The 288,358-nt window shown below is 41.2% G+C and overlaps 1 protein-coding gene across 1 annotated transcript; it reads right to left on the minus strand.

Moving 5' to 3' along the window:
- Positions 1 to 23,680: 23,680 nt before the first annotated feature.
- Positions 23,681 to 235,441, minus strand: XYLT1 (xylosyltransferase 1). Its single transcript, XM_072120641.1, has 11 exons — positions 235,114 to 235,441; positions 136,078 to 136,603; positions 107,864 to 108,036; positions 107,522 to 107,724; positions 87,912 to 87,992; positions 72,090 to 72,306; positions 63,617 to 63,793; positions 54,897 to 55,159; positions 47,039 to 47,234; positions 36,644 to 36,977; positions 23,681 to 24,317 (listed from the first exon to the last, which is right to left on the minus strand). The coding sequence occupies exons 1-11, from the start codon at positions 235,348 to 235,350 to the stop codon at positions 23,995 to 23,997; spliced, it is 2,730 nt and encodes a 909-aa protein (XP_071976742.1). The 5' UTR covers positions 235,351 to 235,441; the 3' UTR covers positions 23,681 to 23,994.
- Between the last annotated feature and the right edge of the window lie 52,917 nt (positions 235,442 to 288,358).

Raw genomic sequence — 288,358 nt, forward strand, 5'->3', positions numbered from 1 at the left:
CCCCTCCTCCACCTCCTCCTCCGAACGACCATCCGTGGGCATGGCGCCATCAGTCGGTAGCTCTAGGCACAGCAGCAGTGCCGTCGCTAAGCGACAGCAGGCGGTGCTGAAACTGCTGAGCCTAGGCGATAAAAGGCACACCGCCCAAGAACTATTACAGGGCATCACGGCGCAGACTGATCTGTGGCTGGCACCGCTGAACCTGAAGCCAGGCATGGTTGTGTGTGACAACGGCCGTAACCTGGTGGCGGCTCTGCAACTCGGCAGACTGACACGTGTGCCATGCCTGGCCCATGTGTTAAATCTGATAGTTCAGCGTTTCCTCAAGACATACCCCAATCTGTCTGATTTGCTCACGAAGGTGCGCCGCATCTGTGCGCATTTCAGGAAGTCCAGCACAGATGCTGCCACTCTCAGGGCAGCGCAGCGCCGCCTCCAACTGCCCGCTCACCGACTGTTGTGCGACGTGCCCACGAGGTGGAATTCAACACTGACCATGTTATCCAGAGTTTACCAGCAGCGCCGAGCGATTGTAGACTGCCAGATGTCAACTTCCACCAGAACTAGTAGTCAGGTCAGTCAGCTTCCTCAAGTCTACAATGAGGAGTGGACGTTGATGTCTGATATCTGTCAGGTGCTGAGTAACTTTGAGGAGTCAACACAGATGGTCAGTGGCGATGCCGCCATCATCAGCCTCACCATCCCGCTGCTTGGCCTGTTGAAAAACTCTCTGGTCAGCATGAAGTCGGAAGCTTTGCGCTCCTCACAAGAGACGGGGGAAGAAGATTCCCTTGTTGATAGCCAAAGCACCCTTAGGTCTGTTTCTCAGCGCATATCGGAGGAGGTGGAGGTGGAGGAGGATGAGGAGGAAGAGGAGGAGAATGTTGGCGAGACACAAGAGGGGACCATTGTTGAGTCCTTCACTGTTGAGCGTGTATGGGCAGAAGAAGAGGAATTGGAGGAGTTGGAGGAGGAGGAAATGGACAGTCAGGCCAGTGAGGGGAGCGAATTCTTACGCGTTGGTACTCTGGCGCATATGGCAGATTTCATGCTAGGCTGCCTATCCCGTGACCCTCGCGTTCAAAGAATTTATTCCAGCACCGATTACTGGGTGTTCACTCTCCTGGACCCACGGTACAAGCAAAATCTTTCCACTCTCATCCCTGGAGAGGAAAGGAGTGTGAGAATGCATGAATACCAGCAGGCCCTGGTGCACAAGCTGAAACAGTATTTCCCTTCTGACAGCGCTAGCGGCAGAGTGCGTAGTTCTGCGGGACAAGTAGCGAGGGAGAGTAGGCGAGCAGGCAGCTTGTCCAGCACTGGCAAGGGTACGCTTTACAAGGCTTTTGCCAGCTTTATATCACCCCAGCAAGACACTGTCACCTGTCCCCAGTCTCGGCAGAGTAGGGCTGATCTTTACAGAAAGATGGTGAGGGAGTACGTAGCTGACCATACCATCGTCCTAAATGATCACACAGCTCCCTACAACTACTGGGTTTCAAAGCTGGACATGTGGCACGAACTGGCGCTGTACGCCTTGGAGATTCTTGCCTGCCCTGCCGCTAGCGTCTTGTCCGAGCGGGTTTTCAGTGCAGCTGGTGGCATCATCACCGATAAGCGTACACGCCTGTCGACTGACAGCGCTGACAGGCTGACGCTTATCAAGATGAATAAAGCATGGATTTCTCCTAATTTCCAATCTCCAGCAGGTGAAGGAAGCTCAACCTGAATAATTTATCCACTCCTCCTCCTCATTTTCCTCCTTCTCCTGCTCTTTGTACAGTAAAGCAGAGGAAACTGGCTATTTTTTGACAGGGCCCACTGGCTCTACCTATAGTACTTTATGCATTTAATTTTTCTGGAGGGCCACCGACCCGGTCCTCTGTTTTAAACAATTTTTGGGAGTGCCACATACAGGCACTCAATCTATTCAATTTTTCTGGAGCTCCACCTACCTGCTCCTCTGGTTTGAAAAACTTTTTTGGACTGCCACATACAGGCACTCAATCTATTCCATTTTTCTGGAGGGCCACCTACCTGCTCCTCTGGTTTAAAAACTTTTTTGGACTGCCACATACAGGCACTCAATCTATTCCATTTTTCTGGAGGGCCACCTACCTGCTCCTCTGGTTTAAAAACTTTTTTGGACTGCCACATACAGGCACTCAATCTATTCCATTTTTCTGGAGGGCCACCTACCTGCTCCTCTGGTTTAAAAACTTTTTTGGACTGCCACATACAGGCACTCAATCTATTCCATTTTTCTGGAGGGCCACCTACCTGCTCCTCTGGTTTAAAAACTTTTTTGGACTGCCACATACAGGCACTCAATCTATTCCATTTTTCTGGAGGGCCACCTACCTGCTCCTCTGGTTTAAAAACTTTTTTGGACTGCCACATACAGGCACTCAATCTATTCCATTTTTCTGGAGGGCCACCTACCTGCTCCTCTGGTTTAAAAACTTTTTTGGACTGCCACATACAGGCACTCAATCTATTCCATTTTTCTGGAGGGCCACCTACCTGCTCCTCTGGTTTAAAAACTTTTTTGGACTGCCACATACAGGCACTCAATCTATTCCATTTTTCTGGAGGGCCACCTACCTGCTCCTCTGGTTTAAAAACTTTTTTGGACTGCCACATACAGGCACTCAATCTATTCCATTTTTCTGGAGGGCCACCTACCTGCTCCTCTGGTTTAAAAACTTTTTTGGACTGCCACATACAGGCACTCAATCTATTCCATTTTTCTGGAGGGCCACCTACCTGCTCCTCTGGTTTGAAAAATTTTTTGGACTGCCACATACAGGCACTATCCAAATTGAATTGCCTCCACACGTTGTCTCCATTGCTACCTCCAAAAGTCGTCCATATAGCTGCCTCCATACATCGTCCCTTTATCAAACGAGGTTTGTCAGGCCGAAATTTGGGTTGTTTTCATGGATTCCACATCAAAGTTGTTAACTTTGTCGCCACCCTGCTGTGTTATCCACAAAATACACTGGCAAACTTTTACCATTTACGGATATTATTTCAGCGCTTCTTGCGCATCTGTTTACATTCCCCTCACCCGCCATATTCCAAACTTATAAGAACGCTACTACACTTGATCTAATACAAAAGGTTCTTAGAAGTGCTGTTTGGGGAGTAGCCTAGAGACAGGGGCTTGGATTGGCGAAAGCTCGCCTGGCAGCGGAGCGCCAGCTCCATGCCAAGAACCAACTAACATAGTTTTAACTGCAGCACCTTTAATCTACTACTAGTTCACTGCCTCCATACATGCCCGCCTTATCAAACGTGCTGTGTCAGGCAGAATTTTGGGTTGTTTTCATGGCTTCCACAACAAACTTGTTAACTTTGTCGCCACCCTGCTGTGTAATCCACAAAATATACTGGCAAACTTTTACCATTTACGGATATTATTTCAGCGCTTCTTGCGCAGATGTTTACATTCCCCTCACCCGCCATATCCCAAACTTATAAGAACGCTACTACACTTAACTTGGTGCAGGCTGGGACCGAGTCTGACCCTGGGGCTGGTCATATACTGCCGACGCAGAGGATTGCGGGGCCTACCTCGGTCCAGGTCTCAAAGGCCTACTATACCTCCAAATCCTCCCACCCCTCCTCCACCTCCTCCTCCGACGAATTACCATCCGTGGGCATGGCGCCATCAGTCGGTAGCTCTAGGCACAGCAGCAGTGCCGTCGCTAAGCGACAGCAGGCGGTGCTCAAACTGCTGAGCCTAGGTGATAAAAGGCACACCGCCCAAGAGCTATTGCAGGGCATTCCACATCAAACTTGTTAACTTTGTCGCCACCCTGCTGTGTAAGCCACAAAATATACTGGAAAACTTTTTTCATTTACGGATATTATTTCAGCGCTTCTTGCGTAGATGTTTACATTCCCCTCACCCGCCATATCCCAAACTTATAAGAACGCTACTACACTTGATCTTATACAAAAGGTTCTTAGAAGTGCTGTTTGGGGAGTAGCCTAGAGACAGGGGCTTGGATTGGCGAAAGCTCGCCTGGCAGCGGAGCGCCAGCTCCATGCCAAGATCCAACTAACATAGTTTTAACTGCAGCACCTTTAATCTACTACTAGTTCACTGCCTCCATACATGGTCCCCTTATCAAACGAGCTGTGTCAGGCAGAATTTTGGGTTGTTTTCATGGCTTCCACATCAAACTTGTTAACTTTGTCGCCACCCTGCTGTGTAATCCACAAAATATACTGGCAAACTTTTATCATGTACCAATATTATTTGAGCGCTTCTTCTCACCTCCTTTGGTTCCTCTCTGCTACCCATTGGTTTGAAGCCTGAGTCCATTTAGGGTATGTCGCCATGCCACTCTCTAGCCTGCCGCTGCTGCCGCTGCCTCTGCATGCCGTCCCCTATAGTGTCAGGGTCAATTATTGGATGTTTTACATGCTATCTAGCTTCATTCTGTCACTCTGTCATGGCCATGCTGTTGCCCATAATTTTGGCATAATGGTGCGATTAAGCAGCCTCAGAGGCATCCATGCATGCTGTCCCTGCTGTTTCCTGTCCATTTCCGTGGTGTTTCCATCCTTTTCTGAGGTTCCCAGGTGTTTGGCCAAGCTTCCCTGTGCAGAGCCTTGGTCCCCTTGAAAAATGCTCGAGTCTCCCATTGACTTCAATGGGGCTCGTTACTCGAAACGAGCACTCGAGCATCGGGAAAAGTTCGTCTCGAATAACGAGTACCCGAGCATTTTAGTGCTCGCTCATCTCTACTAAATATCCATATTCATAGTCCCTTAAGATCTAACCAGTCAGAGACTTGTTCTGGCGTACTAAAAAACTGGGACTGACCTTGAAAAATAATTTTTAATTTGGCCGGAAACATTAATGAATAAATGATTCCCTTGTCTCTCAACCTTTTTTTCACCTCCAGAAAACTCTTCCTCTTCTGGAGGGTGTCCTTAGAAAAGTCTGGGTATATTGCGACTTTAGCCCCTTGGATTGATAGATCTTTTAAATCACGTGCTCGTTTCAATATCATATCCCGATCTCTCGAGAGTAACGTTTTACAGATAAGGGTACGGGGAGTATTCCCCGGAATATAGGGACCTGCCGGGATTCTGTGAGCCCGCTCAATGTCAAAATAAGGGGAGAGATGCTCCTTCCCTATTTCCTTCAAGAACCATTCTTTAATATAGCTTACAGGGTTCTCCCCCTCAGGGTTCGTTTGGATGGGTGAGATGTACCTGGCCTGAGATGTCGGCCGCTCGTAGCTGTTCGTTTGGATGGGTGAGATGTACCTGGCCCTAACCTTCCTCTCCCATGTATTAAGCTGACTGCATATGGTACTAACTCTGACTTTTTTCTAACCAACTTAACATCTGCATGACATCTGCCTGCTATCTGTTTGCTATTTGCCCGCTATACGTCAGCCATTTGCGCCCCTTTATCTAACTTTCTTAACATTGTCAGTAGCAAGCTATATCTCTGCAACTTCTTCCCACGGGGATAATATGCTGTCAAGAACGCAGAAGATAAGCTAATAACCACAACGTGGCATTTGTGTTATACTAACTCTGCACACAAAACTTTCTAACAACTGGACAATCCATTGGGGTGAACGGACCCAGTTTTTGGTTATGCCTGCCTTTTAGCATTTGCTTTCCTGGCTTGCAGAACATTCTGTGTTTTTCGATTAATCTAACTCTGTTTTGGTTTCAGCTTCCTATATTGCTTGCTATTTTTCAGTGGCTTGTATCTCGCGAGATACAAGCCACTGAAAAATAGCAAGCAATATAGGAAGCTGAAACCAAAACAGAGGCAGCCTCCCCCAAGGAGAAAGAGAAAGGAGGGGCTAAAGGAGACAATTCCACAAAGTTGGATAAATTATGGAAGTCCCCCCCAGTTAAAACACGTACAGGTTCGACTATACAGAAAAACCCTGAAAATGAGGCTCAAGACCCCAAAAATAAACCACAAGGCTCGAGATCGGCTACGGTAGAGGGGGAGGAACAGGACGGGGACGAGTCAAATATGGGGGGAGAAAACGTAATGTTAAAAGAGATCTTAGACTCCATAAAAACATGCCACGCAGCAATACTGGGTCTGACAGATCAGGTTGGGGCCTTGAGAGGAGATGTCTCTCTTTTGAGAGAAGAGCTGAATAGGGTAAGAGATAAACAAAAAACGGCAGAAGACAAAATTACTAATATTGAGAAGGAGGTGGGCACTCTCAAAAAAATCACCTCCCGTCTGGAGGTAGAGAATAAGGCCCTTAAAGGGAAAATTGCGGATATGGAGGACCGCTCAAGAAGAGCCAACCTAAGACTAATAGGGGTTCCAGAAAAAGCTTTACATTGGTATTATACATTGGAATGGGGTGACGGATGTTGCATTATGTTTTGGAACTAATATTTTCATTGGACAATGGTGAATTGCAGTTGACAGTTGAAACTCACTGACATTGGTTGACAGTTGATCTAATGTCAGGAATGAGAATGTTAGCAGTGCTATACATACAGTGGGGGAGATTTATCAGAAGTGTCTGAGGTAAAACTTCTCTAGTTGCCCATGGAAACCAATCAGAGATCAGCTTTAATGTTATAAACAGCTGTGGGAAACTGAAAGCTGAGCTCTGATCGGTTACAGTGGTCAACTAGAGAAATTTTATCTCAGACACTTCTGATAAATCTCATTGAGTATGACAGAGAAGACCATAAAAATTATCAACTTTCCCCCACTATGATGTCAAGATTTGCCATCCTTACCACCCCCCTTCCTTCCTTAATCTACTTTTCACTCTAAGATCTTTGCTGAAACTTTTTGAAATATGAGTTATTCCCTAAGATGTAAATCTTGAGCCATAGAAATGTATATATTCCGTGATGTATACTGTATATTTGCTCAGTTATACTATTTCAAGGAGAGTAGAACAAATCTTGGAACAATATTCTTGTTGTATCTTCAAATTATTATTTCTTCCTGATCGGAGACAAGCCTGGAAATGTTAAACTAAAACTAGTCCGTCGCACAATTGTTCTCACAGGTAATTGCTGCTTTCATGTTTTATCAGTAAGATGGTGGCTATAAGTAGGACTTTGATAATGCTCGGTATCCTTTTCCAGAATATGATGTTTTCTATCACTTGCTAATAAACAAATCTACTTTAAATATTTTATTGTTACATTTTCCCAGCAAATTTTGTACGTTTTCAGTGATCAGAGGACATATCCTCGTCACATGGACACCAATGGGGGAGATTTATCATCAACTGTCTGAGGTAAAACTGTTCTAGTTGCCCAAGGAAACCAATCAGAGCTCAGCTTTACTCTTAGAAACAGCTGTGGGAAAATGAAAGCTGAGCTCTGATTGGTTGCTGTGGGCAGCAAGAACAGTTCTGCTCTTCAGAGACTTCTGATAAATCTCCCCCAGCTTTTTACTTCTCTCGCAGAGATCTTTTTCAGTCTTAGGTCCTTGCCTCTTTTGTTTACCATATGCCCTTCCAATAGTCTCTATCCTCCCCCAAAGATGAAGTGTCCTTCCATTAATGAATCCTAAGGTATATATTAGTAAGGCCTTGTGCACACAACAGTCTGCAGAAATGGGCCACAGACAGGTGAAAGTTTGCAGCATGCTCAGTATGGTGGAGATGGTAGGGGTGAGCGCCACTCACTACTTTCATCTCCGAAGGAACTGAGCAGCCATTCCACAACACGGGTAAAAATAGGACCTGCTATATATTTGGGGCTGTGTCCACCAAGCTTTGTCATGGCACTATGACAAAGCACAATAGACCTCAATGGTGGTTTATCTCACGGTACCATAAACAGTTGTGTGCATGAGGCCGTAAAGCGAACCTGTCAAATGGAATGCCATTAGCCTTATGCTATGCTGATTTTAAACATGCCGTTGTCTGAATTCTGAATCATCTCAGTACATTATATAAATGTGATTCACATTACCTGGCTCCCTGCCAGCGATGTGTGGTGAGTCTCGGGGAGCTGCAGCCTGTAAGTGCATATAACTCTAAATTTTTCCTCTCCTCCACACCACCTTCCTCTCTCCTCTGCCTGCTGAACACACATAACAGAACGTAGGGAGGGGGAGCTGGATGAGTGTGGAGGAGAGGAGACTGACACAGAAAAACACAGGATGCAGCTGTCTCCTTCCCGGGGACTCACCACATGGTTCTGGCAGGGAGCCAGGTAATGTGAATTCAACTTTTATAAAGTATTAAAATGATTCAGAATGCTGACAAAGGCGTTTTTAAAATCACTTTAAATAGAATGTTGGTAAAATAGTGAGGTCACAGCTTTCTCATCCCCCTTCCCATACTGCTGTTATAGATCAGAAACCAATGAGAAGCCACATTATCTGTTATTCTGGGAATTGTAGGCAATATGATTTTGTTAAAGTGAAACTGAGATCAGGAATTAACTCTCACTAAACCAACAAGTTTAGGGGACAGGGTACTATAGTTTTACAGTCCTAGGACTGGTTCTCCTCCACAAGGAAACATGGATCCAAACTCATTGGAACAACACATTTCACAATCAGACAGACGATTCAAGGGCTTGGTATGAATGCGAAACGCATTGTTCCAATGAGTTTTTACCATAATTTTCATCAATGTGGAGATGTGTGTGCATAAATAAAATGTTTTAACCAGGAATTCATCAAATCGATCTAAAAGGAGTCTCCAATGTTGCCAAACAAATGTGCAAAAGTCTTCTGCTTTGGGTTACATATCATTTATTTATGACATACCCTGTGGACTGTAGTAAATAGTCAGTGCCCACAACACAACACAGGTAATAGAGACAGAAGAACAGCTTCATTCTTTGTGTTGACTTAACGGGAACCTGTCATCAGCAATTGGCCTAATAAATCACTTCCAATATGTTGCCAAACAGCATCATGCCTTCTAATTTTTGTTTCTTTCATGTCCCAGTGTGGTGACATCATCCTGAAAATCAACTTTGAAGTGAGATGTAAACTGGTTGTATAAAGTCAAGGAGGGCAAGAGTTTAACACTGAAGTCAAGGTATTCTGTGATTGATGTCATGCATCGGACTTCAGGAGATCCGGTTAGGGATGTTTCTGGATGAAGGACCTTTAATTACAATGAAGGGGCTTTTTGAGCTTGACTTTAGAGCTTGACTTCATTGTTAAAATCTCCACCTTCGTGACTTTATACAACCAGTTTGCATTTCAAAGGGGTTCAGCTGCTTGGGCACCTACTGGTAGTGTTTTATTAGGTCAGTTTCTGCTGACAGGTTCCCTTTAATCAGGTGAACATTGGCGGAGCCATATGTCATAGCCCCATCGATGTGATATTGATATCCTATGGATAAATGAATTTGAAAACCAGGTTAATGATAGATACTGGACTGTTACACGGACCAAACCTCCACACTCAGCACTGTGGGTAATAAATAAACTGGTAAGCATTGGCGCTTCTCATGAAGAGAATATTTCTAGCATATAATACGTAATAGGTGTGACATGATAGGTGATGAGAGATGAGGAAATGTTTTGGTCTACTGGGTTATGCCAACTCCGCAATGTCATGTCCTGTCTAGCTGTTAGCAAATGTCTATTATAACTCCATTGGCGTCTGGAGCAGATGTGGCATATAATAAGAGTAATGGCTGTGGGTGACACAAAGTGTCCTTCTCATATGTGTCCTCCGCACATGTGTCCTCCGCACATGTGTCCTCCTCACATGTATCCTCCTCACATGTGTCCTCCTCACATGTGTCCTCACATGTGTCCTCCTCACATGTGTCCTCCTCACATGTGTCCTCCTCACATGTGTCCTCCTCACATGTGTCCTCCTCACATGTGTCCTCCTCACATGTGTCCTCACATGTGTCCTCCTCACATGTGTCCTCCTCACATGTGTCCTCCTCACAGAATGTTACTCATGTCCAGTAATAAAAACCTAATCCTTCTCCATGTTTTCTGCATATAGAGTTCACAAAATTCATCACTACTGACTAGAGGGGGGAAGGCTAAGGGATATTGCAATCTGCACCTTGAGGGGAACCTGTCAGAGCGATTTGGGACAGGACCTTTGGCTTTGTGTCCAATCATCCGATTGTATATAATATCAGTCCCACACTGCTAATAAAAAAACTAACACTATACATTAAACTACATTAAACCTACCCTCAAGAATTATCCGGCATAGTACATCAATTCTATGCATGAGCGCTGGGTCTACAGCCCACATACAGTGAAGATGAGGTGCGCTGACTGTTTAGAGAACGGGTAAGGCCCGTTCCACACTTGCGAGTGTGATGCGATGAAGTCGGTTCAAAATCAGTGGTGGCGAACCTATGGCATGTGTGGCAAAGAGGGCATGGAGAGTCCTCTCTATGGGCACGCGCACCATCTCTCCTGCCTTTTCTACATTCAGCACTGGAGCTCTGGCCATTCAGGAAAAGCTGCTGCTCACCGAAATTTCCAGTGATCTATCTCCCTCTAGGCAGCACCTGACCTGCTCTGTGCTCACTAGTGCTGCCTTAGAGACACAGCAGCAGGTCAGTGCCGCCCCTCAGGTCAGTGCCCGCCCCTCCACTCCCTCCTCCTCTAGTCCCTAATTGTTTAGCGTCCCAAATAGCCCCGTATGACAGCTATCCATTACCACATATATACTGATATACCCAGATGTCTTGTTGCAGTGTGATGCCCCCTGTCTATGGTAATGCGCTTCATAGAACCATGTAGGGTATCCTTCAGTGAATTAGCAATGCAGGCCAAAATATTAGTCGATAGATTTTCCACCAGGAATCCTCACATTAAAATTTCATACTGTGCAGTAAAATGTTTAATTTTGCATATAGAAATTATGCTAACGATCTGAGATGAGTCCATAACTAATTGAAACTATGACTACATCTGATTTTTTAAAGAAGGCACCAATAATGTAAGCGGCGGCACTTACCCCTCTGTGAATAGAAGCCGAGACGTACGTTCCTGAGCAGCCAGTGATGGTAATAGGCCTATTCCTGATAGGATTCTAGAATTAGCGCTCCCTCTTATCATCAACCAACTCGCTGATTATGCAGTTTCTACCAGTTTTCTTGAGAGAAACTCAAAACATATGGCAGCTCTGAAAGTTATTGCTTTTCATGTTCCTCAAGAATCTATTTATCTCTTGGTATGAAAGCAACGTCTGTTTTCATCCCCATAGGCTATAAGTCACCGGAGAGGATGGAGGAAGAGGGGATCAGTAGACAACTAAGTCATGCATTGTCTAGACCTTGCTTACAATAGTTGGCAAGAAACTTCAGAGGTTGGGGGTCACAACTGAGATATGGTCTTCAGAACTAAAGTGTGCAAAAGGTAACGTGTATCGGGCATTGTGGTGAGTACAATGGGGCCTAATGGGCCCATGAGGTGTCTCTTACTCTCGTAAACTGACCAGTACTATAGACAGTACTTTATAGTTGTGAGAGGTAGATATTACCTTTCATCCATCTGGGAATTATGCACAGGGATGCACAGGCCATGAGGCGAATTGAGCCTGCTGCCTCAGGCAGCACCACCTGCAGCAGGATGAGGGGCGGCATCAGGAGCACAGACATCTGTGCAAAGCAGGACCTGACACTTAAAATAGTATTTCTTCACACCCACTGCATGGATAACCCACTTACTAAAAAAAAAAAATAACCTGATACATTACTATTGGATGGGGTGGAGAGGGCGTCATTCTATAACTCATCTCAGGCAGCAGAGAGTTTAGGTTCATCCCTGAATATGCAAACATTTTCCTGTATGGGATAAGGAAAACAATGCCTCTTTACCGACCTTGTAAGGCGCCTTAATGGAAAAGGAGCTCTTATTTCGCCACCCGGCAGCATTTTTCTCTATCACTTGCCTGAAGAAGACGCCATTCCAGCTTCGAAACGCGTTGCAAATTTAATACTCTGAATAAAGAGCATTTGATGAGACATGCACGTCTAAATTTTTCATAGGCATTAAACCCCCAAAGAATATCCACCCATAAGACACATAGATATGCAAAATAGCCTAGTTAAACTTCTTGCTTTAAAATCCAACTATTGTACTTGCTAACCGTATTACGGTAACTTTTTTTTTTATTGGCGGAGGTTGATAGGCAGCTAACAACCCCATCTGAATACCATAGGATCAGTGATCACAAGAAATTTGGATCCTTTTCTGACACCACAATGCTCCCCTGAATAATTTGTCCCATTCCCCATAATATTTCCAGGGTGGGTGATTAATGTGAGATCTATGAAGGTTCAACACCCAGCACCCCAACGGATCAGCTGTTTCAAGGAACTACAATATTTGGACAAGTGCAACAGTCTCTTTCTTGCTCGTCACAGCGCCATACAGTTTTCAGTGGCTGTGCTGTGTATTGCAATTGGTCATAATGTCACAGCCATTGCAATCGGAAGCAGAACTAGTAGTGGCTCCGCTTATATTCCCTGTAAAATTCCTTTTTTAGACACTTTAAGAGGGCAATGGGCTGGTGGTAACTGGAATCCGCCTTAATGGCGACTTAAAAGAACATCCATAGACACATAACACAACTTCTACAAATATCGGTGATGGTAAGTGCAAATATTTTCTGAGCTCAGTGCGGCATGATCTAGTTAATATTCATCAGGCCACATGCTGAGACATCTCAAAGACGACCAGTTGGCATTTCTGCAATGCATTCCCCATAAACTATGAGATGACAGATTGATGGTGGAGATCAAAAACACCAGAGAAATTCATGGAGACAGGACGACATTAAGACCAGAGGTGCTCTAGTGCTTGTGTTGTTCCTGTGAGATTTAGAGATCCCAGAATACAGAAGCAACGCAGAGAATCTGTCCTAAAGGTGGGACACAGGAAGACGGAACTATGAGCGATAGTTAATACAAATAAAAACTGAATATTTTCTTCTAAGACACAGTGTCACACATGATTTATTAACAGTATTCTCATCCATCTCTAAATAGCACAGATAATATCAAACAAGACATCGGGGGGGTGTTTAACAATGTGTCTCAGGTTCTGCCAGTTACTAGCTGGAAAACCCTTGACTTTTGCTGCGCCAGATTTATCACCGTGATGATGAATTCTGGTGCAGGATAAGACTGTCGGTTCCTACTTCCGACCTACTTTTAGTTGGTCTACACTGTATGCCAGAATCTCAAATGACACTGTTCGTCTGCAGCTCATGTTAGAAGGAGCAATGTACATAGTGTGTCCTATCTGCAGGCAGCTTGTTATAGAGCAGGATGAGCTGATGTGATTGTACATAGTGTCCCATCTGCGGGGAGCATGTTATAGAGCAGGAGATGATGAGCCGATTGTACATAGTGTTCTTTCTGCAGGCAGCATGTTATAGAGCAGGATGAGCTTATGAGCCGCTTGTACATAGTGTCCTATCTGCAGGGAGCATGTTATAGAGCAGGAGATGATGAGCCGATTGTGCATAGTGGGGCACATTTACTAAGGGTTAGAATCACGTTTTTCCGCCGGGTTTCCCGAATTTTTCCGTTTTGCGGATTGGATTTTGTCGCAATCGCGACGGCTTTCACGCGACGGAAATTGGGGGGCGTGGCCGCCGGAAAAAAACGGACGGATTTGGAAAACAGCGGAATTTAAAAAACAAATTGTGTTGCAAAATCAATAACTCACATGCACCGGGAATAGGTTGTGGAACTCCAGCGGACTTCGGCAGACCTCGGCGCAGCAGAGACACCTGGTGGACACCGGGCGCATGACCTTAGTGTATCGCCGGAAGACCCGAATCCGAGTCGGAGAACGCGCCGCTGGATCGCGACAGGACCGGGTAAGTCCTATCTGCAGGCAGCATGTTATAGACCAGGATGAGTTGAGCAGATTGTACATAGCGTCCTTTCTGCAGATAGCATGTTATAGAGCAGAAGGAGCTAAGCAGATTGTATATGGAGTCCTATCTGCAGGCAGCATGTTATAGAGCAGGAGAAGATGAGCAGAGGCTACATAGTGTACTATCTATAGGCAGCATATTATGAGCAGGAGGAGCTGCCTATAGTTAGATTATGAGCCCCATTGTGGACAGGGACCGATTTGACAAGTTCTGTGCAGCGTTGGGGAATTTGTGTGCGCTATATAAATAATGGAATTATTGTCCTATCTACAGGCAGTATGTTATAGAGTAGGAGAAGCTGATCAGATTCTATATAATAGAGTAGGGGAAGCTGAGCAGATTGTACATAGTGTCATATCTGCAGGCAGCAGGTTATAGAGAAGGAGGAGCTAAGCAGTTTGTACATAGTTTCCTATCTGCAGGCAGCATGTTATAGAGCAGGAAGGCAATAGACAAGTTATGTCTCCGTCTTGCATATTTGAGCGAGGGGACTTTCGGAAGCCTACAGACGCCTGATGTGGGCTTGATAGGGCTGGTGTCTGCTGCTTTGTAAGGGTAAGAGGTGTAGTTCCCACTCCCAATCATGTGTTTATATTATACGACTGTATCTATACTAAGCCTTGCCCTGATCCATCTTAATACATTAGCAGAAAGTCCTTGGAATATTGTCCTCTGCTGCTCCGTTACTTTCCTGCTATTGTCATAGTGACGAGCGCTCTTTAAGAATAATCTCCGCACAAGATTTTTCCTTCCGCCGGATATTTTGTCCTTCAATTTCAGATATTGAAATAAATAAAAAAAAAACAAAACAAAATTGCATTATTTTGTAAAATGTCAGTGTCAATCGTATGTGGCATTAATCTGACTTTTTGTTTTGCCGTTCTGAAAGGCGACATAAAAGCTGGAAACAGGAGGTTTTCAGCAGGCGGATGGTGTGACAAGGACAGATCACCAAAGGCTTTTTCTGTAGTGGGAAAAAAAAAACAATAACAAGGGTTTTTTTTTTCTATTTTATTTGAGAAATGCTGCATTTGAAAACACAATATGACAGAAAGCACTTATATACAACCGCAGCTGGGTGAAATTTTCGTATATTTTTTTCCATTTTTTTATTTGGTATAATACAATTTTACCGTACATCCACTTTTTTATGTGTTTTTATTTCTTAAAAATATTATATTTTTTTTTAGACAAAAAAGAAAAGACTCCCCTAGACAAAAAAAAAAATAAAATAATAACAGCTAAGGCACAATTTGTTAGGCTAAAATAAAAACATTAGGGTAGTGCAATAATTGTTAAAAATCACATTCTACTACGAGGAAAATTCAGACTTGTTGACAATTTTTCTTTTTTAAAGACCGGTCAAATTTTTTTTACAATTTTTTTTTCAATTCATAAAATACTCCTTTAAATAAATTAGCAAAATATCTACATCTTTCAGTGTGTGCCATTTATTTTTCTCTCTTTTGACAACACTCATATTTACAATTTTCACCCCCCCCCCAATAGAATTACAAAAATTTGACTGTACAGTTTAATGCACAAGATGACGCCCAACATAGCAGTTAAGGGACATCGCTGACAGTTTCAATAAAAAATAAATAAAATCATAAAATCGGTGGTGAGGAAAGACATAAAAAACATCTGTAAAACAAACACTTTATGAGGAACCGTTTGCTCTTGTAAACCTTGATTTTTTGGAATTTACTGCAGTCAGGTATGCTGGGAAACAATGTTACAATGGTGCATGTGATAAACCAACAGGTATAACTGGGCTTTACCTTTAAAGGGGTTGTTCACTTTCAAAAAAATAATTCACATTGCTTGTGTGTATGAAAAGTTTCCAATATCCTTTCTATATAAATTGCTCATGGTTTTCTAGATCTCCGCTTGCTGTCTATAGGAAGCTTCATTGTTTAATTTTTTGTGGATAAACACTAGTCCTGGTCATGTGATGTCACAAAGGCGCACAGCTCCTTGTACCTCTGGTCATGTGATGTCACACAGAGCTTGGCTCATTATATCCCTGGTCATGTGATGTCACACGGTTGCTCGGATCATTATATTCCCTGGTCATGTGATGTCACACAGGTACTCGGCTCATTATATCCCTGGTCATGTGATTTCACACAGGTGCTCGGCTCATTATATCCCTGGTCATGTGATGTCACATAGGTGCACAGCTCGTTATATCCTTGGTCATGTGATGTCACACAAGGGTACAGCTCCTTACATCCCTGGTCATGTGATGTCACACAGGTGCACGGTACACAGAGTAATCAGAGCTGTGTGATATAACGGGCCATACACCTTTGTAGCATCATAATGAGCCATGCACCTGTGTGACATCACATGACAAGGGATATATAACGAGCCATGCACCTGTGTGACATCACATGATCAGGGATATAACGAGACGTGCACCTGTGTGACATCACATGACCAGGGACCAATTTTTAAGTAGACAACAAAGCTTTACGACAGCAAGTAGAGTTCTAGATAAAATTGTATAACTATTCATTAAATAAACAAAAATCAATTATTTGCTGAAAGTGGACAACCCCTATAATATATGAAAATTTTGATCCTAGGAATCAGGGGCGATACTGCTGGATGCCAAAGGAAAATCTGTATTAGTCGTGCTAACCATGACGCAGAGTTTATAGTATTGGACTCCTGGGTAACCACATCTGAAACACACCCTCAAGTTACTCCCCCTGATCATTCTAGTGCAGTTTGCAGCCAAAAATACTGAGACTTAAATAAGACTCCATAAAAGTCTATACGGTCTATCTGGGTCCATTGGGTCAACAAACCAAGAATCAACTGTGAATTATTTTTTTTTGTTCAAAGACATTTCACCCAATTTTATGTAAAAAATAAATCTGATTCCTATCACATAATGCGGTTAATATGACCATCTTTAAAACCAATGTCTTGTTGCTTAGGATAGACATCTTAACATCTACATTCCTTCCTATATGTGTACAACCGGTACGACATAAAAGATTCAGATTTTATTATCTACAAAATCCTGCTCAACATAAAATATAAAAAATATCTTAAATTTCGTAGCAACAGTCTGCAATTGGTTCATTCAAAGATGGGTCATAGAATCGAACAGTATCTACTAACAGCTGGGATTGTATAGGACAAGGTATCCTAAAAATAAATGAGGTCATGACAAAAATGATGGACGTTGTTACTTGGGTAGAAAAAGTGGATGATGCAGCCATAGGAGAAGATGGACTTCCACCTGCTCTTTACGTAATAGAAGTGCAATCATCCAGTGATATCTCTGTAGAGCAAAACTAAACCTGGATGACTAAGGCCCGTTCCACACTTGCGAATGTGATGTGATGAACTCGCATCACACTCGTAACGCATGCTGCCGGGAACGCACGTCCCGAACGCTGCACTGCGGGAGTGAACTGACATGCTGAGTTCACTCCCGCGGTGCAGCGTTCGGGCCGTGCGTTCGCAGCAGCATGCGCTGCGAGTGTGATGCGAGTTCATCGCATCACACTCGCAAGTGTGGAACGGGCCTAAGTCCTCCGTAGTATTGGATATTCTGCAGAAATTGATAGTCAAGCCTTAAACCATCTACAAACCGAACAATATCAGAAGATAATCGTCTGAAGGATTTCAGAGCAAAAGTTCCCATCTACAAAATCATTTGTTCGAAGGGCAACAGAAGCTTCCAGACATCTGAAGTGACAGGACATTACAAATCCATAAGTTATAAATTTATCTAAATTCTCAGAATATTGAAATTACTGTATATACTCGAGTATAAGCCGGGACCCCTAATTTCAACACAAAAAACTGGGAAAACCTGTCGACTCGGGTATAAGCCGAGGGTGGGAAATGCATAGGTCACAGCCTCCCAGTATATAGTCTGCCAGCCCCTGTAGCATATATCCTGCCCAGCCCCTGTAGCATACAGTCTGCCCAGCCCCTGTAGTAGGAAAAAAACCCACTGTACTCACCTTTCCGACGTCCCCCATAGGTCCTCTTCTGTCTCAGACTGTCTCGGACAGAAGAGGACTTATGGGTAATGTAAGAAAGGTGAGTTTTGACTTTATTTTTTTAGTTGACTCGAGTATAAGCCGAGTTAGGGTTTTTGAGCACAAATTTTGTGCTGAAAAACTTGGCTTATACTCGAGTATATATGGTAGCTTAGGAAGCCAACAAATGCTATTTTCATTATTCTGAGAATTTACATGAATTTAAAACTAAGTATGGATTTGTCTTAGCCAATTGTCTGTGGTTTTAGTTTTTGAAAACAGAACAGAAATTTTGCAAAATTTTAAAAAATGTAAGAATTGGTTTAAACCAAAGTAATTGTGCAAGGATTTGTCATGCAGGTAGAATTTTCAACAATTGCTCGGGACTTGCGCATCAGTAGATGGCATAAATGTTGGAGAAAATGGGGATTTTGGTAGTGGAGACCACTGACTGCTAGAATTTTTTAATTCACCATTTTAAGAAAAGAAAATTGGATTTATGCAATGTATATGTTAAATGCTACAATGAAAGCAAAACAAGGTTTGGATATCGGCTGCATACTCGCTTTCCTAGGCACAAAAAATATCTGAAATAATGGTATTTTTTATCAATCCAATCCATTTTAAGGCCACTTATACGGTACTTTTCACATCTATACAAAGCTGGCTGTACACTCGAGATTATGGATGGCTGAGAAGCCGCTTCCTTCTGGTAACCATTGGCACCGTTTATGAGACACATGAGTGTGAAGGATGTAGATAAATATGTATGGAAAATTTAGCATTTACTCTATATATATTTTTCGATGTCTATTATACCTTTAGGGAACACTTAAAATTTGTAGAATGGAAACCAGACATCCGCCACACTCATAATGAAGAATTATTGACACAATTATATTAAACTGAAGGACTATATGACCAGGGGTGAATTAAGACTGCCATGGGCCCTGGGCTGTATGAATATTATAGTCCCTACAAGTCCACTATGCACTTCATACATCTGGTACTAGAATCAAGCTTCTTGGGGATGGAGGATGCGTCCCTTCTGCCTGCTTTCAATATGCAGATTCAGGACCTTTGGAGGACTTTAAAAGGTCCTGAAATTGTTCTTGTATTCATGTGCATTGAGAGCAGGAACAGATGTATGAGGATTTCATGAGTATAAAATTTGGTGCGTGGTTTGTGTGGCCATGGACCTCCTAGAAATCTTTGGCCCTAGGCTACTGCCCAAACCTACTGTATATGACCTATTTACATGATAGGTTAACAGTACACAATAAGTGGGGATCCAACTTCGGAACCTTTCTCTGGTTATATGTTTTAGTGCTTGGAACAGAGGATGGAGCCGGAAGACAGAGGCTCCTCCCACTGTAATGGGAGCGGCTCTGCAGATCACTTACACTATTGCCTTACACTGGATGGAGCCTTTCCATCTCCATCTAGTCCCTTGGTTGCAAGTTCACAATGACTAATTCAGTGTCCAGGTTTTGGACCCTTACTAAAAGAATACTGCTTACTAATCCGGTACATAAGTCATCAGTATAAATAATGGATGAGGGTCCGTAAAATCCCTTCAGGTCTGATAATCTTTTCTTTTTAAAACGTTCATACAAATCCATATGTAAAAAATGTTCCACTGGATTCCATTTAATGGGATCATAAATTCTAGGGGACAATATGAGGTTACACAATGACCCCCTACAGATGTATATGGGAAAGCATTGATTTCGAAAAATGGACAATATAGTCCACAGGTACTAAGTGCGGCCCTATTTATATGTTGGGAAATCCATTATGTAAGGCCAACATCATCATGTAAAAATATGCTTTCAACAATGAATTTTGCAAATATATTACTTTCAGGAGTTTTTACAACTACAATATGAACCCGAATTTGTCTGTTAATACAACTAGCCCCCTATGAATGGCAGAACAGTATAATAACCACCGGACAATAGAGGTAAAAAAAACACAGTTTTACAACATAAGCAAAACCATTGACAATGTTATAATATACAAATAGAGCACTGTGATCAGCGCCAAGTAGATTCACTCTGTTATCAGAGAAGCCTGTACAGTGTCTTGCTGTTATACGGCAAGGTAACATTTAACGCTCCCAAGCTTTTCCAAAAATGAGGGTGACAAAATCAAAGACATGGTTTTTGCATAGTTTATACATTCAAATATGTTAAAGCAGAACGTCGCTTCGTCTGGTTAGTTGTGAACGTTGAGAGGTAGCTCTGGCAGTAGCACCCAATGGGGGTAAAGGATATAGCTGTTATACCACAAGCCCATCCATATCATAGAGATATTACTGCCCATCCACAATTCTGTTTCATGGATCGTCCCATCCCTTTTATAGCTTTGAGGCCTACAAATATTTGCATCAACTCACAGGAAAGGGGACTCAACTCAACACTGACCTCGTAGTAGCTGAATCCATGGTTTGTATGGACCATTGTTGTGACTGCATTGTTTTCTTTGCCATTTTACGTGTCTAGAGGTCCCAAAAGGTTCATGAAAACTGGGGTAGATGATGGCTGGGATGTGGATATATAATTTCCTTTCAATCCATTAGACCTGTTTACAATAGGGGGTCCCATAGGGTTAGATCTTTACTGGGCCCGCGATTACGGTCAATCCATGTCTAATTCACCACAACTGATGGACTTTATGGATGAAGTAAACCTTACTATGCACAGTAAGTTTGTAAGTCATGGCAATACATACCCTACAAGGTGATTGGTGGGTCAAATATCTGGTCAAAATCTACTTCTGGGCTTTCTGACTGATTTTGTTTCAAATGCTCTACATTCCACCCAGATCCTGACCGGAATATTGTGGAGTTCACGGATAAAAAAAAAAAGACCTGTCCAGATGGAGAATATGTGGCAAAATCCATCCATCCATCAAAACACTGTATACATGGAGTAATCTACAAAGCCAGAAAGATTAAAATGGAGAGCACTGGGTATATTAATAATGCATTATATAGCCATTGCTATAAATTGTGTAGTGTGGCCTTAATTTTTGTATTGTGACCTGCAGGATTGGTTAAAGGGGGTTTTCCAGGCTTCACTTATTAGCCTATATAACTATTAGACTATATATATATATATATATATTCTTTCAGGCTGAGATAAGCCAAATTTGCCAGGTTTGTTACTGAAAATTCAGCACAATTGGTAAATTTGTGACAATTAGAAAGCTCTTGTGGCAACTTGCTGTGTGAAGACGTGATCATGTGTGAATTGACCATCAGGGCGAAGCCGGTGGTCACACTCTTCTAAGTATAGTATTAGATGATACTTAAATAGTTTGGTTTATTTTGATCTTATATATATAGAGAAACCTGCAGCCGCTGAGGATCGTCCGGTGGGCCCTGGCTCTTACCCAAAAAACCCCCCCAAGAGGCCAAGAAAAAAACAACCCAATTTGGAGGGATTGATGGAAGGTGTCCGTCCCCTTCAGAATAATTTTAACAGCAACCCCAAAGAACTCCAATTCTACGATGCGATGCAAAAGAGTCAAAGTTTGATAATTTATGTATGTAATTTTAGCTGTACACACATAAATATACCTTACCATGTGTGAATTACACATTTGCATATGATAAGTAGCATGGGTGTGAAAAAAAGCACATGATCAAAATCAGTCAAGGCATATCAAAGTGTGAACAGATGTCAAATATGATGACATTATATATATATCTGGAAAAACACCATAAAAATACAAAGAAATGGGAAATAAAAAAATATCAACACGATCAAGTCTATACCTCCTTAAAGACAATAAAACAAATGCAAAGCGCTGGGCCTTCACTGAAGAAAGGCAGCTGTAGTTAGTAAGATAAACTTCAAGCTGCTCAAGCAGCACTTACTTATTAGTCACTGACTAAAAATATAAATAATAAATATCTAGAATACTTCATTTACCTACCTATACGTTACTATCTAGCCAGACTAGGCAGAACTACATGTTACAACCTTCCAGCTCGTAAGAACAAGGCATCAGCACAGCTAACACCTAGGGAACGTCCTGGTCCATCTGTAGGAGTCATATCACCGGGGCGAAGAAGGGATCTACCGGCCGGGGAGATGAATTTCTGATTAATTGTTTCTACCTTAAAATCTGATTTTAAAGGGAATTCAACTGGATGTTTGTCATGTTACACATGGCATTGGGAGTGGTAGATCTGGTGGCAGAAGTCCACCATTATCATAGTCAACTCCAATTAAAATTTACTGGACAATCCATTCCCAGACTTTCCCTTCAGAGATGTCTGCGATGAAAGAATAAACAATGGCTGCCAAAGAGCTTAAATATAGAAGAAGAGGTTATAGGTAAGAGTGCTGGAAGCTCAATCTGATCTGAGAAGATGTCTTGTCCAATCAATAAAGGTGGAGATGTCACGTGAAGGAAAAGGAAGACTTACTTATCACTCTTTGGTCCATGTTACAGAAATGAAAAAGAATAATGAAGTTACTACACAATATGAATTCACAAGGGTTCTGCTTATCATGATATGACCCAACCCAGAGGAATAGTTTTACATGAATCAGTGAAAGGGTCAACTTAATGATGGTACCTATAATGGACATTTAGAATTATAAATAACAATATGTTAAAGGGGTGTTTAAGGATTTTCATTGACTTGAATGTGATTGAATTGTAACCTGTTCATCTGACCAATGAACGTCTCTGTTCTAGGAAAAGCAGGTGGAGCTCAATGTAGTAGTACGACCACTTCCAAATTTGGATTATGAGGTTGATGGGTGTCAGACTCTCACTGATATTGATCACCTTATGGCAGATAGTCAACAATTAAATGCTGGAATACCCCTTGAAGGTCAGAGAATCTTGCATCTCTTTCGGGTAAGTTGGGTCAGTTTTCAGCCCCATTCATTGGGTAATTTATCTTATGATTAATAGGGTAACACCTTAGGACAAATTACAAATGTTTTGTAGGGTGAACCTACAAAATACCAAAATATATGGGAAAATTTTCATCTTGACCAATAATTTTTAAAGATGACAGAACCATTCATAGTAATTATTTTTATAAATATTGGTCTCGCAAAATGAATGGCCCAAAACTATGGTCTCGCCTCGGGACCTTTACTCTCCAATAAATAATTATAAACATCCTCTGGTCTCTAAAAAACCCAACAATAAGAGGACGAAATGCAATACATAAATCTTAAATAAGTAGAAGCTTTTATAGTGGAAGTGGAATTTCAGTTGGCAAAATCGGTGCACTTAACTCCCGCCCCTCTGGAACCACCCAAAAAGTGAGCAAGAATATTTTTAATGGAATTTGCCTATACCCTGCTCCTTTCTGGGTAGATTTTACAATTTTACCTGTGAGTAGCCACATTTGCCTTCTGTTAATTCAGAACAAACCTGGCAAATTTGGGTCAGGTGGCAAGTATGGGTTCACGAGTCTTAACTTCAACGTCACTACAGAATGTGATGAATAAAGATCATGGTACATGTAACACAAAAATGTGATGACACTGCCAACCAATCAGATTGCTTAGATCTAACAGCGCTGGCACAGGGCACACATGTGCAATACATACTGCTCAATAATACCTCCATCCTATAACCCTTTGTCTCCCAGAGGTGTCTGCAATGCCATTTGGGACTTCTTTGGCAACACATGAGTCATTTAAAGGCCACCTTTTGCTAAAATTTCTCACAATGTAATGAAAAAGCCAACGTTCTTGACATTACATCTGACATATTCGTTTTTTTTAGAACACTGCTTATTAACACTGACAAACACAAAAATACATGAAGGTAGAAAAATAGAAGGTATTTGTGCAAAGGGAAAACAGGGCTTCTCATGACTCAATAATAAGGGAAATATTTGCGCGTTTGAGCCCTTGATCGATGTCTGTTGTCGTTGCTCTGCCAATTGTAGGGAAGTGCTATCAATGCCAGTCTGACCATAAAACCTACAATGGAGAGCAGGAAGGACTTCTCAACAACTTTTATGGTGGACGACTCCTTGGAAAAGCAAATAACCCTCAAATCGCTAAGGGATCTGCTGTTTTTGTAAGATTGGTTAATTTCCCTTTTAAATCCCATACCATTGAAGGGTGCGCCAGATGCTACCTCAAACGCCCATCATGTTTCACAAGTCCAAGTTCAGATTTAGGGTCAGGGCTAAGTGAACTCCAAGCTGTCTGAGAACATGACTGCATGACTGGACATGAAGATGGTCCGGTTGTACAGATGTCTACTGCTGACCAAAGATTACTGGTCAAACTATCAACCCAACTTTCCAGTTTTGACCCTACAAGTGCCGCATTCTTCTTTGCTAGTTCCACTTGGTTTGAGTTGATTGGTATATTTAATACTGGATTCAAGCCTTGGAAACTCTGCTCCATGTACGCATTCTTGGGAGGTCCTCCATGGAACTTGGCAACATCATCTAGAAGGAAGGAAAACATCTAGTTACTTCTGACTTCTAATGGATAGGATTTTTCTTATTGCAAACTAGCTTATTTACTGACTGGAATGGATCCCAGGTCACTGCACAACATTGTGAGATATAGCTCCACCCAAATTAAAAATATCTTACTTAAAAAAACATCACATGATTTATGTCAAATATTATATAAGAAGAATATAAAGGTTAAGGATTTTGATACAGATCAGCTGACATTTCATTTATACAACGTCTAGTATTTTTTTGTTAAAGTAATTGTCTCCCATTGTAAAAGTAAGTGTCTACCATTGTTAAAGTAAAACTGATCCCCATTGATCCAACATCAAAAAACATGGTAAATACTTGGAAACAATAGCCAGATGCAACCAATCATGTTATACATAGTCAGTTTAAGGCTGAAAGGAAGCCGAGGGAACAGAGGAGCTGTGGGGAGCACTGGAGGTACGTACTATGTTTTTTTTTAATGTAATGAGGGGTTGCTGGCCATTTCAGTAGTGGGGGAGGCTGCTGGACATTTCATTAGTGGAAAAAGCTGCTGAGCATTTCATTAGTAAGGGGAGGCTGCTGGGTATTTCATTAGTGAGGAGAGGCTGCTGGGCATTTCATTAGTGAGAGGAGGCTGCTGGGCATTTTATTAGTGGGGGTGGTTGCTGGGCATCTCATTAGTGTGGGAGGCTGCTGGGCATTTCATTAGTGAGGGGAGGCTGCTCGGTATATCATTATAGAGGAGAGGCTGCTGGGCATTTCAATAGTGAGGGGAGGCTGCTGGGCATTTCAATAGTGAGGGGAGGCTGCTGGGCATTTCATTAGAGGGGGAGGCTGCTCGGGATATCATTATAGAGGAGAGGCTGCTGGGCATTTCAATAGAGAGGGGAGGCTGCTGGGCATTTTATTAGTGGGGGTGGTTGCTGGGCATCTCATTAGTGTGGGAGACTGCTGGGCATTTCATTAGAGAGGGGAGGCTGCTTGTTATATCAATATAGAGGAGAGGCTGCTGGGCATTTCAATAGTGAGGGGAGGCTGCTGGGCATTTCATTAGTGAGAGGAGGCTGCTGGGCATTTTATTAGTGGGGGTGGTTGCTGGGCATCTCATTAGTGTGGGAGGCTGCTGGGCATTTCATTAGTGAGGGGAGGCTGCTCGGTATATCATTATAGAGGAGAGGCTGCTGGGCATTTCAATAGTGAGGGGAGGCTGCTCGGGATATCATTATAGAGGAGAGGCTGCTGGGCATTTCAATAGTGAGGGGAGGCTGCCGGGCATTTTATTGGAGGGGGAGGCTGCTGGACATTTCATTAGTGGAAAAAGCTGCTGAGCATTTCATTAGTGAGTGGAGGCTTCAAGGCATTTCATTAGTGAGGAGAGGCTGCCGGGCATTTCATTAGCGAGTGGAGGCTGCTGGGCATTTTATTAGTGGGGGTGGTTGCTGGGCATCTCATTAGTGTGGGAGGCTGCTGGGCATTTCATTAGTGAGGGGAGGCTGCTCGGGATATCATTATAGAGGAGAGGCTGCAAGGCATTTCATTATTGAGGGGAGGCTGCTGGGTATTTCATTAGTGAGGGAAGGATGCCAGGCATTTTATTAGTGGGAGCAGTGTGATGGGCATTTCATTACTGGGGGAGGCTGCAGGGCAATTCATTAGCGAGGGAAGGGTGCTAGGCATTTTATTAGTGGGGGCAGTGTGATGGGTATTTCATTAGTAAGGGGAGGCTGCAGAGCATTTCATTAGTGGGGAGGCTGCTATGCATTCCACCTGTGGGAGAGGGGTTCTGTGCATTTCTGTAGTAAAGGGAGGCTGTGACCAATGCATTTCCCACCCTAGGCTTACACACAACTCAATAATTTGTTTTCCATTTTTTTGTGTTACAATTTGCTGCCTCAGCTTATATTGGCTTGAGTTTATATAGGGTACATAATTTCAGAAACGATTTATTATGTGTTGCTTATTAACTATGGGAACTAGGAACACACTTGCCAACGGCTGAATGTTAAAAACTAAAAAGAACCATTGGAAATACAAGCGGGCATGCGGATCAGACTAGAAAAGTCCCTCACTGCTCTTAGGTGCAGATTTGTTCCCAGCGTGAATGGCAGAAAGTTCAATGGAATGACGCACGTGAAACAGCTTATAGAGACTATAAATGTAAAATAAAAGAAAAGGTTTTTTGTCTGTATCACTGCCACCCGCTGCGAATGTCACAACATCAAGCACATTTCCTTTGGGAACCACCTCTTCAATGTATCTCGATGTGGCGTATTCATATTGCCTTGTTTGTCACCAATATCTAAAAGCTTTGGAGCCCTTATTTTTAGATTGACATTTGTATTAACCTTACAGTATAAACCATCATCAGCCGGAGCGGCATAAAATTGTAGTGTGAGCTCTAACACAATAACTAGCCAGTAAGCAAAACAACATATGCCGCGTATTTGAAGTTAATAATTATGCTCTTCACAGCTTGAATCCCATGTCAGGATGGAAGCAGCATGTATTTCATCTCAACTTCAATAAATGTGCCTTGCAGCGAGTGGGATGCATTTTTTATTTTCAGACTAAATGTTCTATAATTGATTTATAATGTTTAAGGCGACTTTGCCCTTTTCAAAAAATTCAAGCTGTTTTTGAGTCAGAACGGCCTCGCTTTCTATAAACAGCTACGGTTCACAGTGGCCGGGTGAAAATCTCCTGCAAAAAATAGTTTTTTTTAGAAAATTCCCTGCACCAGAGCAGAGTGGGAGAAATACTTATTTCCTGTCTGCTCTGTGCTGTCTGTTATTAATTTCATGATGTCTCAGCACAGCATCACAAGATAGGTCTCATGTCTGTCTGTTAGAAGGAGTTTTTAAGAAACCTGTGTGAGAAAATTGACCTAATAAACCACTGTTGTCAAGTAGTGAAACACCTTTCAAATCATCTTTCTTTCATTGCCCAGCATGGTGGTGTCATCCAGAAGATCAACTGTGAAGTGAGATGTAAGTTGATTGTATAAAGTCATGGGGGTGGAGACTTTAACACTGAAGTCAAGCTCTCCTTCACTTCTGCTGTGATTGACATCATTCAGATTTCTGGAAAGCTAATAAGTGATGTTCTGGAGGCAGGACCATCAATTAGTGAAGGGGATGTTCTGAGAGTGGGGAGCTTGACTTCAGTGTTAAAATCTCCACCCCCATGACTTTATACAATCAACACTGAAGTCAAGCTCTCCACTCTCAGAACATCCCCTTCACTGTAAGTGATGGTCCTGCGTCCAGAACATCACTAATTAGCTTTCCAGAAATCTGAATGATGTCAATCACAGTAGAAGTGAAGGAGAGCTTGACTTTATTGCTCAACTCTCCTAGTCTTCATACAAACAATTTACATTTTGCATCAAAGGTGATTGTAAGGATTATTCCCCACACTGGGCCATGAAAGAAACAAGATCTGGAAGGTGCTGAGATGCTACAACATACGGTAGTGGTTTATTTGGACAATTTTCGCTAACAGGTTCCTTTTTATTACCAATTTCTTTTTAATCATCTAAAAATATAAGAAATAAAGGATAAAGTCAGGGAAGCTGCGTTACCATCTTCTATATTATAACTGTGTGACTGGGGACTGTCTATTCACCAGTAATAGCTGTGATAAGAGTTTATCACCCCTTCCATGGAAAAGGTATGTGGTATAATCCATACAGATGAATAATTACCAGGGGCAGACCATGAGAGCAGGACCGGAGGGAAAGAAAAAAGGAGCTTTCAGATAAAACTAAAAACGGTAATACTAAGTGCATGAAATATATATTGGGGGTACAGGGATATAACAAAAAAAAAATCAGAAATTCTTTTTGGAGCACAGAACAGGCCCCTTATTCACATTCACTGTGCAAAATATACCACAGCCTTGCTGAATAAGAGACACACTGTCAGAGATCAACAGGGCTCAGACACGCGGCCATTCACATGTCTCTGCAAACTTTTCCAATGTGTAAATGGGGGTGGGGGCTTTGCAGACGACCAGACTTTTACCTTAAATCCCTTATTCATTTTTTTGGTTAACATTAAATCATCAATTTTGCTCTCCATCCAAAAGACACAAAAAGGTCTTATTCAGCCGTTCGATATGAAATGTGTTCTTTTCCGCCAGATAGCGGTGCCCGTCCAAGAATCCTGTGCATCTGTCAAGCGGGCGCTGCCACACAGCTATCCGGTGACACCGCCGCTTACTCTGCACAGGAGATAGGCCTGATATTGGCAGTAATTAGGCAGAGTGGGAATAGAGACATACATTTACCAGGCTGCTTTGCCAATGAAAAGCTTCACGGAGGTGTACAGATCCAAACTGCACAATGTCCCCAGACACCGGCTTGACAAAGAACACATTCGTAATTAAATTTATGGATGTAAAAGATTTGCTTGGAGTAGCGTGATTCAGGCCATTCGGAATGCCAGGAATATATTCAGCAATAGGACACTGGATCTAAACAGCATAAAATAAGCAAAATCTTCTGCAGTAGAAGCAAATATCTCTCTCCTAGCCTTAGGGGCTATTTATACTGAGCTGTATGCACCGAGTGCAAGAGCCCATCCGTATATATATATATATATATATATATATATATTCTACATGTGAACAGGGGTGCACCATTCATGAGGCGAGTGGAGCCTCTTGCCTCAGGCAGCACCACCTGCAGAGAGAGAGGGGGGGGGCAGCATCAAGGGAGCATTTACCTGCTATAAAGCAGGACCTGGCATGGGTGTGAGCTACTGCATGGAGAACTCACTAAAAAAATATAACCAGATATATTACTTCTGGATGGGGGGAGGGTGTGCTATAGCTCGTCTCAGGCAGCCAAGACTTTAGATTCATCCCTGCATGTGCAATGACCCCTAGGCCTGAAACAATACATATGTAGTGTCCATTGGGAAAACCAAGTTGGTAAATTCTGTTATGTATATATATACATATTCTGTTATGTATATACATATACATATCCAGGCAGTCCCCGGGTTACATACAAGATAGGGTCTGTAGGTTTGTTCTTAAGTTGAATTTGTATGTAAGTCGGAACTATTTTGGTCTCTGTGACAATTGGATTTTTAAAAATGTTGGGTTGTCATAAGAATCAGGATTAACAATAAAGCTTCATTACAGAGACCTGTGATAACTGTTACAGCTGATCATTGTAGCCTAGGACTAAAGTACAATATAATACCAACATCCAGAGGTCCGTTTGTAACTAGGGGTCGTATGTAAGTCGAGTGTTCTTAAGTAGGGGACCGCCTGTATATATATACACACCCTTGACACCTGCTGTACTTTCCTATACATCGTGGTAATACCAAAAAATATATACTACAATGGTGATCTATAAGCAAAATATACATCTGCATGGTATATAGATGTGTGCATTAGATTCATACAAGGAAGACATTTCTTAATCACGTGATAAAGTTTATGAGGCTGAGATGCAATACCAAGCTCTGCCACTATACAAGGCATGGCGCCGTGCTTGGAAGAGATCTTTGAACTGCAATACCAAGCACATTACACAAGACATGATCCTCAAGTGAAAGGTCTCTAATGGTCATTTTAGCTGAAATTAATCATTTCCACTCTTCAAGTTTCTGTTCAGGAATAAATACTAAGATATTGCCATGGATTATTCTTTTAAAAGGATTAAGCATAACAAATAAATCCCTTTAAAAAAAAAATATCTAGAGTCTAGAAATTGCACCACATCCAGATATTACAGTAAATCCATGTTGGAATTAATAGACTAGGTTGCAATACCAGACACAACCCATGTACATGTGTGGCGCTATTTCTAGACTGTAATCATAGACAATGGTACCCTGACATAAACTGTCTATAAACACATCAGTTCTCCTTGCAGCCCTAATAATTACCCCATAATTCTCCAGTAATACTATTTAGAGTATAAGGTCCGTCAACAGCAGCTAATCTGTGATTACATCTCTTGTCTTCATTATACAGATGTAACAGTAGCAGTCGTTCTTTGTACTCTTACCTTTGCCTGAGAACCTTTGTATGTACTGAAATATTGTCCATACTGTTGGTGCCCCAAATGTCTATGGACGGAATGTCAGCTCATGCGGAGGGACACCGGCATTGCCAGAATCAGTACGATAAATTCCGTATACCGGAGATTCGCTTATATTTATGTTTTGACCCCATTTTAATCCCCTTAGTCAGCTATTACTTGCATATTTTCCTCACTCCTCGTCTACAAATAGATGACATATGTGGGCGCTATACACACTTTATCCATTTTTTCATGTCGACATATGTTTTTTACATATGGTGCATGCTATTTTAGTTTGAGTTGCTATAGATCAGTGCAGATTGCCAAGAATTACTAGCTATTGTAATCACATCACATAGTCATGCTGTAAGGAAACATAAGGAACTGTTTCTTCTTTGGAAGAAACCCAGAAGTTGGCCACTTCTAGTGAGTGTCGAAGAAGAACCTGCAGTGTTATATGATGTGGCTGCAGTGTAAACATTTGTACTAGATCTGTGATCATTCTGGACGAAATACATGTCTTTGACTTGCTGATTCTTGTATATAAACTAGTCCATTCAGGGTTCACATGATTCTTGTATAGTCCATTCAGGGTTCACATGATTCTTGTATAGTCCATTCAGGGTTCACATAATTCTTGTATAGTCCATTCAGAGTTCACATAATTCTTGTATAGTCCATTCAGGGTTCACATGATTCTTGTATAGTCCATTCAGGGTTCACATGATTCTTGTATAGTCCATTCAGGGTTCACAGGATTCTTGTATAGTCCATTCAGGGTTCACATGATTCTTGTATAGTCCATTCAGGGTTCACATGATTCTTGTATAGTCCATTCAGGGTTCACATGATTCTTGTATAGTCCATTCAGGGTTCTCATTATTCTTGTATAGTCCATTCAGGGTTCACATGATTCTTGTATAGTCCATTCAGGGTTCACATGATTCTTGTATAGTCCATTCAGGGTTCACATAATTCTTGTATAGTCCATTCAGGGTTCTCATGATTCTTGTATAGTCCATTCAGGGTTCACAGGATTCTTGTATAGTCCATTCAGGGTTCACATGATTCTTGTATAGTCCATTCAGGGTTCACATGATTCTTGTATAGTCCATTCAGGGTTCACATAATTCTTGTATAGTCCATTCAGAGTTCACATAATTCTTGTATAGTCCATTCAGGGTTCACATGATTCTTGTATAGTCCATTCAGAGTTCACATAATTCTTGTATAGTCCATTCAGGGTTCACATGATTCTTGTATAGTCCATTCAGGGTTCACAGGATTCTTGTATAGTCCATTCAGGGTTCACATAATTCTTGTATAGTCCATTCAGGGTTCACATGATTCTTGTATAGTCCATTCAGGGTTCACAGGATTCTTGTATAGTCCATTCAGGGTTCACATGATTCTTGTATAGTCCATTCAGGGTTCACATGATTCTTGTATAGTCCATTCAGGGTTCACAGGATTCTTGTATAGTCCATTCAGGGTTCACATAATTCTTGTATAGTCCATTCAGGGTTCACATAATTCTTGTATAGTCCATTCAGGGTTCTCATGATTCTTGTATAGTCCATTCAGGGTTCACATGATTCTTGTATAGTCCATTCAGGGTTCACATGATTCTTGTATAGTCCATTCAGGGTTCACATGATTCTTGTATAGTCCATTCAGGGTTCACATGATTCTTGTATAGTCCATTCAGGGTTCACATGATTCTTGTATAGTCCATTCAGGGTTCACATGATTCTTGTATAGTCCATTCAGGGTTCACATGATTCTTGTATAGTCCATTCAGGGTTCACATGATTCTTGTATAGTCCATTCAGGGTTCACATGATTCTTGTATAGTCCATTCAGGGTTCACATGATTCTTGCATAGTCCATTCAGGGTTCACAGGATTCTTGCATAGTCCATTCAGGGTTCACATAATTCTTGTATAGTCCATTCAGGGTTCACATAATTCTTGTATAGTCCATTCAGGGTTCTCATGATTCTTGTATAGTCCATTCAGGGTTCTCATGATTCTTGTATAGTCCATTCAGGGTTCACAGGATTCTTGTATAGTCCATTCAGTGTTCACAGGATTCTTGTATAGTCCATTCAGGGTTCACAGGATTCTTGTATAGTCCATTCAGGGTTCACATGATTCTTGTATAGTCCATTCAGGGTTCACATGATTCTTGTATAGTCCATTCAGGGTTCTCATGATTCTTGTATAGTCCATTCAGGGTTCACATGATTCTTGTATAGTCCATTCAGGGTTCACATGATTCTTGTATAGTCCATTCAGGGTTCTCATGATTCTTGTATAGTCCATTCAGGGTTCTCATGATTCTTGTATAGTCCATTCAGGGTTCACATGATTCTTGTATAGTCCATTCAGGGTTCACATGATTCTTGTATAGTCCATTCAGGGTTCACATGATTCTTGTATAGTCCATTCAGGGTTCACATGATTCTTGTATAGTCCATTCAGGGTTCTCATTATTCTTGTATAGTCCATTCAGGGTTCACAGGATTCTTGCATAGTCCATTCAGGGTTCACATGATTCTTGTATAGTCCATTCAGGGTTCACAGGATTCTTGTATAGTCCATTCAGAGTTCACAGGATTCTTGCATAGTCCATTCAGGGTTCACATGATTCTTGTATAGTCCATTCAGGGTTCACATGATTCTTGTATAGTCCATTCAGGGTTCACAGGATTCTTGCATAGTCCATTCAGGGTTCACAGGATTCTTGCATAGTCCATTCAGGGTTCACATGATTCTTGTATAGTCCATTCAGGGTTCACATGATTCTTGCATAGTCCATTTAGGGTTCTCATGGTCGGCCATGTCGGAAGAAAAACTACTACAACCTTGTGAGAACTGCAGGAAATAACTTGCAAATATTGAAAAATAGGGATAAGCAGACCCGAACACAAAAAGTCCTGTTTTGGTCAGCACTAAAAAATAAAATCAGTTTTTGGCAAAAGTATTATATTCTTCAGTAGCGATGAGCGGACATGTTCATGGTTTTCCAAGTTTGGCCGAACCTTGAACTACAGTTCAGTTGTGGTACCCAAACACCTGCCGGTAAGACGCGTGACCAGTCCTGGCTTTAAATGCTTCTGGCAAAGCCAAAGGCGCATGTTATCTCATCACTACTGCACCCCCAGCGATCAGTCAATACAAATGCGGGTATTAACCCTTAAAATGTTCATTTTCTCTAGGACTGTTGCTCCCTGATGACGACACTGCGAATGACGACCCTAGGGAAAATGGCAGTGTGCATGTGCTCCCTGCGGCATTGAAAGGGTTGACACTCATGTTCAATGTCGGAACCAATCACTGGGGGTTAAATAGTGATGAACAGACCCAATACCACTGGTGGCTTTGCTGGTGGCATTTCAAGGGTTAACACCCACAATCGTTGCCAGCACTGATCATGGGTGTTATTGGCGGATGTTTGGTTAAACAGGGCAAAACCAGGCCAGAATGGGCCCGCTCATCACTACTAAAGAATGTTATAATTCTGCAAAAAAAACTGATTTTGACACCACAAAATATTTTATAAATAATTCCTACTGGAGACTTTTATGGGGAATCACCAGTAAATGTAATAAATGAAGGAGGGTCTCTATTCTGGGACCAAATGAAAGGGATTATCTTTGCTCATAGGTAAACACATAGGTAACCACAGGTAACCTTTTTTTTAGCATTCTGTCCATTACCAAAAAAAAAATCAGTTTCCATTTTTATATAAATGAGTTCCTTGGGGCATTTGGGGTGTTGTTAGGCCTTTTGGTGTGATCCTTCCTTAATGGACCTTTAAGTGTCTTCCATCTTGGCTCCAAAAATGAGCTGGTGCCTTAAGGTCCAATAAAAGGCAGCTAAAGAAAACTGATTGCAGTCCCCCACCATTAGATACTATAGACATAGGGTTTTTAAAGTCATTAATAGCAACATCCCTTTAATTACTATCTTAAGGGGAGTCTAACAACTCCATCAAGCATAATAATCTGCTGGCAGTAAGTTGTAGAGAAATGCAGTGTGATTTCTAACACATCTTTATTATTTATATCCATTATACCATTCACAAGATATTCTCAGTTTAATCCATATTCAAATGAGACATTTGGGAATCCAAAACACTGCTGTTACCACCCAAGTTCCTTCTGGCACCAATGCAGCTCCACGTAAACTTATCTGACGGAGAGGGTTATAGTCCAGGCGGGAATAGCACTTCTTCGTGTGCCAAGGACACGGTCATGGCGCATCGACTGCCCCATTAGCATACGGATTAAAATGGGAATTTCTCATTTTCTTAAATTGCATAAGTGACAAACAGTACACGTTTTTTAAACAAAGTGCATTGCTCTACAAGAAGCTGCCAGGAGATTGTTATGCTATGGGAGGTGGTAGATTCCCATAAAGAATCAGAGGGGTGCACAATACAAAATCGCAAGCTGCATGTGGAACTCAGAATGAAAGTTCTGCATGAGAACTATATGCGATTTATAGAAAGATCGATAATAATATAATGATAACAGTATGAGAATACATTCTGTAGAATAGTGGAGGAAATATGAGATTATTATCAACTCAGATTATTATACAATATATTAGGGAAAGGATGACAATACAGCTGTTAATCTGTGACTATGACTACAGAGAAATACATCTGCTGTGAAACATAGTATTGCTAAATCTTCTGCTGCACAACATCACAAACACAGTTTGTGTTACAAACTAAGAAATAGCAAGAATTAGAGGAAAAAAAGCCTCTAAATCTATTGTTATTCTAAGATATTTGCCAGCTGGTTCTCTTGCTAAGGAGGATTAGGATTGCATTAGCTCACAGCAGTTGCCCAAATATGCTCACAGTCCACAAAACAAGTCTGATTAAATGAAAAAAAGGGTTTCCTGCAATAAAAAAGAATAGAGTGCCATGCAGCAGTAAAAGATTTATTGTGCACAAATTCCACTGATAATTATCGAAAACTTTAAAGGGAAACTGTCAGGGTGATTTGGGACACTAAATTATCCACAGGTTCTAATGGACCTGTAGTTTAATGTCCAAATTCACCCAAGTCTCTCAAGTATTTATACTTACCTTCACCTGGAGCTCCTGGGCGCCTGGTGTTGCAACTTGCGAAGCAGGTGTAGCACACCCCGGCTTCACTGTGCACCAATAGGTACGAAGCATGTGCAGTCTAATCCCAGCTTCATTTGCCGTAAGTGGAGGTGGCGACTAAGAGATATGTCTCGGACTTAGAGAGGCTACACTAATATACAGGTACATTTGGGAACTTAAAGCACAGGTCCTGTAGTTGGTTTAAGGTCCCAATTTAAAGTGTAACTGTAAAGTTACTTGACAAAAAATAGTGTTAGCACAGCTGGAGAGAGATTTTGACAACAATTCCGACAATACCTGTATCATGCTGCTGGCTTCTTCCTATCCTGAGATATAGGGCTAATTTATATATGAGGCTATCTACAAAACTCTACAGCTTTTCCTGGAGTGGGCGGGACTTCCTGGTTGTGACATCAGCTATGGGCAGTGATGCCAATAGAACTCAGGGCATTGACATGCATGTGCACAAACAGCTCAGCCAATCAGGACACAGAATCAGTGTTACTATTTGTACAGAGATGTAGTGCAGAGCAAGGCAGGGAAGACAAAGAGCACTGGAGCTCTGTCTCATACAGTAATCGACTATATCACAAAGAAAGATATATTAAAACATGTCCAACTACACTAGAAACTACCTAAATAAGAATAAAAAGATGAACACATGGCAACATCATAGCATGTGAGAAGAGAAGATTTGCCTGATTACATAGCTGTTAACATTGTGTTTACAAAATGCATGTGTTAACATAACGCTAAGAAGCACATGCATTAATGCACATGTTAGCACTGCGTTAAGTTCACCAGTAAAAAAATTTTGTCTGCCCATGCGTCTCCCAATCAGTCTGTAAAACTGGGCAAGAGAGGGTGCACTGCTCCTTGACATGTCCATACCTAAGCTCCACCGAATGATCATTTGCATAGAAATAGACATGACGATTCTTTTGCATTAAGGGCACTGATGCCTATAATAAAGGATACTTAATTGGAGCTGACAGGTTCCCCAACAAAACAACTAGTCAATATGATTTATACAGATGGTTACGGACCTAGAAGTGCCAGCATCCAGCATGCTCTGCGTGCCACAGATTGGAGACTACCACCCTATTGCAATGTAACCTCTATCCAAATTGATGCAAAATTTACTGATACTTGAACTCACCACTTTTAATGGGTTGCCGATTGGAGAACGTCAGTGGACTTATCAGAAATCTAGTTTCAGCAACAGGAACCCAGTGATGAAGAACCCGGATAGTCCAGATGCCAGGCCTGAGGGGCAGGTTCAGGGGAGGCTTGTAATGAGTGAACTCCGCAGTGGATTCAATAAGAATATCATATGTAGCAGCGATGACATTGACAGGGTCGATCCACACAACTGTGACGGTAATATTGGGCCCTTTCCCCCATTTCTGCATTGCAATCGGCTCATCCATGGGCCCCATAACTCCACCGAAATTCCGGAATATTCTTTCTTTGGCATCCCATTCGGTTCCCGCCTAAGACAAAACACGTAGTTAATTTTATGTATGGGAGGAAGTAAATTATTCACCATCTACAAAAATTCATGTAAGGCTCACAATAAGTCTGTACAGCGTCTTATACAGAAGATAAGACTTTACTTCCATCTGTTTTTTTATTGATAAAAATTATTTATACCAGAATATTGTTTTATGTTTTCCTGTGGAATGTGAAGAATAAATCAATGCAGGAGAAACAAACGTTTTATAACGTCATCTAGCAGGACGGTGAGTAACATGATCTGATGAGTGCAATCGAATCACGGAAAATTCTACGCTCCAAGGAATATTTCATACAAGGTGCACACCTTTACTTTCACCAAAATACCATATAACATATAAAACATTTATCTAAATACAGTCAGTCCACAGGTTACATATTGATCATTACAGCCTGGGGCTATAGTAAAACATCGAGAGATCTTCACCAGAGGTCACAGTGGGCAGAGAGGTCCATCTGTATCCATGATGTTGTATTGGCTGATAATATGAACATGTTCAAGTAGGGTCCGGATACCCTTCTAGTTTCTGTTGATCCAGGGAGTTATCCAGACCCCCATATTAGGGGTCGGCAAGGAATTTTTCCCTGCTTTGGGCCAATTGACATCAGCCTTGCAGGGTCTTTGCCTTCTTCTGGATCAACAATGATGCTATGAATGCTGTTTTCAAGTTGAGGTTTATGTATAATCATGCAAACAAATTTGCAAAAAATAAAATATATACTGATATCACTCCCCGACTCTTACGGTCGGATAATCTCCTCCTATGAAAATTCCATTTGACATAAAAAATGACTGCCAAATGCAACAAACAAAAAATGTCTTCACTTGTTTGTCCTTATTGATCACCAGTCTATAGTATCCCCATAGGAAATAACCACAGATAAATTATTTTATTACAAAGGCTGGCAGCTAATTTGATACTTCAGGGCTGAAAACACGAGAAAGGACAGAGAGATCACAGAACAGTTGTGGTCCCTATGGTAAACTCTTCTGAGTGGAGTGTATATTGTGAGATGTAACATGTCATTAGATGGAATACAGTGATGGGATTTAACCTTGGCTAGCATTGATTAAACAATGACCTGCAGAGTCTAGTCAATAGAGGTCAGCGTGTGGAGGGAGATGTATCAAATAGCCACCACTACAGTATATGCATAAATTACTTTCCCTGTGATAGATGGATGACATTGATAGACCTGACGAAACCAATTCCAGATTTGCGGTTAAATTGGCTAAGTCTAAAAACTGTATATATTACAACCAGGGGCGGACTGGGAATTTAAAACGGCCCTGGAAAAAACTATAAAAGTGGCCCCATTTTATGGGCGGAGTCAAAACAAGTGGGTGTGGTCATATAATGTGGGTGGGGTTATAACAGACAAATTGTTGGTAGATGGCCTTAATGCAAAACAAGAACATGTTTTGCTAGTAAGTGAATCTAATGTGCAAAGAATGTGACCTGTCGATCAGTAAATGATGCAAACACACGACCCGATAAGCCTTATATACCTTTCCCCTGTGCCATACATGTACAATTCAGAGATATAATATATTGATACTGCCTCCTATGTACAAGAATAATGCTGCAATAACACATTTAGAATAACCCATTCAATCCTGCCTTCTGTATACAAAATAAAACTACTACAATACCTTCTCCCATATACAAGCCAACTACTATAATACTGCCCCTATGTACAAGAATATAACTACTATAATACTGCCCCCTACGTACAAGAATATAACTACTATAATACTGCCCCCTATGTACAGGAATATAACTACTATAATACTCCCCTATGTACAAGAATATAACTACTATAATACTGCCCCCTATGTACAAGAATATAACTACTATAATACTGCCCCCCTATGTACAAGAATATAACTACTATAATACTGCCCCCTATGTACAAGAATATAACTACTATAATACTGCCCCCTATGTACAGGAATATAACTACTATAATACTGCCCCCTATGTACAAGAATATAACTACTATAATAGTGCCCCCTATGTACAGGAATATAACTACTATAATACTGCCCCCTATGTACAGGAATATAACTACTATAATACTGCCCCCTATGTACAGGAATATAACTACTATAATACTGCCCCCTATGTACAAGAATATAACTACTATAATACTGCCCCCTATGTACAAGAATATAACTACTATAATACTGCCCCTATGTACAAGAATATAACTACTATAATACTGCCCCCTATGTACAAGAATATAACTACTATAATACTGCCCCCTATGTACAAGAATATAACTACTATAATACTGCCCCTATGTACAAGAATATAACTACTATAATACTGCCCCCTATGTACAAGAATATAACTACTATAATACTGCCCCCTATGTACAGGAATATAACTACTATAATACTGCCCCCTATGTACAGGAATATAACTACGATAATACTGCCCCCTATGTACAGGAATATAACTACTATAATACTGCCCCCTATGTACAAGAATATAACTACTATAATACTGCCCCCTATGTACAGGAATATAACTACTATAATACTGCCCCCTATATACAAGAATATAACTACTATAATACTGCCCCCAATGTACAGGAATATAACTACTATAATACTACATATATACACAGAAGCGAACATGCAAAAAATCAGTATGTATCATATGCAGCTACAGAAAACACATGAGATCCTCACCTTTTGCATCCAGTGACATCAGGTGACGTCTCCTCGGATTGTACTCCTTCCTCTTCTTCTCCATTAGTTCCACCATCTCCTTGTCTCTTCCTCCAGGTACACAGCTTTCCTGCAGAGTTTACCAAACAGACGTCTTATGTTCTGCACTTTCCCATTGTCCCTTCTTCTGCTACCACCAATACTGTGCCCCAAAGAATATTAGTACCACACAAATAGTGCCCCATAATGTAACTGTAATGGTAAGGATAATTTATTTCTTCTATTCTCTCCTGAAACCTCCTTTACCCCCCCCCCCCCACCCCAGTATTGATAGAGCTCCGACTATAACCCAGGTGTAATAATAATGGCCCCAGCATACCCCCGTCATAAAATTAATGCCCCAAGCCTGCCCCAGACATAGAATTAATGGCCCCATCCCACCCCAGAAAAAGAATTAATGGCTCCAGCCTGCCCCAGACATAGAATTTATGCCCCCAACCTACCCCAGACATAGAATTTATGCCCCCAACCTACCCAAAACATAGAGTTTATACTCCCAGCCTACCCCAGATATAGATTAATGCCCCCTGCCAGCCCCAGATATAGAATAATGCCCCCCCGCCCCAGACATATAATTTATGCCCCCTGCCAGCCCTAATGCCCCCTCCCGCCCCAGACATATAATTTATGCCCCCCTGCCCCAGACATATAATTTATGCCCCCCTGCCAGCCCTAATGCCACCTCCCGCCCCAGACATATAATTTATGCCCCCCTGCCCCAGACATATAATTTATGCCCCCTGCCAGCCCTAATGCCCCCCCCCCGCCCCAGACATATAATTTATGCCCCCTGCCAGCTCTAATGACCCCCCCCCCCACCCCAGACATATAATTTATGCCCCCTGCCAGCTCTAATGACCCCCCCCCCCGCCCCAGACATATAATTTATGCCCCCTGCCAGCTCTAATGACCCCCCCCCCCCCCCGATATATAATTTATGCCCCCCTGCCCCAGACATATAATTTATGCCCCCTGCCAGCCCTAATGCCCCCCCACCCCGGACATATAATTTCTGCCCCCTGCCAGCCCTAATGCCCCCCCCCCCCGTACCAGACATATAATTAATGCCCCCCTGCCCCAGATATATAATTTATGCCCCCCTGCCCCAGACATATAATTTATGCCCCCTGCCAGCCCTAATGCCCCCCCACCCCAGACATAATTATTGCCCCATTCTATCATTAAAAAAAAACAAAAAAAACATCATACTCACCTCTTTGGAGCAGGTTTCTTCGGTGGCTTCCTCGGTCTTCGGTGGCTTGGTGTAGAGGCGCGGGATTAGTGACGTCACTGCTTCGCGCCTCCACACCAAGCCGCGGAGCTGCAGGGAGGGCCGGACAGCTGACAGGGTAAGTGTCAGCCTCCTCCACGCTACACAGGTCGCGCAATGACGTCAATTGCGCGACCTGTGTAGCTGCGGGTGTACACAGACGCAGAAGCAGCGGTGCTGCGCTGCGTCTGTGTACTAATCAATAGTACCGGCATCGTACGATCGTACGATGCCGGTACTATAGATTATGTTAAAAGTTGTAAGGAGGGAGTGCGGACCGGCCCCGCACCAGCTCCGGACCGGCCCCAGACCGGCCCAGGACCGACCGGCCCACCGGGAAAATTCCCGGTGGGTACAATGGCCAGTCCGCCCCTGATTACAACATACTGTAGTTGGGATACCGGATACGGTGATAGTGTGTTGATCTGATAATGGACGTATAGCTAGACGGTGTGAAGGTTAGGATCACAAGAACTCTTTCATCTACCACTATGACATCTACTTAAGGACATTATAAAGCTTATTTAGGTTATTATGCTAGGAAAAGTTCAGGGGTACTTTTGGGACCCTGAGACAGGGAATGCATCAAGCATGGATGAAAACCATTGTCAATGGGTCGCGGTGTTGATTCACTTGGGCCTGGACCTCTAGTTGACAATAAAAGAAACTACTGACTACTGTACCTGAATAAGAGTCTGACATCAGTCCAAAATCCTTACACTCACATGTATTGAAAGTTCCGCAGGATAGAAGGATGGATGTGAAGCTTTTTGACATGGAGGCTCGGGAGGAAGCACAAGCCACCAGAATCTACCAGAGTGTGCATACATATCAAACGTTACTCTGAACATGAAGGCGATCACATTTTGACATGAAGAGTATCACAAAGTACCTTGTTATTATACCCATTTGTAAGCAATTTTTCTGTAGTGTCTCTACTGGTGGAATGAAGCATTACACGGTGCCCATTCAAATTAATTGGCATTTATTTTGTAGTGCAGTCTATGACAGGTTGCATGGAAATGGGTTTTCTAATCTGGAAAACCTCGGTAACAACTTCTCATGGAGAACGGTGAGGGGAATTGGAGAGAAAAGTAAAACTAAATAGGATTTCTGAAACTAAAGCAAAGTATATTTACAACATTTCGGGAAACCCTTGCAGAAGCGGCGCGTGTTGGGTATTAATGGTCTGAGGAGGCAATATAAAAGTCAATACTGAAGAGGATTCCTTCAGGCAGCAATAACAACAAGTTTACAACCTCTAATGATGACTTTAAATTGTCTAATTCCATGAAGCCACCTTTCATTAAACAACCAACCAGCCATCCGAATGACCGCTAAGAGGCCTGCTTCATCCTTGCTCGGAACACGCCACTAATGCAATTGTCAAATTCTAACAATGAAATCAGAGGATCCAGAGGCTTTGAGAAACATACGGATTACATTTCAGAAGAATGGTCCGAAAATCATGGAGGGGACATTGAGTTATTAGTCTATAACCTGTCCTATATGTGGTCTTTTATCATTCTATTCAGCAATTCCACGTAATCCCGGTCTCTGATGCTAATGCCGAGTGACAACCACTAATAGTGGCCATTAATGCGTCTACAGAAAGTTAAGTATCCTCTTCCTATTGCCGGATAGTATATGTCTTACAGTCTTTTCAATAGTTTTATTGCTCTGGCTTTGTATTTATGACCCAGCTCAAATAAACAGAGATTTAAGTCCGTCCTAGATAGGAGGAACCACAGGGTGCGGAAGGACCTCTTGAAATAGATGGCCTGAGTTTACCAGAATAATAGCCACTCTTACAGAGAAACATTTGTTTCTTCCTTTAGAGGGGCATCTTGATGTCTTGTGACATCCTGAAGACATAAAAAGGAATTTCAGGAGGGGTTTTCAGGTTCACAAATGACCTACAATAGGCTGATCAAAGAACTGGAGACACGAGACACCCTTGGAGAAGGCCATCAATATCCAAGTCCAAGAATTTTCCTTATACATGTTTAATCAAACCTTCTGGATGTTGCTAATAGCTTTGGATTATGACAAACAGATTAATATTCAACAATTTCTGGTTCTACAAGGGCACTAGGAATGTGTCCTCATTATAATTGTCTGAATAAGAAAGTTTATAAGTTACGGTAGACTTTATCAAGAAAAATGTAGAACTGTGGTCCAGATTCCCTTAGTAGTAAACATACTAGCTAACAAGCTACATCGGTGAGCTGCTGGCTAAACTGCCTATAGCTACCACCTAAACACTTGTGGCTGATGCGTCATCAGAGGCAGGATAGAGGATATTATAGGCTGTAGAGTGAGACTGTCTATAAACATTGGTGGTACAGTCTCATGAGCTCAGGCGCTAGTGTGGCTTTACTACCGGTAGTACATATGGGGACCTAATTAAAGATACCACAACCCAGTTGTGGAAAAGTTGGCTACTATTCCAGCTCAATTTGTGGAACAAACTAATATGAATTATAATTCTTCTTCATTCTGAAGTCCAACTGGTTCCCTGATAAAGTGTCACACATTGGTAGCCTATTTTTTGGGCTATTCCTTAAAGTTACTGTTATAGTATTTAATCAGAAGTTTTCTACCGCTGTTACTCAGATAGAGGGCAGGAACTTTAAAGCAGCTCAATTCAGATAACTAAAGTGTGAGACTTCCTAACTCCAAATGGGTGAGATAATAGCAGAGCCACATTATCCAAAGGATTCCATGGAATTCAGTAAGTTCTGACACCATTTAGAAAAATCATAGTGAGGTGATTTGGCATTTTGTCAGGTATGCATGTTATACTTATAGAAGGTAAATATAAATTAAAAAAAACGGGGATATTGGGTGCGCTTCCAGGTAGAAAAATGTGAGACCAAGTGGTTTGAATGAACAATTAATTTTATTTTAAGTACTTGGGTTTTCAAAGACTATGCATTTCGACACCGAATGTTCATCTTCATCAGGTCAAGAGTACTTGGAGCAGGTCTAGAGGGTAATTGTGACAGTAGTAAAAGGGAAGCCAGATGATGTAATGTAAAACCAGTGCGGTCTGTCCTGCGCACCTTATTTATTCAAACCACCTGGACGTACATTTTCCTACCTGGAAGTGCACCGATATCTCTGTTTTTGAAATTTACAATTACCTTCTATCCCTTTGGGCCTGTCCAACAGGGGTTGCTGCATCTGTTAAGTACCAATCATCAGATCTTCACCACCATCTCATTCCCCACTAAACCCAGGGGTTTGTGGTGCTCATTTGCTCCCTAAAAGTTAAGTTTTGGCGCCTATGCATTTTTTCTTATATCTTTATTGCTATGCTTATAGAAGGATAAGGAAAGGCACTTGTGTAGTGCCTGCAGTACGACTGTATAATAGAAAACAGTAGGGTATGTGCCCGCCTATGTGCACTATTTAAATAGGCCTTTGACTTTAGACCAGTGGTTCTCAACCTTCCTAATGCCTTTTTATATAGTTCCTCATATTCTGATAAACCCCAACCATTGCTACTTTATAAATGTAATTTTGATACTATTAGGAGTTGTAATTGTAGTTACAGGGATGTCCCCAGTAGCAGCAGTTAGAGGGATAGTCCACAGAGTAGCCAACAGTCATAGGAATGACCCACAGAGTAGCCAACAGTCATAGGAATGACCCACATAGTAGCCAACAGTCATAGGAATGACCCACATAGTAGCCAGCAGTCATAGGAATGACCCACAGAGTAGCCAACAATCATAGGAATGACCCACATAGTAGCCAACAGTCATAGGAATGACCCACATAGTAGCCAACAGTCATAGGAATGACCCACATAGTAGCCAGCAGTCATAGGAATGACCCACAGAGTAGCCAACAATCATAGGAATGACCCACATAGTAGCCAACAGTCATAGGAATGACCCACATAGTAGCCAGCAGTCATAGGAATGATCCACAGAGTAGCGAGCAGTCATAGGGATGACCCGCAGAGTAGCCACCAGTTATAGGGAGGGACCACAGAGTAGCCAAAAGTCACTGAGATGGGAGATGGCAGGGAGGGAAGGGAGTGTTGTCAGGGTCCATAAGACCATCAGAAAACATATTTCCGATGGTTTTAAGCGAGTCCTTTGAAACGGCTTATCGAGCCTTAAAGGTGATGTGACCCACAGGTTGAGAACCACTGCTTAAGACTATTCAAGAAAGTTTTGAACAAGTAAAACAATTGTTATGTCCCCTGTGTGGAGACAATATTTGAAACTCAACAGCAACAAACAAACGAAAAGCAAAAAAGTGGGAAAAATTATAGCGGCGATAACTTATCACTTCAGGGAATTAAAAGTCAAGCAGCAGACACTTTGATAAACAGCACTAACAAAGCATTAATCTCCTTAATGGAACATTAATGTCTGGGATTTGCCACACACACCAAAAGTCTGACTTCTACATTGGTCTTTCTTAATTGCTCAATCACGATCGCCATTTGTTATGTTGGCCACATTGATAGAAGAGGAATGTGCCCAATTAATTTCCGGGTGGAACAGAATACGAGATACTTGCAGCACTGTACATCATTCGGTGCCTTAGTGCCGGGAAGAGGGTGCTTAACTAGAATATTCATCTTCCAATTATCTCTAATACCAGTTTTGTATATTTACTTGATATTTCCATTTTTATACTGAAATGTTAAGCAATTCTTTAGTCAATCTCTACCCAGTGCCAACAAGTAAGAAGCCCGTTCTGTGAGTTAAAGAGAACATGCCAGCAGAGACTAACCCAAAAAAACATGATCAGAATGTTGGGAAGTGGATTAACACCTTTTTCCATGATCCAGTGTGGTTCCATTACCCAGAAAATCAACTTTAAAGTGAGAAGAGAATTGATTGAAATGAAATGAGTACTGAAGTCAAGCTCTCCCCACTTCAGAATGTCCCCTCTGTTGTTATTGATGTCATTCACATTTCTGGAGATCCAGTTAATGATGTTCTGGACACAGGACCGTCAGTTACACAAAGTGGTCATTCATAGGCGAGACTTCAATGCTAAACTCTCCGCCTAAATGACTTTAAACCACTAATTTACATCCAATTTCAAAGTTGGTTTTCTGGATGATGTCGCCACACAAGGTCATAAAAGAAACATGAACTGGAAGCTGTTAGCTTGTTGGATAACACATTGGTGGTGCCTTATTAGGTAAATTTCTGCTGACAGGTTCCCTTTAAATTCTTACATAGCAGTGTCAGATATTGGCCTTGGGGAGCTGTGTAACCATACCAGTGTATATGTTGTAAGTAGCAGCAGGGCTTTGAAAACTGCATTTATATTCCAGGATTGTAGCTGGACTAGTTGTACTTTGGAGCACTCCTGCATGTTGCTGCTTTGAATCAGAGGTGTAAAAAGCTTCTGGTTAGATTTTACAGCAGTGGGGAGGAGCTGTGGAGCAGCTGTGGAGCTGTGAATGCAGTGTGCACAGTAATACAAGTCCAGCAACAATGTTGGAATATAAAGCTATCTTCCCAGTCCTGCTGCTACTAACAACGCATATACTGTAAAAGGTAAGTTTAAAGAGACCTCTAGGGGCAACACCCAATACCATTTGCAACTTTGTCTGGTAAAAGCCAATGGAAACATTTATTTATGATGAATGGATCTCAGCCACAAGTTATACACTTTTTTGATGCACATTATAATAAACACGTCAGGTCATGGTAGGCAATACCATTAAGCCCTGTCTGACAGGGTCACTTTTTAGAAAAGTGTTGTGTGTGGTATAAGTGCACCAAGATTTTATGCAACAATTTCTGTGTGCCAAATTTTGGGCTTTTAGCAGACATCTTGGTGTAATCTCTGTTACGTTCCTCTTTACGTGTAACCTGCTTTTCACGTTACATTTATTATACCAGGGGTCTTATGAGCATGCAGACAGACTGGAAGCTAATGAAACTTTTTCTATTGCTATGTTTTTTAGTTACATCACATTAAATTGTGGAAAAGATAAAAAAAATTAATCCAGAAACCGCAAAATTCTCTTTTGATATCTACTGTTAACTCACCTCGGAAAACTGCAACCTCCCGAAATCACTCGTTGGATTGGCAATCTTAAAAACTTTCTTTGGCATCACCCAGGTCTCCAATGTCTCGAGTTTACTGACTGCGAGATTAGTGGCATGATGTTTAATAAGGAAACCCTGGAAGCGGTCAGCGAGAAAATAAAGATGGACTGACACTGGATGGCCCATGGGATAGTACCTAAAAAGTGGAACAGAATGAAAAAACCTTTAGACACTTCTCTCTGCCAGACATTAATCTTCCTACAGATTGTGAAAACTGTAGTCACAGCAGTATTCCAGGAGAACCTTAAAGCCACAGTAAAATAATATTTCACTTTATTTTCATTTAATCACAGCAGTCTGGCAATCACTAGTCTCATGGGTAGGTCAGCGCTTTATACCTAAATACACTGGACTCATAAACTAAACATCTGCCCAATTCTTTTACCACTTCTAATAGCCAGACAGCTAATATTTTGAGCCATTTGTGTACTAGTAATGACCAAAGTAAGATGTCCTGCTATATAGAAGGAAAGTATGCTTCAGCCTATCAACCCACCAACAACTCAAACAATCAATTTTTCAAGGTATTTGATTTTATGAGTACAATGAGGCAGTCCCCGGATAAAGTAGAAGATAGGTTTTTGCATGGTTTATAAGGTCGAAAAAAGACACTTGTCTGTCAAGTTCAACCAAGGAAAGGCGGGTACTATAGGTTTGTTCTTAAGTTGAATTTGTATGTAAGTGTATATTTTATTATTGTAGCTCCAGACAAATTTTTTTTTTGTCCACGTGACAATTGGATTTTAAAAAATTTTTGCTGTCATGGGAACAAGGATTATCAATAAAGCTTCATTACAGACACCTTAGAGCTGGACATTGCCTGGGACTATAGTAACATCCAGAGAGCTTCCCCAGAGGTCACAGTGGGCAGAGGGGTCCGTCTGTAACTAGGGGTTGTCCGTAAGTCGGGTGTCCTTAAGTAGGGGACCACCTGTACTTGACTAGAACTTTCCCACTGAAGTAGTAAGCAACATACCACATGGTCAGTTAAAGGGGATTTCTGAGCTAAATATCTTCAGTAAATATCCAAAGAATTGGTTCTGGTTTTAACTGTATAGTAGTCGGACCAGGTCAGCTCCTACTGCTTTTCACTCGAGCAAAATTTAGTCACCCGTTTCAACCACTACATAAAGACTTGAACATTACTGTCCCATTGCCTGTGTACCTGTTATTGAGTTGCCTGGTAGGGGTGCAGAATGTTGGACCCCCTTCAGTGTGATATTGATGATGACCCATTCTTGGGATAGTCACCCCTTTAAGTTGGGTCGGTGACCTTAGGTGATGTGACTGCACTACGTGTTTGGATGCATTAGTTATGTTTTATCTTAACATTTTCTAGCGATATATTTCCATCCATTAAATTTCTGCCTCCCATCTGCTTCATAAGGTGATTTGTGAAGCAGATTCTGAACAGATGCGTCGTATACTAACCGAGTAACTCAAAATAATGAGAAGAAACTAAAAGTCTGCAGATATTGTACACATCCCGCCTAACAAGACCCCATAAAAATCCTTCATTAGTTCATAAAATAATGCCGTAAAGATACAGAACATCTGGGTGGATTTTTATTTTTTTTACGTGTTCCGTGTCTTAACAATGCGGAGCAGTCACAATACAAACAAGACTGACATTGATGGACTCGGCAAAGACGCTGCAAACAAATCACCACGGCCAATATAAGCAGAATCCTACCTGCCGCACTGAATACTAACATGCCTCGCTCTTTATTAGCATGTATGGCGGTAGATGTCAACTTCTCGAATAATCGGAGCAAAATTTACATCTTGGCAGTTCCAGCAAAACGAATGATCATAGTATATAAGGCTGGAAGGAGACGCAAGTCCATCAAGTCCAACCTTCAAGAATTAAATAAATGTTTTATCCCCATAACCCGTGATATTTTTTCTCTCCAGAAAGTCATCCAGGCCTCTCTTGAACATGTACATAGAGTCGGCCATAACAACCTCCTGCGGCAGAGAGTTCCATAGTCTCACTGCTCTTACAGTAAAGAACCTTTGTCTATGGCTATGGTAGAATCGCCTCTCCTGTAGGCGTAGAGGATGTCCCCTTGTCCTGGTCACAGGCCTAGGTATAAAAAGATCTTTGGAGAGATCCTTGTACTGTCCGTTCAGGTATTTGTACATTGTAATGAGGTCTCCCCTCAGTCGTCTTTTTTCTAAACTGAATAATCCCAAATTTTGTAATCTGTCAGTGTATTCTAATCCCCCCATTCCCCTAATAATCCTGGTTGCTCTCCTTTGCACCCGTTCCAGCTCTATTATATCCTTTTTATACACTGGTGCCCAAAACTGTACACAATATTCCATGTGTGGTCTGACCAGGGATTTGTATAAGGGCAAAACTATGTCTTTATCATGAGAATCTATTCCTCTCTTGATACATCCCATTATTTTATTTGCTTTAGCAGCAGCCGCCTGGCTCTGGTCACTAAAATTAAGTTTACCATCCACCAATACGCCCAAGTCCTTTTCAGCTTCAGTTTTACTAAGTAATTGACCGTTTAGAACATAATTATACTTTTTGTTTCCATGGCCAAGTGCATAACTTTACATTTATCTACATTAAACCTCATCAACCATTTCTCTGCCCATCCCTCAAGCTTCCACAAATCCCTCTGTAATGCTAAACTATCGACCTCAGTATTTATTACTTTACACAGCTTAGTATCATCTGCAAATATTGAAACTTGACTGTGTAAACCCACTACAAGGTCATTAATAAAAATATTAAAAAGAAGTGGCCCCAATACTGACCCCTGTGGCACTCCACTGGTAACATCAACCCAATCTGAGAATGTGCCATTAATGACCACCCTCTGTTTTCTATCACTAAGCCAATTACTTACCCAGATACACAGATTTTCTCCTATTCCCAGCAGTCTCATTTTGTATACCAACCTTTTATGTGGCACGGTGTCAAATGCCTTTGAGAAGTCCAGATATACAACATCCACAGCGTCCCCCAGATCCAGTCTTGAACTTACCTCCTCGTAGAAACCAATCAGATTAGTCTGACAGGACCGATCTCTCATAAACCCATGCTGACGCTGGGTTATAAGGTTGTGCACAGTGAGATACTCCAGGATAGCATCTCTAATAAACCCCTCAAATATTTTCCCCACCACAGCAGTTAGACTTACGGGTCTGTAGTTTCCAGGATCGCTATTTGATCCTTTTTTGTATATTGGTACCACATTTGCTATGCGCCATTCCTGTGGAACATAACCAGTCCTCAGTGAATCTTCAAATATTAAAAATAACGGTCTGTCTATCACGGTACATAATTCATGCAGAACCCGGGGGTGTATGCCATCTGGCCCCGGTGATTTATCTATCTTAGTGGTTGCGAGGCGGCGCCGTACCTCTTCCTGGGTTAAACTGTTGACATTATAAAAAGAATTAACATTATTCCTCATTGTGTCTTCCACCAGGGGATTTTCCTGGGTAAAGACAGTTGAGAAGGCGACATTCAGTAGATTGGCCCTTTCCTCATCTCCTTCCACCATGACCCCCATGTTATTTCTAAGGGGACCCACACTCTCTGTTTTTAGTTTCTTATCATTTATATACTTGAAAAATAATTTGGGATTATTTTTGCTCTCCCTGGCAATATTTCTCTCAGTCTCTATTTTTGCGGCCTTTATCTGCTTTTTACAGGATTTTTTTTTCTCTCTATAATCCTGTAATGCCTCATCACTACCTTCACGTTTTAGCACCTTAAATGCTTTATCTTTCTCGCTTATTGCTTTCCTTACAAGACTAGTTAGCCACATAGGGTTTTTCTTGTTCCTTTTATGCTTTTTCCCATAAGGTATGTGTTTCTCACAGGACTTTTTCAGAATATATGAGAAAAAGTCCCATTTTTGGGGGGGGCTTTTGTCCTTGAGAGCATTATCCCAGTCTATGCCTTTAAGGTCTTCCCTTAGTTGCTGAAAATTTGCCCTCCTGAAGTTTAGAGTGTTGGTTGCCCCTTCACTAACGCTCTTAGTAAAGCGTAATACAAAATCAATGATATTATGATCACTATTCCCCAGGTTCCCCCCAACCTGTAGTTTTGATATCCTATCAGGTCTGTTGGTAAGGATAAGGTCCAGCAGTGCCCCCCTTCTTGTTGGCTCCAGGACTAGTTGCGACAGGTAATTGTCTTTTGTTGTTGACAAGAACCTGCTACCTTTGAAGGACCTGCAGGTTTCTGCCCCCCAGTCAATATCTGGGTAATTGAAGTCCCCCATGATAAGTACTTCACCATGCTTTGAAGCCGCATCCATTTCACTTATCAGCATTTCCTCTGCTGCCTCCATTATATTTGGAGCCTTATAACAGACCCCTAGTAATATTTTATTATTCTTTTTCCCTCCTCTTATCTCCACCCATAGGGACTCCACATTTGCGTTACTGATTTCATCTCGCAGGACGGGCTTGAGGCAAGAATTCACATATAAACAAACCCCTCCCCCTTTTTTATTTATACGATCCTTTCTAAAAAGACTATAACCATCTATAGTAACAGCCCAGTCATAGCTACTGTCCAGCCATGTCTCGCTGATACCCACTATATCATATTTCCGTTCCAACATCAAGAGTTCCAGTTCCTCCATTTTGTTTGTGAGGCTTCTGGCATTTGTGTACATACACTTTATATGGTTTTCCCTGTCCCTATTCCTTTTGTCCTTATTCCCCAATCTCATTCCAGCCCCCCTTCCTCCCCCATGGACTATGACCCTTCCCAGCTCTCTATGTACACCGTCTATTTGCCCTGCACAAGTGTAATTGCCCTCCCCCCAGGTCTCTAGTTTAAACACTCCTCCAACCCTCTAGCCATTTTTTCCCCTAAAACAGCGGCCCCCTCCCCATTGAGGTGCAGCCCATCCCTACTGTAGAGCCTGTAGCCCACAGAAAAGTCATCCCAGTTCTCCATGAACCCAAACCCCTCCTTCCTACACCAACTTTTGAGCCACTTATTTACCTCCTTGATCTCCCGCTGCCTTTCTGGTGTGGCACGTGGTACAGGCAGTATTTCGGAGAAAATTACCTTTGAGGTCCTTGCCCTGAGCTTATGGCCTAAATCTCTGAAATCATTTTTAAGGACCTTCCACCTACCTGTTACTTTGTCATTAGTGCCAATGTGGACCATGACCGCTGGTTCCTCACCAGCCCCTCCCAGTAATCCGTCAACCCGATCCGCAACATGCCGAACCCGAGCACCCGGCAAACAACACACTGTTCGGTATGCACGGTCTTTGTGACAGATTGCCCTGTGTGTTCCCCTAATAATGGAATCTCCCACTACCAGCACCTGTCTGACTTTGCCTTTGCTCCCATTACCCTTCTTACTGGAGCAGACATTCCCCTGGTTGCTAGCGGCCATGTCTTTCTGCAGCATTGCTACCCCAGAGCTGATATCCCCCTCATCCACCAGCCTGGCAAACTTATTGGGGTGCACCAGATCAGGACTAGACTCTCTACAACTCTTCCCTCTACCCCGCCTTCTACATGTTACCCAACTAGCTGCCCCCTCATTCTGCACCTCCATACTTCCCTCCCCACAACCATCTTCCCCAGAGAGTTTGTGCTCCAGGAGCAGCAAACTTCGTTCCATATTATCAATTGCCCGCAGCCTTGAAACTTGCTCATTTAGATCCAGAATCTGGGCTTCCAGATGAGCAATTTTCACACATCCCACACAGCAGTATTCCCCCTCGAACGGCTGTTCAAGGAAAGCATACATGGCACAGGATGTACACCTTGTAGCAATGCCACTTATGGAGTCCATAATTCTAATGGGGATTACAATATAAATATGCACAGAAAGAAGAATTTACAGTCAAAGTAACACAAAACACAGAAGTTACCTACTAAAGCCCCTCAAACTTAAGTCCCTTAAACCTAAGTCACACTTATGACACTGCACACACTTGGGATCAGTGCACACTCGCTGCCAAGCTCACACACTCGCTTTGCTAATGCTTTTTTTTAAAGTTATCGGCCACAAAAATCTGCAGAGCTCACTGCACAAGATCAGTGAAATATCCCAATAATTTCACTGTCCACATCAGCTCCATCTTTAAGGATTCGTATCGTTATAGCAATGCTGGGATCAATGGGGTGTTTGACCTTAGCCTGAATGGGAATTTGCTCAGGACAAAGAATCGGTATTGACGGCCGGTCATCCTCTCCGGCAGTCAGACAACAAGGTTGTTGACGTTCACATGAAGGGTCTTCGAGGGCCTTGTAATTGCAGATGGTGACAATAGTGTGAAAGTAGTTCTATCTCGGCAGAATTGTTTATACTATTGAGCTGACCTTGGTGCCAATACGTGGAATTTGTTAGAACGCTGCTTTTAGTGTCCAATAAAAACAATAACCGTTCCATATATAGATGGTGTTATTCCAGTAATATTCTCTGCATTGTGTCTTCGAGCTGGAGACGATAGTACTACGGGCATTCTTCCCTAATGACATCACCCACGGAAATGATTTCCTCGCACCAATATTGATGTGTGCAGGCCCATCATACACTAATTTCAATTAAAGATTCTGCTGAACAAGAGGTTTTTTCGGAGTTTGTTATATGAGTCTGTCTGAAACGGGTTGCCAAGATTTGCAAGTTACGAAATTAAGAAAGAGAGCGACTGCACTTAACCATTTGTGAACCATTCTCTCTTTTTTTTTTAACTTCACAGAAAGCGAAAAAATAACAGTTTTTCACCGGATGAATCCATGAGGCCCAGTGGCCCTGATCGCTGACTTTGCAGTACTTGGGATATATATTCGTGATAAGTCAAATTATTATGGTTTCATCATAATTATTGATTTTATGGGGTTTTTTTTTTGTAGGTTTACCTTTTCTTTTGTTTAAGGGCATATTTTCAAAAATTCTATAAAATGATCCACAAAAAATGAAGGTCAATAAAAAGTCACGAACTACGAACATTTAAAAAGGGTATTATGGGTTTTCAAAATTGATCACCTACTCTTAGACTGCATTCACACGACCATCGGTGACAGCTTATATGGCCACAAATTTGCTGCGGGATATACGTCCCCCATTGACAGCTATGGTGCCCAGGCCAGGCTTGGAACGAGTGCTCACCATAGCGTGTCATGGCCGCAAAAAAGATAGAGCATACATCCATATGAATGTAGCGTTAGGGTCAGTGATGAATATCAGATCGGTGGGGACATCACATGGCCATGTTGCATCTCCATCTCATTATAGTAAAGGGGGTTGAGCTGCATTACTAAGCATGGATAGTATGCAATGTATGGCAGTTTAATAGGTAAAGATTGGTATTAGTATTAACTATCCTGTTCAAATTTGCCAATCCTGTTTTTGTACAGCATATTTGTGTCCGGCACAGAGTGATGTTTTGTGTCACTATTGCTGTATCAGATGCATTATATACCGAAATCCCACAGGAATGCACTCAAGGCCATATTATGTGACCTCTAACATAATGTACAAGTGAAATCACTTGGTTATACTGAACAATGTTTTCCTTTTGGACTATTAAATGCAAACAAATCCAATTTCCTGCCCTTTCATTTGCTCCATAACCAAAAATACCATACAACGGTATACCTGCAAGTATACATAACCTAATGAAACAAAAGTAACCTATAATGGAATCTATATTTCTCACTATAGTAATTGTAAAAATAAGAAACAATTGCAAAACACAATGTTTTGGGGGTCTTCTGGCGTTAGCTTTTTTCCCCTTTGATTTATTAAATAAGAGCAATGAAAAAAAAAAAAAAGATATAGGCATGAACCTACCGACAAGTGTTTTCTCCATCTGTGTGCAGAGATCCCTCAGCTCTCTTGAGGCCCATGCGGGCAAAAGAGTGGAACATGGTCAACATGACGTCACTAATGCTGTGGATGCCGTCTGGTTCATCATACAGATTCTCCCAGTATGATCTCAGTCCTGGTGTACCAGAGGGGTAGTTACCATACAGATAATAGTCCAGCTGCCCAATTATTTCTTGGTTGACAGCAGCTTCAAATTTTCGAGCGAAAAAAGTTGGTCTTGCCGTTTGCTACAGTAAGAGAAACAAAAAAAAGAGTAAATTAATATTTCTATTGACATTTGAGTTTATGATTACCTGGCGCTAAATTGTACAAAAATTTAAAATAATTTAAAGCGTAACTCTAAAGTCATAATGATTTTTACCAAATTGTTGTAGGTGATTCCCCATTTAAAAACAAACAGAACAATGTTCATATTGTGTTCCTCAGCCTTTTCTTTCCAGAGTTGTGACATTTTATGTTCTGAAATTGCTTGCCAAAAATCTTCTTCAGCAGTGATGTTGGTGGAACCTAACCTTTCCATTTATCTGCCCTGAAGCATATTTAGGTACTCCCATGATCCCTTATGTGTTCTTGTTAAGAAATGTAGCATGAAATATAGTAAGATTCCTACAAGTAAATCCACTGAACATTGCATAGTGTACATACAGGATGTATATAGTGACTAGCCTGGCAGCTCCATCACATGGAGGAACATGGAGAATATAATAAATAGTAGAAACCAGCAATGAAATAGTTACATAAAGTTCATCAGTCTGCACAGTGTGAGAACAAATGGTTAATAACTTCTTTTTTTGCGCAGAAAGTGCCATGAGGCCGGAAGGTAGGGACTGCGGAGGAGTGTATGGCACAGAATAAGGTGCAGTGGGAGACAGAGAAAGTTCTGTAGAATCACAGACTAGAATAGAGGGACTGATAGGGAACAAGGGAGACTTCCTTCTTTGCTTGTCTGTGTATAAGACCTCTGCATCCATAGATCTGCACTCACTCAGCTACACACAGAGAGTACTGTCAAATGACCGCCCCCACCTCCCTCCAGAATGAGCATGGAGTAACAGCCTCTCCCTGTTAAGTATCAAAGTTGTGGTTTAAGTTTTTTATTTTGACTACAAGTAATTCTTTTATTTTGTGAATAAAATGTACGAACCACTTACCAATACTCCCTCATGTTTCCATTATGTAACAAAGTCACAAGTTCACCCCAACAAAGCAACATTGTTGGATTTTTAAGGTCCACTTAAATCAGTGTGCTCTCCTATTTATGTGCTATAGCTATGTACATAGTGATTTTGATGCTTTGGTAAAGCTACTCCTCGCTTTGTATAAGCAGAGCAATGACGAGACTGTGTACTTAACATAATTACCAGCAGTAATATTCAACTCATTTACCAGCTTGTTTCCAAGAATATCTTGCAACATTGAAAGATGGATTTTCTTCCCAAACACACATTGATTATATTACTTGGAACTAATGTTTCCTGGCTCACTGAATTTTCGGAAAAATTACCATAATAGACACTAGTCATAAATACACACACAAGATGCCATTATTTACTAATGATTACAGATAAAAAGTCTACATTTTTATATGGAAAAACCATATAGTGTGTTTAATTGTGTAGACTTCTTCCAGACATCCATTTCAAAGGATAGACTTCCAATGAGGTTTTTGATCAGCTTGTCTGGAAGTCTGCTATATGTTTAACCTTGGCCTATCCGGTTAGCAGAGAATGACAAAAAGTTAAGAATGTCTCAGAATTTTATGTATAACAAATGCAGAAACAGTCACACAAACGTACTATATATTGATAGACGGATAATAAAGTATGGAATGTCCCAGAAATATTTCAAATATAAATATCACATTTGGGACATTGACAATTAGAAAAACCCATCTAGAAAGTTTGACCTGGAAAGGTTACATAACATGATTTTGCAACATTCCCTGGTGTAGCACATGTCTTCAAATACTGACAAATTAGTAAAATCAGACTAAAACCTCAAGCTCCATAGCTTGAGATTTTAGTCTGATTTTACTAATTTGTCACACAAAAAAATTAATCACTGAATAATAATGTACTAAATAATAATGAAAAATATTAAAGAATAAGTCAGGTCTTTACAATCCCTCAACGTTGTGTTCCAAAGGGGCGATACAGGCTACCAGAACTCCATATCCTGTTGCCTTTCCAGCATATAGCAAATAAACTTTGATACCCCTCTATCCAATCACTGGGCAGAATCATGACCAGCCTCAGCCAGCAATTGGCTGGACGTGGTCTTCAAAGTATTTCTTGAGTGACGGGAAGACAACAAGAGATAAATGTCGTGGCAGCCGGGGTATTGTGAAGATGTTAAAAAATGCCCTTATTTAGCACATTCATCATTTATTTTTGGGGATAAAAAAAACCCTTTTATGCATTTTTGTCTATTCACCATAAACAGAAATCTTTTCCCACTGTGATAAGTAAATAGACTTACACAAAATTTAGGATATTTCTATTGTGAGGCTATCTGCACAAATTGCAGAAAAATCTGCATGAAAATCTGCATCAAATACACATGGTTGTTATGTGCCTTTGTGATGCAGATTTATATTATTTATAGAGCTATTTTGATGCAGATTTACATGCATTTCCCACCCTTTTTCACCTGATCTGACATCATTTCCAGCAAAAAATCAAAAATCGTGGAATCTGTACCATGGTTTTGTGTGTCACATGTAAAGCCCTGGAATAACCAATCAAAGAAGCTTAAAATGATGCAAGTAATCTCAGCTCCTACCGCGTGAAAGTGTCTAGCCGGGGAGAGCACGGGGCTGTCTTCACCTGAGCATAACGAATGTGCAAGACAAACTTTTTTTTCCAGCTCAAATCCACCGATATTCAGACGATGTTGACGAAACTTGGTCTTTATTTAATTCATATTAAAAACATGGACAGATACATCTTGAAACCCAACGCGTTTCAGACGCTTAGTGCGTCCTTAGTCATGGATGGCTAAGGACGCACTAAGCGTCTGAAACGCGTTGGATTTCAAGATGTACCTGTCCATGTTTTTAATATGAATTAAATAAAGACCAAGTTTCTTCAACATCGTCTGAATATTGGTGGATTTGAGCTGGAAAAAAAAGTTTGTCTTGTGCAATCAAAGAAGTTTACCTGTTTGAGCAAGAAGCTGAATTTTTGTGCATTTGTAATCTGCACCATGATGCAGTTTTAATGCAGATTTAATGCGGGTTTGATGCAGATTTGGTGCAGATTTTTACTCTCCCACAAACTATAATGTAAAAAAAATGCTTAAAACACCCACCAGGATGCAAAAAAAAGATGATCATTATTTTATTTTCTGCACTGAGCAACAATTGCCATACAGAAAATAAAGCGCATTGTCTACAATACTTTTTCGAATTCACTACGCTAATGTACTATGCTGCAGATTTTACACAACATCTGTGAAGAAAATATACACATCATCTGCACGCAAAGTGTGCAAATAGCCTAAATGTTTTAAATCTTTTGTCCCGGAAATGTAATTTTTGTGGTGTAATAATGTTTGAATTTAAGATAATAAAGTTTTATTCAAAAAAAAATAAAAATCTTTTGTCCAACCCTTTCTAAGTAACTTCGCCCACTTTTCTGGGAACAATTTTAAACAGAAAAGTTAAAAAATTAATTTATAAATGTGAATGTGCCAGAAACGAGCCTGGAATACAATACATCCAGAACAAATAGGTAACTGGTAGCCACAAAGTGACTTAGTTTCACAGCAGCTGAAGTTTTATAAACCAACATGGCTGTGGTATGGCCAGTGGCCACAAGTGTTCTCATTCACACTGATAATGCATATTGCAACTGGAAAAATGGCTTTTACTCCAATGGATATTTAATCTAATGTTTTTACCATACGGTGTATTATTACATTTTACTGGACACCACATGTTCTTTTTTGACTCGAAAATCCCATTTTCTACACTAATGACTCTATGGGGCACAATAAACCTGACACACAATGCATTATTCAATCATGGTCTTCTTTATGATTTTGAAAATCTATGTTTCATTTATACTGAAACTATATAAAAGACCTGCAAGCATATTTCCAAGATGTAGACTGTTACTGTAGGTGTAGGCTCTTATGTTCGCTTTGGCAACCATTTTTATTGCTCTTTACATTTACTTAGAAGTTGATGGCCATTATACAGAAAAAGAGAAGACAATTGAAGGAACAAATTTCGAAAATTTTAAAACTATAACATATGGATTTATGGTGATTATTTTCATTGTAAACCACATTGATATTCCAAGGTAGCGATGAGCAATTTCCAGGACAATAGGAGCAATATCAGTTCCAACTGCTTCCATTTAGACCCAAACAAAACAATTATAAAAAAATTGATGTAAATACAAATCGAATCTTGAATTCAACTCATCAACTCATTTCCAATCGAAAATACCATAAAAGTTTTTCTATTCTTATATAGTATAGTCATAACCATGGGTAATGTACCTCCTCTACCTCCTGAGTTCTGACATTTTGTAGAGAAGCTTTATGAAAGTTCCTTCTATTATCTACATCTAAAGCATTTTTGTAGATATGAAACAACTAAAAAAAAAATATCATATGTATTTGCCTTATTATATCTTTGACACTCATGTGCTAGCTAAACATCACTATGGAAATGTGAATGCCCCCCCCCCCCACCTCATCTATATCCATTACTGTATTTGGTCATGGAGAAAACTGAAGATGTCTACATGACAACATTGATCTTAGAGCGGCAGGAAGTCTAGACAGCGCCATGGCTGGAGGTGAAAATCTAAACCAATCTTAATGTGTCGGGAGTCAACATTTTGAGATAAAATGTCTATTTTCATATCTAAGATACACATTATAAATAATTAAAGATTATAAATGGGAATAGAAGAAGTTAAGGAAGAACTAGCGGTTCTTTATGGATGAGCTTCACCACGTAGTCATAAGATGGAACTTCAAGTCCTCTTTCACTTTACAGATTCCTTGTTTGTAAGGTGGAACGCCCTCTACCTACCTATGAGGAAACAGATTGTTCTCCTAGGATTTGCACAACACCAATAAAAAGAGACTTAAAGTTTTTCAATGGTTCCAGTTTGCCAAATAAGTAAACTTTTTCTTGAGATCAGTGGTCTACCGGTTTACAGTAGCTGTATTTTTTGTTAAATTGATGGGTCACAGACCCATATGTAAGGGCAATCTAAGACCACAAATCATTACAATCTAGGCAATCGTTTCTTTTCCGGAATGCAGAGTATTCACTATTCATAATGTACATTAGACCTAAGTGTAAAATGTTCTGTACGACCCATAGCTTTTAATTACGTCTAGACAATGCCAAATACATCACAGAAGAAGCAATTGATTTCTACTAGGACTATTGGCTTTTCAGAGAAGTGGATATTGTTTGCAGCAATTACATGTCGGCCAAAACCGGCCTCTTTTCCCATGTGAGAAGATCAGTAAAGGAATACAGCTTCCAGACAAAGCGTACCCAATTCCAGAGAAATGGTAACTAAATACTCTGATTACTCAGGACATTTTGTTAATAAAAGAGCAATAATAAAAAAGCTTGTTTGGCATCTGCAGCGAGATATCCTTTATTGGTCAGTTCATGTTAGCAGCAGTCTGGCTGATGTCCATGAAAATCCTGTCTGCTACAGGAGCTAAGCTGTTGCTGCTTCTTCACGACCTTCGCAAGTGGATGCAGAACAAATCAAGGTCGTGGATGAGCTGATTCTACATTGATATATCGCAGCTGAAAGATAAATGCTGTAGACTAGACCTGTCCAACTCTTGCCTTTAGTTGTCAAAACATCCATTAAGGGCGAACATAAATTCATCCCCATACAAAGCTGCCTGAATGTAAATGATGTTTATTTGCATACATTGAATGCTCCCGCAGCATGCTGGGCACCTCTAGCAAACAGGCAAGGATGTTTAGAGGAAGCTCGGAACGTCATTGAGGAGGGGAAAGTTGTCGCTAGTTATTTTTGAAAATTTTAGGCAAAAACTGTATGAAACACATATTGGGGCTTATTTACTAAGGGTCCGCTGTCGCACTTAAGCTGGATTTTCCGGGATTTGCACGGCCTTGACAGGTATTTAGCAGGGGATTGTGTCACATGCGATCAGATTTTGGAGCAGCTGCGCCACAGCTACCAGAGACTACTGGGCCTACAAGCTGTGCTTAGCGTTGACACTGGTCCCAGTACACTGCACATACCCACAGCTACCAGAGACTACTGGGCCTACAAGCTCTCCTTAGTACTAACAATGGTCCTGGTGCACTGCACATACTCACAGCTACCAGAGACTACTGGGCCTACAAGCTGTTCTTAGTACTGACAATGGTCCTGGTGCACTGCACATACTCACAGCTACCAGAGACTACTGGGCCTACAAGCTCTCCTTAGTACTGACAATGGTCCTGGTGCACTGCACATACTCACAGCTACCAGAGACTACTGGGCCTACAAGCTCTCCTTAGTACTGACAATGGTCCTGGTGCACTGCACATACTCACAGCTACCAGAGACTACTGGGCCTACAAGCTGTTCTTAGTACTGACAATGGTCCTGGTGCACTGCACATACTCACAGCTACCAGAGACTACTGGGCCTACAAGCTCTCCTTAGTACTGACAATGGTCCTGGTGCACTGCACATACTCACAGCTACCAGAGACTACTGGGCCTACAAGCTCTCCTTAGTACTGACAATGGTCCTGGTGCACTGCACATACTCACAGCTACCAGAGACTACTGGGCCTACAAGCTCTCCTTAGTACTGACAATGGTCCTGGTGCACTGCACATACTCACAGCTACCAGAGACTACTGGGCCTACAAGCTCTCCTTAGTACTGACAATGGTCCTGGTGCACTGCACATACTCACAGCTACCAGAGACTACTGGGCCTACAAGCTGTTCGGTTGACACTGGTCCCGGTACACTGCACATACCAACACCAATAACAGACTACTGGGCCTACAAGCTCTGCTTAGTGCTGACAATGGCCTCGGTACACCACAGATACCTGCAGCAACCAGAGACTACTGGGCCTACAAGCTCTGCTTACAATCAGAGACTACTGGGCCTACAAGCTGTGCTTACAACCAGTGACTACTGGGCCTACAAGCTGTGCTTACAATCAGAGACTACTGGGCCTACAAGCTGTGCTTACAACCAGAGACTACTGGGCCTACAAGCTCTGCTTACAATCAGAGACTACTGGGCCTACAAGCTGTGCTTACAACCAGAGACTACTGGGCCTACAAGCTCTGCTTACAATCAGAGACTACTGGGCCTACAAGCTCTGCTTACAATCAGAGACTACTGGGCCTACAAGCTGTACTTACAACCAGAGACTACTGGGCCTACAAGCTCTGCTTACAATCAGAGACTACTGGGCCTACAAGCTGTGCTTACAACCAGAGACTATTGGGCCTACAAGCTCTGCTTACAATCAGAGACTACTGGGCCTACAAGCTGTGCTTACAACCAGAGACTATTGGGCCTACAAGCTCTGCTTACAACCAGAGACTACTGGGCCTACAAGCTCTGCTTACAATCAGAGACTACTGGGCCTACAAGCTGTGCTTACAACCAGAGACTATTGGGCCTACAAGCTCTGCTTAGCATTGACACTGTTCCCGGTACACTGCACATACTCACGGCAACCAGAGACTACTGATCAATACAACAGTGGAAAAATAAAAAATAGTAAAGAACAAATGTTCCTCCCTAATATGAGAAATATGTAAGGTGGCATAGTAAGAAAACATCTTACAGGCTTATAGTTTTGTTTTAAGAGGGTTACTTTTGGGGCTACAAATACATGAAAAGGTGATATTTTGACAACATCCAGCTGACACGACACAAAATGGGACTAAAGTTGATTCTGTTCTGCTCCTCTACTACTGATTCTGTCAATGGGAACTATGCTGTAGTGACTAGGTTCAGCCTCTACACTGTTCTCCCATTCCCTTCTGAGTACAGCTGATATATGGGGTGATGATATGGACCTATTCTATTGATATTTTATCCAAAATTTGAGCCCAAAACCCTTTTGAAGAAAATCTGTTAGAACCTTAAAGTCTAGAGATCCTTCATATCCTCAGCTGTGGCATTAAAATGTAATGTCATGAATTCTTAATGTCAAGAACCATCAACCTTATTGATGGTGCATTGCCCTGAATTGCATAGAATTACCGTATATACTCGAGTATAAGCCGACCCAAGTATGAGCCAAGGCCCCTAATTTTACCACAAAAATATGGGAAAACCTAATGACTCGAGTATAAGTCGAGGGTGGGAAATGCATTGGTCACAGCCTCCCCAGTATATATCCTGCCGGACCCTGCCCCATAGTATATAGCCAGCACCTGCCCTCCACATTTTTTTGTGCTGAAAAACAAGGTTTATACTCGAGTATATATGGTATATTCTCTATTATATTAAGACAAACAATAGATGTAGAATGAGCATTTTTACAAAAAGTTATAACCAACATTAAATAATTAATAGTAAAATAAATAAAATTGAATATAATACATAAAAAGTCAAGTTAACATTTGCTGCAAATCAGATCCAAGAACAATAGCGTGAAAGGCCTCTGTATAAGAGGAGAGGAGCCGTAATGAAGACATACGTACCTGAAAGCGATGGAAGTCAGAGGGCTTGAAGTCATTTGGAGAGCAGCCACACCAGTCGACAATGTGTTTATATTGACATTTGCAGCCTAGTTTTCTATTCCAGTTAGTGATTCGTAAATTATTATCAACCATGGTGTCACAATAAGGGCTGTTTTCCAAAACAGTATGAAAGAAAGACTGGAATGGAAAAGGAGAAGAAAACGGTTAAAGGTCGGCTAGTCAATAAGACTCAATCAAACACAAGAAATGAACTGGAAAGCACCAAATACTGTGAGCGAAAGGCCACGCAGCGATGGAGATACTATAAAGAGGCATTCCTGTAATTTTTTTATTTTATCCATATACTGACAATATATTTATATTGACTTCTTTCCATCCATATGAAAATTCCTTGGATCCTGCCCTTTACCCTGGTCATGTGATCTCCTGAGAATAACATGCGTTATTGGGAATCACCATGTCAGGCACCAGTTTCCCTCTGTAATGTAACTGCCTAGATCGTACCACCCAGGCTCTCGACATGGGGGACCATAAATACTTAGGTGGTACTGGTGATTGGACACAGTTATAACATACAGGATGGCAGTAAAGCCTCCCTGACTGTATACTTGTAGTGTCTTACAGGAGAATAAATTGAGAAGTGTAATTACAATGTTCCCTAGCAGACATAGATGCCACCATCTCTAGCTGCCTCTGCTATAAGGAATCATGGGATTGATTAAAGACTATGCAGATGTCAATATATTATAATCACAGCATGCCTGCTTAATCAATGCTACCTTAGGCTACATTCACACTGCCACGTGCTACGGCGGGCAACGGCAGCGCGCGGGGAGAGGAGGAGGAGGTGAGTGCAGCTCACCCCCGCCCCTCTCCATAGGAACATATGGCGCATGACGCCGTACTACGGAGAAAGATAGGACATGTCCTATCTTTTTCCGGGGTACGAAGCGGTATGGTGCCGCACGCTCCCGTTGGGCACCATGCGCCCATTGCCGTCTATGGGGATGTATATCGGCTGTATATACGTCCCTCATACGGCAGTGTGAATGTAGCCTTAACTTGTATTGTTTAGCTTGAGATGGCTGTTCTCAAATAAAATGAGTATTGGCATTCTTATGATTGCTCCAGTGGTGGTCCCAGTGGTCAGACCACCAGCCATCGGACACCTATCCTCTGAATCTTTGTATACCATCATTGTGAGACTTGTTCATGTCAGACTTTATATGAAATTAGATAATTAACTGGAAAATTCTTAGAATATCTTTCTTAGAACATGACAACTTACATTACCCAAAAAGTATTGTTATATACATTTTTAACAAAATCACTGGTGTCCTTTAGGGGAGGAACTATGGCAATAATACAAATGTCACATGGTACACATTTGTAGCCTCTGACGAGAGAAATAAAATAATACCTGCTCTAACACATATGCCATCATACTGTCACAGTAGGGGATGGAACTAGTTCACTCTGCTACTCCACTTCAGCAATACTTGTTTTTTTACAATATTTGTAAAGAGGAGGAGCTCTGTAGATGATGACTCCACCCATGAGGAAGCGGGATGGAAAACCCCCCACTGCAGTTAGTCTAGCCATGGAGTTTTCCGTTTTGTGCCAATTAGCAATAAAAAAACGTGTGTCACAGCCAGGTCACAACCTTCACATTCCAACTTTGCTACAAAAAGGACAGTCATTTGGTAGTTATGGCAACACGGTCATTCTTGCACTCTTGGAATTTCTTTTACTATTAAAAAGTGATGTTTATTGGCATGCTCAATATCTAAAAGCTCAACCTTCAGAAATTCATAACTTGGTCGTTTCCATTTCGTATAATGCTTTACTTTGTCACCTCGATAAAATCCGAGAGAAAAAAAAAAAAATTACCGGCTGCAGTATATAATTTGTGTTTGCAATGAAGCAGCGACATAGAAGGGAAAGGAATCTAATCCGTATCCTGATGATTACTGTAATTTGTATAGGTTCTATTAATGAAACCGGCTAGAAAATAGAGAATATGCCCGGGTATTGCGGGACCACTCTGCTTTCTAATTACAAGGGCTCCTGCTCCATAAATTAAAGTCTACGCTACCAAAACACGAGTTTATTTATCTTCATACTGACAGGAAATATATAGCGCTGTTTATTATGTGCATACACTATCTGCTTCTTATATTTACATTCTCATAGGCCCTGATAGGGGATAGCATACTGAGCGCATCACACGCAGACTTGACAGCCATGTAAATATTGGCCTACAGGCTCACACGGTTTTTCTTTCCTTACAAGCTAAAAAAACTGTAGAGTCTATTTTATACATTCAAGATTGCAGTCGTGTATAAAGGGGTTTTGTCGGATTAAAATATTCAACTATATGAAACCCCCATGGTTTAGCTGCTGAAAGCCACAAATCCATGCTCCAGTGAATCCTTGTGACATCATGTCCATCAGTGACCAATCACATGGCCTGGTCAGCTGAGAACAGTAATATATGACCTTTTGCAAAATATCATTATTAGAGTGGTTAACATTATGGGGCACATTTACTTACCCGGCCCATTCGCGATCCAGCGGCGCGTTCTCTGCACAGGATTCGGGTCCGGCTGGGATTTAAGATGGTAGTTCCTCCGCCGTCCACCAGGTGGCGCTGCAGCGCCGAAAATAATCTTAACGCCCCGGAATGCACCATCCCATAGAAGGTGAAGGTGAGCGCTCCCCAAGCGACACATTTTCGGTTTTTAAATGCGGCGGTTTTTCCGAATACGTCGGGTTTTCGTTCGGCCACGCCCCCGCGATTTCTGTCGCGCGCATGCCGGCCCCGATGCGCCACAATCCGATCGCGTGCGCCAAAAACCCGGGGCAATTCATGTACAAGCGGCGCAAATCGGAAATATTCGGGTAACACGTCGGGAAAACCCGAATCGGGCCCTTAGTAAATGACCCCCTATGACTTACACCACTGGGGTATTGGGCTAAATTATAATAAACTTTGTATGTAGCTTACATTTAGCATATCTGCTATGGTACTAATGGGTTTTATGGGTTGAGTTGTGGTCAGGTACATACACACTAAGACTACGTGCCAAAATCGGTTGTGAAAAACATTAACTTTTAAATTGCACCATTCTGTCATCTATTTTTTTTTACAGATCCATGGTTGAATGAGTAAATATTCCAATGCATTGAAATTTTTACAAATTTTTGTGTGAACTTAAAGAAAATCTACCATCAAAATTAAGCATGATAAACCAGGGACACTCACTCATAGATCCAGGCACTGTGACTGTGGTAATCGTCTTATATTTGTTATCCATGGCCAATTATTATTAGTATTATTAATTGGAAAATTCTTAATTATGCTAATGAAAGGCTATAGCCAGAAAGGCTATGGTAGTATTATCAGAGACCATTTGTGCTGCAGATTCACAGGTTGTTACATTGTGAAGGAGCACTTCTCCACTCCCACTGTGTTCACACTGCTGCTGAGATTACAGGATGTGCAGGCAGAGGGCTTCTGTAGCAAGTCTATAGCCCATCAGGCTCATTAGAATAATTTAAAACGTTGATTTTAGAAGGAAGGAGGGCATAGATAACAAATAAAAGAAGATTAGCGCAGTAAAGGTGTCCGCATCTAGCAAGTCATGCTTGACTTTGATGGTAGATTAACTAGCATATAAAAGATGACAATTTAGAATAGACAGTCTTAAACTTAGAGTGACTTATCATCAAGCATTATACTCTATGAAATTGGTTAGATTAAAAGCTTTCTAGTCTACCGTTGCAATCTTTTATTTTAGACAAGATTAGTAACCCCCCCCCCCCCATCTGTTTCTCTGCGGCCATCTGGGCATGTTGCGTATTAAGTGCGGATTTACCATGCAGTATTTCCAGGCAGTAAATCCTCGGAGCAATAAAGTAGCATTGTGTAGTAGGAACTTCGTCCCCTGCCACAGCAAAATTCAAAATTGGTGCATTAAACCCATCAGAAACCACTTGATTTCAGCTGGAAATGCATGCATAATCTCTGCATATTTATCATTGGGATAAATTCTACAGCCATTACGCTACATGTGCAGTTACCCTTACACTTTTGAAATTATTCACACAACTGCTTGCAGTTTTTTGCCTGAAAAAGCGGATGTTATTAATAGGGGCAAAAGAAAAAGGTCTCTGGTATATGGAGAAAATTCCAAAAAACTCTCCCTATTTTCAGCTCCTGATCCTATTTCTAAAGCCTCAGGCACCAATATCAGAGAAACAGCACTGGCTTATTCTTTTTCATTAAACTGTGTGGAGGCTGAAAATCCTTTACATAAAAATAAGATTACTATGGATGTTATAGCCTCGATCCTAGAGGGTCAAACATAACATGAAATTGCTTCTTAAAGTGTTTCATACAGGCTACTTAAGAAGATAAAATGGTTTAACTTAATTGATGCTGAAGTGACTGTTCTTTATAATGTTGCTATGCTACAGACAGAATTGCTTTTTAAGACATTATGTTCGGTCTACACTGTACAGGCTTTTAGGTCTTCCGTGCTATTTACTTCCAATCTTTTCAGCTTTAGACAAGTGGAAGGTGAGGTATTAATAGGACTTTCAGGTTCGCAGTACAACAATCATCATGCCCTAGTTTTACCTACTGAAACCCTAAATAGCATGGGGAGAGAAATCAATGACATTATATGGGGGTTAATCCACCATAGCCAAAGGTTATGCCACAAATGACGAATATTTAGAGATCACTCTAATGGAGATTGGGGGATAATTAGGTGTATGATTGATGTTAGTCAGATAGCTCCTATTGACTTTGATGGAGAGCTGTAACTTGTATCCAAAGGTTATGTTGAAATGGGACATTTGAACACGGTTGTCCATGTTTCATACATTAGTCACTTATCCTTATTATAAGTGATCAATATCTGACATCTACTAGTCCAATACCTGAGCTGACAGTGACGTTACATTTATTTGTCACATGGCCTATCTGAAAATCAGTCCCATTCAAATGAGACATTGAAATATACATGGCATTAGCTTGGTAAGAAGTGAGGAGACCACAACATTCAGCAGCGGTGATAGTGCTAGATATACACCTTTGTGACTAATGGGTATCTCCCAGGTATTAATTTATTCTTAAATGGTTGTTTACTATTAAACAAACTTTCCATCATGGTAAAAAACCAACACATGAAACCTTGTAACAAAGTGCTTCCTCCTCCACTTACTTTGGCTCTTATCATCCTCCCTTCTTCCTTTTCAATCTACTTTTCACTCTGAAATATCTGCTGTATTCTGTCTTGCTAGCAGGAAGAACATATGCTCTCACTGAGGTGTCAGATTACAGAGAAAATCTATGCACCTAAGGGGAGGGGAACCAGTGAGTCACAGCAGCTAGGGCACCACCTACCAGCTAAGAGATACCTGTACATTTATAGACATATTATAAGCTTACAAGTCACATTTTGTTCAGAAAAACATTGTTACTTCTCACACACACTGTGGACTATTGGTTTCTGTTGAAAAGTGATGTATGTTGTACGTTGCATAACACAAAACTATAAAAAGTGATGCCTCTAAAATTATTATTTTTTTCATTAACAATAAAAGAATACACTTAAACATCTCAGGTGACAAGTAAAACACTGCTAAAATGTTATAATATTTTTTATGGCATAAGTATTTAAAAAATTGGATGAAACTGATCTCTATGACCTGTAATAGTCATAATATTGGCTGTACCAAGCTTTTACAGATTATTTAAAATTATAGCATTTGAATTTGCATAAATATTCAGTGTCGGGGCCCACCCGAGGATTCTACGATCCCCCGGTGGGTCAGTCTAAATACACGTGAACAAGATCTATTTAAAGAAAGTACGGTATATGTAAAAACACTTTCTGTCGGGACTGTAATCTGTGTTGGGACTCAGGCCCAAATCCTGTGATAATCTGGTGAATTTTTTTTCTATACATTTCAATAATTCATGTTTTCTAGTATTTTTTAAGAGGTAAAAATCAATGGGAAATTACAGGAAAACATCAGAGTGAAGGTAGAGGAGGGGGGTGAAATATCAGGATCTATAAATAAATACCATGGCATTAACACTAGTGTTCTCTTCCAAATAATCCCCCTGACATTGTTTAATACTACGTGACAACCCAGTGAATATGTGTTTTATGCTTGAATTGGCTGGTTAAAATGATAAAGGCATGCATTTTCACTCGAGCGCAGCAAAACTTCCCAATTATCCATTGCCCTGTGTCCTTTCATAATGATACAGAAATTCTCGGCAAGATAATGGACGAAAAGGTTATCGGATTTGAGAGGGAAAGGTGATTGCAACTGAAATGGAATTAAAATGGATTATTTAACATGTGTGCTGAATCCAACCAGTCAAATTATGACAACCAGCAGTCCGGGAGATGTGCAATGGCCTAGATTTAAAGGGGCATGTGGTGAAAAAAAAAAAGTCTGCTGCACGTTGAGAAAATATTCACACTCTGAATACAGCATAGTCCTGCTGTAGTAGTCCTGCAGTAGTAGGGAGTTATACAGCAGTTTATATGGATGGGCCCAGTTCACTGCGCTGCAAGTTTCTTGTGAATTCTCAGTTTGAAGAGAGTGAAGTGGAAACTAAAAGCAGAAGGTAACACTACCGATCTCCGCAGACGATAATGTATCTTCTGTTACCTACTGTTGTGTATCCGTTATTTATAGAAGGAATAAAAGACGTGGATTGCCGTGATATTTTTTCCACCATAAATAAATGAAAGTGAAGTGGAAGGTGTGAATGTGGATGTTTCCATGTTTTTTTAAGAAGACCAGGATTGTGGATTTGGTGAGCCAAAGTTTTGATTTTGCTAAACTTTAGGTAAAAAAACAACAACATTCTGGAGCCCTACCATGGGGTCATGATAAAGGATATAATTAGGGGAGATGTATTAATCTGTCAATGCCAGAAAACTGTCGGAATCTGCACCTGAAATGTTCTGTGCCAAATTAATTGAAAGTATTTGACCATTTTTAAGCAGTTCTCCAACTTGTCCAAAAAAGTGGGTGTGTCCGGATAGAAAATAGCCTGTGCGGCAAAAATTCAGTCAGTGCGCCAGAAAATTCAATATTGCGGTGCAGCAAAGTACAACTCTACAATCTTATACTGCACCAGATTCATCATCCAGCATCAGACACAGCGATTAATCCGCCACAGAAGTGAACTGTCTGGTTCTACTCTCCTCTGATCTAAACACAGACACATTCATACATCTTTTCCGTTGCCTCTTTGTTTTAAAGGGAACATGTCAGCAGAATTTCACATGTCAGGTTAATGGTATGTAAGTTCCATGCTATACAAAACAAACATGAATTTGACGATATCTGCTGGTTTACTTTTCAGAAATAAAATTGAGAAAAGATACTTGAGTCATGTGGGTGTGTTTTAAATGGTGACTCCATGACTCGGGCGGCTGCTTTAGATACCCACATGACTCAGCCCCAGAAGTTGAATAGAGATTGGTGTCTATTCTAAATGTGATTTCTAATAACCAAATCAGCACATATCTTAGTCACATACATGTTACTTTTATGCATAGTGTGACCTGTAGCAGCATGCCATTAATTTGATATGTGAAATCCTGTTGCCAGGTTCCCTTTAAAGTAAATTTATAGTGAAATGTTTTAACACCTGATCGCCATCTTCATCAAACCAAAAGTCCCATGGAATTGCAGCTATTACAGCTCCAAACCTTAAGGATCTTACACCAGCTCCATCTTAGCATCGTTTAATAGGCTATCTAGTGTCAGACTATCTGCTCCAACTCCGCCCACCTGACAGTAAAGAGTCTAATTAGTGAACTTGCTAAACTAATTGCACATGAACAGTGGGGGATAGAGAAAAAATTCCAACTGTACCAGAATCGGTGAAGCGACACCTATTAATGGATGTAAAAAGCTGTCGATCATGGAGGTAACCAGCCTTATTAATTAGATAACATGTAACATAGTGGAGGTATGGCGTTACTAAGTTATAGCTAAGTATGTCTAAGTATCCGCTGAATCATCATCTTGTTGAATACATATGAGGCCATCGTCAGCTGGATCTTCAATGACTCAACTCGAATAAGAAATGTTTTCGAGCGTCATAGTCCATCTGCTACAATCACTACCAAAAGCCAAGGCACAGATTATAAAAAGGAAGATGCACATTACACCCCTTTAACTACACGACATCGCCACAATTAATATCCTTAATATCAGGCTGATGAAAGGTAAATTAGTTTATTGACATTTCTAAACTATTTAACAATTCTCCTAGCACAGAAACGTCTGGTTGATATATCCCCCTGAATATAGGTTAATGAAGATAAGTATACTGTGCTCTTGGTATAGAGGTGCATTAAAGCGACTTCTGTAACTAATCGCCAGTCTCCATGGTTTCATATAACACTGACAAGGTATATATTTAACATACCTCAGCTGGAAGCAGCGTGTAGGAATAGAACCGCTTCATCTTTGTAACTAGATCATCATTGGAAAAGGTCACATATTCCACAAATTTCCGATTCAGGAGGAACCAGTCTGAGCCACCATCGACGGTAATGCCCTCTGGGATCTTCCTGTCCCCGAGGCGCCACATGTGGGTGTCACATTCGAGGAACAACCTGTCCAGACCTTGCTTTCTGATAAATCTGCAACAACAAGAGAAGTGACAAAATGATAAAGAAGATCTTCTAAATTATTAAAAGGCAGAAGCATCAAGAGACATTTTAGAGAATAATCAAAAAACACAACAAACTATAATACAATACAATACAGGAGCGTCATTACACAGTGCTGTTTTCTTAGCTCAAAATCAGGAGGGATAACACTATGATTAGAGTGGTAGTTGCTATGTATTACGACTACCAGTTAATACTAGCTTTGGAGTTTCCCACAATTAATTTTTTTTTTATTAAAGAGTCCAGTAAAATAGGCGATTCAATTTTTTGGAGCCTAATGTTGAAAGTAGTCCAGCAAGGAGCAACATTAATCCTGTTTCTTTAGAACCTACTTCCAGCTTCAGCTCAAAAAAATGCATGGAAAAACTACCGGACAAATGGCTACTTTTAATTTTTTTTTCTGGTACAGATTTCCAGCCAAAGCCATAAGTGTATAATGAATAATATATATAGACGGATGACTAGTATTTCTCCCTCCAGATGGAATTATGTCTTATTTTAGGCTTCAAAAAAGCAAGACAAACTTCTTGGCCTTTTTGCAGGGTACGGGACAAAAAGTGGGCCCCACAGGGAAGAGGGCAAGATGGGCCAGCATGGGGAAGTATTGGACAGTGAAATCTAATATAACCTGCGCCAAAAAACTGTAGCTAAAATGTACTCTAACTCGGGACTGGCGTTGACTTAATACACGGCACAAGGGTGTAGCAACAGAGTTACTAAGGCCTGGTTCACATCTCCATTAGGTCTTTGGTCATTGTTAGCCAAAACCAGTTGTAGTCGAAGATGACTTGAACCAATTCTGTGTATCGACCACTCACAGTTATGGCTCCCAATAACCATAAGACCTAACAGAGATGTGAAATGGACCTAAGTGGTTGCAATTAAAATGTCCACAGCATGTTCCATGCCAAGTGCGTCGATCATTAGGACTCATGCACAAAGCACCAATCTTCATACAATGGTCGATTGTCTTTATATGGCAGTTTTTTAAATCAAGGGTTATGAACCTCATGCCTCAGGGCTGAAGAATACAATAATAATAATAATTCTTCATAATAATTCCTTTATTTATATAGCGCCTACAGATTACACAGCGCTGCACAGAGTATGTTTTAGAGTGTGGGAGGAAACTGGAGGACCTGGAGTAAACCCACGCAAACACAGAGAGAACATACAAACTCTTTGCAGATGTTGACCCTGGGACTTGAATACCAAAGCATTTGTTTTGTTTTTTTCTTTTTTTAAGCTTTATATATTTTTTGGCATTTCTTTTAAACCCTATACCCCGTGTATGACATGCTAAAAAAATAAAGAAAGCGAAACCAAAAAAACCCCCTTGGATTAAACATGTTCTACATTTCCTGGTTCAGACAGGCTGAAAATGTTTAGTGGTGCCGCAAATAGTGATTGTCTTAGTGCAGTGATGGCAAACCTATGGCACAGGTGCCAGAGGCAGCACTCAGAGCCCTTTTTGTGGGCACCCGGGCCATCACCCCAGCCAAGACTCAAAGAATCTTCCTGCAGTCCCAAGCAACTTAAAAGATGCTGCTTTCAGTTATATTTTTATACTTACTTCGCTACTTGGGACTGTAGGAAGAGGGAGAATGAGTAGACAGGGGCAAATTATTTTAGGACCTCCTGCTGGCCCCGCGATCTTGGGTACAGAGGGACACTGGCAAGAAGCTAAAATGATGAAAATTTTCCATCTTTCTACTGTGTTGCTGTCCTCAGGAGGCCAATATGATTGAAAGTTGTTGAACAGGGAACAATAAGTTACTGCTTTAATTTTTGGTTGGCACCTTGCGATAAATATGGGGGGTTTTGGGTTGCAGTTTGGGCACTCGGCTTCTAAAAGGTTCGCCATCACTGGCTTAGTGGGTATCTCTTACCAGGAATTTCCTGGTAAAGTAAAGAGCAGCAGATACTTGGACAGCATAAGAACAGGAGCTGCTGGGAAGTCATAAAAAATGAGCCCATTTATTTTATATTAAGGTCCCCAACTTTAGCTGCATGAAATATATTTATTACCATACCCTTAAATAGTCCTGGGGTTGAGAAAAAAGCATTTTTTTGGGACTAAGATCCATATTAGATTGATAAAAGTCTGAAATCCTTACTACATCCTCACTCCCACCGATAAGCTATACAAAGCTTTTTACTTTCCAGGTCTATGACATCATGTCCATCATTCAAATGGTCTGGAAACCGGGCTGAGCTGCAATACCAGGCAAAGCCACTAACTAATGTATGGCACTATGGTTGTCCGAGTACTGTTGTCTCTTCAAACAACTGATCAGTAAAGATACGAGGAGTGGGTCTTCCACCAATCTAAAAAGGACAAGTCAAGGACGTTTGGGTTTCAGTAAAACCCAAATGACATTTTTTGTAAGACTTTTTATTCTTTTTATTACACTCAAAAGGAACAGATTTTATCATCGTACTGTAATCCTAAAGTAGCTCAATTGCAGTATAAATATTCCTTTCTAAGAAAAATACACAAAAAAACAAAGAAATCCTGTGCGCTGACTACTATTATCACAGAGTACGCCGCAGACAAACAAAAAAAGTGCAACACATTATTATTTAGAAATAAATCGTCGTCGGAGTGACAGGAAAATAAGACATCTGCAGCCTAACCTTCCCATAATTGTTACTCGACAATTGTCATTGGCACCGAAGCAAATACAATCGTAGGATTGAAATAGGAAGGCTCACAAGTCATAGTTCCTCGCGAGGAGAACGGGAGGTGCCGAGGCAGCTTTTAATGCCAACAGTAGAATCTCAGGCAATAATGGATAATTTTAGACTTGCTGCTTGGTAATTACAATTATAATAATATGTACTTATCTACCAGCGCTCGGAAAAGTAAAATTACTTATAATTTCTGTTTGCATTTGTCCCCTTTTCTGGTGAAAATCAGTGCTTAGAATTTTATCGCATATCACGGATCAGCTGATGATCCCGCATTGTGCCTAGGAATCACTGTGGGGCCAGAAAGGTGAACACTTACCTGAGGGTCACTAACTTTTTTTGTGAATAAAGTATGTAAATAAACTGATAATTTACAAAAACAATGGCTACAGTATCTTTTGTTATCGATAGGTTATGACACCTACTCAAGTCACTGGAGAGAGGTGTGCCCATGCAAATCAATCAGATATCATCTGGGGCAACTACTCTACTCTTCTTCCTTTGCTTTAGTTTCCCAGAACTAAAGCAAAACTTGTAGGCTAACACCATCTCATATGGTTAGACCCAACTCAACGTGTTCTCATACATTATATTCTCGAAAAAACCTTTCATTTTTTAAATTTTATTCCATTCAGTCTGGAAATAATAAATAATTCTTATGTTTATTTTTGAATAAAATGTGTTATGTAATTAGGAAATGTTTCTGGGAGGGGCCATATTGGAGACATGCACTTCCTTCCTGTATTTTCTGCGCAGCACAGTGCATCTGCTTTGTGGCAGCAAATATAAATGAGACTCAACTGATAATTTATTTCATGACAGTTCAGACTACAGTGGTTATTCTGTTCATCACAGACCGTGCAGTATCCTGTTTCATGGACTGACCACAGTGTCCAGGACAGGAAATACAGTGATAAGGATCATAGTGATGTATGATGTATATATGATGTATATATTACAGTTTGGCGTTGTCAGTTATATTTGTCCGTTCCTCAGCATTGTTATAGGTAATGATTGTTTAGCAGGGAAGAAGGGATTCTGTGCAACAAATATCACGTTGATGCTCGGAGTGCCATCACTTGAACTGTGGTTGGCTGATAAAACTGGCCACTGCGCTGACCAACCACCAGCATCTGAAACTGCCCTTACAGTCTCCAGGAAGTAAGGCAGTTCTCCCTCAGAGACCAAGAAGTGGCTAGGAAGCTGTATACAGAGCACTACCTTTACAGTATATATGGTTACTGCCCTGCATTACCTATGCCTCTAGAAATATAGTAGAACGGTTATTAAACTGTCGACACCTCTTCTGATATTGCACCCAATCTTACCCAAGCAAAGGTAACAAATGACCTCCAGAAAACAAGTGTTACCCAAGCAAGTCTGGGGCAAGTCAAAGGGAAGCATAAACATAATATTTAGAATTTTTTTTAGTACAGGCAAATAAAAAATGTAGGAACTGTAAAACATAAAAATATATTTCCTGATTGATTGATATGAATATTGTAGTGAAGTAAAGCATAAAGCATAACAAAGGCTTAGGCTCCATGATGTATAAAATAATTCCATCATACACTACAATTATAGGGGAATGCATTATACTACCCCTTCCCCAGCAATATTATGCACATTACTATAATTGGGGGGGGGGGTGTACAGTAAAATATCTCATCCGACATGAACTTAATATAAATCAGAGGCAGCTGCTATTGTCTCAAAGCTAATATGTTGCTAATGAGTTTCATGTGTGAATGCCGCTGACCTTCCAGCTTGCCCCTAATTTGTGATTTGTACATTGGGAGTGACACAGGGTGGAGTATGGAAGCAGATGAAGGGGGGTGATAATTAATTATAATGACAGGGATTGACATATACATCTCCCAGAGGATCACTTCTCAGCCCACATCAATAACCCACAATTGCAGATTCCGCTGGCGTAGACCATAGAAGAAGCCTAGTGTTTGTGCGTAGAAACTTCAGTTGTTTGTGGATTTTCTTATGAAAAATATACTTAATATTGGCCATATTATGGAGGACTGAAGGCCTGGATTGGAGTTTTTTAGTTACTGGTAGGAAGAAGAGAGATGAGAAACCTGCTATATATAACATAATAAAATACTGAAGATAAAAGTATATGTATACGTTATAGCACACACAACAATCACCACCATCGCTTCTCTATACATAAAGAGAAGAATAACAATTATCTAGAATTCTGTCTTTCAGATTATCATGTGGATAGATGGTCGCAGATACCAGCAGGGGAGGCACCAAACAGAGGAGACTCCCCAGATAGAAAACCTTAAAGTCAACCTGTCACTTAAAAAAAAAACTTCATTAAAAACTATAATTAAAACGCAGTGCCCTTATCACTAAATGGTTTCTCTCCATGGCTGCCATGTTAAAAAAAATCAGTTTGTAAACTTATAAACAACTCACCTGATTTGAGTCAAATGTCCCTACATTGTCCAATGAGGCCCAGCATATTCAGTGGTGATTGCACGGCCCTGCTTCCTTGTTCCTGATTTATGGTCTCACTACTACAGAACATACTGCTATATTAAACAATGAGAGAAAGCCACTCTCTCATGTGACCAGAGTGAATTAATCTAAGGTCATGTTACATTTGCACAGTATGCCCCATGTATGTATCTGATCACATGAAATCACAGCGGCCTCATGGATGGGGAGGAGTAGAATTCCATGGAGGCATGATGTGATCAGATACATACATAGACGTTGAAACTGGGTAAAGAACATAAGATGACATCACTCTGCTGAGAAGAGGAATGAGACATGGGGAGGAGTAGATAAGAGAGGTTGGAAGAGCAGGACACTCCCACTCGGATGCAAGGTAATATAAGAAAGATAAAAATGATTTATGGGGATGTAAGGGAAACAATTTTTAGCTAAAAGAAGTTAGTTAATAGGAATCTATGGTGATCTGTCATCAACTGTATTTGTGAAAATGAGGTGACAGGTTCCCTCTAAAGAGGACCTGTCAGTTCGACCCTAGGCCAACTACGGGTCCATATGGAATTGTGGTTTAAGATCACAAATCAATTACATCTTGATGTGTGTCCGTTCACACAAGATCCATTCTTCGTGTAGTTTTCATTGAACCCCAGGAGTAAAGAGGCGGCCATAATGCATATGTAAGATGGGACTAACCCTTTATTAATACCTATCTATGGAATCTTTGCCTATGACAAAACTATTTATTTCCATAGCCCCTTAGTGGTTTCCTCCATGGGAGGCATTACTAGGTAGGTTCTTCAGCTTGAGTTCTGAAGACCCAAAGGGGACCTGGCGTTGTGTGTATATAATAAAGTACCATATTCCTACAACAGTGACCCTATAGTAGATTATAGCCTATATGTTGGTTGATGTCTATCATAGTTCTCTCATATTCTCACCTAGCAGGTTCCCATAACAACAATATATCATTCCCACAGGCGAGGTCCCAGTGCCGCAAAGGGTTAATAGAGCCATAATTAATGAGCAATGAGGTTGTGTCAGACTTAATGTCCCATTAACGCAGTCAGGACCATGAAAAGGACTGGGATCTGCAGGGCCACTTGCTATGATGCTAATTGCTCTATACCGAACATGCCCACCTCCATACCGCTACGTGTGAAATGTAACACTGCATTTTATGGGATGTGATGCACATAGCGGCGCCGTGTTTACCGCTCACCTGTTATTAAAGCATCGGGGGCTTCCTAACAAATGGCCTTGGTGTTCGTCACATTACCACATCGTAACAATGATATTAATTTGCAGCGTGAAGAATACTATGGATTCTTCTAGAAAGATGTATAATGGAGACGGCTATTAACCTATTCATTGCGACACATTAGGCCTGAGCGGAAAAATATGGACTTTGTTGTTCATAGTAACCAAGGACAGCACAGAGGTAATTTCTTAAAGAGGTTTTCTAGGATTCGATCCAAGAACTATCATTGGAAGAGACCATCCTATAAAATAGGTGGGGGTCCAACAATCTCACAATTAACTGAAACCAGTTTTGATAAATGAGGCTCGTTACAGTAAATCAATGACTTTGGTTGAATTAAAGTGAATAAGCAAAATAAATTATTGATTTAATGTATTTTGTGAGTGGGTGATACAGGCTGATAATATATACTATCACGCACATTCATTTGTAACGGTTCATTTTGACCAATAAATGTTTTTATGCTAAAATGTGCATTTGTTTTTTTAACTATTATTTAGCCTTTTTTTGTTATTTTTTTGCTATTTTTATTTGAAATGCCTTCATGTATTCTAGACTTCAATTTATGATTACAAGTCATTATATTGAGTTAAAGGGATAGTTTCAATGACTGTGACGAGTCCGGACCTAAACATACCCAACAAGCAGGGGCATATTAAGACTGCCATGGGCCTCTTCCTGTATGAATATTATAGTCCCTACTGCCATGGGCCTCTTCCTGTATGAATATTATAGTCCCTACTGCCATGGGCCTCTTCCTGTATGAATATTATAGTCCCTACTGCCATGGGCCTCTTCCTATATGAATATTATAGTCCCTACTGCCATGGGCGTCTTCCTGTATGAATATTATAGTCCCTACTGCCATGAGCCTCTTCCCATATGAATATTATAGTCCCTACAAGTCTGGAATCACTTCCTACATATGGTACTAGAATCAAAGTTCTTGGGGAATGAAGGATGAGTTCCCTTTGCATGCTTTTAATCTGCAATTTAAGGACCTTTGGGGCTTTGGTGTACACGTGGCTTAAAATTTGGTAGGTGGTTTGAGTGGCCATGGGCCTCCTAGGAGGCTATCGCCTAAACCGCCTGTGTCGTAATCCACTATTGCCAACATGGGCTCCTTTATAGTCACATGAGTGACTGGAGAGCAGGTTGCTCAACCGGCTCAATGCTTTTTCACATGGAGAACTTCAGGGAAGTTGTAGTCCAGAAATTTTATTGGTCTCTAGGGATTCAAGCAGTTAGATCTCAGCGATTGTTCACTTACAATGTCTAAATGAGATGATGGTCATAAGTGATTCATAACCTTTAAGTCAATGCTTTATCTTATACACTATGGACTTGAGATACTGTTTTTAGTTCATAGAGAGATGATCCCTCACAGATGATCCCAAACAGTTTTATGCCAGGTCGTGCCTGGTGTATAATTGTGCTATAGCCTCCGAACTTTCAAGCCTTAATGTTTGCAGGCTATAACTAGTACGCTGTCCCACTCTGGCCATACCCCCTTAATGCCCCTCCATGCCCACTTAGAGTAGAGATGGCCTGAATGGAGAACCAATCACATTTACTGGCGGTTCACTAGTGATTGTGATTATTTTAGTGACTCTGGTCTTTGATTGGCTTAGTGAAAGGATTTCCTGTTTGTTAGGAAACAACAAGAAGTTGAAGATAGTGGCGACCTAGGACTGTGGTGGTGGGTGAGAAAGGTAGTGTAATCGTTTGTCAGCCTTTAAACATCTATTTTTAATACAAGTCTTTCCTAATGTACCTCTATGTTTCTGTTCCCTAACAAAAATCAAAAATCCTGCAAATGTTGAATATCTAAAACCCAAAGCTGTCTAATTTTTTATTACACAATTATTAACCTAATGCCACATCAATAACTTTCCCGCCTGCCCTTTAATAATTGTTAGCAACGTTGTCTTCATTTACACGTTGATAGACATCATCTAGCAGGGAGGAAATAGCAGTAATTGGAATGACTTTTAAATACAGATAATGCATTACATATTGTACACTCAGGAACTATTCCAGACATAATTAAAAGTAATTACATATAATTTCATATTTACAATAAACGCAGGTGTTACATAAAAGGGAACAGCTCTGCCATATAGCAGCAGCTCTTCCTGTCCACTTCAATGTGCTGCATCCAAACATAGAACAGGCAGAGGTTTACCCAAAACATGGGGCTAATCCAGGAGGCCATCTGATGGGTAGAGATGACCTGATCCACCCGATATTAGCTAATAATGGTCATACCATTTCCATGGTTGTTTTTTAAAAGGGCGTGTGAACAGGAACAGGAAATAAAAAGAAGGGAAGCAAGGGATCGGCAAGGTGGATATTTCCTATTTCATTCTGCTTTTTGAAAAAGAATTATCACCTGGACATTCACTCTAAGGGTCACATGACAAAGGCTTGTGAATTGACCCTGCACCAAGACACTTTTCATTTGACAAATTACCGATTTATAAAGTTTATATCTTGCAGGTAGTTGCACGACCATCAATCACCTATTGAAGTTAACTCCTCCAGAAAACCTCTTAATTACCATCTATCCAGCCCTATGGTTGTGTCATTTTGTTGGATGAAACAATACAACCTTAACTAATGGGGCATGGATGACCTTCTGTTCAGAAAAGTCTGCTTAGATTAAGTAATGAGATTGGCTGAAGACAGTGGTAAAACTTTAGCAAATCCTAAACTGACATTACTACAGTCTCAATCACATAAAACCTCTCACATCACACATTTTATTTTCCCATGCCTTTAAAGGAAACCTACCATTTAGAATGGTAGGGGTAGGCTGTAAGTACCGAGCACCAGCTCAGGGTGAGCTGGTGCCGGTACTTACTTTCGTTAGTGTTATAAACCGCGGTATTGCGGTTTTAACACTTTTTAAACTTTAGAGCAGAAGGGGCTTCGGCGCTGTGCGCGACCGTGCGCGCGCAACATCTCCGCTATTTCCTATGTAGGCGCGCGCACGATCGTGCGCACGCAGCGCCGAAGCCTCTGCTGCTCTAAAGTTTAAAAAGTGTTAAAACCGCGATACCGCGGTTTATAACACTAACGAAAGTAAGTACCGGCACCAGCTCACCTCGGTGCTTACAGCCTACCCCTACCATTCTAAATGGTAGGTTTCCTTTAATAATACATAGAGAACCTGGTCTTCAGGGTTGTAGATCAAAGCAAGTTTTTGCAATTTCAAAACGGACCGTGCAAATGTCCTATTTGTGAATATTTTTCTAAACAATTATGTCATGTAAAATGTTGTCTCTTCTTCATTTCTATTATAATGTATCAGTCTAACATCAATAGAGTAACTACCAGTAAATACCTCCCTAGTGAGTCATGAGGCCCACAAAGAGATTGAGACTCTTCTCAGTGTAGTATGATGCCATTATCTATGGGTGATGGTCGTTTCTGCTGGACTTACTGCTCAATGGACATCTTCATTTTGACAAACAAGGGGATGGAAAAAGGAACAATGCTCCCAGGCCTTTATATGATGAGGTACAACCATTCAGTAGTGGATCAGCAGTTGCCATACTCAACTTAATAAACAAAGGGAATGGAAAAGGGAACAATAGCCAGAGGCCTTATGATAAGAGGCCATTCAATGGTTGATCAGCAGTTGGTGCTCTTGGGTTGTTTAAGGAACCATGGTCAACATCGTCATATCTAGTACTCCTGTACTTGTCGCTCAATGGACATCTTCTTGTTGACAAACAAGAGAAATGGAAAGAGGAACACTAGCTCGAGGTCTTTATACATATGATAAGAGGCCATTCAATGGTTGATCAGCAGTTGGTGCTCTTGACTTGTTTAAGGAACCAAGGTCAACATCTTCATATCTAGTGCTCCTGTACTTGTTACTCAACGGACATCTTCTTGTTGACAAACAAGAGAAATGGAAAGAGGAACACTAGCTCCAGGCCTTTATACATATGATAAGAGGCCATTCAATGGTTGATCAGCAGTTGGTTTTCTTGGGTTGTTTAAGGAACCAAGGTCAACATCTTCATATCTAGTGCTCCTGTACTTGTCGCTCAATGGACATCATCTTGTTGACAAACAAGAGAAATAGAAAGAGGAACACTAGCCCCAGGCCTTTATACATATTATAATAGGCCATTCAATGGTTGATCAGCAGTTGGTGCTCTTGGCTTGTTTAAGGAACCAAGGTCAACATCTTAATATCTACATGGGGGTTAAATGTTCTCATTGGGGGTAACCTAGTCCCCACTCAATTTGGCAATTGGCTATAGTGTTTAATACGAGAAGAGGACAAATGTTCAAGAACACCATAGGTGATAAAGACTGATGTGAGCAGTGAGATATGCAGATTTTTCTAAAGAGCTGCTAAATATGTTCGATCTAAAACCTGCATAAGGTCTCTTCTTGATTTTGCCCTATATGCACCACTTTTGTTAATTCATTATCTAGCACAATGAAGCCTATAAAAGTCCATACATCTGTAGTACTGCAGCTATCTGCTATTACTTAAATATACTGTATTAAGATAATTTCCATTTCTAGTCTTTTCCACCACAATCAGCATACATACAGATGTCTTTATGGTAGGGTCAGAGAAACATGCGCTGTCCTATTCTGCATGGTCAGTAGTGACCAGACATTCTATTACATGGTCAGCTTTTCCCAATATCTATTGAAGTCTTTGTTACCACCAGACGACTTTAACGCCGCTAATGAGATTTTCATCCTCATAAATGATTTGCGTTACATCATTTCCCCATGTAGTAATTGATTATGTGATGGTTACTACGGCTTCAGCATGGATCACAGTTAAATGTGCCTTTGATATCTAGTGTCTTGTGCACGTTCTTCTATATCTAAACTGCATTGACTGAAGAGCTAATATTCTTATCGTCACTCCGCATTGCTTCTTATAAAGCCGAGCTCCGCCTTGGATCTATGGTTTTATCATTATACAGGGAATTTCTTACACTGCAATTCCCTATGATGTTATAATTAGCAGATTAGACCAAATCCACGTCTCATCTGAATGATTTTACAAGTTTATTGTTGCCTACGTTTGGACGTGGAAGCACAATTTTTATGGCAGTCTGTGGAGTTTGGAGCCGATTAGTCAACTCCAAGCTACTGGAAAATGGAATAGACAATAGAAAGCAATTCTAGTGGAACTGAGTAGTAGAAAGTAACAATTACTTTGATTCTTTGGGCTCACTGACCCAATGGTACATCAACCCCCTAAAAATCAGACCCTACCACTCTACAAATTGGGCTGTCTGATGCTAGATCTCCAAGGTCCACCTTTGTTTTGGAACATGGGCCTACATAGGATTCTCAAATTCTCTAGTCTGATCCTGTATATACTTGTAGAGGTGCTGAACCGTCCAGAGCTTCTGAAAGTCCTTGGGGTAGACCGTCAATTTTAGATCAGTGGAGGTCCAACATCAGACACCTCCAATGCTTGGTTGTATTCAAGTAAATGGAGCTGAGCTACAATATCAAGCAATATCCTTATACAAATACGGTGTTCGCTACAGCATCCCCAGATGGTGGACCCCAGGAATATGATCTTCACAACCTAACCTAAGGAATGGACATCAGTATCTGGGTCTAAGTCTCTGCTGAACTAAAGCTCTTTGAGGTGTCAGTGGAAAGGGGAGTGGGAAGACTGGCGTCAGAGACAACTGCAAAGTAAAGATAGAGCCTGCCATTGGGAAAACTGCTGGAAAATGTAGAAGACATAACGCCAAAATATAGTATAATTACTTATGTACGCACTACACTTCTGATTATTGTAATGTTCCCTGATAAGTGTGTTGCACTTTAACACATTTTTTATGATTTTTAGGTACGGTATATTACCCTATAAACGTCAATAAAACCGAGCTGCAAACTAATAATTTCTTATATCTAATACAACTATAATATTAGATACAATCCATAAATCTTATATTTATTTATTTCTTTACATTGCTGCTTCTCGTATGATCGTTATGTTTTTTTTTTACTTTGGTGAATACTTTCAACTTTAAGTACTTGACGTTCTGAAATATTTGAGCAATCCATATCAGGCTGGATACAATGTAGGATTTACGACTTCTAGGACCTGGAGTTCTATGTCCTAACAGATTTGTCTATTCCTGGTAGTCCAATCTCTGTATATGAAGCTATGTAATTTACTGGAGCTACCCAGCTGGGTTATATTGGTTGCATCTTGTTTTACTGTTTTTTTCTCATTAAAGCATAGCCACATTGTAGGTAACAGGGGACCTGTAAGACATTGCAATGCTGGCAGTCATTATAATAAACATGGAAAGTAAAACCGCTTTATTTTTTCCAAGGAGTCCATTCGCTTCTTAGCAACGGCATAAAAATGCTATGAGGAATATCATATAGGCCGCTATAATTCTCTCCGTCTCAGGTACCATTACCATCAGATATGTTCCACCCTCTGAATGCGGGTGGCTAGTGGGATTTCATGAAGGTTTTAATGACCTGGGAGACTACAAGGGAACTGGGAAGAGACCTAGAACAAGTCGTCTACCACACTTAACTCATGTATGCAATTTCTCCTAATGCGTCCCATGTCTCCAAGAAATAACGCTGTTCCTGCAGAGATGAAGGAGCACTTTCACCTTTATGTTTTTTTCCTTTTATCTGTTCCCTCTAAAATATTTAGAGAGCCGCTCTAAAGTCTCTATGTTCTTGTAAAAGAACAAGATGGCTTCCAGCGTGGGTCTTAGTTTTATAGTGGGTGCCCTTATACTACACCAATGCTACCAATTTATAGAACAGGTCATTTAAAGTGCAGCTAACACCTTCCAAATCACCCTCCACGTAAAACCAGCATTGCATAGTGCACAAGATCTCCTACAATATCTTTCATATAACCCATCTGCAATTTTAAGTGAGTTGTGTTGTTGTTCTATGCAAACTAACTTTTACTGTGACATAACTGTGTGTATTATCACTCTACTCTGACATCACTGTGTGTATTATCCATGTACTGTGACATCACTGTGTGTATTATCCCTGTACTGTGACATCACTGTGTGTATTATCACTCTACTCTGACATCACTGTGTGTAATATCCCTGTACTGTGACATCACTGTGTGCATTCTCTGTACTGTGACATCACTGTGTGTATTATCCCTGTACTGTGACATCCCTGTGTGTATTATCCATGTACTGTGACATCACTGTGTGCATTCTCTGTACTGTGACATCACTGTGTGTATTATCCCTGTACTGTGACATCACTGTGTGTATTCTCTGTAATGTGACATCACTGTGTGTATTATCACACTACTCTGACATCACTGACTGTATTATGCCTATACTGTGACATTACTATGTGTATTATCCCTGTACTATGACATCACTGTGTGTATTATCCCTGTACTATGACATCACTGTGTGTATTATCCCTGTACTGTGACATCACTGTGTGTATTATCCCTGCACGGTGACATCACTGTGTGTATTCTCTGTACTGTGAAATCGCTGTGTGTATTATCCCTGTACTGTGACATCAATTTCTGTTTTTCTCAGTACTTTGACATCACTGTGTGTATTATCTGTGTACTGCAACATCACTGTGTGTATTATCTGTGTACTGCGACATCAATTTCTGTTTTTCTCAGTACTTTGACATCACTGTGTGTATTATCTGTGTACTGCAACATCACTGTGTGTATTATCTGTGTACTGCGACATCACTGTGTGTATTATCTGTGTACTGTGACTTCACTGTTGTTATTAACCCTGTACTTTGTTATTACTGCATTATCCTGTGTTATTTCAGGATTTGCTACAGGGCCCAATAGTGACATCACTGTGTGTATTATTTATGTACTATGACATATATGTGTGTATTATACCTGTGTGTATTATCCATGTACTGTGATATCACTGTGTGTATTATCTCTGTACGGCGACATCACTGTGTGTATTATCCATGTACTGTGACATCACTGTGTGTAATATCTCTGTACTGTGACATCACTGTGTGTATTATCCGTGTACTCTGACATCACTGTGTGTATTATCCATGTACTGTGACATCACTGTGTGTATTATCCCTGTACTGTGACATCACTGTGTGTATTATCCGTGTACTCTGACATCACTGTGTGTATTATCTCTCTACTGCGACATCACTGTGTGTATTATCTCTGTACTGTGACATCACTGTGTGTATTATCCGTGTACTGTGACATCACTGTGTGTATTATCCGTGTACTGTGACATCACTGTGTGTATTATCTCTGTACTGTGACATCACTGTGTGTATTATCCGTGTACTGTGACATCACTGTGTGTATTATCTGTGTACTGCGACATCACTGTGTGTATTATCTGTGTACTGTGACTTCACTGTTGTTATTAACCCTGTACTTTGTTATTACTGCATTATCCTGTGTTATTTCAGGATTTGCTACAGGGCCCAATAGTGACATCACTGTGTGTATTATTTATGTACTATGACATATATGTGTGTATTATACCTGTGTGTATTATCCATGTACTGTGATATCACTGTGTGTATTATCTCTGTACGGCGACATCACTGTGTGTATTATCCATGTACTGTGACATCACTGTGTGTAATATCTCTGTACTGTGACATCACTGTGTGTATTATCCGTGTACTCTGACATCACTGTGTGTATTATCCATGTACTGTGACATCACTGTGTGTATTATCCCTGTACTGTGACATCACTGTGTGTATTATCCGTGTACTCTGACATCACTGTGTGTATTATCTCTCTACTGCGACATCACTGTGTGTATTATCTCTGTACTGTGACATCACTGTGTGTATTATCCGTGTACTGTGACATCACTGTGTGTATTATCCGTGTACTGTGACATCACTGTGTGTATTATCTCTGTACTGTGACATCACTGTGTGTATTATCTCTGTACTGTGACATCACTGTGTGTATTATCTCTGTACTGCGACATCACTGTGTGTATTATCTCTGTACTATGTTATTAACGGTGACATGTTAAGCCACTTGAGGCTCAAACTTGTTGGGCACACATAAAGCTGCAGGTGTTTAAACCTTGTTACTTTTTGTAATCTTTGAAGAACCCATGTCGTGCACTTTGCTGAGTATCACAGATTGCTTCACAATTACCTTGCATTATCCCTCCCGTGCGACTTCAAGAAGTTCATATCTCGGTATCTTGAGAGAAATGCCACCAACTGATCATTAGTCCTGCGGAAAAAACAAACATGGGACATGTGAGCGACTTGGATCCTTCTGGGCGCTGCATGAATCTACGTACTGCTTTACAAGGTTACAATAAACTCTAACAAGACAGATAGAATATATGATGATTTATGGAATATATCAGCACCAATTAAGCCTCCATTATGAGAACACTGGAAACATTGCCCTTGAAGTGTACGGTAACAGTGAGAGGATCAGATGTTATTTATGTATAATGGCCATAGATTCATTACAGCCACATGGACTATGGAAGAGGATGAACAAAAGGAATGAAAGTTCACAGATAAATGACTCATTTATGATGCATGAAAATTAGGCGCAAGGAATAATAATGTGTATTCCTTATATAAAAAAAAAAAATTCTATAATTGAAAAACTGAGGTATAGTTCATCGACAGCTAACTGAACACTTCTTAAGGGGTCAAAGACTCTCATCTCATTTGCAGGGTTGGCAGCAGCCAAAAAGTATGTCTCTTGCTCTGGAAGACCCCCACAAGTATGTACATAACATAATAAAACTGCAATACCTCATCTCACCAGTGGAGGTGCTATAGGAAATGAAAAAAACACACTTCCTCTTTTATATTCAATCCCAGATACATTGATGACAAAAGGCTTAACTGTATCATGATTTGTGATATGTGATAGCTGTAGGTTCTACACATCTCGAGAGTGGTGGTGAACTGACCCCATTGGGTCGGATTTACAGTTTGCCGCACACATCTGGCTTCTCTCCATTCAAGTCTAAGGGAGTGTCTAAAATAGTTATTCGTATAGGGTTGACTAGTTTCAGCACTCCTACAGACGTAAATGGAGAGTGGATGTGCGGTCCAGCTTGGCCACAGGATAGGGTTCAACTGAGGATATGTTATATATTAATGATAGGTGCCCATCCCACCTCTGAGACTCGCACTTATTACGAATTTAGGATATATATACCGTAGGAAGATGGGAAAATACCTTTAACAACATTCAAAAACATCCAAAAACATTTACGTAGACTAAAAACTTTGAAGGACTTTTCAATATCTCCACCATGTCGCACTCTTTGCAGCCCTAGATAGTTGCCCCTCAAACGATTTTGCCAAAGATGGAAATTTTTCCAATAGATGTCCAAAGTTTTGCCACCCAATATGCTAATTAGGTTCTATTCTCATCAGATGGGTGGTCCTGGGCTTAGGCAAGCAACCTGGCTCCACCCACTTGCAATAGAGAACCTTATTAGCAAACTGGGTGCTGCAGCTCCATACAAATGGTTGTTCATTAATGGTGGGGGCTTCAGAGCAAATTCCAATTACTCCAGAACCAGTCCAGTGACTTATTAATAGATCCGAAGAGTCAAGTTGATAGTGGTGGTGAAAGGTCATTTTGAATTTATCAGACACTTTACACAGATCGAATAGTGGTACATAGTGGGGATAACCTCTTAATCAGTGAAATTCCAAATCTTTTTATTTTTGAAAAAAAAAAAAAAAGCTAAAGTTTTATACTCTATTATCAAGAAAGAAAGAGGATAAGTTACTCCTGTTAACTTTTTCCCCCTCTTAACCTGTCATGCCTGACCCCTCATCCAACAATGGCCTCATCCAGGGCCGTGAGTATATCCCTTACACTCAAATATTTACTTTCCTCTACAAAAAACAAACGGCCAAATCCCGTAACGTATTAATTGTTCTCTTCAAATTAAACCAAATTCCCAAGCTTCACAAATAAACAAGTAACTAAACAAATGATATATTAACTATTCACATAGACTAGGGGGGATGCTGAGATGTACACCCACCACAATGTGGAAATTGATGACTTCAGACCAGCGAGGCCTCTTTTCTTTGCCTACTCAAGTGAACATAAATGCCTTCCAGGGTTAAGCTTTGCTTTCTATTTGGCAGCTATAGGGGAGAGAAAAGGAAAAAAAAAAAAACTTTCCCTGTATAGAACGCTGCATAGATTTCCACATTTTCCACTTGGATAACTTCCTATCTTAGTGAGATGAATGGACATTTAGTGGATTTGCTTAGCAATCTTTCCACATGAGATAGTTTCAATAGTGAACTTCTTAGACTACGTTCCAAGACGCGGAAGGATGCAATTTAGCGAGCTAAAAATTTGGGAATGACTCAGAAAGCGTTTCCTTCATATACTCTTCTGGAGGTACAAACTGGAAATAAGTAACTTTCTATGCAGGAAATGTAGTTAAAAGGGCAGTGTCTGTCTACATTGTAAACATTTTTATAATAGACCTTTAAGGAAATCTATCATCACAATTCAACATGATAAACCAGAGATACCTACTCATAGATCCAGGCACAGTGACTGTGGTAATCTTTCTATATTGTACACAGTGAGGCAATGTAAACACTGATTGGACAGTGTCAGACTGTGCAGGGATAGTCCCATAACTGGTAACACCCACTTGTATTATTACTCATGCATTTCTTTTTTGAACAACAATGGAAAAATATAGAAATGTAAAATTTGGTACTTTTAATAATATTTTTTTTCAGATTGTTTTGATATGCGTTGTTCCTCAGTTTCTCCTTTCTCAAAAGTAAATTATTATGCTCATAAATAAATTGACAACAGATAAATTAATACTGATTTCCTTTCAAAAGTGGCGTGTCCATAGAAAGACTAAGGCCCCTTTCACACTAAGGCTACATTCACACACACGTATGGGGGACGTGTATACGTCCCTCATAGCCGGCAATGGGTGCATGGTGCCGTACGGAGAAAGGTGGGGAGAGCTGTGCCCACCCCCTCCTCCTCTTCCCAGCGCAGACATGTGCCCACCATGCTATGGTACGGCGGACACATGTCTGTGTGAATGTAGCCTAATGTATGATTTTTCCAGTCCTGTATTTCTGTGCCCTATGAATCTGTGTATAAGGGACATTTCTCATCCATATATATGTGCACACATGGGACTGTACCTTATCGGTATAAAATACTTTGGGCTTGGGAAATGATGGACGGATGACTATTGGCTGGCTGACAAAATGTACCTCCCACTGGTTGTTGTCTTTAAACCTTCCCACAGACTTCTTTAGGGCAAAACGAATCGAAATACTGGAGAAAATAAGACATGTGCAACATCCCCCACCGGGGCCTAGCCCTTGAGGTGAGGCCTGGAGACAGTCGGGGCCTGCGGTACCGGAGTGGCTGGCGGTTGCGGCCTAAGCACGCTATTGTCACGGTGCTTGGTACGGGGGAACCGGAGGGCTGTCCTACAGCCTGGCAGGTCTCCAGCAGGGTGGTGTTGGCAAGAAATGATGAGGGAGAGGCTGCTATAGCGGATCTCCCTGGGGCAAACCCTTAATGTCCCGAGTGTGAGTCTCTGGGTGATGGACAGGGTGCCGGTGATGAAGGCAGCCGTATTAGCAGGGACCAGACGGAGACAGAAGTTGAAGAAAACAACTTACAGTTCTTTATTTGAACCACAGGAACCGCAGCAAACGTGCCTTTAACAAGTTGGTGGAGTACTGGAGAGGTATTTGGAGGGAGCCACAAGATGTAGTTCACCAGCCTGGATGTGGAGAGCAGGCTGGGAGGCAGCTGTGTCCTTAGAGGAGGCTTCAGCTCGGTCCTGGATCTCTTCAGGTATCACCCTTGAAGGTAGGATGATACCCCTTTCCTCACTAAACTAACTCTAGTCTTATTCTCCACTTCAGGCAGGGGCTAGGCTCTTCCTGCACTGCTCCGGTGTGCTAGAGTCTCTGAGCTGCTGCTCAGCTAACTACTCTCTGCATGTGTCCTGCAGACCCAGAGGGCCTGACTAGGACCGGCCTCTTCTCCCTTCTGGGAGAGACTGCTCTCCTAACTCTCTCTAGAACATTCCTGGCCAGGGGGTTTTATTACCTCCCTTTGGTCAGGTGGTGGCTGCTCCTCCAATTACCTCTCAGTTCACAGAGACAGGATGTAACACAGATCATTGGATACTGGACTTTTACATCATATACAGATTTAACTTCTGCCTTGCCAGGCAGGATTAACCACTGCAATTTCCCCTTTGTGATGTGGTGACATGTTATGGGGCTTATTCGCAAACCCTACCTCGCCATTGCATCGGCGAGGGTGTTGCATACCCCGGGGGCAATTGAAAGAGCCGCCCTCGGCTCGACTACAGTTGTTTTGGGGCACAGAGGGGGCTAAAGGCACTTCTAGGAAGTGCAGGCTATGGGAGGTGTAGGGACAAACCGCCCATGGTCCTGGTGACAGGCACCTGGGTTGGTGTCGGACTAAGACAAAGAATATGTAAGAGCTGTATGACAGTTGGTCGCTGACGCCATTAAACCGAACTGTACAGTAGGAAAGGTGTGGTGTCATGTCCTGTAATCCACTCCTTGCACCAAGGCCTGTATATTTGTTTTATCAACGCTTCTTCCCTGGCGGCAATTATATAAGGTGTCTATCTGCATTGCATGAGCATATGCGACACAAGTACCTCCTGACGTCCTTACCCATAGTATGAGTGGCATCCAGGTGCTATCCACTACAACCTGAAAAGCCTAAGACAGGGTTAATGCAGACTACTGGCATATATGACAGTGTGCAAATATTTGGCAAAAATCACATTGGCTTAGGAGCCCAATGGGTACACATCTTGAAATGTTACAAACGTTACACAGATAGTTAGGCTACTCAGGGTAGCAGGATCAAATGTCTCTTTACCTGGAAAGGAAAAGGCATAAAAGTGCAAACATAATGTCCATACCTAAGAGGGAAGGCATTAAGTGCAAAATGATAATAAATTATATGGCAACTTTTCCTGGTAGTATCTGGCAAAAGTCTCACAGAAGGTCTCTAGTGACAAAGTCCATCTTCTGGGTACAGCCCTTGATGTGGGGAAAAGTGCACTGAGAAGCAAAGGGTCTCCTCTATGTGTAGAGGGACAGAGTCCTTTGAAGAAATCTCTTGACTGAGATAAATAAGGGTAAGAGTCTCAGGAAAGTCTCTGGCTCTTTGGGGTAAGGACAGAAATAAATATACAATATGTACAGTACCTGAAGTGGGCTACAGCCCTTCAGGGGTTAGTCAGATGCACCTTCGCTGGGTTCAGCAGGGACAGGATCCAGAGTCTGCAGGGAATCCTGTGCATCCTCAGCAGGAGTAGGTGCCGGCTGGGGACACCCGGTGGCAGTAGCGGGTACTGCAGGTGCAGCAACATCCTCCAGACTTTCAGGGGGAGGAGCGCTGTCGCCCGGGGTGGCGGCTGCTCCAGCCGGGGGCTCACCTGAGCCAGGGACCACGGAGGGGTCCAGAAAGTAAATAAACAGGGCCCGGCGGCCGCGCCGCAGCTCCTTCCAGCTCCGGTTCTTCCGGGGCCGGGTCATCACCCCATTGGTAACCAGCAAGGGGAGATGCGGGCCTAGATGGAACCTCCGGGCCAGGTTCGCTAGCCGGGATGTCTTCTCCCACAGAAGAGCCGCGGGACCTGGCAATGCTCCCGGCAGGGGAGACGGTGGGGGTGGCGCCCTGGATCATGCCCGGCCCATGGATGGCAATGGGACCCGTACTCACGATTACCGTGGATGGGGCATTCACGTGGGTCACCGCCCGGGGACTCGCAGCCGAGGAAGAAGAGGTGTTCGGAGATTCCGGCCACTCGTCGTCCTCATACCAGTCATCGTGCGGGAAGTAGCGGTCCTCATCGGAGTCGGGGATCCGGATCACACCAGCCGCCCAAGGTCCTCGGGGCCCCTCTTGCAGGGAGAACTCAATGCACTCGCCTGGCTTCAGGTTGTGCTGGCTCTCCGGCAGATCAGGCCTCTTGACAGACCGGCGGGGTATAAATACTTCCCGTCCGGTGTAGTCCTGGGTGGCGAAGCCATAGCCACGCTGCTTGTCGAAGAACCGGACCATGCCGGTGGTGCGGTTCTTTTCCACCCAGGCTCCAGCTGTAGACCGGCCGGCCATGTAGCGCTGGGCCTCCTTCTCACGGCGTCGCTGCTCCGAGACAGCGTCCCGGAGTCGCTGGCGGGCGGCCTCACCTCGGCCTCGAGGCTGCGGAGGTGCCGGTGCTGGGGCTCGTGGCTCCGGTGCAGACTCGGATCTCCGTGATGGTCGGGCAGGTGCCGGAACAGGAGCAGGAGCAGCCGGAGGATCTGGAACCGTCACAGCAGGGCTGGTAGGCCGAACAGCAGGGATGGTAGGCCTCGGAGCAGGTGGCACAGCCGCAGTAGGCCCAGGTGTTGGCTCGGCAGGAATCGGGGCCTCCCCACGTGGCGCCTCCACGTGGGCCTGCGGTACCGGGATGGTAACCGGGATAGGTACGAGGAACCGCCCGGGTGGGACTTGGTACTGCGTCACCGTTTGATAACACGTCCTGGTGACGAAGGCCCGAGTCAATCCTCGGTGCAGCCGATGTCCAGCGGAGGGTCTCCGGACCGGCTGCGCAGAGACCACCACCATAGTCTCTAGTACCTCATAGAATTCAGGACGCTCCACAGGAGGGAACGGCGGAGGACCCCACATGATGTTGTCCTCACTGTCCAAAATCCACTCAAGTTCTGGCGCTTCTCTGAGGCGGGACAGGAAGTCCGCCTCTAGCCAGTGGGAGGAGTCCAAGTCCTTCCCGCCAAGAACTGTGGCGGGCTCTAATTTTTCCTGCGCCACAGGAGGCGGGGTTCGCGCCCTTCGCGCGTGGGTGGAGCTTGATGCGTCATCTGGGTTTCCCGCCAGTGAAGGTTTTGGCGGGCTCGAATTATTTGCTGCGCCACAGTTTCTGAGGTAAAAATCTTCAGGCGCGGCAGCGCCAGAGGTAGCAGCGCTGGTACAGTTCTTGCCAGGATTAACCTCTGGAGTGCTGGAGCGGCGCTCGACAGCACGTGGCAGCAGTATAACACAGTTCATTCCAGAAGCACACAAATACTTTGGCCTAAACCCGGATGGCAGCAGGGTTAGGCAGCACAGTCTTTTTCTTAATAAAGTACAGTCTTTAGTGCCAGGATAAGGCACAGAAGTATGTATCCTGTTCGTGACGCCACTTGCAACATCCCCCACCGGGGCCTAGCCCTTGAGGTGAGGCCTGGAGACAGTCGGGGCCCGCGGTACCGGAGTGGCTGGCGGTTGCGGCCTAAGCACGCTATTGTCACGGTGCTTGGTACGGGGGAACCGGAGGGCTGTCCTACAGCCTGGCAGGTCTCCAGCAGGGTGGTGTTGGCAGGAAATGATGAGGGAGAGGCTGCTATAGCGGATCTCCCTGGGGCAAACCCTTAATGTCCCGAGTGTGAGTCTCTGGGTGATGGACAGGGTGCCGGTGATGAAGGCAGCCGTATTAGCAGGGACCAGACGGAGACAGAAGTTGAAGAAAACAACTTACAGTTCTTTATTTGAACCACAGGAACCGCAGCAAACGTGCCTTTAACAAGTTGGTGGAGTACTGGAGAGGTATTTGGAGGGAGCCACAGGATGTAGTTCACCAGCCTGGATGTGGAGAGCAGGCTGGGAGGCAGCTGTGTCCTTAGAGGAGGCTTCAGCTCGGTCCTGGATCTCTTCAGGTATCACCCTTGAAGGTAGGATGATACCCCTTTCCTCACTAAACTAACTCTAGTCTTATTCTCCACTTCAGGCAGGGGCTAGGCTCTTCCTGCACTGCTCCGGTGTGCTAGAGTCTCTGAGCTGCTGCTCAGCTAACTACTCTCTGCATGTGTCCTGCAGACCCAGAGGGCCTGACTAGGACCGGCCTCTTCTCCCTTCTGGGAGAGACTGCTCTCCTAACTCTCTCTAGAACATTCCTGGCCAGGGGGTTTTATTACCTCCCTTTGGTCAGGTGGTGGCTGCTCCTCCAATTACCTCTCAGTTCACAGAGACAGGATGTAACACAGATCATTGGATACTGGACTTTTACATCATATACAGATTTAACTTCTGCCTTGCCAGGCAGGATTAACCACTGCAATTTCCCCTTTGTGATGTGGTGACATGTTATGGGGCTTATTCGCAAACCCTACCTCGCCATTGCATCGGCGAGGGTGTTGCACATGCTCTATATTTTTTTTTATATCCGACGGTGGACAAAACAGCCATTTAAATAGATGGCCGTATTGCCCCTTGAAATGTATGTGGCTGTATGTTACCCGTATGAAAATGGTACAGTACGGGTAGAATACAGGCGTTTTCATACATTTGTGTGAAAGAGGCCTAAGGGTAAAGACACACATGGCGTTTTTAGGCCGTTTTTAGTTAATGCGTTTTCAGATCGTTAAAAACGCATGCGTTTTTGACAGGTTTGAGCAATTATCTTAATTCAAACTGGTCAAAAACGCATGCGTTTTCAAAAAACTAAAAACCGCCCAAAAACGGTCTAAAAACGCCAAGTGTGTCTTCACCTTAAGGCTACTCTCACATGGAGGCGTGCTAAACTCAGGTTGGGACTTGGGTGTGGCACACATTCGGCAGGAGGGATGAGCCCTGCTCACCCCTGCCCTCTCCATAGCGAGGCCTAGTGCCTGGCTGTACATACGGGGTAAGATCTGATTTCCGGTGTCGGTATAGTGACACAAATGTGTGCTCACTGTACTGCGGGCCGGGTGCTACAGGTGTCTATAGGCATGTATATCTGGCACCAATTTGCGGCCAGATATACGTCTTCATAACGTCTGTGTATAAAGGGCCTAATACTGACAGCACTGACTAGAGGGTGACAGTCAGCAAGTACACACCTCTAACAAGTTACACCTCCTTGACAATCTACTGATTGACTAGAAGGAATTACTAAGGGACAGCACAACAACAAAGAGGCTCCTGAAATTTTTATTCTGTGAAGAATAGACGTCTCTCGCGGAGTACAGCTAACAGGTAAATGCATCCAGTAGGAAATCCACGTTCAGCTCAATCCCCAAGACCTGAATGTTTAATCTAATTAGAGATATTGGTTTAACAAATCTTACGGATTAGAAAAAAAAACCTCATTATTGTTAGACGTTGTATGTTCACTTATGTAGAACAATTTATACTGATATCCCTAGGAATCACAAAACGCCTCAAGCCAATGGTGAAAAAAAAAACAAACCCACACAAAATGCCAGACCAATATGTATTAATAAGCCCCAGGACAGTCGCAAGAAGGACAAACACTCATTATAAGTTCCCTTTTTCTAATTTGCTGAATCTCCACATCTTGCTTCATTTATTCCTCAGACTAAACATCAATTTCAACTTCATTGCTCTTTAATTTGCTTACAAACTGCTTGTCCATGTTACTGTGCACGTCCTGGCACAGCCAATAATTCCAGTAGTATGTGATGCAGCAGTCCCATATGTAATGATTAGTAGTAACAGAGATCGAGAAATGGAAAGATAGACAGCTAGATATGAGATTTAGAGATAGAAGAAATATAGATAAGACAGATAGACAGACAGACAGACAGACCCCCTCCAGGTGCTATCCCTACTACCAAGAGGCCTGCATTAGGACCTGTAGGCTTTGCACCCTTAGGGTTTCCATTGTGATGCCTTGGACTTTCTCTTCTCTGGATAGATGGATACAGGCAGTCCCCTGGTTATGTACAAGATTGGTTCTATAGGTTTGTTCTTAAGTTGAATTTGTGTGTAAGTCGAACCAGGTATATCTTGTTTTTTTGTAAAAACCAAGGCATAAAAAGCTAAAAGAAGAGCAGATTCTGCCAGAGGGGCACACACCAGTATATCAGTGTGCTTGGTTTATAATCATTGATCCTGGTGGAAGATGTACTGTACAGACAACAGGCCACTAAATGGTGATTTTTCTCCCCCTACTTTTACCATAATTTAGATATTTCTCTATTTCTAGAGTTATCTTGGTAAGTTTCATCCATACACCCCATAAATCCAATCTTCAAATGTCTTCCAGGAGATAAATAATCCTCCATCAAGGACGGATGTTAAAGACTACAGGTGATCATACAGACAAGCCACCGATACCACAATAGATAATCTGTAACCAATGCATACTATTTATAACATCGATATATACTCCTATTGATTCTTCTAATAACATGTTGTGTCTATAATGATCTTTTTCTTAGATACATCAATTGAATTTGTTGAATACAGCTTGCTATACAATTATTCCTGCCAAACAGTTGAGCGGAAGAAGAGTCGAGAATGCTACAACTACACATCTCAGAGGCCTACAAAGAACTGATCCTCAACATGTTCTACTCTTCTCTATCATCTACCATTACATGAAAGTAGTGAGGTCCTTCTCACACTGGATTATTGTCCACGTCTGCAGATAACGGTGGGTTCAGACTTATATTACATATATCTAATGTACCAGGCCATTGTGCAAGCACCACATTTGGTGAAAATGAATGTGCATGAAGCCCATAGCAGATATTGGGGGAGCTACCTATCTAATCCTATTTTCAGGTGTCTGGCAGCGACTTTCTCCATAAACTACCAATGCACTGAGACGATCATGCATAAGTATGAGGATTCTGTAAAGACAGCCATCAGTTATTTCATGTATATAGGAGACTAAAGATGTCATGCACATTGTCAGATTATGTACAGATCTGTCCTAGTGGGTTTTGTGGGACATTTTGTACTCTTTGTTCTTCTACAGAGGTGAAATTTGGCATGAAGTGATGTATTACATATGTGTTCTCCTCTAGATGCATCATGAAGGACCTACGGGCCAATATGGATGTCCAAACTGTTCATCTATGGTGACCTTTATAAATCATTCAATATATAACACATACTATACAATGTGCCAAAACTCTGGAAATAATACAGCTATAGGGTTAACTCGGAAAACATGACCATACCCATATTTATAGAAAATGCCTGGCCATCATTTGAAATCAGTTTTTGTAACCTTCATTCGCTATCAGAGCCGAGCACCTCCATCAGCAGCTTTCTCAAGAAACAGTGACACAGATAAATGCCAAGGTTTGCTTTGTGAGATAAAAAAACACACTACACCAGAGTCATCGGTGTCAGCAAGTTCAGCTCATCATACCCAAAACTATTTTGCAGAATTGTCTATTCTACTGAATGCACAGAGAAACCTGAAAAAATGAAAACCAGGTGAGAAACCTCAATCTTATCCCATGGACTCACCAGCAGCAAGTCCAGCGCTTGTAAATGCGCTGTCATCTACTTTATATTATATCCCAAAAAACGTTCAAACTAATTTTCCAGCTAAACAAATATAGTCAGCAAGTTTACTGACTGTTAAAGGGATACATTGTAACATACACAGCTCACAAAGAAATAGCCATAACATAAAAATGTAAAAAAAAATAACAAAAAACTGGAATGTCTACACAGTCTAGATAAAAAGTCATCACAGAAGTACAAAAAAATCCAAAAATAAAAGGGAAAGCAAAGAAATTACCGCCACCTAAAGATACCCCTTAAAGAAGATCGATATTTATGAGTGTTACTGCCTCATAACTAGCATCACAGCGGACCTCCCTAGGTATATATTGTAGAATAAATTCCTGGATCAATGTCCCATCACAAGAATCAAGTTCTTCATGCCATAGCAAAATCATGGCACAAGACTGATGGTAAAAACGAAATCCAAAAATTAAAGGAGTTCTCCACATTCCAGGGAAAACAAAACAGATACTTGCTCTGGGTTCCACATACAGGCCTGCGTCCAGATTAAAGTCTATGGGACCCAGTTCATTCGATGAGAGGCCTTCTTGGTTCAGAGGACAACACATGGAAGTGACTTCCCATGGTCTGAGGAGGCCAATCATTGGATGAAGTGGATCTTATGACCCCCACAGAATGGGGGAGCCGAGAGCCAGTTACAATGTTTGTGTCATAGCAGAAGAAGTTTCTTTGCCGTCCCCGGCAGTGGGTCAACAGTGTAATGAGGGACTACTACTTTATCCCGATAGCAGATGTAATCTGTCAGTGGCTTACCCTGTATTCCGTTGTTTTAACCCATGCATGCACAGGAGAAACAACTGTGAATATGGATCAGAAATGTCACGGCCAGCTTTTGTCTTTTGCTGCTGTCCTTTACCGTATAAAGAAGCTATAAGCTTCTTATAAGCTAATTTATCAGAAGGTTCCTCATAAATGAGGTTCTCTTCTGCTAAGACCCTCAGTGATCTGCTATGACTATGTAGAGCGTCTACTCTCCCTGCGCTGCCTCTGCAGGTTGAAAGAAGAATTACACATTTCTCTTTGAAATTTTTTAAGCTGTGATGTATTACTCATCGAAGCTTATAGAAGATAACCCTGAAGAGCTATCCTGGACCCATTCACCCACAATTTTCTTATAAGACATTCAAAATGGACTTTCTAAAACAAATACCTTTACATCTGCTAGGCAATACACCTACTTAATATTCCCTCCATGCCATCACGTAAATGGACCATCAAGCAGGTAGCTGTCATGCAGAAACCTAATTTTTCCTTTCCCATGTCACCTAATTATAAAAGATGTGCAGTCCGTTGCCATGACAGTTCATGAGCGTGTAAATGCGATGCATTAAAGTCAGGATATGCCGCTCTACAGCCTTTGCTGTGTGATAAGCAATTAATATAAATTACAATGCTAAGATAACTCCTAAATTCAATTATTCCAGTCATATCAAACAGGTTATCATATATCAAAGGATGTGAAGATTAGCCCTTTTATGTACGGCTTCACACAGCTTATCTACAGATTAGCATGCCATTGGAGGGCCGCATTCACTGGGAAAGAGTTCCAAAAAACCCCCAAGATTTTCTTTTTACAGAATTAGAAAATTCTCTTCTTTTTAACCAATTCACGAAAAGTTACTAATCTGGTGCACAGTGGACACGTGGCAACATAGAACCTAAATGGGGGAGGGGATGTTAACCGTGTCCTGCCGATTGCGCCATATAAACAAAGGGGTTCCAGAAGCCCCTGATTTAGAAGTGCAAAACTCTGTTAGGAACTGTTTTGCTAGTTCAGCAATGCCGGGCATCCCCACCTCTGTGCTCAGTAGCCCTGCATGGCCCACTCCACACGCACATGTAATGGAGATGCCGTAAGGGAGAAAATAGTCGCAATCCCTGACCGTGCACCCGAAGTGCTTCTTTATCAAGGCTTCTACTCCCACCGACTCCTTCGAAATCTCTAAAGGGAGGGTGGGTAATGGAGCGTGCCATGTATAAAATCACGCGATAGTGGCCATAATTTGGATCCAACCAATACAGATCTGTATTTAGGTGTCTGAATGAGCGCTTAAAGGGATGTTCCATTATCATGATATCCATGAACCATATATAGTATAATATCAGATCGGTGTAGGTATTGTGTGTCAAATGATCGGGTAGCATCGGTTGCTGAAATGAATCAGACAGATGGTGAAAGTATATCCAGAAACGTCAGACCCTCATCACTCTGATTGGTGAATAGGTCACCTTTATCATCATACTGGAAGGTTTGTTTTCCACAGTTGTGTTTTCTCTACTGGAGAAATAAGTATAATGCTGGTGTGTCCTCACACTGCTGTGCTCTGTGCATTGAACACAACTCCTCTCTTATGTACTGTGTGAAATTTGTAGCAAGCTTCCGGTGGATACAACAGCAGGCACTCAGAGAAGGGTAGTTGTTGTGGAGCAGCTCTATGTAGAGAGCATATCAATGTGAGGACACTTCCCATTACATATGGATAAGCTCCTCCCCCTGTGACTGATAGCAGAGGGGAGGGGCCTGCGCTGAGTGAAGAAATCTCACTGAACCCTGGACTCCAAGTCTAGATACAATCCTGGAATGTAAATGCATTTTTTAAAGTCCTGCTACTACTAATAAAACACAGAAATATATGTTATTACATATCTCCTGTGCCAATAGCTGTCTGCAGCTTTGTATGGAACAACTATTGCCACAAAGGTGTCATGCACACAAAGAAAATCCATCACCATCATACAGCATTTACTAATTGTAAACTGTGCAAAAGCTAAAAGAGTCAATTTTTATGTTTTTTAGGTTATACCATATGATAATGAATGCAATACAAATATATTGTGTCAAGGATCTTTCTTTGCTTTGTAGCTTGTTAACCACATGAATGCATTATTATTGCTGTGTTTTCATTTTCATATTGTGGAACATTTTTATTGCTTTACTGTAAAAGGTAAATCACGGGGTGCTCGGCTGATCCCAGCTCTGATTGTAGGAATTAAATCTTCATTTGCCCTCACAGTCGGCACGCCTTCTCCCCAGACGACTCGTTTAGTTGGTTAATGTGCTTCCTTCGTTATCAGTTTCCAAAGGGGGCGGAAAAGTCACCTCCTTAATTAAAGGTTTTGTTTGGATCCTTTTTAACACGTTGGAAAAGAAGGAACCGTAAAATAATAATTTTTGCTTGGGGTGTGTTTTACTACTTAGAACTTTATTATACATTTTATGGATTTTTTAACATCTACATTAAATGAGTTTTGTAATATTTTGTTGTGTTTATTAAAGTAAAGACATGAATTTTCCTGAAGAGAGAGGGAGCGTATGATAATTTACCTTACTTGACTGCTCATGGACTACTTTCCTGTATCGAAAGAATTATTAAGGTGAATCTGTCACCAGGAATGTTATTTCTAGCTGGTCCCAATAGCTTATGCTATGCTGATTTAAAAAATGTCTTTGTCAGCATTCTGAATCATTTCAGTAGTTTATATAAGTTTAATTCACATTACCTGGCTCCCTGCCAGCAGCGTGCAGTCTGAGGGGAGCGGCAGCTGCAGCCTGTGTGTGCCTAGCTGGAGATGACCATACAGAAATTTCCATATGTGGACGCATATATATCAAGATGTGAAAAGGGGATAAATGCCTTTACTAGATTACTTCCATGGATCTGTAAAACCTGACTCGACCCATGAACAGTTGTGTCGCCATTCCTACAATAACGGTGATGAATGCGCTTACTGGCGCTCTGCAGATATACTATGACAGAACATCCCAAACACAACGACAGAATGCACAGATGAAACACAAACACACATCATGTTATATGGTATATAAATAGTTGTGACCTACTTTAGATTGTCTATATGCTCCACTTCAGGCAGCAGATCCAATGTGCAGAAAGAGGCATCGCTCCACGATGAAATTGTTCGACCGTGTGAATCTACCTTTTGCTACCCGTTAGCGTGTTTCAAGTTCCATTAATTAGTAACAGACGCAACATGTGAAGAGATTACATTATTACAGATCTGTGCAAATCATCTCATGTAGAACATCCGGGAGAGATTATACGTGTAGGCAGGGGATGTGTGCCGGGGCAATGGGAATCACTAGCGTGTGCCAACGACACTACTACAGGACAGGCAACAGGTTTTATGGCACTGACCTTCCGCAGATGTTTCATGTTACTGTTTCCTATTATAATATACTTATTCAGGGTCTCTAACTATTGAGAATTTTCTGCTTTATTCTAATGTTTTAAGCAATTGTTTCATTGTATGTGAATTGGCTAAACCCAGCAATTTCAATGGAATTAACCTTCCATCTAATGTGTATAGAGACTTCATCTTTCAGAACCTTGGCTTTGGGTATAAGCCTTAGCTGTATAAGCCTTAGCTGCATAACCCTGCGTATGCATCTAAGGCTATATTCACACGAACGTATGGGGGACGTATATAAGGCCGACATATATATGGCGAATATACGTCCCGCATACACCGGCCCCCACCGCATGGCCTCACAGTGCTGTAATGGGAGTGGTACGGTGCAGCGCCATACCATTCCGTAGCCTGTAGAAACATAGGACATGTCCTATCTTTCAACGGAATATGGCGCCCGGCCTTATGTTATTCTATGGAGAGGGGCGGGGGTGAGAGGCGCTCTCCCCCTCCTCCTCTCCCTGGCACAGATGTATGCCCGTCGTACTATGGTACGGCGGGCATACATCGTGTGAATGTAGCCTAAGACCAAGGAGAATAGTTCTAGTTGTGTAAATTATAATACATGGAGGGAGATATTCCAAGCAACAAGATATTCCAAGCGCTGTAAGTTTTAGACACATAAGCCCATGCCCCAAGGTGCAGCAAGGTGGATCCAACAAGGCAGAAAACATCAAACTAGGTATTCAGTATCAATAATTCTATCCAACTTAGCTTAGGCACTCAGGAAATACATTTTCCAGGATGGGATAAGGAAAACCACGCCTCTTTTGCTACTTGTAAGGCAGCCCCCTTACCATCAGGCATTACTTTCAGGAAGCCTAATGACATGATGTGGGATTAAAGCCAGGAGGAACAGATTCTTAACCATAGACAGAACTGTTTCAAAGTGGTTGAATCTCTTCAGCACAGTGTATTTTCATATTTCCCAGAATCCCATAGTGGAGCATAAATGACTATAAGTATCCTACCCCATGCAAGGTGGCCTTAATTGGCAAAGTCTCCATAAGATGAACTCTTACTCCTTGACCCAAGTCAATTATCTCTTACTCAGCCAAACCAGTTCTCTACACTTTACTGAAGAGATACAAAGAAATTGAAATAGTGCTGGGAATCTTTTCCTTCTGGAATAGATATACTGGTTTGGCTTTAATCCCACATCGTGTCAATAGGTTTACTGAAAGTCATGCTTGATGGTAAGGGGGCTACCTTTTAAAAAAGCAAGGAAAAAGAGGAATTGTTTTCCTTCTCCCATCCTGGAAAACATTTGTATATTTCTCAGAATCTAAGAGTGGAGCATCAATAGCTAAAAGTCTCCACACGCCTACAAGTCATACTTAATAGGCAAAGTCTACATAAGGAGAGCTCTTACTTCCTGATGTTAGGTGCTCGGCTAAGGCTTCAGGAGTCTGGGCCTTGTGGCATAATCCCTTCTGCTACCATGCATGAATTCAGCCAGTGAACTTCTCCAAAGGTGACTTATATTGTTAGATTTTATTCTGTCTGCCCGATTCAGTCACAGTACAGCAACGTTGGGTTGGTTTATAAAAAAAAATATTTTCTGGAAAAGATTTCTTCAAAAAACGGATACTTCGATAATTAAAGTTGACCTGAGAAACCAAAAATGTAGAGATCTCTGTTTTGAATGAGAAGTTTTTACGATCATTTGTGTTTAATGTCTTGGGCCATGATGGTAAAAAATGGCATTGGCCGTTTAAGAAAAAAATGGAAGACATGTTTGGGTGGGTGGTTGCTACTTCTGACTTGTTCAAAATGGAAGGAAGGCATTTCTTTGTAAATGGGTGTAGTGCAGGTTTAGGGTCAGCTGGACAGGAGATGAATACTCACCTATTACTTGTAAAGGCAGCATGGTGGGGTAGCAAAAGTACCTGTTGATCATCTAGTCATAAAGGGTCCTCAGTAATGACGACCAACTTGTATAACTGCCCATACTTGCCCACTGCAAGTTTTCCTAAATGTCACTCCCCCTTGCATTTGACACACCCCTTCTAGCTGCACACGCCCCTTTTAAAATATAAGACACCTCCCTTTTTCTGGGAAGTTTCCATATTACAAAAGAGCTTATCAGGTGGAAGAACTTTAAAAAGAGAGGAGATCTCTGGGAAGTTCTAAGAACTTTCCAAACATTTTGTGTCTACCCTAAATGTTTATTATGAAATTATAAACAGGGTGTTACCAATGGGGGGTGTGTTCATGCATACTATGAAACTGTACAATCTGTGGTGACAAAATGTACAGGGACACACAGAGTGTATTCACCAATTTCCATGTGGAAAAAGAAAAGAAAAAAAGACCCCGTCGGAATTGAAATTCCGAGAGAAGACAGGTCAGGAGAGGTGACAGGACTTTTTAATGAGTCAGTTTTAAGCTCCCTGTTTGCTATGAGGCCGTCAAAACATGTCTAAATGAGGATGACATTCCTGGTCAATTTGACAGATTTCTGATAAACAACGTGATTGGTTGCTATTGGACCGTTTCTCTTCTAGACAATTTTAAATCTACCTAATGATTAATAAATAAACGGTTGGGGTAGTCACTTCCTCTACAACAACATCATTCTCATGGTGATTTCTCATGCGGAGATCTACATTTTTTTTCATTGTTTACAACCTCTACTAATAATAAAGCTTTATTTATATAGCACCATCACCATTAAGCACTTTATTATGTATAACATAGGTCTGGTAGGATCTGATTGAATTGGGTTGTGGTCTCCCACCAATCAGCTATTGATTACCTATCCCATACAAAAAGAACCACGTACACTGATAACATAAATTCTCATAGAAAACAATTTCACAATTAGATAATTTGTATGAATATGTGACATGAAATAATACAGCCCATAGGTTTCCTCCGTGGACAGTCGTCTGCAGCCAAACAGAAAAAAAAACAAGATGCCGACCGCAAATGTTCACTTCCTCCACCGTCCACATACTTTGCCTTTCCTGTATAGACGTCCTCGTTTAGAAACCAGGTGACTTTGTGCACTGTTATTTTGGTTGAGAAAATGACAAACAACAGAAGTGAGCCCCAGAGGCACGTCCGTACTGTGCCGCCAGCCACACGGCTCATCAGGATTACTGCTCCAGAGAACAAAGAGGCAAATATGCTTCATTTTTATGAAAGTATTTTATATCTAAAAATTATTCATATCTGAAGCCATTATGATCCATACACAGTATAAGCCACGATTGCCTGATGGATGTGTGACATGACTTGTGAGATGAGTTTGTCAATGTATGGGCATGGATGTACACATGACTGCTTTCTTTGCCCAGATATCTGTATTACCATCAGACTGAGCAACCATAACATAACAATATGATTACCTCTCCATTAAAGGAGCCACTTTTTCTCTATACTCCTTATTCTGAGTCCGGAGGTATCACTTCAGCAAATCAGTGGCTAAGGTGTGATGTCCCAAACGCACAGGTCCTCAAGCAAGTGTTGGAACCTCACCAACCTGCCGCTGATTAGTGGTCACATGCCTTCTGACTGCATTCAGATACAAGGAGCACCACGGGAGGTCCAGTGCTGAATTATTTGCAGGGAAATTAGATCAGTTTTATTCAGTTACTTGTGGACACTGGGGGCATGTAAAAGAAAAAAATATGTCTTTAAAGGAAATCTACCATCAAAATCAGGAATGATAAACCAGGGACAATTACTCATAGATCCAGACACTGTGACTGTGGTAATCTTCTTATATTTCTTATCCAAGGCTTCCTTCTTTTTCAAATCAACTTTTAAAATTATGGTTGATGTTACCACAGCCCCTCGGAAGGGCTCTAGGAACACCCCAGGCTCATAAGAATAATTTTAAAAGTTGATTTTAAAAAGGAAGCCATGGATAACAAATATAAAAAGATAATCACAGGCACAGTCTCTGGCTCTATGAGTAAGTGTCTCTGATTTATCATGATTTTGATTAAGGTAGATTTCCTTTAAGACAGTCCACCAATGGAAATGTTTTATAACTTTTTTCCATCTAAAATACTACACAAATGTGTATAATTCATATAGGCCAACATGTTCAAGGAGGGAATGATGTAATCACCTACAATATGGCATCTAAGTAGCTGTAAAATTTCCTTGCCTCAATGCATGCTGGGAACACATGGGACTACACTTGATGTGAAAACACTGTATGTTAATTTGCGAAAAGGAGACCATACCTGACTGGATAATCAGCAGCACTTAGATTGATGAAAAAGTCCCAAGACCAGTCTGACATCTCCAGAAGATCCCTCATGCTTTGAAGGTATGTGGATAACAAACTTGCTCCTCCCCATATAGTTGCCATTCTCCAAGATGTGACACGGACATTGGGGTACTGGCTAGCAAACTGGACTACTTGTCTATATAGATAATTGGATCTCTGTACAGAATGAAAGATAAAAAGTACCATGTTACATTAATTCTAGTATCATTTAACACAGACACATTAACATTACAGAGGTTAAAATTAAAGTCAAAGATAAGACGAAAGGCCTCAACAAAAGGCTGTAGATCCTTACCTTGTCACAATGAATATAGTAGTAATGGTCCTTGTGATAAATCGCCTTGAACATCCTCTGGAGTTGTCGAGAGGCTCTTCCATGAACAACCAAAACGAAGGCTATCCTCACTGGATTGGCAGCCATATACTCCATCGAGTCCTCATCCCACTGGACATTGTTGTTGGCCTTTCCTGAATGAGAAAAAAGATAGACATGAACTGGTTTGTCTCTGCTAAATTACCTTCAGCCCTAGTCAAAAGCCAAACCAGTTCCCTACGTTGTACTGAAGAGATGCAACCACATCGAAACAGTGCTGTGTACAATTGAGAATGTGTTCCTTCTGGAATAGATATACTAGTTTGGCTTTAATCCCGCATCATGTCATTAGGCTTCCTGAAAGGAAGGGGACTGCCTTACAAGGTAGCAGTAGATGCATAACTCTCCTTGTCCCATCGTGGAAAACTTATTTGCATATTTCCTTGAATTGCGAGCAAGACAGACAGTATGAGATAGCAAAGAAGATCTCTAGAAGAGAAGCCGCTAGGCACAGAAGCTAGATCTCCTTCTACCAGCCTGGAAAGGATTACATGACTAGAGCTACAAACTTCAGATATGAGATGAGAACTGCTAGGAAATGAAGATTACAAAGTCAGTAGAGGTGACTGATCCTCCATGTGTTTTCTAAAAGAAGCCATCGGAATCAAGGGATTTTCAAGATCTAATGCTTCACTGATCTTGGGTGTCTAACACATCCCCCACATGCCTAAAATTGGAATGAAAACTGTGGAGTAGCAGCAACCTCAACCAGCATTGCGGATCCATTAATCTTAGAATTTTGGGGGATTCATAAAATTCCCACAATGCTAGTAATCTGTCACCTCTTATCATTATGGGAAAATTCATTGCAAAAATTCTTCAGCCAACAACTCTATAACCAAAGCAAGGAACCAATAATGTTCATGTATCGTCATGGAGTGTTAGCTCATGGCTGCCACGTTTCCCCTTTAAAGAGAAGTTAAAATCTCGAAATTTTCTTAAATGTTGGATAAAGTTGTGAATTAAGCAGCACCTGGTGTAGCCGACAGTGACACCTTCATACATAAGTTATGGGTGACTCTCACATCTCCAAATGTAAAACACCTGCAAGTCACAGAATAGCTGAGCTTTTCTTACAATCAAAAATACCCGTGTTATTCTTTACAGCTTTAATATGTATGCCTGGAAAGACGAGCCGAGATATGGAAATAACAGGCCCCTATCATCTCTATCATTCTCATTGTCCTTGATTAAAATCTTCCGAGCTGATGGTGGCAATGTGGTTCGTCTACTCCGAGACGGTAAATTATGATAACATTTTGCACTGCATCTGGAAATACTAAACATGAATATCATGAAGCTCTAATTTTTCTAAGCTTGGCACAAAGAGATGAAACTGTGCGCAAGCTCAATCACAAAACCAAAAGGGTACAATATCGATAGGACGAGTCCCCAGAAGGTGAAAACACAATGAATCACTGGGTGTCGAGCTGCAGCAGGAGCCCAGAAGGGATAGATATTGATTATTCCTTTCACTCTCCTGTCTCTGAAAGCTTAAAGTCTGGTGTATGTTTAACCTCATCACCATCACTCAGCGGCAGAAAGAAGGATACAGGCCGAGCTCTTGAGAAGCCATTAAGTCTAGCTGCACCTTAGTACGAGATGATGTCTATATATATTGCATATGAAAACTGAGCTTAGTAAACCTGTGATGAAAGTGGTGGTCTGATCTCTTATATGTATGCCAAAATCACAGGATATGCCATCAACATCTGAGAGATGAAGGTCTTACTTCTAAGACAAGCAATTATATCATGAAAAGGGCACCTGGCTGCCTACTAGCTTCCAGTGCATGCGCGGCTCGCTACATTCTTATCTTTAGTGGTTCCACTATGTATATAACTCCCATAGATATGAATGGAGATCTCCTTGCATGTACAGTCATATCTTCCTATACATCTATGTAAATTCATAAATACCAAAGACATAAATGGAGAGAGTTGCGCATGCGCGGTCATCTCCTTATTCACACAGGTTGCAGGACAAAGGTTGGGGATCTTTGCTTTCATGACAGATATGATCTCCAGAACTTGAACCTACGTTTCTGATATATTTATGTTTGGACATTGGAAATCACTTAAAGAAAAACCTAAAATTATTATATTACAGATTTCATATTTGAATGCAATTATTATCTAACGTCGTAGCCAACAAAAATGTTAGGGGGATCCATGATTCCTAAAATGTTACTTATAGATATCTATGAAAACCACCCTCACCAGGATATCAATCATCACGACGTTATTTTTAGGTGATACACAACATTTCATTGATCTGTGTGTGGTTTCATGTCCTGTGTTGCAGCCCTGCTCTGGGATCACGTCTTTTTCCATACATCATATCAGCCTTGCTGGAGGACATGTCATTGGCATGGACCCATTGGCTGCACACCCTGTTCATAGTCCTCCTGACCTTTCTGCATCGCTGGCTTATTATTGATAATGTGAAAGATGATTAGCGCCGTGTCACATTCCGGGATGTCACATCTCGGAGACACTTCTCTGCAATGCAGTTACTGTGTTGAGCTCGGGATTGAATTTCAATGTCTTCATCGGGAAAATAAATTAGATTGTGTGGTCACTGGGTCGCAGCTCTTGCCATGTGTTATTTACAGCGAGACCCGGACTGTCAACGCTACATAGGATTAGTGCAAAAGTTACAGCATGATGTGTTGTCTATTAAACAGCCGGCCAAAACTGCATAGAAAGTGATCATCTAAAGAAGATGGTTGGTACATAACATAGGGTGCAATTCAATGTCTAATCTAGATAAGGGGGAGGTTGTCTTGTAGAGCTGGAATTTTGGGAAGGTTTTATGGGAATTAACATTTACAGAGGTTAAACTGGATTACAATAAAATTCTGCATATTTTTCTTGTAATAGCGCCACTCCTGTTAATTGGTTATGCCTGGTACTGCAGCTCGAGTCAGCATTCTGCATCTCATGGAGGCAGCTACTTTTTAAAAGACGTTAAGGGGGTCCCATTGAGGCTGCATCAATGCACATGTTTGTGCTTAGTCCTCGTTATGCTATGGTCTCCCCCTTTAAGCACATAATTGCTATTGTTTGTGTAATTTTGTACAATTTTACTAAATACTTTCTGTATCAATTCATCACGGATTTCTACATCTCTGCTTGCTGATATTCAACAGGAAGTCTCATTGTTTACTTCCTGTGGATAAAAACCTGTCCCTGGCCATGTGTTGTCACACAGGTTCCCGACTTGTTATATCGCTGCACAGCAAATAAGCCATGCACCTGTGTGACATCACATAACCATGGACGGATTTTACCCACAGGAAGTAAACAATGAGGCTCCCTGTCGAATGACAGCAATGTCATGGAAAATTGCATAACTTTTCATTACTCAAAAATTAGCAACTACTTTAAGGAGCAAATGTGTAGCGCAGCGTAATCTGTACGCTCTATAAATAAACTATTATTATTATCAATACCATAACGTGCCCATAAAAGTGGAAGTCATTCTGGCACATCAAGGTAAGCTTCCATTTTTATAAGGTTCATACATGGTAAAAGCCCCCTTAAAGGGCACCTACCACCACAAATCTACCTATAAAGGTAGATTGGGTGGTAGGTGGATTAATGGGACGTGAGGATAGCCCTTTTAAGGGCTAATCCTCACGTCCCTGCACTTTTTTAATAACTTTAATTTGGTATTTATTCAAATTTACTTATGCGGCTACCGGGGCGTGGAGTAGCCGCATATGAGATTACACGAGGCGGCTACTCCACGCCCCGGTAGCCATTTTACCACTCCTACTCACCCATCTTCGGCGCGCAGCTCCGTGTAGCTGCGCGCCCTCGTCCGGCGATCCTGCCGTCTGCGCATGCGCAGAAGAGCAGGCCCGCGCCTGTTTCGGAGTTGTGACCGCGCAGGCGCGGGCCTGCTCTTCTGCGCATGCGCAGACGGCAGGATCGCCGGACGAGGGCGCGCAGCTACGCGGAGCTGCGCGCCGAAGATGGGTGAGTAGGAGTGGTAAAATGGCTACCGGGGCGTGGAGTAGCCGCCTCGTGTAATCTCATATGCGGCTACTCCACGCCCCGGTAGCCGCATAAGTAAATTTGAATAAATACCAAATTAAAGTTATTAAAAAAGTGCAGGGACGTGAGGATTAGCCCTTAAAAGGGCTCTCCTCACGTCCCATTGATCCACCTACCACCCAATCTACCTTTATAGGTAGATTTGTGGTGGTAGGTTCCCTTTAAAGCACCATATACAGTTTATACTCTAGTACAGTGATGGGCAACCTTTTGAGCTTGGTGTGTCAAAATTCACCAAAAAACCGAGCATAACTCGGGTGGTGTGTCACCTTGACAAAAATTTAAATAACAAATATGTATACTATTTAACTTCTAGGGTACTTTAACCGTAGGTTGTCTGATTGATCCTACCATGTACTGCCATACTACAGTATGGCAGTATATGGGGATTTTCCCAATCATCTATTATTATATGCAATTCGCACATTGCAATAGATCGGTTACAATCAGACAGGTGTGGAAATGCTTAGTAACCTGTGAACTTTCTGTCATGAAAGTTCACAGGTTACAACGAGGGCGCAGGCGCCGCTGTCTGCATCTCCCTCATGCTCTCTTGGCATAAAGGTGTGAGGAGCAAAATAATCGCAATGTCTGGCGATTTGCAAGGCGTTGCGATTATTTCAGGGCTTGTACATCACAAAACTGACACACAAGCCCTGATGACTGCCTTCTATCTTACAGTGCACTGACCTTACTCACTGTATGATGGGAGTGGTTATCCTCCCTCATCCCTGCTCTGGAGCTGGTCAGTGTAGAGGTGGCAGCTGATGGGACATCACACAAGGCAGCAGCGATGTGACCTCTGACTGTGCTGCCATCCTCCCCCCACCACAACTATCAGGAGCTGCAGAGGAGCCTCATGGGTGTATGGCCGGGTCACCTCTCCTGCTCTGCCCCATGCTGATACCTGTGCTGACTGGAGACACTAGGCACAGCTCACACATGGGGAGGGGCCGGCCTGGGGGAGGAGGAGGAGGGGGGAGTGCTGGAAGCTCAGTGCAATCTCTCAGCCTCCCGGCTACTGCACCTGGTCATGTAGGATGAAACTTAACTCTCAGGCAGCCGTGTGTCAGTGAAAATGGCTACGCGTGTCAGCACTGACACGTGTGTCATAGGTTAGCCATCACTGCTCTAGTATAAAGTATAACTATAAGTGTTTTAGCACAAAAAAATGTGCTGAAATAACCTAACTCGCCTTATACTTGAGTTTATTAGGTGTACTCACCTCTCCGACACCCCCGGGCAGGTCATCTTCTTTCCTTCGATGCTCCGGGTCCCCTGCACAATACCATCGCATGCAGCATGACGTCAGCCACTTGCTGATATTAAAGTGCCATCCGCACACATTATGACGAAATGGTGCACACGACACCCTGGGGTGAAATTAACAGAAAACCAACTAACCCCTCAGTATATTCTTGTAGAATGGGAGGAAAGTGAAGTACCTTAACATACGCAATGCAGGTGTTGTCCTTGACTAGGTTTGAATGCAGGACCCCATAAGAGTATTGTTATACAGCATGATTTGTATTGGTAGTCTATAGAGGGTAATGTGGAAAAAGATGGAATTGGACAATCCAAGAAAAATAAATTAGGCCATCGCTGTCAAAGCATCACAATCAAACAAGCTGAAACTAGAGATAATTAATCATTTCTTTATTTATATAGCGCACACAGATTACGCAGAGCTTGCCAAATCAGTCTCTGTCCCCAATGCGGCTCACAATCTAATCAACCTATCAGTATGTTCTGGAGTGTGGGAGGAAACCAGAGGACCGGGAGCAAACCCACACAAACACAGAGAGAACATACAAATTCTTTGCAGATGTTGACCTTGAGACTTGAACCAAAGCTGTAGTTCTAACCACTGACCCACCATGCTGAGCTGTACAAACTACAGTTAAACACTTCTGGTAAGTCACCGAGGTAGAGAGGATCTACGCTGCTTATAAAACCTCCAGTAGCGTTTATCATATTCCTAAAGACTTCTCTGCTCCTATACGATATCACTGTAACACTGGGCAGATTCCACGGCATACTCAAAAACTCAAGTCAACTGCAATAAAATTATACAGCAGCTACGAGATTCTCATTAATGTGTAGACACAAAATACTCACCGGGGATAATGGGACGGACATCCTGGATATTCGTTTTAGAGTAACTGCTCTTTCGGTCACTTTTTACTGACCTTTATCTGTGAAATAATTTTAAGGCTGCATCAACGTTTCCAAATGACCTGCCGCTGAACTGGAGGAATAAAGCTACAGCGCGTATTACTCAGCTGGGTGACTACATCGCATGAGGACGGAAACTTTGCCAGACTCTAGTATATCGCTGCAGAACATACTGATAGACAAGTTGCCAGTCAGAAAGAACATGGGGCGTACAGAACACATGATATGTGAATCCATCTAAAACGGATCCTACTGCTTCAGCAAACAGGAGGATTTATCGATTTAACCCATTTACCGCCATTCTCTGTTTAGGTTCAAATAATATCATACGTACAAACACACAAGTCATTATTTTGTGGGTCTGCAAAACCTACCTTGTAACAACACCAAATGATTTTAAGGAACGCGTATTATTTATTTTTCATAGAATAATATTATGCATTGTGCATATGTAATATTATGTCTATAAATACCAATTTATATACTTAAAAAGGGAGGATGATAAGAGTCAAAGTAAGTGGAGAAGGAATCCCTTTGCTCTCTCTCTCTCTCTCACTCGCTTTCTATATATATATATATATATATATATATATATATATATATATATATAGAGCAAAGTTTCTTGTAGTAATGTACTATGGATTCAGTTTACGTTTGTTAAAAAGTTAGAAGATATTTAAAGATAATGATGCCTGAGGGCGATGATGATATCTATATAGGGGGCAGTGTGGTGCAAAGGTTCAAGGTTAGAACTGATTGCAACTTTTAGAGACTTTTTGTGACTTTACTAAATTTACTCAAGACAAAACTCCTCACATATCAAAAAGGAAAACTGCTCTTGGTACATCTGACCAGCAGAAAAGCCAAGAAAAAATCCCAAAAATAAACGGACAAAGCCAGACGTCAATGTCAGCAACATCTCCGATGTGAGCAAAGACTCATGTGACAATTATACTTGTTTGTATTCAATATAAATCTACTCACTTTTATAAATGTTGTGTGAGGATCAATAAAAGTTATCTTATTGATTTGAAGAAATCTAAAAAACAAAGGACATGCAGTGCAAAATCACTACTTCCCTCACCCTACTACTGTACTGTATGTGTCAGATAGTTCCTCTTGTGGCTCTTCTATGTGTCAAATTACTCCGTCCCCATCTCTGTCGCACACAAATCGGGGGCGGGCCGACAGGCGATCCAACGGATTCGGACAACACGCAGGATTTAACAAATCAATTTGTGTCGCATCCAATGCACTTACATACACCGGGAGGAAGAAGGTGAACTCCGGCGGACCTTATCAGGGAAGCGACACATGCAGGAAATCGGGCGCACGATCTTCATGAATCGCGGCAGATGGGCATTCCAGCGGACAACGCACCTCGGGGATCGTGCAGGGACCAGGTAACTAAATGTGCCCCTATGTGTCAGATCACCACTCCTCTAAGCTCTTCTACATACCAGATCCTGCCACTGCTAACTCTACTATAGGGCAGATCACTCCTCCTCTAGCTTTTCAGTGTGGTAGATCACTCCTTCCCTAGATGTAATTTGTGCAGATCAGGACTCCCCTTAGCTACTCTACATGCCAGATTCTTCCATTGCTAATTCTACCATAGGTGCAATGACTGCTTTTCTAGCTTTTCAATGTGTCAGATCGCTTCTCCTCTTAGCTCTTCTTCATGCCTGATTCTTTCTTTCATAGCTTTACTATAGGTCAGGCCCAGGGGTGTTACTAGGAGAAGCAGGGCCTCACAGCAGGCTTCTGGATAGGGCCCCCCTTCCCACTTAAAAAAATATACATATTTGTATACTAACACATGCAAGTTACAATCACACATTTATACACTCATGCAGACATATATAGAGAATATAGTGCCATATACAAAGGTATGGTATACATACAAAAGTTTATATACAAACCATACACTGTATACATATACAGCATATACACATCATAGATACAGCATATATATCACTTATATGTTATAAACATATTATGCTGTACAATGTGCAGCATTATATATATATATATATATATATATATATAAAGGTGCACATCCTTTCACATTTTAGTGTGACCGGTTGGATGACAGGGCCCCATGACACTGCGGGCCCCATAGCAGCTGCTATGGCTGCTACCCCTGTAGTTACGCCCTTGGTCAGGCCACTCTTTGACAACCTTTTAATGTATCGGATCACTCCTTCTCTAGCACTCCTAAACATAGTTCTACAATGTATCAGATTGCTACTCCCATAGATCTTCTTTATGTCAAATCCCTCCATTGCTAAACCTACTGTACGTCAGATCACTCCTGCTCTAGCTTTTCAGAGAGACATAACAAGTAATGTGGTAGCCCAAACAGTAGAGGGAAACCTTACAATAGTTTCATTAAGGAGCTGAAACATTGAACCTTGCCCCTGGGTGAATATATCTTCACAAATCTTCAGGTGTGCTGCTTCCCTGTATGTTTTTTGGATACTGCCTTGACATTCTATAGCTTTTCCATGTGCCAGTTCACTCCTACCCCAGGTCAGATCACTCCTCCTCTAACTTTCCTATGTACCACACCCCCTAGTACAGTCCAGATCACTCCTCTTTTAGATGAACCAGATCACTCCTAGTATAAATAAGATCACTCCTAGTATAAATAAGATCACTCCTAGTATAAATAAGATCACTCCTAGTATAAATAAGATCACTCCTAGTATAAATAAGATCACTCCTCGTATAAATAACACTCCACCTCTCGCTTCCCAATTAGCCAGACCACATATTCCATAGCTTTACTAAATATCACAAAACCCCATGAAAAAGAACACTTGTTCTTTAGCTCTTCTCCAAAACTAGTTTAGTTCTTGGATTTTCCTATTACAGAATATGTAATTTTCCTCTTTACTTTTACCACTTGCTATTTTTCTATCATTATGTATACTTATATTGAACATCTTTTTTTTTGCAACTTTTCTTTTGAGATATTGATTTAGCAAAGCAGCATTATTTTTCTTGCACATCCCCTTCTCTTATTTTTATGCACAAATTACCAATTACGATGGCTTAGTGGTCAGCATTACAGCCTTGCAGCGCTGGGGATCTGTTTGTGTGGGTTTCCTCCAGGTCCTCTGGTTTCCTCATACACCCCCCAAAAAAATGGTAGTTTGATAAGATTGTGAGCCCCATTGGGGACAGGGACTGATCTGGCAAGCTCTGTGCAGCGCTACGTAATCTGTGTGCGCTATATAAATAAAGGGATTATTATTATTATTATTATTATTATTATAGTTTGTATAACACTTAACCACACTGCCCCTGTGCATATTGGCTTCTTCACTCTATTTTGCACATCTGGATCATCTCATTCCATTAATGTTTATTCAAGAGTGTTAATGACAAGATAACTGGGTTACATATGTCATGTGCTAAAATACTCAGCATTTTGCTATAACAAGTAAGCGTGAAGAATATCTAAAGCATGTTTTTTTTAAATTATGTCAAACACCACATCAACACAAAGACGCAAAACAAAAAAAAGCTTTGACACTGTTATGTCTAGCAGCAGTCTGAATGACAATGTTATCTTAGATATTGGCAAATACTGTACATGCCGGTAGTAAAATCAACACAACATTACAGCTGGGCCCACATTGTCACAAGACTGAACATGTTCCTAGGGGAATATATTCAGATATAACTGTATCAGTCTCCTTGTTCTCCAAATATACAATTTTATCTTCCAGAATAAGATGAAATAAGATAATCCAAACTAGTTATATGAACTGTATATACAATCTTCCCATACAGTATTTGTAAAGTGTAGATTGATGAAGAATGGGACAACTCTAAGTAACTTTGTGAAACGAGAAGTTACTCTCACAGCAGGAAGTGCCAGCACAGTCCGAAGTCTCAAGCAGTTCTCAATTTCCAGCCAAACCCAAACTCTATGTAAAGCTCATGGATACTTTTGTTCTGTTTTGGCTAGAAGTAAGGGTATATAATTCTATCATAGTTGAATATTTAACTTAGTGTTAATTGGGGTGTGGGGGGGCATTCATCAAGTGACTTGTACAATAAGTGTGTTGATATATATAACTCTGTGTAACTCAATCCCGGTAAGATAGGTAAAACAAGCAAAAAAGAAGACTAAAAAGTTGCACCCACTAGTCCACAGCATAGAAGATGTGATATAAGAGGAACACTAGTGACTTCCATAACAGCCCTTCATTACAGAAAACGCCCAGACAGTGAAAAGTCTAAGTAAATATCAGCTAGTCGTAAAATTTCATGTTAGAATAACAATTTATACAGATCTAGACTTGTTTAAACAAATCTGAAACCGAGAAGTCTAATTTACAGGGAAAAAGTAAGAGCATATTAATGGGATAATAGAGAAGCTGCATAACTAATAGTGTCCAAAACAGATCCCTTTATCCCACTAGGTAAGATATTAAAGAACACAGACTAATCTGTAGGACAAATGCGTTCTTAGTTTTACTCGCTGATGTCTGCTGTTTTGGTTTTTGCCATCTGTATTAAAAATTCCTAAATTTTTTTAATTTGAAGATATAAAAAAAAACCTCCCTAGATGGTCATTCAAAGTTTAAGAATACAAAAGGGAGAAACTATATAGGTTTAGGATGTCCTACTTCACTTGGGGGTTGCAGGTGAGGCTACGGCATTCAAATTTTCCACATCACCCCAAAAAAAGTCTTCCAACAGATTTACAGTAGTAGTATGGGGGGCAATATAATTCATAGGTGGGTTTTCCATGAACAAAATATTGATGACTTATCTATAGGATAGGTCATCGATGTTAGATTGGTGAAAACAACACCTAACAACAACACCTAACACCCTCACTGACCTTACACCTCACTAAGCACATAGCAATATGTTGTAGAGTGGTTCTGCTTGGTAGGGGGCTAGATTCCTGCCAACCCAAAAATGAATGCCCTGAAGATAGGTCTTCAAAATTTTAGGTCTTCAATATTTAGTCTCAGAAAACCCTTTAAAATTAACCTCGCGTTAAAATGCAAACAACAAAACGCTGGTTTCTTGTGCTACTTTTTGAGACTTTTTTGTCGCAGCCACCACAAAAAAGTCTCAAAAACTAGTACAAGTAACCAGACTAAGTAGGATAAATTCCATCCTGTGGCATCAATACAATAGATTCTCTATATTAGTCCATTCTAACTTAAAGGGCATCTACCACTAGGATGAAGGACTGTATGCAAATGAGCCTGATGGACTTCCGGCTCCATAGGTGTTGATAGCCCCTCATTTGCATACAGTCTTTCATCCTGGTTGTAGATGTCCTTTAAGGAACAAAAATTGACAACTGAGGGTTACCAATTTCCTAGTCAAAATCTCCCTAAGAAAAAGAAACAGCAATGCCCAATTTAAAAAAAAATTTATTTCATGGGGTATTAACAGAAATGCACAATGATAATAGAAGATTCTCATTGAACACAATGATACAATGTATGGCTTATTCTGCCCAACGATAAAAGACTTTTGACTTCAAGAAGTAGCTACCAAAATAAAATAAATTCCAGAGCAATTGTCAAATACGTTCCCTTAATTATCACCTCCTGATGATTTGCGCGGCAAAGTTGTTGTGTACATCATATATTAAGAACTTCTCTTCACAAACTGTTTCTCAGATTAATGGCAGGAAACACTTATCTACATTTGCCTAATACATCAACTTATAAATCTTTTACTTGCTAGAAAATAAAACAATTGTTTGGCAAGTAAAATGCGAAAATATAATAAGAGAATGGGCAGGTCAGGGCTGCCCGATTGTGTCCGGGCGGGATGTTCTCCACAAGGTCATGGAGGATTCCAAACTGTGACTCTCCATCTTACATTTACAGAATTTACTGTGAGATTTGACTCACATTTGTCACCATCTATAATAAATAATGTAGCCATTACTGTGTCTCCCAAAATCTGGTGAACCCCATATAGTATTTCAGAAAAAAGAAGGGTTGGCCCTTCTTTTTTCTGAATTACTTCCGCTGATCGGCACAGCTTTACCTCTTCCGTGCACCCTCCACCACACTACCGATTGGAAATGAAGATACATGAGTGAGCCGACTACCTCAAGTTTAGTTTTTCTTGCAACCCCATTTAGTACAAGTATTTAGCGATTACGTGTTACCTCTTCTGTTTTTGTATTCTCCATGAAATATTGTTCTTCCGTTATTGAAATATTTGAATAAGTTGACATTTCGTTTTACCATTTCCCTTATCAAAGTGTCAGGAACAGTCAGCACGGATTGGGCAGTCTAAGAATGTGCAAGGACACACCCCCAACTGATAACACCCAGTTGGCAATTTATTCCTAAATTAATAGGTATGGTACCATGAAGAGCTAAAAGGTAACATTTGTAGAAACAGAACAAGGAAGATTAATAAAAAAACATGACCCAGAATGGTGAAATTCGCTCAAAGGGTATAACGAAGTGTTTTAAGAAAATATGACCTAGAACGGTTACATTGTGTAGAAACGGTGCAACGAGGAATTGGAATTGCTCAATCAGAGGGGTGTTTTTGAGTTCAGTATGCTAACCATTTTCTTTTTTGCAGATAGCATATTGACCCATTGATTTCTATGGGTCTGTTCACATGTTGTTTTTTTCACAGTGGTGAGAAAAAAATTGCAGCTTGCACTATTTTCTTCTCACATGCAGACAACGGACCTCCACAGAAGTCACTGGATGACTTATCTATAGAATAGGTCATCGATGTTGGTGGAAACTTGACAACTAACACCCTCACGGATCTTACTCCTCACTTAGCACAGAACAATATGTTGTACAGTGGTTCTACTTGGTAGGGGGCTAGATTCCCGCCAACACAAAATGAATAACCTGAGGACTGATCTCCATAGAAGTCAATGCATCTGCAAGAAAAAATGGACGGCACAGTTGGCGTGGGCAAAAAATATATTATAAAACTATCCATTTTTTTTTGCGGATGAAAAATAAACTGATGATACAGATGTAAAAAAACAGATAAGGATACAATACGGACTGAACACAGATATCACACGTCTTTAATTTTTGTGGACGACAACGGACACACTCATCTGAATATGCGACCAAGAATGGTAACATTTGTAGAAACGGTACAAAAAGAATACATGACCTAGAACGTTAAGATTTGCAGAAACAGTATAAGGCAACATTCACACGAACGTATGGGGGGCGTAAATACATCAGAAGTGTATGGGGAACGTATATACGCCATATATACATCAATGGCCTTACAGCGCCGTACGGGGGCGGTACAGTGCAGCACATGTGCGGCACCGTACCGCTCCATAGCCCCTAGAAAGATAGGACACGTCTTATCTTTCTATGGATTATGGCTGTATATTGCGCTGTATATTCCTATGGAGAGAGGGGCGGGGGTGAGCAGCGATTATCTCCTGCTCCTCTCCAAAGCGCCGATGTATGCCCGCCTTACTACGGTGTGACAGGCATACATCGTGTGAACCATGCTTAACAAAGAGTTATTAAAATACATGACCCACAACGGTTACAATTAATTACTAAAAGAGACATGTTAGGAGTGGTTTCTACTAAACAATTCAGGGGTGAACTGGGCCAAACTTGTTGAGTAACTTAATGTTTGAGGTTCCACAATCTTTACAAATCCACAGCAATACTAGAATGTGCAAGGTGAGTATCAGGTGAGTACAAGTCCTCCAGTCCAGGAGCCACGTTGGCTCACTACTATGAATTAGGCAACTGATTATAAACACTGACAAATTGCTGGAAGTTGCTTAAATCGGAAAAACTGCTAGAGCCAATCTCATCACCATCCAGGAATGTGATGTCTGTAAAACAAATGATTTTCTAAAATGTAGATATTACAGGCCCCTAAATCTTCTCTTGGAAAGTTTCAGTTCCAAGAGAAAGATGGATAAGGCTGTACCTGATATGTTCTGGAAGGATGATGGGGGGGGGGGGTGGGGGTTGCAGATGGCCGGCACAGTAAGATCACATGCCGCTGTTCTATAACAAGTTATCTGATTATAGGAAACCAAGTAAACGTCTCTCTCTGCGGGGTCACAGTTATTTATGAATCCAGATTATTCCTCTTAGAAGATAAAACAGATGTGTTCTGTTATTATTAACAATGACCTTCATGCATCGGCTCCGGCGTTTTGGAAAAAATAGAGAAATAAGACTCAACATTTTCACAATTTCTGGTTAAGAGATTTTGACAGTTCTGCAGGAGATACATACAAAAGTCGTGATATACTATTCCAGGCGGCAAGGAAGATTATTGATAGTCGTCATGAGCTGCCCTTGATGTTTATCTTTTATTAAAAAGTGGAAAAAGTCCAAAATTAACAAATCTACATGACAGTTGTTGGCTCTCTGATTGTATTATGTTTGTGTTGTGTTATAGTTTTTACATTGTAGCAAATTTGATCTTATCCCCATGTGGTCATTTGTCTCTTGTGTGCTAATTATGATAAGGAAGCCTGTGCCAACTAACATCCATCAAGGCTATAATGAATTTCGTCAAGGGTATCAAAAGAATTTTTAACAATTTTTAGTATTTATGGAAACGCCTCCACTATTAAAAGCGTTGAAGGTTGTAATAGGAAGACAAATCTAATCTTTACACTGTAATCTAATAACATGCTTGGTGCTGGAGTTGGTATCTTTGAAATCTATAAAAAATGTAACTGGTCAATTTGACTGGTTATTTGTCAAGTTAAACTTGGCTACATCTGTCATTGAATTTTTTTCCAATATTGGGGTTATATTTGTAATTTTCAAGGGGTTTATATAGATAACCTATACTTGGATACGTCAGTAGCGGGGTCTGATACTCTCACAGCGAACAATGTCCTTGTGACGCTTCTATTCCCAAATGACAGGGCCGGCGCCAGCACTGGGCATACGCGGGCAAGTGCTGGTGCCCAGAGCTGCTGTACATAAGGAATCCATAGGGGATGAGGAGGGCTTCTTATAAATAAACATGAGGGGGCTCTTAGGATGATAAACTAGGGAATATTTTAGGGAACAGGAGACTGTTTTAGGTTGTGAATTTTTAACGCTGCCACGTGAGTTCACTGCAAAGGGGCCCAGTGAGGCTCTGTCGCCCAGGGGCCTATTGAAACCTGGAGCCGACCCTGCCAACTGATGTATTGGAAACATATTAACACAGGCTGTAATTGTTTACAAATGGGTGGCAGGGGCACATGTATCCCCTCTGATCACATATATGGACACTGGGCACTAATTATTTGTCATGCCCAATCACAATCTGTCCAAAAACCTGGAAAAAAGACGAGACAAAGAAATCCTGTGAGCTAGCAACATTTATGCACACAACGACTCCCAACTATGACCTCTTCCGAGAGGGCTGCACTTTTTACTTACCGTTCAGGTTCGAAAAAACTATAAAATGTGATTTCATATTTTTCTCCTGAGCACAGAGTACAGTGTAGTCAGAACTCCCGAAAACAGCTCTACATTTTATAGTAGCATTAGCATGAAGAGGAAGCCAATCTGCTCAATCATCTCAATAAAAGTAGATGGAGAGGTATTGACCTTGTAATAAAGAGCACTTCATGAATGCATAGCTATGGCGCTCTCTGCCAGTTTTTAAAATGAATGGAAAAAATATTGATTTTCATATTTTTCTCTTAGATGAGTTGGAAGGGAGAAAACATAACATTTACTTTGCCTAAACAGGAAAGAGCTCTGGTATATTCATGAATACAAGCCCTGGTAAATTAACAAGGTTGTTTTAACAGCTTCATTTTTTTTGAATAAAAACTTTAACCCTTCAATTCATTATTATCTCCCAATATACCTATGAGAGTGTTTCAACTGCCTAGGACTTCAAGGACAACCATTTGTTTTGCCAAATTGGACTAAGAGGATGACAGATTTTATTAACTCTACAAGTTGTTTTGGTTAACATTTTGGTATATGTATATTTGTCCACAATATTCTTTCAGTGGTCTTTATTTGCTGAAAGTATAACTGACATATGAGATCATTTTTAATGTGTGCGGGGGAGAATGAACAATTTTCTAATATACTTTATTAAGAAATTCTGTTTCTGGAGGCTGAAGCAGATCTAATCTTCATGTGGTTGTTTACACAGCTATGAGCAGTGAGGATTAATCCCTTCACTTTCAGCTTGATGTTTGAAAATAATGCGGATAGTAGCCTACAGCCAGGGAGAGAGCAAAAAAGGTTAACACTCACTGCTCCCAGCTGTGTAAACGGACAGATGTGAGGAGAGAGAGTCCTATCTTCGCCCTAGTAATTTTTTAATGAAGTGTATAATAAAAATTTGCACAACACTGTCTGAAATGACAGATACTCTTGAAAATATGCTGATGGAGCTTTGAAGAATTTTAACAGATAACCACGAGGACGTACACTGAAAGAAAAAACTAAAACTGACCATTAATGTACCATCATTGGACTGGATTTCATGTTTACTAAATGTGAGAAAGTTTTTGTTGTTGTTATTAGAAGATGTTTTTTTTTTCTTTTGTAGACCTAAAGTTCTACAAGGTCAAGCAAGTTCTATTGTAAATAAGGATGTCATGTGGTATTGTCTTATCCCTCCAATGTTTGATACCCTTCTCTTGGCCACCACTTGGGTTACACATATGCAGCACTTAAGGCTCGGTTGTCAGATTTTATAAAGTTTCCTCTGCCACCACTCTAGACCTACAAGGTTGACTGGTCCTTGATTTCTACAAAGTCGATAATTTATGAATTTCTTACTACTGAGTTCCATCAGATTACGGTTTATGTACAAACTTGCCTGATTCAACTTGTGGGTTATCTAGTTTGTTACAGTCGGTCGCCATGGGCCCTGGGCTGTATGAAGATTGTAGGCCCACCACAAGTCTAACTTCTAAAAGGGTTGGATTTTTAATGTCTACCTATGGTACCAGGAGCAAGCTTCTTTGGAAAAATGAAAAACTGGGAAAAGCTTCTTTCGGCTTTCAGTTCAGCAGGACCTTTACTGGTCCTATCAAGAGCTGGCACACACGTATGAAGATTTCAGCTCTTGAGGTCCCTCTCTTTAATATCTCTTAAGGGCGGTACCAAAATTGGTGGGTGCTTTTATCAGAAGCCTTGGGACCAGGGCTGCCACCCATATTACTGCCCATATTATAATGGCCAATAGTGGGTGGGAAACAAAAATGTGGTCCAAAATAGGTGAATTGGGATAAAAAACAATTGGCTACAATAGTGGAAGGTAATGAAACACACTGGACTCAGGGAATGCCTTAGGGAGTCTCTTCATATTGTCACTAAAAACACATTAAAAACCTGCTTGATAGAATAAAATACTGTCCTAATGGAAAATACATCAGTCAGTCTAGTGGAATACATGAAATAGAAATTTTAGCCCCCGACTGGCACTTTGCAAGGCCATTTTGTTGACCTACTTTTTTTTTCGTGTGGAATCTTACAGTTAAATGTGGCAGGTAACAAGTTCCCTTTAAGTATAGCGACTCGGGGTTATCTTTTCATCTCCGCTCTAATTTACTTTCCACAGCTGACAGATCAAAGTTTTCTACCTCACCTCTATATGTCTTTATGAATATTAAATTGTAGCACAGCTTGCAATCCCAGCATAGATGAGGAAAAAGGGTTTAATTTGGCATCAGCCGAATCCCATAAATAAGGTGTGATCCAGTACGGCATTACTCTGTGCATCTGCAATGTAATTAAAGTGTAAGCACAATGCAGTGACTGTATCTCTTACCTAGTGCAGTCATGAAAATTCAGTGTGGGGGTGGGAGTGGGGGGTGCTGCTGCTTCATACAGGGAAGAAATGGTTTATTTCGCCTCCTTTTTTCGCACCAGGGAATAGATTTCATATATTCTCCTCCGTAACCCTTAAAAGTGTCAAATCTAAAAATTCATTTCTTGCTCTTTTCATTTTTAGCACTTGATCCCAACCTCCGAGAAGGATATTACTTTCTTAAAATTATTCACCCTTCAAAATAAGGTTCTCCGCTATAAATCTATCCTTAATGGCCCCATGACAAATAACTATCTAGTCTAGAATACTTTGACTTTTTCCTAGAAAACTCAGAGTTTCTGCTGGAAGTGGCCGCGCGTGGGGGGAAATTACTTTATGTCCTATTCATTTTCAGTTTTCTTCCCTTCTATGATGCTCATTGATAATTATCCAATTATGGTTACTTTGCAATTGCAGTAAATTTACTACAACAGGAAGAGCCCACAATGCCTCCAATTAATGCGTTGTGGGTTCTTCTCAGACATGGACTCTGAGATGCTCGGGTTCATTGCTTTATGGCGTTTTACAGCAGATCTACTGATATAATGAAGGTCTGAACATGATTGTGATTGAAGTGATAGCTCCACCAGAATATTTTCCAATAAATATGAGATTGTTGAAAAATTAAAAGTCACTTAAATGGGAACTGTCATCAAGTAAAAAATACTAAATACCATTGAGAAAATACGTCCACCCATTTTTTAATAATACAGGAAGTTTACAATCAATTAGCTCATTCTTGCCAAAGGGGCGGTAACTGTCTAGGACGTAAATATGATGGACCTAAATACATCATTTGTTTAAGGATGAAATGATGAACTTGTAATGAACTTTAATGAGCTTGTAATTGCTTAGGGTGATTGTATTAGCCATCTTCCATACAAGCAGCAAAGCAGCAGGGATCAAGCAATGAGGCACCGCATAAAGCACGAGCGGACCAGATCTGTACCAGGAGGACTCCAAAGCCATTGGGCAGCCAAGAAGCTATCATGGGTATCCGGCACCAAACTTGTGATGCCTTAGTGGGCAGGCGGTCTGGCAAATTTTTCAAGAATCTTAGGCAGGGTTAGATGTGCCCCACGTGCTGTACAATGCCCAGGTCTTCTTTACACAGTCTAGTAGTGTCAACACTGATTGGACGCTATGAGAAGGTCCAGACACAATCCCCAAATTGTTAACACCCAGTCGTCAGTTTATTCCTGGATTTCTTTCTTTAGCCTTATTCATACATCACTGAGAAACTAAGTGTCATGGCACAGATCCTGCAGCCCTATCTGTTCATAATACATTTCTTCAATGAATGTAGCAAGGCTAGGCTTATAAATTGAGGGGATGCACAGGGCACTTGGAGGGCCCCTAAGGTGTTTTTTCCCATCTAAGGACCCAGGTACTATGAATAATACATTGCAGTTAGAATGTCTGCAATAGATTTATCCCGGCAGCCCGGAAAGTTACACCTCTGAGTAAAGCTGTTGGAGGAGTGAGGATATGGGAGGTGTGATAAATGTACATAGACCCATTATATTAAGCACAAACTGCTACTATCTACAGAGGCTGCTCTAGTCCTTTCCGATAAATGTAAAACCTCTACTAAGGAAGACGGGGAGGAAGGGCGTAAGCTCCAAGAAAAGTTGCCATTTTTGTCAACATGTTTGAAAAACTTTCTGTAAATTTTTACTCATAAAGCACTGGGTTGTACTGGTGCCAGCGGGTGGGTTCAAACGCTGACATAAACATGACATAACCTCATAGGATTACATTCCCAAATATTCCAAAAACAAAAAAACCAAAAAACCTGCCTCAACAGATTTACTATATTTTCGCATCTTCTGAGGACAGCCCTGAAATAATATAAAAGCATTTTAATTACTTAGAAAACGTATTTGTCCATAAATCCTACTATAGTTTTTGTTAGTGGCGCCAAGATGGATTATCAGAGAAGGATATTGTGACATGTTTTTATCACTCGCGTGTATGTGATTTTTTTCATGTTTATACTAGACAAAACAGTTACAGTGAGCAGCTGCCAGGAATCTGGGAAATAGCTGGAAATACTGTGGTTGTTCTGTTATTTCATGGGTCCTAAGATGTGGATTGGAAAACTTTACCAAACTTTTCAATTCAACATAAAGTCAATATATTTTTAAATAAATTTTTATACATATGTGTATGTTAGTAGCAGCAGAACTGTGAAAAAATCATCTACTAAAATTCCGGGGTTGTAGCTTCGCTAGGTGCACTCATCATGCCTTGTTTTTACTCGCTTCATTAGCCCATGAACGTTGTGAGCCGCAAACAGGGGAACATGATCCATTGTTTGCGACCCGTCCACACCTTCGATGTCAATAGAAAATAACTATGTGGGCTGCAAAAACAGGCAGGAATAGGACCTCCCCATAAGTTAAGGTGCAGGCAGTCCACCCAGCTACCGTGTGGTGCATACGTTTGTCATGAGTGTGAGCCCACAGGAAGCATTGCGGTCTTGTTAGCTGGAAAAAAAAATGGTTACCACTGGGCCCAATGACACGTACAAGGCAGGGATGTACCATCCATGAGGCAAGTTGAGGTACTTGCCTCAGGCAGCACCACCTACAGCAAGATGGGGCGGGGGCAACATCAGAGGCACAGTCACCTGCTATGCAGTCTATGGTTAAAACAATAGGGCGTTAAGAAAGTTCTGGTCTATATGATGTCAGATTAAAGGGCTGTCTGGTAGGAAATATGGAGAAGGTCTCTTAAAATGAAATAATAAATGTAAGGGTGTAGGATGTAATTCCTGTCGATAGCAGCAGATGTGACTGCCTCACCAGGAATTTATGACAAGTCAACTCGCCGGAATTGTTTATTTTGATTGATGCTCACATTTAGCTGCTCCGTAGCTTTCAAGTACTGTGTATCCCGGGCTCCATGCAGGAGAATTACACAGAGGATGACATCTCTATGGAAGTCGGAGCTCGATGAATCCGTACAAACACATAATGAATGAATCTGTTAACCCAATGCATAAATATTTAAAGTTCAGGCTTCGGCAGCAAACAGACAGCAAATCTTTTTTTCTCCACAAGGACGTGTAAAACTGTATATGACTCGGCATGCTAAACACCTTGATAATGTCTCCTATACTTCAATTGGCAGCCACTAGCGGGAATTAGTGCCGACGTCGGCAGAATTTATTTGGTTGTGTTATTTATATCTCAAGGAGATATGAAGAGGGGAAAAATAAATACAAAAAAGAGGAAGACTTTACATAGGCAGAAAATAGAACAAATGGTGGTGTCACACGTCATTGTACAAATATAATGCTTAAAGGGGTTGGCCTTCAATAAATCTCTTCCATTAGACATGTCTCTGCATGTGTCTTTGCCTCCTTTGAGAGCTTCAGCCTTTCCCTGTTCTTGCCATACTGTACTCTACATGCATACACATCTTCCTCTCTCTCACTGCTTCAGTCTGTCCTCATGGCATCACCCATTGTGTCTCTCTTTTTAGAGTCCGTCCTCACTGACAAAGGCAGAAAGAATCAAGAGGGAAGGAGCAGGAAGAGTCAATCTGTAGCTGCAGCTCCTCCTATTCAGCAGAGCTCAGACATGTAAACAAAGAAGCATGTTGAGTCTGCACAAAGTACAGAAGTAAGTACCAGGACTGCTGAACCACTTGATGAACATTAGGAGATTTTCCACAAGCAGTAGAGGCATATGGGCAACTTATGTAAAAAGTGGTAAACTTTTTCTTTTGTGAGGTTCGAGTTATCAGAAAATGGATTTTAGATTATATTGGTGTCAATTATGTGCATTTTCCTGGACAATGTAAACATTTTAAATGAACCCAATAGGGGATAGGAGATCCTAATATCCCATCTCAGTCCTACCACATGCACAGAAGAAGAAGCAGCAAAGAAGATAGCACTATTGTGAGACATAAAGAACCAACTAATAGCAGCAAAGGTGTCTTTGTGTCTGGGCTCTCTGTCTTTATACAGCTGCTTCCGACTCCTTCTGCTGTGACCATAGACTCTTTTGGCCAGAAGCTCTAGTCTAGTATCTCTGAAGGCATGGTCATTTTCGAGTGAGTGGTCAATGCAGCAGATGGGGTAAGAAGTGGATTTTTTCTTTGATATGATTGGTTTCCTTCCTTCCTCCAAAAACATACCCATAGGTAAATTTGGAATTTAGAAAGTCAGCCCCAATAGGGACAAGTACTAATGTGAGTGAGGACAACCTCTGTACAGTACTTTGGAATATGTTTGTGCTAGAAAAATAAAATATATGTTAAAATATATCTTAGGAACTTAAATGGTTCATACAGGCAACATTAAGGGGTTTTCCGGGCTTAGGAAATTTTTTGATATATGGCTCAGTGGTTATAAAAATATTAAGGAGCACATACTCACCTTCTCCAAAACTGCAGTGCTGCCTATGCTTGTATACAGAGGCCAGCAGTGAAGCGGCATAGACTGCCATTCGCCTGCTACAGCAGCAGTTACAGGTTGTAGCGGATACACAAACTGCAAACTTAATGTAAAAGGTGGGGCTGACCAAAAACGTCTTAGAAGATTAGCATACGCCCTTGTTATTTTATACCACCCTGAGCCATGTATTTAAAATTTCCAAACCCCCAGAACACCCCTTTAATACCCATAAAGGTAGGACATTAGGTAACATAACCAAGGAAAAAGACTAGGAGGGCAACGGAATAAAATTGGAAAGTATTCCAGATCTGCTCCAGATTGGTTTCACGCATCTAGGACAGTTCATCCCTTGATACATGAGTAAACCTAATATATTTTAAAAACTATTAATATTCCCTCCTCCTTTTATTCTAACCTCACTCAAAATTAACGGTATGCAAATCATCATCAGAATTAACAGCCGCAACATCGACCACGGGGGATACATGAAGATTTACTCCATTTACTAATGTGGTTCAGTCATTTACATAACAAAGTTTACATTTGTCTCATTAGAAAACCACATCCCAGTTTAGATGCTTTTCTGTACAAGTGACTCATCTGTCTCTTCTTATAAATCATAATTGAGAGATACTTAGCTAAATATACTGTATTAGACAACCCCCTGGGGATATATTACAGATTTTTCTTATAGACTGTTTCTGTGGACCTCTAATCAGTGGTCACATTAGGGTTGTGCCAAATTTTTGCCTTTCTGCTCCATCATGGACTCTGACTCCGTTTCCAAATATAGTCAACCCAAAACTGCAATGGACTCTACATCCCTGAGCGGTGTTGTGTAGAGATGCCCAAGGCCCACCAGTAAAAGGTGTCCTATTGGCCACCACCGTAGAACATGCTACCATGCGAACATTACCCAACACCCATTTTTCAAATATAATCAACCCAAAACTTGACTTGACTCTACAACCCTGAGCAGTGTTGTGCAGAGATGCCTAGGACCCCCTGTTGGCCACCACCGTAAAACATGCTACCATGCGAACATTACCCAACACCCATTTTTCCAATATCTAAAACATAGCCCACAGAATTTCTGGCAGTAGTATCTTGCCTCCAAGCCCTTGCTTCAAATTGTTATGGTCCTGGAATCCCTGTCAGGAACTTGCTGACTGGCTCTTGTGTTTAGCTTAGGCCCTCTTAGATCTATTAACCAGGAATACATGTTCACATGACAGCAGACTTCAGACAGCAGCGAGATGATTAGTGATTGGGTCCAAAAACATGATTGAGAAGGTGGAGCTTAGGAAGGGAGGATACTTTTTGACTAGACACAGCATCTACTGCTGTAGTGCGTACATGAATGCTGACACCGGGTCAACGCTGAGCCTCTGTTTGGGGAGTCTGAGATGCTTGACATTTTGTACTCCCTGATCTTTGAAAGGCCTCTAAAGGGTACAAGTAGAGTATTTATGATATTGCAGCTCAGTCCCATTCACCTTAAAGGGGTTGGTCATTTTAAAAAAATTTCTTCTACTAGACATGTCTCTGCCTTAACCTACTTTGAGAGCTTTGGCCTTTATCTGTTCTCACAAAGTTGCCCTCTGTATATACACAAAACATCAAGTTTCTTACTCCTTCAGACTGTCCTTATGGTGTCTCCTACTGTGCCTTTTTCTCTCACAGTCCGTCTCACTGACAGACACAGAGAGAGGGGAGGTGGATTGAGCAGGATGAGTTCTAATCCAATTCACCAGTGCTCCGATATGTAAACAAAGATCTACAGAGAGTCTGCAGAAAGCACAAAAGTAAGTAGCGGGAATGCTGAATTATTTGATCAACATTAAATGATTGTTATTAAGGTAGTAAAAGCACATGGCCAATTTAGAGTAGTAAACCCCTTTAATGGAGCGGAAAAGCAATCACAGATATAATCCATGGGCAGGTGTGGCCCTGCATCAATAAAGAAATTAGCTATTATTCTCTCATCTATATATCTTTAATACAAGAAAAAAAAAATCTGAAGTTGTTTTTTCATCTATAAATATCCGGGTGGGTGCACAAAATGTGACATCGGCCACACGCCACAACATTCCTGGAATAGGATGTCAGAAATGATATCCATATAATACACCAACACTAACGAAAACAACACTAAAGATATAGGACAGTAAAATGTGGTCAGAAAATAACATGTTCCAAAAGACCGCACTTCCCAACTTTCATACTTCTGGCAATAGAAGAAGCCCCTTGCACTTTGCTATGTAGCTCACAATAAGCGCAAGTAACAGGGGCCGCTCGAAGGACTTTATGTGCAAAATTAGATTTTAAATTCTAAATTAAATTTGGATTGTATTTGCATTTATTGTTTTATGATAAAATGGCCGCCACACCCCAGTGTTACACATGGGCTTAGGACAGCAGTCACCACGGACCAGATCTTCCTGCGCCCACGCACTTCTGGTCCTGACCACTGACAATAACCAGAATACAGAGCACAAACAAACAGCCAGATCACATTACAACATGAAGATTCCTTCAAATATAAAACATTGTAAAGGGATAGGGCAAAACAGGTCACTTGAAACAAGACCCCTTTAAATGTTTATCATCATTATTTACTTATTATCCTTTTGTTTTTTTTGAAACGTTAAAAGGTAAACGAAGAGAAGATAATGTCCAGAGGCTGTAAAAACTTTTTAAAAAATGAGACAATACTGTCCAGGAAAAATTATGATTCTGATGACCACTTTTCAAAAAATATCCTCTATTAGACAGGTCTCTGCATGTACATGTACCTCTGTCTTTGCCTCCTTTGAAGGGCCTTTTCTGATCTCTATCTCTGCTCTAGGTCGTCCATGTGACGTCACCTTGGTGTTTCACTTCTCACAGTCCATACACACTGATAGGATGAGGGGCAGGGGAGGAAATACGAAGAGTCATAATTCTGCTATTGCAGCTCCACCTTTTAAGCAGAGCTCAGAGATGTAAAGGAAGAAGCATGGAGGGTCTGCACAAAGTACAAAAGTAAGCAGCAGGCTTGATGAACATTCACGGATTCTCTACAAAGCAGTAAGGGCAAATTAACTTATGTACAAGAGTGGTCAATCTCTTTAATGAGTAGAGTCTTCTTCAAAGAATCCCAAGAAATATTCCTTTAAAGGGGACTCAACTTCTATCAGGCACACTGCCATACATTGTATACTGTCTGTTCTTGGCATTGCAGTCTCATTCACTGATATATGCACACAGGTTGACGAATGTCACTCTGTTAGTGTCTCTGTAAAGCAGAAGCAGCTTCATCTATGCTAGATGTCAAACCTGTGCATATCTGAGAAATTATAATTAATAATAATAATAATAATTCTTTATTTTATATAGCGCACAAAGATTACGCAACTCTCCACAAAGCATGACAAATTATGAACTATCCTAGAGACTAGTGATTCATTTTTAAAACCTAGAACACCCCTTTAAGTAGATGACCTACATTCACTAACAATAAGCTATGTAATGTAGTAGATTTGCCATGTAACCCAATGAAGGGCGACACTGTACAATACATATAGACTACGTTTAATACATGTGATGAGTCGATGTATGAGACGGATCCGCCTTCAGTCATGGTGACTCATACCCAGGGCAGCGTTCACCAGGGAAAAGACTACTGTCTACCCTGTGCGGAGACACCGCTGTTCTGACCTATGGAGGTTCTCTCAGGGGGAAATCAATGTCTCCATTCTTCTAAAACAATGATGATATTATTTTACATTGGAACGGCTCTCTTGAGATAGGTTAATCATAAAGAAACCAGCAGAATTGCAGGTCAGACTCTGCACAATGCTCCTTTTTAGCTGACAAAATTGGAACACAACCGCAATGCTTTAAATAGTGTTTGCTGCATTGTGAATTATCTTATATTTACAGCAATAGGACCTGGTGACATCCACGGCGCAGACAGAATATAACAAATAATTCTATGAAAAGCTCTGAAATATAAAATTAACAATTTGTAGACAGTCAATGGGGTTTTAATCAATTCTTTTTGTTTAAAACTATGAATATACTTCATACCCTGATCATTTCCTACATCAGAAATAGATCCTCCTTACTCCATTCTGAATGAAGCAACCAGAACCAGGTTGGACCTTAATTCTCCTCTTTCTACGGCTTAGTACTCTCCTAAAATTCACATAAACACCCAACCCTTGTTGTCTGCTTTAATAGTTATCTGTGCTTATCATCATCAATTATTCTAAACTTCCCTATCACATCGCCAAGACTTCTCCTGTGCTGCACCTGGACTCTGGATTGTACTTCCTCCAATAACTCAATTGTTTCTTAGAATTTATCTTAGCCCATCCAGAAAGTTAATTTTAGTGGTGCTTAGTGGAACGCTGCAATCACTTCCTCTTACAATTTCCATTATACTTTGGTCATGCCACTGTATTACTAAGTCTAGCCATTACTACATCTCTCTGCATTCCTTATCCATGGTGTACCACTTCAGCTTCTGCAGACCTTACCCAGTACCTCCATTTTATTTATAGTCAGCGCATTAGTTCCATATTACTTGTTCACCGATTGTACCAACTGAGAGTTTCCCTCTGCAGCATCATAGCTCTGTCTCATTGACTTATAGAACTATGTAAATAAGGAACAAAGACAATAACAATCATATCTTAAAGTTTTGTACTCAATAAGAAAATTCTGACCCCATAACAGATTTAGTACAACAATGGAAAGTAGATAACCCCTGTTTACTAGAAATATGTATAGAGCCGCTGAATAAAAGTGCACAAACCACAATGGATCCATGTGTTTCTAACAATATGACTAAAAAGGTGGCCATACCCATACAGTAACAGCAATGTCAGCCAATCCCTTTCAGTTTTCAGTTTATCTTTTATGGTGGTGTGATTTGATATTGAAAGTGTCTAGCATGACATTTCGACATCTACAATCCTTTGTTTTCCAAGGATAGGTCCTCACTAGATATATCTGACAGAAGACTGCCTGCCTATGTGATTTCGGGAAGATTAGATGTTTAGTGCAAGGGCTACCCTTAAGGATACTTCCAGTTTTATGTATTATAATTCTTTGAGGGACAATCATTTGACATATGGCAGATAGGTGCAAAGATACTATTAGTGGACATGTGATTAGGGAGCCTCTCGGAATCCAAAAATATTGCTTAAAGGAAGCCTACCATGAGGGTTCTACTATCAGAAGTAGATGTGATGGTAGATTCCTCCTGCTGCCTCTGCCCTAATCTGTAATGTAATAATCCTGGAACTTGTTAAAAACTTTATTTTTGTAATATGTAAAGTAACTGCAGGAGCTGCTGGAGCATGTACTAGCCTGGTCAGGAACTGGGAACTAAGGCTACTCCACGCCCCAGTAGCCTCTGCAGTTATTCTACATTTTTCTAAAATAAAGTTTTTTTACAAGTTATTGTAGGTTCCAGGATTACTACATTACAGATTAGGGCAGAGGCAGCAGGAGGAATCTACCATAAGATCTATTTCTGGTGGTAGATTCCTCATGGTATGTTTCCATTAACCAAACCTAGACCCTTTAGCAATGGCAATCAACATCCCTTCCTGTCTCAGTGACCACAGAGTCTTGTCTCCTATAAGACCATAGAGTAGTGGTCACGCAAACCATAAAGCTTAAGAAAACCACCCTACCTTCCAAAGGACATAGTCTGCTCACTTTCTCTGGCATCAGTTTCCCTTGTTTATGTTGACAATAGACCTCAGCAATTTCCTGGCGACACTGTTTGGACTTGGCCCGAGACAACGCTGATATTGCCTCCTTGCCAGTGATCTCACATTTTGGAGGCAGCTCATATTTTATTTCCGGGGAGCTGTTTCCAGGTTTCTTGGCATGGTGCAGCTTGGTGCTTCTATATCCATCTTTTAAGCTGTTAGAAGTGAGGTTCTTAGAAGGGACACCTACATAATGTAAGACTTCATTAGAGTTTTTCTCTAGCAGCAAATTTTCTTTCATTTTTTCCTCAAGGGCTAACTTTCTTTTTAAATGTTCCTTCTGCCTGCTTAGAGGCTTCTTCCCTTGCTCCGTCTGGTGCTTATGCCTTTGAGTCCTTGGAATAAAGTTACTGTTATCAATATTTTCAAAGTCTTTTGGAACTGAATTCTCATTATTGCTGTCTGTCCGCATTTTCTCTTTTGGGCGATGGGAATAATATCCATCCTACGGAGAGAGGAAATTTGAGGTTTAGTAGAAGTATGCGTAAGAAAAGAAGACCCATCTTGAGCAAATATTTCCCCATCATGTTCACATTACATTGGATTATTGTCATAACTATGACAGCATTCCAGTATTAGACATTATTACATTGGATTAAGTACACTACATCATCTCTACAGATCCTATGGAGACTAGTATGTCTCGATGGTTACACATGAAGAACCGTATAAGGATCTAAGCTACATTCAGCAGATCCACAGAAGGTCTGTACACTACAACCTGTTTGAGACCACCCAAAATTGCAATGAAATGTGTTTTTCTAGTAAATGTAGTTTTCTAATATGCATAGTATATAAAGGAAATAGGAGATCAGTTACTGGACATCTGGTCTTCTCCAAGACGTGACCGTTTGGAAAGTGTTTACCACCTATAGTGACCGATACTACAATGCAAACCAGTTTAGGTCCACTGAAAGCAGAGTTACATGCCCTGCTCTCTTCTTTGTGCTATCTTCTATATAATCCAGGTATTTTCTCAAATTCGGCATTAAGTCAATAAATCAGGTAAATCAGGATGCACAATGTTAACCCCTAACTTCTAAAAAAAACAGTCCAAATTTAGATAATCAATGCAAATTCAAAGATACAGACTGCAAACCTGGTGGAAGTGAACAAGGGTGTCAGGTCAACTTGATGCACAGGCAGAATGATAAGTATTAAACAGTGCCAATGTTTCATCTCGAATTTCATCAGATGCCTGAAGAAGGCCCGTGTTCTGAATCAAAACGCGTTGCCACCATTTAATAAAAGTCAGTAATTGTTTACTAGAACACATTTCAGACCGTGCAAGTTGATCTCACCACTGGACACCTTTGTTCACTTCCACAGATCCTCTCCTGTAGCCTGGAGCATGAGGTGTTGCACCAGGAAGGTTGGTGCATATTTTCCCGACAGGTTGGAGCTCAGATGACTGCAGTCTATCCCACTGTCCTGCAGCAAAACGTATTACACTGGGGCTTCGTCTGTCTTTTGTCTTCTACGTTTGTCCTTAAGTGACTAGTCCATTCTCCCACGCCATCGTTTCTATCATGTTTCCCAAATTCAAAGATAACATTTATTGATTACAGGTTCTATGCACATTTGCATCACCATAGTAACAGACTACAACCATTCATGTAGTCTGACCTTCTTACAGCAGTTCTGTTCAGTAAGACCTTTTTGAGATGCCAATCCATAAAAAATGGACTTCAAAAATATAATAGAACTAGAAATCTGGAAAAAGAATTTTAGTAATATACAGTAAAGGCCAAAGGTTCATTCAAAGAGTTTTCTCTATTTTCAAGACTATAAAAATGGAGAACCTACTGTGAAGAACCTAGAATATAAGACATATTTTCAGTTGTTTCCCACTTTTTTGTTAAAGGACATCTACCACCAGGATCAAGGATCATAAACCAAGCATACTTACATGCTGGTATGTGCCCCCTCTGGCAGGATGTGCTCTTCTTTTAGCTTCTTATTCCCTGTTCTGTACAAAATCAAGGATTTTAAAATTATGCAGATGAACCTGAAGGGCTCCGGGCTCCATAGGTGTTAATGGAGACTGGAGTCCCTCAGGCTCATTTGCATAATTTCTAACGGCTTTTATTTTTAGTAACAAGGGCATAAGAAGCGTAACAAAAAGTGGATCCTGCCAGAGGGGGCACACACCAGTATGTCCTGTGCTTGGTTTACAATCCTTGATCCTGGTGGTAGATGTTCTTTAAATATATAACTCCACATGTGATAATTCATAGTTTTGATGCCTTCAGTGTGAATCTACAATAGTCATGAAAATACAAAAAACTCTTTGAATGAGAAGGTGTGTCCAATCTTCTGGTCTGTACTGTACCTATTTATGTTGTTTACAATTATGAATTGTAATAATATACAGTATACTGAATTCTGCAATTACTAAAATGAAAATAAATAAATAAATCACAAGAAACATGGAAAACAAGTAAGCCAAATCCAGGAATATAATTAGTGTCGGTCCAGATTTAACTTGTTTATAAGTAAACTTTCAAAGCGTTGCTTAGAGCTATCAGAAATAAAATTGAATTATTTAGAAGTCGAGTGAGAAAAACACCTTTATTTATCATGAGATCCAAACCAGAAATGACTACTCCGGCAAAACTTATAATTAGCCTTCGAAATGAAAGAAACAATGAGATTCTGCGGCCGGTAAAATCGACTATTCTCCTTATTTTTAATTTTTTTTTTACTTTTCTGTGTGAGCTGTGATATTGCTTTTTTAGCAGAATTAATATCTGTAATTACGTTCCAGCTACAAACCTACAGTAAGCGCCATTTATAGTGCAGAGGTGAGAAGGCATTCTGAGACGATAATATTTGCTTATAGTCTAAAAATTAGAGTTCAGATAAATGTGGCTTTGAATAAAACAGGTTTTCCTGGACTGTAAAGAGGTTTTCAATAATTGGAAAAACATTGGGCCGATTTATCATGAAGCAGACATTTTAAGCCAGTTTTTTAGTGTTTTTGTTTGCCTCTTTGGATGTATTTTGCCATTACTATAGTGGCTAAGACAATTAAATAAATGTGGGGTCACTTTGATAATGGGGGGAATTTATTGAGATTGGTGCAATGTGCAAAAATCTTAATATTTAGTCTTGCTGGCACATAGAGCGTCAAATGTTTTAAAAGGTTCTGGCCTCTGAGTATATCCGCAACCCGGATGAATTCTACACCAGGCTATGCCTCATACAGGCTATAGTAAATTTGGCAGGTCAGTGTGTCCGTGGCCCGCCCTACTCCCTGCCCACTTTTTAAAATAGTGACTTGGATGTCGCAAAATGGGGAAAAGTTGCAATTTCCTCTCCGTGTACTGGGCATTGCAACATTTTTATGCCTTGTACAATAGAAAGGCTTGAAGGTCATGATTAATCTTCCCCAATGACTGGGACAGTTTTTTTTGATAGAACTTTGTGATAGAAAAGTCACAAAACAGTTTCAGAAAAATCTCAACTGATTCTTAAAGGGGTTGGCCACTCCTGTACATAAATTGCCCATGTGCCTTTACTGCCTTGTGGATAATCCCTAAATGTTCATCAGGTGATTCAGCAGTCCTGCTACTTTTGTACTGTGTACAGACCCTCCAAGCTTCTTTCTTTCTGTAGTGGGTGGCACTATAAGAAGGACCTAGAGCAGTTAGAGAGATGGAAGCTGTGTGTATGTATATGTAGAGGGCAGTCTCGTAAGAACAGGGAAAGGCTGAAGCTTTCAATGGAGGCAAAGACACAGGTACATATACATGCAGAGACCTGTCAACTTTACAGTACAATGAAACCTACCCAAAATTGTATTGAAAAATGGCCTACCTTTTAATCGGTCTTCTTGAAGAAGGTACAACAGATATTATTTTTTAAAAAAAGTAGTATTTTGCTGTGAATTTAATTATCTGTAATAGCTTTCAAGTTGCAAAAGCAAAATGGATGATTAACACAAGTGTAGCTATAAACAAAATATCTGTACAAAGATATCTGTGCCATGTGTACCATTCCTTAGATTTGATGCATATGGATATTGTGTAACGGGTCTTCCTGACCATTCTCTACAAGTAAATGGGTAAAAGTAAGATTTTAGTATTCTCCGATCTTCTTTAAAAGGATGTCTGGGCAAGTCTGGTGTGGTTGGGTGAACCATCTTCCAGACAGACAATGTCACTCATCATCTGCCCGATTTGTGGTTTAGGCAACGTCAAGATCCCAAAGCACCCTGTTCACCTACATTATTGGGGTTACATAGAAATCCTTGGTCGCGTGTCAAGAGTCATCGGCCAAATCATTGTATATTCCCATCCTTAAGCACAATCACTGATAATTAAGAAAAGTGATCAATTTAGAAGGTAATTTATCTAAGTGAAACAGAATTGTGTTGCCCTTTCATGTTGCAAACATATTGATGCCTCATCTTCACTACTTGACGGATCTTCTTCCGATTAAACTGCATCTCCAACCACAGCCTAGACATAGTAAATGTCAATGACTGCATAATATATCAACTTGTAATTATCATACCTGAAGTTAGAGCCGTGACTTTTACTGCTTTATTTTGAGGTTCTTGCAATTTTGGAATTTATAGCTATTCACTTGGATATATTTTTGAAACATTTCTATATTATCAGAAATTAGCTTACCGGTATTTACAATTTTAGAAATGTTTCGAGATATAAAAACACCACCTTTTTTACTAGTACCTTTTGGGTCAGAGCTTCTTGACTGGTTCATACGGTACCTTTTGGGATTTGGGGAAATATTTTTATTTTGCACACGGTTGGTTGACTGGATAATGCAATACTATACAGGCCAAAGCACATTTACTTACTTTATGTGGACCACCAGCATCATGACTAATATTATCATCTGGGTCAAAGCTAGTAGACAGAACCATTTGGGTCAAAACTGTTTGCCTAAGAAGGGACAATCTGGTCCACAAGCTCATTGCAGGGATGTACTAAGACTGGCGTTTTTAATAACAACCTTCCTTTTCCCCTCCGCCAGTGTACCACATGCAAGAACTACTAAGAGGTTCCGGCGGCTTAGTTAGTCCAACATGGTGGTCCGCTGCTCTCTCCTGCTTTGACTTATACAGGCAGTCCCCGGGTTACATACAAGATAGGGTCTGTAGGTTTGTTCTTAAGTTGAGTTTGTATGTAAATCGGAACTGTATATTTTATCATTGTAATCCCAGACAGAACTTTTTTGGTCTCTGTGACAATTGGATTTTCAAAATGTTGGGTTGTCATAAGAATCAGGATTAACACTAAAGCTTCATTACAGACGCCTGTGATAACTGTTATAGCTGATTATTGTAGCCTAGGACTAAAGTACAATAAATTACCAATATCCAGTGGTCCGTTTGTAACTAGGGGTCGTATGCAAGTCGAGTGTTCTTAAGTAGGGGACCGCCTGTATAGACCATCTGAAGAGCAGGAGACAATAGTAATTTAGGCAGACTGGGACGTTCACATGGCGGACAAGGTTTATTACCACAATATCTTCAGTGTCTTCTATTTCCAAACTTTTAAGCTTTGTTTCTCTATTTATTGATTTTTTTAGTAAAATTATTTATACTGATAAACACTGGGTGGTATATACAAAAAAATAATAAAACAGGATGTAGTATCATTGGTTCTGATCCACACTGTGCAGGTACCACAAAAAAAACACAATCCTAGAAGGCCTCCCTAAACATAGTTTCCTACATTCATCTGTCAGTATATGCATGGAATAAATTTAAGAAGATGATAAAAACATATGGTATTACAGAAAATAAAAAAAGTTCATAAAATTTTGAGCGCCTACACACATGTACAGTGTATGCTAGCAGATGTTCATGCTCAGCTTGTTTATCTGCCAAGAATGATTGAAAATTCATGAATTTCATGCAGACTTCACATTTCTATAAATTCTCAGAGCTGATATGCTCTTCTGATTTAATGAAATTCTTAAAACTATATTGAAGGCACTCGACCCGAGAGCCGGAAATAAATGGAGACTCTGGTTTCCACATCGGAGGTAAGACGTATGACAACCACTGTTGACCATATACTTTTAATACATGCAATCACTGCTCAGTCATGCAAGGTAATCTCTGTACGTTATGTAGGCCTCAGCATGTCTCGTCACTATGGCAACTCCTTCGGAAATCTTGGTATTAAAGGGAAAAAAAAAACGTGAACAGACGTGAAAAACTGACAGCGATCTCTGAATATATTAATCTACAAGATGTGAAATGACTTGTGTCCTGTTATACAGTATTAAAGTTGTCAGCATCAACTTGATGTTAGAGTTTGCTGGGCCGACAAGAGGAAATAACCCATAATGATCCATTAAAATTAGACCAATGAAGTAAACTGACTGGCCTTGACCGCTCCAATCTAAATGGGAATGTCTTCTAGTGGACACCTTGGGACCTTCAATGGTTGACACTCTAGTTTCACCACATGATCATCTAGTACAGTGGTGGCGAACCTATGGCACTGGCACTCGGAGGCCTCTCCCAGGCACAGAGTTTACCAGTCATGGCATCTTCCTGCAGTCTCAGGCAGTCGTAGTGCCCTGCTATTTTAAAGTGACCCATCATGTGCTGATTGGTCCTGTCCAAAGAGTGAAAAGGTGTGGGCAGGGTCGGATTATAGTTGCAAAATTCTGGTAGCAATAAGTTTGTTACTGCCTAAATTGCCATGTTGCCACTTTGGAAAAAGCTAGTGTTTTTTGGGTCTCATTTTGGGCACTCGATCTCTAAAAGGTTCGTCATCACTGATCTAGTAGATTATTGCTCTACAACTTATTCCCAAATCCCCAATGTTTCCCCCCAATTTTGATACTGCAAAATAAAAAGATGGTGATCTAATCCTTGTATTATTCCAACAGTCTTCGACACATTTTTCTTTTCTAAGTTTTCCCTTCTTCTAAACCCTGAATTCTCAAGTAAAACATCTCTTCATGACAGTTATCATACAACTAAACTAGGAATGACTGAAAAGAAGCTGAAAAAAATAATACATCAAGTGAATGGAGACTGACATGAAAGCCAAAACATCTTCCAATTCACAATCGTTGCAGGATACCCAGAGATTTCTGAGAACAGGAAAACGAGAAGGAGAAAAACAACTATTCTTGTGCACGGGATCGGCAAATTCCACATGATCTGCTGTAGATCATTTCTATTCATGGGAACTAAACCACCATAAGACCAATCCAAGACATGTATGACAAGTCCACAGAATATGGAACTATCACCTATTACAAAAATAAGGGTTCTTTAAACCATCTTCTCCAAGCAAAGATGCACTTCATAATCTTTCACATTCCAGAGGATTTACAGGTGACGTCTGTACGACAATAATGACAAAACCAAGAAAAAACATAATAATATAGTTTAATAATTGAGACTGGGAAACATCTAATAGCTAGTAGGGACAGTGGTGTGGCTGAAGAGCCCCTTCAGGTATGTTAGAATAGTTAAAAAAAACTGATACTACAGCTTTTTTTTTTAGAATTAATCCCTTGGGAGAATGAGCCTCCTTACAATAAATCAAATGGGTCATTAATGAGAAGGATTAAGAGTAGAGATGAACAATGCCATAGCCTTAGTTTGGGGTACTGGTTCAGCCATGTGACCTGGACTTATTGTCGGATCGGTGGTTGAACAGCCAATTTGGCAAATTGATACCCCTTGATATTAGCCACGGCCAAAGGAGCAATGGTCGTGCCCAAACCCAAACTAAAACTATGGGTCCGCTCATTTCTAATTATTATTAGTGTAGACAGATGACTTCCAGGAGTCCTCTTGAAGCAGTGTTAAAGGTTAAAGGAAATTTACCATCAGAATCGCTGATAGTATACTGCTAACAATGACATGTGACTCTAATCAACAGCAGCCTCGTAGTATCTTTTTTATATCCTGGAATGCCCGAAATTTGATGTGGTTTGATGGAGGAACATGAAAACCCATCAGCATGATCAAGAAGGTGCTGATTGCAAACCTTTTAGTATTGGTTTATTAGGTTTCTGCTGAAAGATTCCCTTTAAGTATTATATGGAAGTCTTTCATCAAGGCAAGGCTTACACCACAAGTTCTCAGCCCGTGGCACAGAGTACTGTTTGGAGTCCACCACCAATCTCAGCCTTCTAGTTGCATGAAAATACCAAAAGAATAAGGGCTTTGCCTCAGGTTGTTTTTTTTTGTGTTTTTGTTGAAGCCAGAACCATGAACGAGTAGAAAAAAAAAGAAAAATGCCATGTGTCCTCTTTATGGTTTTTTCACACACCTGGTTTTGGCTTCAAAAACTGCATCAAAAAATATGATGTCGGTCTTTGTCCGGAAAGATTAAATGCATAGGCTATAAATTTGTGAAGACCCACAAGTCTGCAGCTGCTTTTGGAAAGCTCTGTGTGTAGTACAAGTCAATGTGTAACTTGGTTAAGGAGGGAGTAAATAGGATAATTGGGCAATTTGGCCACTATAGTGGCTGTCAAATGAGATAACAACCAACCACTTAGCAAATTAGGCTGAATGATTACATCACGTCCCACTGCAGCTCTATAAATGCCAATGATTTGATTAATTACATATTGTTCTGGTCCCCAACCCTTTGAAAACTAGGCAAAAGAATAAGCAGAAAATGTTGGCTACACCCCAATGTTGAAGGGGCTCTTCTGGAATAGGGAAATGAAGAAACTGAGCGGAAGACACTTCTGATGTATTAACATGGTCACTGTAAGGGCTCTTTCACATTGGCGTGGTTTTTTACATCCGTGGTTCAGTGATTTCCACAGATGCCTTACAAAGCCATTGATTTTTATGGGTGTTTTCACTGATCCGTTGTCCGTGGAAAAAAATATGAAACTTGTCCTAAGTATATGGGTCTGCAAAAAACAAATGACAAAACGCAAGAAAAACAGAGACTCAACGGAGACAAAACACAATGGATGCGCAACTGAAGCTGAACATCAACGCCAACGTGAAAGAGCCCTTACAGTTCAAACCATGAGTGTTAGTCTAGGACAGTGCTGGCGAACCTTTTAGAGACTGAGTGCCCAAACTCCAACCGAAAGCCACATATTTTCGAACGTATTGGCGTCCTGAAGACACCAGTACAGTAGCAAGATGGAGAACTTTGGATTATTATTGTAGCTTCGCTGAAACCAGTTCAGCTGAGAAGGAAATTGGTAAAGTGTCTACATTAACTAATTATTGTCTCAATGTCTAGAACACGCAAATCACACAACTTAGGTTGTCATCTAACCACAAGTACAGCCAAAGACATACGTCTCCCTCGAGGTATTTGGCAATAGTCGGTGGATTACCAAGACATTACGTATTACAATTGATAGGAATGGTTTAGGCTGACAGATAACATATCTAGAAAAGTAAAAATTAAGTATTAGTACAGCGGATTAATATGCTGATAGACCTTCCGAGAACAAATAGCGTTGGCAGGTCTGGACACGCAAAGCGCCAAAAAGAGCAGATGGTGAGAACGCAGCAGATGTTAGTGTCATTTGCTTTTTCCATATGCTGTATTGTTCGATAGTAATAAATAAGTTCTACTTTCATGTATTATCAACATTCAATATTTTACTGTGGGATAAGGAGAAATAAAAGCAAATGAATTGCCACTTTGTGCTTTTACTCTTCGAAAAAGTAAAGTTGTTGTAAAGAAGACTTTAAAGGGGTAGTCTTGTCTCGGCATTCACATTTAACTAATCTGCCATATATATACATTTTTTCAATTAGATGTTATTAAAGTCATATGTTGTAGTCATATTGTCCCTTAGAAACAAGACTGTGTCCTTGGATACGACCACCTCTGCAGGAGAGATTGCACAAAGAAACAAAAAGTTTTTATATATGAAATGTCCTGGAGTTACTGCATGTCCCCCCGCTGTCCTGTGGTAATGATTGCTGAATCCGGGAGGTCAGGCAGAGCTCAATAGCGCATGTCTGGCCACTGTTGCCAGAGTGCGGGGTGGTCGTATCCGAGGAAGCTATCTGGTTTCTAAGGGACATGGCTACATTTATGAGAAATTACCTTCATGCAGGAACATTTTTTTTTTAAATAAGATCCAATTGAAGAAATATTTACATAGGGCAAAAAAAAATTTAAATTAAATGTTAATGCCCAGATGGAAATACCCCTTTAAGGACTTTATAGAAAAGAATAAAAATTATTTTATAGAGACTCCATTATTATTAGCTGTCTTTTTAATTATACATTCCATATGCAAAGAATATGAACCCTCAATATAAGGCATAACTCCTGGTACAAGAATAGACCATGTAATAAGACCTGTAGTAGAACCTTCTCAAAATGGTGTTTCTCTCAAATGGAAAAAAAAGTTTTTAATGGGGTCAGAATATTGTACAATGACTTGAGGTTCAATACCATCAATACATTTTATTTCTATCCAGGTTTTTGGATTCTATAAGTCTGGATTCAATGAAGAATTCATTGTCCTGTGAAAAATTCATCTTGGATCTTTTTGGACCTGCAACCCTATTGGACATTTCTATTTCAGTAAATACTTGACTGCTTTATGAAATCATTTTGGAACATCTTTTCTTAGATCTTTGCATATTGGTGTTACTCTGTAAATCATTCCGAAAAAATTTTGAAAATTGAGAATTATCTGGTGAAGGGTGTCTGTCCACTTTCCAGTCTATGGCGATAGTGCCAAAATGTGTTGGGCACGCCACTTTTCAGAGAGAAATGTAATCCAAATGAATGGGCCTCCTCAATCTAAAAAAATATGTGCACCCAAACCTATGGTCATTCAAGGAGATTTATCAAGGCTTTTACACAATTTTTCAGAGGTACAAGATTAGAAATATTTGTAGTTCCTTTCACACCACTAGTAATTCCAATTATTAGCCCCCTTACACCACCTCCACATAGATGGTAGGCATCAATCAAACGGTAGAGCATGGTGTGATGTTCCCCCGGCCTCCTGATACTACTACATAAGGTCCTGCCTGGTGTAAAATTGTGCAGACTATAGTTAGGGTGCAGGAGAACTTGGCGTGGAGGTGCTGTATGTTAATGTATAATATATTTTCTATACCACCAGTTAGTCTCTTCCTAAGGAAAGTCTGTCTACTTGGCCACCTGAAGGCTTCTGGGCCCGGATGTGACCACACATTTTTCATTATTTTTGTCCATTAGCCATTCTCAGATCGAACAACTGGAGAAACATCAGGTACAAAGTGCAACATACATAAAAAATCTAAAGGCCAGAATTTTGTGTAGATCTGTCAAAAACCCTGTGGTATCACCAGCAAATATCCTTTTATTTGCTATGCAGGTATCATACGTTCATTCATCAAACTGTCAAAAACCCATTGAGGCTTTTAAATAAGCAAATGTTTAGCATTTTCCCCTCCAGGCATGCTTATAATGGAATTCCTAAAACGGCTTTATGTATTTTTTTTTTTCTTTTTATTCAGTATTGCTGAAATTCCATTATCTGGTGGAAAGTACAAGCTTAAAGACAAAGGTTATACAAAGGTTTTACAGGTCAGAAATCAATATATATGAGGATATTTACCGGCCAATCAATTGTGAAGTGTCCCGGTTCCAATGTAGACATGTCACCTAACATGGACAAAATCCGGCTTACTGAGGTCATATAGTACAAAAACGTAGGCAAAATTAGTCTTAAAAAGCGTAAAAAAAAATTATTACAATCTGATTTGATGTGTTCACACGAACAAAGGCAAGGAGGGTCATGTTGGGAGTTGTTCAGAGATGTCATTGTCTACTAGCTATTCAATGATCTATTTAATATTCTAGTTGTGCCAAACTAAATATCAGAATCTGAAAAGGACAAAAGTTGCTAAATTTAATTTTTAAAGTATACTAGTTAGGTAAACTCTGTACATAACCTAAAAGATAGAACATAATCTCAAAATTGTTAAAGAAGATCACTGTTCCAGGCCTCTTGCCCAAAAGCTTCAAATTATTGTAGGGTTTGGGTTTTGGTTGGAGCCATAATGATATCAAATATGTATCAAGATTCGATACATATAATCAATATTACGGTTCTTCAAAACGATATCACGACACGATTAAGAGGACATCCATGTCCAACAACTAAATTTCCATGTCCAAATCCTTGAAGCACCAATTTGGACCTGTCCACCCATGAGGGTAAAGGAGGACATATTTGTGGTTAGCCACAAAAGCCTCAATATTATATTTATATTATTATATTATATTAAAACAAACCACACTAAGTTGTCTTTCCAGAAAATCCTTATAAACTTTTACATTGTTTTTGTAATGATCCATCTAAAACAAAATCCTAGATACAATTTTTACAATATAGATCAAACCAGCAGGACAACTAGACAGCTGGGTGATAGATTTAGGAATATCTTAGCAAAAACACTTATGAAGAGATGACAAAAATTGCAACGTTTATACTTGAGTTTCACAGGAACAGATTTTTTTTGTTCTTCACAGATGCTGAAAGACACTTTAAGACACTTCCAAACACTCATCGCTTAGCTTCAATAACTGTATTGATCTTTGCATATGTTCTGTTTGAGCACATCTGCTATTATGAAGTGTTTCTGTCTTTTATGTGTTTCAGCAAAAAACACCCAGGTAGATAAAAGTAGTCAAAAATTAACACAAAAACGATTATCACATGACCAGACAAAATACAGAATATAGTAGGAGACCTATAGTTATAAAAGTTGGGGTTTGAACCCTACACACCATTCTTGGAGACCAGAGGCAGATACAGAACAGAATACGTTTAATGGGACCTTTAAGTGACAATAAAAAAAAAAATATAAAGGCATATACAGATCCTAATCCCTCGTATGAGTGCAAACTTTATTACACTTTTGCTTTCTCATGAAAAGTTTCTCAGACGATTCCAATGTACCTTCTGTCCTATAATTGTCCAGGGAAGGTTGGCGAGATGGAGTCAGCTCAGCTACAAGCCCATCTAAGTGCATTAGTCCATTAGTACCACACAACAGTTGGCTCCATGGATTGGTGTACCAAGAAAACAGAGGTAAGTATATCTACAACTAAGGAACAGTAGAAGTGATATCTATCAAATAGTGCAGAATAAAAAATAAAATAGTCCTAGATCGATGATCTGGTCCTTGAAGAGCCCTGATGTCAGCATCTACATGAAAAGGATCTGATCAAGGTTACATCCAGAGAAGATCTGGCACAACCTCCCTGCCAAAGATGTTTGGCACAACCTCCCTGCCAAAGATGTTTGGCACAACCTCCCTGCCAAAGATGTTTGGAACAACCTCCCTGCCAAAGATGTTTGGAACAACCTCCCTGCCAAAGATGTTTGGAACAACCTCCCTGCCAAAGATGTTTGGAACAACCTCCCTGCCAAAGATGTTTGGAACAACCTCCCTGCCAAAGATGTTTGGAACAACCTCCCTGCCAAAGATGTTTGGAACAACCTCCCTGCCAAAGATGTTTGGAACAACCTCCCTGCCAAAGATGTTTGGAACAACCTCCCTGCCAAAGATGTTTGGAACAACCTCTCTGCCAAGTCTTTAAAAAAAATAAACATTTTTATCAATGCACCAATATATTGGTTAGTAAGAGGTTTGTTCAGCACAACTCATCTTACTGAGTTAATTGGTGGGATTTGAGAATGTGCCTTTTTGTACCCCCCTCCCCTTCCCGTTCAATTCAGTCACTCAATTCAATGTCATATGCCTTCTAGAGATGTAACATCTGAAGTTGTTGCATCAAGGAATGATAAAGAAGTAGACAAATAGTGACCTTGTACATGTACAGTTTTCCTCCATCATCACCTCCAGGTTATTCTCTTCCCCCTCATCTTAGATGCATTGTGATTTTTTTCTTGGTTCTTATAGGTACCAGCATTAACTATTTAAGTTTCCTCGGGGTAGCATTTTAGCTTCTAATGTGTGGCTGACCTGTGACAGCAAGACGGTACGGCCCACTAAAGTGACATGCAAACACTGCATAGAAGAATTAGTGTGGGAAGCCTTGCCATAAAGCAGCGGGGCCAGCACAGCAATCAGCTGCAGACTTTGTTCATTGCGAGGGAGAAGACTGCTGCTGCTGGTTACATCTAAAAAAGCACAACTCCACTTTGACATATTCTACAACACGCTGCGATACAACAGTCTGCTGCAAAAGCTTTATGCTAGAATACAAATTGGAACATTTATCAGTCCGGCACAGATACTCATCCACCTATACTTGTTAAAGCTGCCAGAACTCTCAAGGGTTGTAAAATCAATACTGGATATATGCAATTATAATGCCGGGCCATCCTCTGAAAACAAGCAGAAAGAGAAAAAATAAACACATACAACTCAAAGCTACAGCAACAGAACGAGCCAAGGCGTGGACAAAAACTGCACCACCTCACAAAGCCATTGTATGGAGATTTATAAAGCCCCAGTCACACCAAGCAGACAAACACTGCAGATTTAACCTATCAGCAGGAGTTGCATTTATTTAAATTAAAGATTTTTGGGAAGGGCAAAAAGGATCTATATGATAAAGAGATTACACTAAGAAGAACCCTATTTTCACCTAGAAATGAAATAGAATGCTATGCCGATTTTAAATATGCCTTTTTTGGCCTAAAGATAACACCACTGACCCATCATTACATCACCAATGACAATAGATGATGTCACAGCTTATCTCCTCCCCCTCCCTGTACAATGACCTCTATATAAATAACACTGACCCATCATTACATCACGACTGACTATAGATGATGTCACAGCTTATCTCCTCCTCCTCCATGTACAATGACCTCTATATAGATAACACTGACCCATCATTACATCACTACTGACAATAGATGATGTCACAGCTTATCTGCTCCCCCTCCCTGTACAATGACCTCTATATAGATAACACTGACCCATCATTACATCACGACTGACTATAGATGATGTCACAGCTTATCTCCTTCCCCTCCCTGTACAATGACCTCTATATAGATAACACTGACCCATCATTACATCACTACTGACTATAGATGATGTCACAGCTTATCTCCTTCCCCTCCCTGTACAATGACCTCTATATAGATAACACTGACCCATCATTACATCACTACTGACAAAAGATGATGTCACAGCTTATCTCCTCCTCCTCCCTGTACAATGACCTCTATATAGATAACACTGACCCATCATTACATCACTACTGACTATAGATGATGTCACAGCTTATCTCCTCCCCCTCCCTGTACAATGACCTCTATATAGATAACACTGAAACATCATTACATCACTACTGACAATAGATGATGTCACAGCTTATCTCCTCCCCCTCCTGTACAATGACCTCTATATATATAACACTAACCCATCATTACATCACTACTGACTATAGATGATGTCACAGCTTATCTCCTCCCCCTCCCTGTACAATGACCTCTATATAGATAACGCTGACCCATCATTACATCACTACTGACTATAGATGATGTCACAGCTTATCTCCTTCCCCTCCCTGTACAATGACCTCTATATAGATAACACTGACCCATCATTACATCACTACTGACAATAGATGATGTCACAGCGTATCTCCTCCCCTCCCTGTACAATGACCTCTATATAGATAACACTGACCCATCATTACATCACTACTGACAATAGATGATGTCACAGCTTATCTCCTCCCCCTCCCTGTACAATGACCTCTATATAGATAACACTGACCCATCATTACATCACGACTGACAATAGATGATATCACAGCTTATCTCCTCCCCCTCCCTGTACAATGACCTCTATATAGATAACACTGACCCATCATTACATCACTACTGACAATAGATGATGTCACAGCTTATCTCCTCCCCCTCCCTGTACAATGTCCTCTATATAGATAACACTGACCCATCATGACATTATTACGTCTTCAGAAAACTTTAATGAAAGGCAGTTTACCATTTCATTTCCCTGCAGTGATAGGCATTAATTAACGATAGATTAATATAGACTTCAAGCAAGATTTGATGACCACCCCCCCATTAATGAATGGATCCATGGGACGTCATTACAAATCCATGGGATCCCATCTGTAATGTGTGGGCAGGTCAGACTTCATTCACTCCTGCGGATATTGAGCTGGGAGCAGTCAGGCATTATTCTCCTCCGTCTTATAAAAAGAAAAGTCACATTTCATTACAAGGTAAATGGAATAAATGCAGCAACGGAGCAGCAGAGCTGAAGGCAGTCCGGTCTGTGCCCGGCATTCTCCCTCTGTGCCATTGAGACAATTAGGAATTTTAATTTCATTATATAATTATTATAATTATCTCTAATGGTATAATATAATCATCACTGGAGTGAGGATTAATCATGTTTCCTTATTCATGAGGGGTCAGACTCATGAGATTTCCAGGAAAGTCCATGTAAATACTTTCGAGGAAAAGTATTTAAAGGAACCGGGTACAATGCAAAGATAAGCAGGGGTGTTACCTATGGGCGGTACTAAGGATCCACCCAGGCTTATGGGTAATCGGGGGCCAATGGCCTTTCGTCATAAAACGTAATCACTGCATTGTATATCTCCATATTTACATTTTTTGTCTCTATATCACATTGTGCTAGGACATAGGAACAGCAGAGTTGGTGTAGTGTAGGGTTCCTCGGAGAAGACAAGCTTATCATGCTGTGTATACACTTTATAGTGCAAGCTCCTGTACAAATGCTATAGATAAGTATTTAGTGTCTTAATACACTTTAAAAGAAAGAAGAGATGTAAGATAAGTGCTAGATGACTGCCAACAAAATGTCACCACTTCCCCTTGTAACTTATCAGGGATGTAATTTAATCTTACACATTAACAAGTAATGGAGTTAATGTTGATACTTATCCATACGTGTAAGCCCAGAATACACTATGTAGATAAAATTTTATTGAAATGGAACTTGTCACTTTGAAAATGTATTGTTATTTGTAGACCGCATTTTATAGAGTAGGAGGAGCTGAGCATATTGTACATAGTGTCCTATCTGCAGGCAGCTTGTTATAGAGCAGAGGCAGCTGAGCAGATTGTACATAGTGTCCTATCTGCAGGCAGTATGTTATAGAGCAGGAGGAGCTGAGCAAATAGTACTTAGTGTCCTATCTGCAGGCAGCATGTTATAGAGCAGGAGCAGCTGAGAAGATTGTACACAGTGTCCTATTTACAGGCAGCATGTTATAGATCAAGTAGAGCTTAGCAAATTGTACTTAGTGTCCTATCTGCAGGCAGCATGTTATAGTGCAGGAGCAGCTGAGCAGATTGTACAAAGTGTCCTATCTGCAGGCAGTATGTTATAGAGCAGGAGGAGCTGAACAGATCTGCTTCACAGTCCACTGACGTGACATCTATCTAAAGATCTGTCTGCGCCTCAGTCGCATTCAAGTAAGGAACACAGACCAGCAATAGTGTACACAACATCTGTACTAGATTATGTGACGCCCAAAGAACATATTAGAATGCTGTAGTTTCTTCAAACTACTGACTGACCAATATAGGTGACCAATAAAATCACAGAATACCCCTTTAAATCTGTAATCGGTTTTGACTATACAAAGCTGTATATAGTGGTGAGTAGAAGCCCTGGAGATCTGTGAGCAGCAGCAGGACTATGAATTTATAATCCAGGATTGAAGCTGGACTTGGAGCACTGTGGTATCATGATGGCTCATTCCCGAACAAGCCGTCTCTAAAAAAAGCAGCTCTATCAGGTGAATAAGAGGAGTCGTACCTGAGAGTCGATGAGTCATTTAGCCCCACCTTGAATCTGTAGCCCTGCCCCTTTTTGTGTTACCACACCCATTTTAACCACTAAATTTTGGATTAAAATTGTATTGGGGGATGGATGATTGACTGCTTGAAAACCATTCCCTAAGTATTAGACAGCTTTTCAGGAACCAGAAGAGCCAGCTCACTATAAAGAGCTGGACTTCTTGTCACTACTCTTGTGTGAGATTTCTTCAAGGTACTGCCCCTCCGCCCTGAGTAACTGTTGTCGAATTCAAACATAAGACTGCTACAGCAGTAACTCATAGCAGAAGGATATGCTGTGCAGTGTTAAGTGAAGAAATCTCACACACCTATATACCAGAGTGCTCTAAATCCAGCTACAATCCTGGAATATAACATTTTTCACAGTCCTGCTGCTTCTAACAAAATACAGTATGGTTACACAGTACTGACAGGACAATAACTAACACTGTCTGTAATCAATGCTGGTAGAGTTTGACAGATAAAGCAGGGCTGAGTTTGTTATTTGGTCATTTTTTCTGCAGTTCTATGTAGAATATCTATAGGTTTTTGTATAGAATTGCAGATGAATCTACTGTACTAACATATCTAATATGCTGCTGCACAAGCAAGGAGTTAAGTGAGATCCAGCTCTGCTACATCAGTAAGGCTTTCGGTTATTCTAGAATCTGTGCTTGGTAGTAGTGGATTGTTGGCGCTGCCAGCACTGCGGCTGCCATGGAGGATGGCAGAAAGCGAGTCAGACAAAACAGGCCTGTGACACAGCACAGGGAAGCTTTCAGCACCGGCTCTGTGGTTAGCAGCGCAATGAATCCCTGACTGTGATTAACAGGAAACGCAAATGTTCAGCTTCACAAAAATCCCCTGCAACTGCAAACACCCCGGACAAGCCCGATATTGTTTCATACCAGTGAAAAAGAGTCTTTAGCAAATTTCGACGTGTCAGTAGAGTAAATGCTCTAGGTGAATGATGAATGAGCCCAAACTATTCTGGATCACATCGCCTTGAGCCGTTCCTTTCATAGGGCTCGGGGGAGGATACAACGCACAGGGCTGTAGGACATAAGGCTTCTATCATGCTGGAAGTATCATACATACCGGCCATACAAGGGGGAAACAGTGCCTTAAGGATCTGTGGGTGGGTCAGTGTCCCAAGCCACAAATTATTCATAACTTGTATTACACTCCACCACAGTACACCCTTGAGGAAGCTGACGTGTGGGTGCTGTTTTCACAATCACAATCAAAATCTATCATGATAAACTAGGGACACTTACTCATAGATCCAGGCACCGGGACTGTGGTAATCTTCTTATATTTGCTATCCATGGCCTCCTTCAACTTTTATAATTATGCTAATAAACCCAAAGGTTTCTGGGTGTTATCAGATCCGCTCTGTGCTCTAGATTCACAGGCTGTTACAGAGTGCACGGAGCACTTCCCTTTTCCACTGTGTGAGATGACAGCAGAAAGAGGCAAAGGAGAAGTGCTGAGGTAGTAGGGGGAAGCAAAGACAGTGTAGCAGCCCATGAAGCTGCAGCATGGAGGGACTCTGGTTACAGCCCTTCTTGCTCATTAGCACAATTTTAACAGTTGATTTTAGAAGGCTGATCCTGGCTGATCCTTACAGCTGCTGAATGTAGTCTAAACATATACCACACATTAGATGTTTGGCTGGTCTCCAGTGCATGGTCACATCATGATTTTTCCATATCCCGGCAGACTATTGATGGACCCCCACCGGTTAATAAGGCAATAAGTCGCCTCTATTTTTCCGATTAGCTCATATAGTCTATCAAGTGGCTGTCTCTGTTCTGCCCTTCTTTCCTCTTGCGCCAGTCTCTGCTGGATGTAAGGACACATGACCTAATTCCAACAAGCCACAATGTGCTAAGTAGTCTGATCACCTCCAATAAAAACATTCAGATCGCATCATGGAAGGGACTGCCGGGAGTTCTGGAGTCAGTTTATGAGTGTTAGGCCATATGACATAAGTAGGTCATACAATGTAATTCTATTCTGGATAACTGGGAAACAAACATTGCTACATTTAACAGATAGAAGCTTTATCCTCCATGAATAAACCATACAACAATCACTGATGTTCAGGGCTCTCTCATTAGGTTAGAAGTATCCCACGCAGATTCCATCCAAAATACTGGAAAAAAGTGAAAGGTAAAATCCCACCAGTGCCCATAAAAGTTAATAGGGTTTATCAGGACCCCATACTAGTCAAAGGGGTTCATTGGGTGTAGTTGGTGTTATCATGTGAAGGATTTATCAGGTTCCAATTTTCTGTTTCTGTCGTACAAGAAATTTTGTCACCTTAACATTCAAAAACATTTGTTGCATTAAAAAATATGTCTTAATATTTATACTACTTAGTGTATACAGCTCCTATGCACAGATATGTATCTCCATTTCTCCATGACCACAAACAAACCCTGTGTAGTCTGACCCTTCAAACAAGTGTTACTCTCTTCAGCCTCCCTACCGATGCTAAAGAATAACCCAGAAGTCTGCACTGGAGCTGTATACCCAAAACGGTAGGGAATTCTTATCACCATGACCGTTTGGCTACAAGTAGAGATGGGTGGACCCGAACTTCAGATTCTGCATCCTCCGTTCGGAAGCTCCGACTAACCCAAACCTGTTGCTTGATGAGCTGCAGAGCAGCCAATCAGCTAACTTTACAACCCTATGCATTGCTGTGATTGGCCATGTGGACACCTGTTGGGCACATCTGACCAATCACAGCCATGCCTAGTTTTTAGGGGTGTAAAGTTGCCTAACTGTCAGGCATCAAGCAACACGTCCAGTGGAGCTGCGGGACGGGGGTCACTGAACCTAAAGTTTGCGTCTGCTCATCTCCAGTTACAGAACAAAGTCATGGATACATTTGTTTTCCATTATTTGTTCTTTTGGTAGGTCATGAATAGGGTCTTTAGCACTGATCTTCTTGGTTCAGGCACCGTATACTAGACTTACACTATATATAATGTATTCATAGATAATATACATTAAGTAAAAGTCTCAGTTGAGCACAGCCTTTAAATAGCCAATTTATCTATACAATTTTTTCTTTTCATAGACAAAGTATACAGTATAAAAGAAGTCAAAGCCATAAATCCTTCTCTGGTATTTACCAGAATATGTATTCCTCGGAGACGACTTCCAGTCAAAGCACATCACTGACCTCAACATCCTGACATGAGCTGAAATTATATTTCTTCCATTGTAAACAGCAGCGCGCTCCGAGCCAAATATATCTGCAGTCCTTTCAATTATGTGCAACTGTATTTAGAAAACATATCAGAAATCATGGGTTTAGTTTTACCAGCAGATGCCCGGCTTCTCCCATTAGTGATCAATAGCGGCCAAGCTCTCTGCCATTTATTTGCTAACATCAACGATCTTGTTACAGCAATTGTGCTCAAAAGTAATAGAAGAAGGAGTCGGGATTGTCTGCGACTACACATTATATCAGCTCTGACCCGCTCATATCCCACTGTACAGTGAAGACTTTAAGAGAAGTTATTTACAGTATCTTCCCAGTATGCAGCTGGACATGGTGGTAGCAGTCTAAATGCTACAAACATTAACAAAAATCTGACCTCCTGCTGCCGCCACTAGGGGGCGGCATGATTACAAATATTCTTTCTTGTTATTTAAGTAAATAATAACATTGCACGTTTTATAACAATAATGGAGCCCGTTTTTTAGAGATGTATTCATCCTGAAGGGTGGAGTCTGGGAGTGGCCAATCAGTGCCAAAATATGCAGGAACACACCCACTTTACAAGGGGAATGGTAACTCCCAGTTGTCAATTACAGGAGGATAACAGGAGGAGACTGCAACACAGAGTTACAAGAAGATACATTCCGGAATTGTTATATTATAGAAACGGCAGAAGCGGTGATGGCTAGAGATGAGCGGACCAACCTTCAAGTTCGGGTATCGGTGCCCCCCTGGCCGATCATAGCCATGGCGTTTATTTGCCGGACTGGTGGGTCAGGCGGCCGAACCTGAACTTGAATGTCAGGTTCACTCATCTCTAGTGACGAGTTCTGTTTAAAGGGCTTATATGATAAATGTTACAAACTTTTTACATGTAATTTAACCCTTGAGGCACTATCTTGGGGGCTAATGCTATATGAGCAGCATTTGGTATGTCCTTCATAGTAAGCAAATCCATTTACAGAGGAGACATGTATGAGCAGGCTACACAGAGGTCAACATCAGGGGCTTGTGCTGCAGAGCGGTGGGGGAGCCTGCCCCAAAGATTTCGATACAGTTTAGTTGGAAATTGGTTGAAATAGAACATTCACAATTAGGCGGAAGCTGACCCCCACACCTCCCCTTAGTGCTGCCCCCTGCTGCACAGTTACATGAGAACGCCTTCCAGAAATCCCTGAGATTAACTCATAGAGATGTGTTACATCATTTACTTGCTTAAGAGATTCAAGACCTTTTACTCTGAAGGACTCTTGAAATCTGCTCTATATTAAGCAATGAGACGCAGCATTCTCTCTGCTCATAATATTTTCAGCTTCAGCAGTTACGCACATTACATCTCACCAGTGTTAGAACATTATTGTTAAAGGGGTTCTCCAGGAGTGTAGAAACAGCACGTATACCGCTAAGCACTAGATGTGATCTTACACCGTGGACTGTACAATGAAGAGCTCATCTTTGGGATTGAGGAGAATGTGCTACAGTCACATGTACATACATAGGAGGTGCGTCCATAGTAATCCAAAGAGGTTTCTTGTCCGTAGGGATGAGATGCAAGGTCAGCCATTTCACCACTGTACTTCTTATAGAAACCACTAGGGACAACATTACAGTACTTCTAGAACCTTCCACAATGAGTGATCTATGGTGGAGCTTAGTATCAATTTTCTAGTTTATCAGCAGTGCCCCCACAGGGGAAATAAAGTATTGCATGTTGGAAATGAAATTAAAGGTTTATGAAATGTAGAAATTGGTGGTGCTCAGCCCTGAATAATGGAGGAATAGAGAAATGGGGGCTAATCATGGTCCTTTGGTATCATTGGGGTTAGTTTTTTAAATATTTTTTTCTATAATTTTGTATTCAAAATCAAAGCTTTTTCCATGTAAAGCACGGGTCCTCCATAAGGAGAGATGCTCTATGTTGCCACTCTCACTACGGATGGTATATAAGGAACATAAATGGGGAATTTGAGAAATATTTCAAATTCGGAAGCAGGTTTATATGCATTATATATGTGCATTACGGTAAATATAAGGGCCCACAGTGACTATATTCACACTTCTGCCCCTATACATTTTGGATGTTTTCCCTACTATTACAGGTATATCACAGCATTATTCTCCCTGCCCTCTCGCAGTGTAATGTACGCAGCCCTTACAATGGCAGACCTTTCCCTTGTTCTGTATTTAATGCTGCTGCTAATCATGCAGATTAGTGTGAAACAATTACAATAGCTAATTAAAGGACAGCGCATATTTTTGGCACCCTCTCCGTCTGAGCTCTTGGGAATTTTTAACTCTAAGCTGAAAAAGATTACTAGGGAAGGAATCGGCGGCTCTAGCTTCCCTGTGCTAGCCGGGGAATCTGGATAATTAAATAGTATAGGATGTACAACACTAACAGGGATATGCTATAGAATAAAAAAAACACTAATAATCAAAGAGGATTTGCATAAAGGGAACAGTGATATCTAATCGTTTAGATACAAAAATAAATGATTAAGGCGGCCTTAATTTAAAAAAAAGTCTCCGCAAGAGAAGATCTTACTTCCTGATCCTAGTCAAAAGCCTCTCACTCAGCTAAACCAGTTTCCTACACTGTACTGAAGAGATGCGAACAAAAAAAACAGCACTTGCTACTGTTGGGAATCTGTTGCTTATGGAATATATTGACTGGTTTGGCTTCAATCGCACATCATGTCAATTAGACTTCTTAAAAGTCATGCTTGATGTAAAGGGGACTGCCCTACAAGGTAGCTAAGAGGCAATGTTTTCCTTCCTTGAAAATTTCCTAGTAACTGTACATTGAGACTTTGCAATCAAAGTCCTCCTCTGCAGGCGTGTGGAGATGTTCAGTCATTGATGCTCAAGTGGGTGATTATGAAGAGGCCTGGAAGCCATTCCCACCCTCCGGTTGCAGGCAGCGGTTGAGATCAGCTGAAGCCTTATCTGGGCTATGTGAGCCCTCTCTCATTCGGCCAGCAGAATTAGAATTTTAAGGAACTCGTGAAAGCTCCTTCATCTTCTGGCTCTTCAGTATTCTTCTAAAGTAGAGGCTTTGGCTTGCTTGGTTTCCACTACAAAGCGTGGGGGGTGAGATTTCAGCTCCAAAAATCTTGACCTTCTCCACCTTTTTTCTGTCTTCTGCAACATTTTATCATTTTTATCATCCTTTCAAAACTATACGTAAGATGCAGTTTACAGTCCACAATCCATAATTATTCACACTGTATTCTTATTCCATGCAGATTTAGGAAAGCTTGAAATATACGTTTTAGACAAGAGTTCAGCCTCGACTGCCAACCATCATCCTAACAATGATTAGTTAACATAATGGGGCACATTTACTAAGGGTCTGAACCGCTCTTTTTCATCGGGTTTCCCGAAATTATCGATTTGAGCCGAATTGCCCCGGGTTTTTGGCGCACGCATGCGACGGAAATCGGGGGCGTGGCCGTTGGAAAACTCAATGGATTCGGAAAAACCGCAGTATTTAAAAAACAAAAATGTGCCGCTTGACACGCGGTTACATGCACCCAGGATAGGATGGTGAACTCCGGCGAACCTCGGAGAACCTCGGCGCAGCAGCGACACCTGGTGGACATCGGGCACACGACCTTAGTGAATAGCCGGAAGACCTGAATCCTCGATGGAGAACGCGCCGCTGACTGAGCTTTAAAGGGAATCACAAGGTACCTTACTGTAGCGCCCACCAGCGATCAGTTGTAATCAATGGGGGAAACTGACAGCAAGTGTTCACTTTCCCTGCAGTGCATCCGGAGGAGGAATGAAGAATTACATGCATATTTTTTAAATGAAAACGCAGTGTAGAAATTTAATGAGCCTTGTCCTCTAAAGTAAGAAGATCTCATTGCAGCCTATTATATGAGGAATCTAATTTTTTTCACAATGGGTTTTGAAAACGGGTTCATAAATGGCTTGAGACAGTTGGTATAAAAGTAGATGAATATTATGATGTATATTTTAAAAAAATGGCATGAATTTTAAGCAACTAAGTATGATAAACACCTATTTTTGTACTTTCTTTTGTCTAGATAACATATTATTCCATATCTTACCCACACATTTCACCATATTTTATTGTACTTCTGTATTTCGTTCTGTTTAAATGGTGGGGAGTGTCTAGTTTTCTTCTGTGCTTTATCTTGGGCTGGTGAAATATCCTGAATTATGAAACAAAAATGCAACCCACCGATAATAAAACCGTTTTCCATGGTACTTGTTTCATAGATAGATAATACAAGTGACCAAAGATCCATGTTACAACAGAACAAACTGAAAAGATCGGTGGTTCCCCAGCAAATAGACCCCCACTGATCAGATTGGTTTTCCCTATCAACCCCTATCAACTACCAGTATTGAACCTCCGATGTAGAAGAAAAAGTGAACGTTCCCTTTGAATTACGAGAGCCCATACTTTTAATAAACATCTGGGTTGTCATTGCTAGACATGTCCATAACACAAAACATAAAACGGATCCGGCAGACAGCTACAAAGGCCAAGACTCAATTAGAATGATTAACAATGTCAGGAGTTGCCTTACAGTCGTCACACTGCCAGAAACACTACATTCAAGTGAGGAGCCGTACAGGTATTTGTGATGTGACCTCCGATGGCTGCTGTCCAAAGAGGCTGCAAGCTGATACCTAAAATATCTCAGCCACTTTTTATAGCTTTTATAGCTAAAACAGACAATATAGTCACTGGATCGACTCACAGTTATACTGGCTGCAACACAATGTATAGAGAACACCATTGCAATTGTCATAACATGTGATGAATGAATAGAACCTAATAGATAGATACATTGTTTAAGGGTTTTGTCTAAGGAATAATGGGTTAGGGTCTTTATTTGATGAGGTCTGTACATATTAAAGCGGTCTGGATCACTATTTGTTAAAGGGATCTGTGCTGAGGTTTTGTGTTGGGGTATAATAAAGGGGCTAATGTATACTACTTGTAGCTCAAAGCCTCTTTGCAGGATCTTCAGCCTGAAGAGCTTTCTACTCAATGTGGAATGTACTGTTACACAGCTCCTCCCCTCTGCTATGGGACTGCTATAGGCATCCAACTAAAATCTTACTACAGATCCTACTCATTGGAGAGGGGCGGGGCTGTGGTGCAGCACAGTATAGAGAGCAGAAAGCTCTTCAGGCTGAAAGACCCACCCAGAGCCAAAGACCTGGATTATAACTTCACTATTTACTGTCCTCTCTGTAATAACAACCCACACAGAGTATGATTACACAGATCTCCAGGGCTGCTACCTAACTCTGCCTGTAGCTTTGTAAGGTCAAAACTTCTGACAGTTTCCCTTTAATTTCACATTTCTCAAAACCATCCGTTATTCACTTCTCTATGAGGATCTGGCACTGGATACATTGGTATTGTTCTGCAGCTCAGTACCCCTCTGTAAGATAACACCTTTTGTTGCCCAAATACCCTAAAAGGGCATAGGAACAGGACTTGTCTTTCTGTCTAAGATTAAAACTCCAAAGAACACTGTGGGTCATAAAAAGACAAAAAGGTAATTTTTGGAAAAGGTATAAACATGTTTCTGCATTAAGATGACGGTTGTTACATATCATAAGATTACACTACACTACAGCTGATAACATCTCCAGTTTAACCAGCACAATAGTAAATGTAAGTCCTTGTGGTTATTGTGGTACGTCACACCAGAAACACAAAACTGCAGAACTGCTCCTGCACTTATCATCCGGCTCAATAAAAATCAACTATAATTACAGTTAATTATATTGATCGGAAGCTGCTTGGTGTAGCTTGGATTTCTAACAAACACTGTCTGTGGTTTAGAATAATGAAACCATTTCCCATAATTGGAGTAAGAATAACACAAGACACCAAATTTACTATATCCTGACCGTAAAACTGCTGGAAGAGTGGGAGAATCCATCCGCTGTCTGGGTATAAGTGTAGCTACCTCAGGAGTTGTAATTTTATACTGAGGCTTGTTCTATGCTTCTGCAGCGGATATTGTAATGTATAATCCTGGATGTATAGACCCTTCCATGTACCAGCAGCATGACATAAGATAAGTGCACTTTTGTAAAATCCTAAAGGTTCACCTTTTTATTTCATATGGAAAATACCTTTAACATCAGAATTGTTTCTCTCTCTCTCTATAATAATATATATATATACACACACACACACACAGTATATTTAAGAGAGGTAGAAAATTTAATTACTGTGGATGTAATAAAACTTTTGGAAAATTTAGCAAAGTTAATGCTTTCAAAAATATACGGTACATAGTGATAGAAATGTATTTTTCAGCAGGACAACAACCCCAAACATAGTCAGGGAATCCTCATCCATGATCACCTTCACCCTCTGCGCACCTCCCTGGATGAAGGAGCGACTTAGCTGAAGGGTGAAGGACAAGAAAAGGTGCAGGGTGACTGAGGCTTTGTTATTGCTGTGGAGCTGGAGCACTCAGGGGCGCTGCTAACACCCCCAAAGCACTACATCCTAATTTTCATACTTCTAAAGTTAACTTTTAGCATGGAACAAGCAGCTGGACAATAAATACAAAGGCATGGGTGGCATGTATGGGCACAGTCCTACATATCATAGTAAATGGTTCGGGTAGGTAAGTCGTGGCGACAGATTTTCTTTAAGAAAAATTTTCAGCATAAAGGAGAACAATGGAAATGAAAGAACATGAAATCCTGGTGCGCCATAGCCTAAGCCTCAATAGGTGCAGGCTATAGTTTGCGGCAGGCGGGGGGGCAGGAACGCCGCTTTGCACTGGTTACTCCCCTCACTTGGCATGGAGTTGGCGTAAGGGGATAAGTAGGTGCAATTCCCAGTTGTGCACCCTTTTCTGTGCTTGTACGCCATTTTCTGATAAATGTGCCCCAGAAGTCCTAGAATATATGATGATATCGAGCCAAAGACCCCTGCTCTCACCTTCTTCCAGTACACGAGGAGACAGAAGGATATTAACAAGCCTACAGTTGTATAAGACCCTTACTAAGTTCTCCAAGATGTTCAGAACAACCTCCCTACCGAGTTCCTTCAAAACCAGTGTCGCTAGAAGAATTGATACTGTTTTGAAAGCAGAGGGTGGTCACACTAAATATTGATTTTATTTATTTCTCTCTAATCCATTTGTTTTATGGAGGGTAAGGTCCAGAAAATCTTCAGCCCATCCCTTTGACTATCCAGTATTTTTTGGTTATGTTGCAATATGTGTATCCAGCCCTGTATTCATACACAAGTGCTGTTATCTTTTCTACTGTCCTGCAGCGATTTCGCTACTCCCAGCGCAGGGAGCCGTCCAGATGTTGAGTGTGACATGTGTAGTCCAGACCATTAGCTCAGTCACTAGTAGCTCTCTGGCTTCTCTCAGTAGTATCGTACAGCCCATTGCTGCTGTGCACAACGTCTTCTGGCCGCGCTCCAGACAGATTCACTCAATATGACTCACAAGGCGCTGCACTGAAATGTATCAGTTTTACAAGTAATAAACCTCACACAAAACACTGATGGAGTAGGCACCGTCTGGCTGGGAGATTGTAGCTGGAAGCTGACAGACAAGCCGTTCTGGGAGTAATAGTTCCACAGCTGCTGGAAATCCACACGTTGTCTGTTTGAGTCCTGACAACTGACTGGCGCTACGACGTCAATGAAACGAAGGGGGGGTGTGTGAAAATAAAGTAGGAAAACTAAAGATATAAGTTTGTACAGCAAGGACGGCACTGCTGAGGTCCTGGTAAAGGATTAGCACACAAACAACCATGATAATGGATGTTCTTCACAGCCGATTTGTATCCGTGTGCCATCCACGAGAGATCCGTGAAAGTGGGAACAGACCCAATGTCCCATAAGTTACGATTATGCAAATAAGCTTTAATTCAGAGGCTAATATGTAGAGAAAGAATGGGTTTCTCTAAAATATCAACAAGTTTCTTAAATGTGCCTGTAATACTGATTGATGCAAAGCTTGTTAAAAAATTAGTGACCGTCCATTTCCAGTAATCTAGATTCAGAGCACAGCGAATCATAGCCTATACCTCAGACAGTAGTGAATTATAATAGCGACGGTTCGGGCGGGGGCCAAACCTTGTAGGGGGCCATAGGCCACCCAAACCACCCACCAAACTTTATGCTGAGAAGGAGCCATGAAATCCTTGCACATCTGTTCCTTTTCTTAATGCACTTGAACACAAGAGCCATTTTGGGACCTTTAAAGGTCCTCCAACGGTCCTGAAACACATATTGAAAGCCGGCAGAAGGGACTCTTCCATTCCCCAAGAAGCTTATTCTAGGACCATATGTAAGAAGTGAATCCCACAATTGTAAGGGCTATAATATTCATACAGCCCAGAGCCCATGCCAGTCTCATTCCGTCCCTTATGCCAGGCTATCTACAGACCATCATAACCAGCCTGGAAGTGTTCAGATGTACTTCACAGCAAATGATTTGCTACAATGTATCTAGTCTAAACAATCTGGGCTCCAGACTGATACATTTACCTCACACTGATGGATTGCAGTCAGAAGGGGTGACAGATTTATGGCTATATACTAGGGATATACTACATCAGGATATAGTACATGTTCTGTGCTGGATAGGGCTAAACTATATATTTCTTGCCATATTTTACTTCTTGCTGTCTGTGGTTGCCATTACATTACAGTTTTTAGAATGATGTGACTACAGCACAAATCTTGTTGCGGAGTTTAGGCAGAATTTAGGCACTTGCGGCCCCCTTATGTAAGGCTTGGTGTCTCACATCTTATCATGTATGCTGTATCCACAAAATCAATTTAGAAACAAATCGATACAACTGGCAGACTGGAAAACACAAATCTCAGAACGAGCGACTTTCTATAACTCGGTACCACTGACCTCCAGAACTCCTCTATCACCACTTATTGAAAGGACAATGGCTGCCCTAGACTGTTACTGGGAAAATAGCATCAAAGACACGTCTGAGGAGCACAAGCCAGATAAATAAAGAACACAAACGTATCAAGAACCAGAAGACAAACCGTTCAAGTCTGGAGAAAATAGTTTACTGTGGAGATAATCTTCAATAAAATCCAGGGCTTAGACTAGAATCGTCGCCTCATCTTATATGTCCGTAAATGTGTTATCAAAAGATCTCAGTAAAATGCTTTCGAGTTGACTATGAACATGAAAAAAACACATTTTCAGGTACTCTAAATCGGTCAAGACGGGTTCCAGGGCGGTTACTCCTCTAACTTTCACAAGTTCTAATGTACAAATTGAGCCCCATCACGGAGTCCATTTAGGAATCCAACTCAATAAGTCAATGCAATTTCCTACATGTGATCTCCAGAGACAAGTAAGAGCCAAAATAGACCTCTGCACTAAAGACAACACAGGATCACCTACCTGCCATCAGACAGGATTCTTAAATATGCTATAACAAAATAACACATTCTCTAATTCGCTGTTATTAACAAAAATACAGCATTTCACAGATATCATTCCAACCTGTCTCTATCAGTCCTGGTGCTCACAATTTTGCTTCTCCCTGGATTCGACCATAGATCTTTTGACTATGGTCAGATTCCTCTCATGAATAGCTTCTTTTGTCTGCACACTGCAGTGCTCCCTGCCTACTGCCCCTCCCTCCTGCATTACAAGACCAGCTCAGACACAGGCACTTCCTGCCTGCAAGCAGCAGTGTTCATAGACTTACTCTACTAGCTACAGGTCTTTATTCAGGAAGGAGGCATATAGCAGAGCTTACTCAGTGTGTGTTATAGATAAGTTAGCAGAGCTGATAGTGTCATTGTGTTTTATATACATCTCATGGATCTCTATGGGGCAAATTTACTTACCCATCCCGTTGACGTCGCCGATCCGGAATGTCTAACGAGGATTTGGAACTGCCGCCATTCACTAAGATCGTGCGTCCAATTCCTTGTGTCGCTTCCCTGCGGATTTCACCTTCTTCTTCCCGGTGCATGTGAGTGCTGATCTAGCGACACAATTTGATTTTAAATTTCCGTGGTTTGTCCTAATATATCAGGTTGTCCGACGGACATGCCCACGATTTGTGTCGCATGAAAGCCGGCGCCGATGCGCCACAATCCGATTGCGTGTGCCAAAAATCCGTGGCAATTGAGTGCAAAATGGAAAAATTTGGGAAAGCCGGCTGAAATGCGTCCGACTGACCCTTAGTAAATGTGCCACATTATCTCTATTCTCTGACCTGTCTCATCTCTCTTTTTCTATGAGTCAGGTACTAGTGAATGTTGATAAGCTAAATAAAAGTGTATATAAACCTTGTACCCTGATAATCTAACCACACTGTCAGTACAAAGCTCACAGGACTAGATGGTTCATAATGCGTTTGCTTACAGAGTCTGCGCCCACTCCCTGGAATCTTACACTGACCCTCACTGAGTGATAGGAGCTAAAACAGCAATGAGTAAAACTGAGTGAAAGTGTAAAGTAAGGGGGTTTTATTGTGTAAACATGACTAGAGGATTAAAATTTAAGAACTTTTTTCATGTGTAATCCTCTTTCACCGTCATCAAATCAATGAAGGTGTCCATTATCTAATTCTATGCTACAAATACTCAGAAATTCTTCCATTCACTCCAATAATATCTAAACACAAACGTGATGAAGAGCATTGGATATGTTACATCAATGATATTTCAGTGTGTGATCCAAGCTGAACCTAGTAATGTTGTATAAATAATACATCGGCACCATATGGCGGTGATATATCTGCCTTGTTTGATTCAGTGAAACAGAACTAGAGGAATTATGAGCTTGTCTTTCAGCATGGAACTGAGCTTCATATCTCCGCTGGATAATCTTAAGAAATGCACATGGGGAATCAGAAGACATTGCATTTATTGCCCCACACCAGTGTCTTGTGGATTTCTTAAAGAGAATCTACCATCAATCATCGTATATTTGTTATCCATGGCCTCTGTCATCCAAAAAGCATCTTTTAAAATTATGCTAATGAGTCACAAGGGTCCTGGGGGCATAACCAGAGCTCCTCAGTGCTGCAGATTCAAAGGCTGTTACAATTAGAGACACACGTCTTAACCAATCCCCTGCTCTCTCCCTTCTCCCTCTGCAGCAGGAAGAGCAGGGGAAGTGGAGACCTGCTCTGCTCATTGTATCAGCCTGTGAAGCTACGGCACAGAGGGGACACAGGAAACACATGTTATAAATAATCCAAAAAGTTGATTTTAGTAGGAAGGAGCCCATGGATATCAAATATAAGATTACCACAATCACGGTGCATGGATCTATGAGTAAGTGTCCCTGGTTTATCATTATGGATTTTCATGGGTGATTTCCTTTAATGTTAACTGATATAAATCAACATTTTATCATTTTCAATACATGACACTTCTGATACTGACCTGAAAAATGTACAGGATTCCTGATAAATGCTCAGAAGGCTGAGGAGCTGCTGGATTCAGCCCGAGGAGGCCACGTCCCTAACCTGCTATAGATATTCTTGGATACCGGACAAGATTATACATTTGATTTATGGGGATCTGAGGGAAACAATTCTTTGGTAAAAGAAGGGGATCACATAGCTACCAGGGCTCTATAGGGACCTGCCACTAGCTGTATGTATGAAAAATGTGGTGACAGGTTCCCTTTAAGCCCTTACATATTATATAGTACAGGTGTGATGTAGCATGGTGACACTTGCCAGTCTCCAATGTTGCAGCAGGAACCCTTCAATGTGATGTGAATACTGAATAAAGATCCCGAATTTAGGACATGGAGGGGAGACAGACTATATTGTCTTAAAATTAATGCCCACTTATGGACTTAAAAGTAATGTGTTAAGTCAGTACCCAGGGCCGGATTAAGGATGGTGGGGGCCCCTGGGCGCAAAATCTGGTGGAGGCCCCCACTAAGTGTAGCGTACACACAAGTCCTCCTGCTTCCTTCCCACTATCCCAGCAGTAACACCGCTACATACAGCCGCCTTGCCCCCAGTAACACAGCTACATACAGCCGCCTCATCCCCAGTAACACAGCTACATACAGCCGCCTTGCCCCCAGTAACACAGCTACATACAGCCGCCTCATCCCCAGTAACACAGCTACATATAGCCGCCTCACCCCCAGTAACACAGCTACATACAGCCGCCTCATCCCCAGTAACACAGCTACATACAGCCGCACATCATCCCCAGTAACACAGCTACATACAGCTGCCTCATCCCTAGTAACACAGCTACATACAGCCGCCTTCCCCCAGTAACACAGCTACATACAGCCGCCTCCCCCCCAGTAACACAGCTACATACAGCCGCCTCACCCCCAGTAACACAGCTACATACAGCCGCCTCATCCCCAGTAACACAGCTACATACAGCCGCCTCACCCCCAGTAACACAGCTACATACAGCCACCTCATCCCCAGTAACACAGCTACATACAGCCGCACATCATCCCCAGTAACACAGCTACATACAGCTGCCTCATCCTCAGTAACACAGCTACATACAGCCGCCTTCCCCCAGTAACACAGCTACATACAGCCGCCTCGCCCCCCAGTAACACAGCTACATACAGCCGCCTCGCCCCCAGTAACACCAATACATACAGCCGCCTCGCCCCCAGTGTATGTATACACTGATACATAAACGCCTTTATATACTTATATACACACACATAAAGTTCTACACTCGAATAGTTGCATATATTATCACAAGTATAGACTTATACACACACATTTGTGCACTCATATACATTTATACACTAATACACAGAGTATATACAAACTCATAAAGTATATACACACATACAGCAAATACACACACATTCAGTATATACAGCATATACACACACATACGGGAAATACACACACACATTCAGTATATACAGCATATACATACATACCATATACATAGCATATACAAAAACCACATCATTCACATATATATATATATATATATATATATATATATATATATATATATATATATAAATGTACACACATACAGTATATGCTTATATAAATATATGCGTGTATAAATACAGTAGATGCATATATACACAGTAGATGCATATATACACAGTATATACATATGTACACAGTAGATGCATATATACACAGTAGAAGCATATATACACAGTAGAAGCATATATACACAAACCAAAGTAGGGCAAAGGAGCAGCACCATGTACAAAGGAAAAAATTGGGTGCAGGTCTTCAGAAGAGGGTCCGACACGACCCATACATCCAGGAAAAAAACCGCGATGAAGCAGCACTCCGTAAGATAAAGTCAAGTGAATTTATTCCACCTTAGTGATGCGACGTTTCGTCTTTTCAATCAATTGTCTTGATTGAAAAGACAAAACGTCGCATCACTAAGGTGGAATAAATTCATTTGACTTTATCTTACGGAGTCGCAATTTTTTCCTACATATATACACAGTAGATGCCTATATACGCATATACACACTGTATATACACATATACACACTGTATATACATAAATACACATATACACACTGTATATACACTGTACATACACATATACACACTGTATATACATAAATACACATATACACACTGTATATACAGGCGGTCCCCTACTTAAGAACACTCGACTTACATACGACCCCTAGTTACAAACGGACCTCTGGATATTGGTAATTTATTGTACTTTAGTCCTAGGCTACAATAAACAGTTATCAAAGGTGTCTGTAATGAAGCTTTAGTGTTAATCCTGATTCTTATGACAACCCTACATTTTTAAAATCCAATTGTCACAGAGGCCAAAAAAGTTCTGACTGGGATTACAATGATAAAATATACAGTTCCAACTTACATACAAATTCAACTTAAGAACAAACCTACAGACCCTATCTTGTATGTAACCCGGGGACTACCTGTACACTGTACATACACATATACACACTGTATATACATAAATACACATATACACACTGTATATACATAAATACACATATACACACTGTATATACTTAAATACACATATACACACTGTATATACATAAATACACATATACACACTGTATATACTTAAATACACATATACACACTGTATATACATAAATACACATATACACACTGTATATACTTAAATACACATATACACACTGTATATACATAAATAAATAAACACACATAAATACATATGTATATACTTACCTTTTATGATGACCGGATGTCTGTTTGGGCGGATGGGTGGTCTTGCTGGTGCTTGTTCGCCGGGGGGGGGGGGGGGGGGGGGAGGGTCGTTTGTTTGCTTGTTTGGCCGGGAATGGGGGGTTGGCGGTGCTTGTTCGAGCGGGGGGCGGGTGGGGGTTTGAGCGCGGAGCGATAGGGGGCGGTGGGGGTTTGAGCGCGGAGCGGTAGGGGGCGGTGGGGGTTTGAGCGGGGAGCGGGTGGCGGGTAGCGGTGCCGAGCAGGGGGCGGGGTCGCTTGTTTGTGTGGGCCGGCTCGGGCATACACGGCGCCGGGATGGGCGGGCCAGGAAGCCATCACCTGTGCCGGGGGAGGGGGGGCCTGCGTGGAGGCGGAGTCACCTGTGCCGAAGTGCGGACGGCTAAGAATGCAGCAGGATGGGTGGGCGGGGAGTCCATGCAGGGGGGTGGATGAGCTGGGAGGCGGCACGGTCGTTCATAGAGATGGCCGGGAGGCTGCGGACGGCATGCGGCTCATGAGGGGGTAGCGGGAGGCGCGATCTGGTGGGGGCCCCTAGGGGGGGCAAGATGGTGGGGGCCCCGGGGCTTGAGCCCCGGGAGCCCCACCTATAATCCGGCCCTGTCAGTACCTATAAATGATGACTACTTCTTATTTAGTGTCCTCCATTGCTGTTTGGGTATTTTAGTATCTCGGCTCTGAGCTGTGACTACAGATTAGCTACAGTGCCTGCTGGGGATCTGTGGTAGTCTTAGACACACCTCCTGCCTCATGATTGGTTCAAGTTTCTTCCTTCAGTTCTACGTCTTTTCTGAAACACAATTCCATGTCAAACTCACCAGGGACAGTAATACAGGCAGTCCCCGGGTTACATACAAGATGGGGCATGTAGGTTTGTTCTTAAGTTGAATTTGTAACCCCAGTCGGAACTGTATATTTTATAATTGTAACCCCAGCCACATTTTTTTTTGCTTTTTGTGACAATAGGATTTTAAAAAGTTGGATTGTCATAAAAACCAGGATTAACAATAAATCTTAACTACAGACACATTTAATAACTGTTATAGCTGTTTATTGCAACCTAGGGCTAAAGTACAGTAAGTTATTAATATCCAGAGGTCCCTTTGTAACTAGGGGTTGTCTGTAAGTCAGGTGTTCTTAAGTAGGGGGCCACTTGTATTACAAAAAGGATAGAATATTAAGAAAAATGAGCATGAATAAAGTGGTTAAATATGCGGTTTGGTAGCCCTGGGGCTAAATAATTGTACATATGTACACAAGAGCTGTTTGAGGACCTTGCAAGGTCCTTCAACGGTCCTGAAACCAACATTTGAAAGCAGACAGAAGGGGCTCATCCTCTATTCCCCAAGAAGCTTCAATCTAGTACAATATGTAGGAAGTGATTCCATAATTGTAGGGATGATAATACTCACACAGCCTATGGCAGGCTCAATCCACCTCCGTGTGGATGTGCTACTTTTAACATAAGGCATAAAGTACTGGGTTTTCCTAAGTAGAACAACCCTTTCAGCAGTTTCCTTTAATCAGGCATCAAAAGGCTACAAATTATCAGATATTTTAGATTTTTACAGAATGACATGAAATGTATCTTAGCTTGATGCTTTACATCTATTATATCACATCTTATACAACATTCTAAGGGATGGAATCAATCAAAAAATAGATAAAAAGTGAAAGGAGATGAGAGCGCGACACCCGGGGTATAGGGTGACACCAGCTTTTACATTATTTAATTAATCATTGCGGGAAGACGTGAAAGGAGAGCGCCAGGATAATACCAATTACTGGAGAAGCCTTCGGAGGAGCAGGATCGGTTTCCTTTGTCTTTAACCCTCATTGTGGAGAGAAGGGAGGTTTTGTTATACGTCTGAGAGCCACTTGGATCACTTTCACCTGTTAAGGAGCATTCAGGCAAAGACTTTGTATAGGATTCACAGCTGGAAACCTGCATCCGGGAAGTCATGTCACTGCGTCTATAGACACTTGTTTACCCCCTGCATTTGCTTTCTTAGTGACTTGGCTTATGTGGAGTTGTCTTAAGTGCACAATGTAAAGGGGATGTGTCACCAGACAATGAGACAGGCCTCTCACATCACTGTATATAGAATGCAGTATCCTTTATCAGGCTTGACCTAACACTTACTACCCCCTCCAGAAGGAGATGGAGATCCCAAGTCTCCCACAGCAAGACCAGCACTTGTATGACTGGTAATGGGTGGTGCCAAATGGTGGACCCCCCTATTCTGTGCCTATTTCCTATATTAAGCAAGTGGGGTCAAAGCGGAGACAAGAGGATGTCAATGAGGGAAAGTTGGTAGAACCAAATAAAAGAAACATTGTACGGTCAGTTCTATCTATAGGGAGCAATGTATGAAAAGAAAGAACTATGTACCCTATTTACAATCTGCCCGGCTCCCCCTGCTCTATAACATGCTGCCTGCAGGTAAGACACTGGGGGTCATTTACTAAGGGCCCGATTTGCGGTTTCCCAACGTGTTACCCCAATATTTTAGATTTGCGCCGATTTTCCATGAATGGCCCCGGGATTTTGGCGCACGCGAACGCATTGTGGCGCATCGGCGCTGGCATGCACGCAACGGAAATCGGTTGGGCGTGGCCGAACGAAAAACCAGACGGATTCGGAAAAACCGCCGTATTAAAAAAAATATGCGGGACTCACGCTTACCTTCACTTGGTCCGGCTTGGTGAAGATCAGTGCATTCCGGGGAACTTCAGCGCAGCAGAGACACCTGGTGGACGTCGGAGGAACTACCTTAGTGAATCCTGGCCGGACCCGAATCCACTGCAGAGAACGCTGGATCGTGAATGGAGCGGGTAAGTAAATCTGCCCCACTATGTACAATCTGCTTAGCTCCTCCTGCTCCATAACATGCTGCCTGCAGATATGACACTATGTACAATCGGCTGAGCTCCCCGTGCTCTATAACATGCTGCCTACAGGTAAGACACTCTGTACAATCTGTTCAGCTCCCCCTGCTCTACAACATGATGTCTGCAGAAAAGACATTCTGTACAATCTGATCAGCTCCTCCTGATCTATAACATGCTACCTCCAGATAGGACACTATGTACAATCTCCTTAGCTCCTCCTGCTCTACAACATGATGTCTGCAGAAAAGACATTCTGTACAATCTGATCAGCTCCTCCTACGTTATACAGTAGCATGTTGTTTGCATCTCAGATACCACAATCAACCTGACTGGTATCTTTTAAAGCCAAGTAAATGCAGAACCGTATCCAGATTAGGAGTTAATGTGGCTGGAGTAACATCTTCTGGCTCTCCACCAAAGCAAACAAACTACATAATCTTAACTATGTTGGAGTTAACAACATGCAGCATAAATCTTGATATATGTCCTTCTGAAGGAGGCAGGACTTGATATCTAAGCCTGTAACTATAATACAGATGAAAGATGAAAGTAATTGGACTATAACATCATTTATTTTCCTAAAAAATTTAACTGCACTAAATATATAATAACAGATAAAAAGATGAAACAGACCATAAACTGGAAAAAAAAATGTAGCTTTTGAAGGCAGCCGCCAGCTCTTTGTAAACCCAGGTCTGATGAGTCACAATTACATCACATCTTTACAGGGCGATTTACACAAGTCATAAATCTGGAAGTAATGGCTCACAATGACACACTCTTTACTTGGGGTTATTGTCAAGCAATAGAATTATACCACTTTGCTGTAAAGGTCAGAGATTTCGGGTAAAGAACATAACGCTGTGTATAAATGGATGATGATGTCATACGCAGTTATCCAGCATGAGATGTAACCTGTTCAAGAACTGACTCTACATATTGGCTTACACAAATCTGCCACTTCCGAGCTTCTTAAAGGGAAAACCAAAGCGGTCTCTTTGATACCCATCTGAGGCAGGATTTGTTTTCTAGTGTAACCCTGTACCCACCTTGATCTCCAACCAACTATCATCTGTAAGGTACTCGACCTCTATATTATCTGACCATAAAATCTCCCTGCAACTTTGTGCAATCCTTAGACTTCAATCCTTCTTACTCTAAGCCCAGAGGCTTCACATCAGATCTGGTTGATCATTATTACATTACTAATGACAGTGCTGCCGCAGTAATTTAGACTTTCATAGTTTCATAATAGAGAAGGCTGGAAATAAGACACAAGTCACACCTATAAATCCTATGCTGTTGATCCATAAGCAGGCAAAAAAACATACAAGACTGATGCCAATTTGCCCAAGTTAGGGAAAAATTCCTGACCCCTCTATGGCAATCAGACTTACTCCCTGGATCAGCATCAAACTAAGGCTACATTCAGATGACCGTTGGGGGGCGTATATATGGCCACCATATATATACATCCCCCATAATGCCTGATAGTAAATGGTTGAATGTCCTCAATATATCACCTAAATTATCTACTACTGAGGCACTGTACCTTAATTACAGCTGTAATGAGTCAACTTCTGAAGAGAAGAGTCACTTGTTCTCAAGACTGCCAGGAAACCCCGCCTCTTTCTTTTGACTGACAGTTCAGTGGTCAAATCTTGACCTGAGCAGACAGAAAGTCCTTACCAGAATGCCGTTCTCACTGTATTGTCCCACTGCTGTGAGTGGGAAAATGCAGATCACTATTTCATGCACCCCCCCAGGGTGGGAGGGGAAAAGTAATGGTTCGGCAGGGCCAACATAGACAAAGGGAGAAAAAAATTTGGGGAAAGATTTTATAGTGAATCCCTCCACTGCACTTTTTGACAAAGTGTGGAGGGGGCGTGTATAATAATAATTATTTTATTTATATAGCGCACACAGATTATGCAGCGCTACACAAAGCTTGTCAAATCGGTCCCTGTCCCCAATGGGGCTCACAATCTAAACAACCTTACAGTATGTTTTGGAGTGTGGGAGGAAACCGGAGTACCCGGAGGAAACCCACGCAAACACGGAGAGAACATACAAACTCTTTGCAGATGTTGACCTGGGTGGGATTTGAACCCAGGACTCCAGTGCTGCAAGGCAGAAGTGCTACTCACTCAGCCACCGTGCCGCCCGTAAGGCTTAGTGTGCCTGTTTGTGATGACAGGTTACCTTTAATCCATCAGGATAAGGCAGGGAATTGTCCTCAAAGATCCAGGCACTGTGACTGTGGTAATCTTCTTATATTTGTTATCCGTGGTCTCCTTCCATATAAAGATCAACTTTAAAATTATGCAAATGAGTATGTGGCTTTACAGACTGTTACTCTGTCTTACTCTGCTCTCCTGCTTCCTCAGTACTTCCTGCTGAAATCCTAGTGCTGCAAAAGCAGGTTTTGGGGGAGGGTAAGACAGTGTAACAGCCTGTAATGGACCATTAGCATTATTTTAAAAGAATAATAAATATAAGAAGATAACTACGGTGTCCCTGGTTTATCATGATGGTAGATTTCCTGTAAGTCTCCCACTCAGTTATGCTGTATGTCACTGCTCCCATGGGGCTCCTTTAACAAAAAAATATCCATATTTGATGATTTAAAGCCAACAATATGCCTCAATCCAAGATGACAGATCTCATTTAGATCATGTGTCCAGCATGGAGGGAGACCTTAATGACTGACAATGTCTAACCAGCCTAGGGCCTGCCTTTTACTACTCCATTCTTCCTATTGGTACTTAATACACATATCCTTGGGGCAGAGCTGGAGGAGCGACACATAAGTCAGCAGTCAGGACGTGTTAATGTGAAAGTGGCCTCTGTCATTACTGCAGAGCTCATCGCACTGACATGAGGCATGTCCGGCACTTCAGATTGCTCTTGGAAATGCTTTCTTCATCAGCCCCGGCTGCAGCTGAATGTACACAGGGAATACGCTGTCTGCACAGGGCTCTGAGAAGAAATCACAAGCCGACGCTATATATCTTGTACACAGGGCGTCTTTTATGTTTCCAGCTTTGCCTGCTTCCAATCATGTGCATCTGTCCTTAATAATATTTCCATCCAAGTGCCGTCATCTGCTTCTAATCTTCACTTACAAGGAGCGGGATACAATAAAATAAAAGTACACAGTGAAAATATGCAACGAGATACCACAGCCAAAAGTACTAAAAGGAAAAGTGCAGGAGCAGAGAATATGGCCCAGAATTATCATTTGGTCTAATTTTAGGGAAGTTTTAGGAGAACGGAGTCCACCCTATCTACCACAGATGACTTTAAGGTAGTACAACACAATATAGTAGCCTACGGAGATAAGTTGAGCTCTTTAATTGGAATCCTTGTTATAATCCCCGTAACCATCCATAAGGCAAGTAAATGGTTCTCTACACGTAAAGCCATTCCTCCGGGATATGACCCAAAACTAGAATAAAGACTCATCTGTACTTTTTATGATGTCCACTTAATATTCAGAACACATTTGTTATCTAAAAGTAAAAGGGGTAACCTAATTCTTGATAGTAAATCCACAAATACACAAAGGGGTCAAGGAAACTGAAATATTGGGAGATGCCAGAAAAGGTTTCATCATCTCTATACCAGACCATGAGCTGGATGATGACAACTGGGTCATCTCAAAACTGTGTTCCCCTGTTGGATCTTGGTTAATTCAAATGAAACCTGAATTTTCAGGTTTGAGATGCGTTCAGGGTCGGACAAGCCCTCAAGAATACCAGAGAAATCTCCAGGGGGCCCAGGCTTCTAATGGGCCCCCAAGATCCAGTAACTCTTGGGGCAATCACTTAACACCAAGTTTGTTTTGTGCCGTATGATTCATGAATAATATGCAGTAATTGTATAGATTGTATAGATGGAGGGTGGGCCCTCAAGATTGCCACCTCTGCTGACCCACATTACTATCTACAGTGTGCTGGGGCTTCCCACTACATGGACTTAAGTAATCTTTATGCTTCAATACAACGTATAAAAACATTTCCTAATTTTGAAACTTTCTTCAATTCAGGAAAAGTATCTATTTACTTTAATTTTATTTCCCATTGATTTCAATGGGAATCTGTGCCGCAGTTCACGACTAAACCAAAAACAGACAAATAAGTAACATATGCCAACTTACAAACCAAACTATTTCTACCCCTGTCATAAAACTTAAGCTTTAATAAATGTAAGAAATAGAAAATCTTGGGTAGTAGTTGTTATTTTCATATGCTCTACATCTCAAGTTTCTCTCGATTTCCCTTCTTCTCATGTTTTTTACAAATAACTATTTATACATAAGCCTCCTAGAATACTTCTCACTTATAAAACCCCTCTGTAAAGCCCAAGGAGTGTCAGTAATTTACCAGTTACAGGAGGGACCCCCTGGAAGACATCTCTTACTGGGCCAATAAGACCTCTTTTCTGGAGGCCCCTGACTCGGTGGTGACATAATGCTAAACAACAAAGGCCGTTCTGTGTAGCTGAAAGTATCCGGCGTACTCTTAGAAAACATGTCTTTGACACATGATAAATTCCAACAAGTGTCTCTTGAAGTAAAATGACATAATAATCATCTACATCTGTTTCACTTCTACGCCACTCACCCACCCAATGACATACAGAATCCACTCTCTTCAAAATACTTCCAATTTCTTCTGTTTTGCCAAAAAAAAAATGTATAAAGAAGACATACGAGTAAACACTCTAGGCCCATATGCGGTCGTATCCTAGGACAGGCTCGAGCAAAGGTGAGGGGTTTCTCTTACAAATGAGTGAAGCATCATAGATTTGCGTCACAGAAACTTCACCAAATGTCTCAAAAGATAGGTTTCTGTCTAAAAAAACGATGTTGCTCCAATTGTCATGGAAATTGAAATGAATATAACCCACTCTAGTCCTATAAAACCTCTTATCTTGTTTCATTAATTTTTCATTAATTCTTTCATTTTTCCTTCACCAACCCTCCCTTACCTAATCTCCAGAATGAATGTCCTCAGTAGTTAGCCACCATTTAACCAGATCATCCAGATCATCCACATCTAACATTGGATTTACTCATGGTAGACGTCCCAAACTGACTTGCTTGTTACGTCTGTCAGGGGATGATTTTGCTTTTGGGATCTACAGGAACAGTAGCATTATTTTAAAAAAGACTTATATATGCTGCTACCTCCATGCTCATGGTAGCCTGGTCAAGTCTGCCAATCCGTTGATGTCAAAATCAGCAGGCGGGACCAGGCTGCAATGAGCACGGAGGGAGCGGCTTATATTAGAAGGCAGAGGAGCTGAGAGGAGCTCGGGTGATGTAAACCGGAGCCTCCGGATCATTTGAATATTTTTATAAAGCCTTTTTTTTTAAAGAATGTGGCTGTTTCTGTTGATGCCAAAAGTGAGGTCACCCCCCTGACAGATGTAACGAACTTGTAAGTTTAGGACCCTACCATCAGTAAATCTTTAAATCCTTAAAAAATTGCTAATTTGCACCAACAAATTGATTCCCTCTAGTTCCATTGTAGAGTCTTCTGATATTCTCACCAGTAGATTATAATTTGAGACATTAATCAATTCCACCTTAGATTAGCTGTTGACCTGACACTTCTAAGACTTAATTCTACAATTGTTAGTGTGGAAATCGACACATTACTGCAAAATACCAAACCAAAGGCAAAATAAACTTACTAAGACACATATAGCCTGGCAGGCTATATACACTGGGGCAGGGGCTGGCAAGCTATATACAGTGGGGCAGGGGCTGGCAAGCTATATACACTGGGGCAGGGGCTGGCAAGCTATATACACTGGGGAAGGGTCTGGCAAGCTATATACACTGGGGCAGGGGCTGGCTGGCTACATACTGGAGAGGCTGTGACCAATGCATTTCCCACCCTCGGCTTATACTCGAGTCAATAGGTTTTCACAGTTTTTTGTGGTAAAAAAAAGCCTCGGCTTATACTCGGGTCGGCTTATACTCAAGTATATACGGTATATACTAATGGCAGAAGACTGCTATTAGTCATCTTCAGATATTTCCTAGCCTCCACTTACAAGCCAGCACTTCATGATAATGCACATTCAGCTTTTAGGGAGAAATATTTCTGAAGAAAATAGGTTAAGTTACGAACACTTCCTAGAAAAATAGAGCAGATATTTGCGAATGAAAACACAGCACCTTATAAGAAGCCCGCTCTCTGCTCCTACAAGAAGTGCCGACGCAGCATTTTTCAACAGCTCTTAAAATGAGATTATTCCACTTTTCTCCGGAACTTTAAGCATTTCCAGTAAATGTTTTATGAATTACATTTTTTTTTTGTGAAATATCTTTAAATATGTCCTTTTAATACTGGTGGGTAAGATGTGGACATTAAAGTATTCAACCAGGACTTACTTCTGGTGATTGTCCTTAAGATGCCACACAATGTAAGCAAAGGTTATAAAAAGAGATGAGCGAGCACTAAAATGCTCGAGTGCTCGTTATTCGAGACGAACTTTTCCTGATGCTCGAGTGCTCGTCTCGAATAACGAGCCCCATTGAAGTCAATGGGAGACTCGAGCATTTTTCAAAGGGACCATGGTTCGGGAATAAAATGTGTTATTTAATTGAAAAAGAATGTCTTCTGATAAGTTAGCAGATGTATGCAAACATCTGCAATCTATTCTTCACTGTTCCGCGCGTATATTATCTCCCGACAAGTTAGCAGATGTGAAGAACAGTGAAGAATAGAAAAAAAACAGTGAACACAGTGAACACAGGATCATTTAAGTGAAAAACGCAGTGAAAAACACAGTGAAGAATAGATTACAGATGTTCGGCACATCTGCTTACTTGTCGGAGATACGCTGTCCCGGGATCCGCTCCTCTTCTTCCACTGAAGTCTCCCCGATCTCTGCGCCGCTCCCCGATCTCTCTGCGCTGCTCCCCGGTGTCTCCCCGTGCTGCTGCCCCGGTGTCTCTCCGTGCTGCTGCCCCGGTGTCTCACCGTGCTGCTGCCCCGGTGTCTCACCGTGCTGCTGCCCCGGTGTCTCACCGTGCTGCTGCCCCGGTGTCTCACCGTGCTGCTGCCCCGGTGTCTCACCGTGCTGCTGCCCCGGTGTCTCACCGTGCTGCTGCCCCGGTGTCTCACCGTGCTGCTGCCCCGATGTCTCACCGTGCTGCTGCCCCGATGTCTCTCCGTGCTGCTGCCCCGATGTCTCTCCGTGCTGCTGCCCCGATGTCTCTCCGTGCTGCTGCCCCGGTGTCTCTCCGTGCTGCTGCCCCGGTGTCTCTCCGTGCTGCTGCCCCGGTGTCTCTCCGTGCTGCTGCCCCGATGTCTCTCCGTGCTGCTGCCCCGATGTCTCTCCGTGCTGCTGCCCCGATGTCTCTCCGTGCTGCTGCCCCGGTGTCTCTGTCCTGCTCCCCGATGTTTCTGTCCTGCTCCCTGATGTTTCTGTCCTGTTCCCCGATGTCTCTGTCCTGCTCACCGTGTTCTTCAATGTGTTCTTCACATACTATTTTGTTCGCACCGTTCCGCGCGTATCTCCCGACAAGTAAGCAGATGTGCAGAACATCTGTAATCTATTCTTCACTGTGTTCTTCACTGTGTTTTTCACTTAAATGATCCTGTGTTCACTGTTTTTATTCTATTCTTCACTGTTCTTCACTGTGTTTTTTTAATTAAATGCTCGATCTCGAGCAGGGGAAATACTCGTCTGAGCAACGAGCCGTTTCGAGTACCTTAATACTCGAACGAGCATCAGGCTCGGACGAGTATACTCGCTCATCTCTAGTTATAAACCAACGCTTATACAGGCAGTCACCGGGTTACGTACAAGATAAGTTCTTTAGGTTTGTTCTTAAGTTGAATTTATGTGTAAGTCGGAACTTGTATATTTTGTAATTGTAACTCCAGACATTTCTTTTGTCCCTATGGCAATTGGATTTTAAATCATTTTTGCTGTCATGGTAACAAGGATCATCAATAAAGCTTCATTACAGACACCTTACAGCTGATCATTGCAGTCAGGGAGTAAGGAAAAGCATCCAAAGAGCTTCATCAGAGGTCATAATGGAAACAATTGGCCATGGAGTCGGGTGTCCTTAAGTCGGAGACCTCCTGTATTCTAAATAGTCTCATCCTCAATTTTGGTTGTACGTTTTATGGACTTTATAGCTTTTTATGGCATTCGTTGCATGTGTGAAACTGAAATGAAGCCAGCAGTGGTCCTTACATTTCTGTAGGTCAAGAGATCCCCATCAAATACTCACAGTATTAAAGTTCTCACGCACATAAGCAAAGTAAGATGAACTTGCAGATAATGGAAGGACTAGCTAACTAACTTCTGAATAAAGGGGTGTGATGTCTTATCCCCAACACAAGACTACAGAAGATCAGAGGACTGGGTGGGCATGATGATCTTTCTCTCTAGATCAGTGGTTCTCAACCTTTCTAATGCTTGGCCCCGCAATACAGGTCCTCATGTTGTGTTGGCCCCAAACAATGTACAAGAATATTGTATTTGTGCCGAAAAATGGCATAAAATTGTGGCTTTGATGGCTTTAGGCGACCTCTGTGTCTTGGTCCCCCGCCGGGTCACGACCCACAGCTTGAGAGCCGCTGGTCTAGAAGAAAGTGAAGCCTCAAGAGAAGAGCTGGTATGTACATTATTCTAAAAAAGTAATCTCAACTTTTTGCATCCATTAATAGGCACTGTAGCTTAAACTCTGGTGTAGTTGGAACTGTTGGTGTACTGTCTGCTGCTACAAACCCAGGACCACCCATCTGACAGCATAGAACCTAATTAGAATATTGGATGCTGAATACACTCTGATACTATGCTCTCTACTGTCAGATGCGTGGGCCTGGGCTCCACCCATCTGTCAATAGAGATCCAGTAATAATGATATTGATTACTCCAAAGTGGTGGAGGCTCGAGAAGAAATTCCACCTGCACCAGGGTCTGTGGGACTATGTTTTTTTTATGCACAAGGTTGGAATTGCTAAAAGTGGTGAAATGTTCCATTTAATTATAAGCTGCTACAATTTGGAACGTTGGGATATACTTGACCAAGAGTGGGTTAACAAAGAATGGAAAATTTTAGTACATTGTTACATCCAGCTCAGAAATCTGCTGCAAAATTCTCCAAAAAAGTGACAAAAACCCCTATATAGTTGTTTTAAGGAAACTAGGGCTTGCATCTGTTGGAGAAAACGTTCACACAGCTCCACCTATCCTCAACAAATCATTACAAGGCCTTGCTTCACTTTCTAATAATATCATCCAGTAACGGGTAAAGGTTTTTATTAGACTCCCTGAGTCACTCCGAGCTCTTTTACAGCAGCAACATTAGTAACAGATGACAATGATTTTTACGTTTTGCCTTTATGCATCACTTATTAGCAGGGGATTGATGTACGGCACAGGCAGATAGATAAATCTTACAGAATTTTATTTGCCATTACAGAAAAGTACACATTGCCGCTGCGCTTTTAGCGGTATACTAATATCTCATTACTGTACGCTTCACGCTGAAAACTTCTTGGAACCTCGTTCTTAAAGTGACGTCATCACCAAACTTTTCTTTTATTTTTTTTGGAAAAGCAAAGGTCAATATTTTATTGCTTAAAAGGGAGAACCACTCACAAGAGTTTTATCAAGACATTTGTTGTATAAAAAAAATAATCCTATTTTATTGGCAGTTAATAAAAAGTTAAAGTTTTCTGAAAGACCTTTTTAGTTGAGTAATATGACTGGAATGACATTGCGAATGCTTTTTCCAATGTACTATCGGCATATGAATATGCTTACTTGTGCATGTTCAAGGTATGTCAAAATAAATAAAAATACACTTATGTATATATAAAAAGCGAAAGTTTTTCTATTGTTCACAAATAGAATCCCTTTTAATTTTAAAGCGGTATTCCAAAAAAAAAATTCTATAGGTTTTTATCAAATTCTTTTTTATACTTATATTAACACATGAGCATACTAATCTGGCATCAATTACAAATATGAGAGACATAGAGTATGTCAGTATGGTACCATAGAATAGTGGAAATCCTATAGGACTCTGATATTTGGGGTCAAGAGTCAGTCTTCGTTTAATACATATAAACAGCAGTTTGCAACATTACAATCTTTTTTTTTGGTATCTGAATCAAAAGGTCTCCCATAGTGACCCTGGTAGTCCCTTGGAATGAAAAGAAAGTTGCAGTAAAGATCTTGGTCTGGACCAACTCTATTACCTTAAGTCCTACAAGTTCACAAAGTACATTGTAGGTTAGCAAAGTTGGGGGTAGGACTGGTAGGACCTTTAAATTTGTCTGCCCCCTCTTACAATTGTAGTCATGTACCAAGTGGCATGACAGAAGGTGTACTTCACTCTTTTCTAAACTTGAATATGACATGAATAGGTACTCTGAGGAGTCAAAGCACTTCTATACTCCTTCGTTCTTTAAATAGAAGACTTCTAAGAGTCCATTTCGTAGAGATACATCAGCTTAGATGAAAATAGTTGATGAGATTGGATACATGGGGAACCCACTCCAGTAGAATTGCCCGATGGGTCGTTGCCGACACTAGGTGTCGTGATTTTCTTAAGCCCTTAATACATGGAAATCTTATAGGGCCAATCCATCCATACAACCCCCAAAGAGCATTGAACAACCCATAGTTTATTAGCTGTGTTTTTTTGTGAATCTCTTAATTCATCTGCAAAAGGACTGGATCACCAAGTGTTTTTTATTAATCATCAATTCTTCTACTTTAATTACGTACAAAAGGCACAAGTATTTATAAAATTGCTCTCTCGGTTCTCTATGAATTGTTAATGTATTGAGAGCAAAAAGGCAAAAATATGATAAGAAGAATGTGGAAAATCTGCCGTCTGTGTTCCTATTACGTTCCCCGAGGAGGCGAGTTCACAAAAGTGCTGACAATCAATTCATGCAAAATCAACTTCAGCTGCTAATAAAGGTAAATGTTTTCCTGTCTTTCTGCCAAAAATGAATAAAAGGCTAATCAGATAATCAATAGGAACATATCTAATATGGCAGTAGCTGTCATGTCTACATAATGTGGCAATTTATTATATGCAAGTAAGACAGTAAGGGACTGAGCGGCCTAGTGCCACGCAAGGCAAACCCCATATAAAACCAGAAAATGAAATAAGATCATCCACCAGCACTGCCGGCTATATTCCCTACATAAGAAACATTAAAAAAATTTACCCAATCTGACTCTTACACCCTTTCTTACCATTGGGGATATATTTTGTTGACTACTCTTACTTCAATTATCCCACTTTGTCATCTATGTTCTCCATCTATACCTCCTTCCTTTTACTGTACATTTTCACTTGCACTTTGTATCTAATCTGTTTATGTTGCCATCTTACCGTATTTTTCGGACTATAAGGCGCACAAAAAATCCTTTGATTTTCTCAGAAATACGAACCTTACTTACAGACAACAGCTGCCTTCAACTCTGCACAGTTCTGCCACCTGCTGGTCATTCATCCTTATAAGCAGGTGCGCCTTATAGACCAGTGCGCCTTATAGTCCGAAAAATACTGTAACTTATTGAAATAAGTTGCACTGTTTGCTAGGAACCTTATTGGAAAGTATTTATCTCCTACAGATCTCCAATGCATCAGCTATTTTATCACTAGGTGCTTACTACCACAGCACATGGAGGCACTGGGATACAGAAGTTGCAGGCAGAACACATTATAAAAGAATTATTCAGGAAACCATGAAAAATATGAAAAGGGGAATTTTCGTTGGTCAATCCTCTAAAGAAGTTTTATTAAGGTGATGTAACAAATATATGAAGAAGCTGCTAAGAACATAAAAAGGTGTCAAAACCAAAAAGAAAGCGTTGCCAAAATCATAAGGAGGTGTTGTAAGACGCTGAGTAGGTGTTCTCAAGACTATATAAAAGGTGTTGTCAAGAGCAAATTATAAAGTTGCCAACAAGTCAAGAAGAGGTAGTCAAGATCTTATGAAGATGTTGTGAAGACTACAAGAAGATGTTGTGAAGACTGTAAGAAGGTGTTATGAAGACTGTACAACGGTCTTGTCAAGAGCAAATGATAAAATTGCTAAGAAGTCAAGATGGAGTCGAAATCATATGAAGGTGTTGCGAAGACTGTAAGAAGATGTTGTTAAGACTCTAAAAAGGTGTTCTGAAGACTGTATAAAGGTGTTGTCAAGAGAAAATTATAAAGTTGCCAACAATTCAAGAGGAAGCAGTCGAGATCTTATGAAGATGTTGTCAAGACTACAAGGAGGTGTTGTGAAGACTGTAAGAAGGCGTCATGAAGACTGTACAACAGTGTTATTAATACCAATATAAGGTGTTGCCAATACCACAAGAAGGTGTTGATAAGGCTATACTATACTTAACCAAACAAAGAGTAAGATTACATGAAGGTGTTGTGAAGACCACATAAAGATGTTGTCAAGAACAACTTGAAGACAATTTGCTAAGAAGAATTACTCAAGATCAAGTTGTCAAGATGAAGGAGTTGTGGGAACCACGTACGTGTGTTGTGAAGAAGGCATGATGAAGTTGCTTAAAAGACAAGAAGAAGTAGTCAAGATTGGAAGATCACAAAGGGCATTGTCAAGAACACATGATAGTGTTGTCAAGACTCATGCGAGGATAATGGCTAGAAAGCCAGATCAAATTCCCCCTATTGTAGGCCTACAAATCAAATTATAACAAACTAATACAACTTATATGAAGTCATAAAGAGTAAATGTTCTTCTTATCTGGAACTTTGGCCATAATTGTGTCTATTTTTACCTTCACAGATAACTTCCAATGATTCTATAGATATTAGAATTCAGGAGAGTCTCTACATGAGCCTATGGGACCGAGTCGTAGAGTTGTGTTCAATTGGTTGGTGTCATGCATTATAAATCGGAAAATTCCTTATCTCCTGAAGAGTACTCTCCACTGTCAGAGGGACACATTGTTCTACAGTCATACATATGCCTTTCATGGGGTAATAGTTTAAGTGACCAGGTACCGTCAATTACGGCATATTCTATTTTCATTAATCAGCAGTCTGGAAAATGTTCATTAAATTGCTTATACATAGGAGGCACTTAAGAGCAGTTAATTAACTCATTACATAGCGTTCCAACTGCAATTAGAAAAGACAATACTTCATTGAGTTACTGATCCCTCTAATATAGCAATTTAATTGCCATTTGCCATGGCCCAGAATCCCCACTATGACCTGGAGTATGGCTATCGCTCACAAACAAGACATGTTATTGCTGACAGACGTCATAATCAGCTTCCATAGGCAAAGCAGCTGCCAAAATACTACGGAGACTTCTAAAATACACGTAGCGTCGCCTCTTCTCATTCCCTTGACTTCTAATTATAAATATTTCAGCAGGTTGGTTTTGTGAGTCAATGTTAATTCATACTATGAACTCCAGATTACCTGCAAGGAAAATGACAGCTCCTCGCAAGGCCTTGAACAGTGGATGCCAAAAAACAGGCTGGGAGCTTGAGTAGTGACAAGGACAAATATTGCTTGTGTCTACGAAGACTGAAGTGTATGGCCATATTAAGAAGCCTTGTTAGCAAAGGTTGTAACTACATAACTCATGTATGGACCTGAGCCATGGATTACTACATGCAAATGATCACCACCTTTGCTTTCATTTTCTACAATATCTCAAAGATGTTGGTTAACTGGACTCAAAGATACCCCTTTGAGGGTATCTTTGAGTCCAGTTAACCATCATATAACACACAATTTTAAACTGTGGTCCTCCTTATCATATTCACCGCACAGTTCAGTGCCAAAACACCCATGTGTAATCTGAGACACATTGGTTACTAGAGAAGTTAGGAAAGTGCAGCCTGACCAAGGTGGTCCTAAAGTTGGGTGGTGCCCTGTGTATTGTCTTCTATTGACACCAACTACTATTTGATGCTTCTCAAAACAAGCTCTAAAAAATTCTACCTAAAGAAAATAGTAAAAACAAAAAAAGGCACTACAGAGGTTTCATAATATGTTAAAGAGGAGACATGCTTGGGGTATTGGAGTCCCAACAGTTATGGCGACTTAAAGCACATCTACCAGAAAGAAGGATTGTAAACCAAGCACACTGACATACTGGTGTGCGCCCCCTCTGGTAGGATCCGCTCTTCTTTTAGCTTCTTATGCCCTGATTTTTACAAATTAGCCAAATGAGCCTGAGGTGCTCCGGGCTCCATAGGTGTTAATAAAGTGTGGAGTCCCCTCAAGCTCATTTGCATAACTTAGAGTTTAAAGCCCTTTCTCTTAAGAATAAGAGCATAAGGATCTAAAAGAAGAGCAGATCCTGCCAGAGGGTGCACACACCAGTATGTCAGTGCGCTTGGTTCACAATCCTTCATCCTGGTGGTAGATGTCCTTTAAGTTGCCATAGCTGTTGGGAAGATGTCCTTGAACAGCATGTGACTGCAGTGGGTAACCCCATTTTTGTTCCTAACTGATCCCTTGACATGACATTCGTGTGCTCGGGAAGAAGAAATTAGTTTCTCTCATATACCTATGGTGGAAGTGGAGAATGGGGTATGTCAAGGCATCTGCTTTTACACGAAAGTATACAGGTTATATTGTTGGTTGGTCTCACCAAATTTCTTATCCATAGAGAAGATAAACCCACTGCCCACTGGAGCAATGCCCAATAAATGGGGCTCTTTAATCCCAGTAACATAGGATCTACTACAGTGTGGTTTGGAGAAGGACCAACAGAACATAAGATATAAAATCTTTTCACTTCCCAACCTAAATTTTATATACAAGATAGATCTTTTAAATTATGATATATAATGACCAAATAGTTGTAAGCTGGAACAATCAATCAAAAGTTTCAGGTTCAGAGTCATGTATAATACATGGAGATCACTAGCAGCTAAACCACTAAAAATAAAAATCAAGGACATAAAAAGAAACAGGGAAAAGCTATAAATAAATTTATAAGGATAAAAAATATTTCAAAAATATTTATGAACCCTCAGTGTTCCGGGGGGGGCAAGATCCTTGTGAAGGTTATTTTTACAAGCTATTGTAACCTAAAGATAACACTTTGTTGGAGTGAGAAGGAAGTTCCAGCTTTATCACCGGGTGACATGATAGCCTCCGAGCTTAGAAATAAGAACTGTTTTTTCCTGGAAAACAATTCTTGATCCCTTATAGTCGTCTGGATCCCTCTGTGAACTCATAGTAATTCCAACTCATTTTTGCTGCAGGATACTCATGGATTTATAACACTGACTGAAAAATGGGAAAAAACATTTTTTTGATTTAAGGAATGCTGTGGTGTCAGGCAGCTGCTGTAAAGGACCTTATTTTTTTTTTATTTGGCTTTCAGTGAAAGCCAAATAATTTGAAAAAGCAAAAAAATTCTATCACCGCCAACAAAACTCTGAGACTTTCTTTTTGGGTCTCTGGGTAATGTTAGTGAACATGGTAAGGAACTTCTGTATTGGCATATCCACAACAAAAATACTAACCCAAAAACTGTGTGCTTAACCTTATAAAGCTGAGAAATTTTGGATCTACTGGGCAACAGATAGGAATTCTGACCTCAAATGAAGAACTAGGAATTTGGTAATCTTTATTCAGTCGTTGGTCCAGGTGTTGGTCATATTTCTGACAGAACATTGCTTCTGGAACAGGACTCTAAGAATAATAGATATACATGATGATAGGAGTCATAATCTCTGGTTTATAGCCTTGTACTGAAAAGAAGTGGATCCAAACTTCCCATTTGGGTTCGGGTGTGCCCGAAGGTTTTCCAGCACCAAATCTGTAAAGTGGTCAGATTAAAAACAACAATTCCATAGTTTTAAAAGCATAAGAAAAATGCCATGACAAAAAAATTGAAAAAACTGACGCGTTTCACATGTACACAATCCTTAATCGTAGTCCTCAATCTTGAACAATGATTAAGGATCATTTAGACCTGAAACGCGCAATTTTTTTTTTCCATTTTTTTGTCATGGCATTTTTCTTATGCTATGGAGTAACTATGGAATAAATGTTGTTTTTGATCCGACTACCTTACAGATTTAGCTGAGTGCTGGAAAACCTTCCCCTTCATTGCTACAAACTGACTCTGACTCAGATACTCCGTGCGCCGGCAGCGCGGGACATCATAGAGGGGAGCTGAAAAGAAGTTTTTCCCTCTTTTCCTCTACCTGGATTTATTGCCTGACAGGAGGCCGAACAGCCCCTAGCTACTAGCCATGCCTGTGATTGGCAAAATGAGGGCAAAATGTCTAGCAATACATCCAGGTCACACAGGGCGCACTTGAATGGGAGGTTCGGATCCACTCATCTCTACTAAAGACCCATGAGGGTGCAGGGACTCCTTGCATCTTACAAAACTCTAATACCTAGAATGCCATCACCAGAGTAGAGTTGGAAAAAAATCACAGTCTGTTTTGAAGAACTGAACACTCTCTTGTAACCCCAGCCTAACGTTTGAGCCTGCCTCAGTTTTCATAATGCCTAACCCAAAATACCCCAATGTAATATTTTACAGTTCGGAAATTAGAGAAAGTAAAAGCATTTTTCATATATTTGCCCTATAATTCCTGCTTGTAACATTACACGTAGACCTAGATGCCGATTATAACTTGGGAAGCGCAGGAGGTAATGTGTTTCTACCTGGAAACCATCAATAAACAGGCGAGCTGCTGGGAAGGGATGTGATAATAGCTTTTTTATTGTAATTATGGCCTATGTGCATGGCCACGGCCGCTCCGCTCAGTAACATATGAATATTTAATGTTCACAAACACATGAACAAACTAAGTCTGGTTAATATAGAAATGACTGCAGCGGGAATTCGTGTGTTATAGGGGTTTTCCAAGACTTTGTCAGAAGAGACTATGAATATAAGAGTGGTGGGAGTCTGATTTTGACTGAAGGGGCCTCATTGAGATGGACTGAAAATAGTGGTGACAATGGGTACTGCAGCTCTCAAGTTTTAGAAAACAATGAAGCAGTCATTCCCTTTCAGTCATCAGATGAAAGTGTCATACTTTCCAATTTACCTAATACTGATCAACTATGTTCAGGGTTGCACCAGCCATGAGGCGAGTTGAGCCTCTCGCCTCAGGTAGCACCACCTGCAGTCAAAGCAGATCCTAACACTTAAAAATAGTGTCTCTTCACACCCAATGTCAATACAGGATACACTGCATTAAGAAATACTGTACTAGTAAAAAAAAAAACTGATATATTTCTACTGAAAGGGGTGGATTGGGGGGACATTCTATAACTTTAGGTTCAGTCTAAAAAAAATTCATCACCTATGGAAAGAATAAGTCATTTATATCAAACAGGTGGAGAACCAGCCTTTCTCTGTTTCTGGCAATGGCTGATCGGTGGGGGTGGCAGGTGTAGAACAGTCACCATCATACTGATACTGACCACCTTAGGAAACGTATGGCCTTCAAGAACAATGACCATACTGCTCAGCCAAAAAATGGCAAAAATCATAGAAGCAGCACATTTGATCTTAATACCCAATGCACCAAATTTCTTAAATGGGGTACGCTTTCTGCAAAATTTCTCACAAATCCCTCCTACGATGCACTTCACACTAGTCTTAGTCCATGGAGGTCAATATTCCTTCAGACTCCGGTAACGATCACAGTGACACTGCTCTCCGCCTGCTGGTAATTGCTCTTGAAGACTGCACTAGAGATGACTATGCAATGTGTACAGTGTTCTAATGGCGGCTAATGGTATAGATCCGCAGCAATGTACATCTCTATTACTACTATTCTGATTAGATCATTTCTATTTCTCATATTACTCTGTGTATTTATACACCGGCTAAAATGCCCAAAGGAAATTGATTTCTGAAACTAATGTGCAACTCCTTCCAAATTTACTTTGCTATATTTGACAAGGGCAATGATATAAGAGCGTCACATATATATAGATTAGGGTGTACCTTTCATGCTAGATAAATATAAAGCAAATATGAGGGCATGTCTATAAAATAAATTATAGGATAAAGTTGGTATCTGCCCAAGGAAACTCGCCAATTTGAACACTGATATTGTTTACCAGTCACAGCGCCACACTATGAAAGTGGTTGTGTGTGTTATTGCAGCTACTATCTCAATCACTTGAATAGCACTGAGGTGTGTAGTGGATTTAACAGGCACAGCTCTGAATTTTTTAGCCAATATCAGTCAGTGGAATCAGTGGGGACTGTAGTAGAAGTACAAGCCCCCTCCAAAAATATATGGAGATCTGAAGAAACATGATACCCATTGAGTTAGGTCGACTATTCATGTCTGATCCCCACTCATCTGCTATCGATTGTCTCTTCTAAGCACAGGCCATCTGTTATGTAGTCCTCAAAAACCCCTTAAAGGGGTTTTCCATAATAAAAGAGATGGATTAACTGTTTGATACCAGATTTGTGAAGGTAGGGGAGAGCAACGACACCAAAGAACGAAGTGGGAAGTCCAACCACAGACCACGGATGACCTCCTATTTAAATGATAGAGAAAAAGAGCTCTGCTGCAGTTCCCAGTCCCTACCACTACACATAGAATGGAGCCAGAGATTTCTAGATGAAGGTCCTAAGTGTTGATGATGATGATTGATGATGCCCTATCCTTCTCCTAGAAAATCCCTTTAAGCATACCGCCTAGGTGACAGGCCGCTACTGATACGTGAACAATTGCAATTCTTTAAATTCCAATTCTTTTATATTATGAACAAAGGATTTAGCATTGGTTCATATTCCGTCGGAGCGAGGGCAAAGCACAGTCTTGGGCCACTGCTCATTCTCAGGCTAATTTATATGAACATCAGAGAAGCCGGCTGCCTCGGATTTTGCAAGCTCGGCTGTTTCTGGAAGACAATTTGCTTTTAAGAGATGTGCCAAACAGTAAGAAGCATTTTTTATATAGTTCAAGCTTCCTGGACATTATTAGACTTTAAAACCTGAAGATACGTCGGCTGCAATTCCACGAGATGTCTCCGCAGTGTTCACGAGGTTGGACAGAGCGCTGGCTGAGGCTACCATGTAGGACTTACGACTGTGGAGGATGGAAAACCATACTGTATAATTACCACTGCCAAAATTTAAAGGGAACTTCTCACCTTAACCAACAAATTTTTTTAAGTAAATTTTTGCATCCGTCATAATATAATAATTTTATATTGTGCTGTTCCTCTATTTTCCTTTTGAGAAAGTTAGTAACTGACAATTATGTGTTATCGGTTGAGGGCGTGTCCTTACACAGTTTTAAACTAGCCAATCAGAGCTACCACTTTCAGACTGTTTAAAAACACCCCCCCCCCTTGACCTATTTGTGATTCTGGGGACCTATTCTGGGGACACATTTTTCAAAATATTGGGCCACATTTATTAATGCCCCTATGGTTGGCAGATTCCTCTCATGAAAAGCTTCTCCTCTCTGCACGCAGCAGTGCTCTGTGCTTCCTGCATTACAAGACCAGGTCAGACAAAGGCACTTCCTTCCAGAAACGCAACAAATTACAGACAAGATAAGGTCTTCATCTGAGTAGAGGGGAGGCATAGTACAGCTGACTGTGCTATACGTTAGATAGCAGAGCTAGAGTATGTCATTGTGTCTTATATCCATCTCATGACTCTGAACTGTCTCATCTCTCTTCTAAGTGTCAGGTACTAGTAGAATATTCAGAAGCTAAATGAAAGTGTATATAAACTTGTACCCTGATAATCTAAGCACATTGTCAGCACACAGCATCTCATAGCACAGTGGAATCATGAAGTGAGACTGAGCATAAACATCAATAAAATTAAGTAAAATTGTAAAGTATAGGAGTTAAAATTATCTTTATTGCGTACATACCACTAGGGGATTACAACTTGAGAATTTTCTTTCATGGGTAAACCCCTTTAAGCATTTGCAATCCTAGACTAAAGACTATAGTAATGTATTGACACGATGTCACATAGCGGGTTGGGAAGACAGCGATTATGCACGGGAATAATGGCGTCTAAATTATCTATTATGTATTCAGTACATTGTGTGATTCAGGGGGAAGCATTAAAGTTTTATTCCATAAAACAATTCCTGACACCTGGAGGGAACTTTCCGCACTGTGATATTTTATTTACACGACATCTGTGTGTGGAGCTCTCATGTCGGATAGACAAGGTATTTACATAATGTAATAATGTACAATGACTGTAAGCAATACCCAGTGATAATAACACCACCAGCCGGGACTCCCACCCTACAGACGTCTCATCTGCGGATGTCTTCACTAGCCGGGCGCTCCGTGCCGATACGGGCCGGGATTTCTTTATTTAGCAGTTGTAAGGATCCCACTACGCCGCCTGCAGCTTCTTAATAGAAATATTACCATGTAAAAACAGGAAACTTATCAATGGCAGGAAGGTGGTAGATAATAAGATCTGTGTCCCGTCCCTTATAGCATATGTCAACATCTTCATCACCGGAAGGCGATCAAATGTTCAGCAACATCTATCTCTCTTCTGTAATCTCTATTCTCCATCTATCTTTCTCCTATCTATCTATCTCCTATCTATCATATCTATCATATCTATCAATCTATCATCTATATCTATCTATCTATGTCTATCTATCTATCTATCTCCTATCTATCTATGTCTATCTATCTATCTCCTATCTATCTATCTATCTATCTATCTATCTATCTATCTATCTATCTATCTATCATCTATCTATCTATATGTCTATCCAGAGATCGCATTAACGCCTCACCACGCGTCATAGACGCGTGATGAGGCGCCATTACCCCCCAAAATAATTGCCATGCGTAAAGATACGCTTGGCAATTATTCCGTGTAGCGCGCAGGCTGAGCGGCCCGGCGCGCACTGCATAGGAGGGGAATGGCAGTAGAGTGATCGCATCGTGCGCGGGACCGCTCAGCAGGATGCAGCGATCTCTGGGATCTCTGAGCGCCGGACCCAGGGGAGACATGTGAGCCGCTGCTACTCGTCCTGCTCCAATTCTCTCTGCCTGCAGCAGCGGCCAACAGTTATGTGATCCAGGGTGAGTGTGAGCCGCGGTACACTGCACTCTGTGTATGTGAGTGAGTGCTGTGTTGTGCCAGTGCAGGGCCCACTTAAGGCGGGGGAGGTGTGTGACAGGGATATAATAATGATACAGAGAGCGGTTACTCTCTGCATCCTCAGTGTCTGTGTTACAGCCGTGCACTGTACTCCCGTACGGGCCATGGCCGAGCCTCCCACTGTGTGATATACCGAGCACTCAGTGCCTCCAGCCACCAGCGCTGCTCGGATCGGCCTCAGCATTATCAGCGTTCAGACAGAAACAGACAGGAAGCAAAGCCCACTCCTGTTTGATGTATGGTGACCCTGTGACCTAGCTGAGGAGGACAGCATGGTAGGAGTCAAGCCCTGTGTGTGCAATTAACCCTTTCAGTCTTGACTCTGACAGAGTCGGTTGTGTTTTTTTATGCCCACTTTCTGCCCCCTGCAATGTTACCTGTGTGCCACCTGTTCCACCACTCCCTTTCTCTTGACCTCCTATCTCTTTCCCATGTACAACCACCTAACTATATTTGCCAGGTCACCTTGCCTCCAAATTATGTCCCTGCTGCCATTCTATTAATGCTTCCTTACATTAACCCTGACGGTGCATTCACACAAAGCACATTTATTAAAGTGTTTGCGCCAGTTTTCTGTGTGACTTTGCACTGAAAAGAAGGTGCAAACGGCTTGTACATGTATTTATGAAGTGTCTGCGACAGTATTGTGTCACGGCATCTGTGTCCGCTGTACCACAAAATCCTGCACAAAACAGGGCGTTCTGGTGCAGAGTCGGACCGTGCTCCATATTTTTTACTGCGTCTTGACAGAATTATGTCAAAGGTGCATAAAAAAAGCTGTTGACACTTCCCGAGCAGTGCAGGGGGCGTCAGATTCATGAAGAACGTGCCCCAGTTTTGATGAATCTGCCGCACTTGTGAGGAAACTGCACATAGTACAGGCTTCACTACTTTTGATAAATGTGGCCCACAGTGTTTGGACGTATGGGTAAGAAGAACGCATGTATTTCTAATGTTACCATGTGTTTGGATGCTTTCAAATCGTATTCTTTCATTGTTAGAAATGTATGCAAATGTGAAAGTGTTAACACAGCTGTTTACGTGTCCAGCAATGAATAAAAAGGCTTTCAAAGCAGCCAAACACATGATAACATGTAAAACACATAGTGGGGTTAGGACAGGGGGCAAAAGTGGGGCCATATGACACGTTATCTGCCACAAAATTTGGGAGCTATAGCAAAGGGGCCCACTAAGGTTCTACTCAAACCTAGAGCCGGCCCTGTGCCGTTGTGTGTGCGTGCTGTGTTGTGTGTGCGTGCTGTGTTGTGTGTGCGTGCTGTGTTGTGTGTGTGCGTGCTGTGTTGTGTGTGTGCGTGCTGTGTTGTGTGTGTGCGTGCTGTGTTGTGTGTGTGCGTGCTGTGTTGGGTGTGTGCGTGCTGTGTTGTGTGTGTGCGTGCTGTGTTGTGTGTGCGTGCTGTGTTGTGTGTGCGTGCTGTGTTGTGTGTGTGTGTGCGTGCTGTGTTGTGTGTGTGTGCGTGCTGTGTTGTGTGTGTGTGCGTGCTGTGCTGTGTTGTGTGTGCGTGCTGTGCTGTGTTGTGTGTGCGTGCTGTGCTGTGTTGTGTGTGCGTGCTGTGCTGTGCTGTGTTGTGTGTGCGTGCTGTGCTGTGTGTGCGTGCGCGCGCGCGCTGTGTTGTGCCAGTGTGTGTGTGTGTGTGCGCGCGCTGTGCTGTGCCAGTGTGTGTGTGCAGTGAGCAGACAGATGATTCTTTTTGTATAAATAGCGTCTATTAACATTATAAACACCTATGAGATGTGTATATGTATTACCAAAATTTTCATACTCCTCATCGGCTAAAAATACTCTTCAAAAATGGTAAGAGGAGTATTATTACCCTTCCGTAAAAATGTTAGTGCGACCTCTGTGTCTATCTATCTATCTGCAATCCATCATTCTAGGCAACAAACATATTCTCCTATATATTCCCATTCTGACCTCTAGTAACCAAGCACAACTTCCAGTGACTCAAAGTCCCAAAGATCTTATAATTTACCTATAGAGTCTTACTTAGTTTCCTAAAAGAAATTGGCCATCAAAATCAAGTACAATAAACCAGGGAAACAAGGCCCCTAATTTAAAAGGAAGCCTGTCAGCAGAAATTGACCCAATAAACCACTAGCAGTACGTATGTTGTCAAGCAGCTGATGACCTTCCAAATCAAATTTGTAGCGAGATGTAAATTGGCTGTATAAAGTCAAGGAGGTGGAGATTTTAACACTGAAGTCAAGCTTTCCCTTCCTCAGAAAGACCCTATCCTGCATCCAGAGACATTACTTCTCCTGAAGTCCGATGCACAATGTCAATCACAGAGAAGGAGTCGTTAAAAGTTCCGCACCTTGACTTAAGTGTTAAACTCTCCTCCTCCTTGACTTTATACAACCAGTTTATAGCTCACTTCAAAGTTGATTTTCTAGATGATGCCATCACACTGGTCCATGAAAGATACAGAAAACTAAAAGGTATAACGCATTCTGACAGTATACTGGTAGGGGTTTATTAGACCAATTGCTGATGACAGGTTCCCTTTAACCGCAAATAACTGGGAAAAGTAAAGTGGCCAATCCCTTTAAGCACCTCCCAGAACATCTGAAAGAGTTGAACAATTCTATCTATTGACTATATAAAGAATCCAGCTCTTCCATAGCAATTAGAATAATCTGCATATTTGGAGATGACGGTGCTTGCTCTTTTGAGCACAGGTTAATTTTATTTTCTTGAAGCACTCAATGTACTAGTTGATGAAAACACGACACTAAAGTCTTGCACTTCACATCTATTTCCACTAATTATATGCAGTCTAGCAGCCAGCTAACATCTTCATGGATCACTGAAATACTGGAAGCATCAATTATGGAACTATTTGTTTTCCAACAGCATGGCGCCATGATTTCACCTTTTATTAGCTCTTTACCACGCCGTTAGCTGCTAAACCATTCAGCTATGGAATAGAAGAGGGGCCGGAGAACTGCAAGGAAAACGCCTCAGGCCTTTAACAGGGCTATGGCATCTACTCAATGTTCATGTACATGGTTAGAAAGATGCTCTGTTAGCTTTTTGTTCCAGAAATAGCGCCACTCTTGTCCACTGGTTGGTTCTGGTATTGCAGCTTAGCCTCTAATGCCTTTAATCAAGATGAGCTGTAATACCAGTCACTGGCTATAGACTGAAGTGGCGCTGTTTCTAGAATTAGTCAAATACAGGTGTAGATATGCATGAATTGTCATTTTTTTTACTTTGTTGTGTCATGACGTGGCATTATGGAAAAAATCTGCTCTACATTTCTATTTCCTCTACTTTGAGGTACCATATGGACCCACAGGTATCCTTGAGTGCTCTATAGGACGCAGGAATCTTATGTAGCCCAAATGTAAAAGAGGACCCACCACCTCTCCTAAAATATGTATATCCCCACTCTAAATAAAAAACCATGATGCCTTTCTTTAAGAACGCTATATTGTGTTGTTCCTCTGTTACTACTCCTGGAAAGATTTGAATAAATTGACGACTGGATGTTGTTTCTGTGTTTCATTGTTTGACTATGTGGAATCACAAAGAAGATACATCACCTCTCATAAAATAATTGTATCCCGCATTAAATAAAAATTTGGGAGCCTCTTCTTTTCTAACTCTATGTTGTACTGATCCTTAGTTACTCTTCCTGGAAATAGTTAAATAAATTGAGAACTGGATGTTGGTGCTATGTTTTAGTGTTGGGCTATAAAGGATCCCTTTAATAAGTACAATGGTGACGCCCAAATGACAAGCAATGCACACATTTCCAGGAGTAATAACTGAGGAACAGTCCTATTATTGCGTTCTGATAGGAGATGCTCTACAATGACTGTTTATGGCAGACAAGTCAGAAGTGGTGGTAGGTCCTCTGTAAGATTAGGGTCAATACCATCTTATGGTATTATGCTGAGCCATAGGAAGCAATGGACAGGGGATGTGACCCATTCACATAGAACATGGAATCACTGAGACTGCTGTAGATAACCGGTCAGACGGTTGTTGTTACTACTTTTAGAAGGAAAAAGAATACAATTTCTCTAGGTGATGAGCTGCAGACATACGACGTTAACCCAACCCATAAAAGCTTCCCTAGGAATAAAGGGCACTCAGCTGACAATACCTCGCCCCGGGCACAGGTTCCCTTCACACTCTCTTTCTAGTAGCCTTGGGCAAGGCATTGGATAAAGTCTCTGGGTAGATATTATCTCCTCACACTGACACCCGGCTAGATTGCTTCTGGCTGCCCTGACCTCGTCACATTCCTCAAGATCCAGACAAAAGAATACGTTTTTCTTGCCATTTCCACTATATGGTGCTAGACTGAGGCTCTAATGGGTCATCCTTCTTGCCCGTAGGAACACATGAAAGCACTGATTTTACTTTTCGGGTTGTTTTGGGAAACAAAAATTATTGCTATTTTCACAGAACTGATTCACCCATGAAAAGTAATTGGGTCTGTGAAAAAAAAGCCTTAGCCGTAACTAAAGTGTGATGATTAATCTATATTTTCATCAGAATCTCAAAATTGCTGAGTTAATGGCAGAATAGGGGGGAAGCTAATATCAGAGCTGGGAGCTCATCTCTCAACTGAATGACCTCCAGAGATATGGGAATACTGATATTAGCTCCCTGGGGGTGGAGCTAAGCGCTCAGCAGGGGCAAGGCTAAGAACAGCTCATCCATTGAGCTGCTTGCTTGTGTTTACAGAGATTGGGGCAACATAGAAAGATGAAGGGAATAGAGAAATAAGTAGTGAGATGGGAGCCTAGAGAACAATGGGGGAAATGGAGAGAGGTAGGTGTAGAGAGAAGTGGGGGCAACTAAATGGAAGAGGCATAGAGTGACAAGTGGGGGGAGCAACAGATTGGGGGGAGCTGAGGCAGACAAAGAAACTTATATTTTTTGCCAAAAACTATGTAAAACTGTTCAGTGCAGTTTCTATACAGTTTTTGGTCCCATAATGCACTGCTTGGTGGTGAACACCTTAAGCATAGCTTTATACATGAAAAGAGAAGCAAACATCACATAACTCTAAATCAGTGCATCAACATTATACACACATACAAAGCTACATAACATTCTCTGCAGATTATTACTAATCTACGTGGCAGATGAAAAGTAGAATTCTCCTGAAATGTTCCATTTCCTGGCACACACGTGTGATTTGTCTTCCCCTGTAATTCCACACATGACTGCGAGTTACACAGCTGTGATTTCTCACACAGGATAGTAAGCGATCCCCAGGTTGTCAGACCCTACAGGGTATTTCCTCTTCCCCTACTTTTCAGCCTAAAATTTGCAATCTGCAAGTAAGCATATCCTTCCTGCTGTTCTTATACAGTAACTTAAGATTTTATCCATTTCTAGGAAAGCTGGGTGACGCCAGCCACAATGATTTCCAGCCTTAATGCATAGCTAAGGAGATACGGTTCCCAAATTTTAAGGAACTCGACTATCAAAATTAAGCAGTACTAACACTTACTCATAGATCCAGGCACCGTGACTCTGGTTATCTTCTTATTTTTGTTATCCATGACCTCCTTCCTTCTAAAATCAACTTTTAAAATTATGCTAATGAACCAGAAGGGCTCCTGGGGGTATTACACTGTGCAGGAGCTTCCCCCAAGTTGAGATTACAGCAGGCTCATGGAGGGGAAAGACCAGAAGGTGAGATAGTGTAACAGCCTGTGAAGCTACACCATGGAGGGGTTCTGGTAACATCTACCAGAGTTCTACAGGCTCAATAGCACATTAATAAAAGGACTACCCCGGTATTTGTAAAATATATAGATTATAATTAAAGGAAATCTACCATTAAAATCCATCATGATAAACCAGGGACACTTACTCATAGATCAAGGCACTGTGACTGTGGTAATCTTCTTATATTTGTTATCCATGGCCTCCTTCCTTCTACAATCCTCTTTTAATATTATGCAAATAAAACTGGGGGTCTACCCGAGCCCCTCTGCGATATGGCTTGACAGACTGAGGCAAGTGGCAGAAATGAGGTAACACTCCGCTGCTCCCCCATTCACAGTTTGTAAAAGGACTGTATTCACAGAGGTGACATAATACAAGTCTTGTCACCGTCGCCTTAAGTGTGTCATTTCCCCGATGATCAACATGTAAGGTTTTTCTTGGACGCTGAGTGTCCTTATGAAATTACACAGATGCTTCCTCAGCCAAGTCCTACATGTCAAGTGATGCCAAACCCCGTCACTGGCAGCTTGGACCAGCTACCCCGCTACGTACTCGGGCGACATGCTAGCACACTAATAATAATAAGTTACTTTTGCTGTAATTTTAAGGGATAGTCCCATCATGAGAATACCCCAGCTTCGCTACTAAGACCTCCCATATTGGTGTATTAATGAGCGGATGAGCGCAAGTGCTCTCAAATTTTGTAAAGGAAATCTACCATCAAAATCAAGAATGACAAACCAGGGACACTGACTCATAGATCCAGGCACCGTGACTGTGGTAATCGTCTAGTATTTCTTATCCATGGCCTCCTCCCTTCTAAAATCAATTTTTAAAACTATGCTAATGAGCCTGAAGGTCTCTGGGGACTTGTTACCAGAGCCCCTCAGTTCTGCAGATTCACAGGATGTTACACGGTGCAGAAGCCCTTCCAACCCTCTCACTGTGTGCTGAAACTTCCTCAGCTGCCGTGTGATTACAGGAGGGGAAAGTAATGAGGCAAGAGATGGCTTGGCGGAGATGCGCTCCTGCCCAGAGTAACAACCTGTGAAGCTATAGCATGGAGGGGCTCTGGTTGTGCCCACCACAGCCCTTCACATTCTATAATGTGGACATTTATGGCATATCCACAGTTTCTAAATGTCTTAAAGAAATGTTAGGCTACCTGCATACAAATGTGCCCAAAATCACTCATGAAAAATAGACATTGAAGTTTGTTTTTCACTGCTAATTTGCATCAGTCTGGTTTCCTTTTGTAACAGATCTCTATACACTATGAGTTATCGGTGAAAAATGGCTTTCACTAGGACCTGCTCTTATAAAACCATGTGCATCTGCCTTAAGGACAACAGCACCGGCCACGCTCAATACGTGCAAAAAGACAACCGAGGAGAGGCCTCTGTGCATCGCATTTGATCCATGCTTAATCCATGCATGGTTGTGGGCTCCCAGCCTCAAAGTTCCTATCTCTGGGACCACGCCAATTTTGAGGAGAAGGGACAAGACCCCCTTCTTAATATGTGTGGTTTCCAAAGGAGGGACCTACAGAGTGTCACATCTTTAAAACACATAGAGCATAACCAATGGATATGACATATGTCTTAGATGGAAACCCCTTTAATAGGGTGGCCATTACACACAACATCTGACACAGCCATCACCCAAAATTTTACTGCCAACAGCTTAAATTACCAATTTTTTTTCCACCAAAGTTTTAAATGATATCATGTGACATCAAGCATGAACTTGATAACATGAACATGTGGTAGACATATGGTATCCGAGAAATCTGTACTAGTTTTATCCACCTCCCTCAATTAGAAAATTCCCGAATCGATTGACTCATAGTCCATGACTCTGGTTTTACTCCTGTTTCCTGTCCCAGATGAAGCTGACATCAGGTTTACCTTGAGCACTTCTGCTTTGCTCATCATGAAAACTTCTCATTAGACGCCAGTGTCCACTCTTTACAGTTCTACCAGGTTCTATAGACTCGGGCTTTGCTGCTCCGCAGCTACAACCTGCAATACTTCCCACTTGTTTAAGTGATGGGTGAAGCCCCAGGGCCCTTCTCCTGTGCAGAGCGAGAACACTGAACCTAGAAACATTAATAGTAAGGCAATACCCAGACCTAATGTCTAACATAGAGCAACTGAACTAATGGACCATGGAAGAGCGTAACAGAAACATCTACCACCACAAAAATGCACCTAAAAAGACCCAAAAATTAAAAAAAAAGAAGAGAGACAAACAGATGAAATGTACACTATGATTTGGTAGTCATGATTTGATAATGCATCCAAGAACAAGGGGGCTGCCTCAGATTAACAAATCAATTTGTACCTCCACCTGATTTGGGCTGGGGATAGTTGAGGAAGGAGGGTCTCATATTACCAAATAGCAGTGCATTGAGCTGGTGGTCTTTTTAGAGAAATAAACTGTACCCGTAAGAATAAAAAGGAGGGTATCCGATATTATAACTGCACATCTTTTGTGAAATTCGGATTGTTACTTGTAAATTTATTTTATAGATGTCTAGTAGTAGAATAGTATGGAGCCAGATCACTGAGGAGTGAAGCAGATTCCTTACTCAAGACTGCAAACCATTGTGAGTGATGGAATGGAGACCATATTAATGACAGCAGGTCCTCTGTATATACAGATTCTATGAATATAGGGGACATGTAAAATATTTTAAGAGCTTTACTGTCTACCGATTCCCTTTAATAGAAATCTTTCCACTAAACCTCCAACAAGAAATCAAAATCTGACTGTACATATGGTAAAAATTGTCAGGATACTGCGTGTCCTCAATCATAGTGCTGATACCTCCATTCCTACCTCACTTTCCTTGTTGTGTCTCTCCTAAACTGGGTGTAGATTTCTTAAAGTCAAAGACATGCCTCAAATATCTTAAGTTTTGAACTTTGAACAGATATTCTAAATTTAATTGCTCCAATACGATTCTGAGACAATTCCAGTTTTCTTTAATCTGCTACATGACAACTTTCCCAATGGAAAACGTGCCTTTGATCCAAGATGGCGGCCATGTTCCAGACATACCATAAGCCCATAACTTACTGGGGTATCAAATATTGCATTTTCCATTACTTTTCTCAAATCAAAAGGTGTCCTTGCGCTTTGGACTCACCCCATAGACACTATATTTTGAGAGAAGCTGGATAAGACAATGAAGCGGAACTCAAGCATAACCCTGAAGAAGGGCAGATGGATTGTATTTGTAGGAGGTGTCCTTCAAATCTAGCCATGACAACCAGAAAGGATGGTACTATGAATATACATACTATCATATGAAAGAGGAAGTCTGCAATGAGAGGGGACTACTATTAGTATTTTAAAAAAAGAGTTACGATTCTTTTAACAAAACGTATCAGTTCATGGTTTTCCCCCTAGAAATTATGCAATAAATCGGCTTTATCCAGTAAGTGCCCTATCATTATCACGATGGGTGACTCATACAGTACTTTAGTGCTGTTTCATAAACTTTCCGAAACAAGCTGAAACTTTATCTACAACAAATCTTAATGCGTTTTTAACTGCTGCTCATCATCGCTTCCTCTCATCTGCTGGAGACCAGACCACAACATGTTGCAAGGTTAACGGACTTGTAGTTGATTCTGGTGTAAGATTGTACAACTAAGGGACATTTCGAGTCCCTTCATTTTTACGCCCCTCTAAATACTGACATCTCGTTGTTATATTGTTCCAAATAATCCCAAAGCTCTCTCAACATTTGCATCACTCTTCGGGGATCACCACCGGAAAGTTAAAATTTTCTTAGACTGCAGGAATCAAAAGGATTAACGTTATTAGGAAGAAATCTGATATGGGTTCATTCTGGGTTTCATTATTCATGCCTAAGGTCTACAAACACTTGCAGCCTTGTTCTTACCCAAATCAGCTAAAAAAAATCTCGGATTTCACAAATTTTACTGATTGGAGGGGTTCTCTGGGAGTAACATGCAAAGTTCAATTGAAGTAAGAAAACTTCATGTTCACATTTTTGTAATTTATTAGATCAGAATATTAGAGGGGCTTTTCGTGTATTGCCCAAGGCTTGGGTAAAAAAGTCATCCAATGTGCAGCCTTCTCAGACACGGGACATCATTTCCATTTTCCAGGTGGGGACTTGACTTTGTGTGTTGTCTCCTGAAGACCAGTGATTGGATAAAGTGGGTCAAGTATACTGTGGATATGGGATAACTCACTGCTTCTAGGTATCCCGGTGATCAGAGCCCCTCAAATCAAGAGAATGGGAGTTCCTAGTATCCCAAATTACTGGCTATGGAATGGAAATTGAGTATTGTGCTTGTCTCAGTGCTACTGAGATGAATACAGAGGAAGGCGCATGAGTGGTCAGTTTCTCTAAATATTTGGGGTACAACCCCTCTTCTCGTCCCATCACTAAGACCTCCACCATTCAGCCAATTATCCCATATACATAGAACATGTAGTGACCGGAAAACCTCCTTAAGGGACTGTAGAGGATGTGGTCACCCTGAGGTCTCTTCTAAATATGATGACTAGTACTATCAATAATCCATCATAGTTAGCGGGCCTAGTAGACACATAAGAGCTCAGTAGCTTCCAGTAATGCCTGTACCTATAGACATGGTCTTTTCAGGCTTTATTGTCCTGAACAACATCCCTTTTCATCCGTAACTTTATAGCATGCGCAATATAGTAAAAAAGATAGAGGCCCAGGTACAGATCTGCTTTAACGACCAATTAACACATCATACTAATAAATCTCCATTACCCAAGAGACTCTTCTGCTCTGTTGTGCTTCGTGCCGGTCGTAAATTCCCATACATAAAAAAAATCCTATTGGCTTCATTTTTACACCATGTCTTACAGATCTGCTAGAAAAATATGTGAAAGTGAGCAGGAAATGAGTCTTTAACACCCAAACAACCAGTCTAAGAAAGAGACATCTGCATCTTCTAGGAAAATGTGATGGACTTCCCTGATATTCTCGGATACGTCCAGGTCCAGACAGCTGCTGCACTATAATAAAATGCATCCACGCCGCACTAAATCCAAGTGCACTGACATATGTTAAACGCTGCCACGAATGAACTGACAGCCGACATCCGTGACGGCCTGGGCTGATTTAGAGGCAGGTTGTGGGTTTTATGAGAATTCAACACCTAAGGTGTCTTGGCGGCGACTCCATGTCTTACACAGACGTGGCTGTTAGGTAGTGACAGGGGCAGTGTCTTCAAAGGGAATCGAAAGACCTGCAAATCAAAAATGACTAACTCACTCAGTGTCGGACTGGCCCACCAGAGGACCGGAGGATCCTCCGCTGGGCTCCAAGGTCTTACCCAATACTATATCCTGATATATGACAACACAATTTAGAGGTTACTAGGGTCTGTTTCCTAGTGATTTATTCAAGAATAATTTTATCTGGTGGGTTCAAAGAAGCTCAGTCTGACACTGGACTCAAGGCTGAATTGCTTCAAGAGCAAAAGGAAACCTACTATCTCAGATCTACCTATTAAGGTAGATACGGTGGCAGGATCCTCTAATAAATGCCATAGTAGCCCTTTTTATTGCTAATCCTTCAGTGCCCGACAAGTTTGTAAATCTTTTATTGTCCTAATATGCAAATTAGTGAAAGAGGCTACTGGGGCGTGGAGTAGCTGGAGCTGAAGCTACACGGCGCGGCTACTCCACACCCCAGTAGCCTCTTTCGATCCTCCTCCTAAAAATATCTACATCTGTCAAGATGGGGAGCAGAGTTTACATTAGTGAGCAAAAAAAGAAGTTTTTTGATCTTACCAATCGGTTGCAATGAAACAGAGAGTGAAAAATTTTAAGGGGTCTGAATACTTTCCGTACCCTCTGTATAATAAAATCATCTAAGTCTGACCCAAAGTCCCCTGAAACTAAGTGAATCCGCAGGAAATTGACCTTTTATTGTTTACACAGGCTCACTGGCTCATGTGTGGCATGTGTGCTGTACCTGGCCCCATATAGCCGATTGTCTCCTAGCGGCATCTAATGTCATTATCAATATGTGACTTCTAGAAATCTCTTGTGATTGAACCAATTCAGTCCTATCTGCATACAATGGCTGTTTCTTCTCCTCATCAGTGCAGTGCAGGGAACAGGTTAAGCCTCCGGAAAGTTGGGGGTTCTCATTTATAGGGAGACATCTTCTAGAAGAGGTTGAGTTTTCTCCACTTTTACATTCCCAGAATTCGTAGCCGAGTCAGTCTTCTCCTCAAGAAGACATATTTCCCCCCACTTCACTGGAGGTGAGGATGTTCACTACTTTGACCTTATATCAGGGCTGGGGGTGCAGTCACACGTCACGTTTAACGCAAGCGTCTAAAAACGCAATGTTAGCGCAATATTCTGCTTGCGTTAACAAACACATGAATTAACACAATTTTAATGCATGTCTTAACATCTGTTTAATTAGGCAAATCTCTCTTCAGCTGTTGCACTGCTGTTGCAAATCTACTGGCCCTTGACCCCCCCCCCCCACCCCGTATCTAGGTCCACCTACCCCCGATTCCCCCTCTGGCTAATGGATACTTATAAGGGGACTGTGTCTTTAAAAACTGATTCTGGGATAGCCACACAAACCGGTCACAATTAATTCAATATACATTAGTGTTCGGGTTTCCCTCATCCGTAAGAGGATCAGTCGGTGTTTTTAAAGGCGCAGTATAAAGAGGATTGTTTCTGTAAGCTTTTTATACATTATCTAACCGTACAACATCTAATTCGCCATTTCTTTTCAAGCTAGCTTGGTTATCTCTGCTTCAATCCGAGCACTCCAGGCTGCGTTTAATCCCATCCTTCTGCAGCCGTATGATGTGGGAACCTATACTGTCTGGGCTGCCTCTCTATGTGGCGCTGGCTGATTGATGCCATGCTAAGCTGTTTCCTGACCCTGATCTAGCTTTGTATTAGACAGTCACTGCTATAAGTCACCAGCGCTAGCGATGGATCTGGCTTCTCGTCCAACAAAAGCCGCTAGTTGGTCTTGTTCATAGCCCATTAAGATGCTTTTTTTTTTCCCGAGCAGAGTCCATGTGGACGGAATACTAATGGCAAGTGAAACACGGGAAAGGTGACTGCTTTCTGTCATTCCCCTTAATAGCGCAGAACTGCAACAATTCACTTCTGACAATGTTGTTCTGGGCGCCGGCGAATGAGTCAATATTTGTTATTGTTCCCTGAAAAGACGATGGGGTGGGGGGACGCCGTGACACTAGCACAAAGCACCTCCGAATTTGGCTGTGACATGGCCGATACACATGCAAAACATGAGAACGCTGCTTCTGCCGTGATCTCACAATGGCCGCTTGGAATATACTGTATCTGCAGAGCCCATGCTTCACATCCGCGTCCACCTTTGTGTGAATCAATGTATATTTCATTTGTTTTCCACAGTGACTGTAAACATTACATGTATTCTGTATATAGCAAAGACATACACCTAACCAGGCACAACTATAATAAAATATATTTAAATAATTAAAGGTCCAATATTATTTTAAGTAAACCCAACATCCATCTCAGCCCTATAAGTCTTCTGCTTATGCCAAGATTCTGACCCGACTTTTTGGGGGGGGGGTTTTATTTTGTTTAATAACAGTTCCCTGGAGCCACTGACTGAGTCCTCTTCCATGGCCCCCTACAATAGATACAGCGATTACATAGTTAAAGCACAGCTAATATTCATCCCCCATTCACAGGTTCCCTTTAAACTTGACAAATCATAATAATGGGGGACTACAAGTGCCCCTAAGGTCCTTTATTTTACATGTTCATCCAGGCTGGAAGAAGTTTCAAGAACAGATGAATGACACAATATTGAGTATGATCCAAAACAGAGAATATTACAGAAACATGTATGTCAGGAGGGGTTGCAGGTTCTTCTTAAAGGGACAGTGCACCAAATTTCCCCATTAAACTTCCAGCCCCTCAGGTAGGGTATGAAATGTCTTTTCTAGAATTACCTTTCCCATTTACCAATACATTATCTCCTCCATAGTCTTGTGAAAATGAGCAAAGAAGAGTCAAAATTTCCAGAGAGAGGTCAAGTTAGAGACTGCAGGGGGACGGTCACTTCAGACTCCCTACCTTTGCTTCTATAGTGACTAGAAACAGTCTTTTGGTGTCATATTAAAGATAATAATGTAATCTTTCAGAGCAAGATATAGGGGTAGGCAGTTAAAGATATAGAGCTTATAGGTTCCTATCTCTAATATGACATCAAAATTATGGTTCTGGGTACTATAGAACCAAAGATAGGGGCATCTGGAGTTACCCTTCCACTGCAGCCTATAAATTGGGCCATCTCAGGTAAATATGACTCTTCTCTACTGGGGGGGGGGGGGGACTAGGAGAGGCTTGGCCTCTTAGAAGACTTCTGCATGGGGCTCTCCTGCCCATTAACCCCTTCCTGCGACCCTTTTTCGTTTTTGCGTTTCTATATTTCACTCCCCACCTTCAAAAATCTATAACTTTTTTAATAACTATTTTTCCATGAGCTCTAGCAAACTATATATACACTGCTGAACGTCCTCTGTTCTTAGCCGTGTGTCAGGTCAGGTGGCAGGGCCCCAGGACATTCCGTGCCCTATAGCAGCTGCTATGTCTGCTACCCCTGTAGTGATGCCCCTGCTTCTCTACACAATTCCGTATGACTTTGGATTTTGAAACACATGGGGTAAAATCTGGTGACGGGTGCACTTTAAAGGTTTCCAGTCCACATCATGTCTGCTGGATCATATCGCCTAGTTACTGTGTTTAACAAGTGGTGTACAAAGTCACAGGGTGAAGGAGCGGAGCGCTGATGCTTATACTAAGATATGAGCAGAAAACAGAGTGTAATATGTAAATGATAAGTAGTCAGTGACTGGGAGAAAGGCATCTGCGCTTCACTGGCCTGTGAAATGGAGGACAGTGCATTGAAAGGCGGCGGCAGGTAAATGAAGAGGTACAGTAATGTCACAGACACCAGACATATCAGTAATAGGACAGAGGATGGATCCCTCGCAGGGTCCTGCCTGAGCCTCCCTCCTGCCTTGTGTCCCATACTTTATGAGTGACTCGAGCTGCTGCCGGGATGACTGCAACCTGGGGAGTTCATGATGAACAGAGGAAGATGCAGATCAGGTTACAGAAGAGGTATCAAGAGGGGAGATGGGAAAAACAAATGGAAGGATGGAAAAACCCTAGATGGGAAATCCGGTGAAAAGTTCTTCGCACTGGTGGGGACACCATGGGGGAGATTATTAAAGTTTTTAAAGGTCAGTTTTGCTGGAATCTGTATTTCAGTTTCTCTTGAATTCGATAGGAAAAGCATCTGAAGTGCCCTTCCTCTTGCAGCCTCTAAACGTGACTCATTTCAGGCAAAAATGACTCAGCTCTGCTCATTTCCACATGAGATAATGACAGGTTACCTTTAGGATTATCCCAATCTTTAATGTCTAATCTCAGAAGAGAGAAAGATTGGGCAGCTGGATTTCCATTACAGCAGTGACAGGATGATGACTTTACTGTTTGGTGGGTAATAAGGGACTGTGGAATCCAACATGGTCCATTCTTAACGGATCAACCTCTGTCATTTGCCTCCCGATTTACTGCCTTATTCTTATTTACAACACATGCATGCTCAGCCCAGCCAAGTATACAGGTGTATAGGATAGGTAAAAGAGTTTGCTGTCAGTCTGTAAAGGGTTAAGCCAGCAGGGTCAAGTAAAAGACTACCCTTGCCATGCTGAACTATATTAGAAGAATGAATTAACACAGGTGCATCCCACTAGAAACAGCTCCCGTCCCAAATCAGCGCATATCACCATAATTCCTAGAGGAAATTCCAATTTTGTTTGTACTTTTCAGTCCAATAATGAAGTCTGGAAACAAATTTACACCTCCCTCCTAGAGAGTCCTAGGAAGGACCTGCATGAAATACAAGCTATTTTTTGAAGCTTCGGGGGCAGGACAGATATGAAAAATTCTAAAAGTTACGACCCACTAAATAAACACCCTAGAAAGCATCAAAGCAATTTACTACACAAAGACCCGAAAAATGATTGCAAGTTTTTGTGGTAATTGAAGATTTCCTTGAGATGTCAGAGCAGCGCTCATGTCTTTTGGCAGCTCTGGGACACTTGTGGACACGTTATGTTGGGGGGGGGACTGCAAAAAAGTAATTTGCTGGCAACAACCAGTGTTTATTCATCTTCCCAGACAGTGTTTAATTATCATCTTATCAACACCTTCAGGAGACCAGAAAGAATGCCGGGATATTAAAAGAAGTACATTGTTATCACTTGTAAACTCACAATTTACACTCATCGGAAAGAGAAATGAATCAGATCTGGTTGATAGATTTCTATTTTACCAGTAAACATTAATTTCTGCTGTAAAATACTTTTATTCCAAGAATAAAGGAAATCAGAGGTTTTAAACAACTGACAGAATGTTATATACCAGGAGGAGCTGAGAACACTGTACACAGGAGCAGCTGAGAAAATAATACATATCTCCATGGGGCATGACATAAAGCAGGAGGACCTGAGCAGATTGTACATAGTGTCCTATCTGCAGGCAGCATGTTATAGAGCAGGAGGACCTGAGCAGATTGTACATAGTGTCCTATCTGCAGGCAGCATGTTATAGAGCAGTAGAAGATGAGCAGATTGTACACAGTATCCTATCACCAGGCACCAGGAGGAGCTGAGCAGAATATAAATAGTGTCCTTTCTGCAGGCAATATTTTATAGAGCAAGAGGAGCTGAGTAGATTGTACATAATGTCCTAACTGCAGGTAGCATGTTATAGATCAGGAGGAGCAGAGTACATTCTACATAGAGTCCTATCTCCCGGGAGCATGTTATAAAGCAGCATTAGGTATTTGCATTTGTCATGACACAACCCTTGTGGACAGCACCTTTACTTAGTACTGAGTTCCCGTAGTACTTGTACTTTTCCTCCAGGTAATACATGAATAAACTGGTATTGTTAACCCTTTTATTAATACTGGGTGTCCCTTAACACTGTTAAACAGACCATTCATCTCTGATTTTACCACAGTGTAACACCATAAAAATATTGTACCAGCGAATACCAATTGTTTTTTCAATTTATGTATTCCTATGTTTCCATAAGGATTAGTAGAGAGGCAGCACATGGAATGTCGGGCGGGGTTAAAGGTCAAAGTATATGCTGCAGATTCATGTATGTGGCGCTAGACGTGTGCTGTGCATGCGTGTAGCTGGAGGTTGCCGTGATGTTATCATACATAATACCTCTGTAAAGATTTTTTTTTTATCCTGAGCCGCTTTTCCCATTAATGTTATTGTAGAAACATCAGCAGGTCCCTTTTATTGGTCTTCATTTTCCCGAGAGGAAACATACGGTACGTATCACTTAATGAGATTTCCAATATCTGTTTATGCTTGTTCTGAGTGTCTGCTCCAGACTATGGGGCCTGGTGCTCAGCAGCTGAATTATAGGCATTATTCTTCATTATGAGGCGGGAGGTTCCCCAGAGATGGGACAAGTGGCACAACAAATTCATTCAGAATAAGAGGCGCCAATTTTATGGCCGTAACAACAGGGAGATGAATATGTGAGGGCATTGGAAAGTTTTTGAAATTGTGAAAAGTTAAAGGGGTTTTCCAGGTTTTTACTATTCATAGAGGGGAAGTTGGATTGCCTTATTCATTAGATAAGCAATCTGCTGAAAACTAGGCAACAACCCTTCAACCCATAGGTCAAATGCATAGAATCAAACTTTTTTTGCAGGCAGCATGTTCTAGAGCAGGAGGAGCTGAGCACATTGTATATTGTGTCCTATCTGCAGGCAGCATGTTATAGAGCAGGAGGAGATGAGCAGATTGTAAATACTTTCCTCTATGTAGGCAGCATGTGATAGGGCAGGAGGGGCTGAGCACATTGTATATATTGTCCTTTCCGTAGGCAGCATGTTATAGAGCAGGAGGAGCTGAGCAGATTGTACATAGTGTCCTATCTGCAGGCAGCATGTTATAGAGCAGGAGGAGATGAGCAGATTGTAAATACTTTCCTCTATGTAGGCAGCATGTGATAGGGCAGGAGGGGCTGAGCACATTGTATATATTGTCCTTTCCGTAGGCAGCATGTTATAGAGCAGGAGGAGCTGAGCAGATTGTACATAGTGTCCTATCTGCAGGCAGCATGTTATAGAGCAGGAGGAGATGAGCAGATTGTAAATACTTTCCTCTATGTAGGCAGCATGTGATAGGGCAGGAGGGGCTGAGCACATTGTATATATTGTCCTTTCCGTAGGCAGCATGTTATAGAGCAGGAGGAGCTGAGCAGATTGTACATAGTGTCCTATCTGCAGGCAGCATGTTATAGAGCAGGAGGAGATGAGCAGATTGTAAATACTTTCCTCTATGTCGGCAGCATGTGATAGAGCAGGAGGGGCTGAGCACATTGTATATATTGTCCTATGCGTAGGCAGCATGTTATAGAGCAGGAGGAGCTGAGCAGATTGTAAATAGTGTCCTATCTGCAGGCAGCATGTTATATAGCAGTAGGAGCTGAGCAGATTGTACATAGTGTCCTATCTGCAGGCAGCATGTTATAGAGCAGGGGGAGCTGAGCAGATTGTAAATACTTTCCTCTATGTAGGCAGCATGTGGTAGAGCAGGAGGGGCTGGGCAGATTATACATAGAGTACTAACTGTGGGCAGAATGTTATAGAGCACTGGAAGCTGATTGTACATAGATCAGATTAGACTTCATAGGACTAAACATTGCATTCAAGAATTTTTTATTCTTAGTTGGACAACCCCTTTAAAAATGACACTTTTTACAATCAAAAAGAGGAACAAAGTATAATCCTCCTTTCCTGTTTAAAAGGGAATTCACGCCAAGAACTGATGACTCGTAAACTATTTTTTATGCTTCATAGTTCCTACACCAGATCGCTGTTCAAAATCAAACTTAACTCTCATTGGCTGCTACTTTACATATTATTTTTACACAACACAAGACGAAACAGCATTTAAACAATGGATTTCCTCAATCTTTGCCTTCGCAGTTGTCTGTCAGATCACGAAAAACATAATCGCTCCCCAAATTTACACTTTTCATATGCATTGCCAAGAAAAGACTGGAGCTAGTGGAACAATATCACAAAGGTGCATAGAGACCACACAAAAACCAGAGGTGAGAAGACATTGGGCACCGCTATGATCTTCTCCGAGAGAGGTGATTAAAGGCTCCGACCATCTGCACACGAGGCTCCAGGAACCAAATCAGAGAGATTATACTCTGACAGAGTTGGCAGGTGACAGAATCTGTGCTGTAAGTGATAATGTATCATAATCCGCTCCCATCAACCTATACCGTACTAATAACTGCAACATAATTATCATCAAGTAACATTTAATAGCCAAAGCAGAACACCGCGACCCTCTACTGACACATCAACAGCCTCAACTTCACACAAAAATACAGGCAGTCCCCGCGTTACGTACAAGATAGGTTCTGTAGGTTTGTTCTTAAGTTGAATTTGTATGTAAGTCGGAACTGTATACTTTATAATTGTAACCCCAGCCACATTTTTTTTGGCCTCTGTTACAATAAGATTTTTAAAATGTTGGTTGTCATAAGAATCAGGATTAACAATAAAGCTTCATTACAGACACCTGTGATAACTGTTACAGCTGTTTATTGTAGCCTAGGACTAAAGTACAATAAATTACCAATATCCAGAGGTCCGTTTGTAACTAGGGGTCGTATGTAAGTCGAGTGTTCTTAAGTAGGGGACCGCCTGTAAATCTATATATAGAATAACAGCGTCATTGTAACCTTGGGCCCCTTGTCTGTATATGCAGGGCATATAATATGTCACAACCTGTATAATGAAATACCTGGAAACCATCAACAAGCAGGTTACCCAATCTAATTGTGTTACTCCAATGATCTTAGATATCCTGGTGGAATATCCTATGGCATTGGTGGCACTTAGAGCCCTCCCTGTGGGCACCCAGGACATCACCACAGTTCCCCAGACAAGTCCTCCATCTGCCCAGGAGGGGCTAAATTCTGTTTTAAAGTGATACATCCTTGGCTGCCTGGGACTACAGGAGGAGGGAGAAGATGTGGACAGGGCTGGATTACTACTGGAGGTCCTGCTCCAGGATTTCTGATTCTTCCTATTCAGGGGAACCTAGATGGAAGCTACAATGATAATCTGAATCTTTCCACCTTCTTTCTACTGTATTGGTGTCCTCAAGACGCTAATACGATTGCAAGCTGTGACAGGACAGAGCAGGACTGATTAATTACCATGTTGGCACTTTACCATAAATAAGAGGGTTTTGGTTGTAGTTTGGGCACTTGGTTTCTAAAAGGTTTGCCACCACTGTCCTATGGGCTCAGTCTGTGAAGTAGCTGGTGTACCCGAGAACCGAGATGCTGCTTTTGAAACTATAATAGAATTGAAAGAAGGATCTGCCAAATATGAGAAAATAATCTGAATAATGTAGAAATATGAAATCCCTCCATGGGGAATCTATATGTTCCTAAATAGCGCTGTAGGGGAGATGATGGCGCCAATAAGTCAAGCAATCCTATATTCCATTCACACTATGGATTCATTATACATTAAATATAAAGAGAACATATCAGCCAGTGGCACCTTGCTGATAGTTTCCAGGAGGCGGCAAAAATCTAGTGATTCAAGATGCAGTTCCACTCAGTAAGACCCTCTCATGAGAAGATACAAAATAAATCTCCTTCTAGTACAATGACAATTCTACATTTATGCATTTATCTCCGGAGGATCCGTGGAGAACACACAACATGATGAGCAAAGATACGAATATATCCCTCTCTAGATCCAAGACTGCCATCCAGCAGAGGTTTCATTGGTACTGGACCACAGGAAAGGTCCTATAACCAAGGAATAACTTTAAATTGGAAAAACCAATGGAAAAATCTGCAGCATAAATGAACATACTGTAAGTAGATACACTGGGGCAATGGGGGAGATGTTGTGTTAGGGAATAGTGCAGAGTCAGATAAATCATGATGGGTGATGTATCTGGAGAAGTTTACTGTGGAGTCTATTTTAGACCAGTTATTGGTTGGTCTAGTTTCCGAATTAATTTTCTGCAACATGGACTGGATTTTTTGGCGCACAAACCAAGTCACCCCCATTTTCTAACAAGTCGTAAAACTGCCTGAAAAAGGTCTTAAACCCTCCATAAATGTGGCGCAAGCCATTTTAGATGCAACTTATTTCAGAATTCTGGCGCAGACAGATCAATAATCTGCCAAAACTTTTCAGAAGACTTTTTTGCAACTCTATAAGGCCCCTTAGAGCGAGTGTGATGCATCCAACTCCCTAAATGAGCTGACATCCTGAGATTAGGGTACGGGCCAGCGTAGGAACCAGCACCTACACATCACACTCGCTTGTGTGCACTCATGTAGCTACAGCCATAAATGTGAGAATATATGGTCTGTGTCGATGTACCCCGAAAATAGCAGAATGGCATGAGTAATAGAAAGACCTCACCTAAGGTCAGCACTGGGACCAATGTTCATACAGTCAGTAGCAAGTTAAAAAATGGGTGCTTGGGGTGGTAGCCCCAGGGCCCAAGCCTTCTAGGGGGCCCAGAGCTACCCAACGTCCAAATTTTAAGCAAAGAAAGATTTCACCCATGAAATCCTTGTACATCTGTTCCTGCTCTCTATGCACATGTACACAAGAGCCATTTTGGACCTTTGAAGGTCCTCCAAAGGTCCTGAAACCGCAGATTGAAAGCAGGCAGAAGGGACGCATCCTCCATTCCCCAAGAAGCTGATTTTAGTACTATGGAGCACATTTAATTATCCGTCTGGAGGAAGTCACCAAAAGTGCATTGTCCGACGATCATGTGCCCGAAATCCCGCGCTCAGTCCAAATCAGTTGGATCGTCTGGCGGCAAGGCCCCGTGGTTTACTGTTGCATGAAAGCCACTGCAGCTGCGCCAAAATCCGATCGCATCCAACACAATCCCCTGCTAAATACCTGTCACAGCCGCGCAATCCCCAAAAACATTGGAATATCTGACCAAAGTGGACCCTTAGTAAATAAGCCTCTTTATGTAGGAAGGGATTTCCAGACTTGCAGGGGCTATAATATTCATGCAGCCCAGAGCCCAGTGCAGTCTTAATCTGCCCCTGCCTTAATTTCAATATATTATCTATAACCTGTATACAATCTGTCCCCCACATATCAGTGTGGGGTCACACATAGTCAGCACGTATATGTGATGAAGCGTCATGACCGATTGTCCGCATCTTCTAAGCACAAAGACTTGTACTTATTTCCAGATGAAGAAGAAAAGGTCTTGAAGTCGAGGAATAAGTGGGGTCACAAGTGAAGGTGTTGAGCACATCCTTAAAAACTGTATCCACCGCATAAGAAAGATATCAAGTCTGTGTAGGCAAATCCTAAAACAGCATTAGTAAGTAGTTTAACTAATCCTGAGCAGACATGAAAGCCCAGTTATCCCTGTTTTCCGGCAGCACATGTTCCAAATATAGAACATCAAACAGACAGTCTCCATAAGAACGTATGTGTCTGATGAATGCTAATTATACAATTGCCCTGACACTTCAAAAAGAGGCCAATTGTGGTATCAGCTCAGGATATCTCCATCCTCTCTCCAACGCCTCGACAATGAATATTCCCTCTGGGTTATTCTGCCACTAGAGCACTCAGCTAAATGGAGAAAAATATGATAACTTGAGCAATTTAGTAAATTGAAACAGGTTTGCAGGGCTGGTGTGTGCCGCCTGCTCCCATCTAGTCACATACGTATGCTCAAACAAGGGAACACAGAGCTCCTCCAGATGCTGGGAAATCACTCCGCAGCAGAAACACGCTCAGGAGAGTCTGGGAAAATCAAGTTTACAGAAAGTCTTACAGTCTACAGAAAGAAGAGTCTTTCAGGGGAAGGTTACAGGTGGGGTAAGAATGGGAAACCATGGGAGCCCAAGTCTACTGACAGGAAAGACACATGTCCCAATTGTGGAATGGTTACTTAAAGCGTCACAGTCACCTGACCTTACCCCTTTATACTACTGTCCTTTCTAGAATTCCATCTTTTATGCAAAATATCATCAGTTAAAAGAAAATCCCCTCCAAAGTCATGTAAAAATGAGCTGAGATGAGTCATATTTTGCCTGAGATTATACAAGTTTAGAGGCTGCAGGGAGAGTGTCACTTCAGATGGCCCTATCTTTGATTCTATACTACCTGGAAACATGCTGGTGTCATGTTAAAGAGAAGAATCTCATCTTCCAGATGACATCAGATTTGTGGTTCTGTAAGCTAAAGGAAAGGCAGGTATAGAAATAGATGGAAATCTGAGCCACAGATGATGAACTAAAGATCCAGTCCATTTTTTAACTGTCTTTTTTCTGTGATTCTGTCATTCACAGAACCCTTTGAGCCACAGAAGATGAGATTCTTATCTTTAATATGACACCAGAATGTTTGTAGGTCCCTAAAGATCTGAACATAGGGATGTCTAAATTGATGCTTCCCCCCTGCAGCTTCTAAACTTGACTTATCTCAGGCAAAATATGACTCTTCTCTGCTCATTTTCATACGACTTTCACATATTGATAGGTAAATAGTAGATAGTTCACATAAAAGAGGAAATTCTAGAAAGGACATTTCACACCCTACCTGAGGGGACTATTAGTTTAATAGGGTAAAATCTGGCAACAAATTGGTACATGTCTGACACCAGACACTCCCATCAATCAGCTGCAACCAGAATTCCAGTGCTGCTGTCTGAATAGTGTCTGACACCAGGATCTGCTGCTCCTATTCACTTTACATCCCGGGGCTGATCTTTACACAAGTTATGAAGCCAGTCTTGCAGCACAGTTCTCTTCAGCTTCCACGGATGGGGGTACTGGGTATCTTATCAGTTCTGAGGATAGGTTATCAATCCATAGAATCAATCCATTAGATTTCAGCAGAGAAAGAATTTAACAAGCCCATACCGATTTCCAAAAATAAAAGAGGCAATAGGCACCTCAAGGATCCCCTGACAACCCTATTTCACATTCCCAAGTTCCCCTGCTTCCCAATAACTATACACTTACTGCTTTCAACACAGCCAGTCACTGGCCTAGTGGTGGTTCACCTCAGTCACTGATTGGCCGTGAAGCATTTCCTGCATTGGGATAGGATTTCCATTCTTAAGGGTTACCCAAAACTGATACTTTATTCTACAAGTCATTATATTCTTATGGAAATTCTTTCCTCTTGTATCCTGCAGACTTTGTGTCTTCTATTTTCACCCTGTTGTTACCATCAACCAGGAAGTAGCAAGAAGAAGAAAGGAAACAGATACAATGTAAGGTTGTCAGAGATATAGCCGCAAGCTCCACATACAGTAAGGTATCCAAGATCACAATATGCTCTGTCACTTGACAATGCGCTTCAGACGGGAGAATAATGAAAATTTTAAAAATTATAGTAATTTCATACATTTTTTTAAAAAAATTTCATTTTTTTCCAGCATCCTAATCCTTCAAAAAGGGGGGGTGGTGCTTATTAATCTCTGATAAAACAATAAAATAACTACTTGCCCCTCTCCACATCTACGACGTCTATAGCCTAGCAGAGCATGCATGTGTATGGGAATTTCAGGAGAAAATGTATCCCTTCCCTGCATTCAAACACATGCACACTTGATCTGGCCGAGCATGCATGTGTATGGGGATTTCAGGAGGAATTTTTCCCTTCTCTGCATTAAAAACACATGCACGCTTGACCTGGCCAAGAATGAATGCGCATGGTGATTTCAGAAGGATTTTACCCTTCTTTTCAATAAAAACACATGCACACTTGATCTGGCCGAGCATGCACGTGTATGGGGATTTCAGAAGGAATTTTTCCCTTCTCTGCATTAAAAACACATGCACACTTGACCTGGCCAAGAATGAATGTGCATGGTGATTTCAGGAGGATTTTTTCCCCTTCTTTTAAATAAAAACACATGCACACTTGACCTGGCCAGGCATGCATGTGTATGGGGATTTCAGGAAGAATGTTTATAATCTCAAAAAGTAAAAAAATAAAGCTCAAAAAGTTTCCCGTTACTCCCTAAGGTATTGGAGCTTTACAAAGAGTAAACAATAGTAGCGCATATTTCTTCCTTCCTGCACTGTAGACGACAAGGAAATCTGGAATATGCTTCCCGTCTGTCATCATCCTGCACAAAAATCTGAGAGGAAAATATTCTTTTAGCAACAAGTGACGTCAATGAATACAAAGCAGGCCGGTATTTGGGGAAAGGGCAGTGAGATATGTATGGAATCTGAATGGAGCATCCAAGCATTACATGACTGCAAGCCCAGGGGCTGATTTTCGATGTGGATTAGACATTTTAAGCAGTAAGTAATTGTTTTGCATTTCAATTAGCGACTGCCTGCAGCATGAACTCACATCCAGCTCCGCAATAGTAAACATTTCTGCAATTATCTTCCGATTTCTTAATTTGTGAAACGGGCATTTTTAGTATTGCTCACATGGAAACAAACAGAACTGGAATAAATGGACAAGACTCTATAGGAACTGCTCATCTGTATATCCTCATTCCTATATCCCGTCCTGTATATCCTATATCCTAGTAGACAGTAGTGGATTAGAATATAGGGGGTTTGGGTGATAGCTTAGGGCTATCTAGGGGGCCCATGGATACTCACCAAATTTTATACTGAGAAAAGCCTTCACCCATAAAATCCTTGTATATCAATTCCTGCTCTAACAGTAGCCATTTAGGGACCTTTGAAGGTCCTCCAAGGGTCCTCAAAACCGTAGATTGAAAGCAGGAAGAAGAGACGCATCCTCCATGCCCCTCTGCTGTAAGATCTAACCAGAAGCCTGATCTACTCTCTTAGATGGGAGCAGTTCTGTTATATAAAGAGAAGAGATCTCACACATTGAAGCATCACAGCGCTCAATTGTAGCTACAGTAGTGGAAAATAAATACATTTTTCACAGTCATGAAGCTACTAACCAGAGACTTCCTTTAAGGTAAATAGTTCTGCTATTTATGAGCATTGTCAAGGTGAGTCTCCACTCAAACACTAGCTAAAGTTAAAGGCTATATCTGAAACCGATTGATTATTGATGATTATTGAATGATTTATAATTAAAAAATCATAATCATAATTAAAGGTTCTAGATCGTGTTCATTGACACCTGTGTGTCTTCATTGTAACAGACTGCAAATTCTATGTGTGGTCTATTTCTACACAGTCCCTTCTATTGGCCCCCTATTTCTAATTAACATAGACTTGGTAGGTTATCAAGAAGGAAGAAAGTATGACTACAGTCTTTGTAGTCTGTTACCATGGAGACACTTAAAGCTGTAGTAACCCATGTTAGTAACATGAGTATAAATATGAAATAAAAGGTGTAAAAGGCAGGAACTACCGTATTTTTCGGATTATAAGGCAAACAAAAAGCCCTGGATTCTTTCAGAAATCAAAGTTGCACCTTATAGTCCAGTGCGCCTTATATATGAACCATACTTACAGACCACAGCTGCTTTGAACTGTGCACAGGTCTGCCATGGTTCATCCTTATATTCAGGTGCGCCTAATAATCCGGTGCGCCTTATATATGAACTTAGACATTTTAGCAGGCATTTATTGATGGTGCGCCTTATAATCCGGTGCGCCTTATAGTCTAAAAAATACAGTAGATATAGTATAAGTTACACTACATGTTGTCTGTGTAAAGGGAAGCTACAAGGAGACAAAATAAATGAAGATCGCCTTTAAATCCATCTGAATAAAGCGCAGTGTCTGCAATAATGAGGTATCTGTGATGTATTACTGCCATGTAAATAAACACCATCTACCCCCATTTACACATAGGGCAGTATTATGAGTACACTCTGCTTTATCTTTATTTAGTCTCTTTCAATAGGAAATTCCTTTTGTTCATCAGGAGAAGCTCTGCGAGAAATAATTCCCAGTATAAATGAAACAAATGGCAGGTAATGAGGGTATTTTACAGTGTAAACGCTGCCATCTGCAATATTTCATGACAAGTAAATGGGATTTGTGTATGCTTTTTTCTGGAACAGCTGGCTCTCAGGCAGAAACAAGCAAATGAATAGGTATTCAGCTCAAAAAAAGCAGAACATCTGCAATAAGCTCTCACACAAAATACAAAGCAAATTGTCCACGCGTAATGCTCTCAATTAATTAGGATCCGGTTTGTGAGCGACTGGTCCCTGTTGTAACGTGACTTGTTACTGTGACGATATGTGACGGGGTGACTTACTGGGAGAGCGGCTCCAGGTTCAGATAAGAAGCTGAATGACATGAATATTGTGGAGTGCCAGGTATAGTTATACACACACGTCATTCACTGCAGCTCTACAAATCCTTATATTCTACATATTAGAGAAAATGGATATTATAGACTCTCCACGCTACAGTATATTTCCTTAAAGGGGTACTCCGGGAATAAGAATGTCTGATACAAAAACCCATAATGCTATAAATTAATTAAATACAATAAAATGCAGTGTCATTTACTTTTTACTATAGTTTACTTTTATGATTGAATTTTATGGGCTTTCTAAAATAGGTAAAGTTATCTCCAAGATGGCGCCACAGGACACTACAACTCCCATGATCCCTCAGTTCTCAGTATCAGCATTTACTCATGTGAGCTAGCTCATGGGAGCTAAGCTGCAGTGACATGGTTCAGTCACTACACGAAGAATGGCGCAGCAAGTCTGGCAGCAATTTTGACGATACAACAGACAGTGTTAGGTATTACCCCTGGAGATCTGTGTCTTTACACCTTTGGGTGTGATGTTACTAGCAGCAGGATTGTGAACAATCCGTGAAAAATGCATTTATATCTTACAATTGTAGCTGGATGTGAAGGAATGAAAAAGTCTCCTCACACTGCTGTATTCTTAGATAGCTGCTTTCAAACAGCTCCACAGCCCCTCCCCTCTGCTGTAAGATCTAACCAGAAGCTACTTGGTTCGGACACTACACTAAGAATGGCGCTGTCTGTCTCTGCTTCTATTCTCAGTTTATCAGCTGCTCTATAGGAGCACTGGGTGTTGGACCTTCCCCAAATCCGATATCAATGTCCAATCCTTTGAATAGGTCATCCATGTTATTAGCATGGAAAAACCCTTTAAAACTGGCTCCCTCATTAACTGAACTGATATAAATTTCCCCGGCAGTCTATAGACACAGTGGGGCTTATTTACTAAGGGTCGCAGTTGCACTTTTGTTGGATTTTCCGACGTTTTCGGGTTTTGCATGACAGTGACAGGTATTTAACAGAGGATTGTGTCGCACACAATCGGATTGTGGTGCAGCTGCGCACAGAAATTCGGAGGCGTGCCATCAGACAATCCGACTGATTCGGACTGAGCGCAGGATATCAAATTGTGTCACAAGATCAAGCCCTTACATGCACCGGGAAGAAGAAGGTAAACTCTGGCGGACCTGAGCGCGGAAGCGACACATGCAGGATATCGGGCGCACGATCTTAGTGAATCGCAGCACAGTACATGATCGTCGAACAATGCACTTTTGGTGAACTTTTCCGGACGGGTAAGTAAATGTGCCCCACTAAACAGTTCTGTGCGTCAGCAGTCTCTGCCAGAAGACATTAGAAATTGAGCTAATTTACTCAAACCAACTAAGAAATTTTTTTTTTTTTACCCAGAATTGTACAATAAAGCAAACAGCATTTATGGCGCGGGTGTAAAATGGCGCTTAGCATTTTGGAACATACATTAATTACCAGTTGCTGAAAAGACAATTTGGAAATTGCTTGGGTAGGGAGAGTTATTGAAGTCAGGTTTCTCCAATTCCATCATTGCAAAAAAGGAAACCAATATTTTCCCTTCGTTCGTAAAGATCCGGGATTTGAAAAATGCAATCCTGTCGACATTTTGTTAATACAAAACCAATTAGTGGCTCCTAATTAGAACGAGTGTCGAAAATATCCGGCTGCTGCGATCCATGTTTTCATAAGCGCTAAGAAGACAGAAGTAGTTTGCATAAAAACCTTATTTAATAGCACCAGGCAAGAGTTACATCTCAATGAGCAGACGCCTCGGCATTTGTGCAATGACTTTTAACGGCGGATGCTAAAAACCCTATGGTACTTCATGACATATGACATTAATAAACCCCCCCACCCCTATATATTTCCATGGCAGAAGGCAGCAGATGGGGTCTCTCTATGTGCACTGGATAGGTGTCTCCATATTAGCATTCACATCTCACTTTCCCGTTCACCTCATTGACTCCCACCCCGAGGCTGCGTAAGACAATGCATTCAAACAAGATGGTGCAAAATGGCTGTCAAACCGATTATCCAAAGCGCTCGTTTCACACCTTCCTTACTATTTTCCTAACATGTGAGAAAGCGTTCCATTAATGGTTATTTTAACAGGAATTTACTTGCAAATTGCCCTTTTTGGCTATAAATATTAAGCAAAGCGCCCACAACGTTGTCGAAAAAAAAAAATGGTTATGAAAAAAATGAAAAAAGTATAAATATAATTACTTTAAATATAACATTTTCATTAAAAAAAAAAAATCTCTCTCTTGAAGGGGGGCTGTTTAATGAAAGCATGGCTCCCTCAGTACTCTAATCATAGAAGGGTGCCCACAAGTCAAGATATGCCAAGACAACAACTGTCCACCGGGAGGTCTGACCGCAACAAGTGCCCACCGGGAGGTCTGACCGCAGCAAGTGCCCACCGGGAGGTCTGACCGCAGCAAGTGCCCACCGGGAGGTCTGACCGCAGCAAGTGCCCACCGGGAGGTCTGACCGCAGCAAGTGCCCACCGGGAGGTCTGACCGCAGCAAGTGCCCACCGGGAGGTCTGACCGCAGCAAGTGCCCACCGGGAGGTCTGACCGCAGCAAGTGCCCACCGGGAGGTCTGACCGCAGCAAGTGCCCACCGGGAGGTCTGACCGCAGCAAGTGCCCACCGGGAGGTCTGACCGCAGCAAGTGCCCACCGGGAGGTCTGATCGCAGCAAGTGCCCACCGGGAGATCTGATCGCAGCAAGTGCCCACCGGGAGATCTGATCGCAGCAAGTGCCCACCAGGAGGTCAGATCACAGCAAGTGCCCACAAGGCTGTTTAACAAAGGCATGGCTCACTGGGTACTCCAATCACAGCAAGTGGTCCAAAGTTAGGTCCAAGGTTAGTGCCCACTGGACAGTCCAATCATAGGAAGTGCTCATTGGGTGTTCTAATTACAGCAAGTGCCCACTGGGCGGTCCAATCACATCAAATGCCCACAAGGCAGTCCAATTATGGCAAATGCCCACTGGACGGTGAGATCACATCAGGTGCCCACTGTACAGTCTGATCACGGCAAGTATTCATTTTTTAACTCCATAATCGTGCCCCTCTGCTAGTATTCAATGGTATCAGCGATGTACTACTAATGTGTCGTCTCGCAATCATTCATCACACATGCAAAGTTTGGCCAGTTTGACCACTTCCTTCTCCTGTGGTGAACAATGTGAGAAGGTTTGTTTGGGCTAGTAACCCTGGACGAAAATCCACAGCCTGTGCCACACGTGGCATGGAAGGCGAATCTGCAGGGCTACTAGGGCATGGAGTAGCCTTAGCCCTGGGAGCTTAAAGAGGCTACTCCATGCCCTGAGTATCCTCTGAAGCTAATTTGCATATAAATATAATAATGTTTAACAACTGTAGATTTCCTTCAAGTCATCAGACCCTTTATCAGAATCCTTGATCCTTCAGCTGTCAGTGGATACAATACAGAGAGTTGATTTACACAAACTGCTTAAATAAGGAAGAAAGGCAAGGGGAAAAGAAGGGCACAGGAAAAGATTTCTATAATAAAGTATATTACAAAGTTTACTATTATCATCTGCACCATTCATTTTTAACATTTTGTTGAAATTTTGTTACTCTGCTGACAATAACATGCTATAAAGGGACACATCCTATTAATAAGAGGGGGCTTTACTCCAGTAGGAGTACGATAAAGAGGTACTTTAAATTCATTAAACCAAATATTCAGAATTATGATTGGGAAATATTTTATAAATAAACAGAGGGGTAATAAATCATCTTTAGATATAGGAAATACCCCAAATTATTATGATAATCTGGAGGCGGAGCTCATAATCAGATTATTCATTTCATTTGTGAATGAACTTTAGAGATGGTAAATATTTACAAAGTAAAGCAATGGTCCTGGTGTCGATCAAAAGGCTAAAAAGGCATTTTTTCTTCTAGGCAGTTTTGTACAGTATCTTACAAGATTACAAGCACTTGCCAAGTAAAGGTCAAGGTAGTAGTACATCTGTGGTGAACAGGAAATCTATACTTTGGAATCGGGACGATGGAGCTTCTTTAAAAGAAATTAGTATATAGATAATTATATGCAATTTAGTAAATCTTTACTTTTATTGCATGTTTATTTTATCCATTAGGGGGCACTGTTTTTTTTTTTTACATATTTGGAGCACAAGTAACATAGGGCGCTCATTTAGTTGTAATAATAATAATAATTCCTTTATTTATATAGCACACACATAGTCTGTAGCGTTGCACACAGCTTGCCAGATCGGTCCCTGTCCCCAATGGGGCTCACAATCTAATCAACCTACCAGTATGTTTTGGAGTGTAGGAGGAAACCGGAGGACCCGGAGGAAACCCACACAAACACAGAGAGAACAAACAAATGGAGCTCCCCAATGGAGCTCACAATCTAATCAACCTACCAGTATGTTCTGGAGTGTGGGAGGAAACCGGAGGACCCGGAGAGAACAAACAAACTATTTACAGATGTTGACCCTGGGACTTGAACCCAGGTCACCAGCGCTGCAAGGCTGTAATGCTAACCACTAAGCCACCGTGCTGTAAACAAGTCCACTAAAATCAACCAGACCGCTGTTACCCAAGACCAAGACCTGGCGGGAAGTATACAGATACACAACAGCACCCCCACAGGAGGTATCAAGTATTACAGTATTTCAATAAAATTTATGTGATGCATGGATATATCCTTTGTGTAGCAAATAGTAACTCAACATGATGTCTACTCACAGATACAAATTTAGAAATGTCCTTTTTTTCCCCTTGCAGTGAACACCTTACAGAATGAATGAGAGTTACAGAGAGACAGGCGCGCAGATTTTCACACTTCTCCTGGCAGCCTGTAGACAAGCTCAAGATAGCACCGTAGTGTAAAGAATAATATACAACAGTTATTTACACCCAGTATAACCCGGTACACAACTCCCGGGCCGGGTGTATCCTAGGAATCCAGTCTATGTGGACTCTTCTTTAAGAATAGCAATAAACTCCAAGACATCCCCAGCAGGTTCTACCAAAATAAACTCAATGGTTTACGCAGCTCTTTGCCTGCAATTCTAAAATTATCCTGGAAATCCAATCCTTCACCTTTTAAAGACAAAGGTTATAGGTGTCGTCTACAATAGACTCAGATTTGCAGCAGGACCCAACATGGAAAGAGTAGACTATGCCTATAGATTGCAACATGAGGCAGAGAACCTATGACTACTACTCTTAATGACTGGTTGAATGGTCTTAAAGGGGTTGACTAGTTTGGAGAAATTAGTGTCCAGCTGCAGGAGAGGCTATAAAATATTAAAAGAAGCTCTGTTCCAGCACTGCAGTTCCTGTCCGTCTCTGTTTGCACTGTTTTGAGGTGGTAATGTGTGATTCATAAAACCTCCCCTCAGCCAAACATGGCGATGTTCAGAGGAGACCTGTGACAACCTGCAGCGATCAGGTGCCCTCAATCAATAACCCATCATTGCTGAGGCCCCTGCATGCCACCAGAAGGGATGGGAGCCGCAGTGCTGGAACGGAGTGTAAAAGAAAAGTGAATCTAGGTTCATATTTTATTTTATAGCTCTCCCTGTAGCTGCCCTAACATTTAACACATCATAAAAAAATGACTACATTTATATGTAATATGTAAATCCAATGATTTGTACAAGTTACATACGACAAGTTACAAAGTCACAAAGACATATGTTGTCCTTCAAGTTCAACCGTGGAAGGAAAGGGATTGGATGAGGAAAGGATGTGGTCACCTTTAACATCCTATGATAAGCAACAATTTTGTAAGACGTAGTAATATCATACTAGAAAAGTCCCCAAAATTGACAGAGTCCCCCCCCCCCTTTAAATACACATTTGCATAAACCCCTAGTATGATATTCTCTTATGACAGTCTAATAATTCCCCGTCCTTTGTATTACATGTCATCAGTGTGATTCCCATCGTCTTGCGTCCCGCTGTATACGTTACGTTCCTGCTTTGTTGGGACGTTAAATCTCTTGTCTTCTACAATCACAACAAACACTTGATTATTCTTCACTAATTGCCTGAAATCGTCGGGTCTGATATTTAAATAATACAACTGTTAAACAGATTCATTCTTAAGAGAGTAACAGAAACATTCATGTCAGACAGCCCATAATAAATGAACGGCAGCACAGCCCCATTAGCAGGTATTTAGGAGACGCTAGGTGTTTTCACATTGCACTGCTGCTCTATGACTGAAGGAAACCTGTCACATTGAAATTATAACCCGATCTGCAGGCAGCTTGTTATAGAGCAGGGGGAGCAGAGCATATTGTACTAAGTGTAATATCTGCAGGCAGCATGTTATATAGCAGGGGGAGCAGAGCATATTGTACTTAGTGTAATATCTGCAGGCAACATGTTGTAGAGCAGGAGGAGCTTAGCATATTGTACTTAGTGTAATATCTGCAGGCAGCATGTTATATAGCAGGGGGAGCAGAGCATATTGTACTTAGTGTAATATCTGCAGGCAGCATGTTATATAGCAGGGGGAGCAGAGCATATTGTACTTAGTGTAATATCTGCAGGCAACATGTTGTAGAGCAGGAGGAGCTTAGCATATTGTACTTAGTGTAATATCTGCAGGCAGCATGTTATATAGCAGGGGGAGCAGAGCATATTGTACTTAGTGTAATATCTGCAGGCAACATGTTGTAGAGCAGGAGGAGCTTAGCATATTGTACATCATGTAATATCTGCAGGTAGCATATTGTAGAGCAGGGGCAGCTGAGAAGATTGTACATAGTCTCTTATTTGTGGGCAGCATGTTATAGAGCAGGAGGAGCTAAGAAGATTGTACATAGTCTCCTATTTGCAGGCTGCATGTTATAGAGCAGGAGGAGCTAAGCAGATTGTACATAGTGTTCTATATACAGGCAGCATGTTATAGAACAGGAGGAGCTGAGCAGATTGTAAATAGTGTTCTATGTATGTGGGTGATAGAGCAAGAGGAGCTGATTAGATTGAATGATTTAGTTTTTTTTCATTTCAAATCTGGCTTTGGAAAATGAAATCTACAATTGGATTGGTTGCTAAGAGCAACTGCTTTAGTTTTCCATTGCACCAGTCCTGATAAATCCCTCACACTTATGTTATATGGAAGGTTCCCAATCCTGGAACACAGGAGCTGTGTTTTTCGGATGACTGTCTATGGCTGAGTCATGTTGACTTTAGTGAATAGTAAATGTCTTGTTTGAGTGGGAGAAAATCTTCCAAATGTACAATTTATGGGATTCTTACGGCTGTATTCACACTGGTAGCACAATGAAATCCTGGCTTTAGGGCTTACAACATGATCAACGCTCCTTCCCCTAATGTTCTTTTTACATATGTGACAGGCTCAACCAGGTGTAACCCTAAACTTATAGGTAGGTACAAGAGTCGCCATACTGTCTATGCAACCCCCTCTTATAGTCTGTGAGGTATAAAGATTGTTATATAGATCATAGATATATAGATACACATGAGATAGATAGATGAGAGATCGGTAGATAGATAGATGACAATTTGATATAGACAGATATATAGCTATAAGATGTGCTGATAGAAAGATATAATACAGACGGCTAGATATATATAGAAAAGAGGATTGAAAATTCTCATTGTCCATGTGATCTGAGATAAATTGACAGACACATTGATTCCCAGATAGACAGAAAGATATAAGATAGACATAAATATATAGAAAGGAGATAGATAGATAGATAGATAGATAGATAGATAGATAAGGGTGGGTAGGTTGGTCAGTAAGTAGATAGATAAGAGATAGGTTGGTAGATAGATAGATAGATAGATAGATAGATAGATAGATAGATAGATAGATAGATAGATAGATTAGGGTGGGTAGGTTGGTCAGTAAGTAGATAGATAAGAGATAGGTTGGTAGATAGATAGATAGATAGATAGATAGATAGATAGATAGATAGATAGATAGATAAGGGTGGGTAGGTTGGTCAGTAAGTAGATAGATAAGAGATAGGTTGGTAGATAGATAGATAGATAGATAGACAGACAGATAGATAGATTAGGGTGGGTAGGTTGGTCAGTAAGTAGATAGATAAGAGATAGGTTGGTAGATAGATAGATAGATAGATAGATAGACACATAGATAGATAGATAGATAGATAGACACATAGATAGATAGATAGATAGATAGATAGATAGATAGATAGATAGATAGATAGATAGATAGATAGATAGATAGATAGATAGATAAGGGTGGGTAGGTTGGTCAGTAAGTAGATAGATAAGAGATAGGTTGGTAGATAGATAGATAGATAGACAGACAGATAGATAGATTAGGGTGGGTAGGTTGGTCAGTAAGTAGATAGATAAGAGATAGGTTGGTAGATAGATAGATAGATAGATAGATAGATAGACACATAGATAGATAGATAGATAGATATATAGATAGATAGATAGATAGACACATAGATAGATAGATAGATAGATAGATAGATAGATAGATAGATAAGGGTGGGTAGGTTGGTCAGTAAGTAGATAGATAAGAGATAGGTTGGTAGATAGATAGATAGATAGATAGATAGATAGATAGATAGATAGATAGATAGACACATAGATAGATAGATAGATAGATAGATAGATAGATAGATAGATAGATAGATAGATAGACACATAGATAGATAGATAGATAGATAGATAAGGGTGGGTAGGTTGGTCAGTAAGTAGATAGATAAGAGATAGGTTGGTAGATAGATAGATAGATAGATAGATAGATAGATAGATAGATAGATAGATAGATAGATAAGGGTGGGTAGGTTGGTCAGTAAGTAGATAGATAAGAGATAGGTTGGTAGATAGATAGATAGATAGATAGATAGATAGATAGATAGATAGATAGATAGATAGATAGATAGACAGATAGATAAGGGTGGGTAGGTTGGTCAGTAAGTAGATAGATAAGAGATAGGTTTGTAGGTAGATAGATAGATAGATAGATAGATATAGAGAAATATGATATATAGATAAATACAAGTCAAATTTTTTTTCTCTGACGTGAAAATTTGAAAGTTAGAAATACAATGCAGCCCTGGGCAGGCGCGGGGCAATGTTCTGCACACTGCGTATCCCCATTATGGTGAGATGGAGTCTAACGGCTCCACAAACAGTTGTTACACTGAGAAATCAGGGACCCCGCTACTAGTTTCAGTAGAAATATTGCAATCTCACATCCTCTCAAAGGAAAGAGAATAACTGTAATACAAATCCACTCACAGACAACATCTGTCAGATGCTATTGGAAAATTGCACTCTTAGAAAAGTGCCCTGTGGTTAATGGTATGGACTGAAGCCGCTGCACACTCTACTGTTGTGATGCTGGAAATGTCTTTTTTGTGGACTCAGAGTAGAGAAGGGAAACAATGGGGAGCAGAGGTATACTGGGGGGCACTGGAGATACTGGACCTGCTTTATAGAGCATTTGTACTAACCAGGATCTACGACTGACTATGATGGATACAGACTGTCACTTTATGGCTTACACATAGTATATCATGCAGACAATACATTGTATCACACAAAAGATTCCATTAATACCTAAAGGAGAACTATCAATTATTGTCTACAACTACAACTCCCAGCATTTCCTGACAACTGGTAATTGCATTTTTGTATTAACTGGAGAAATCATAATGGACACGCAACAAGAGTTAGACACTGTAACCAGATTTTACCTTATTTAGATCCCCAGGAATGGTATGAAATGTCCTTTCTGCAATTCTCTCTTTTAAGTGACATCTCATCTGTTTACTTATAAAAAAAAAATCTGCTCTAAATTCATGTGCATGAGCAGAGAAGAGTCATATTTGCCTGAGATGAGTCAAGTTTAGAGACTGCAGGGGAGTATCACTTTAGTCACTCATATCTTGGGTTCTATAGCATCTAGAAACATGATTTTGGTGTCATAGTAAAGATACCAAGCTCATCAACTTTCATTTGAGGCTTTTGGTTCAGTGAAACTACAGAACCAGAGTAGATTAATAAAGTAAAATCTGGTGAAGGACATCCTTTAAATGGAATTTATCCTAAAAACAAGCAAAACTTCTCCAAAAGATCAGGTTTATTGAAGACTAGTCCCTTCATCCAGTCTGGATTTCCTGACATAGATTTTCAGGTCTCCCATACATTATCGTCTTTGAAAAGACCACCCCTAGAAGATCAATTCTTAATGTAGTGTTTGGTGGTCTTCTTAAGGAATTTGTACTGCATCAATATTAGAAGTCCTTGAGTTGCCCGTTTATGGCAGTCAACAGTTAGAAGATTGTGTTCATCAGGGTTTTGAGCATTACCCAGTGTGAACAGCGTCTTAGTAAGACAGTCAGAAATCTTGGCAACACTGAATATATATATATATATATATACCGTATATATATATGTGTATGTGTGGTAAAAAATATAGTTTTGAGCAAAACATTTGCAAACAAAGGCACAAGACTAAAGTCTTCCACACTACCTGTCCATGTGAATACGCCCTTTAAACACTTAACGATCGCCATTTCATCTTAAAAATTGTAGCGGCCACCCAGCTTTTCCATGCTCCTGAGGGTGCATTCAAGCGTTCGGTTTTTCAGATGTAGTTTTTGGAGCCAAAAGCAGGTGTGGATCACAATGGGTCAGAACATATAAAAACTGGACATCAAAAACTGTACCTGGAAAAACTTAACGTGTTGAATGCACCCGGGAAGCCAAGTTATGACTGTTTCATTTTTTCCCCCCAGTCTGCAAAAATCTGTTGATAACTCATCTTTCCCACTTCTCTACTAGTAAGTTTGGTTAACTTTTTGGGGGGAGATTTCTTCTTTCTATTGTTCTTAGAATGTTCTTTTTTTTTCTCCAATTGAAACCAGGACACAATTATAAAACTGGATAAACTGAACATATTATAAAGTGTTCTCAATATTTCCATCGTGTTCTCCAGTCACCACCAAAGTATTGTGTCATTGTTCTTAAAATCTGTCTTCAATTTACGCTCCTCTTGCTTCTCGAGAGCCTAAGTGGGGGTGTAGGTAACAGATTACAGCTGACAGTCTGCGCTCTTAATCCCCTCCTCAGTGGTGACATTAAGTACAGGCTCCCCGCTGTCACCTACTACAGGTACAGGAGCCGGCTGCTAAAAGTCAAACCACTCATAGACACAACCAATGATCACATGTCGGAAACAAATTACACTGGGGGTTGTAGTCCCCCCCCCCCCCCCACATATACTCACTCACCGCCAAAAAATTTGGCTCCTATACTATGACTAATCCCTTCTGCTCAGGTATTAGAGATGAATATTTCATTGCACCCTATAGGACTGGAGGGTTCTGCATAGTAATAACATAATTTATGAGGTTTGTTTAAAAAAAAACATATATAACTTAAAAGTACATTTTCTTTCAGCGTCTACCGACAACTCAGCTCTGCTACATCAGTCAACAGGTACAAGCTCTCCCCCTACAAAAACTGTCAAGGACATCAAATACTAGGAGGACGGAGAAGAGGAGTCTAGACACAGAACATAATAGGGAAAGGATGTCTTTAGATAAATATATAATAAGGAGAATGTAAACAAATAAATACAGGCAGATACATCCCTTTAAGCCTATGTAGGGTCACGTACTGATCGCCCTATGGTTATGGCCAGGATGAAATATATAGTAGTAACATATAGTAGTAACCCCGCTCCGTCACATTTTCTATAGGGTAGACCCCCCCCCCCCCATTTCCCGTCATCTCCCATAGACGTAAAGATGGCAGAGGAAGCCCCGGCCGCTGCATCTCAATCTGTGTCATTCTGTCACTTTCTCATGATCACACGAGGAAGTGGCACCGCCAACACGTCTGATATCTCCCACAGAACAGAGGCCACACATGATCTGAGCACCAAACCCCCCCCCCCCCAAAAATCTCCACACACACACCCGCAGCCTCCATGGCATTCATCCTATGCCTGCTTCAATAGACTATTCAAACTCAGTCAAGTGGCAGTGATGCCAGCTTTGCATATCGTGCCATACAACGTGCGGCCGGGCCACAGACGGAGCAATTTCCCCCAAAATTAAAAAAAAATGCAAAAAGTTTCATCGCCCCTGTAACAAATCCTGTACAATAAGTGGCACAATGATACTGGTACACAATCATTCATTTACCAGTATCACTAGTGCCACTCTGGATGCCAGTCATGTAGATAGACACCCGCTCCACGCCAGGAGGGGTTTAGGACCCCAAATATGAACCAATTTACAAAATTTTTTTCCAATGTCATCTCCACCATCTTACACTATAGTTCTCTCACCAATGAGCCAACGTGCCCACCACACAAATTTGAGTCGCCCTCGTGGCATTGACCACCTAAAGCAAATACCAGGTAAGGATGGTGAACCCCAACAGCTAAGACACAAGACTGGGAAAAGTTTGCGGTCCCTTGGGTGTCCATCCAGACAGCATGAGCCATGCAGGTGCCCAGCATCACCTGGTGCCAGGGCTGATGCCCAGTGTCCTGCACCCCCCTGCACTGGGGGGCTCCCAGGCTAGCACTTACCAGGGCTCCTGTGCTGTGGCGCTGCTCGGGTCCCAGCTCATCCCTGTGGCTGCCCCTGTCCCTCTTCTCCCGGGTGCTGCTGCCTCCTCCTCCTCCTCTCTGCTCGTCTCCAGAATCCAGGCTGCTGAAATTCCACACGATGAGGGTCTGTATGAGGAGCAGGGTGAGAGCGGCGGCCATAGCCGAGCGGGAGCGCCTGGCCAGCCTGCGAGGGCATGATGCCACGGCCAGCACCATCTTCAGCAGCCGTCACCCTGCCGCCTCTGTCCTCCTCACACACACACACACAGCGGCAGTGGCGGGAGACGTCACCACAGAGGAGGGCGCTGCGATGCAATGTGGCGGGCGGAGCCCCCTCCTCTGCTCCGGGAGCTGGGGGATGTACCACAGGGAAGGTGCTCCACATCTCCAAAATATCACCCCCCACCTCATAGGCATGTGCTGGGGGGGGGGGGAGGGAAGCTACTGACATACCTGCACCCTCTGACCAATATACAGCTACACTATATATACAGCTACACTATATACATGTATACAGCAGCACTATATATACAATATACAGCTACACTATATATACATGTATACAGCTACACTATATATACATGTATACAGCAGCACTATATATACAATATACAGCTACACTATATACATGTATACAGCTACACTATATATACATGTATACAGCTACACTATATATACAGCTACACTATATACATGTATACAGCAGCACTATATATACAATATACAGCTGCACTATATATACAATATACAGCTACACTATATATACAGTTACACTATATATACAGCTACACTATATTTATATACACATGTATACAGCAGCACTATACATGCAGCAGCACTATATATACATGTATACAGCTACACTATACATACATGTATACAGCTACACTATATATACATGAATACAGCCACACTATATATATGCATGTTTACAGCCGCACTATATATACATGTATACAGCAGCACTATACATTCATGTATACAGCTACACTATACATACATGTATACAGCAGCACTATACATACATGTATAAAGCTACACTATACATACATGTATACAGCCGCACTATACATACATGTATACAGCAGCATCATACATACATGTATACAGCTGAACTATACATACATGTATTCAGCTGCACTATATATACATGTATACAGCAGCATTATACATACATGTATACAGCTGAACTATACATACATGTATACAGCAGCACTATACATACATGTATACAGCAGTACTATACATACATGTATACAGCAGTACTATACATACATGTATACAGCAGCATTATATATACATGTATATAGCAGCATTAGATATACATGTATACAGCAACACTATATATATATATATATATATATATATACACACACATGTATACAGCAGCATCATACATACATGTATACATCAGTACTATATATACATGTATACAGCTACACTATATATATGCATGTATATAGCAGCATCATACATACAATATACAAAAGCACTATATATACATGTATACAGCTACACTATATATATATATATATATATATGTGTGTGTGTATACAGCAGCACTATACATACATGTATACAGCAGTACTATATATACATGTATACAGCTACACTATATATATGCATGTATACAGCAGCATCATACATACAATATACACTATACATACATGTATACAGCTGCACTATATATACATGTATACAGCAGCATAAAACATACATGTATACAGCTACACTATATATATACATGTATACAGCAGCACTATACATACAATATACAACTATACTATATATACATGTATACAGCTACTATATATATATATATATATATATATATATATATATATATATATATTTATACAGCAGCAGTATACATACAATATACAGCTATACTATATATACATGCATACAGCAGCATTATACAGACAGTTACCAGGTTACGTACAAGATAGGGTCCATAGGTTTGTTCTTAAGTTGAATCTGTATGTAAGTCAAAACTGTATTTTATCATTGTAGTTCTAGACAATTTATTTTTTGCCCCAGAGACAATTGGTTTTTTTGCTGTAATGGGATCAAGGATTAACAATAAAGCTTCATTACAGACACCTTACTGCTGATTATTGCAGTCTGGGACTAAAGTAAGGCACCCAGAGAGCGTCACCAGAGGTCATAAGGGGCAGAGGGGTCCGTAAGTAGGGGACCGCCTGTACATAAAATATACAGCTACACTATAAATACATGTATACAGCAGCACTATACATACAATATGCACCTACACTACTGTATACTTATATATACATCAACACTATACTTACATTTAAAGCAGCACTATACATATAATATACAGAAACAAAATATATACATACATACAGCTACACTATACATACAATGTACAGCAGCACTATATTTACATATATACAGCAACACTATACTTACATATACTGCAGCACTATACATATAATATACATCAAATATACAGCAGCACTATACTTGCATTTATACAATAAAAATATGCAAAAATTTAAGAATTTTGACAAAAGAGGTTACTGTGCAAAATGTTAAACAGTTGAAGCATGTGAAATAATTCCAATTTACATGTTAAAATCGGGTCCATGGAAAAAAAACTTCTTTTGCACCTGCCTTGGACTAGTTGCAGAATTGCGTGAAAAATGGCACAAAAATGGCAAAATGTTGCACGGAACATCTGGAAAACAATGATACATAAGGCACACTGCACTAAGGTGCAGACAAGGCGTGATTGAAACAGAACACAGTTAAAAGTCGCAAAAATTATGCAAATACGGCAAAAGTCGCTAAAATTTGACAATTTGCCTAGCAGAAACTATGATACATGTATACAATATACCTAAACACAAGACAAACATACATAAAATATACATGAACACCATACATACATTATGCATGAACTCTTTACATACATAATTACATATATTTTACCCATATTATATACATGGACACTATTTATACACTATTCATACATACATATACATACAATGCAGGCAGTCCCTGGGTTACGTACAAGATAGGTCCTTTAGGTTTGTACTTAAGTTGAGACTGTATCTAAGTCGGAACAGGTATATTTTATAATTGTAACTCCAGAAAAAACAAATTGTCCCTCTGACAATTGGATTTTTGAACATTTGTGCTGTCATAGGAACAAGGATTATCAATAAAGCTTCATTACAGACACCTTACAGCTGATCGTTGCAGCCTGGGACTAAAGTAAAGCTTCCAGAGAGCGTCACAGAGGTCAGTAACTAGGGGTTGTCTGTAAGTCGGGTGTACTTAAGGCTATATTCACACGAACATAAGGGGGGCGTATATACAGCTGGCGTATATACGGCGTATATATGTTTCCCATACACCGCAATGGGTGCACAGCGCCGTATGGGACCGGTATGGTGCCGCACATGTGTGGCACCGTACCGTTCCGTAGCCCGTACAAAGATAAGACATATCGTACGCTGTGTATTTCTATGGAGAGGGGCGGGGGTAAGCAGTTTTCATCCTCTCCCCGGCGCCAATTTGTGCCCGCTGTGCTATGGTACGACGGGCACACATGTGTGTGAATTTAGCCTTAGTTGGGGACTTCCTGTATATATATATATATATATATATACACATGTATATTCAGTGCCTCGTGAAATTATTCGGCACCCTTTAACTTTTTGCCACATTTCAGGCTCTAAACATATAAAACATAGAGATATAAAATTGTTATTTTTTTGGCGATGAATCAAAAACAAGTGGACCAAAATTTATTGGATTTTTTAAACTTTTGTAAAAATTGATGAACTGAAATGTGGGGCCTGCAATATTATTTACTTTCAGGCCCCTTTACTTTCAGTGGAGCAAACTCACTCCAGAAGTTCGGTGAGGATCTCTGAATGATCCAATTGTTGTCCTAAATGATTAGAAATACTCCTGCTCTGTGATAGTCTCAGGGTTCTGCATCATAAGGACCAAGGAACACACCAGGCAGGTCCCTGATACTTTTATGGAAAAGTTTAAAGCCAGATTTGGATACAAGGAGCAGTGTACAAGTGATCATATTAAAATGGAAGGCGTATCAGGCCCTACAAATCTACCGAGACCCAGCTGTCCCTCTAAACTTTCATCTCAAACAAGCAGAAGACTGATCAGAGATGCAGCCAAGAGGCCCCTGATCACTCTGGATGATCTGCAGAGATCTACAGCTGAGGTGGGAGAGTCTGTCCATAGGACGACAAGCAGTCGTACACTGCACAAATCTGGACTTTATGGAATAGAGGCAAGAAAAAAGCCATTTCTCATAGATATCCATAAAAAGTCTTCTTTAAAGTTCTCCACAAGCCGCCTGGGAGACACCAAACATGTGGAAGAAGATGCCCTTGCGGTTCTACCATCACCATAGACAGGGGGAATCCTTTACACCTAGAGGAGAGGAGGTTCTACCATCAACATAGACAGGGGGCATCCTCTACACCTAGAGGAGAGGTGGTTCTACCATCACCATAGACAGGGGACATCCTCTACACCTAGAGGAGAGGAGGTTCTACCATCACCATAGACAGGAGGCATCCTCTACACCTAGACGATAGGAGGTTCTACCATCTTCATAGACAGGGGGCATCCTCTACACATAGACGAGAGGAGGTTCTACCATCAACATAGACAGGGGGCATCCTCTACTCCTAGAGGAGAGGCGGTTTTACCATCAGTATAGACAGGGGGTATCTCTTACAGCTAGAGGAGAGGTGGTTCTACCATCACCATTGACAGGGGGCATCCTCTACACCTAGAGGGGAGGCAGTTCTACCATCACCATAGATAGGGTACATCTTCTACACCTAGAGGATAGGCGGTTCTACCATCACCATAGACAGGGGCATCCTCTACACCTAGAGGAGAGGGGGATCTACCATCACCATAGACAGGGGGCATCCTCTACACCTAGAGGAGAGGCGGTTCTACCATCACCATAGACAGGGGCATCCTCTACATCTAGAGGAGAGGCAGTTCTACCATCACCATAGACAGGGGGCATCCTCTACACCTAGAGGAGAGGAGGTTCTACCATCACCATAGACAGGGAGCATCCTCTACACCTAGAGGAGAGGAGGTTCTACCATCACCATAGACAGGGGGCATCCTCTACACCTATAGGAGAGGCGGTTTTACCATCAGTATAGACAGGGGGCATCCTCTACACCTAGAGGAGAGGTGGTTCTACCATCTTCATAGACAGGGCACATCCTCTACACCTAGAGGAGAGGAGGTTCTACCATCACCATAGACAAGAGGCATCCTCTACACCTAGACGAGAGGAGGTTCTACCATCTTCATAGACAGGGGGCATCCTCTACACATAGATGAGAGGAGGTTCTACCATCAACATAGACAGGGGGCATCCTCTACTCCTAGAGGAGAGGAGGTTCTACCATCACCATAGACAGGGAGCATCCTCTACACCTAGAGGAGAGGCGGTTTTACCATCAGTATAGACAGGGGGCATCTCTTACAGCTAGAGGAGAGGTGGTTCTACCATCACCATTGACAGGGGCATCCTCTACATCTAGAGGAGAGGCAGTTCTACCATCACCATAGACAGGGGGCATCCTCTACACCTAGAGGAGAGGAGGTTCTACCATCACCATAGACAGGGAGCATCCTCTACACCTAGAGGAGAGGAGGTTCTACCATCACCATAGACAGGGGGCATCCTCTACACCTATAGGAGAGGCGGTTTTACCATCAGTATAGACAGGGGGCATCCTCTACACCTAGAGGAGAGGTGGTTCTACCATCTTCATAGACAGGGGGCATCCTCTACACATAAACAAGAGGAGGTTCTACCATCAACATAGACAGGGGGCATCCTCTACTCCTAGAGGAGAGGCGGTTTTACCATCAGTATAGACAGGGGGCATCCTCTACACCTAGAGGAGAGGTGGCTCTACCATCACCATAGACAGGGGCATCTCTTACAGCTAGAGGACAGGCGGTTCTACCATCACCATAGACAGGGTACATCTTCTACACCTAGAGGAGAGGCGGTTTTACCATCAGTATAGACAGGGGGCATCTCTTACAGCTAGAGGAGAGGCGGTTCTACCATCACCATAGACAGGGTACATCCTCTACACCTAGAGGAGAGGTGGTTCTACCATCTTCATAGACAGGGCACATCCTCTACACCTAGAGGAGAGGAGGTTCTACCATCACCATAGACAGGAGGCATCCTCTACACCTAGACGAGAGGAGGTTCTACCATCTTCATAGACAGGGGGCATCCTCTACACATAGATGAGAGGAGGTTCTACCATCAACATAGACAGGGGGCATCCTCTACTCCTAGAGGAGAGGCGGTTTTACCATCAGTATAGACAGGGGGCATTCTCTACACCTAGAGGAGAGGTGGCTCTACCATCACCATAGACAGGGGGCATCCTCTACACCTAGAGGAGAGGAGGTTCTACCATCACCATAGACAGGGGGCATCCTCTACACCTAGAGGAGAGGAGGTTCTACCATCACCATAGACAGGGGGCATCTCTTACAGCTAGAGGAGAGGCGGTTCTACCATCACCATAGACAGGGTACATCTTCTACACCTAGAGGAGAGGCGGTTTTACCATCAGTATAGACAGGGGGCATCTCTTACAGCTAGAGGAGAGGCGGTTCTACCATCACCATAGACAGGGGGCATCCTCTACACCTAGAGGAGAGGCGGATCTACCATCACCATAGACAGGGGGCATCCTCTACACCTAGAGGAGAGGTGGTTCTACCATCACCATAGACAGGGTACATCTTCTACACCTAGAGGAGAGGCGGATCTACCATCACCATAGACAGGGGGCATCCTCTACACCTAGAGGAGAGATGGTTCTACCATCACCATAGACAGGGGGCATCCTCTACACCTAGAGGAGAGATGGTTCTACCATCACCATAGACAGGGAGCATCCTCTACACCTACAGGAGAGATGGTTCTATCATCTTCTTTATTCTTTACTGTACGAGCAGTGAGACTATGGAACTCTCTCCCGCAGGAGGTTGTTATGGCGGTCTCTATGTACATGTTCAAAAAAAGCCTGGGTGCCTTTCTGGAGAGCAAAAATATCATAGGTTATGGTGGAAAAAACTGTTGTTAAAGGTTGGACTTGATGGATTTGCGTCTTTTCCAACCTTATATACAATGCTACTATGATCATTTGTATATTGATGGGGTTTTCTGTGTTGTGTGTTGTCATCTACTATTTATTCTCTGCTTGGATGTCGTGGCTCAACTGCAAGAATGGGGGATTAGAAATACTTATTCTTCAAACAGAGCCCAAAGATAGACATTTATGACATATTGGGGCACATTTACTAAGGGCCGTGCGCCAGTTTTAAGTTGGACTTTGCATCTTCTTTTCAGTGGAAACAGCTTGCATAGGTACTAAAGAAGAAGTTCCTGTGCCACATATGTCTCACATGCGACCCTTTTGTGTTGCAGCTGCACTAATCTTCACGCGACACAATTTCTGCACTGAAATGGGCGTTCCGGTGCTCAGTTGAACCATGTGCCACATTTATCATGCAAAGTCCGACAGAAGTGTGTCGCACGGTCCATGTTAAAGGGGCACCAAAAAAAAAGTGTTGCACTCTGTCAGAGTGGTGAAGGGAGAGCCAGATTCATGAAGAAATCATGAATCTTGCGCCCACTGCACTCTAAACTGCACATGACCGAATCAAAGAACTTATCAGACCAGTAGTGATGATATCATAAACATTGATGTCTGGGCCATTCCCTGGCTTACAGCTGGGGAGTCCTGTTATTTCTGGGGCATCTACAGCCAATAGCTGTATTCACACTGAAATACTCACTGGCATCAGACTAGTGGGATAATGTTAATAGATGGCGTTTACAAGGTGCTATCTCCAAATATGGAAGTTTCCTGTTTTTCGTGCCATCCGAATACACAGGCTATTATAGTCTTTGGCGAAAGGGTGGAAGTTACCAGACATAAGTTGCCATTCTCTGGACAAAATCTCAGAGGCATCTGACTTAGTAGATTTATGGTGGCAGATACCATAGTGGCAGATAGATGGTGATGCCATCTGCAGGCAAAAACTTTCTGAATAAGAAGTCCTCACTTATATCAGGACGGAGCATACCAGTTAGAAGGAGAAAACTTGGAACATAGGGAGGGATTTTAGTTGCAATTAATGGCACAAAGCCGAGAATTGTGACTATTCCGCCCTCTTTTCCATACTTGAGCAGGAAGTGGGCGGTGGGAGATCACGCAGTGGGACACAGCGGGTTGAGAATCCACGCGTTTGAGCTGCACCAGCGTATGATACATCCCTCCATAATGTGTCTGGTGGCCTTAGGGTGGAAGATGCCAGTTACAAGGTGCCATCTCTAGTAATAACTTTTGTAAACCATATAGCACTTGTTTGTGTTCAGTCCTGGTGGCCTTAAGGTAGAGGAAACCACTAGAGGTTGCCATAAACCACTAGAGGTTGCCATTGTCTTAAACCAAAACTTAGATTTTCTTCATATCTACAAATGAATTTGGAAATATGCAATGCAAGGATTAAAGTGGGTTCAGCACATGAGGTCTTTGCTCATTTCATATTTTGGAAATTGCCACACAATGGCCCAGGGGTAAGTACTGCCAGTGTATAGCATATAACACTGTATCACTGTAGATAATATCCCCTGCACGACTCATAGCTGGAATGTAATGGTCCTTTCCATTTGATTGCATTTGACACTTGTGTTGTAGAATGGATTTTTGCAGCGTGCCATCATCAATTTTATTTTAGTGAAAGGTGAAAAGACCATATTCTTCAAACCTGTCCGCCTCTGACTGCTGGCTCCGCGCAAGCAAGTGAAAAGCTCGCGGTGCAAGCTGTGAATTATTACAACTGCTGCTAAAAAGTTCAGAGGGAATTTTATCCACACCCATAACCCCCTTCTCTAATTGAATCCCTTTATGAGATATGTGTCAATAGAGAAGAACTCTGCCATGTGCAATTTATTACTGTGCAACCGTCTACCAAAAAGAAATGCTTTACTCTTCACTTGAATGTTACCCAATATTGTTCTTATCTGCACCCAGAAATTTCAGATGAGGATAATCGATCCCTAGGCCAAGGTAATCAATCAATTTCCAAATTATTAGTGTGCACTGTTGCTTTGAAGAATTGGGGTACTGGGTCTGAATCTGACCATTGGCAAACAGTTTGCCAGTTTCTATGTTCTTGTTTGCAGGGATACTCCAGTTTCCTCCCAGATGGGCTTCTCCCCTCCTCCCTACAAAAATGCTACATGTTTCTACTTGTGGTGGAATGGCTTTATTTGTGACTATGCCACAGCGGGAGGAGCCTTTGATGTCATCCAATCAGTAGTAGCCCTTTGTAGCAGTAGCAATTCCCTGGTAGATGACTACCTGACTATCAACACCACCACCAGCCTGATTTTTACAAAACGTATGCCACCTTTTATGCCCTTCTTTCATTTAGAGCATCTGCAACCATCTTTGCTCAGTGCCCTATTCAAAGAACCAATGCCGTTGCACACCCAGAAAAGAACCATTGCCATTGCCCACCCAAAAAAGAACCAATGCCGTTGCACACCCAAAAAAGAACCAATGTCCTTGCATCTCCAAAGACCTTGCAAAGACTTTCTGTCCTCAACAGCACCTACCCCTTCTTGCAGGTTCAAGATCCATCAAGAAGGACTATACATTGGATGAGATATGTTTATTTTACGACCTTCATAATGTGATTTGCGTGTTCCTGTGACTAAAGTCTGCCATAGACATATTAGAGCTATGTTATCCCTGCATACATACACACTATCATCAGCCGAACATTGCATAGAGAAGAGTGGGAAACAAAAGCTCAGTCCAGGATCCTCTGGCCAAGAACCAAAGATCAGGCACTTCAAATACAAATGCCCAATACTCTCTGATTTAAGACATAAGGAGAAGAGTCAAGGTAGGTTTGACGTACACATCTAGTATGTATGTTCTCTCCGTGTTTGTGTGGGGTTCCTCCAGGTCTCCGGTTTCCTCCCACACTCCACATAATGGTAGGTTTATTAGAATGTGAGCCCCATGGGGACAGGGACCGATTTGGCAAGCTCTGTGCAGGGCTGTAGGCGCTATATAAAATAAAGACAGGAAAGGAATCTTATGTCTATATGTTTTTTAAGCAATCCATTAACTCCCTATCTGTAGGAGAGGGGTGAACCAGCCATAAGACAAGTCAAGCCACCTGCTTTAGGCAGCACCACATGTATTAAGGTGGGAGGCAGCATCAGTTGTGCAGTACTCTGCCACAAAGCAGGACATGACTTTTGAAAATAGTGTCTATTCAAGCAGCTCGTGTGCCCAATTTCCTGCATGTGTCGCTTCCCCGCTCAGGTCCGCCGGAGTTCACCTTCTCCTTCCCGGTGCTTGCAAGTACATTGTCTTGCCACACAATTTGACTAGTTAAATCCTGTGCATAGTCAGAATCCGTCAGATCGGACGTTGGCCCGGTTTCCGATATGTGTCGTGTGAAAGCCAGCGCGATTGCGACACAATCCGATCGCGTGCGCAAAAAACCCTACTAAATGCGGCGCACATAAGAAATAAGACCGCGGACCCTTAGTAAATGAGTCCCAGTGTGTATACTTGACCAGTGCTCCATTCACATCCGTAGGACTACTACAACAATCCAAAAGTCCCATTAAAGTGATTAGTGCCCTATAACAGTATATACAGCAGTGCTCCAATAGCCACCCCCATTCTTATGATGGGTGTCCAGAAGTTGGATCGCTAATGATCAGACAGACATTGCCTATTCAGGTAAAGGTTTGAGATTAATTACTTGTATTTTCCAAGATAAGAGGAACCAAGGGTAAGTGGCAACCACTTATTATCATGCTTTATCTAACACTGGTGCTGCCAGTCCTCACGGGTATAAAGTTTGTATAAATCAAAGTCATTGATGTAATTTTATATATGTTTAAAATTAACTGAAAAAAAAATACCCTCATGGACCCCTTCAGTGCTGAATGGTTAATGCCTTTGAAGAGGTATAAGACAAGAGGTACTTGATTTCCCCGTCCACATACTATATAAACCTCGCTGTATATATCTGTTTCCAGCTCTTAATACAAATGAGCTCCTCTCCAGAATTTCCAGACTTCAGACTTTTCCTCTAGGTATACGCTATGTATGACAAATGAATAAACAAAGAAGCAGCAGCACCCGCCGGGCGCCAAGATATACGCAAACACTGAATATGTGAATAATTTTAAATGGCATTACTGCTATATTTACCATACTGCAAATGTGACCCCGCCTGCTACTACAAGACGTCTTCATTCGCATGTGTCCCTAGGCTAACATTACACCTGTACTACAGGAGAAGCACCTCTCCCTGGAGCGTGCACTCCGGGAAGGAGCAGCTAAATTCTGCTCAGAATAAGAACAACTTAGGAGATATTCTATTATATATGGCTAAATGCGAGGGGTGGTGTAAAAAACACAAACGCATCAAAAATGAATATACATTAGTGAAAGGAAAGCTGATGCGTATGAACTATAGTTGTACATTTTTTGAGCAAAAAAGGATTATTTAAAAACAATTAAAAACACAGATCTGGGTGACAGAGGACCCAATGTGTATGGACAGGCAGAATATCAATTCATAATAAAAAAGTGACATCATTAATCAAATAAATACAACAGTGTGGCTGAAAAAGTGTATATTAATTAATAAAGCTATGATAATGCAGCGGTACAATACAATAAGATTAAATAGAAACCCAGCACATCGGTAGTGACCCTGCTGGGTGAGTAGCCACATTGAAACAGGTAAAAACCCTAATGCATAGAGGAATGTGACCAGAAGCCATCCAACACAGAAGTAACGCCCCACCCGTATCGCCTAGCATGTAGGCTTCATCAGGGGTACAGGGGTGGCTACTCCCAGGCGGCCCCCTACTTAAGAACACCTGACTTATAGATGACCCCTAGTTACAAACGGACCTCTGGTAATTGGTAATTTACTGTACTTAAGCCTTAGGCTATAATAAGCAGCTATAACAGTTATCACACGTGTCTGTAATGTTACTCCTGGTTCTTATGACAATCCAACATTTTTAAAATCCATTTGTCACAGAGACCAAAAAAAAATTGGTCTTGAGTTACAATTATAAAATACCCAGTTCCCACTTACATACAAATGAAACTTAAAGGGGTTGTACGGCTGCAGACGTTGTCCTCCACTTTCTAGATAACCTACAAACACTGACTACACTAATTCAATGTAATTAATGATTCTTGGGGGTTTTACAGATAATTAGATTGCAAGTTTGAAGGTCAGCAGTGTTTACTACGCACACTTCTCCAGGGAAACGACAGGTACACATTCTGCAGCGCTCGCCGCGCATGCGTGGTCCGCACTCAGCGATCCGTGGCCACTTGCAAGCGCCAGCCTCCGGTGTGCGCGCACATGTGCCACACACAATGTAATGCTCGAAAATGGCTGCATTACATATATAGTGCTGTATTGAGCCAGGGGAGCTTGTACAATGGCTGCTCTGCTGTGCATTCTGTGCACGAGCACACTCTGCTCCGTGGGAGTGGAGTATCATGGGATTTGACGCCCCGATGCGGAGTGCTGCGGCCATCTTGGTTCATCGATCCTGACCTTCAAGAATAAAAAGGTAAACCTTTGTAAAAATAATGATTTCCACATGATTTAAATGGAAAACATTGTATTGGTATGAGTAGGGGTGTACTTATCACACCCAGGACTTTTTTTTTTTGGACCTTATAACCCCTTTAAGAACAAACCTATAGAACCTATCTTGTACGTAACCCGTTCACAACAGAACACGGCAAACCCACACCCTTAATGTATAGATGGAATTTACATCCCAATGTAAAATGTGCTAATACGAAACATTAACCTCTTTCTACAGATCGCTACTGCGCTCTTCATCATGCCCTAATCAAAAGCGAAAAACAGAAGGTTGTGCTTAATCCTGAATGAAGGCTGAAAGAAGAGGTCAAACTTTAGGCTCTATACTTTACCCTAATTTTTTTTTTTACAAGGGAATTTCATGAGAGAAATACCTGGATGGACACCAAAGGGTTTTATTGTGGTGGCACCTCACGTTGCAGTGTTAGTCCTCTTGTATCACAAACTAGTTCTTTTTCTGGATTAGTTGATGCCAAATATGTTGGTTGCACCACAAGAAAACTTAAACCTAGACCTGGCTTTGAAGTGCCCTGCTGTCAACTGTTCCGGCCTCCTGATTAATCCTGGTGGCGGGCTTCATCATACACTGTTAAAGATAAATGTGCCGCAAAGAATCAAAAAGCATTCGGCTGCCCCAGTAAATATAGTATGGGTGCAGGGGCGCAACTACTGGGGTAGCAGCCATAGCAGCTGCTATGGGGCCCACAGTGTCAGGAGGCCCTAATATCTGGGGTATTGGATGTAAATATGTTGTATGTGTGTATTTCAGCTGTGTATATGATATGTGTATATATATATATATATATATATATATATATAGGTATATATGGCGTGCATATATTGTATGTATATTTTTAAAGGGGTAGGTGGGGCCCTATTCAGAAGTTCGCTATGGGGCCCTGCCTCTCCTAGTTACGCCACTGTTTTGGCCTAGATTTTCTAGGTCCTTCAAAACATAATGACAAAAAATGGCAGCACAACAACATGTTAAAAAATTTGTTACTTTATTTCCGAAAGTGTGACGTTTCGGGTTCTTAGATAGATAATGTGAAATGATTATTCAGAGGGCAAGTGGAAAAAAACCAAGATTGTTAACTAAATAGGTGAATAGATGGCTGGACGTCGGATATATATCTAGGATACAGATATACACTTCTATGATAGCTTGTATTTGTATTGCGGGGAGCTCAGGGTCCAGCACACCTATACCATGTGTGTCCATTATTTCTTCCTGCAATTAGGATTCCTGAATGTGTAATGGCATGGCAGAGAATCAAGAAATTACTCATTTCTCATGGCTGGAATAACATTTGCACACAAGCAGGGCTCTGTTCACAGACAGAAGAAGAAGTGTTCATGGAGCCTGAGATTCCCAGAGATGTAACATTACAGCGCCACCTACTGGTCACATCTGTGCACTCACAGTGCCCTTGTATGTCTCACTGTCTCCTCCATCCATATTGCTTGCACATTGTACAGTAATTCTGTTATATGATGCGGATTTGTAGAAATGACTAGACTGAAGCAAAAATGGCTTTATTCTGCACAAAGTGAATCCATTCTTCCCATTTTCACTTCTCTAAACAGAAAACACTGTGCATTATTACATCCTGAAATGTGGACTGGGCTTCTAAAGGTTGGAGTTCCCCTTGTGAAATGCAAAGCAGGTCCAACACAAAAATCATTTACAGACATGTGTCTGTGCTGTGCCTGTTTATACAGAATAGGTGAAATAGTACTGTGCTGTGCCTGTATATACAGAATAGGAGTAGTAGTACTGTGCTGTGCCTGTATATACAGAATAGGAGAAATAGTACTGTGCTGTGCCTGTATATACAGAATAGGAGAAATAGTACTGTGCTGTGCCTGTATATACAGAATAGGAGTAGTAGTACTGCGCTGTGCCTGTATATACAGAATAGGAGAAATAGTACTGTGCTGTGCCTGTATATACAGAATAGGAGTAGTAGTACTGTGCTGTGTCTGTATATACAGAATAGGAGAAATAGTACTGTGCTGTGCCTGTATATACAGAATAGGAGTAGTAGTACTGTGCTGTGCCTGTATATACAGAATAGGAGAAATAGTACTGCGCTGTGCCTGTATATACAGAATAGGAGTAGTAGTACTGTGCTGTGCCTGTATATACAGAATAGGAGAAATAGTACTGCGCTGTGCCTGTATATACAGAATAGGAGTAGTAGTACTGTGCTGTGCCTGTTTATACAGAATAGGAGAAATAGTACTGTGCTGTGCCTGTATATACAGAATAGGAGTAGTAGTACTGTGCTGTGCCTGTTTATACAGAATAGGAGAAATAGTACTGTGCTGTGCCTGTATATACAGAATAGGAGTAGTAGTACTGTGCTGTGCCTGTATATACAGAATAGGAGAAATAGTACTGTGCTGTGCCTGTATATACAGAATAGGAGTAGTAGTACTGTTCAATGCCTGTATATAAAGAATAGGAGAAATAGTACTGTGCAAGGTCTGTATATACAGAATAGGAGAATAGTACAGTGCACTGCCTGTATATACACAATAGGAGAAATAGTACTGTGCAAGGTCTGTATATACAGAATAGGAGAATAGTACAGTGCACTGCCTGTATATACACAATAGGAGAAATAGTACTGTGCAATGCCTGTATATACAGAATAGGAGAAATAGTACTGTGCAATGTTTACATATACACAATAGGAGAAGTAGTACTGTTCAATGCCTGTATATAAAGAATAGGAGAAATAGTACTGTGCAAGGTCTGTATATACAGAATAGGAGAATAGTACATTGCACTGCCTGTATATACACAATAGGAGAAATAGTACTGAGCAATGCCTGTATATAAAGAATAGGAGAATAGTACTGTACAATGCCTACATATACACAATAGGACAAGTAGTACTGTGCTGTGTATATATACACAAAATAGGAGTAGTTGTACTGTACAATTCTTTTATAAGCAGAATAGGAGTAGTAGTACTGTACTAACCCTATATGCACAGAATAGGAGGAGCAGTAATGTGCTATGCCTATGTATACAGAACAGGAGAAGTAATACATGTTGTATGGTGTAACAGACTTACCTACTACACACAGAGCACAGCCTCCAGCCATGAGATGTCAGTGCCCTACGGCAAGCATTACTGTTGTCACCGCTCAGCGGCTGTGAGTAGATGTGTCACTAAATTTTTAACAGTCGGCTAATTGATTTAAAACATCTCTGAAAGTAATCCTCTACTAATACCGCTGCACATAAGGATCTGGTACTGGTCGGATCACCTGCACATAGTGGTGAGGGAATCTTACTACAACTAGGATCTAGTCATAAGCCACATTCCATGTGTTCTACTTAAAGGGGTTTTCCCACGAATAAAAGTTAGGACCTATCCATAGGATAGGCCATTTCCATGTCAGCTCCATAGAGATTAATGGAACAGAACAGTCATGCGCGGCGGTCTACTCCATTACTGTCTGGGAGCAACGAGGGGTCCGGCAGAGGTACGTGGGACCCCATCGGACCCTCGTTTTTGTAATTTGTGGGGGTCTCATCACTGAGACCCCTACTGATCAGCAAGTTAAACCCCTTTAATGGTCAACGTTATGTATAAAATGTGTACATTAAGTATTTGTGCAATCAGAAGTGAATCTATACTCTCTGCTGCAGGCAGTGATTTATAGTGATTTATAGTGCGGTGCCCCCTCTACCCCACCCAGTACTAACAGGTTATTTTTAAGAATGTGGGTTCTCCATGCTGACATCGGTTGTGAAGAGACAATGGGGCATATTTACTTACCCGTCCCGTTGCGTCCGCCGATCTGGAATGTCCAATAAGGATTCTGAGCTGCTGCCATTCACTTAAAGGGTGCGCCCGATTTCTTGAATGTGTCGCTTCCCTGCCCAGGTCTGCCGGAGTTCACCATCTTAGTCCCGGTGTACGTGAGTGCTGATCTTGCGATACAATTTGAATTTTAAATTCCGCAGTTTTTCCAAATCAGTCAGGTTGTCCGATGGTCATTTGTGTCGCATGAAAGCCGGCACCGATGTGCCAAAATCCATTCGCATGTGCCAAAAACCCCTGTGCAATTCAGGGCCAATATTCAGGGAACCCGCCGGAAATGCGTCCGACGGACCCTTAGTAAGAGTCAGGTCCTGCTTTGTAGTAGGTGACTGCACTTCTGATGCTGCCTCGATTTTGCTGCAGGTGGTGCTGTCTGAGGCATGTGGCTCAAATCGCATGGCTGGTGCACCCCTGTGTGCAATTTATAAACCACAGGTTTTTTTTTTACAGCATTGATTATAGTAATGGTTTGAGGCCTGAATTGACTTTAGTGGTCTGGGCTGGGGTCTGAGTCTTTTCTATTGTCAGGAGTCTTAATTGTATGAAGCTGATGAATTGATGTTACTAATAGATGGTAAATTCTTTTACTTTATTAGCTTGCAGTCAATATTGTTTTCACAATCCGGTGTGGATCTTAATTTTGGTGGTCAACGATTAGAATTCGAATTTTATCAGTCTGAATCAAATCTAGTATTCTGTTCAGTGCAGTGCAGTTCAGAGTTTAATATTGGGTCTGGGGCCTAATTTATGAGTCAGGACAACATTATAGAACCAGACATCAGGCATGCGGTCTGGGGCCTTATTTAAGTTACAGTATATACTCGAGTATAAGCCGACCTGAGTATAAGCCGAGGCCCCTAATTTTCCACCAAAAACAGGGAAAACCTATTGACTTGAGTGTAAGCTGAGAGTGGGAAATGCATTGGTCACAACCTCCCAGTATATAGCCAGACAGCCCCCAGTAGTATATAGCCGACCAGCTATATATATATAGCCTGCGAACCCCTGTAGTATAAGGTTTGCCAGCCCCCATTAGTATATAGCCATCTCCCTGTAGTATACAGCCAGCCCCATTTAGTATATAGCCAGCCAGCCCCCTTTAGTATACAGCCATCCCCCAGTAGTATATAGCCATCCACCCCCTATAGTATATAGCCAGCCAACCCCCTGCAGTATAAAGCCAGCCAGACCCTGCAGTATACAGCCAGCCAGCCCCCTGAAGTATACAGCCAGACAGCCCCCTGCAGTATACATCCAGACAACCCCATGTAGTATACAGCCAGCCCCCTGTAGTATACAGCAAGCCCCCTGTAGTATACAGCCAGCCAGCCCCCTGTAATATACTGCCAGACCCCTGTAGTATACAGCCAGCCTGCCTCCTGTAGTATACAGCCAGCCAGCCTGCCCCCTGTTGTATACAGCCAGCCCACTGGCGTATACAGCCAGCCAGCCCACTGTAGTATACAGCTAGCCAGCCCACTGTAGTATACAGCCAGCCAGTCAGCATATCCATCATCGATATACTGTTCACTATGAGGAGGCTGGAATTCACCAGTTAGTGGAGAGAAGGGGTAAATATGATCTCTTTCTCTTGGACTGGGCACAGCAGCGCCTCCCAGCTTGGCAGATGTGAAGCCGGGTCTGTTCATTTGATCATATGTTTCTGAAATGCCTGGTCTCTGCTTTGCCAGGAAACACACCCAGACCCAGGACTGTGGGCTTTGCTCCACTTCATACAGAACTTTCCATAGCCTGGCATGTGTGGATCTAATCTAGATGGATATTAGTACAATTCTTTGGCAATGTGGATTATAGCAAATACATATTATAGAGAGTTTATAGGGCTTCATATAAATCTATACCATATGTGGAAAAACTGAACGGTATAATAGTTATGTCATGTCTGTAGTCACAAAGGGGTCATTTAGCCTTTGTCACTTGACTGTAAAGTTATTTCAGCTGTGACATTCAGTTCAGTTTAGCATGTGGCTCTATAGTGTAACAAGTCTATACAGTCTTCTGTTGTGCCTATAGAGAACAAGGCCAAGGTTTCATTAATGGGCTACAGAAACTACCACCTGAAACCTTAAAGTTAAACTGACCCATTAAATTGCAGTCTTGACTACAGACAGTACATTATAGCGCCAGGGGAGCTGAGCACATTCTACATAGAGTCCTATCTGCAGGTGGCATGTTATAGAGCAGGTGTAGCTGAGCAGATTGTTCATAGTGTTCAAACTTCCGGCAGCTTGTTATAGAACAGGGGGGCTAGGCAGATTGTACTTAGTGTCCTATCTGCATGCAGAATGTTATAGAGCAGGAAGAGCTGAGCAGATTGTACATAGTATCCTATCTGCAGGCAGCATGTTATACAGCAGAAGGCTCTAAGCAGATTTTGCATAGTTTCCTATCTACAGCATTTTATAGAGCAGGAGGAGCAAAGAAGATTATACATAGTGTCCTATTAACAGACAGCATAATATAGAGCAGGAGTAGCTGAGCAGATTGCTCCCGACAGGTGGTGCTTATTGCAAAGCCTCCTTTTTTTTGGCAGGGAAGTGTTCTCATTTGCATGTTGTTGTAGCAGTCAATTACTGAGTAGTCCCGCCCACTGGACTCTTAAATCAAAGTTGAGCAGATATCAACAAAAAAGACAAGTTATATTGAACCTTTTCGAAAATATATATATCCAGGTGCTCAGCTCCTCCTGCTCTATATCCTGCTGATTTTTTTGGTTATGTCAGACAGCACCCTCAATGTCACAGCCTTAACTTGTCATTGAAGGGACATGCTGCATTTCCAAGTATTATGGTTTGGATATGTGTTACTTTGGACAACCCTTTTAAATGACTTATTAGGGGGCATCGTATTTGATTTTCCCTAAAACTCAGAAACTTATGGGAATTATTTTGAACTATAAGAACAATTCTTCAGGTTTGTCATTGTAAGCATAGCTGGTGGATTTCAGAGACATCTCAGTGTCTGTCCCTGCCTGGAAAGAATTTGTAATATTCCCTAGATGAAAACTAATCTAATCTTCATAGACCTCCATTATAGCATCACTGCAGTGAAGATCTCATCTCCACCATATTAGCACATCGAAATGTGGGTCTAGACATATTCATTCCAGTTCAGTGATAATGAAGCTTCTATCATTAATGCTGCGGAATTTGCATATGAAAACAATGCAGTCAAAAGATAAAGCTTAACAAGTCTGCACAAACACCCATTAAAGGGGTTAAAAATATTAAATAAAAATAGAATAAGTCCCAACAAATTGATAGAGGGGCAACACCCAGCACCCACATAGGACAAATGCTTAGATGAGAAGCATAGAATGGAACAGGAAGACATGTGACTGTAGACCCCATTCCATTCATTTGCACTAAGCTGCAGTGGCTTTGTTCAGCCACCGCCCTGATGCTGGAGCTGTCTTCTTTATGCTATGTGGGGGTAATAGGTGTTAGACCTCCATTAATCTTTGGTTACCATTTTATGCTTGTAAAACCAATTTAACACCCTGACAACATGTGACGTACCTATATGTATAAGGCCGCATGGAGCTGTGCATGCTAAATACACAGTGGGCATCGACTGCATTGTGCTGGCACGATTTGTACACCCCTTAAGTGCCACCATAAAACACATTTACTAAAGGTCCGCACACCACATTTTCGTCAGGTTTCCCGACTATTTCCTATTTGCAGCGCATTTAACAGGGGTTTTTGGCGCACAGGATCGGAATTTGGCGCCAACCTTCATGCAACACAAATCGGGGGGCATGGGCGTCGGACAACCCGACTGATTCGGACAATCCGCGGAGTTTAAAATTCAAATTGTGCAAGATCAGCACTCACATACACCTGGAAGAAGAAGGTGAACTCCAGCGGAACTCAGTGGGGAAGTGACACATGCAGGATATCGGACTTCATCCTTGTCGGACAACGCACCCGGTAACACTGGGACCGGGTAAGTAAATGTGCCCCAATGACAGCACCTAACATGTTAGATATCGCTGTGCCCCAAAATGCCCAATCTATCAAAATATAAAAATGGTTATTCCCAGCGCTGAACCCTGTAACAGAAAATAGTGCAAAATTTTCCGAATCCACACATTTTCACTATTTCACAGCACATGAATTTCTTTTATAAAAAGTCATCTAGAGGTCGTCCAATCCTAAAAATTGTAGCAATGAAAACTTTGGCTCCTCCTGCAAGAAATTACCCCTTACACAGACCCGTACACCAAAGTATTAAAAAGTTATTGGAGTCAGAATAGCGCAAAAATCTAAGAAAACTTATGTAAATTTGATATCCTTGTGATCATACCGACCAAAAGAATAAAGTAGACGTGTCATTTGGAGCATACAGTAAAAGTCATAAAATTAAAGCCCACAAGAAAATGCTGCAAATGTGTTTTTTTAAATCTATTTGGGCATATGTATCATTTGTTTTCCTGTGCAACTTTTTAAAGTCACAAAAATTCACCCAAAAAGTCCCCCCCCCCCCCAAAAAAAAAAAAAACTGCAAAAAGAAAATAAAATAACAGATCAAAATAAAGATACTTTCCCCCATGGAATATAAAATACAGACACCTAGTGCAATTTGTTTCACAGAAAATTAACCTGCACAAAGCTCTGTACATCTGAAAATAAAAAGTCCTTTAAATAATAACCGTGACTTATGTGGTGGATAACAACGAGGCAAAATGGAACCGATCTTTAGCTTTTTATATTCACAGCAAAAAGCAAAGACTATATACTCTGGGCCTCATTTATTAAAACTGTCTGGGAAAAACTGTATTAGTGGCTCATGGCAACCAATCAGAGTTCAGCAATTAGCACCTAGAACAGTTTTGCTCTCAGACACTCTCTTTATCCACTATAACTGCACATGTTACCCGGAAGTTTTTATTTTAATGTACAAAATCAAAGTATGCAAAAATACAAAATATTGCTTTCCGATAGTAAAATACTATTGTATCATCTCATCTCACATTCACACATTAGGAGCAATGGCATAGCCATGTGGTTTTTGGACACAACCCCTGAAGAGGTTGCCCTAGGTTGTATATACCGAAGAAAACAATCTTCACTCATATCAGTAATCCTGGGAGGGAGAGGGATTATATCCTGAAGTGGAACCTATAGTAGACTATGAGATATCCTTCAGCTAAGAGCCTGTGAAGTAGCATCTGCATGCTGTGGGGCGCCGGAGGTCTAGTACATTGTATTTGTTAGGTATTGAGGCAAAAATGTGAAATTCTTTGTATTTATCAGGAATACAAAAGCTCAATGAGCAATATAAGTACAATGAACAATAACAAGAGAAAGAGAAAGATTTATACTATGCAGAATTAGACAAATTATAAGAAAAGCTGAGGGGTAAGTATTGGACTGTAATTCACTTTATTTAAATTTATTTTACTGCCTCCCCTACTAGTGGGGGTCATTTATCATCACCTTTCAAAAGGAAAACTGGCGGAAATATTTTTTTTCCCTTGCCGCACCTCTTGCGCCTTATTGATAAATGTGTCGGCAGCACAATTTTGATGGACAATCACGTCTTGTTCTGTTTTTGGGTGCAAAATTGTGTCACTACTTGTGAATCCGACAATTTTCCGGCACCTCTATTTTTCCGACAGTTTTTTGGCACAATTTTTGGAACACAAATAAAGCTGCTAAAAGCTGATCTAAGGAGTTCTATTTCACCTTCATGAATGTGGAGTCAGTTGTTAATCTTTTGGTTTGCGTGCCAAATCATTAATCCCTTGTGCCACAAACTTAAATCACATTGAAAATTATACACATTTCCAGCGCCACCGTGCGCCAAAATTAATAAATGCCCACCTATGTGCAGTTTACACTAAGAGGTAAAATATACACTAAGTGGTAGAACTAAATTCTACAGGCTATGAACTATCCTAAGGATAGATCATCAACATCAGATTGGTGAGGGTCCAACATCCTGTCAGGGTTCGGGGTCAGTGGACCCTCCGGACCACTGCAGGAGATGGCACTAGCTGACACCTGGGACCGTAGCCTAGGTGGCACCTGGTCTTCACCAGAACCCGCCACAAAGCGGTATGCGGCAGGGTGCCACAAGGTCGTTCCACAGGTGCAACTAGCCCGCGGTGGCAGCCAAGGTCGAGGTACAGAACAGCGTTCAGGTTCGAAGTCAGGTAACAAGCGGCAGTCAGGGCAGGCAGCGGAGGTGCAAGGTCAAAGTCCAAATCTGAGGTAAGTAACAAGGAATCACACAGGAATGGACAAGGAACGGGAACACGGGAACAACACATGGAACTCACAGAAACGGAAACCGAGTAATACTGGAACAGCGCTAATCAGCAGTACACTGGCCCTTTAAATTTTTTGAGTGCCGGCACGGGAGCTGGATCGTGGAGAGGTAAGTGCGGGCCAGGGGACGGAGCAGTGCCACGGAGAGGGGCCTGGCTGTGCCCGCGATCCGTGACATGGATCGCAGGGACTCCCGTGACACATCCCACATTTTAACTTATAAATAGATAATGGAACAGGAATCAGACAGCTCCATGATCAGTGAAGTGGTTGAACTGATTCATTGCAGCTTATTTCCAATTCAAATGAATAAAAGCTGATCTGCAGTAACCTGGTTTGACCACTACACTGACAACAGAGCTGTCTGTTTCTTAAGAGCTGATCTGTAAGAGGCTAGAAATTGGACCCCCATCAATCTGATACTAAAGACCTATTCAATGTTTATATTGTCTGGAAGACCCCTTTAAATAGAGTTTTCGATAACCTCCTCAATCCTCTATTACCTACCCCTAGTGGAAAAAAAATCCTGTGGCACTTGCAGTACGTGTATCATTTCACCATAGATCTATGAAATATCCTCTAAAGCTCCAGCTATCCGTGAAAGCCGTAAGCGAGATCCATTACAGTCTAGACTGAAGCAACAAATATAATATAATCTTGTTGTCTTATATTATTGGACTTTTCAGAAAACATATTCTTACTTTATTTGATTCCTCCTGACTTGATTAATTTTCGCTGAGATAAACATTATATTAAACATATATATTGGGCAGGAGAAGATATATCAATGGAAAACCATGAATGGCAGATAAATTAGATCAGGGAATAGAGGCGCCACAGAAATTGTGAATTGAATTGTGGTTATGCAAAGGAAAAAAAGGGCATGGGAATGTGATGAAAGCTATGTTTAGGAATTGTGCTTTATCCGTATTTATTGTATATAATAAAAGCAACAGAAACAAAAGAAGAATAAAAATAAACAAATAATATCAATATTTTATATATAGACATTGTGATATAGTCTAATACACACACTAATTCACAGGAATAGGAATATTCATGTGTGTGTATGTGGGTTTTCTAAGATAAAGGAAATATTGGCTCAGTATTTACATCTTATATGTAAATGAGCATTATGGTGTAGCATGGGTATGGGTGCAATGTCCGCTGTATGGTTCAGTTTAATAGGGGAGAAGCACTATCACTCAATACTAAGTGACAGGTAAAACTGGGTAAGTGAGGTTGGACAGGTCTTGAAGTCGTGATCCGAAAAACAGGGGTCCACTTATCACTAATGGGTGGAGCGGCAGGACAAGTACAGGCAGTTCCCGGGTTACGTACAAGATAGGGTCCGGAGGTTTGTTCCTAAGTTGAATTTGTATGTAAGTCGAAACTGTATATTTTATAATTGTCGATCCAGACAAAAAAAAATTTGGCCCCAGTGACAATTGCAGTTAAACATTTTTTTGTTGTAATGGGACCAAGGATTATCAATAAAGCTTCATTACAGACACCTTACAGCTGATTACTGCAATCTGGGACTATAGTAAAGCATTCAGAAAGCTTCACCAGAGGTCAGAGGGGTCTGCCTTTAACTATGGGTTGTGTGTAAGTTGGGTGTCCTTAAGTAGGGGACCGCCTGTATGTATTCTGCCATTACTTTCACAGACTATGTGAGTGCCAGAGATAGCTGAGCCCAGGGCATTACATGGAGTAGGGAGCAGCAGGGAGCAGCAGGGAGCATGGTCATCTTGCTGCTCTACCCATTAGTGAGTATGAGACCCCCTTCTCCAAAATTGCTGGTGTCCTGTTCTCGTGATTGGTGGTGATCCTAGTTGTTAGACCCTTACCAATCACTTTGCTATACATAATATAACATAAACTTTGAACAATCCCTTTAACTCTGGAGCACAAATTCTACTTAGGAAATGATGTGAACATATATGTGTGATTTGAAGTCAGAAATAGCTGCAGGGTCCACAGTTCCATTCTAGTCTTTTTGAATTACAAAAAAGCAAAGCAGGTGCAACTACCCACAAGGTGAATAAGGACATACGCTGCAAATGCTGGGGTCAAAGAGGTGGGGCATCCATTTATCTGAAATCAATTCATAGGAAAAATTCAATAACTTGATCCTACAGAATTTACTAAGGGTCTGCGGGCCGTACTATCGTCGGAATACCCAACGATTTCCGATGTGCGCCGCATTTAGAAGGGTTTTTGGCGCTTGCTATTGGATTTTGGCACAAACTTTCATTCAACAGAAATCGGGGAAGGGGTGAATGGGGGAGGATCCGACGGATTCAGACAACACGCAGGATTTAACATTCAAAATTGTGTCACAAGCCATGCACTTACATACACCGGGAAGAAGATGGTGAACTCCGGCGGACCTGAGCGGGGAAGCGACACATGCAGGAAATTGGACGCACACAGGCAGCTCCGAATCCTCATCGGACAACGCACCTTGGGGATCGCGACGGGATGGGTAAATGTGTCCCATAATCCCATATTGTAGCTTCATAGAGTGCACTGGGGCCGTGTCCTAACACTGCTGCGCTCTTAGCTCTCCACATTAAACTGTGCCACAGCTCCTTTTTCTTCTCTAAGGGACTGATGTAGGTTTCATCCAGAAGCCTGATACTCCTTATAGAAGAAGGAAAGAACTGTTGAACAGCTGAATGCAGAGAGCTAAGACCACAGCAGTGTGAGAATGTAAGGACAATCCCCCAGTGCAGTCAGAAAACCTACAGACCTGGAAAATAAATCTATTTATGACTTTAGTACTTGTACCACTAACAACTACCAATGTACTGTATTATATACATTTTGCCTGGTCAAACTCCTAACGTTTATTCATTTAATAAGCAGAGTTAATCCTCTGAGTTATAGAAGTTAACATGGGGTTTAATAAGAGTGATATTTGTCTTTCAAGACCGAAAACCTTCACACGTTTCGGGGTTAATTTTTGAAGTCTGTAAAAAGCGCAGTTGTTTTATACACGCACCATTTGACGTGCCTCTCCCCCAAACTTCATGCCGTATTGATCTGAAATCAATTGAAACATTTTAATTATTCTCTGCGGACGCAAGTCTCTTAATTACAAGACTTCTGGAGACGACCGATTCCTTAAGGATTTATTCAGGTTTATCTTAGAAACGGGGGGAATATTTATCAAATACTGAGTCATTTTATTTGCAGTTAATTAAACACAAACTATTAGTTATTTGTACATATAGGAAATTGCATTGTAGTCACGTTTTCCCATTCTATTACAAGTTTATTCATTTATTTAGTTTAGTATATTATTCATTTCTTCAGTTTATTAGAGTGATTATGTGCTCAGCTATATTCATATAAAGTGAACATTTTCTGAACACAGAGAAACTCCTACAAGATGAACAAATTTGGTAGAAATTCTCTCTTCGTTATAGAAACTGAGTGACTATAAATTTGGCTGAAGCTATACCATTCAATATCAAGAAATATAATTACTGTAGGTCTATCCGTATGATATAATTGTTATGGTTGATATATTACAATAAATAATATCATTGTATATAATATACCTTCATATATATATATATATATATATATATATATATATATATAATTATGGTTATATAACACAGTATAATATATAATAATATAATACATAATAATATATATATAGTTGTTGCAATTTTAAGCCTCAGTTAAGAAAAAATATCCTAATTCTTCATGGAAACAAGTTGATATACATGAGTCTATCGTTACTACATGTATCTGTGTAACATTTTTGTGCATAAGTTGTCTGATTGGAGATAAGAGTCCGAAAACTAGGGAGACCCCTGGAGCACCACTGTTACCAACATGGGTTTTCATGTTACCTCTTTGAATGGATTGGAGAATGTGCATCTGTATACTTGGTCTCTATGTAAGTCCCATTGACCCACATTTATCAAAAACAGTGTACTTGGTGCAGTTTGCCTTTGTAGTCTGCAGAGGGCACCAGATGCAGGATTTGTGTCAGAACTTCATGAATCTGGCTCCACTTGTACTGCCCCGACAGAGTGCGCCAACAATTTTTTGGTGTAACTTTAACATAGAGGGGGGGATTTACTGATTCTGACGCAAGCACGACTGTCTGCATCGGAGATCGGTCTCCGGAAAGCACGACCCGATGTATTAAAATGGTGCACAGCTTTAAGTAATTATTGGGTAGATGGAACTAATCAGTCGTGCGCCATAAAATTGAGATGAGCGCCAAAATCTTACATGGACTGTGCCTTAATTTTGCTCTCTAACCATTTTTTTCATTGTGCACCAAAAAATGCTGACAAAATACACATAAATGTGCCGCATAATGTGGAAAAGTTAGCCCACGCCCACTCGCACCAAAAAAAGACGGAGGAGTCAGGATAGTCGGAAACATCAGTTTTTTTTCTGGTGCAAACTCATTATAAATGATCCGTGACAATTCTGTGCCCAAAAAAAACGCAATTTTTTTTGCCGCAGATACGATAATAAATATCCCCCAGAGTTTGCGACACTTCTGTCAGATTCTGAATGATAAATGTGGTGCATGGTCCAACTGTGCACTGGAACTCCTCAGGGGCAGAATTTTGTGAAATTCAGTAATTCGCAACGGGTATAGTGCAGCCAGGACACAAATGTATCATGGATACTTTATAAATACATGTGTAAGCAGTTTGCACTGAAAAGAACCTGCAAAGACAACAAAGTAAAGACAAAAAATGACAACAGAGGAGGGCGGCGCCTCGTGTGACAACGCTTGGATAGAGGTGATTAGCAGAAAACTGCTCACCTGGTGGTTACTTGACTGAGAGCGGTATAGAGTGGGATACGATCCCCTTAGTGGTAAAACGTGGGTGGACACAGCAGCTCCCAAGCACTCCAAACCGGTATCCAAAAAACAAGTAAAAACAAGTAGAATAGAGGCAATATGAGGCTTAGTGGGTGCGCTCGGGGACCACTAGTTAGACCAAGAAATGATGCAGTAGGATCAAATCAACTGATTTTTATTTTCAGATAAAAACATCCAGAAGGTCTACAACACACATCCTATCAGCTGTGCTCACGCCCGGCGCACCTTCTGATTGGTCTGACGAAGGGTACTATACCCGAAACGCATTACCTTCTGGATGTTTTTATCTGAAAATAAAAATCCGCTAAGCCTCAAAAACCTGCAAAGTCAGACAAATAACTGGTGCAGGGGCTTTAAAAAACCTCCGCCATTGACTTTGAGTAGAGCAGATGTCAGCAAATGTGAGGACCCTCCTCTCAGAGAGTGATGTCAAGCAATGGGATCCCTCACTTTCAGACACTTGTCACCTATTCTGTGGATGGATGATAAGTGTTCAATGTTGGGAAACTCCTTTAAGTGCACAAGTCATAATAACAGTAAAAGTAAAAGGTAATATGAGTCTGTTTTTTGAGGTTTTCTATAATTCTTTTAATTTTAGGGACAATGGCTCCTAACATTGTTCTAATCCATGCATAATATGGAAAACCTATTAGATGTATCCGTGTACTGCTTCAACCCCCCTGTTCTGTGTCTCTCTTCTGTTCTCTTGCTTTTTCTTTTTCGATAAATAATATATTTATATTGTTTATTTTAGGATTGTAGCTAGTAGAAATGTTTGATGACTCAATTTGTCTACTTGACTATGGAGACTTATGTGTAATCAGTTACATGCGCTAAAGCCTACCATGTGATGCCCAACCAATATTGTTGAGTAGTTCCGAACTGCAAAGTTCATTAGAAGTTCAGGACTGGGTTCGGGTCCAGACTCCCCCACGGTTAATGCCACCACCGATCGTGGGTGCTAAAGCTCACCTGTCACCAGGAATGCAAATTTTAGTTGGTGACAGATACCAATGGCCTATGCTCTCCTGTCATGTGCATTGAAAAGGCAGAGGAGAGTGATGGGGTGGAGTAGAGGAGGTATAAATGAGGTGACACAGGCACATACAGGCTGCAGCTCCCCCCTCCACCCCACGGGACTCACCACACACTGCCGGCAGGGAGGTAATGTAAAATAAACTACTGAAATGATTCACACTGCTAAAAAAGGCATTTTTAAAATCAGCATAGCATAGACTATTAGAACCTGTCACCAGCAAAAAATTACATTCTCGGTGACAGGTTCCCTTTAACTTATTATATTGTGTATTACTAGAGAGGTTTCATTGTATAAAATACAAATACCAGAAAATACAGAGAGAATAATCAAAAAGACAATGGGGCACATTTACTTACCCGTCCTGTTGACGCCGCCAATCCGGAATGTCCGACGAGGATTCGGAACTGCCGCGATTCACTAAGATCGTGCGTCAAATTTCCTGCGTGTGTCGCTTTCCTACTGATGTCCACCGGAGTTCACCTTCTTCTTCCCAGTGCATGTGAGTGCAACACTATTTCATTTTTAAATTCTGTGGTTTGTCTGAATCAGTCGGGTTGTCCGACGGCCATGCCCCCTGATTTTTGTTGCATGAGCACCATAATCCGATCACGTGCCCCAAAAACCCAGGGCAATTTAGTGCAAAATGGAAAAATTCGGAAATACCAGACAGAAATGCGTCCGACGGACCCTTAGTAAATGTGCCCCAATATATATATATATAATTGTTACTGGCTAGTCACATGATTCTGTGTTGAGACATCATGGGATAGAAGTCAGAGCAGTAAGCAATAGAAAACAGGGGGAAACCATAAACTCACGGACAAGATTTTTACAAGCAGAAAAGAGGCCACACTGAAGGTAAGTAATGTATGTATTAAAGAAGCGAGAATGTTATATACAGTACATTCAAGTGTTGGAAGGTTGTGTTTCATCTTCAAATGAGAATCTGCATCTCCTTCTGCTTCACTCTATTATACTTTACTTTTTGGTGAGTAAGGACGTTTCTGAGCATTTACCCTGTAGACAGATAAGGACAATAGGACATTGTAGTTTTTTCCAAATTTTCATAAACTAACGCAAAAAAGTCTGTAAATACATCCTGTGCCTGCCTATTCCTTCTACCTGTTGGATGATTCATCTATGTGAGTCAGAGTTCAGTACCCTTTTTTCATTTATATTTGTGACTTTTATATTGACTTGTGTTTTTTTTCTACTACTTGTTGGTTACAGTCAATATAAGTCATATATTAATGTCAAGCATAGCACCCCTCGCCTTTTCCCAAATTAAACATATCAAATAATAGGCCGATGGTAAATTGCGGCCGCACAAATAACATATTATTTAAATGTTCTGGTTACAGAATGACTCGACGGTCTACAGTAGTTCCTTTCCTTTTCAGGTGGAGTAATTGATTTCCTATTGCAAAACTTTATTACACGTCCCGAAATGGCAAAAGAAATGTGTAGCAACAACTTATTTTGAAAGTGACCTTTCTGTCTAATTTCCAAAAATCAAATATAAAACCAATCTATTCCTTGTTTCTATTCCGTTTTATGGAAGCATCAAAAGAGAGAAGGTTAAAGATTCCGGTAATCTGCTATCTGATTCTAGAATGTACCAATCTTGTTGAATCGCTCTTTTAATCTTCTCTGCAGAGGAGATATCAGAGAGAACTCAAAGGGCTGATTGGAGACCTGATTCATTCCAGCATAGCCTCGCCGGTATATGTGACACATTTCATTCTCTGTAGCTTTAGTCTTTGCTAAGTTTACTATCCTTTCATCATAACCTTTCGTTTTTACCATCTGTTTGAGTCTTTGAAAGGACTAATTTTCATCTTTTACTGTATCGTTAACCTTTGAGAATTGGTATTGCAGAAATTCTTTTTTGGCTGCAAAAATGAAATTTGTTATTATAGAAGGCTTGTGTGTGTAGAAGAGGGTTGTTAACCCTTGTATACACATTAATAATGTAGATGGACTGATATTTTCAGGTTTTCAAGGTCTTCCTTCGATTTGAGTTCAGACAAAAAAGCCACCAACAAAAGCAGGCCCGCCATATGTTGACTAAAGATACTTCCAAAGTGATGACTAAGATTGCCCAACTTTTATTAGATGTACACAGTCAAAAAGAGCAAGTATAGTAGTGAAAAACATAATGGGGCTCATTTACCCGATTTGCCCCGATTTTGGGGCACGTGATCGGATTTTGGCGCATTGGCGCTGGCTTTCACGCAACAGAAATGGGGGGGCGTGGCCGTCGGACAACCCGACGGATTCGGAAAAAACGGAATTTAAAAATGAAATTGTGTCGCAAGATCAGCGCTCACATGCACCAGGACGATGAAGATGAACTCCGGCGGACCTCGGCACAGCAGCGACACCTGGTGGATATCGGGCGCAAGGACCTTAGTGAATCCCGGCAGACCCAAATTCTCGATGGAGAACGCGCCACTGTATCACGACTGGACCGGGTAAGTAAATGTGCCCCAATATTTATTGGGAACTAGTTGACACCACCCCACTTCTAACCACCTACAACAAGAGGTCCTAGAACTCCCTGATCCCATTTCTGTGACTTAGACTGGCCATATGCATTATATTTTTAACCTTTATGTCATATCTATCAATTTCCTTGAAACTGACCAACCATTTACTGTGCAAAGCAGTAATGCAGTGTTAGAGAAGTTGGGGGTCAAACATACTGGATTTTAATTAGATTTTAAAAAGTTACTCCAATTGAACTGAAATTTGGTATTATAGTCCCCTCAGTCCTCTAAAACATAGATTTTTTTCATGAAAAGCTCCTATCTGGTTTCATAAATTCATAGAATTTGTTAAATTTTTCCTCTCCTGTCCCTCCACCCCAAAGTCTGGTATAAATGACATTAGTGTTTCACAATATTTGTCCAAAGTGAAACAGAAAAAATGTAGATTTGCTTTGGCGCCTGAAAGATGGCAGATTTTCCCCACTTCACATTCAGAACATATAGGGGCACATTTACTTACCCAGATCACAGAAAGCGCATTGTCCGTGTATAATGCAGCTTGCAGCTATTCACTAAGATTGTGCGCCAGAACTCATGAACCTGTCGCTTCCCACACTGGTCCAACAGACTTCACCATCTTTTTAGTGGTGCATCTTTGACATAGGATGTGCAAGACTATTTGAATGATAACTACCGCTCAGTCCGAATCAGTCGGACCGTCCGACGACACATCCTCTAATTTGTGCCGCATGGAAGCCAGCGCAGCTGCGCCACAAAAGGGTCGCATCCGCTACACTTCCTAAATACTTGTGCAAGCCATTTTAGCCATGAAGAACAGGAACAGTCTGACTAAAGTGTACAGCGTGACCCTTAAATGCTAAACTGAGCTGATTGCGAGTTGGATGTAAGGTCATGTTGGAAGAAATACCATAAATGTGAATTGTGTATAGATGGGTAAGTTTTAATCTTCCATGTCCTTGCAAAGGTTGGGCCTTTAAGTGGTAGTGGTTTAGTATGGACTTAATGGTATCTACACACACACTGCAGCTTCAGTGTGCTCCACTTGGACAAAAATCCATGCAGGTATATTTAAATTTATGACTATACAAGAGATCTGGAACCTATATCAGAAGACCAGTATTGTACATGAGAGGAGGTAAGTGTAATTTCTTGGTGCAGATACTCTTTACAAAAGAACCCCTATGTAATGAGGGGACCAGGTACAGAAACAAGGACAAGACAGTGAGCATAAAAATCAGATCCCACCAATACCAGTGCCTAGTTGACAATGCCTCCCTACACCAAAGTGTGAAACACATTGACAAGGGCAAAATAATGCAAACATATAATAGAAGTCAACAGACCTAGGTCACAACAAATAGGACAAATAGGACAATACAAAACCACTAGACAGGAGAGTAGTCAGAATAACAAGCCAAAGTCAGGATACCAGGAATCAAAGAAACACATTGCAAGGAAGTTATGGAGCTGACAAAAAAGTTCTAAAGTTCTATAACGAGCATCCTAGGAAGGGTGGGCAGGACTAATATGTCATCTCAAAGCTCCCGCCTCAGTAGTGATTAGATTAAAACTCCTAGATTCAGTCAACAAAAAGAGTAGATGAAGAGTGTGAACCTTATCAATCAATCCAAACAGCATAGCAAGTAAAACCAGTGTGCACACTACAGAAAGGCATAAAGGTAAAATGAAGCACCTCCACAGTTGCACATCATGGACTAAGATGTTACACCTAAACCACCCCTTTAATCAGACCATTAAATTTGACATCTTCACATTTATAGGGATGGGTTATACTCTATATATAGTATATACCACATCAAAGTACCCATTCAGTGCATGTTTCATATAGAATTATTAAGAAAGCCACTTTTTAGTTATATTGTACAAATCTTACAGCTACAAAAAAAATATCCAAATATTGAGAAACTTCTCTTCCAATGTGAAAAACGTAGACATGAACCCCCGCCATTGGAAAACATATTTTCCCCCAAAAGAATCAAAACAGCATGCCCTCCTCCCTCTATCCCAGAGTTATTAGAGCAGGTTATGTGATTCCATCAGCCCTGGCAGAAAACTATATAAAAATATTATTTCCTCTAGGAGCTGCAATATGGACACATTTTGTTAGCCTCATTTGTGCAGTTAATAGTCTGCAAGAAAACTATTATCACAAGAAAATTTGAGAATAATACTCTGGAGAACATACAGCTGGAGTGCCAATGTCTGCTGAACTCTACCTCCAGGAACAGAACACTTGCCTAAAGTTGGAAAGTAACAAGAAAAAGTTGGAAATAAAACTTCCTGTAGTTTTGACCTACAAATAACACTACAACATCACAGGATGCTTCATTGCCAGAGATGTTATAGGGCAGAGGATGGTGTAACTTAAAGGGCTATTGACCCTCAAGTCTACTATATGTTAGATTCTCTTGAATGAATTTAGTTGTGCATAACAAGTGCTGGTACAGCAGAAGGAAAGCATTTGTGATTATTGGGCAAATTTCCATGTGGCAGATTTTGTGCTGAAAACATATATTCTGATTAATGGATGTAGTGTAAACACACTTGAAATTTCCTCATCCCTATTGAAATGTAATCTATTATAAACAGTGTCCTATCTGCAGGCAGCATTTTATAGAGAATGAGTAGCTGAGCAGATTGTGCATAGTGTCCTATCTGCAGGTAGTGTGTTATAGAACAGGAGGAGCTGAGCAGATTGTATACAGTGTCCTATCTGCATGCAGCATGTTATAGAGCAAGAGGAGATGAGCAGGATGTACATAGTGTCCTATCTGCAGGTACTGTGTTATAGAACAGGAGGAGCTGAGCAGATTGTATATAGTGTCCTATCTGCATGCAGCATGTTATAGAGCAAGAGGAGATGAGCAGGATGTACATAGTGTCCTATCTGCAGGTACTGTGTTATAGAACAGGAAGAGCTGAGCAGATTGTATATAGTGTCCTATCTGCAGGCAGCATTTTATAGAGCAAGAGGAAATTAGCAGGATGTACATAGTGTCCTATCTGCAGGTACTGTGTTATAGAACAGGAGGAGCAGAGCAGATTGTATATAATGTCCTATCTGCAGGTATCATATTATAGAGCAGGAGAAGATGAGCAGATTTAAAATGGTGTCCTGTCTGCAGATACTGGGGCACATTTACTAAGGGTCCGCAGCCGCGAATCCGTCAGGTTTTTCCCGAATATTTCCGCTTTGCGCTGTATTTCACGGGATTGCGGCCCATGCGACCGATTTTTGGCGCAATCGCGCCGACTTTCAGAAATCGGGGGCGTGGCCACCGGACAACCCGAAGGATTCGGAAAAACCGTGGAATTTAAAAAGCCATTTGTGTCGCAAGATCAAGCACTCACATACACCAGAAAAAAGCAGGTGAACTTCGGCGGACCTCGGCGCAGCAGCGAAACATGGTGAATATCAGCGCAAGGACCTTAGTGAATCCCGGCAGAACCCGAATCAGCGTCGGAGAACCCGCCACTGGATCGCGACTGGACCGGGTAAGTAAATGTGCCCCACTGTGTTATAGAACAGGAAGAGCTGAGAAGATTGTATATAGTGTCCTATCTGCAGGCAGCATGTTAAAAAGCACGAGAAGCTTAGCCAATTGTATGTAGTGTTGTAATTGTTTGTATTGTTTGTATTGTGGTAACTGCAGGCAGCATGTTATAGAGCAGGAGAAGCTGATTGCATGCTGTGTCCTATCTGCCATCAGGATTTTATGGACCAGGATGAGCTGATATGATTGTACATAGGGCAGCATGGTGGCTGAGTAGGCAGCATTTCTGCCTTGCAGCGCTGGGGTCTTGTGTTCGAATCCCACCCAGGGCAGCGTCTGCAAAGAGTTTGTATGTTCTCTATGTGTTTGCGTGGGTTTCCTCCCACACTCCAAAAACATACTGGTAGGTTTAGATTGTGAGCCCCATGGGGACGGGGACTGATTTGACATGCTTTGTGCAGCGCTACATAATCTGTGTGCGCTATATAAGTAAACAATTATTATTACATGTTTTTCTTGTCTGCAGGCAGCATGTCATAGAGCAGGTGGAGCTGAACAGATTGTAGATAGTGCTCTACATGTTATGGAGCAGAAATATTGATTGATTGCTGCTATATAGTTGTGTGAGAAAAGATTTGGTACAACTAGTCATTTACCGTATATTCCGGCGTATAAGACGACCTGGTGTATAAGACGACCCCCCTACTTTCCTGTTAAAATATAGAGTTTAAGATATATTCGCCGTATAAGACTGCCCCTTTTCCAACGCATACAAAATACCGGTAAAAATAAAAAAAAAACAGATTTGAATTTAACATGGTCCTTTTTTAAATTTAAATTCTTACAACATGCAGGTATATAGCAGGAAAACTGTCGCTCATAAACATAAGGCATACAACAACAACATTACCATCATCCATTTTACTGTAAATGTTACCATACTGTACCTTAAATTTTTATTTTATTAAATATTCCATGCCATGTACTCAGAAGCGGGAAAAAAATTCCAAATGCAATGAAAATGGTGAAAAAACGCATTTGCACCATTTTTTTGTGGGCTTGGATATTACGTCTTTCACTGAGCGCCCCAAATGACATGTCTACTTCATTCTTTGGGTCGGTACGATTAAGGGGATACCAAATTTGTATAGGTTTTATAATGTTTTCATACATTTACAAAAATTAAACCTTCTGTACATAAATTATTTTTTGGATTTTGCCAACTTCTGGCGCTAATAACTTTTTTATACGTTGGTGTACGGAGCTGTGGGTGGTGTCATTTTTTGTGAAATTTGATAATATTTTCAATGATATCATTTTTAGGACTGTACGACCTTTTGATCACTTTTTATAGATTTTTTTATATTTTTCAAAATGGCAAAAAAGTGCCATTTTCGACTTTGGGCGCTATTTTCTGTTACGGGGTTAAATGCATTGAAAACCCGTTATCATATTTTGATAGATCGGGCATTTTCGGACGCGTCGATACCTAATGTGTTTATGATTTTTACTGTTTATTTATATTTATGTCAGTTCTAGGGAAAGGGGGGTGATTTGAAATTTTAGGTTTTTCTATTATAATTTTTTTTTTAACTTTTTTTAATTTTTATTTATACTATTTTTCAGACTCCCTAGGGTACTTTAACCCTAGGTTGTCTGATCGATCCTACCATATACTGCCATACTACAGTATGGCAGTATATGGGGATTTTCCTCATTCATTACAATGTGCTACCAGCACATTGTAATGAAGGGGTTAAAACGAAATAGCCTCGGGTCTTCGGAAGACCCGAGGCTACCATGGAGCCGGATCGCCGCCCCCGATGACATCACGGGGAGCGGCGATCCCAGGTAAGATGGCGGCGCCCATGCGCCGCTATCTTTTTGAGGCTGCCGGCAGCTTTGCCGACAGCCATCGCTGTGAAAACAATATGCAGCAAAGACTTACCGGCTATGGAGAGGGCTCAGCCCGTGAGCCCTCTCCAAGCAGCTCGACCCGACCGCCGCCATGTATACACGGCGGGCGGTCGCGATTACCGGCGTATAAGACGACCCCAGACTTATATTGCAGAAAACACTTACCGGTAACACCCGCTATCAGTGCTAGCTATGTCGTCGATCACCGCCGACAGCACCGGCGCCGGCTTCTTTCAGTGGAGCGTCGCTCCCCGTGACGTCATCAGGGAGCGCCGATCCGTTGCCATGAGGGCCTCAGGTCTTCCGTAGACCTGAGGCTGTCTTGTTTTAACCCTTTCTTTACAATGTGCTATCAGCACTTCTGCCATACTGCCAAAAAATCACTGCGTTTAGCCCCGTAACGGAAAATAGCGCCCAAAGTCGAAAATGGCACTGTTTGCCATTTTAAAAAATATAAAAAAATTCTATAAAACCGTACACTGAAGTATAAAAAGTCATTAGCGCCAGAAGATGGCAAAATCAAAAAATAATTTTTTTGTACAGGAGGTTTGAATTTTTGTAAATGTATGAAAAAATTATAAAACCTATACAAATTTTGTATCCCCCTGATCACACTGACCCAAAGAATAAAGTAGATATGTCATTTGGGGATGCACGGTGAAAGCAGTAAAAATCCAAGCCCACAAGAAAATGTCGCAAATGCGTTTTTTTCACCATTTTCACTGTATTTGGAATTTTTTTTGCCACTTCCCAGTACATGACATGGAAAATTAAATACCATCACTATGAATATGATTTTTGAAGGTGGGGAGTGAAAAATGGAAGTGAAAAAACTAAAAAGGGCCAGGTCGTTAATAAGCCAGAAATGCTCTGGGAACATTACCAGGGCCCCTCCGTGCTCTTTCTTCACAGGCTGTTACACAGTGCGGGAGCACTTCCCCTTTACACTGTGTGCTGAAACCCATTGCTGCTGTAAGATTACATCATGCAGAGGGAGATGGAGGTGCTGAGGGAGCAGGAGGGGAGGGAAATAGTATTTTAGTGTATTGTATTTTTTAGGTATTTTTTAAACAATATATGTGGCATATGTATTTACTATAAAGAATATTCCGTGAATTTGTTTCAGGCTCAGTCCATCCCAGTCAAGGTCATGCGGCTGTATGTTTTCTTTTTCTATGCTTTTTATTATCTAAGAGAATGAAAAGCAGGAGACTCGGTAATTCTCTCCTCTTACACTCCCCCCAATGCCCTTTCTTCATATAGAGACATAATAGAAGCTTTCGCCATTCCTTGCCATAACCCAGAGTGCATGAAATTACTACATGTCATAATAAAAAGTATGGGGAGCTTCTCTGGGAAACATACACTGTACAAGACATACATTTCATTTTACCACCGCTGTGAACGCTGCCCATTGATTTAATGCTAGTAAAAAGAGAAAGATATAAAGAAGTAAAAAAGCAGAATGTACTAAATAATATTATTAGATACATAGTAACCCCGTGTATAAAGTCTGGGCTGAAAAAGAAAATGTTATTGAAAAGACCATAAATCAATTTTTAGAGATGATTGAATGAAAAGCATTGTCTTTGATGCTCAGTATGATGGGACACTCTCCATTTGTGGAATCAACCCTGATTTTAATTAATTAATTAAAGGGAACCTGTCACCACATTTTCACAAATACAGCTAGTGACAGGTTCCCATAGAGTCCTATTAATTAACTAATGCCCTTCTTTTAGCTAAAAATAGTTTTCCTCACATCCGCACAAATCAACTTTATCTTATACTACCTGGCATCAGAGGGGGCATGTCCTGCTCTGCTGGCCCCTCCCATCTACACCTCCCTATGTCCTATGCCTTTTCTCATCATGTCATGTGACCAGGTTGATGTCATCTAAGCTTCTTTACCCAGTTACATTTGCAATGTTTACACCATGTATGTATCTTATCACATGAAATCACCGCTTACCTCCATGGACTTCTACTCCTCCCTATCCTCTATGGAGGCTGCTGTTATTTCATGTGATCAGATAAGTAGATGGGGTAGACTGTGCAAATGTAGCAGGACCTTAGATGACATTACCCTGGCCAATGATGTAACAGTACACTCTCAAAATGTTCCACATAGCAGCGTGTTCTGTGGCAGTGAGACCTGTCAATCAGGAAGAAGGAAGCAGGGCCGTGCAGTAACCACTGACTATGCTGGGTCTCACTGGACTCACATAGTATCATTGGACTCACATCAGGCGAGTTGCATATAAGTTTCCAAACTGATTCTTAACATTGAAGCCATTTGAAGGAAACAATTAGGCATAAGGACTATGCTTTTTAATCATAGTTTTTAAAGGTCACCTACCCCTAGGATGAAAGACTGTATGCAAATGAGCCTGAGGGGATCCAGGCTCCATAAGTGTTAATGGAGCCTGGAGCCCCTAAGGCTCATTTGCATACAGTCTTTCATCCTGGTGGTAGATGTCCCTTAATAATGAATGAGTTAATTTTCATGGCAGGTTTTCTTTGCTGTCTCACAATATACTGTAGCTCTTCCAGATGAGCGACGCACTTGGGATTTTAGGTAGCATGACTCTCTCTCTCTCGTCCTCCCACTGACTGATAGCACTGATCACATTGCCTTTCTGACAATTCCTTCTGACAGTAGAAAGACGTGTTGTGCAAGGAAACAAAATTATTATATATGCACAGCCCTAAAGTTTTTTTTTACTTTTATAAAACTTCCTCTAAGTCTAAATATAATTCTGCATTCGGAATAACTTTTGCCGCTGTTTCCTTCCCGGCAGATTGACAATCAAGATGCTGCGTCCAATTGTTGCAGTTTCCCGTTACAAAAGACTTCTCTATCTCTGCCGTCTTTGTTGCACATTGAAAAGCTGCTCCATATCTTATCAGGACTTATTTTTCCATGGACTAAAGAAGAAAAAGTTACATTTAAGAGAAAGCGTTTCTTAGAAGCCAGTGAATCCGTGTAACCTGATCCGCAGTTTTCAACTACAGAATTAGAACATTATTTGTGTCTGGGATTTACTGGGGAACAAAAATCAGATGAATGGAGCGGAGATATAGTCGCTATCTGCCTCCTGGATTTCTCATTTATTAGCTACAATGAACTGTTAGTTTGGGCCCACAATGACACCGACTGATTAATTTGCTGTCTTCAGATTCACAAGGACATTTTCAAGTCTGCAGCCTTTTGATATGTACCTCCTTGGCATACAGAAGCGATTATTGCAGCGCACTCTGTAATAAGGCACATGGGAGAAAACAGAACTTCTTGAAAAGTTATAAAAAATAAATAAATAACAGATTCCGAGGTGAAACGGCAATGATATGTGTAATTACCTATAGTCTCCTGTCACCTATTAGGAAGGTATGGGATAATAGACCAAATAATAGACTCCCCGTATGAAGTAGGTCAGGAAGAAAGTCATTCTCCTAATGCGGATTGTCTTTCAGATGTACAGAGTCTTAAAGGCCATGCATGCAATAAGTTATCCAGGGTGGGGAAACTTATGGAGACCAGAAACACAACTCCCTCTACATTAACACTCAGTAGAAAAGGAAAAAGTCGACACTCACCGCCCTGAAGAAAATCTTTGTCTTTATTTCATCTCTTAATAAGGTACAAAGGCTGTAAGACCCATATTGCAAATACACGCTGTCTTCCATGCTGAGACGGTGATCCTTGTCCCCTATCCCGACAAAATATAATCCCTCTACATTAATGACCCATGTCATGTTAGTAGGCTTCTTGAAAATCAGACTACAGGCAGGTTCCGAAGGTTTGTTCTTAAGTTGAATTTGTATGCAAGTCAAAACTGTATATTTTATTGCAATTGTAGTTTGAGGCAATTTTTTTTTTGTCCCTGTGACAATTGGAATTTCAAAATGTTTTGCTGTAATGGGACCAAGGATTAGCAATAAAGCTTCATTACAGACACCTTACAGCTGATCATTGCAGCCTGGGACCATAATAAAGAGATCAGAGATCTTCACCAGTGGTCACAGTGGGCAGAGGGGTCCATCTTCAACTAGGGGTCGTCTGTAAGTTGGTGGGACCGCCTGTATTTATGTAGATGAAGCTGCCTTATTTTAATGGACATCTACCACCAGGATCAAGTATTGTAAACCAAGCACACTGACATACTGGTGTGTGCCCCCTGTGGCAGGATTCACTCTTCTTAAAAAAGGCTTTTTAAAATAATGCAAATGAGCCTGAGGGGCTCAAGGCCCATTAACATCTGTGGAGACTGGAGCTTTTTTATTCTTAAAAACAAGGGTATGGGAACACAGAGGGAACACACACCAGTATGTCGGTGTGCTTGGTTTCCAATCCTTCATTCTGGTGGTTGATGTCCTTTAAGGTAACACTGTGGCGCAGGTATTCTTTCCCCTTCCTGGAAAACTTTTTGCGTATGTCTATAATATTTGCTATCGTTATAATCGGGGTTACAAGTCCATTCCATAACCCATATGGTAGATACATTTAGACATAAGCTCAGCTCACTTTATGTATCTTACTTTCTTTGATATGAGGCTGGAGCCTCTTGACACATCCAGGGGATTCCGGGATGGAGGGGGTGGATTGGATCCTACTCTGGTGTACATCCCCCTTACGTTATTTATCTTGGCCATGCACATTAGATATGTTTTGACCCCGAACCCCCTGACACCGATTTTGGGTTTTAACTGTTTAAATGCCACTGGCAAAGTCATCAGCGGCATTTATATTATAGTGGCATGTTAATTATAATGACATAATCAGCGTCAGAGGCCGCCAGATTCATGAAGACCGTGTGCCAGTCTTCAATAATCTGGCCCACTCTGCACACTAATGTTAAGTCTGGGCCATGATCCTTGGGGTACAATGCACTAGCCCTCCTTGGCCATTGTTGTGATTGGAAGTTCAGGTTTGTTACTTTTAGTTATACTACTGTTTTTTGGGGTAGAATTCTACAATACAGATGATTTCTTAAACTTTTCAAAACTTTTGCCCAAGTCTGAAATTGCGTGTGCCAGCTTCTAAAGAAACCTCTGTCATCTTCAGCGATGCATTTGGCATCTGAACAACTACAGCACCAAACTATTACTTTAGCAGACCATCTCCACAGCCTGACTGCTGAAACATAAAAACACATTTTCATTTTTACCACAGCAGTAAATCAGACTCATCAATCACTGGAAGCAATATGTCTGACATCCAAAGGGAAAGAACGGCCGTCTCTCCTATAAAACTCTACAAACTGAGCTGTCTATGGCTTGTTCATGGGGCTGATATGGGAAAGTGTGAAGTAGGGATTTGTTTTTAGGGGGGGGGGGGAATTTTCCCCTGGACCAAGAATACTTAAGGATCCAAATAGATCCTCTGTACAATTTGAAGGGAATTATATTGCACATGCTCCTTTTACGCTGGCAATTTATTCAGCCAGTACAAAAGGAGAATCAGACTGCAGAGTGTCGCTCTTTGAGGACTTCCGTAATGATGATTTTGCAATGTGATCATCAGCCCCTTTAGGGCAATGTTAACATATTTGTCCTTCAAGTGCAAAAAAATTATGATTGGCCTCGCTCCATGCTGAATGATCCCAGATACAACCTTGCATCCCGATATAGACCTTAAAGGGGTTTGCCCATGAAAGACAATTCTCAAATTTTAATCCCTTAGTGATGTTTACACAGTACAGATAATTTTGAACCCTCTACTTTACAATTTTACTAAGTTTTATTGCTGTTTTATCTGCTATAATTCATTGTGGGTGGGGACTCTCTAACCAGACACTTCCTGTTTCCTCTAGGGCCATAAGATGCTGTGTGCTGACAATGAGCTTAAATTATCAGGGTACAGGGTTATATACACTTTCATTTAGCTTCTGAACCTTGTACTAGTATCTGACACATAGAAAGAGAGATGAGACAGATCAGAGATAATGGGGCACATTTACTTACCCGTCTTGTCGACGCCACCGATCCGGAATGTCCGACGAGGATTCGGAGCTGCCGTGATTCACTTACAGCGTGCACCCGATTTCTTGAATGTGTTACCTGCTGAGGTCCGCTGGAGTTCACTTTCTTCTTCCCAGTGTATGTGAGTGCTGATCTTGCGACACAATTTGAATTTTAAATTTCACGGTTTGTCCGAATCAGTCGGGTTGTCCGATGGCCACGCCCACCGATTTGTGTCGCATGAAAGCCAGCGCCAATGCGCCAAAGTCCCATCTTGTGCGCCAAAAACCCCTGTGCAATTCTGGGCAAATCGGAAATATTCAGGAAACCCGACGGAAATGCGTCCAACAGACCCTTAGATCTATGAAATGCATATAACACCTCCCTCCCCCTTCCGGCCCTAAAGTCAGAAGATCCAGAGCGGGTCCATGGGTAACCAAAATTGTGTAAACCAGGACTGAAAGAGACAGGTTGGTATTATATCTTTGAAATGCTGTATTTTTGTTAATAACATTGAATTATAGAATGTGTTATTTTGTTATCCTGAATACATTTAAGAAACTTGTCTTCATAGGAATACCCCTTTAAATCAGACTCTATATATGGACCCTTGACAAATAGACCAAAAATACAGTATGAAACAATGGGGGGAATGCATTATTGACTTTACGGCAGAAAACTGTTGTTTTTTTCCCTTACTGTGCCTATTGCACCTTATTTATGAAGTATCTGCGCCACAATATTGGCACTTTTCGACACTCACAAATTTTTCCTTTTGTGGGAAATTTGGGCGCCGCTTGGGAATCCGATACTTTTCCTGTGATTCTAGTTTCCCGAAACGCACACCTAGAGCTGCAAAAAGCACGTCTATGTTTTATTTATTTAACCTTCATGAATGTGGAGACAGTTCTAACCCTTTTCAGTCCTGCGCCAACTCTTTAACTCTACATTTTTTTACCAATTTCACTGCGTTTGGAAACTTTTTTCCTGCTTCCCAGTACACGGCATAGGATATTAAATACCGTCACTATGAAGTGCAAGCCCTCACTTAGCTCTTTACATGGAAAATACAAAAGTTATAGATTTTTTGAAGGTGGGCAGTGAAAAATGGAAACGCAAAAACAAAAAGGGGTTTAATATAAGGATATTGGTGGGTGCAAATTTTAAAATGTGTGCGCCTGTGGAGATGAGTAGTGCGCTGCCTGGAAAAGTAACCCACCTTGTCCTTCCTAATGCTGAGTTCCTGAAATCTAACTTTTTCCTAAGTCTTTTTTTATGATGAAACTAAAATAAAATCTGTGTCAAGGATCTTGAATGCTGAACCTAGTTTCCTTGACTTTCTATTAGAGAGAAGTCATATCACTGCTATTTTTATATCTTCCAAAGTGGTTTTCCGACATTATTCTCTGGTATACTGTTTGACTGCAAATAAGCCGAACACTTTATCAGAATTTATGGAATATAAATACAACCAGATTATTCCTTTCAATTGAATGAACTTGAATGAACTTGACTAGAGCCGGAATATAGAGTTGCGCTTGTCATAACTGATCTCTTGAATAAAGAACATGTACTCTTTATACATGCAAATGTAATGCTCGATAAGTAAAAGGAGTTGACTGCGGAACAATTATATTGATTGGAATGACCTGAATTGTTCGGGAAATAAAAATAATGACTTATATAAATATGAATGCAAAATGATCCCGACACAATGGATTCTTCTTCGCTTCATTGACCGATAATATGTCCCAGATTGGCCTCATCTAGGAACATAATCTGGGGCGGGATTGAATACAGGCAGTCCCGGGTTACGTACAAGATAGGTTCTGTAGGTTTGTTCTTAAGTTGAAGCTGTATGTAAGTCGTAACTGTATATTTTATCATTGTAACTCCAGCCAAAAAATTTTTTGTCTCTGTGACAATTGGATTTTAAAACTTTTCGGTTGTAGTAAGAACCAGGATTAATAATAAATCTTAATTGCAGTCACCTGTGATAACTGTTATATCTGATCATTATAGCCTAGGGCTAAAGTACAGTAAATTACCAACATTCAGAGGACCATTTGTAATTAGGAGTCGTCTGTAAGTCAGGTGTTCTTAAGTAGGGGTCCGCCTGTATAACATAAAATATCCCTTTGATGCCAATCATTTACTAAAGATCTACCTCTCTCTAATCCTGTTACAAAATCAATCCAAAACTAGAAAATGTACCCTGGAGTAGAGGGCAAATTGCATTTCAAAGTGAGAAGGAAACAGTGGACCTTTCCATGGGTCAGGAATGTAACAATCGCAGGTACAGAAGTTGCAGCCAAAGACTTAGTATCATAATGGGGATTATTTACTAAGGGTCGCGGATCACATTATCATCGGACTGTTCGCCGGTTTCGGGATTTGCGCAGCTTAGACAGGTATTTAACAGGGCTTTGCGCTGGGATTGTGTTGCATGTGATCGGATTGTGGCACGCACGGGATTTAAGATTCAAATTGTGTTGCAAGACAATGCACTTACATGCACCAGAAAGAAGAAGGTGAACTCCGGCGGAAGCAACACATGTAGGATATCGGGCGGTACAGTGCATTATCGTCGGACAATGCACTTTCGTGAACTCCTTGGGAGCTGGTAAGTAAATTTGCCCCAATATCTATTGCCCTGTTTTGCTTTGGAAGCAGAAATTTTAAGTTACACCTTTTCGATTGAACTTCTTTTAATGACCATGCACTAGAATATTACCAAAAGCTAAGAGAAATCTCAGGTGTGAGAGAAGATAAAGATACAGTAATGTAGATCTCATTCCCTTGCCAACCTCTGCCAATGCTATGATCGTACCCAGAGCTTGTCTCAATTTATGACAAGATTACCTTGATTCCTTGAATTTGGTAACTGAGAAACTTATGCTCGGAGACTATTCTTTCTAACTTGTTTGTTTCTTAATGAAACTACTTAAAGGTAGCAAACTCTGCATTCCCTGTTGGAAAGCCCACGCTTGTGTGGTGTCAAGGGTCAAATATCTATCTTATTGTAACAGACATGTCAATGGTCTGCATATTATTCACACTCACATCATTCACAGCACACTTCAGCTGAATTTGTCCTAAATAGTGGGAAAATGTCTCCTGGACCTCTTACTAGTGTTGAGCGGACTTGGCTTAGTACCGAACTTTGCAAGTGTCCCCAGGTCCAAACCCCAAACTTCATTAGCCGGGTTTGGCTAAACTTCCCTCCGCAGTTAACACCCACAATTGGTGCTGACCTGCTGGGGAGGCTCGTCACGCCCCGATGACATAATCTAGAGTGACCATCCAAAAGATGGCGGCGCCAGGATCCGAACAGATTTTTAAACATTTTATCGGGTTTGTTCATATAGCAATTCTCAAGCATGATAAAAGACATCTGATAGGAGGGGACTGTGACAGCTTTTGTATGGGGCTTTAAGTTACACCACTTAATTGCTCAATACTTTTCTGTCTAGCATGTCTTTTCCAATACGTCAGTGGCTAATGTTCTGCCATTTTCAGGCTGTAAAAAAATGGCTGAATAGTAAAATTTTAAATTTCTTTGTCAATACGATAATTTATTGACAGCCAAGACAAGTGTTTGCTGTCACGTCATCTAAGGGAATCAGCTGCCTTACAGCTCTACAAGGACCACACTGCACTAGTTTTACCAGATACTGTATCTTTTATAAAATGACATTGAATATATGTGACACCAATCATATGTGAACTGTCTAAATTACAGGTTTAACTCCATCCAGCAAAACTAAGCACTGCATATAGCAAGTTTCTTTCTGTCTCCGGTTAATATTCCGATATTTGTTTTACGTTATAATTTTTTACGTTATAATACACTCCAATAATGTTCTTAATATTTTTGAGTAGACCCAAACTACATAGTTGGGGTTTCGTTCCAAATTCATAAGAAGTTCGGGGTCGGGTCTGTGTTTGGCTCAACACAACACCGCTGGTAATGCCCACATTTGTTGTTGGCACCAACGGCAGGTGTTAACTCTTTAAATGCCTCTGGCAAAGCTTCCAGCAGCATTAAAGTTGCTGCAGTCGAGCACATATCAGTATTAGCATGCCATTTTGGGGAGGATCCCCTCACTTGATTCCTAAACATGCAATAAAATATCATAAGAACAATGATTTCTATTAAGGAGCAATGTCTTTAGTAGCCTCCCCTTTCCTTGTCTATGTAGCCCTGATAACTATGATCACTTCTTCAAACCATGAATTGTATCCGTACAGCAATGCAAGATAGAGAGAGTGACTCAACCTGTTCCAGTTATACCACTGCTGTCCTCTGTTATGCGAGTTAGGAGGTTTTATTAGTATGCTACAGACGTCTTATTACTATTATGATTACTATTATGTGTTATCCCTGATAGGCAGAAGTAATCCATCGCTGCACCATCCCCCAGCTACTGTGCATGAGTCACCCACAGCTCAGGTTGGTAAGTCCTGTCTGGACAGTTCAGGCAGCTCTTTTGTGTACGGAAGCCAGCCTGCACCAAGCTTTCCCAAAGCCCTGAATTATACAATTGTTTTTTGAGCAAAACCACACAGTTCAGGGATTAAACATGATATGTTTCTGCATCAGTGTAGCTACAGCATTCTCAAGGTATGTTTGGTGCACAATGCATAAAAGCAAATTGTAGATTTCCTTTAACAATTCCTTTAACAATTTTTTTGTGTTATTATGTGTTATGACAAAAAATTCACCTTTGGGGAATTTCCCAGTTGTCTGTGCCGTCATCCATGTATAACCTATCTGTAAATATATGACACACATATATATATATACATATATATATATATATATACATATATATATATAGTATAAGTGGTATGTTTTGTGCGCCCTTATCTGACTCTTCAGGCCTCGGCTGGACAGCACATTCGATGCATCTTAGATATGAATTCATATTATACTCCTAATGCCATGATAGTTTTTATAATGAAGCTTCTGGAGGGAAAACACCAGAATATTAACATTTTGTCCTGATAGAATGTCCTCAGACTCCAGCATGGGTCTACAATTCTAATTATCAGGGATTTATAGTGATGGATAGTCTGCAAGAAAAGGGAACAAATTAAATTACTGGGACGGCTAGAACTCTTGCGTTTCTAATTCATTAATGTCCCCTGCTAGCTCATTTCCAGTCATTTACATATGAACCAGTAATTTACGGAGTTGAGTCAAAAACAAATCTTCCAAGAACCTATTACGGCTTGTGTCAAGGAAAAAACACTGATATGCCACAATTACCATGTTGGCTATTTAACTTAACACTAAGAATCTGTGTTGCGATATTAAATTGGATGGCTTTAATTCATTCCCTGTCACAGACATGCTACAGACTTCTGATTACTTTGGTGTGAGGATCCGGTAAATTGGTCTGAAGCCTAATTCAATTCTCCTTCCATCGCTTGAGAAGAATCAGTGTTGAGAGTACCAGTGGGTTGGGATTGGAACGGCGCCGGTGGATAGTGGGAAATGTTCATAGGGTCCACACAGTAGATCGTTTGGATAATGTTTGTTTATTTTGATTACACGTTTCATTGAGATAACCGAGAGCAAACCAACGAATGGTTGACTGTCGGGCAGCTGTTTCAAGGGATATCTTTATGGTCATTTAACAAGATTTTTTAAGGTAAAACCCCACCCACGGTACAGTGACGGTATAACGTTATTACACGCTGATCTACCTGAGAGGGCGCCGTCTTGCTTTATGTTGAGAAGAACCAGGTATTGACCATGGATGACTGATAAAAAAAAATGAAATATTACTTCCCTTTACACCCATTTCAACCTCTATGTTCACTTTCTTAAAGAAACTATCCTCTTCTCAAAGCCTTTAAGTAGTTATTGTTATACTCTAAGAATAACAATAACTACTGGAACTAATGGAGATCAGCCACACACTTGTTGCATGTGAAATGTAACAAAAAATTGAGCAAGAACTGGTAAAAATATGCCAAAAAAAAACTAGAATGAGGACTTCTTTTTAGTGGCTTCTTTAGCGCTTCTCCTGGTTAAATTGTTGGGTTCCTATAGCATATAGACAGTTGTCTTGTTGAAGTTTATTGTACTTTATTGTAACAATATGATATAACAGCGACTCCAGACTTAGGGCGGACAGATAGGACAGTGAGCCCTAAACTCAGCCCCCTAACTGTTACCTGCCCACTTGCCTCTGTGTATCCTAGGTGATATGGGACAACTTGAAGACAGTCACTCTCTGTGCCAAAGTGAGGATAGGAAACAAGACTCACAAACAAATAGCACAGAAGAATAACGTGCCGTACATTAGATAGCAGTTACAGCAAAGAGGGAAAGTCCCAAAATTTAAGCCAGAATCAGATAACCAGAAATTGAGAGATATAGCAAGCAAATACAGCATCAAATATAACCAGCAATTGTACTAGCTGTCAGTCGGAAATCCATATGAAACTAGAGAGTCTCAGGCCCAGCCAACTGGAGCAGGTCCCTGTCCACCACAGCAAGCCAACCACTGCTGGACAAGAGCAGAGCTGCAGCAAGATTGGGTGTGGTGAAAATGAACGCATCCTAAGCCGCATTTTGCGGACAGAGGAAGACATCAGCACAAAGGTTTCATTTGACATATCATTTTAGCTAATAAAAACAAACCGATAACAAATGTAAGATTTACTTTATAAATTCCTGAAGCTTCTTAACCCCTTCGTGTCTATGCCATTTTAAACCTTTAGGACCAGGCCTGATTTTTTAAATTTGCCCTGTGTCATTATAGGAGGTTATAACTTCGCGACGCTTTAACATATCCAGGGGATTTTGAGATTGTTTTACCGTCACACATTGTACTTCAAAGTAATAGAAAAATTTTGATGATATCTTTTGTGTTTAGTTATGAAAAAAATTGAAATTTGGCAAAAATGTCAGAAAATTTTTCATTTTCAAAGTTCAAAATTTTCTGCTTTTCAGGCAGATAGTCATAGCACCCAAGTAACTTTATAACTAACATTTCCCGAATGTCTGCTTTATATTGGTGCAGGGTTTTATACCTCCTCTCTCTTTTCTAGGTTGTTAGGAGGTTCAGAATTTTGGGTGCAATTTTTCTCATTTTTATGAAAATCGTCAAAACCCTTATTTAGAGGCATATGCTCAGCTTTAACTGACTTTGAGAGGCCTAAACAGCAGTAAAACCCCATACATCATGCCATTTTAGAAACTACACCCCTCAATGTGTAAATCCTATGACGTAGTATCACGTCAGGGTGCGTGAAGGGGTTAAAGGAACTTTATACAAGGAATAGAGTTTGTGGATTGTGACCAGTTTGCGGCTGAGTTCATAAAGTACGTTTTTGTATAGAACAAGCAAATCGTCCATTTCGGACGTGTGTACCCAATTGCCACTAAAACGATGGACGATTTGCTTGTTCTATACAAAAAGGGGTTAAAGGAACACAAAACAAAGAATATGTGATAAATGATAATCAGCCCCACTATAGCACTTCTGGCTCATTAGAATAATTTTGCATAATTTTGTAAGTGTCCCTGGTTTATCATGCTTGATGTTGATGGTAGATTTCCTAATGCCATATAACAATCCCTGTATTTTTTTTTTGCTGTGTAAGGTTTTATTTTTTGAAAGACATGCCCCATTTTTGTGTGTTTTTTTTAAATAAAAACATCTGGAATCAGGTGATAACTGAAGGGAAGTTGTCTTAGATGCAAAAAAAGATAAAATTATAATAATACAATAAATAAATCCACCACTATACTTCATAATGTTGCAAAAAAGCAAGCAAAAAAAGAAGCAAAGTATTGATAAATGCGCCGAAATGAATTTGAGCAATGTATGATAATTTATTGTTTTATAATCAATTGTTCTTGGGAAACAATGAATAACACTGCAATTAGGGAATATAGATTTTATTTCCCCCTGCTAACGAAATCAATATTTTTTAATTTAATCAACTGGAAACTGATTTTTTTTTTTGTTTTCTGAGACAATATAAAGGATTTAAACTTTTATATTTTTTGCAAAAAAGTTTTTCTAATCTTTTTTTAATTCATAAAAAAATATTTTGTGTTTTTTTTCGGGGTGTGCTGCTTGTGCTAGGCAGGGATGGACTGGCGATACATTCCACCAGGAAAAATCCTGGGGTGCTCAGTGATCTAAGGGCTGGTGCTAGGTTCCTAGGTGTAGGCAGAAAGAGCTGCCACAACCTGCCGGTGCCTGTGTGTTGTTGTGCTGCAGCAGCTGTTGGAAGCGTTGGGGTCAGCAGCAGGAGTGAGTGGCCGTTCTCTACAGCCTCTGAGAAGAGCAACAACTGAGTCGGCACAGAGGTTCCTTCCTAGCCCGCAGGCTGTTTAAGCCTGGGGGCGCAGGACTGGCAGTGTTCCGCCTTCCCTCGCCCCCTTTTTGTTTATTGTAATTAAACCCCTCCCGGGTCCCGTCCCCTGCCCGGGGTTTTTTCCTGGGCAGCCAATCAGGTGGCCAGGAAGTGCTTCCTGGCCACTTGATGGCGCTAGCCCTGGGCTATTTAGCCCTGAGCGCGGAGCTAGTCCAGCCTCTTTTGGACTTGCTCCGCGCTCAAGAGTTTCCCACCCGCCCGCCCTTGAAAACTGTTTTTCGGGTTTTTGGTTAGGTATTTGCTAGGTGAAGTTTTTGTTATGTATATTTCTTTACCATTTGTTTGTAGTTTGTTTTTGTGTTTTAATGTTTTCAACAAAGTTTGTTGGTAGTCACAGCTTGGCCTGTGAGGAAGCTGGACCCTCTCGGCTTACGTCGTAATCACCTGTCGGATCAACAAGGACATGCCCCCGCGTAGGCGGGGCCAGGCATGCGAGGTGAATAATTCCGGAAGGGTCTGGGTCTTCCCACAGGTCAGTTTATTTGTAAATATTGTTAATTAATAAAGCTGTGGCCGACCTCCACTTTTCTCCCATCAGACAGCTTCATGTTTAGTTTTTGGCGCAGGGGACGGGTGGGTTTATATCATTGGGTTGGTTTTATTGATACTGCCAGTCTTAACACCTTAGGGATGTGGCCCTATTTCGTTTTTGCATTTTAATTTTTCACTCCCCACCTTCAAAAATCTGTAACTTTTTTTATTTCTCCATGTAAAGAGCTCTGTTTGGGCTTGTTTTCTGCATAACAAATTGCACTTCATAGTGATGGTATTTATTATTCCATGCCATGTACTGGGAAGCGAGAAAAAATTCAGAATGCAGTGAAAATGATGAAAAAACGCATTTGTGCCGTTTTCTTGTGGGCTTGGATTTTGCAGCTTTCGCTGAGCGCCCCAAATCACATGTCTATTTTATTCTTTGGTTCGGTACGATCTCGAGGATACCAAATTTGTACAGGTTTTATAATTAAAAAAATTAAAACCTTAAATTTTTTTTTTACCATTATTTGAGATCCTCCAGGGTAATTTAACCATGCAGGGTCCGATTGCTAATACTATATACTGCAATACTACTGTATTGCACTAAATAGAAATTTTACAATGATTTTTAATAGCCTGCCCTCTGCTGGCTATTATAATTCATTGCACATGGCAAGCCTACGAGTCTCAATGAGACTCTAGGCTGCCATAGCAACCGATCGCCGCCCTCCGATGACGTTCCAGGGGGCGGCGATCGTCCATCCAAGATGGCGGCGCCCATATAACGGTAAGTTTGGTGCCGTGGTCGGGTTCGACCGCGGCACTTATTAGGTTAACTGCCGTGATCGGTGCCAGCACCGACTGCTGCAGTGACAGGCGGGTGTTGGCTGTTTTATATGTGAGCTCTCTCCATACACCCCTTGCGGCATGAGGACGATATAGTTCGTCCTCGGTCGGCAAGGTGTTTTAATTTGGCTGCTCTGTGCTCTTTCTGCTCTGCTGTTGCTAAGCTCCGCCCTCCTCTCACAACCGGAAAGTAGAGAGGACAGCATGCAGTAGCTTGTCGGGACAGATAGGGCTGTGGAGAGGTCTCCAGTGTGAGGTGACTCCTTGCACACAGCCGTTGTGAGGATGTTCGTGCACGAGGAAAAGATACTGCATGCTCTATCTTCTCCCATACGTATGGCTGGGCACTGTGCATATCTATGGAGACCTGAAGGCTGAGTAGCACTCACCCCATAAAGGCACAATGGCAATTACTGGCAGATCAAGAGCAAGCCAAAAAACTGGCATACAAGTCCTGATAAATCCTCTCACTCTGACATTGCTTGGATCGGGACATGGATTCTCATATTAGGTCTTCTGAATCATTTTGTGTTGCCTGCTTAGTCTAGTTCTCTATAATCTGTGGATTATTGTGTCATTCGGTATTCTGGTATCTTTGACCCTCTGCCTATATTCTTGATTATTTATTTGCCTAGTAATTTTGTACTGCATTTGTCCTCTTGACATTGACCTGTATCCCTGTCTGTTTGTATTGTCTTGTTTTCGTCTCCATGTTTTACACAGCGCAGGAAAGGAACTTCGACTAGTTGTCTACCCACCACTTAGGCTAGGGCCGGACAAATAGGCAGGGATAGCTAGGAA

Source organism: Engystomops pustulosus, chromosome 8, assembly GCF_040894005.1.
Source record: "Engystomops pustulosus chromosome 8, aEngPut4.maternal, whole genome shotgun sequence".
Taxonomy (NCBI): domain Eukaryota; kingdom Metazoa; phylum Chordata; class Amphibia; order Anura; family Leptodactylidae; genus Engystomops; species Engystomops pustulosus.

Excerpts from the sequence above, each read along its gene's own strand:
- XYLT1 (XM_072120641.1), bottom strand. The coding sequence starts at position 235,350 with ATGGTGCTGGCCGTGGCATCATGCCCTCGCAGGCTGGCCAGGCGCTCC. Across the intron at positions 107,725-107,863 it reads ACTATATTCATTGTGACAAG|AGATCCAATTATCTATATAG; the intron begins GTAAGGATCTAC and ends CATTCTGTACAG. Across the intron at positions 24,318-36,643 it reads TCGGCAACCCATTAAAAGTG|ATGATGTTGCCAAGTTCCAT; the intron begins GTGAGTTCAAGT and ends CCTTCCTTCTAG.